The sequence below is a fragment of the Myodes glareolus genome, chromosome 11 (genome assembly GCF_982192425.1).
Source record: "Myodes glareolus chromosome 11, mMyoGla1.1, whole genome shotgun sequence".
Lineage (NCBI taxonomy): Eukaryota > Metazoa > Chordata > Mammalia > Rodentia > Cricetidae > Myodes > Myodes glareolus.
Genome location: NC_142036.1, coordinates 42032493 through 42276285, shown reverse-complemented (window position 1 = coordinate 42276285; position 243793 = coordinate 42032493). Strand labels below are relative to the sequence as shown.

The 243793-nt window shown below is 44.5% G+C and overlaps 10 protein-coding genes, 2 long non-coding RNA genes and 3 pseudogenes across 19 annotated transcripts; 10 read left to right on the top strand and 5 right to left on the bottom strand.

The window, feature by feature from the left end:
* Window positions 1–3105: 3105 nt before the first annotated feature.
* Window positions 3106–43950, bottom strand: Heatr4 (HEAT repeat containing 4). 5 transcript variants are annotated; one of them, XM_087911667.1, is made up of 19 exons: window positions 43704–43824; window positions 42066–43623; window positions 34295–34372; window positions 32213–33141; window positions 30286–30476; window positions 29201–29341; window positions 26689–26892; window positions 24849–24992; window positions 21024–21185; window positions 19535–19695; window positions 18837–18941; window positions 16672–16790; window positions 15861–16041; window positions 14630–14699; window positions 13134–13323; window positions 12461–12539; window positions 12050–12209; window positions 10515–10573; window positions 3106–3456 (listed from the first exon to the last, which is right to left on the bottom strand). In XM_087911667.1, the coding sequence occupies exons 4-19, from the start codon at window positions 33091–33093 to the stop codon at window positions 3286–3288; spliced, it is 3018 nt and encodes a 1005-aa protein (XP_087767793.1). In that variant the 5' UTR covers window positions 33094–33141; window positions 34295–34372; window positions 42066–43623; window positions 43704–43824; the 3' UTR covers window positions 3106–3285. The 5 variants fall into 5 exon arrangements, with proteins under 5 accessions (XP_087767793.1, XP_048305083.3, XP_087767794.1 ...); XM_048449126.3 differs by lacking the exon at window positions 34295–34372 and having other exon boundaries at window positions 43815–43943; XM_087911668.1 differs by lacking the exons at window positions 34295–34372; window positions 42066–43623 and having other exon boundaries at window positions 43815–43950.
* LOC125409949 (ribosomal oxygenase 1) lies at window positions 8572–16528 on the top strand. Its single transcript, XM_085697394.2, has 3 exons — window positions 8572–10577; window positions 11401–11560; window positions 15780–16528. Exon 1 carries the CDS (start codon window positions 8627–8629, stop codon window positions 10391–10393), a length of 1767 nt encoding a protein of 588 aa, XP_085553520.2. The 5' UTR covers window positions 8572–8626; the 3' UTR covers window positions 10394–10577; window positions 11401–11560; window positions 15780–16528.
* Window positions 43849–49915, top strand: LOC148120494 (acyl-coenzyme A thioesterase 1-like). The gene is made up of 3 exons (XM_087911670.1): window positions 43849–44434; window positions 46331–46533; window positions 48577–49915. Exons 1-3 carry the CDS (start codon window positions 43849–43851, stop codon window positions 49153–49155), a joined length of 1368 nt encoding a protein of 455 aa, XP_087767796.1. The 3' UTR covers window positions 49156–49915.
* A 414-nt stretch (window positions 49916–50329) lies between these two features.
* LOC146892344 (serine/threonine/tyrosine-interacting protein pseudogene) lies at window positions 50330–52978 on the bottom strand (annotated as a pseudogene).
* Window positions 52979–78616: 25638 nt separating this feature from the next.
* On the top strand, window positions 78617–88455 carry LOC125409951 (acyl-coenzyme A thioesterase 1). The gene is made up of 3 exons (XM_087911665.1): window positions 78617–79187; window positions 85012–85214; window positions 87370–88455. The coding sequence occupies exons 1-3, from the start codon at window positions 78632–78634 to the stop codon at window positions 87946–87948; spliced, it is 1338 nt and encodes a 445-aa protein (XP_087767791.1). The 5' UTR covers window positions 78617–78631; the 3' UTR covers window positions 87949–88455.
* Window positions 88456–110185: 21730 nt separating this feature from the next.
* On the bottom strand, window positions 110186–117702 carry LOC148120493 (uncharacterized). The gene is made up of 3 exons (XR_015739219.1): window positions 117376–117702; window positions 112453–112651; window positions 110186–111197 (listed from the first exon to the last, which is right to left on the bottom strand). It is a non-coding gene; the product is annotated as an uncharacterized LOC148120493 (long non-coding RNA).
* On the top strand, window positions 114081–118167 carry LOC148120492 (uncharacterized). Its single transcript, XR_015739220.1, has 2 exons — window positions 114081–117104; window positions 117334–118167. It is a non-coding gene; the product is annotated as an uncharacterized LOC148120492 (long non-coding RNA).
* A 3412-nt stretch (window positions 118168–121579) lies between these two features.
* LOC146892341 (acyl-coenzyme A thioesterase 1-like) lies at window positions 121580–127626 on the top strand. Of its 2 annotated transcripts, none has more exons than XM_087911664.1 (4): window positions 121580–121706; window positions 123188–123846; window positions 125272–125474; window positions 126487–127626. In XM_087911664.1, exons 2-4 carry the CDS (start codon window positions 123390–123392, stop codon window positions 127084–127086), a joined length of 1260 nt encoding a protein of 419 aa, XP_087767790.1. In that variant the 5' UTR covers window positions 121580–121706; window positions 123188–123389; the 3' UTR covers window positions 127087–127626. The 2 variants fall into 2 exon arrangements, with proteins under 2 accessions (XP_087767790.1, XP_085554198.2); XM_085698072.2 differs by having other exon boundaries at window positions 121584–121706; window positions 123241–123846.
* A 7353-nt stretch (window positions 127627–134979) lies between these two features.
* LOC148120491 (acyl-coenzyme A thioesterase 1-like) lies at window positions 134980–139109 on the top strand. The gene is made up of 3 exons (XM_087911663.1): window positions 134980–135540; window positions 136918–137120; window positions 138166–139109. The coding sequence occupies exons 1-3, from the start codon at window positions 135084–135086 to the stop codon at window positions 138763–138765; spliced, it is 1260 nt and encodes a 419-aa protein (XP_087767789.1). The 5' UTR covers window positions 134980–135083; the 3' UTR covers window positions 138766–139109.
* A 4825-nt stretch (window positions 139110–143934) lies between these two features.
* On the top strand, window positions 143935–149605 carry LOC148120490 (acyl-coenzyme A thioesterase 5-like). The gene is made up of 3 exons (XM_087911662.1): window positions 143935–144727; window positions 146528–146730; window positions 148616–149605. Exons 1-3 carry the CDS (start codon window positions 144142–144144, stop codon window positions 149219–149221), a joined length of 1395 nt encoding a protein of 464 aa, XP_087767788.1. The 5' UTR covers window positions 143935–144141; the 3' UTR covers window positions 149222–149605.
* A 13516-nt stretch (window positions 149606–163121) lies between these two features.
* Window positions 163122–168802, top strand: LOC148120489 (acyl-coenzyme A thioesterase 5-like). Its single transcript, XM_087911661.1, has 3 exons — window positions 163122–163717; window positions 165518–165720; window positions 167799–168802. The coding sequence occupies exons 1-3, from the start codon at window positions 163261–163263 to the stop codon at window positions 168402–168404; spliced, it is 1266 nt and encodes a 421-aa protein (XP_087767787.1). The 5' UTR covers window positions 163122–163260; the 3' UTR covers window positions 168405–168802.
* A 13051-nt stretch (window positions 168803–181853) lies between these two features.
* Window positions 181854–184094, top strand: LOC148120488 (ribosomal oxygenase 1 pseudogene; annotated as a pseudogene).
* Window positions 183706–217175, bottom strand: LOC148120487 (HEAT repeat-containing protein 4-like). Of its 3 annotated transcripts, none has more exons than XM_087911658.1 (16): window positions 217052–217175; window positions 205450–206378; window positions 203521–203711; window positions 202436–202576; window positions 199923–200126; window positions 198083–198226; window positions 194258–194419; window positions 192773–192933; window positions 192075–192179; window positions 189913–190031; window positions 189102–189282; window positions 187873–187942; window positions 186371–186560; window positions 185698–185776; window positions 185286–185445; window positions 183706–183815 (listed from the first exon to the last, which is right to left on the bottom strand). In XM_087911658.1, the coding sequence occupies exons 2-16, from the start codon at window positions 206328–206330 to the stop codon at window positions 183706–183708; spliced, it is 2898 nt and encodes a 965-aa protein (XP_087767784.1). In that variant the 5' UTR covers window positions 206331–206378; window positions 217052–217175. The 3 variants fall into 3 exon arrangements, with proteins under 3 accessions (XP_087767784.1, XP_087767783.1, XP_087767785.1); XM_087911657.1 differs by having other exon boundaries at window positions 216941–217075; XM_087911659.1 differs by lacking the exon at window positions 198083–198226 and having other exon boundaries at window positions 216941–217075.
* On the top strand, window positions 217086–223153 carry LOC125409897 (acyl-coenzyme A thioesterase 1). The gene is made up of 3 exons (XM_048449058.3): window positions 217086–217671; window positions 219569–219771; window positions 221815–223153. The coding sequence occupies exons 1-3, from the start codon at window positions 217086–217088 to the stop codon at window positions 222391–222393; spliced, it is 1368 nt and encodes a 455-aa protein (XP_048305015.3). The 3' UTR covers window positions 222394–223153.
* Window positions 223154–223567: 414 nt separating this feature from the next.
* Window positions 223568–226893, bottom strand: LOC148120486 (serine/threonine/tyrosine-interacting protein pseudogene; annotated as a pseudogene).
* Between the last annotated feature and the right edge of the window lie 16900 nt (window positions 226894–243793).

Here is a 243793-nt window from a genome sequence, read left to right as displayed (position 1 = left end):
AGTCTTTCCTCCTCCACCCCTCACCTGGAAGGTCCTTTCTCCTAGCTCTGCCTGTCTAAATCTTTCAGTCTCAGATCTGATGAAAGCTTCCAGGCTCTCATGATTTCCCCAGATCCCTCCTCCCCTCCTCCCTCCTCCCTCCATCCCTCCTCCCCAGATCCCTCCTTTAGCACAGCTGCAGTATGCCTCACAAGTCCCACTAGACTGAGCATATTGTCCTGAAAGAATCTTGCATGTGTGTATTATAAAACCCCTTGTAAACTCCTCGAGAACAAGGGCCGTTTCTTCTGTTCCTGCTTCATCTCCCATAGTGCTGATGGCCTAAGAGACCCTCTGTAGGGCCCTGCTGCCTCCCAGACTGGAGAGTTCAGTTCAGCTCTCAAGCTCTTGCCAGCAACGCAAAGGGTACACAATAAAGCCCTTTCACTATTAAGCAACTGATTCAAAGATAGAAGGGCTGAGAAAGTACACACACAGAATCATGCATTGTCTCAAATCTCTCCTGGGAGCCAGAGCCTGGAATCCTCAGGTTAGATGCGGAAGTAACTTTGATATACTGTATGTGATGGCACGTCTCAAGTTAGCATTTCATTCCGAAGAAATGTATAAACTAGTTGATAAAAACATGGAAGCGGGAATGTTCCTCAGCTTTTGTTTAGCGGGCCCGGGGTCTGGAGTCCTGGAGTAGTGAAGAGCTGGGGTCCTAGGTCAGCACTACAAAAGCAATAACAAATAATAGGAGTTTGGGTTACTTTAAAGGATCGAAGGAGGTAAAGATTTTCTCGTATGCCATTAATTGGTATTTCCTACAGCCCTCCCCTATCACGCTTCATAGTCAAGAGTTCATGGTGGGGGGGAGATATTGTTTTTCATATTTTAATGCTGATAGTGCTACCAGAAGAGAAAATGTGTGTGGTGGTAGGGGGAGGGGTTGTCTCACACTGCCTTTATTTGCTTCCCTCCATCCCCACTCCTTTCTTCCCTCCCCTTCCCACCTTTCTTTCTAGCCAGGGCCTCAATATGCAGCCCTAGCTGGCCTTGAGCTCACAAAGCATTGCCTGCCTCTGCCTCTCAAATGCTAGAATTACAGACATGAGCCACCATGCCCAGCCATCTGCCATTATTTCCATTGCTGACTGTTTCAGTGCTTTTTAGGGTATAAATAGCAATCAGTATTTAGGAAAAAGAGCTAGATTCACACCTCTTTTGTATTCTGAGTTTCTCCTTTTCTACGGCTATTTTGGGTATCAAGTGTACTTATAGAATTCCATCTTCTGACACATACAGACTTTAACTACTCCTCAATGCCTAAATCTTTTTTAAACTAATTTTTAAAAATTTATTTTATATTCCAACCCCTGTTCTCCCTCCCACCCTAATGCCCAAATCTTTAAAGCATTACATACATGGAAGAGAACTCATGAGGACTATTAGCCAGCCTTGGGAAACTCTGGAGTTGTATCCTAGGAATCTAAACGTGTTCACACCCAGAAGTGTAGTGTGATGGGGTTGGGTTGGCTTTTTATTTTTTGTAATGGTCATGTGATATCCCTTTATAGTTCCCTGTGGGCTGTAGTTAAGGAACTTTCTGTAGAACAAAACTGAACATGGAGACATGCACATACATATACATATAGACATAGACACAGATACACACATACACACTCACACATACACACATCACCTGGGAGGTTTATTAAACAAACAGGAATCTCCTTTGGGTTTCAGTAAGAAACTTGTATATCTTGTGAAAGATTCTGCGTCTTTTATACTTCTACTCTAGTAAATTTACAGGTCTGACATGTATATAGGATGTGACCTTCCAGGTGTGTGGAGAAATACACTCAGTCATTTAGTGTGGAACTAGCATTCTTTAATCCTGTGTAAACAGTGCACAAGGAGAAACCCAGTAGCAAGCCGAGCCTGGTGGCACAGTTCTGTAATCCCACCTATTAGGGAGACCGAGACAAAAATGTGTCTGGATTACAGAGTGAGGTCAACAGTGCCAGCCTAGACAACTGGGTAAACACTGTCTCCAAACTTCAGAAGAGTTAAAAAGGGTCAGGTATGGTGGCTGCATGCCTTTAATACTAGCACTTGGAAGACAGAGGCGGGTGAATCTCTTGAGGCTAGCCAAGTCTACATAGAGAATTCCAGACCAGGATTATGTAGTTAAGTGTTGTGTGATATTTTTTTTACTCTTTTGGTGGTCCCACCACCCAGCTCCCAAATAAATCACATACAGAGGCTTATTCTTAGTTATGAATGCCCAGCCTTAACTTGACTTGTTTCTTGCCAGTTTTTCTTAATTTATCCCGACTACCTTTTGCCTCTGGGCTTTTATCTTTCTCTATTTCTGTGTACTTTTCTTTACTTCTTTCTTCATGGCTTGCTGTGTAGCTGGGTTGTTGGCTCCTGATGTCCTTCCTCCTTATTCTCTTGCTTCTTTTACTGCTTCTCCTCCTCCTCCTCTTTTCTCTTATTTATACTCTCTGCCCTGCCTATCCTTGCTTCTGCCTTGCCATTGGCTGTTCAGCTCTTTCTTAGACCATCAGGTGTTTTAGACAGGCACAGTAACACAGGCTTTACAGGGTTAAACAAATGCAGCATAAACAAAAGTCATACACCTTAAAATAATAGTCCCCAACAGTTAAAATCCCTTTACACACCATCACACATAGAGTAAAAGCAGGGCTAGGTTAGCTTAGTGGTAGAGAACTGCCTTCTAACATATGAGGGCCCATATTCAATCTCTAGTAACTTCCCCTCTCCCCCACTAAAAAAGGAACTAGAGTAATCGGACATGGTAGCACATTTCTGTAGTGCCATATTCTGGAGGCTGAGGCATGAGGATTGCAAGTTCACATTCGGGCTGACCTATATAGTAAATTCCAGTCCAGGTTGGACCACATAGCAAGACCGGGTCTCAAAAATAATAAATTGGGTATGGTGACACACGCCTTTAATCCCAGCACTTGGGAGGCAGAGTTAGGTGGATCTCCGTGAGTTTGAAGCCAGCCTGGTCTACATAGTGAGTTCCAGGACATCCAGGGCTAAGTAGAGAGACCTTATCTAAGATGATGACGATAATAATAACAATAATAGTAAAGCTGATTGATAAATAGTTTAACTTTGCGAACACAGTGAGGACATTGTACAGTACCAATGGAAGAGACAGAGTGTGGCCTGCCCACACTCTAAGAGCAAGAGAAGCATTCAGCCCAGATAGGATCAGCTTTACCCCCCCCCCCCACACACACACACTGGTGCTGAAAGACAATCTTCTCAGTAATTTGCCCAGCTAGAAAGATCTGGGTCAGCTCCGAAGGGCCCTTCTTCGATTCTTTTTTCTCGGGCAGTCCGCAGATCTCTGAAAAATGGTGAGCGACTTTTGTGTGTGGGGAGTTGTACAGCAGGACTCTTTAGCCAGGGACTCGGCACACGGGGCAGCACATTCTGCAGAGAAATATTAACATACAGTCTCTAGTGAGAAAACAGCTCAATTTAACCCAGGTTATTAGAGTAGCTAGAAGCTATTAAATTCAATAAGAAGCTAGCAGCCCGTCTCCCTTGACTCTGACCAGCCTAATGTGGAGAAGAGGCCTCAATTGCTCAGTAACAAAGTTGGACTTTTTGCATGCTGACTTGAAGGACTAGCTTGTTTATCATTCTGTTTGATCCCTGGTACCCACATGGGAAAGAGAGAACTGAATCTTGCAAGTTGCCCTCTGACTTCTCCAAGCCTGCTCATCCTGGCTAGTTTTATGTCAATTTGACACAAGCTAGCCATCTGAGAAGAGAATATCAATGGAGGAAATGCCTTTATAAGATTGGACTGTTGCTCAATGCACAGTTTTGAACTATAAGCAACGAGCATTCATATATTTGTACACATAAGAATTCTATTTGAAGCAGGGTTTCATTATTTTGTCCAGGAAGGTCTGGAACCTGTGGACTCATGTGATCCTCTTTCTTCAGCCTCCCGGGTAATTGAAACTACAGGTGCACACCATAGAAATGAAGTTTTACATTTTTATTCTTTAACTTGCTTAAGATATGTTTTATCATGCATGTGTCTGTGTGACTGTGCGTATGTATGTGCACCCGTGTGCAGGTGCCTCTGGAGGCCAGAAGAGGGGGTCAGATCTGCTGGAGCTGGAGTCACAGGCAGTTGTGAGCCACTTATGTGAATGCTGGGAACCAAGCTCCGGGCCCCTAAAAGAGCAGCACTCATTCTTAACTGTGGAGCCATCTCGCCAGCCCTGGGTGAATGTTTGGGAAAGATGTCTTTACTGGAAGTAGAAGCACTTGATGAAACAGTGTTGAGTTTTGATAATGGTGGCTTATCCTCCAAAGTTTATATTAGGATTTAACAATAATAATCACTGTTAGATTATCATGATAAAATGGCTCCCCCTATTCTTCCATATTATGCATAGATGTAAGTAGGAACACATAAATATATACATATATACTGGCACATGTGAACCCTAGACAAATTCTGATAAAAGTCTTATTTTGTCTGACTTCCCTCTTCCTAGTCCCACGCATAAAAATACTACAGAGCCAAGTGTGGTGGCTCTTGCCTGTAGTCTCAGCACTGAGAAGGCTGAGTGAGGAACGCCATGAATTTGAGGCCAGCCTGGCTACATAATGAGTTCCAAGTCAATCTGGACTATAGAGTAAGAGCCCGTCTCACAGCAACAACCTCCCCAATATACTAAGGACATTATTTCAAGTCGCTCAACGATATACACCTATGGAAATAGTTATTAATAGCTGCTTCTGTAGTGAGAACTAAGGCCACAGGAAAAGTGATGAAATGCAAGATAAGTCAGGTCGCCAAAGGCAACTCCCAGCTACAGGGGAAATGAGAAGACAGAGATAGCAGCAAAACTCTTTATTTAAGGAAATCACAACGCGTTCAGAAAAGAAAAGGATGAGGTCACAGGAAGGGCTGGGAGGAGAAGATATTTGTACGGCGTGTGGAAATGACAAACTGCGTCTTCCAGTCGTTAAACACAGGCTCCTCAGCTACGGAGCGGAGAAGCCCAGAAGATCCCCAGGTTCGCTTCAGCTTTGCCCTTTGTCACCTGGAAAGCATTCTATTTGAAAAGAGAATCCAATTTCCAGTGCCATATATGATCTGCACTTTGTCTGCATCTATCCCGGGGACCTAATACCAGGATGCTTCCAGCACACTCTGCCTTTATGTCACTTAGGAAAGAAGCTCCCAGGACTGGGAGAGTGTGGCTCAGCTGGCAGAGCACCTGTTGTACAGGTTTGAAGGCTTGAGTTTGAATCCTCAGCACCCATGGGACAAGCCAGGCTAGTAGGCCCAGCACTGGGGAGGCAAAGACAGGAGGACCTCTGGAGCTTACTATCCAGCCTGTCTTCCTGACCCCTGATCTCCAGTTTCAGTGAGACATCATATCTCAAAATAGCAAAATGATGACAAAGGGTGACACCTGACATTGACCCCTGGCCTCCACACACATGTGTGAGTACACACGCGCGTGCGCGCGCGCGCACACACACCCACACCCACACACACTTTAAAATGGAAGAAGGAACCCAGAGAGATGGCTCAGCCATTAAAAGCACTAGCTGCTCTTTCAGAGTACACAGGTTTCATTCCCAGAATCCTGGCTATAACTTGAAAGTCCACAACTAGCTATAATTCCCGTTCCAAGGGGGGTCTGATGCCCTCATCTAGGCATATGAGGTGCAGACTTACATTCAGGCAAAACATCCATACACATGAAATAAATCCCAAAAATATTTTAAATTAAATTTAAAAAGCAATAACAATGGTTGTTTAAAAGTGAAGGCTATTCCTCCTGAGGCCCCTTCTTCCAGGCCCCCTGCAGTCTTCTACTAGGGCACAGAACTTGGTAGGGCCCTGGCTGCTTTAAGTCCCCACTGCTCTGTGCTGAGCGGGACCCTTCCCAGCCTCTCGCGATGGCCCCGTCGGATAGAGCAGTCCCTTCACAACCACTCACGACGGCCCCGCCTGATATAGTCCTCTGTGAGTTTTGTCGCAGTAACTTTCCTGTCTGTGACAAAAAATACCTGAAAAGCAACTTTCGGGAGGTGGGGTTTTGACGTGGACTTACAACCCACCCTGGTAGGGTAGGCGTGGTTGCAAGAGCAGGAAGCAGCCAATCACACTTCCTCCCAGTCAGGAAGCAGGGACTAACAGGGGAGCTGTGCAGAGCAATCGTTTACCCAGTCCAGGTTCCCATCCATGCTATGGTGCTGCCCACAATTAGAGGGGGTCTTCCTACTTCAACTTCATCTAAATAATCACCCAATCTGTGCCCAGGGGTTTGCCTCTTTAGTGATTGTAGATCCTGCCGAGTTGAAATGTTAACCATCACACGTGCTGGTCAATTCACTTAAGCTTCCATGGGGCGTATGTAGAAATCATTTAAACTACCTAACTCCTGCTGCCATCCTGCCCCAATCAGGAACTCTATTCTAGCAGGCATGGTGGTACACACACACATGTACCCCTGCCCCCACCAAGAAGGCATGCAGAAGCAGAGTCTGCTGGGGTCTGGAGAGATAGTTCCTTGGTTAGAGAGTGTTTACTGCTCGATCAGAGGACCAGAGAAAGGATTCCACAAACAACTGTAACTCCAGTTCCAAGGGATCTGGCACTCCCTTCTGGTCTCTGTGGACACACACACACACACACACACACACACACACACACACACTTACAAAAAGCCAGAATCTTGAAAAAGAGGAGAGAAACAGAAACAACCTACTGGACATACTTGTCATCTCAGATTAAGGCAAGAAGACCTGGGGGTGGGGCGGCGTGTTGGAGAGGTTAGGAGCACTGGCGGCTCTTCCAGAGATCTTGAGTTCAATTGTCAGCAACCCTACAGCAACCCCACGCTGGCTCACAACCATCTAGGATAAAATCTGGTGCCCTCTTCTGGCATTCAGGCAAACATACAGGTGGAACACTGTATACATAATAAATAAATAGAAGAAGAAAGAAGGAGGAGGAGGAAGAGGAAGAGCAGGAGGAGGAGGAGGAGAAGGAGGAGAAGAAGGAGGAAAAGAAGGAGGAGGAGGAGGAGGAGGAGGAGGAGGAGGAGAAGAAGAAGAAGAAGAAGAAGAAGAAGAAGAAGAAGAAGAAGAAGAGAAGAAGAAGAGAAGAAGAAGACCTGGAGTTTGAGGCCAGGCTGGATTAAGTAGCAAAACACTGACAAACTTCCTTTTCAGAGAAAGAATATTAATCACAAGGGTCTCACCTTGTAACCTCAGCTTTCCAAGTGCTGGGATTACAGACCTTGAAAAGGCTGGAGAGGGGGAGGGGGCAGACCCGAGCTCTGACAAGAGGTCAGACCTTAATTTCACTTCACTAGAATGGGACAGAGCTGAACAAGTATGTCTCATGAAAACCACAACTTATGGGTGACCATCAGCAAGCACTCTCACAACCCCTTCTGCTGGCTCAGTAGTCCCCAAAAGCCCTTCTGCTAACTCAGCAGATGTCCCCCCCCACCCAGACTTCTACATGCTAAAGATAGCTTTCCCTACCCTGCTGCAGGAAGGTCCCTAACCACTAGAACCTCCCACCAATTAGCCCCCAGACTAATCTTTCCTCCACCAATCAGCCTCAGATGAATCCCTCCTGTCTGGGATTTCCCTAACTCCGCTTAAAAGAAGCTTGTGGCCTTCTTTAGGGGTCACCAAGGGCCACCCCAACGTTGAAATCAATAAAATACTCTTGTTATTGCATTCGTGGTTGAAGGTCGTCTTTGGGGGCTTCTCTCCGTCCCTAACAGCATGAACCTCCATATCCAGCAAGGATTTGTAATTGAGGAAGGAGAAAGGGAAATGAAATGGAGAAAGGCTTAACAATGAAGAAGTTAGTTTTTTTTTTCCTGCCCCCCTCCCCCCAACCTCTCCTCCCTCCCGCCCACATCCCCGAGGGATTTCTCTGTGTAGTAGCTCTGGCTGTCCTGGAACTCACTCTGTAGACCAGGCTGGCTTCGAACTGACAGAGATCTGCCTGCCTCTGCCTCTCGAGTGCTGGGATTAAAGGCATGTGCTAGCACCGCCTGGCCAACAATGAAATTTCCCGCAGTGAAGAGAACCAGTAAGAACTGTGTGATTCACACAGAATATCAAACTTTGCCTTCATTCATTCTACCAGGAAACGACTGAAGGAACAAAAAATTCCTGCGACAAAATCGACTGGAGGAAGCAGGGCGTGGCGGCGCACTGCCAGGTAGAGGCAGGCAGATCTCTGTGAGCTCCACGAGGTCTACCAGAGCAAGTTCTCGGACTACGTAGAGAGACCATGTGCCAAAAATCAAACGAACAAAAAGGAGGAAAGAAGTTGTTTTCTTCTGGAATGCCTCGTGCCTTGTTTTCTTAAACTGCTCGGTCAGCAAGGAGTCTTTATCTGGTAGGGATTTTTAAGCCTTCCCATCTCGTACCACGTAGTTAAAAGAAGGTGGCAAATCGTGTCAGCCAAAGTACCGGGAGGACGGTGGGCGTGGCTTATTAGGGGCGGCAGGAGGGGACGCCCCCTTCCCAGCAAGCACGGCGGCTGCAGGAGCGCGGCTCCGGCCGGCTTTCTCCGGTTCTGTACCGCCCCGCCATGGAGGAGCTTCAGAACGGCGCCGCGCTGCCCCGGCGCGGGCGGGGGAGGCGGCGGCGCCAGCCGCAGCTCCGCGACGGGTCGGTCTTGGCCCTGCCCTCGAGGCCCCGGAGGATCCGCAGGCATCGGAAAACTGCGGCGGCCCGCGTGGCCGCGCTGAGGGCTCGCTCGCTGCTGCGGAAGGCCTCGGCCCCCAAAGTGGAGCCGGCCGCGGGCGCGCGGGAGGCGCTTGACGAGCGGCGGGAGCCCTCGCTTTCGGCGGAGCCGCGGCCGGCTTCGGTGTCCTTGCGGCGCCGCGTGGAGGGGCGGCCCGCAGTCTCTCGCCTCCTGGGGACCCCGGTGTCCCTTCCGGGCCCGCGCGTGGATGACGCGGAGCAGCCGTGGGACTCGCCGCTGCAGCAGGTGTTGGCCGAGCTGAACGGCATCCCCAGCAGCCGGAGGCGCGCCGCCCGCCTCTTCGAGTGGCTCCTGGCGCCCCTGCCCCCGGATCACTTCTACCGGCGCCTGTGGGAGCGGGAGGCGGTGCTGGTGCGGCGGCAGGACCCCACTTACTACGGAGGCCTCTTCTCCACCGCCGACCTGGACTCGATGCTGCGCCACGAGGACGTGCACTTCGGGCAGCATCTGGATGCCGCGCGCTACATCGACGGGCGGCGGGAGACCCTGAACCCACCGGGCCGCGCCCTGCCCGCCGCCGCCTGGTCCCTGTACCAGGCCGGCTGCTCCTTGCGCCTTCTCTGCCCGCAGGCTTTCTCGCCCACCGTGTGGCAGTTTTTGGCCGTGCTCCAGGAACAGTTCGGAAGCATGGCCGGCTCCAACGTTTACCTCACGCCCCCCAACTCCCAGGGCTTTGCCCCCCACTACGACGACATTGAGGCTTTCGTGTTGCAGTTGGAAGGTCGGAAACTCTGGCGTGTCTACCGACCGCGGGACCCAAGTGAGGAGCTGGCTCTGACATCTAGTCCCAACTTCAGCCAGGAGGACCTTGGTGAGCCGGTGCTACAAACGGTACTGGAACCTGGCGACCTGCTTTATTTTCCTCGAGGCTTCATTCATCAAGCCGAGTGTCAGGATGGAGTCCACTCTCTGCACCTCACCTTGTCCACCTTCCAGCGCAATACATGGGGTGACTTCCTGGAGGCGGTACTGCCCCTGGCCGTGCAAGCAGCAATAGAAGAAAATGTTGAGTTCCGCAGAGGTCTGCCTCGAGACTTCATGGATTACATGGGGGCCCAGCATTCAGACTCTAAGGATCCGAGAAGAACAGCGTTCATGGAAAAGGTGCGGGTCTTGGTTGCGCGCCTGGGACACTTCGCTCCTGTCGATGCTGTGGCCGACCAGAGAGCCAAAGACTTCATCCACGATTCTCTGCCCCCTGTGTTGACTGATCGGGAACGGGCATTGAGTGTTCACGGGCTCCCAATTCGCTGGGAGGCTGGAGAGCCTGTCAATGTGGGGGCCCAGTTGACCACAGAAACAGAAGTCCATATGCTTCAGGATGGCATAGCTCGGCTGGTGGGTGAGGGAGGCCGTTTGTTCCTCTATTACACGGTGGAAAACTCTCGTGTTTATCACCTGGAGGAACCCAAGTGCTTGGAAATCTACCCACAGCAAGCTGACGCCATGGAGCTCTTGCTCCGCTCCTACCCAGAGTTTGTGAGAGTAGGGGATCTGCCCTGTGACAGTGTGGAAGACCAGCTTTCCTTGGCAACCATGCTGTATGATAAGGGGCTGCTGCTCACCAAGACCCCTCTTGTTCTGAGCTAGTGTCTTGAGGATGGCTGGAAAGAATGTGGTCGTGATTCTCCCTCCATCACCGCCTGCACCTTTTTCTCCCTTAAAGAAGTCGTGGGCTTACCTTGCTGAGCATCAGTATGGTTACGTTTACCTTTATGGCTGCTTCAATGTCGCAAATCTCAGACCCTTTCCTAGGAGGAACCTCTTCATCTAGGTACAAAAGTAAACAGAAATTGGAGCAAGGGGGGAAAGCTGTGTCTGCAGAAGTAACGACCCCTATCATTTCACAGTACCAACTGCATTCCCTGCGGGCTTCAGTGTGTTGGGTGGCATTGGCTGTGCCAATCTGCTTGAGACCTTAGGGATTTTTATATGGAAGTTGCTTCTCTGAGTTCTCTTTCATCAATTTGTGGGACGGGACGGGGTCAGTATGCTATGTTAAGTTTGTATGAATGATAGAAGATTTATTAAAAAGCGCCAAAGACTGTTTCTCTTTTCTAAGCCTAGATTTCTTTGTGTGTGGGTATGTGTGTGTGTGTGTGTGTGTGTGTGTGTGGCGGGGGGGGTAGTTTGAAAAGTGTGAGACAAGGAAGAGATAGGGGAGATATGGCAGAGATGAAAGGCAATGTGATGTATGATGTCAAAGGAGTATATTAACTTTTTTAAAGAAGAGGGCTGGGTAGAGCAAGTGTATGCTTGGCATATGTGGTGCTTTGGGTTCATCCTCAGCATCACTCATTAAAGAAGAGAAGCAGATGTGGTTGGGACCATTTATTAGCTTTGGAGGTAGTTTGCTCATGTTAGTTATGCTACTTGAACTCCAGCTGGGCAGTCCTCACGGAAAAGCTTCCACTGGCAGAGTCAGCTTTGAAGTATATATTGTATTTGCTCAGTGCGTGGTTTAAGTCCCTAGAGGACCGTGTCATGTCACCTGGTTATGCTTTCATAGGCTTTAGTCATCCAACTTTTAGCACGCTGGCCACAGGGAAGATTGGTGTTCAAGTTACTTTCCACTCTCATTTGTTTTCCCCTGGCAGTTGGACGAAACTTCCCCAAATCTGGCAAGTGTATGTTCTCATGATTGGTGGAAGAGAGCCTGGTGCACCAGAAAGAGCACTTGGAAGCAGAAGATCCGGGTTTGGGGTGGTAGCTGGTAGGCAACTGGCCGAATGACCGAGGTTGCTGCTTACAGATTTTGTAAGTATATTTTGGTATAGTTCAACTTTTGACCCTTCATCATCTAGAGTGTGTCTAGGCCTCTGAAGATCATGTCATCATAACTCGTAGATTCAGTTTCTATGGTTGAGAACTTTTAAAAATTATTTTTTTCCCTTAAGTTAGAATATACAATGATTGCTCTCCTTCCGGCTGCACTTTCCAGAGATGACCACTATAACAGATGAAATGTGTAAGGTCTTTTGGGGTGCTTAATCAAACACACATAGTAGTAATTTGCTTTTCTAGGTATGTCCTTTTAAAATCAGTTCAGATGGAGCTACCTTTTAAATTACACACAATTGCAGATGGATGGAAACCTGGGGGGACAGTGAATGGAAACCAGGAAGGAGAATGGGTAGCCTTTCTGACTTAAATCATACAGGGCTCCTATGAAGTTCCCCAGTGTCCAGATCCTGGGATAGTCTGGTAAGAAGAGTCAAGGGATGGGTTCACCCAGAAGAAACCTACTCTGAAAAACGTCTAGAAGAAAAGTTTGGAATTCCAGTGGTTTTTGGCCCTCCTTGGGTTCTGAGTAAATACGTCTTGCTTTTTCCTTCACATTTTTTATGGCCATTTCCATCTTGAATATTTTCTCCGTCAACAAGTCCTTTTGATTTAGTGTTTCAATCTAAGGAGAAAATGTTTAAAAAAGCAAGCAACCAACAGGATTAATGAGGAAAAAGCTTTAGAGTAATTTGATTATGCCAAGCATGGAACTGAGAGGCTGAGCAAGAAGATCATTAAGGTCATTTTGAGCTACATAGTAAAACTCTCAAAAAACCAAAACAATAAAGATAAAGTAATTGACTAGATCATGCTTATTAGTAAAACATGGAAGCCCTGGATTTCCTCCTGAAAACACAGTTTGTACTTACTTACCTTGTTCTTGATCTCCTGAAGCATATCTTGATTTCCTTCCATTTCAAAGTTGAGTGCCATCATTGCCTGGTAAATTTCCCTGAAATGTATGAAAGATTGTTCTACCCTGTCCTTAAAAAGAAAGCATGGTGTTAAACATTGTAGGATTTGGAATTAGGCAAGAAACCCTAAACTCCACTCGTCAACAGTAACTGAGTCTTCTCTGCAGAAATGACGTGATAATTTACACGGTCCTCGTGCAGTTCCAGAGTATTTCTGTGAAGGCAGTGACAGTTACTGTTATTAAACACCTTTGTGAAAGTTGCCAAATGTCATTTCATTAATTGTCACCACAGCTTCTACTGTAGACTTTCATCTGCATTGGAGGATTGAGACCAACAGAAAGGGCTAGGAGGAGGCACAGCACTTACAGTGTGGGTAAATGGCATTGAGACCCTGGTTTTGTTGACTCTTGTTTCAGTAGCTACTGGATAAATGTTTGTTGAATAAATGAATAATTTAAAACTCCCTGGAAGAAGAGAAATAACACATGAACTATGGGAGCTGTGACAGTCTAATTATGGCAGGATTTTCTGTTACCGCCTAGCCTGAAAAAACAGAACATAGTTAGTGCTCAGGGATTGGAGAGTTGGCAGTCTGAGGTCATGGTAGAAACCAGAGCTTTGGTGCTTACTTTAGAACCGCCTCGTGGTCCTCCAGGAGTAGCACGTCCTGAAAGGTGTCCCTGACCTGGTTTCCTTGAAGCTTGAGGGCTAGGATGCTACGGCACGCTTCCAGTCGTACACCTGGTGATTCTTCATAGTGGATAGCCCAGAGCAGAAGATCTGTCAGCTGGGGACTCACTTGCCCAATCTGTCCCAGAGCTGTAGAGGTGACAGGGCAAGCATGTCCCACTGTCATTGAAGACTTAAGTTGACTATATCCTACATCCAGAAGGAATTTGAGTCTTGCAGACAGTATCTTGGGGGATGGCAGTTAATCATAAGAAGATAGTAAAGTGAAAAGTAGAGAAGTTTAGAAAGGAACTTTAGAGAGCTAGCAAAGCGTTGTTCAGCATGTGTAGCGTTTGATGCCTAGCTTTGGGGCAGGGTCTTGCTGTGTAGCCCTGGCTGACCTCACATTTGCAGTGATCCCCCGCCTTTGCCTTCTGAGGGCTGCAGTTACAGGTGTGTTCCACCCTGCCTGACTGCACTAGGATAGTTCTTCCAAAGGACCCCTAAGAGGGGTGTTTCTTCCTGTCCTTGCCTAATGGGATATAAACAGACAAGATTGCCTGCTCAGGAATTAGACTGGGGGCAGATCTGACATGGAAGAGCAGAGTAGTTAAGGTAGACTGGTGGGGGAGGAAGGCACAATTACTTCTCAGGATTTCTTAGGTCTTGTTCTCCTAGGGGGGTCTATCAGAGACCATTTCAAAAAGAGAAGCAGCACAGAGGTTCTAGAAAAAAAGCCTGAAAAACTGAAGAGCAAGATTTTGTTTGTTTTTCAAGACAGGGTTTCTCTGTGTAACAGCCCTAGCTGTCCTGGAACTAGCTCTGTAGACCAGGCAGGCCTCAAACTCATAGAGATCCACCTGCCTCTGCCTCCCAGTGCTGGGATTGAAGGCGTGCGCCACCACTGAAGAGCAAGTTTTAAGCTCTTTGCAACTGTCGAATCTGATTTGACGCTTAACAAGTGCTATAGTTGAACTCTCCATGGAGAGCAAGATGTATCCAACCGTGGATATCAACTAGAAACTTACCCTTAATTCTGTAGGTGGGGACTGTGGAGTCTGTTCTTTGCTAAAAAGTTTAAGCAGACCTAGACTTAGAATCATTAGCTAAACCGGGTGGTGGTGGCGCACGCCTTTAATCCCAGCACTCGGGAGGCAGAGGCAGGCGGATCTCTGTGAGTTCGAGGCCAACCTGGTCTATAAGAGCTAGTTCCAGGACAGGCTCCAAGGCTACAGAGAAACCCTGTCTCAAAAAACCAAAAAACAAACAAACAAACAAAAAGAGTCATTAGCTAAACCTTTAAAATAAAATCTCTTTTCTTTCTCAGCACAGAGACTTCTGAGACACTAAGACAGTTCTTCCCACTACACTTTAGCTGTCTCACTAGAGTTTCTAGGTATCTGTTAGCTTGAAGAAAGTATTTCAAGTCTAGGGCTTGGCGCTATTTCTGCAATACCTCGAATGGCGAAAGCCTTGATTTTCCAGTAGGGGTCTCTGTGCATCAGATTCAGGAGGCATTTAAGCACCTGCAGTAGACAAAGAAAAGTTGAGTGGGAAGAACCAGAGTAAGAATGGACCAGAAACAGGGACCCCACTTACTTCTAGGGATGCTTTAACTGGAAAAGCAACCTTCTATCAATTCTAGTGACAAATGGGCTATAGCCCCAAGTATCAGCCTATATAACTAGCTGAATTGTCTAGTCTTTGTGTATTTTTCTTAGCACAGAGATCTGTAGCCATACATACACTAACTACATGCTCTACCACTGAATTGTACCCCTAGTCTCAAAACTTTCTCCCCAATTGCCCCCCCCCCCATTCACTTTTGAGACTGTATTACTTTGTAGCCTAGGTTGACCTCAAATGCTTTCTAATGTGATGGGTGTTTTGCCTACATGTGTTTGTCTATGCACCATGTAGTACAATGCCCTCAGAGGCCAGAAGGTGGCATTGGATCCCTTGAAACTAGAATTACAGATAATTGTAAGCCACCATGTGGATGCTGAGAATGAAACTGAGTCCTCTGGAAGAGCTGTTGGTGTTCTTAACTGCTAAGCCATTTCTCCAGCCCCTTACCTCAAATTCTTGAACTTCTGTCTCTTACCTCCCAAGTGCAAGGATCACACCATGCTTCACTTAGACTTCCTTTGAATACTTCTGTCTAGCTTCCCCCTAATAATGAGGGAGTGTAAACTCTTCATTGGCACGAACTTTTTTTTAAAATTTTTAAATATCTTATTTATTTTTATTTTATGTACATTGGCATTGTACCTATATGTATGTCTGTGTGAGGGTGTCAGATCTTGAAGTTACACACAGTTGAGAGCTGCCATGTGGGTGCTGGGAATTGAACCCAGGTCCTTTGGAAGAGCAGCCAGTGCTCTTATCTGCTAACCATCTCTCCAGTCCCCATTGGCACTAACTCTTGAGCCTATCAGTGGCCAGGTATTAGGAAGCTAGTTAGCTGAGATGAGAACGGATTGAGAGGGTGGCATGCTCTGGCTTGAAGTTTGGGCTCACTAGGCTCAATGCTTCTTACTGATTGATGTGGTCTGTGTCTCCTTTCACCTGCCTGTCGCTGCTCATTCCACGTTCCCACAGGACAGTGAGTGTTCCGAGCACCGCAGCGATGGTGACACTCTCTGCAGGTCCAGCAGATGAGACGACAGCATGCTGCCTTGACTTACCATCTTGTCACAGATCTGCAGGGCACCTGCCGCCAAACAAGCTGCCTGCCGAATTGCTATGAACTCATCAGAGAAGCAGCTCAGGAAGCTTGGGAGAAGCTTGGCTGTCATGAGCTTGAGCACACGGATCAGGGAGAGGGCCTCAATCCGTTCCTGGGAATTTCCTTGACTCAGCTTAATCCTGTAAGACACAAGTGACTTTTATTTCCCTTAAACTTTTCTGTGCCTTGTTCCCTTCCACCATGCCCTCAGGATAGAATCCTAGCCTGTGGGTCCAGTTATGTAGACATACCTTTATAACCATTTACATTTGACTGGGTTCAGACCTCAGGTGCCTTATTTTCCTGAACTCCTGTTACCTAGCATATGGTAGACATTCAGGTGTCTTGAACAACCAAATAAAGGAAAGTGTCAGCTTGTCCTCCTCTTACCAATACAGTGCTCATTTTGGCAGTTGTCTCCTAGCCTGGAATGCCTGTATCTCTGAGGAACTTGGCCTTACTACCCACACTGAGTATCCCATTTTTCTATAGCAGCTATGGTATATGCCATTGTACTAGTTTAGCATGGTTTGGTTTTTTTAAATTAGGTATTTTGTATATTTTGTATATTGTGTTTGTGTTCATCAGAATTGTGTCTTCCCTAAAATAAAGGCGTGCACCACCACGGCCCAGCTGGGATTGAACTTTTTGCAGTGGATCTAGCACGATGCTGATCATACATGGAACTCAGCAGATGCTGGCTGGCTGCAGGTCACCCAGGCACTCCTAAGAAAGGAAGAGCTTCTGAGCTCGCAGTGACTAAATCTTACCTGATCATGTCATGCACCTCTTTCCCAAGGTTCATTTGCCCCAGTGCTTTGGCAGCCGCTTGCCTTACTTCCTTGTTCCAGTCGTTCCACATCAGCTGGATAAGCTTATGTTTCATATCCTACCAATAGGTATGATAATTGGCTCATTCATTTTGTCCTTGACACCAGGTTTTTTTCTATCCTCTAATCTCTCAGTTTGGTTGGGCAGATGATATTTCTATGTACAGATGACACAGTGGGGACTTTGATTAACTTGCCCGAGGATAATCTGCTAAGTGCTTATGCCTGGTCTTAGACCCCAGGTCTGTTTCCCAAATTCATCTCTTAAACTCCTGTGTTATGTTGGTACCAACATGAATGTAAGAGACTTGAAATTTGAAAATATTGCATAATTGAGTAATCCCTCATTCCAGATTGCCTGAGACTTCCATGTCCTGTACAAAGCAGGACAGTTGGTCACTGCATCAGGGTGTTCTCTCTTACTGGAAGGGAGAACATTACTGCAGTTTGAATGATAATACTATAATTGTGTAAACTAGCTTCTGAGCCTGAAACATTGATCTTTACCTCCATCTGGTACCAGGTATTTTTCTATTTAGAACTCAGCTCAAAAGACACCTCCCTAGTAAAGTCTCATGTGCCTCCCGTAAGCATAAGAAATCCCTCTGTATACTATAGTGTCTTACAGCTCTCTTGTTATAGCTAGTTAGCATTACCAAGGTAAGATACAGTTCTGCACCACTAATGCCCTCATAATGCTTACCAATGTAGAGGGGTGTGGTCAGAAATTGCTAGCTTATTGAATGACTAAAAGAACTCAGGCACATCGCCCTTTTAAATTCCTGCATCTATGATGAAGTCCTCATCATCTGTGAGTTGTGCACAGCTGTGTGTTTTAACAGAGGAAACTACAGCACATGAGAAAGAATCAACCTGTTTTCAAACCTCTCCAGGTTATTGTGCATTTTTTGGTAAGGGTTAAGAATGGAGGACACCGCTTCTAAGCAGCAATAGCCGTGTCCGGGGCTGTACTGACAGTATCCAGTGTGAGCAAGAGATGGGGCCGCTCTAAGGAAGAAGGGACTGATTCCACGTGGACAGCTAGTGATTAGAATGCAATAGGAAAAAGAGGTTCAGGTTTCACTTGCTCAGAATTTCTTCCTCAGTTGTAGCCAAGTTCCACACCTTCAAGTTGTTCAACCACCAACATTCAGTAGTACACACCAGTCTCCTAACTAAAAGTTTCGTGAGAGTTGTGGGAGCCTGTGTAAGAAAGCTGTGAACTGTGGATGGGCCAGAGTGCAGAATGTTCTTCCTACAAGGGGGCCTTCTAGAAAGAACTGCATAAACTATGATAAGTCAGTGCACTTGAAAGCAAGGACATGAAGGGAATGCTCATCTCTGCGGGAGAAGCAAAGGCCTGAGAAGACTATTGGCTCTGTTCACATGGCCAAAGATGACAGGACAGCACCAGGTGCACTCCCTCATTGTACTTGAATGTGCTTAAGCTCACTGTAAATGTTACCTTATGTTTTGCTTGCTTTAATAATAAAAATGAGAAGTGCTTTGTTGGTGTTATTCAAGTTCAAAAGTGTATAGTTCCCTGGTACTCCATACAGGTCTTTGGCATGTTCTTTGATCCAGGGAGTCAATCTCGCTGGCCACCAGAGAGGTCAACATCAATTCATTTGTATTGTTAGTTTTGTTGCTCCAGTTGTAATGCCATTGTTTTTGAAAGCAGGGTCCATGTATTTACATGTATGTGCTGAATATTCAGGGAACCAACACAGGCATTTGTTTAGTTGGATTGTTGGGTCCTTTCAGTCTGCTTCTCAAATCAAGGACCAATATTCAGCATAGGGTGAGGGAGGAATGCATACATCACTGACTGATACTTTTATAATGTCTACTGATATTGAAATAGTGTCAGATTATTATTAAGTTTATAAGCTCCCTCTCTTGGTTTATATGCATATTTGATAGTGGCTGTGTCACAGTTAGTGGATTGCCAACCCTCTAAGAAACACTGGTTTAAAATGAGAGAAGCACATGATACTTCAAGTTATGAATTAGAAGCAGCAATGAGATCCTAGACAGAAGAAAAAAGTCAGAAGACTCCAGGCCAACTTTGCCAGGCTCTCTGGGAGCAAAGACAGAAGACTTACTATGCAGATATTTCCACTGATCCGGGAGAAAGCGCGGCAGGCCATGATGCGGTCCTTCCATTGCCTGCTGTTCAGCTCCACAGCGAGCATTGTGTGGATCAGGGTCTGAGGAAAAGGATGACTTGCATGGATAGTCTCTCTTACTCTTAGAGATTCTAGAATCTTGAAGAAATTATATCCTAACTATGACATCCAGCATAGTAAATGCCTCAAGGTCACGAAATATTTGTTCCTATTAAGGGGCAGAATGGGTTTATAAGAGATGGGGCACTCTTCTACCCAAGCAATCTGGCTTGAGTTATAAACCATAAAGAAAATACAGGTCTGATAATCTGAGCAGAAAATGAGGGCCTTCCCTTCTGACTATTTCCAGTCCCTGGGATGATGGTTTCTATCTGCCTCAGTCTGCGTGGAGTCTCATGTTTCTGCCCCAAATAAACGGAGTTGTGGGGGTCTCAGTGATAAGCCTCCATGTTTGCATGTCATGATTCAACCTTTATGCAGCCAGAAACTTCTCAGCTAGCACCTCATATCCCCCTGTACACTTCTCCATGTCCAGTTTTACGCAGACTTGGTGTACTTGGCCTATGCTTAACATCATTCTCAGCCACCTGCATTCTTGATTCCTTGTGTGCACCAACTATAGATACTTATTCCTCAAGACCTCATTTTCTTCTCTCTCTGAAGTGCACACATACCGTCTTTCCACTGAGATGGCTCAGGAGAATATAGGACTGTTCCTCAGTAGCTTCATTCTTCTTATTAAAGAGTTGGTAGAGGATCCTTTTAATCACTGGGTATGTAGCAATGCCTTCCAGAGCCAAGCACTGAGCTGCAGCCCAGCTGTCCACACTATTACCTGGCCGGTGGGTTGAAAAAAAATTAGTTCAGAATGTTTTCTCCTAAAGAGAACATTTGAATTGATAGCTATGACTGCTAACTACCTGATAGGTGAGACACTTTCCAGTGTCCTACCAAGTCTAGAAATCCACTCCCATATTTCAACCATACGTTAACATTTTAAATAAAAACAAAACCTGCAAAACTTTTTTTTTTTTTAATTTTTGAAGACAGAATTTCATTTAGTTCAGGTTAGCCTGGCAGAGATGACTTTGAGCTTTTTGGGCAATGGCAGTACTACGGATAGAATCCAGGGCTCAGTGCATGTGGTATAAAGCCCTGTGCTTCCAAGCTATAGCTCCGATCCTGACCTTGACTTCTGATCCCCTTGCCTTTACCTTTCAATTGCTAGAATTAAAGGTGTGTGCCATGAGGCTTGACTAAAACATTAGAAGCTCCTCTTGGGTAACACTTCCGACATAGCTAAGAAACGCAGCTGTTTCTGTGGAGATGGGGAAGGCCCTTCCTAAAACAGATGAATTAAGCAGTGGATTGTTCATATACAGAAGGCCAGACCAGCCAGTTTTCCCGTGCTAAGGCAAGGAACAGCTAGCTCATCTCCAGACAGGTCAGTGGCCTCGCCTGACAGCCTTGTTAACTCCAATATGATAATGCCTAGGTGGTACTGTGCAGAAATTGAAAGTATGATGTGTTCAGGAGGTGATTTAAAAAAAAAAAACTTTCAAAGTGTACTTAACTATTGTTACGCTATCTTTTCAATAATAAAATGTTATGTATTGTTGTGTTTACTTTTTGGTACTACGGATCAATTTCTGGGTCTTAATGCGTTGGGCAAGCATACTACCATTGTGCTAGAAGTCTAGCCCTGAAATTATTGGCTAGCATGTATTAATTGTATTGTTAACTGGAATTTGGGGTGCTGTTTCAATGCATGTGTACAGCATTGCATTGGTCAAACCCACTTGCCTTTACCCACCTTCTGCTCCCTACCTTAATCTATAGTAATCACTCTGCTACATTTCCACATGGAGGAGACTAGGTAATTGTCTTTTAGTATGTAGCTTATTTTAGTTAAGAAAAAACATCTCAAGTTTCATCCATTTTAGGACATGGTTTATAGAATGCATCTGTGAAAGCTCAGTCCAGGTACCAGTTCATGCCACTTGTTTTGTAAAACGACTCAAAAGAACTAATGTCTCCATGTGCCTAGTAGACACTTAAACCCAATTGTAGTGGACATCTCGGCATTATAGGAAAAGGAAAGGACTGGGAAAGCTGATAGTGAGGTAGCCTCTATCCCATATGCCAGGTCAGGGACTTACTCACCCTTCACAAGGGCAGTCTGCATGATGTCCCGGGCAGTGGGATTATGTGACTGTATGGCATATTGGCATATTGCTGCTGCCATCCTCACATTGGGATTCTTGTCAGACAGAGCGGCCTCTAGAGCAGGCAGGAGGACCTCTGGCAAATCTGGAACGATTGGTTCTGCAATAGAAGACGTTTGCTTTTCTCTCAGACAACATCCTTACCAAGGTCCCCTCTACCTCTGTGGCTTACTAAATCATAAGCCAGTTGATCTCTACAATGGGCAGGATTTTATGTGCAAAGGGTCCAGGTGCTGATATACCAGCTTCCAGTCCTTTATCATCTGGTCTGTAGTACCGGAGCCAAAGCTATAGTAACTTCCACCATGCATCTTAGTAAACAAATTCAACCCATTTACTCCTTGTCTAATACAGTATTTCAATTCTGAGTTTGCAGAACCTGACAGGCGGTCTTTTAGATTTAACTACAAACATTCATACTTGCTATAAGCACAAGCTTGTCAGGGTGGCGATGTCAGGCATTCTTTTTTTACTTTGTTTTTCTTAACCTCTATTTTTATTTTAGGTGTTTTGTCTGTATATATGTCTACACCATGTGCTTGCAGTGCCTGCAGAGGCCAGACAGGGCTTTGAATCCTCTGGGACTGGAGCCTATAGGTGGTTGTGAGTTGCCATGTAGGTGCTGGGAATCAAACTCAGGTCCTCTGGAAGAACAGCCAGTGCCCTTAACCGCTGAGCCATCTCTCCAGACTCTGTCTGGGGTTCCTGAAGCCTTCCATAGCTTCTCTCTGGATGAATTTACATTCCATGAGTATGATATGCCTTAGCTTCATAGGTAAAGTTCTAGGGTTATGGAGGGCATGTGTACAATAAGGCATTCAGGGCGCCCAAAGTATACTGTTGGTCCGGAATTTTAACTTTCATTTATAGTTTTTTCCAGCTCTGATGTGATTTATCAGCTGGGGCTTATTTTTGCCATAAGAGTTTTTGCCTATAAACAGGAAAACATTTTAACTCAGTTGTAGAGCACCTGCTTTGAAGGCACGAGGTGTTGGATTCAGTCTCCAGCACTGTATGTGAAAACTAAACAGAAACTTAGGGGAGAAGATGGGCACTCAGTTTAAATTCTTAAGCAGGAGAAAAGAGTTTGTTTGGTTTTTGGTTTTTCGAGACAGGGTTTCTCTGTAGCTTTGCAGCCTGTCCTGGAACAGCTGGCCTTGAACTCACAGAGATCCGCCTGCCTCTGCCTCCTAAGTGCTGGGATTAAAGGCGTGTACCACCACTGCCCACTTTGAGAAAAGAGTTCTTATCCCTGCCCACAAGTATCATCCCAAGAAACAGTAGAGCTGTGACTCTGTGATTTTGTGCTTTCAGTTTGTTTTGTTTTTGAGAGTCTCTTATAGCCCAGGCTAACCTTGAACTCCCCCATCTTTCTGCCACTTCCTCCCAAGTGCTAGGATTGTAGGCATAGACTTCCACACTTACTCCATTTGTTGTTTTGTTTGTTTGTTTTACTTAAATTGTAGGCCCATATGCCATCTGTTCAGAACATGTTAGTTAAGACCCTTGATCTCCAAATCCAAAATTCCAAATGCTCCAAATACAGACACGACATCACAAGTGGGATATCCACACCTAACGTGGCAGGCTCAGTAAAAATGTGGACCCAAGCCAGGTAGTGGTGGCGCATGCCTTTAATCCCAGCACTCGAGTGACAGAGGCAGGTGAATCTGTGAGTTCGGGGCCAGCCTGGTCTACAAGAGCTAGTTTCAGGACAGACTCTAAAGCTACAGAGAAACCCAGTCTCGAAAAACAAAACAAAAATTTAAAAAAATGTGGACACAGTATAAGTATTATATGAAATTACCTTTAGGCTACATATATAAAGTACATATGAAATGTAAATAACTTTCATGTTTAGACTCGTTTCATGTTCAAGATAATTCATGTATACTTAAATACTCCAAAACCTGGAAATAATTCAGTTTTCCTCTGATCCTAAGCATTTCAAATAAGGATAGTCAATCAAGGGATAGAGATTGGAAAGTTTTGCATTTCAGGTGAGCAAAGAAAAGTCTACTGAGCCTGGCGGTGGTGGCGCATGCCTTTAATCCCAGCACTTGGGAGGCAGAGGCAGGCAGATCTTTGAGTTCGAGGCCAGCCTGATCTACAAAGTGAGTTCCAGGACGGTTAGAACTGTTACATAGAGAAAAACCCTACCTTGGAAAAAAAAATACCGAGTATTAAAAAAAAAAGTCTACTTTATCTGGGTAAGTAATAAGATCGAAATCTAGATGTGTAGGACCTGTGAAAGGGGTCACAATTCAGAGGACAAAGGTGTTCTTGTATGTACAGTCAACTGCCATATAGTGGTGTTCCAGTCAGTGATGGATCATATACACCACAGTGGTCCCATAAGAGGTGTCTTCTAGTGACACTGGCGCTGTCTTCATGTAAATATTTCTCATGTCTGCACAATGGCGAGATGTATGGCACATCTGTCAAATGCCACAGACTACAGATTTGATATGAGATTATAGTATTGGTTGCTCAAAGAAATAAGAAGAAATGAGAATAACAAAAAATGTATGTGTAGAAACATCTAGCCGGGCACAGAGTGAAGCCTAAGTGCTGAGGGCAGGCTTCTCAGGAAGTGTCTGCTGTCAGTCGGAGGGTTGATCAGGTGAGGACAAAGTGTCCCAGCAGAGGGAGCAGCAAACATGGAGAACCTGGAGGAGCTCAGCTGGCAGAGTGCTAGCTCAGCATGCCTGAGGCTTGTGACCCAGCGCCACCAGATAGCAACATCTGCGGGAATGCCCATGTCTAGAAGTCAATAAATAGGAAATAAGTGGATGAACCTTTAAAACCTTACAAGCTGGAAGAGGTAAGGCCAGCCCTTGACCTTAGCTGCAGGAATAGCAGAAGTATAAGCAGGCGGTTACTACCCAACTGTAAGTATGGCGATAGAGTGAGCCTGGGAAGGAGCAAGTTGACACAGGTTTCAGGTAAATGCAGAGGAGTGAGCAGGGGTTTCTGTCTGATGTCATCATTGGGAGGTTATGGTTGACTCTAGTAGCACCCGTTACTGCTAGTAAAGAGAAAGGCTGTCGACATTATTTCCCTAAAAGATTACAAGCCATCTGTAAAAATGGGGAAATTCCAACTCATTTTTAAGATAAAAAAGCTATCAAATTCACTTGTGAAATTTTTTCATCCCTTTCCCTTCCTACCTTTCTTTACTGAGGCTCAAACCTAGAACTTTGTGCATTCCAGGCCAACGCTCCACCACCGAGTTACACCTTCAGTCCTCCTAGTTTAAGATTTTTATTTTCTCTATATGAATACTTTGTCTGAGTGGATATGTAGCATGTGTGTGTCTGGTGCCGATAGAGGCCAGAAGAGGACAGATCCCCTGGAACTGGGGTACGGATGGTTATGAGTTGCCATATATGTGGGTGGGAGCAGACCCTGGGTCCTCTGTAAGAACAGCTACTGGCCACAATCACTGAGCTGTCTCACCAGCCCCCAGCTGTTAGGATTTTTACTATTATGAGGTTTCAAGGTAGGAAAATGTGGTTCTCACTGCAAGCCATTGAACACACAAATGCCATGAGTGTAATACAAAAAGCCCTGGGGTAGAGGGCATGCCCAGTGTGCAAGAGGCCCTGAGCTTAACACTACGGCACTGAACTGGAATCCAGGGCTGAGCGTGGCTGTCCGGGCAGACTCTAGGCCTTGATTTCTACATTTGGGAAATGAGCTCAAGTAATCTCTAAGGCCTCTCAGTTCAGCTGTTTCCAAGCCTCTGAGTCCAAGCTCTCACCTGAGTCCTGCTCGTCAGGGGCAATCCGGGGCCTTTCCAAAGCAGCAGTAGCACATGTGACGATGGCCTGGATCCTCAAGTCATCATACATGTTTACTATGCCCCGCAATAGGTTTTCCACTGTCTCATGATGCCATTCAATAACTAAATCATAGGAAGAATGTAAAGAGAACCATCTAGTTAGGGTTAGATATTGTGCAATAAATGGGCAGACAAGAAGTGCCTTTCCCGAGGACAATAGAAGAAACACTTTAGGTCAGAATAAAGAATCAGAAAAAGGCTCCTTTGGCAAATTGTTCATGTGGTAATTCATACACTTCTCAGGTAGTTTCCCCCAATCTCATCTTCTATGTTATTGCTCATTACTTAAATAACTTTCCATGGAAAATAAATGGGGAATGAAATATAGTGGTTGGCTGGTTATGGTGGCACACGGTCACTTAGGCTAAAACAGGAGGATCATGAATCTGCTGTGGGATAACCTTTTTGCATACTGTAAAGATGTGTCTCTGCCCAAGGTGCCTTCTGATTGGTTTAATAAAGAGCTGAATGGATAGGCAGAAGAGAATAGGCAAGACTTCTGGGCTGAGAGAGGAATAAGGGAAGAAGAGAGGGAATTTCACCAGTGAGACATGGAATGGAACATACAGAATGGAGAAGAGATAAAGAGCCATGTAGCAGACTGTAGATTAATAAAAGCAGATTAAATTATAAGAAATAGTAGGGAACAAGCTAAAGGCCAAACTTTCATAAATAGTAATAAGTCTCCCCATCACTACTTGGGGGCTGGTGGTCCCAAAGAAAGACTGACTACATGAATACATGAGTTCAAGACCAGTCTAGGGAACATAGTAAGTCTCCCATCACAAAAACAAAACAAAAACAGTGAAGGATGAGGTTCTCAGTTGGTAGAGGCATTCAACCTTCTATCTAAAGTTCTTTGAAGGAAAGTAGATTCATGATCACCTCATTTTTACAACTGAATTCTATAGTCAACTGCAGTTTCTCTTGATCTCTGCATATCTTATGCTGGGGCAATATCCTTCGTCTTTCCTGTCGTGAATCGTTTATCCAGCATGTTTCAGACATGGGTAAGACACGGTCTCTGCCTGTGTAGTTTTCTCAGTGTGGTTATGGTAGGGGCCCCCAAGAGCCAAAGAGAAGAAAAACGGAACAGCCATGTGGGATGGTCAGCGTTCATGTGTGTAGAACAACTCCGCCACGTTTCTTCTGCAGCCAACTGTTCCTCATCCTTCCCCTCCCTTTCCACCTCAGCTTTTGTTTGTTTGTTTTTGTTTTGTTTCCCTACCGAGTAATCTAAAGTAGTCATCCACTCAGAAGGTAAAGAATGCATAAAATGCTCTGTTCCAGGATGCCTGTGGCTCTGCATTTGAGGAGAATCCCACAGACAGTGCTAGCACTCAATGAACTGCTTCCTACAAAAGCCTGATGTCAGGAAGCCTGCAACACAGTCAGTTCCCATGTATTACTGAAGTTCCCACACATACCTGCCTATGCATAAAGAATCCAGCATAGTCGGGTGGTGGCACTTGGGAAGCAGAGGCAGGAACTCTGTGAGTTCAAGGCCAGTATGGTCTACAAGAGCTACTGCCAGGACAGACTCTAACGCTACAGAGAAACCCTGTCTCAAAAAACAAAAACAAACAAAACAGAATCCAGCATAGACGTAATAATGTTCACCCACACTGCTGATTGAAAGGCTCTTATCCACACCCCTAAATGAGGCAACCAGCCTTTTACATTTTGCCAGACAGCTGGAGTTTTCAAGACTGGGGAACACATAGAGATACCCACTATTTCAGGCCCTTCCTCCACTTACTGAGTGCCCAGGCAGTCTTCCACTCCTGCAGCATCCTCCGCAGTGCTGCCAGCTCCCAAGTCACATCCTCCTTGAGGGGTTCGACCTGCTTCTTTACTCTCCTAGTTTTGACAGGCGTGTCCTTCTCACCCACCTTCAGCAGAAGGCCCTTGACCCGGGTGGGCAAAGCAATCCAACGCTGGGCTCCTTTCCTGAGTTTATAAGCTGTGCAGTGAAGAGACAGGTCTCACCTGACTGCCTAACTGTGTAACCTGGGGACTTGGACATGCTTGCAGGTGCTATACATAGTCAGGGGCTTTGAATAAGAATGTCGCCTAGGAACTGCAGAGATGGCTCAGCAGTTAAGAGCACTGACGGCTCTTCCGGGGAACCCAGGTTCAATTCCTCAGCACCCACACACAGTTCACAACTCTCTGTAACTCCAGTTGCAGGAGATCTGGCACCCTCACACATACATGCAGGCAAAACACCAATGCATATAATTTTTTTAAAGTTAATCAAAAGAATATCTCCCATAGGCTCATATATTTGAATGTTTAGTCACCAGGGAGTGACACTGAAAGGATTAGAAGGATCAGGAGACGTGGCCTTGATAGAGTAGGTATGGCTTTGTTGGAAGTTGGCCACTGGGAGTGGGCTTTGAGGTTTCAAAAGCCCAAACCAACCTACTCCTTTTCAGCCTGTGGACCAGGATGTAGCCCTTAGCTACTGTACTAGCACTGAAAAACTCTGGCTGGGCCACGTTGGCTAAACTGTTCCCATCCTTTGGGAACCAGGAACCTGATAATCACCCAGGCGTGCACTGGATCTTTGGGTACTTTCTCCTGGAATTTTCCATCCCCTTTGTAGTTTTTCCTCAATAGATTCAGGTCCTAAAACTGGGGTAAAACAACCTGCAGATGACCCTGCAGGTGTTTTTCCTTGTTCAACCAACCCAGCAATCGCCATAGCAACGGCCGATCATTGTTAGATGATCATTAAATGAACTAGTCACAATAGTTGACAAATGACTTCTGCACTTTCTTTTGATTCTGTACTCTCCTTTTGTTGGTTCTGCTGTTTTTCTCTTTAAAAGTAGCCTGCAATAGTTTTTCCTTCACCTGCTGAAGGACCTCTAGCATCAGAATAAAATTCCTCTTGCTATTGCATCAACTGCGGTGTGAATGAGTGGTCTCTTGGAACGACTCTTCCTCGGTGATTGGATTCCAGGGTCCAACAGCACTATGCGTGTGCATGCTCCCAGCCATGATGGTAATGGACTAAGAAAGCCTCTGAAACTGTAAACAAGCTCCCAGTTAAACCCAAGAGCAACCTTGGCCATGGTGTCTGCCTGTAACACAGAACAATGACTAATACAACTAGCTACATGCTCAGCTCCAGAGAGCCCACCTGAACAGTGATGGGACAAAGAATCATAGGAATTATACAGTCTCTTAGAAGATGGGTGCATTTTGTTTTAGAAGTTTGTTTCTTGGTCACATTTGTCTTACAAAATGAAAAACGTTATACATTTTAAAAAAGAAGAAGAAGAAGAAGAGCTGGGGAAATGGCTCAGGGGGCAAAGCACTTGCTAAGCTAATGTGGGGACTGGGGTTTGAACCCCTGGCTCAGTGGATAAAATGGAGAGGAATTGAGGAAGACTGTTGGAAGGAGGAGGCCGCTTGTTTGTCCTGGCCGCCCAGAACCGAAATAATCACACTGAAACTGTATTAAATCACTGCTTGGCCCATTGGCTCTAGCTTCGTATTGGCTAGCTTACTGGCTAAATATAAGTTAATTTAATCCATCTCTATTAATCTGTGTATCACCATGTGGCAGTGGCTTACCGGGTAAAATTCCCAGCCTCTGACTCCGGGAGCTTCATGGTGTCTCTCCCCGCCGTTTTTTCTCCCAGTATTCTGTTTAGTTTTCCCCGCCTAGCTCTTTTCCCTTACAGCACTGTTATAGGCCTAAAGCAATTCCTTTATTAACCAATGAAAGCAGCACATAGACAGAAGGACCTCCTACACCAGAAGACTTCCAGTATTAGCTTCCGGCCTCCACACATGTGCCTCCTCTTGGGTACTGACACATACATGTACACACACCACTACACACAGAGACATACCGAGAAAAATGGGAAAAAAATCAAAAATTCTCAGGCCTGAGGCAAGGATGAGTTGAGTATGGGGTAGAGGGGTTGGAGCCAGGGACACACAGGTGTGATGAGCGTCCAGTGGAGCACCGAGAATACATGAGAATGTACTTGTCTTGCTGGTACTTACCCTAAGCTGTGTGTTTACACCTAATACCAGATTCCACCCAGACCCAAGTTCTACCATCTTGCAATCAAATACCAGATTCCACCCAGACCCAAGTTCTACCATCTTGCAATGAGTAGTTTACAGTGTTGTGAGATCACTTTTAGTTGTTAGGAAGGGAGTGCCCTGGTCGTTGCTGGTGTCCATGACTTGAAAGAAACAGCTTCACTTTCATACTCCCCGATCACTAGCTTTCTGATCATGCTCCTTACGTGTTTCAGGGACAGGTTGGAAGCTCCACTTTTCGGGGGTTTCCGGAAAGATCTTAGTTAGGTGCTTGTCATACCGATTGAGGTTTTCCAAGACAATTTGGTCATTCCTTCCACCAATCTGGTGAACAATCTTAACTCCGTCTATGAAGATAGATACAATGAGTGACCAGTCCCTCCTTTCCCCCTAACCTAAGCCCTTGGGACATTGTTAAAGGGTGGTTGTTGCTTGGAAATGTCACAGCCAGTAGCCTTGTAGGGGAAGCCTTATAAAGACCTAGGAGAGCCAAAGATAGTGTTTTCCACTGGTAAAGCAGAAACTAATTTCTAAGCAGTGCTAGACACTAAACAAGGGGCTCTTCATTAATCCCACCAGCTATGAAACACTTATAATAGTTCTGTTAAGCTCTTTAAGACCCAGACCATGGCAGTGTAGGAGCAAGATGGAACTGGTAAAGAAGGAACAGCTTGGAATGTGTTCTACAAGGCTGGGCGTTGGAAGGTTAGCAGGGTGGGAAGGAAGGGCAGTAATGGAGCAGTCATGGAAACCCTCCATGTGCTAAGTGCTGTGCAGCTCTGCGGATGATTTGTCTACTGCACCGAAAGTACATTCTTGTTAGCATTGCCTTACAAGTTAAGTATCATATTTAGGCTGTGCGGGGTGGTGGTGGGTATTGTGACTATGTAATTTGAAGGTTACTAGGAAGGAATCAAGCCAGTATTTAAATAAATCTGCCTGATTCCAAAGCCTGTTTGCTTTGTTTTGTTTTGTTTGTTTTTTAAAACACATCAGGCCAATTGGGGAGGAAGGGCGGGTATCTATAAGTAGGGAAAGGGTAGACAGAAGAACAGGGTGTTCCTAAAGTCAATTGACTCATGTTCCAAACCCATCCTCCACTCCTTAGTAAGATGGAGAGATAGGGAGGCAGACAAAAGAAATGTCTGCTCCCCACTAGATACCCCTGCCACAGATCCTGTACTAGCACTGGGAGATGCCCCTGAGACTCTTGCCTCCATTCGCTACTATTCTTGCCCCATGATGCCCTTGCTCCCTTGGCCCATTCCCCCCCCACCCCCGGAGTATTTACCAAAGTAAATCTCTTGCTCAAAAGTGTTGTCTGTAGAGTAAGCAAACTCTCCAGCTTTGGGGTTCACCTGCCGGAAGCGGTTCTGAATTGGAGGCTGGAAGTTGCTTCTCTCTTCTTTGATACCCTCGGCTGTCATGTTGTTGCCGGGCAGGATTTCAACTGTCTGTACTTGTGGGGAGTAACCAGGTAATCTTGGCAGTGGCAAGAAAGAGAAAACGTGCAAAGAGTGGGAGATGTCCACCTTTCCATTAGGGTCCACGACTCACCGCAGTCCCCTGAGACTCTTCGACATAGAAACATCTAAGTAACTGTGCTAATGACTAGTCTCTTCTCTGTGGTGCTATTTGAATATGAAGCCTCTGGAAGAGCCTGCCTTCAACCCCCCTGCTACCCTCCACTGGTGAAGCCATGCCTGTGATATTTTATTTGTGCTCTAACAAATAAAGCTTGCCTGAAAATCAGAGGGTGGAGCTAGCTACTACTTAATCATACAAGCCAGGCAGTGGTGGCACACACCTTAACCTCAGCACTTGGGATCTCATGCCTTTGATCCCAGCCTTAGAGAGGTGGAGACAGGATCTCGCCCATTCAGTTTGAGGATTCCTAGAGACAGGAGCTCAGACTTTTGGTCTGAGGATTTCGTAGAGGTAAGAACTTTAATGGCTGCTGCTTTACTTCTCTGATCTTTCACCCCCTAATTCTGACTCCGGCTTTTTATTATTAAGACCAATTAGAATTCACACTACATATGCCCCCTGCAGTCAAAGACAGACACTGTAAAAGGGACATTTGTGCTTCCTGCACAATTCTATTTTCTTTTTCCTTTTTTTTTTAATGTGTATAGTGGGGAAATCATGAAAGGGCCCTACTGTGTAGCTCAGGCTAGACTAAAATTTAGTATGTAGCCCAGGCTGGTCTCAAAGGTGTGATCTCCCTGGTTTTTTTTCCCTCCCAAGTGCTAGGATTAAAGGCATATACCACCATGGCCAATCTGCAGTCTGCTAACACTGGTTCCCTTAGAAGATGCATGGATTTGGGGAAGGGAAACTACCTTCTCTTTACCTCGATGCATCTGTGTGGGCTTCTGTCTGTTACTAGGTGGACACAGCTGCCCTTTTTATTACATTCCCACCACTCCACAGACTCTCTGAAATATCAGCACTAACAAAAAACATCAACTCATTTTGTCCAATAGTTCCCGTTTGGATGTCAGGGAGATTTCCATAGCACCTGCCTTCCCACTAGCTGGGAACGAAAGGAAGCAATCAGAGATGGGTCACCTCTTCTCAGATTGCTTGCTTCTCTGCCCTGAGTCTGCTTGTGTTTGGTGTCAGGGAGTCTTACTCAAAGTGAAGCAGACCAACTCAGTGTCATGAGCCCTCTGCCCTTCTCACTGCCAATCTAGATACGTTTCTTGGAGTCCTACTGAGTTGGATCATCAGCCTGAGAGCTCAGTCCCTGGAGGCTAGGAACAGAACCCTCCAAGACAGTGCCTGAACAGGGTGTGTCCGGCAGAAATATCTGGCAGTGTCTGAGACATCCTTGTAACAGCAGGAGTCTTCCTGGTTTCTAGTGGGTGAAGACCAGAGAGGCTGCTAACATCCTACACAGCACAGGACAGCCACTTAGGATAGAATAGTGTCCAACCCAGAATGTCAGCAGTGTAGAGGCTTAGAAACCTCACTGGGAGGAGATCTCAGAAAGCAGGTGGTGGTGGTGAATGAGAGGTTGACGGGAAATTATATTCTGAAGTATAGAGTGTGGGCTGGGGTGTAGCCAGGGGTAGTGCACTTGCCCAGCAAGTGCAAGGGGTGCGTTTGATCACCAGCACCAGGGAAAACACGATGATATCAAAGAAGGAACCTATGGAGAGTCCCTGGAGTAGGACCACGGACTACTTCACGAGGCCCACTTGAGGCCGGCCTACCTGTAGAAGACAGGAAGCAGAAGCTCAGGTTCCTTTATTTCCTTGGGGGGAAGGGTCACACTTTCACCCTCAAATTCCGCTGTTTCTTCTGCCTCCAGCTTTTTGAGGAGCTCCAGGTCACTCGCTGAAGTGAGCTCATCCCGAATATGGCTCCAGTCGTATTGCTGGCGCAAAAAGCTCTGCCATTTGTTGGGCGACTGCCCAGGCCTCGGTGGACGCTTGTTCTGGATCCATCGCGCTGTGCGCTTGTCCAGCTTCTCCAGCACGATGGCTTCCCAGGCTCTGGCTTCCTTCTCCCCAGGTGGAAGCCAGGTTTCCCTTTCCTCCAGACTCTCATCTGGAGAGGGTGACAGGTCCAGCATATCTGGCTTCGAGCGGGAATAGCGACTGCGTGGGGGAGATGCTTTCTGGTCCAGGCCTTTGGGCTTTGGTTTTTTCGGTATCTTTTTAGAACCCACAGGGCTTTGTGTCTTCCCAAAATGGGTGATGTCTCCTGCCAAGAGCTCCAAGGCATGCGGAGCCCTGGTGTAGGCAGGTTTCTCAGTGTGGGTCTTCTTGGCCTGTAGAGGTGGAATGATGTCATCCGTGTTGTAGACGTGCTCAAAACTGTACTGATTGAAAGGCATGCTGGGCAGTCCCCGCTGCCAACAAACGTCCTGAGAGAAGGAAAGGTCGGCAGCTGCCTTTTTCACATACTGGTCCTTGATATGCTCGCAGTGCCGTGGGCTCAAGCGTAAGACAGGCGGCACTCTGGAGATGGAGGTACACGCCAACTGGTCTGTGGGTTTCCGGTAGAGGAAGGTCATGCCCCATCCCAGCCGAGGGAGCTGCGGCTCAAGGCACCGAGTGGAGGGAGCCATTTTCTTTCTGGGCTTGGTCATGTTTTGCTTCAGATTCTCCTGTCCACACAGCTGGTTCACAAGCAGGGCCTGCAGGCACCCAAGAGAGGGACAGTGAATAATCCCCACTAGGAGGAGCTGGAAGCCCATAGTGGAATAAGGAAGAAAAAGAAAAAACAGTGCAACATCCTAAATAGCTCTTAGTTAGACTCTTGTAGACAGATTGTCTACAGAGCTCAGGCCCTCATAGCCTTATGAGCGATCATGGCTTTTCAACACTTTTTCATTTTTTTTAAAAAAGATTTATTTATTTATTTATTTGTTATATATACAGTGTTCTATCTGCATATATGCCTGCAGGACAGAAGAGGGGGCTGGATCTCACACTACAGATGGTATGAGCCACCATGTGGGTGCTTGGAATTGAACTCAGGACCTCTGGAAGAGCAGCCAGTGCTCCTAACTGCTGAGCCATCTTTTCAGCCTCTCCTCCATTTTCTTTTTTATTCAAGTGTTTTCATTTCTTTGTTGACTGAAGTTTCTGTCCCACCAGGTTCCACAGCCGTTTAATCCCAAATAAACACACAGAGGTCTACATTAATCATAATGGTTGGCCTAGTAGCTCAGGCTTCTTATAGACTCTTATAACTTATATTAGCCCATAATTCTTGTCTGTGTTAGTCACATGACTTGATACCTTTTTTGGCAAGGCAGTCACACGTTGCTTCCTCTGTGTCTGGGTGAGGACTGCAGACTGAAACTTCCCTCTTCCTAGTATTCTCATTTCCCTGCCTCTACTCTCTGCCTGGTTGCCCCACCTATACTTTCTGCCTGGCTACTGGCCAATCAGCATTTATCTAAAATACAAGTGACAGGATACAGACCATTGTCCCATAGCACTTGTAAGTGAAGAAAAGATTGCAAGGCCTAAGACACAAACAAGTCAGGGCCTGTCATGAGTCAGGATATCTACAATCAGACATCTGGTCTCCAGCTAGGGAAGGAGGGAGAGATAAGAGGAACAGGAAATTCCTGAGTGGTCTCCTCATTGTTAGTTAGGTGAAAGGTCAAGAATTTACCACCCAACATGAGCTCATAGCCTTGTTTGAATTGATCAATGGAATGAATCCCCGTAACCATGCACCTCGCTCCTGTAACCGCGCTTTTGCTCTCCCATAAAAACCCCTCGCTCCAGCCTGACGGCGCGCTCAAGTCCTCTGAGAGACTTTGTCGCCCCAGATACCTGTGTATTCGAATAAAACCTCTTGCTGTTTGCATCCGTACGAGTGGTTTCGTCTGATCCGTGGGTCCGGGGTCTCTCCTGAAAGGAAGACATCCCTCGGGGGTCTTTCAGTAAGCAGCTGGGTACTGATGTGGGATTCCTCTTTATATACTGTGAATCCCATTAGTGAATAAAGAAACTGCCTGGGCCTGTTGATAGGGCAGAACTTAGGTAGGTGGGGAAAACTAATGAGAGAAAGGAGGCAGAGTCGGAGAGAAGCCATGTAGTCCGGCTGGAGACAGGTGCGGAAACTTTGCTGGTAAGCCACTGCCATGTGGCAATGCACAGATTAATAGAAATGGGTTAAATTAATATGTAAGAGTTAGCCAGTAAGAAGCTAGAGCTAATGGGCCAAGCAGTGACTTAATTAATACAGTTTCTGTGTGGTTATTTCGGGGTTGAATAGCCAGGAACCAACAAGTGGCTTCCAGCAGGGTACAGCAGGGTACTCCTGGTTTTGTCCCAGCTACTAGGAGGCACTGGTTGGGTACAGAGTGAGCTCAGGAGTTCCAGGCTAGACCCCACTCTTCAGGGAGCAACGGTTGGGGATGCCTTTATCCTGCTTAAGCTAGCTGGATCCCCAGCTATTCTCTGAGCATCCCTTTCTCCCTCCCCACAGTGCAGCTTCCTCCCATGTCCTCTACATGAAATGGTACTTGATCTGTACTTGACATAACTTGACCTACTCCTTCAGGTTCAGCTCAATTCCTACCTGCCCCCACACTCTTTCTTGACCAGGCTACTTTGTCATACTTGATGCTGTAAATCAAGTAGCACTACGCCCTCCTGGCCTTGAACCAGGCTCCTTTCCCATCATTCAGCAGCAGGTTCGGCTACTCCCAGGGCCAAGCCCTTCTTTGGCTCTACCAACTCCTGTTGTTCCTGAATTGTCCCAAGGAGCCAGCAGGCTGTTGGCTGTCCCTTTGCTCTGCAGGGTGCTTTCTGTCCCCAGCAATGTCTTCTAGGAATGAGACTTGACCCTGGGAAGTTTCTTTCTGCCAGGGTCATTTTATCTAGAACATTTGCTTACAGGCCAGAATCGACTACTTCCTTCAACTTAAGTCACATAGAATTATTTTTATGTCATGAAAGCATTAGCTTGTTTCTTCACAGCCACAAGGTCAACACGGTCACAAGGGCATTGGATATTTAAATAGTTGGACTAGAAAAATTAGGGCAAAGGTAAAGGCTGGTCACAAGGAGACAATTGCCCTGAAACAGTGCCTGCTCTGGCTGGTTGAAAATTAACTGTTGGGTGAGTGAGACTGATATTCGTGTTCTTTATATTCTTACACATTAGTGTGGATCTTACTTCTATGTCAGGAAGTATTTTGGCCCTGAGCATTTTATTTTATTTTTATTACAGTTATATAATTTATTTTATTGGGGGGAAACATATGCCAAGGTCTACTTGTAGAGGTTAATTTAAGTTGGGTAATGTGGGACCCAAGGTCATCAACCTTGGAGAGCAGCACCTTTAACACACTGAGCTCTCTCACCAACTTTAAAAACAGGATGAGGGTAGGTTTCCCTCCCATTCATGTAGAGTTACTGAGGGTCTTCCCAGAAATGCCCTTAAACCTGTGTCCTAAGGAATTTTATAACAGTGTAATCACAAAGAATACCATATTCTCAAAGAATAGTAGTTATCTGATATGATGGCTGACTGAGAAGGAAGGAGACACGATAAGTCCATTTCTAAAGCTCCAGGCTTCGTACTCACTCTGTCTGCTGTCTGTCATCTGTCTGACTGTCTTTGTATCTTTGTGTGTGTGTGTCTGTCATCTCTCTGTCTCTGTTTCTCTCTCTCATTCTGTGTGTGTATGCATGTGTGTGTGTGTGTGTTTGGGTGTCCGTCTGTCTCTCTGTCATCTATCTGTCTGTCTCCATCCTTTCTTCCCTTTATTGGACAGAGTTGATAAGAAGCCAAGTTGTGCTATGACCTTGCCCCTCTTCCCCCTCACAGCTTCAGGATGGTCCTACCGAATGTCTGCCCCTTGGCATGTATGCTGGTCAGACTAAATTCTATGGTATGGAACTTCTTTCTACCTGAAAACCTACAAAAAAAAAAAAAAGGAATGTCCTTTGCTACGTGGGAACTGAAGGGTCTCTGTCTCCGTTTGGAACTCCTGTCACGCACGCTGCTATCACTCTTAATGCTGCTTCACTTCACGAAGCTCCCTCCTAATGCAGCACCCCTCCAGGTTTTGAAGGGAGAGATCCTCTCCAAGCCTCCACTAGACTGTCTGTTACAGTGCTATATTTCTCCTATCTGCCCTCCCACTGCAGGCCCTGTCATTCCTACTCCTCTGCCCCAAATCACTCTCCAAATAAAGCTTATGAATTGGTCATAGCTTCTGTATGAGTTACTTTTCTATTGCTGCAATGAAATATAACTATGGCAAACTTATAAAACATTTAAGTGGGCTTATAGTTTCTGAGGGTTAAGAGTCAATCATAATGGGGCATCATGGTAGGAAACAGCAGGCATGTTGGCTGGAGCAGCTGCTGGGAGCTCACACAGTCATGATAGTATGAGTCTTTGAGCCCCAAAGTCCTTTCCCAGTGACACACCTCCTCCAACAAGGCCACACCTCCTAATTCTTCCCCAAAACAGTCCCACCAGCTGGAGACAAAGTATTCAAACACATGAGCCTATGGGGGTTAGTCAGACAACTTCTGCTGTGGGACAATGGTCTTATACCCTGTAAAGATTTGTTACTTGTATTTTGATAAAGTGCTGATTGGCCAGTAGCCAGGCAGGAAGTATAGGCGGGATGACCAGAACCGGAGAATTCAGTCTGCAGTTGTAACCCAGACGCAGAGGAAGCAAGATGAAGATGCCTCACTGATAAAAGGTGCCAAGCCACGTGGCTAACATAGACAGGAATAATGGGCTAATTTAAGATGTAAGAGTTAATAAGAAGAAGAATTAATAAGAAGCCTGAGCTCATAGGTCAACCAGTTTATGATTAATGTAGACCTCTGTGTGTTTCTTTGGGACTGAACGGCTGTGGGCCTGGTGGAACAAAAACCTCTGTTAACAAACTTCCTTTCCCAAACAAACCTTCCACTCTGACTGGACACTTTCTGTTAAAACCTGGGGTTGCACAGGAGGGTTTGATGCATGTCCTTTTCCTGTAAGAGGGGTTTCTGATGAGAAATGGAGAAAAATGTAGGTGTACAGCTAGGAAGGGAGAAAGACCTTAAGCAGTTATCTACTGTGTTGGAATTCTTGCTTCTCCTTAAGTAAGAGGCTTCAACTCTGTACTGAAGGTTCCTCTGTTCTTGTGATGGATGTTTTGTGCTTTCCCTCCTGCTTCTATTATAAGGGAAGCTTGGTTAATAGGGAGAGCAGAGGAACTTGGCAGAGGCCCCAACCCAGGCCCTGAAGTGTCAGAAAGAGAGAGAGAAAGAGAGAGAGAGAGAGCGAGAGAGAGAGCATTGCCCTCCCACCCAGCAACCAGGAAGTGTCAGAGGGAGAGAGAGAGCAAGAGGGAGTGCAGCAACCCTGGCCCAGACGTGTCCGAGAGGGAATACAGCGGTAGCTGTGATGGCCCAGAAGCATAGACAGTAGGGGCTTTCAGAAATTATAATGAGAAGTTCCTCTGGGAAGCAGCACCTGTGTTCCAAACAGCACCCAGTGACATCCTCTATACGAGATATCCCACCACATTAGCGACCACTAGAGCCACAGACCTGGCTGCACCGAAAGGAGTGTTCACCGGAGCTGTGAACCACATCTGTACCTAGAGCACACAGCCACCAACTGCATCTACTGGAGGAAGAGGGACCCCCTGAAGCACAAGCTCCACCTGGACCGACTGGAGGAAGAGACAGGTAGACAACAGTGCAAGAATGCACTCAACAGCAGAAAGAGCAATACGGTACCACCAGGAACTAGTGATCTCCAACAGCAAGACCTGAACACCCCAATGCAGATGAAGCAGAAGAAAACGATCTTAAAAATAAATTTATGAAGCTGGTTGAGGCCCTTAAAGAGGAAATGAAAAATTCCCTTAAAGAAATGGAGGAAAAGACAAACAAAAAATTGGAAGAAATCCACAAGTCCCTTAAAGAAAATCAAGAAAAAGCAATCAAACAGGTGAAAGAAATGATTCAAGACTTGAAAATCAAAATGGAAGAAATAAAGAAAACACAAACCAAGGGAATTCTGGAAATGGAAAAGCAGAGTAAATGATCAGGAAATATAGATGCAAGCATAAACAACAGAATACAAGAGATGGAAGACAGAATTTCAGTCATTGAAGATACAATGGAGGAAATAGATTCATTGGTCAAAGAAAATGTAAAATCAAACTGTTAAGTTGGGAGCGTAGACCCCCAGCTCCTCACATCTATCCTAGCCCCCAGGCCTGAGAGTTGCTTTGGTCTGGACTCCAAATCCCAGCATGTGAGGTCCTTACCCTCCCCCAGGGAGGGGTCAGGTCCATTCTCTCAGGGCATTTAAATGAACCCCTAAAAGAGGATCATGTGGTCTCTTTTCCTTCCTCCTGGTAGCCTCCTGGTTCCCCCTCAGGGCCACCCAAGAGCGCAGGAATCCCATTAAACCTGGATATTTTTTAATTTGGCTTCTTGTGACTTGGCTTGATTGGAATTTTTGCATTGGCAGAGAGCTTGCATTAGGAAAAATTCCTAACACAAACAAGTTCTTTTATTTATTTATTAGGTATACAGTGGTCTGCCTGCATATATGCCTTCAGGCCAGAAGAGGACACCAGATCTCATTACAGGTGGTTGTGAACCACCATGTGGTTGCTGGGAATTGAACTCAGAACCTGTGGAAGAGCAGGCAGTGCCCTTAACCACTGAGTCATCTCTCCAGCCCCAAACAAGTTCTTAACACAAAATATCCGGGAAATCTGGGACACCACAAAAAGACTGAACCTGAGAATAATAGGGATAGAAGGAGTAGAAGTCCAGCTCAAAGACACAGAAAATATATTCAACAAAATCAGAGAAGAAAACTTTCCCAAGCTAAAGAAGGACATGCCTATGAAAGCACAAAAAGCTTACAGAACACCAAATAGACTTGACCAAAAAAAGGTCCCCTTACCACATAATAATCAAAGCACTAAACATACAGAATAAAGAAAGAATATCAAAAGCTGCAAAGAAAAAAGACCAAATAAAATATAAAGGCAAACCTATCAGAATTACATCTGACTTCTCAATGGAAACATGAAAGGAGAAAGGTCCTGGACAGGTGTTATGCAGACACTAAGAGACTATGGATGCCAGCCCAGACTACTATACCCAGCAAAGCTTTCCATCACCATAGGTGGGGATAACAAGACAAAGAAGATTTAAACAATACTTGTCCATAAATCCAGCCCTACAGAAAGTACTAGGAGGAAAACTCCAAACCAAGGAAGTTAGCTACACCAACAAAAACACAGGCAATAGATAATCCCACACCAACAGATCCCAGAGAAAGAAAATGCACACACACAGTACCAACAACAAAAACAAAAATATCAGGAACTAGAAGTTGTTAAGTAAAAAATAAGAAAAAGGGACAGCTCTGCTGGCGCAAGAAATCCAATTAGGTCACATCAAGCTGAATCAAAATGCCCATCGTTTTATTAAGCATGATGCTCTCAGGTGGCTGAATGCATGGCGGGGAGACAGGAAAGCAGGGAGCACATGTAGACCCGAAAACCACATGTTTCTCCTCTGGAAGCCTACGTAAATACTCTGTGGGAGTCCAGACCAAAGCAACTCCCAGGTCAGAGAGGCTGGGATGGATGCCAAGGGCTGGGGGCTATGCTTCCAACTTAACAGAAGTCACTAGGCATTAATAGCAATGGACTTAATTGGTCTATAAAAAGACACAGGCTAACAGACTGGATACAGAATCCATCCTGCTGCATACAAGAAACACACCTCAACTTCAAAGACAGACCTTACCTTAGAGTAATGGGTAGGGAAAAGATTTTCCAAGCAAATGTACCTAAAAAAACAAGCTGGTGTAGCTATCCTGACATCTAACAAAATAGACTTCAAACTAAAAATAATCAAAAGAGATGAAGGCGGCCATTTCATATACGTGGTAGGAAAAATCTATCAAGATAAAGTCTCAATTCTGACCATCTATGCCCCCAAAACAAGAACACCCACATTTGCAAAGTGTCCTCCCCCTCTCCCTTCGGAACCTCTGACTTATATCTCTCACCCAGATTCACAGCTGCCTCCAGGGAATACACTCAGGGCTTGAACAAAAGCTCCTGGAAAGAAGCCCCAGGGGCCACTGAGCCTTCTACAAGGCGGAAAAAACTTCTTAGAACTTCAAAGATTGTAGAGAGTCTGGGATGTTGCAGGTCCAAAGCCTAATTACAATTTACCTGGAGCAACCTTCAGCTCCCTAAATAGCCAGTCCTTTCCCACCTTTCTATCTAAACTCACACCCTGCTGGGTGAAACCTTGTGTGATGTATTAATCTAGCAGACTACTAGCTTTCACCAACCTAAAGGCTGAGTGTCATCAGAGAGCATTGCTCTGACCCACTTATCTTATGTTTACACCAATATAATTGAAAAGTGTCCGGATTTATGACCTTTTTTCCTACAAAACCATCATGAAATTGCTACCTTATTGGAACACAGTATTTGGAGAAACCTAAATTCCAAGACTATGGTCACTAATATTTGACTCCAGAATAAATGACCTCTTTTATTCCTTTGAGACGAAAGCTGTCTGTTTCGTTTATAATGCCACGAAGACAGTCTGCTCAGCTGGGTGGTGGAAGGAAGGAGGAAGAGGCAGGCAGATCTCTGTGAGTTTAAAGTCAGCCTGGTCTACACAGAGAAACTCTGTCAGTAAAAACAAAACAAAATCAACCAAACAACAACAACCCCATCCCCAAGAAACCAAAACAACAACAACAAAGCAAAACACAAAACAAACAAACAAACAAAAAACAGAACCCTAAAGCAATAACAACAACAAAAACCAGTCTGCTGTAGTGCCTTCACGTTAGAGTCCAACCCCCCCCCCCCCCCCCCCCCCCCCGCCACTGCAAGATGAGACCTGACTAATATTGAAGGTCTGGTAGCTGTCTGCATGCTGAGCCTTTTACACAGCTTCCGTTTTCTCAGGAACCTCAGTCTGCCCTCTCTCCATGCAGCTGACACTGATGAAGATCGTAGTGATATTTTGTTTTGTGATCTAACAAATAAAGCTTGCCCGAAGATCAGAATACAGAGCTAAGTCACTAGTTAGCCGTAGAGGCCAGGCAGTGGTGGCACACCTTTAAGCCCAGCACTTCGGAGGCAGAGAGATTTCTGTGAGTTCAAGGCCATCTTGAGGTACCCTAGATTGATCCAGTCTCAAACAGAAACAGTCCTGAGGTGATGGCACACACCTTTAATCCCAGTACTTGGGAGTCACACACCTTTAATCCCAGCGTTAGGGAGGTGGAGATAGGAAGGCTGGGGGAGGGAAGTGGGGGGTGGAGGGAAAGGAGAGGAATATAAGGCGGGAGGAGACAGATCAGATGCTGTCTGCAGTCTGGAAATGCATTCTGAGGATTTGTAGAGACAGGATCACCCCTTTGGCCTGAGCATTGGTAGATAAGAGCTCCCTAGTGGCTGCCTCTCTGCTCTGCTCTTCAACTTTAACCCCTATATCTGACTCTGGATTTTTACTGTTAAGAACAATTAGAATTTGTGCTATATCAGATCCTGCTATAGCTGTAGTGATTTGAAATTACCTCCCAAGTGGCATAGTGTCCCACAGTCTTAAAGAGAAGCGAGGTTCTGTGTCGTAAACCTTCCTTGGTTCCTTAGGTTCCAAAGCTGCTTAGCTGCTTATAGTGGTCTCCTGGCAACAAATCTTTAGAACCCATTCACAGAAGCAGTGGGCTTAGTTGGGGTATCTTCAACTACTGTCAAATCTCCTTCGTGAACTGAGCTTTGAGAAACTGTTTCAGAGTTGTTGGTTGGCAGCTCACCGGATTTCCTAGTTACTCATTGCAAAATAAACCAAAACACCAAAAACAAACCCTCTTAAGTCTTTAAAGCTTCATATGCCCCTCTCCCTGACCCCCACTCCAGGGGCTCTTACATTCTGCTGAGAACCAGCCAACCACAGAACACCTGGGTAAGTTACTCCTGGCATTTTCCAAATTGCCAGGCAGGTTAGACAAGAGTTCCGTGACTCCTGACCAGCACAGTGTGAGATCGTTTGAAACTAGGTAAAGAACGTTGCCCGGGAAAGTGCTTGAGCAGTTTTCCTGGGCTCCTTTTCTATAACCTATAACCGTGATAAATCTCTGAGCAAAATCAACTAGAGGAGGAAAATGTTTATTCGGTGTTTACTTCCGGATTATAGTTCGTCTTGCCGCAAGTCAGGACCCCCCCCCCCCCCAAGCAGGAATCTCTGAGGAACTCTGCCTTGCTTTCCTTCTGCTCATATTCAGCCAATTTCCTTTCTTTCTTTTTTAAAATTTTATTTTGTTTTATGTGTATGGATGTTTTGTCTGCTTGTGTATGTCTCAGATCCTCTGGAGTTACCATATGGGTGTGGCAATCGAACCCAGATCCTTTGGAAGAACAGTTGGTGCTCTTAATCACTGAGCTAATGCTCCACCCCCCAGCCAGGTTTCTTATAAATCCCAGGACAATCTGCCTGGGGGGGGGGATTTGACCCCAGTGGCCTGGGCCCTCCCTCCCACATCAATCATCAGTGTCTTGTAGGCCAATGTGAAGGACGCAATTCCTCAAATGAGGGTCTAGTTTGGTCAAGTGGACAAGTACGTCTTAAACAGTTTCAGGTTTCTGTAATAAGAAAGATGGACAATTATCCTTGTTATTAAGGTTCAATGGAAGAAAAAAAGTCCATCTTTGATGGGAAATGCTAGATTATGAAACAGTTGGGGGAACGTGTAAGGTCCAGATGAGTAGACAATGTTTGCCTCGAGGGCCAACATGAGCACAGTGTAGAAAGGACTAACCATGACGTCACTCGGTTATTTTTACACATGTATGAAATCCAGGTAAAGGGTCATGAAGTCCGTTGGACATGAGACTTACATGTAGGCTAAGCACGTGCAGACAGCACAAAACAAAATACCATGGTACACATTTTTGAAAGAACAGTCCTAAGATTAGTAGCAAGTGTCCATTACTCCACAACCTGATGAAACTCAATTGCAATCTCACACTCTGGAGTCTGAACCTTAGGAATTTGGCGACTGGAGGTGTCATTGGGTGAGAGGACTTTGAAGAGCGAGCCTCAGTCCTGCCCACTCTTCATGGGGCAAAGAGCACCTGAAAAACAGTAGTAGGGAGGAGGTTTCGAATATAAGGAAGTCTTAAGCACAGACGCCTTAGTCCAAGTCTGTCTCTACCTTGTTGCTTTGCTGGCTCTGCGCTCTCCAACTCCGCGAGCCCCACAGCTCAGCCCAGGGGACGCTTACACTGCAGGCAGGCAGCCGGCCGCTAGAGGATCTCTAACTCACCCCAAGAAACTGAGGGCTGAAGTGAAGAAGCAAAATGGTGGCCTCGCTTCTCGCTGTCCTGCGAACAAGCAGGTTGTGTCAATGGGGCTGCAAGAGCAGGGCGCAGCTGTTAGGACCCCTGCCGTTTGGTTCCGGTGGCTGGAGCACTTGGGCCCCTGAGCGGACAAACGCGACGCTGAGCCTAAGGCCCGCGGGCAGCAGCTGCTGGGACGAGCCGCTGAGCATCGCCGTGCGCGGCCTGGCCCCCGAACAGCCCGTCACGCTGCGCGCCGCTCTGCGCGACGAGAAAGGCGCGCTCTTCCGCGCCCACGCGCGCTACCGCGCCGACCCCAAAGGCGAGCTGGACCTGGCGCGCGCGCCCGCGCTGGGCGGCAGCTTCGCGGGGCTCGAGCCCATGGGGCTGCTCTGGGCCATGGAGCCCGATCGGCCCTTCTGGCGCCTGATCAAGCGCGACGTGCAGACGCCCTTCGTGGTGGAGCTGGAGGTGCTGGACGGCCACGAGCCCGACGGCGGGCGGCTGCTGGCGCGGGCGGTGCACGAGCGTCACTTCATGGCTCCCGGGGTGCGGCGCGTGCCCGTGCGCGAGGGCCGTGTGCGCGCCACGCTTTTCCTGCCTCCAGGTGAGCAACCTCCACCTTCCCTTGCTCAAAGTTTCTCTGTGATTTTAAGTGAAGAAAAAAGTAGCTCCCAATGACTTGGGACTCACAGGGAAGGAGACTGGACCCAGCTGAAAGAGGCCTGTTATGATGATGCTGTTTCCGGGAAGGTGGTCCTTCATTCCCCTGTTAAGTTAAAGGGCATCATAAGGGGAGAGATTCCTAATAATAATAAAGTTTACACCCAGCCATCCTCAATTCGTTTCAGAATTGCTTCTGTTTTTCCTTGTGGTGGTGTGGGAACTCAGACTAGGCAAGCACTCTGCTACGGAGCCCAATTTTTCTATATTTAAAAATTGTACTGGTTTTTAGCTGTATGTGGAAGTTCTAGCAAACCAGGCAGGAGAATCAACAGGACACCTAAGTAGTGAAGGGTGAAGCAATCAACTCCCAGAAGAGGCCATTTAATATCATGCCATTGAGATAACTTTACAAGGCGTGGCTCTGTCGGTAGAATGCTTGCTTAGCCTTTGAGTGGCCCTGGGTTTGATCCCCAGCACGGCCATAAACTGGACATGTGGCACAGGGCTGCCATCCCAGCACTCGTAGGTCGAGGCGGGATATACAGAAGCTCTGGGCCATGTTTGGTTCCATAGCAATACTGGGGCATGCTGGGCATGCTGGCAAAGCAGGCAAGATCAGCAAACTCTTTAAATGACTCTTGTGAGTGGTTCCGGAGAAGTGTACACAGAGGACTTTAGTCTTTTCAGCTCTCATCTATTCCTGAGTGGAAGACAAGCCTCTTTATATGAATGGTTTGAAAAAATAGTTTTCTTTTTTTCAAGATAGGGCTTATCTATGTAGTGTTGGTTGTTCTGGAACTTGCTCTGTATAGACCAGGCCAGCCTCCAACTCACAGAGATCCTCCTGCCTCTGCCTTCAGAGTACTGGGGTTAAAGGTGTGTACCACCACTGCCCACAACATTTTATAGGCTATATTATTTTGCATTCCACCAGCATCACATGATGGTTCTGGTTGCTGCACATGCTCAATGACAGGTGGCACTTAGCAATTTCTGATCAGAGAGGATAGTGATGTGGTCTTTGTGTGTAGTTGGCTGTTTTTACTTGTTGGCTCTTTTAGGGGCCACTACCTAGCTCCCAAATAAATACACACAGAAGCTTATTCTTTCTTATGAATGCCTGACCCTAGCTTGGCTTGTTTCTTGCCAGCTTTTCTTAAATTAAGCCTTTTACCTTTCTCTATTTCTGTATGTCTTTCCCTTCCTTCTTATTCCATGTCTGGCTGGGTCTCTGGCCCCTTCTTTTCTCACTCCTTGACCCCCTCTTCCCAGATTTCTCCTCCCATTTACTCTCTGCATGACAGCTCTATCTATCCCTCTCCTGCCTCACTATTGGCCATTCAGCTCTTTATTAGACCAATCAGGTGTTTTAGACAGGCAAAGTAACACAGCTTCACAGAGTTAAACAAATGCAACATAAAAGAATGCAACACATCTTTGCATCATTAAACAAATATCCCACAGCATAAACAAATGTAACAAATCTTAAAATAATATTCTACAACATGAGTGTGTGTTATATGTGTGTGTATAATCAAATTTCGTATGCTATACATGCTAGGAAGTACTCTCCCTGGCCCTTGGTGTATTTTTGATGTTAAACATAACCTATGCTCTTTGTAAAAGTCTGTGGATTCGAGTCTTAGATATAGAGGGGAATGTGGATGGAGAGAAAGCTGTTTAATTATCCTACTCCACTCTGGATACTTGGGGACAGGAGTTCCTTCAGCCTCCTGATAATAAGGAGAAAACATGCTTGTGCCAGATTAAGCAAAAAAACGCCTATTAATGCCACTGTGAATATTTTCAGTAATGTTTAATTCTGTTTCTTCCCCAGGACCTGGGCCCTATCCTGGTATTGTGGATCTTTTCGGAGTTGGAGGTGGCCTTCTGGAGTATCGAGCAAGTCTGCTGGCTGGGAGGGGTTTTGCAGTCTTGGCTCTGGCTTATTATAACTACGATGACCTCCCCAAGAGCATAGCAACCATGCACATAGAGTACTTTGAAGAAGCTGTGAACTACCTGCTTAGTCACCCTGAGGTTAGATCTCCCTCAGATTTTACTGGGCTCTGTCAGACCTCATCATGCACTTGATTTCACAGAGCGAGTGAACTGATGACAGCCTCTCTGTATTTCACAAAGAGCCCAAGCCCATTGAGATTTCTAGGTTTGCTCCGAGTAAAGGGAAAGAATAAGTAGGGCCCTCCCCAGCCAGTGCTCATTCAAATGATGTGCTCAGCAGGGCTCTCCTGCCTGTGCCCCCGTGTCCCTGTGTCCCCATACCCTTGTGCAAGAAGAGGTGGAAACACTGGGTGAACTTGACAGTCAGCAGCAGGAGACCAGGGTGCGCTGAGCTTTCTAGCTTCAGCACAGCACAGGCTGGGTGCTAATCCTGGCTTGTTTTATAATTTTATAATCAGAACTTGAAGTGGCTGGAAGCGCTGGCGCTCTTTGAGAAGTGAAGCCAGGGTGGGCTGCATCTAGAGAGAAGTTTGAGAGCAGATTTTTGCCAATTTCTTTTTTAAAAAATTATGGACATCATATGTGTCCATCTGTTGAAGAGTGTGTGGAGGTCAGAGTGTGTGGAGGTCAGAGCACAGCTCCATGGAGTCGGTTCTTTCCTCCCACCTTGATGTGTGTTCTGACAGGTGAACTCAGGTCATCAGGCTGGCGCAGCAGCTGCTCTCCGCACCGCACCACCTGACCAGCCCCATTTTACCAACTTCTAATTCTCTGACATTGGGACCTGTTTCTTTCTTTAAAATAGGGTAATCACAACATCACTTAATTCCTAGCACTTCACTGAAGTACAGTGTTTGAACTTTTCAAGGGTGTTGCTATGGAAGCCACAAGAGAAGAAAAGAAGATTGTTCTGAGAGGTCAGCCAAATAGCCATTGGCTTATAGCCCAGAGGCCCCTGGGATTCAGGACAGGGGCAGTCCTTGTGGGATGGCGCCCAGAAGGCACAGAGTAGGGACTGGAAGAAAGGAAAGTACAACAGACATCTTCCCACAGGTTTAGCAGGGAACCAGGAAGAGAACAAAGTCATAACTAGCATGGCCTAGGGTACAGGGCTGTGAGGACATAGAAGAGGCCCAGAGCAGAGAGGACCTGGAGGACCAGCAGAGAGAAGTCAGGAGCAGAGAAGCCCGGAAGTGAGTGTGGGAGGCCAACCCTGGAGCAAGACAGTGGACAGCGTCCCAAACCCAAGGAGAGCTCGAGCAGCCGTGGGAATAGGTAGAGTGGGGAGTGAGGAAATGAGACATTCCTCCTGATGGCTTCTGTTTTCTCACTGCCGTATGAAAAGCTGAAGGTGGGGCATGTGGGGCTCAAGAGGCTGAGGAGGTAGGAGAGGGTGTGAGGTGGTCCTCTGGAGATGGGGGAAGCCAAACACCAGTGATGCGTGGCAGGGCTGATGGACACATGGGTGCTCGTGTCAACTGAAAGGCCAGCCAGCAGGAATGTATAGTTTTGCCAGCCTCAGGCCTGGAGGAAGTGAGCAAGTGATTGCACAAGGATTAGTTCTTTTCTGGGCCGATATGACCAAGGTGATGATGGTGGGATAACAAAGGAGTGGAAAGCGCTTGCAAGGGAGCACTGTGCAGATGAAGCCGACTCTGAAGGGGAGGGGCTGATGGACAGGTGTGGGTGGTCTATGGTGATGCGATGGGGAGGCTGTTAAGGCCTCAGCAAGGCAGAAAGGAGGGTTTCTGGTAGGGCTAAGCAGGAGGGAGTGAAGATGGCGGCCAGAGGATGCAGTGCTTGAAAGTGAGAGTCTCTGAACCGCTAACAGTTGGTCTCGTCTCGCTAGTGACGAGAGGTTTGGGTTATCTAAGTGGGGGCAGATGGTAGAGTTGGGTTAGAGGAAAAACTACAGGAGTTTTAAAGTCCTTGCAGTCACCAGGAATGATGATAAAGACATAAGGAAAGCTGTGGGGGAGAAACAGATAGATGTCCCCAGGTTATAACGCAGCTGCAATGGAACGAGATGGAGCCTGGTTCCTGGCCGACTTCCTCTTTGCTTTCTGGCTTTCACCAGTATTCCAGGGCTAAGCCTCCATTTTTCATTTGTGTCTTTCTCAGGTAAAAGGTCCAGGAATTGGGATTCTTGGGATTTCCAAAGGGGGTGAACTTGGCCTTGCTATGGCCTCCTTCCTGAAGGGCATCAAAGCTGCTGTCTTCATCAATGGCTCTATGGTCGCTGTTGGGAACACCATAAACTACAAGGATGAGACTATCCCTCCAGTATCTCTTCTGAGAGATCGAGTCAAAGTGACCAAAGATGGCCTCTTGGATGTTGTGGAAGGGCTTCAAAGCCCTTTGGTAGAGACAAAGAGCGTCATCCCTGTGGAAAGGTCTGACACCACCTTCCTGTTCCTTGTGGGTCAGGATGACCACAACTGGAAGAGCGAGTTCTATGCCAATGAGATCTCCAAGCGCTTACAGGCCCATGGGAAGGAGAAGCCCCAGGTCATCCTCTACCCAGAAGGGGGGCACTATATTGAGCCCCCTTACTTCCCGCTGTACAAGGCTGGCATGCACGCCCTGGTGGGTACTAATATCACCTTTGGAGGGGAGCCCAAGCCTCATGCCATGGCCCAGGTGGATGCGTGGCAGCAACTTCAGACTTTCTTCCACAAACACCTGGGTAGTAAGAATTAGGAGGGTACGGGCTGGAGAGATGGCTCAGCCATTAAAGGCTAGGCTCAAAGCAAAGATATAAGAATTAGGGTATGACTCCTCAAGTATTACACATTATCTTATGGTTTTGGAGAAAGTCTCAAATATACCATCAGAGTATCCATTCTAGCTAGTTCATCTGGACACATTCTAATTCCTTAAAATCTTTTCTTTCTTTCCTTTTTTGCTTTTTTTGGAGACAGAGTTTTTCTGTGTAGCCCTAGCTGACCTGGAACTCACTGTATAGAGCAACCTGGCCTTAAACTTCCTTAGATCCACCTGCTTCTGCCTCCCGAGTGCTGGAACTAAAGACTTGAATCATTATGCCTAGCATAAGTTTTTTCTTTATGTAATACAATAAGTGCCTCTGAGGGACTGCAGATATAACAGAGTGGGGATGTGCTTGTCTTCCTGGGATAGTGAATAATGTTCTGAGTTCTTGCCTCGGTGCCATAAGACGACAAAGAAATTAAAACTTTCTTATAAAAGTCGTGCCTATTGAGTTGGGGAGATGGGTTAGTGGGCAAGGGTGCTTGCTGCCAAGCTGACAACCCAGAACCCACATGGGAAGTGAGAACCAACAAGTTATCTACACACACACACACACACTCGCACATGACTGTAAATAAAATGTAAGCTACAAATAGTGCCTATCCAAAAAGTTCTTTTATATTATGAATTAAAGGCGAATCTTAAGTATTAACATTCTTATTAAAATAAAAATTAGATTTTTATAGACAAAGCGATGGTATCCTTCCGTTCTTGGGCCAAGGTCACTATTATTATCTTCATTCAAGAAGTGGTTTTGGGGTGGCTTGGAGGATTCTTTTCTGATGCTCAATTCACATATAGGCAACAGTGAAAAGGTTTTGCACACACACATCCAACAAGATCGATTTTACAAGGCAAACCAACAATGGTAAAAGAATTCCCTTCATATGACGAGCTCTGTGCCATGACAACACTTGGGGATGGTGAGCATTCCGTCCGGGAAGCCATAGAGCAGCTGGGGAAGGAAACGGAGAGTCTAAGATCCCATGTTGTGTCAGCCTTCAAATCTGAGAGGCAAGGAAGGGAATGTGTGTAATGAACACTCTTGTCCCCACACATTTAGTAATCCATCAGTCACTATTGGTCATCCAAGCACACTGTCATATGAGCACATACGGATTTCTCTACCCATTGTTAGGTTCGTGATTGAGCCCCTGTAACCCAACATAGGCAGTTAAGAGAAAGTCATAAAAACCTGTTCAACTTTATTATTATTGTTATTATTAATTTTTTTTGAGACAGGGTTTCTCTGTGTAGCCTTGGCTATCCTGGAACTCACCCTATAGACTAGGTTGGCCTTGAACTTAGAGATCCACTTCCCTCTGCCTCCTGAGTGTTGGGATTAAAGGTGTGTGCCAATATCACCTGGCCTCAGATTTATCATTATTAATCACACATGTCTGTGCATGCTTGTGCCCACAGAGGCTAGAAGACTATATAGTTGATATTTTTGGCTCTTTGCTCTTTTGGGGGGCCTGCCACCCAGCTCCCAAATAAATAATACGTATGGAGACTTATTATTTCTTATGGATGCCTGGTCTTAGTTTGGCTTATTCCTAGCCAGTTTTTCTTAAGTTATCCCATCTACCTTCACCTCTGGACTTTTACTTTTCTCTTTTTCTCTATCTCTTTTCTTCTTATTCGTTGTCTGACTGGGTGGCTGGCCCCTTCTTTTCTCATTCCTTGATCTCTCTTGTTCTTCATTCTCGATCCCAGATTTTTCCTTCCATTCCTTTTCTTTTTTTAAAATTTCTTTAAGCTTCACAGATTTAGTTTAATTTATGGTTTAAAAACAAAAACTTACAAAAAATGTTAATAGCTTTGCAGTGCTATCTAATTTAGGGCCATGAGGATTTAATTGGTTGAGGCAAGACACTTTTCTTTTGGGGGTTTCACATTGAAGAAACAGTGCTACATTGGTTTGGTTTCTTAAAAGTCTACTTTGAACCATATTAGACAAAGGTGAAAAGGGTTAGGCAACTCTCAAAAGACCGAGTCAACATTTGGCTTAAAGAAACAGCAAAAAGAAAAAAAAGCAGGTGGAAATATAACACTGTCCTTATTTTTGAATATCTGGTTTTAGAAAGTAAGGCCTCTTTCATCATTACAACATTTATTCTTGTTTACAATAAGGAAGACAATTGGGAAGGAAGTATTAATTAGATTAAATTAATAAAGTAAGATAATTGGCTAAAATCATTATTTAAAAATAAGGACCAAGAAGTTAAAAAAGAAAATGGCAATTAAGTTACTGAATTATATTAAAAAATTTGAAAGAGTTCTACATTTTGTTACTGTTTCTATAAGAGGCTCCATCAGAAAATTGAACTGTAAAATTACTTTAAATGAACTATATATAACACAAAATGAGTTTTTAAGAAACATTTGGAAATTCGTTTGTTATAAATTATCCAAAATTTATAAACAAATCCCCTAACTTGCATTTTGCTTAAAGTAATAACTTTATATCATACAAATAAACTTCCAGTATGAAGAGTGCATTATTGCAATAATACCTCCTTTTGCAAGTCCCAAATTCTTGGTTTACAATAAAACCATAAAGTGTTTTTTGTTTTGTTTTGTTATTTTAAAGCAAATCCATCACCCATCAGGGCCATCTACCGTAGAAGTCCAACAACTTAAAGTGTTGCTCAGCAAGTTGCTGAGAAACATGTCTGGAAGCAACATCTAACTGAAAACAAACTACTTGTATTTTTACCACTTTACGTTATTATCGCTGAGATCTCCTCCTTTCTAAGCAGAAATCCACATCCGTGTGACAGTCCTCAGAGTCAGCCTTTCTGTGCAGCTGCCACTTGGCATGTTTCCAAAATCCTCTTCGTGTGTTCTCTTCAAACCGTCGTACCAGAATGCACAGATAAGAGTGGTGACATCATCTGTATTGTTAATTTTGCTAGGTAGATGGTTTCATGCTCCTGGAGTTGGTGGACAAGTTAGGATTAATACAAAATCTCCTTTCTTGGACATAAGCAAATGCATCTCTGTACTTCATCCCGAATGTCTGCATGATGTATGTGATAACAAAGGCAGCACTTCTGGAGATACCCACATTCCCATGGACAAGAACATTTCCTCCATTTTGTAAGCTTCCATCAATAAACTCTTTAGTCATGGGGGAAAAAAAGTATTATGTTTTCAACTGGATTATCTGCAATATCCAAAACTAAATATCTAAATAATTGTTGAAAGTTTGGTTTAATAAAGTTTGCTTCAATATTTTGCCGTATGCAAATTAAACGAGTTATCCCATGTCTCTATAACATAGAGAGCTTGCTTTTCGTAGCAGAGGAGTATGGGCCTAAGAACAACCCAGGCAAAACTTCCTGCATCTCTTGTCTCATAGGAAAGTCCACTCCTCATAGGATAAGTCCAGTCTTTGCACTGTGGGACCGAGGGGAACTCCAGCTTCACGTCCTGCAAGGTCCCAGGGCCCGGAGGGTGGGCATGGCACGAGGGACAGCGGCGTGCCGGTCCGTCAGTCCCCTCCGTCCCCTGGGCGACGCCGGAAGGAGGGTGGGCGGACCGCGGATTCACAGCGGAAAGAGCGGACTCACAGCGGAAGAAGGGCGCAGCGGGCTCACAGCGAGCACTCCGGGATCACCGGGTCCGGACGGCTGCAACAGGAAGGCAGAGGGCAAGGTGACACGCTGCCGGCCTCCGCACCGTGGCCGTCTCCCTCCGCTGATCCTCGAGCCCCTCAGACAGCGGCGATCCGGCCCAGACACGAACCCATAACCGTCTCCTCCATTTATTTTCTTTGCCTACCAGCCCTGCCTAGCCTTTCTCTCTGCCCAGCTGTCGGTCGTTCAGCTCTTTATTAGACCATTCAGGTAAGACAGGCGAGGATCACAACGTCACAGAGTTAAACAAATGCATCAAAAAAAAAAATGCAGCACATCTTTGCATTATTAAAACAAATGTTCCACAGTAAAAACAGATGTAACACGTTTTAAAAATAATATCCCACAACAACTTCAGACCCCTGGAGCCAGAGATACAGGTGATGGTGTGTCACCCAACTTGGGTGCTAGGAGCTAAATTCTGCTCCTTTGTGAGCAGAATTTAAATGCTCTCTGGCCTCAGAAACTTGTTTAATAAAGGTACTGCCTGAGATGATTCAGTGGGGCAAGGTACTGGCTGCTAAGCCTGACAACCTGCGTTCAGTCCCCCAAACCCACAAAGTGGAAGGAGAGAACTGATTCCTGCCACTTGTCCTCGCTTTCCCCCTGAGCCCTATGACACACACTGGCCCCCATATGCAAATAAATAATTTAAAAGTTTAAAGTGTCGAATACGTGAGAGCCTTCAGAGATTAAGACCCGGACCTGGATGGGGTGGCTTGATTAAGAACACACTGAGCCGGAGCCAGAGACCAAGTCAGAGAGTGGGCCTTCAGGCAGCGTTGCCTCCATGCTATCTGCTTCAGGCGCCTGCCTTGATGATTCAGAAAAACTCAGATATTGGGGTTCAACCTGAAGACCAGAAAAGCAAAGCAGCCAGCCATTGGCTCTTACTTCGATCTCAGTTGGAAATGGTGATCCTGCCTCCCGGAAACCTCAGGATGATACTGTGTCTGAGAGCTGTCTCCTCCCATCTTAACCATCTGGTTTTGATCCAGAACCCTCTCCAGTTCTGGGATCAAAAGCGTTTACCACTACCGACCACCTGATTTCTATGGCAAACTACTGTGGCTACTGGGATTAAGGGTGTGTGTCATTGCTGCCTGGTCTGTAAGGCTGGCCAGTGTGGCTGTTTTACTTTTCTGATCCTCAGGCAAGCTTTATTTATTAAAATACAAATAAAATACCATGACACCTTGAGGTCTTGCTATGACTTCCTGAGTGCTGGACTGTTATGAAATATTCCTTTACACTCAGAGCCTGATCCGGGATCTGTGGCTCTTTTTAAAAGAGAAATGTACCACGCCCCAGTGGGCTGGTATTTCAGCGGCTATTGGCTGACGGAGAGGAAGGCGCTCCCCGCCACACTGTGGGCTCATGCTTCAGTGACTATTGGCTGAGGCATAGGAAGATACTCCCACAACACCTCCCCCTTTTGTTTAAGTAAGAGAGTTCTAAGCCTACTACGAAATTATATAAAGTAAGTACAAACCTACACAATTATATACAATAAGTACAAATATCCTATTCTAACTAGCTAAAGTCTTGTATAATAAATAACTTGGCCAAGTCATGAAAGGAAAGTAACTATGTTTATATAATCTTCAATCCCATCAAAGATCTGAGAAGGGAAATAATGTTACCTGAGTAATTAGGAAGTGCAATCAAACTTCCAGAACATGTAACAAATCACAGAGACAACTGGCTACCTGGGCAAACACCCAAAGTCACGTTTGCAGCGTTGAAGCAACCAACTTTGGCTAAGACCTAACATAACTGACATACCATTTTCAAAGGCAAGGAACTTTTCAAAACTATCTTACCCTGTCTTGGCAGGATATGACAGTCCTGTTTTATCCATTTACGGATACTCTGTAACTCTGTCAGTAGTTGAGGTATGGGCATTTCTTTACCCAAAGGCCAGTTCTGCCAAGAAGAAAGGCTCCAGGTGGAGTGTCTTTGGTGCTCAACATTCTCTCAGGAATAGATCAGTGTTGCCAGGAGTAATTGTGTCTCCCTACCACAGAACTCTGAGTTAGATTAAAGGCCATTTTCTACAGCTCTTTGAAGAGGTTGGAGATTATCTATCTATACTGAATATAATCTCTATATATCTAAAGAACCTGATTAGTCTAATTATAAATGTCAAACTTAGATGACTATTGTTCTATATAATTCTCAATATCTATTTAGCTTAAAGACTGAGATAATAAACAACTGTGCAATAAATGAGGACAATGTGACCTCCAGATATAAACAATGTGCAAGTATGCATTGCAATATGGTAAATATATATCAATACATAGACAATATATAAGTATCTTAATCAGAGGTAGAAGTGTACAATGCAATATGGTAAAATATACATATATCAATACTATATATATGTCAATACATAAAAATGTTTTAAACAGAGGTAGAAACATGCATGCATAAAATAGTCAACATAATTTAACTTTGTATCAATATATAAGAATCAATACCAATGTATTTTTCTAAAAACAATAACACACAAGTACAAAGCTATTATCCCATAATCCAATTATCCCTCTTTTTTTTTTTAAGGATTCCTGCACTTATAAAATTCCTCCCCCAACCCTCAACCCTATACTAATTATAACAAACCCCTAAATGATGTCCCTAAACCCAAGGACAAACTTTACTGGGAGAGGGGACGTCATTCTCTAGAATTACTTCCAGCTGTCATGGGGGTGACGTTCTTTCTGGGGGATCCTGTGAAAGCAAAATGATGGTTAAATTTCAAGATCAATGTCTTTTAAAATTGCAAATAGTCTGAGTATTTTGTGGAGGACTGGCCAGAATGTTGTACAAGATGTGCATCATTTCAGCTAACCACGTTGGAATCGTCTTGTGCAGCTGGTACCCAAAACAGGTCTTGTAGTAGTGCTATCAGTATCATGATGTCATATCAACCAGGTGGAGTTGTTGTTATGGGACCCCATCTTCTTCCTGGAAACTTCAAATGTCAATGCAGGAAAAACTTATTGTTCATTGTGGAAAACTTAAACATTACTCATATAGACATATACAGACATACATATATTCAATGAAAGACATGATAGATATACTTAATGAAAGGTATGATAGATATGAATAAAAGTAAAAATGTTTTCTAAACTCATATTTCTTTCTGTCCCATATCATGGCTCTTTACATGAGACAGAAACTCCAGAAACTCTGGGTTTTTCTTTTAACAACAGGCTTGGAATTAGAGAGGGACTGAGCCAGAGTCCAACTCTAAAACCAGCTCTATAAATTTAGAAATATCATTTAGTATATTTTACTTACAGAACCTATTCAGTTTTCTTGATAGTCCCTATTGGACCATTATTTTCCATCTGTCAGTATTCAGATATCCAGGGTCCCTTGAACCTTTCAAAGATCAGTGTTTTCCTGTGGAGATAAGAACAGAACCCTGTCCCCATTCTATATGTTTTTCTTACCAACTGTATGAATATCATCATTGTGGATGAGCTGTCATTTCTCCTTTCCAAGAGGTTTCTCCTCTTCAGATCGAACCTTTATTAATTTTGATAGTATCCACAATTTTTCTTCTCCTGTGGAAACAAGAGCAAAACCCCTTCCCCAACGTAGCACATCTCCTGGCCTCCATTGAGAGGTCAGCACGTCTTTGAAATAAACAGGTTGGTTTAGTTCAGAAGTTTTTTCCATTATCCAATGCCTCTCCGCTGCTGTTGTTCCTTTCTCATTAGCATTAAGAAAATTCAAGGTTAATAAAGCATTTTGCAATCTATTTCTGGGGGTATCTTTCGTCCCTTTCTGTTTGTTTAGCATATCCTTTATAGTACAATTTGATCTTTCTATAACGGCTTCACCTGTAGGATTGTATGGTATACCTGTAACATGCTTAATATTATAATAAGCAAAAAATCGTTTCATTTTCCTAGATACATAAGCTGGACCATTATCTGTTTTTATTTTTGTAGGTATACCCATAATGGCCATAACTTCTAATAAATGTGTAATTACTGAGTCAGCTTTTTCTGAGCTTAAAGCAGTTGCCCACTGAAAGCCTGAATAAGTATCAATGGTGTGATGTACATATTTTAATTTGCCAAATTCTGGAAAGTGAAACACATCCATCTGCCAAATTTCATTCCTTTTAATACCCTTTGGATTAGTCCCTGCAGGCAATGGTGTTTGGTTATAAAAAGAGCAAGTAGGGCATTTCTTTACAATCTCCTTAGCTTGTTGCCATGTAATAGAAAATTCTTTTTTCAAGCCTTTGCTATTGACATGATGTTTTTTATGAAATTCAGATGCCTGCAGCACACTACCAATCAATAATTGACCAATATCTGCATTACTTTGTGCTAGAGGGCCTGGCAGACCCGTATGGGATCGGATATGCGTTATATACATAGGGCAGAGCCTGTTTCTGATCATGTCTTGTACCTGGATAAACAATGAGGTCAGTTCTGTATCATCAGGTATAAATTCAGCAGTTTCAATATGCAAAATAACTCTTTCTGCATATTGTGAGTCAGTAATTATATTAAGAGGTTCTTTAAAATCCCTAAGCACCATAAGGATGGCATATAATTCTGCCTTCTGGACAGAATCATAAGGACTTTGTTCCATTTTACTCAATTCTTCTGATTTGTAACCTGCTTTTCCTGATTTATTAGCATCGGTATAAAATGTACGGGCTCCAGTTATTGGAGCATCACGGACAATTCGAGGGAGGATCCAAGAAGTTCTCTTTATAAAGTTAAGTCTCTTGCTTTTTGGGTAATTGCTATTGATTTCTCCCAAAAAATTAGCACAAGCTCTTTGCCATGGTTCATTGTCTTCCCACAACTTTTTTATCTCATCAGCAGTGAAAGGCACTATAATTTCTGCTGGGTCTATACCTGCTAATTGACGAAGTCTCAATTTTCCTTTTATAACCAATTCAGAGACTTTTTCCACATAAGTTTTTAATTTTTTACTTGGTTTGTGTGGTAAAAAGATCCATTCTAAAATAGTATCTTCCCTCTGCATTAAAATCCCCGTAGGAGAAATTCTGGAAGGCAATATGACTAGAATGCAACTGAGATTTGGATCCACCCTATCTACATGTGCCTCCTGTAATTTTTCCTCAACCATCATCAGTTCCTTTTCTGCTTCAGCTGTTAACTCTCTGGGACTATTCAAATCTTTGTCACCATCTAAGGTTTTGTTTAAATGAATTATTAGATCAGGTGTTATCCCAACAGCTGGTCGTAGACTGGAAATGTCTCCTAATAATCTTTGAAAGTCATTAAGAGTTCGTAACCGGTCTCTCCTGATTTGTGCCTTTTGAGTCTTAATTCTTTGTAAACCTATTTTATAACCTAAATAATTAACAGAATCTCCTCTCTGAATTTTTTCAGGAGCAATTTGCAATCCCCATTTAGGTAATACTATTTTTATTTCGTCAAACAGCCTTTCTAAGGTGTCTTTGTTTTGATCAGATACCAGGATATCATCCATATAGTAGTATATTATGGACTTAGGAAATTGTTTGCATATAATTTTCAATGATTGGCTTACAAAATATTGGCACAGGGTGGGAGAGTTCAACATTCCCTGTGGGAGGACGGTCCACTGGTACCTCCTTGCAGGCTGAGAGTTATTATAGGTAGGCACTGTGAAGGCAAACTTTTCTCTATCTTTTTCTTGTAATGGTATAGTGAAGAAACAATCTTTTAGATCAATAACTATAAGAGGCCATCCCTTTGGTAACAGGGAGGGCAGAGGAATTCCAGATTGCAGAGGGCCCATAGGTTGAATTACCTTGTTGATAGCTCTAAGATCTGTCACCATTCTCCATTTACCAAATTTTTTCTTAACAACAAATACAGGAGAGTTCCAAGGGCTGGTAGATTCTTCTATATGTCCAGCATCTAATTGCTCTTGTACCAGCTGTTCTAAAGTCCCATGTTGGGCGCCATACGTAACATGAGGGGGCCGGCTTGTTGGGGTATCTGTCCCGCCCAGTACCCCACAGCTGGCAAGCCCCAAAGAAAATTAATCACACAGAGAACTCTATCAGTTATCAAGCTGATTGGTCCATTAGGTCAGGCTACTTATTAGTTCTTATGACATGTATTACCCCATTATCCTTATCTATGTTAGCCATGGCTTGGTACCTTTTTCAGCTGGGCAAGTTACATGTTGTCTCTTCGGTGGTCTGCGCAGGAGTGACAGAGGAACCTCCCTGCTTCCCAGAATTCTCCTGTTCTCATTGCATCACCTCTACTTCCTGTCTGGTTTTCCGGCCTATACTGCCTGCCTGGCCAATCAGCATTTTATTAAAATATAATTGACAGAATACAGACAATTCTCCCGCATCAACACTCTGTGGAAATGTGTCACTGTGATTGATTTCATAAAAAGCTAAATGGCCAATAGGTAGGAGGTATGGGGGGACTTCTGAACATAGAGAGCTTGGGAAGAAGAGAGGTGAAGTTTGCAGCTGAATATAGAGGGAGCAAGACAGAAAGACAAAAGCCACAAAGCACATGGCAGCATACAAATGAACAGAAATGGGTTAATTTAAGTTATAAGAGCTAATGGGACAAGTCTAAAATATAGGTCAAGCTTTCATAATTAATAAGAAGTCTCCATGTCTTTTTTTTTGTGTGTGTGTGTGTGAGAGAGAGAGAGAGAGAGAGCTGGCAGGCCAAAGAAAAATGCATTTACCTTGGACTGTGGCCTGGAAGTGTCAGCTGACTGAGTCCTTTCCTCCTAAGTTGTCACAGAGACAAAATAAAGCTAGAGCATTAGTTGCCAGAGTCTGGGAAGGTTAAGGCAAGGGGACAAGAGGGTTGCTGTGGGGACCATTAGACAGGAAGTATAAATTCTTGGATTCTGTCTGGCAGTGACAGCGTACGCCTTTAATCCCAGCATTCAGGAGGCAGAGACAGGCAGAGCTCTGTGTGTTTGAGGCCAGCCTGGTCTGTAGAGTGAGTTCCTGGACAGGCTCCAAAGCTACACAGAGAAACTCTGTCTTGAAAGACCAAAAGAAAATAAAAAGAAAAAAGAAAAAAAAAACAATTCTCGGGTTCTATAGCACAGTAGAGTGACAGTAGGTAATGGTTTATTGCATAGATACTTTTTTTTGGTGCTAGAGATCATCCTTTTGTTATTTTGTGTGTAAGAGAGTTTTGACTGCTTATATGTCTATGCACCACCTGCATGCCTGGTGCCTGCAGAGGGCAGAAGGAACATTGAATCCCCTGGGACTTGACTTGCAGATGATTGTAAACTTCAGTGTGGTTGCAGGGAATTGAACCTTGATCTCTGGAGAGTAGCCAGTGTGTTTGACTACTGAGCCATCTCTCTAGCCCTGCTGCTGAAGAGCAAGCACAGCATGAACAAAGCATACAGTCTACCACTATACCCTTGTAGTGGTTTGGATAAGGGTCTCCTAGATGCATAGCTTTGAATGTTTAGTCATTAGGGAGTGTCCCTATTTGAAAAGGATTAGGAGGTGTGGCCTTGTTGGAAGAAGTGTATCACTAGAGGCGGGCTTTTGAAAGCCAGGCCCAGTGTCTTTTCTTCCTGCTGCCTGCCAATCTGGATGTAGAACTCTCAACTACTTCTTCAATACCATGTCTGCCTGTGTGTCGCCATGCTCCCTGCCATTATGATAATGGGCTAAATCTCTGAAAGTGTAAGCCAGCCCCAGTTAAGGGCTTTCTTTTTTAAGAACTGCCGAGGTCATATAATCTCTTCACAGCAATATAACAGTGACTAAGACAATTCCCAAGTCCTATTGTGTATTTCAAAACAGTTACAGGGAAGGATTGTTAATATTTTCAACAGAGAAATAACAAATATTTTCAGTAATAAGTATAACAATTACAGATTTGAACATTACACACTATATATACATATCTCATAAATATATATACTCATTATGTATCAAAAAGAATGTCAGTCCACCAGGTGTGGTGATGCATGTTTTGATGTGGGATGCCCCTCTGTATGCTGCGAATATGTTTTATTACCATTGGTTAATAAAGAAGCTGCTGTGGCCTATGGCAGGGAAGAATAGAGGTAGGTGGGAAAGCCAAACTGAATACAGGTAGAAAGAAGGTGGAGTCAAAGAAGATGCAAGCAGCTGCTGGAGAAGCAAGATGTGAGGTAATAAGCCACAAGCTTCATGGTAAAATATAAACTAATAGAAATGGTTTAATTTAAGTTGCAAGAGCTTGTTAATAATAAGCATGAGCTAATAGACCAAATAGTATGTAATTAATATTAAATCTCTGAGTTTTAAAAAGTGGTTGTGGGACCAGGTGGAACAAGAAACCTCTAGTTACAAAAGGCAGCCCAATGTGGTACAAGAATTTCCACATAAAACCAGAGAAAGCTCAAAAAAAAAAAAAAAAGGAGGGCTGGAGAGATGACTCACAGGTTAAGAGAACTGATTGCTCTTCCAAAGGTCCTGAGTTCAATTCCCACAACCACATGGTGACTCAGAACCATCTGTAATGAAATCTGGTGCCCTCTTCTGGCCTGCAGGCATACATGCAGGCAGAACACTATATACATAATAAATAGAAGGGAGAAAAAGCTGGCATTTCTTTCTGTAGACTGGCGACAACCCAAATCCTCATTACAAACACTTCATTTAAAAAAAAGAAAAAAGAAAAAAAAAAGGATTCTAAACACACAAAAACAGAATCAAGTCTGCCTTATTGGTAGCTTCATTTTCTCAGGTGGGCTCTGTTTACTGGCAGCAAACAGAGGCACGGTTCCTTTTAGAGTCAGCTTCCTGGATCCCTATTAGTGGCAAAAAGGTCCTGCTGGCGTACACTGATTTGGTGTTTATCTACACACTGACCAGTGGCAGCATGGCTCTAGAAACTCCTCAGATTTGGGACAGTGAGCATGACTCTCACTGGTACCTCTCTCATGAGACTATATGGTCAGAGAACCGAGGAAGGAGCCAACCACCATGAACTAGTGCTATTCACTGAGCTGAACAGTACAGACAGCTAACATAGCAGTTTTAAGATTCGTCCCATGTGATCAATACAGATATACAATACAGATAAATTCAGACAAAAAGGCCTCTAAACAGGTCACAGTATGTTTGACAAAGTGCGTAGACTTGGGAGAGAGAGAATAAAGGTAAACATAGTCATAGATTAATAGAGTAATTTAAAGATAATGAGGTACTTAAAAAAGGAATAGAATAATAAAAACATTATAATAAGCCACATAAAGATGGAAAATACACAAAGAGTCTGGATTATGTATACTATTGTGTTTTCTTTAAATTTTTTGACTGTTAATGAGCTAACTGCAAAGAGACATTTGATTGTGGGTGCTACTACAGTAAACCAACATAAAGTTATCTTGGTTTCAAAATTTGGGTCTAAGGATATGTGGCTTTAGAAAAGAAGTTCTGCTTTTGTTTCCAAAAATGATGAAATGCTGTGGCTTTCTTGAAGACTAATATTGTTTGATGAAATAAGATCACCTGAGAGGTCTCCACTGGCAGCATTGACCCAGGTGATCCAACATCCAGAACAACTTTAAAACAATTGTCTGAGATGATGCACCTCACAGCCTACCACAGTCAAGATTTAACCATAATTCTAAATTTTCTCAGGATCCCCATAAGATTACCAATGCCTCAATAAATAAAAAGTAATACAGAAAATTATGCCCAAATTCTAAAAATATTGTTAATAAATAGTTGTATTCATGTAAAGGGGGTTGGTCATAAATGGTTAATGGTCATAGTCCATCTCTTAATAAAAGAAGAAAAGAAGTCATGATACAGAAATGAAGAAAAAGGATTATTGGATCTAAATCCTTAAACCAAATAAAACCAACTGTTAATCTGAAAATACTTTACATTGGTATGGATTTTGCTTTATTGATACAAATTTCAGGTCAATTTTATTATACTATATGTATATTTCTACTCTTTTTTTAAGGTTTTTATGTCTATGCATCTCATTTAAAAATGTAGTGTATAGTTAAAAAATACGAATTAATAGTTATCTATAATAGTCAAACTTATAGTCTTGTTACTTATCTTTTCTAGATATTCAGAGATACATTTAAAATAGATATGTAATCTTCACACATTTCAAAGACCTACAGAATATGGCATTTAAAATGTTTAAAGGATTTATACTTTTCTTGACAATGACACACATCTGTTTCTGGCAGCACCAATTACTTAAAGAGAATGCTCAGCATCAAAAAAGCTCCTTAGGGAGTTTCCTTTCAATATGATGAGACTAGCCATTTGGGTAAGAAACTGTTCTTGCCTGGACTGCTTGACAATATGCTGTATAAACTGGACATGTAGGACCCATAGAAAACTTGTCAAAACAAGGTTAGACAGTCCTTCAGGGTTCTAGCTTAATAGAAGAGTCTGTCAGACATTCTGCAGGACACAGAAGAAAGCAACTGATGGATTTTTGCCAAAATAGGCAGGACAGTCCATCAGATTTACTACTTCACTGAGAAGTCTGCCAGACACTCTAGGCCTATAGGCTAGATGGATGTCCCAACATTGCAGAGGACTTTGGGTGACTGTCCAGACAGCCAGATATCTCTGTCATTTCTAGAGTTTTGGAAGTTGCTTACAATGCATTTCCTATATACTTAGGTAATAGTATGTCCTTCTGGGGTCTTTGATGGAGTTGAAGACTAGATAGTTATAATAATAGTTTTCCTTAGTTATGTTGAAAGATAAATTATATATGAAACTTTAGACTTGCAAAGATTTAATTTTTTTTCAAATACAACTAGACTAAATATTGTCTGCAATTCTTGCTTGATAATGTTTTTTATATGTGATTTTACTATGCTAAAGTTAAAACCTTTCTTTTTAATTAGACAGAAGAGGGGAGATGATGTGGGATTCCCCTCTGTATGTGTGAATATGTTTTATTACCATTGGTTAATAAAGAAGCTGCTTTGGCCTATGGCAGGGCAGAATAGTGATAGGTGGGAAATCCAAACAGAGAGACTGGGTGGTGGGGGGAAGAGGGCAGAGTCCGAAGAAGATGCCAGCAGTCACCTTAAATGCAAGATGTGAGGTAACAAGTCACTAAACTCAAGGTAAAATATAAAATAGTAGAAATGGGTTAATTATGTTGTATGAGTTAATTAATAATAAACCTGAGATAATAGGCCAAACAGTATGTAATTAATATTAAACCTCTGAGTGGTTATTTTAAAAGCAGCTGCAGGACCAGGTGGGACAAGAAACCTCCAGTTACACTCAGGTTTTTCCTTTCTTTCTTTCTTTTTAAGATGAATTTTATTTTTATTCATTTGTGTGTGTGTGTGTGTGTGTGTGTGTGTGTGTGTATGTACTTGAATGTCCACATATGCACATGTGTGTAGGAGCCACCCTTCACTTATGTCTGATATGTGTATTATTGAAGTTCAGCTTTCTCCCTCTGCTGCTTTTGCCTTGGAGATTTCTAATATCCTTCAACCAAGAAATAATGAAATAGCAAGCATTCAAATGACCAATGAGACATAGATATTCACTTAGCTTTTATCAGTTTCTCATTCTGTTCCTGCCTCTCTCCCCATCTATGAAGAAGTTATATTGATTATTTCTGATTCCTTCATTGATTAACTCATGAATTAATTTATACCTACACTCTTTCTGTTTGTTTGTTTTTGTTTTTGAGACAGGCTCTCTTTATACAGCCCTGACAGTACTAGAACTCACTGTGTAGACCAGACTGGCCTCAAACTCACAGAACTCAAAATCCATGCTTTTGCCTCAGGTGCTGGGATTAAAAGTATAATAACTGGAGAATTCTCATCCCGCCTGGCCCCATATCTACTTTTAAAATAACCACCCAGGGGCTTAATGTTAATTAATACTATTAGCTCAGGCTTAGTATTAACTACCTCTTACAACTTACATTAGCCCATTTCTATTAGTTTACATCTTACCACAGTTCTCGTGGCTTATTACTTCACATCTTGCTTCTCCGGAAGCTGCTTGCCTCTCCCTCGATTCCACCTTCTTTCTCCTAATATACAGTTTAGCTTTCCTGTCTAGCTATATTCTTCCCTGTCTTAGGCCAAAACAGTTTCTTTCTTACCAATGGTAATAAAATATATCCACAGCATACAGAGGGGCTTCCTACATCACCTGAGTGCTGAGAGCCAGTGGATGTGTCAAATGTTTTGTCTACTTAAGAGGGCAGCACCTTCAGTTGGATGACCTGAGTGAAGGAGATTCCCCTTTCTAGAAAAACCTGTCTAGGGACATGATAATTTTTAGGTTTGGCAACTTCCACTCACTGACTTATAAAAATAAGCTATTAAGTTTTGAGGCTGGGGAGAAAATAAAGTATTTCTAAAACAGGCAGGGACACAGCCATTCTGTTAGATGTCTAACCTGGGACACGCACCTGCTGGGACAGTTTTCTGCTAAAGTCAGTTAGGAAAATGGGATTCTTTTCCTTTCCTTCCCCCATTTGCATTTGATGATCAGACTGACATTTTGATGTGGCTTTGACAAGATGATCTGGTGTGGGACCATGGTCTATATTCTGTCAATTATATTTTAAATAAACGCTGATTGGCCAGTAGCCAGGCAGGAAGTATGGATGGGTCAATGAGAACAGGAGAATTCTAGGAAGAAGGAAGTTCCTTCTGCAGTTGTGAGCTCGCCACAGAAGAAGCAAGATGTGACTGCCTTGTTGAAGAAGGTACTGAGCCATGTGACTAACACAGATAATAATAATGGGCTATTATAAGTTATAAGAGTTAATAAGAAACCTGAGCTAATGGGTCAATCAGTTTATAACTAATGTAGACCTCTGTGTGATTTCTTTGGAACTTAACGATTGCAGGAACTGGGCAGGACAGAAACGCAGACAACAATGATCTAAAAATCTGCTATGTCTGCTTGATGGGAAAGAGGAAGAGCCATCACTCGGTGGAAAATCCAGATTGAAATTCTTTCTTTGCTAGTGGTGAACAGGGCATCAGATATTTTCTCCACAAACTGACAAGACTGGAAAGATGTGTTTCCTGGCTGCAGGTTCAAGTAGGACTCTGTACTGTGTGACTGCCAAAGGAGCCTCATCTAAATGTAAGAAGAGAAGTGAGCTTTGGCAAGACACATGCAGATCCAAATCTTCCTGGATCAGCTTGAAGGCAGAAGGCTTGGAATGGTAGAAAACCCCAATAAGGTAAGAGGAAGATCTACCTAGGGAGACCGTTTAGAACTGGAGGTAGGGAGATGTGGGCAAGTGCATTGTGTTTGCTGTTGACTTTCTGGCTGTACAGAAAGAAAGCTGTACAGGGTGTGAGCACCCGTGAGCCTCCTCCTCACCTCGCTCACATTCTTGAGCTCTCCACTCCCCCAGGAAGCTGAAGGACACATTTGTTTAGTCCTCTCCAATACGTCACCTCAGAATGTCCAGGAGGAGAGGATGTAGCAGGTGAAGGCTACCAGAGCAACTGAGAGTACTGAGAAGAGGCCCAGCGACTGTGTGGGATATCCTGTGCCACACACAGCCTGCCTCCTGGGCTTCTAGACTATGTGAACCCCTAGGATGAAGGCAGAAGGACACACTGACAAGACTGAGTCAGGAGAGAAAGTCTTACAGGGCTCTCTCCTGGAATGGGAATTAGGAACCTGGTTACGGTTTGATGAGACTGTGGAGGTCACCAGGAGCCTGATTTTGGGAGACGTGGAATAGCTGCAGTCAGGGAATCAGGAATGAGTAAAAGGAGGCCTTTAAATCTGCTTGAGGTGGGCCGTTCCTTTGTGTAGTTTAGTCTTCACTAAGATGAAAAGAGCTGGTGCTCCATTTCCCGCAAACACTGCAGTAAGCCAGCGTTCCCCTCTGTCCATATGACAAATGGTTGACCCTGGTACCTGGTCAGACGTCGGCATGATTTCCTAACATTACATCAGTAAACAAGTCACCAGGGTAGCACCTGATAGAGTTACTCTAGCTAACATTCGGGGTGAGTTAGAAGTAGGGTAAAGTTCATGGCAGGCTCTCAACTGGGTAACTTCTGCACAAAGCTCTGGGAAGTGAGCCAACAGCAGGATTAGCAGGATAATGTCTTTGCACGAGGCAGTCAATGGCTGTGTGGAAAATCATACCTTCCATTTAAGCGAACCTCTCTGAATGGCAGTGTCCTCCTCTAAGGACAAAGGATGTAAGAGAGAGATAGCACTTTAATGGCTTCAGCAGGACAGTGCCTGCTTCCATGTTCCAAGCCTTAGATATTATCTTAGTTAGGGTTTCTGTTGCTGTGAAGAGACACCGTGACCACGGCAACTCTTTTTTTTTTTTTAGGGTTAAGATTTTTTTTTTGAAAGTAATTTTATTAAATTATAAAAGTTTCCATTTCCGCCCCTCCTCCCAACACCCTCCCACTCCCCCCACTCCCTCTCCTCCTCCCTCTTCGTCCCTAAGGGCAGTCAGGGTTTCCTGCCCTGTGGGAAGTTCAAGTTCCTCCCCCCTCCCTCCAGGTCCAGGAAGGTGAGTATCCAAACAGACTGGATCCCCAAAATCCAGTATATGCAGAGGAAACAAGTCCCAGTGTCATTGTCAATGGCTTTTCAGAAAGACTCTGGGCCAGCCACATTCAGAGAATCCGGCCACATTCAGAGAATCTGGTTGGATCACGTGCTCGTTCAGTCCCAGTCCAACTGGCCTTGGTAAACTCTCATTAGATCCGTCCCCTTGTATCAGTGGGTGATATCATCCCTCGCAGTCCTTATTTCCTTTTTCATTTTCTTCTTCCTTCTGCTCCTCAATTGGACCTTGGGGGGCTCAGTCCATGGCAACTCTTATAAAGAAAACATTTAACAGGAGTGACTCACTTCCAGCTTCAGAGGTTCAGCCCATTATCATCACGACGAGGAGCATGGCGGTGTGAAAGCAGACATGTTGCTGGAGTAGAAGCTGAGAGTCCTATGTTTTGCTGGCAACAGGAAGTCCACTGAGATACTGGATGGTACCCAGGATGGTACTGGATGGAAACCTCAAAGACCACTGCTACAGGGACACACTTTCTCCAACAAGGCCATATCCACTCCAACAAAGCCACACCTCTTGATAGTGCCACTCCCTTTGGAGGCCATTTTCTTCCAAACCACAACTGCCAACTCATTCTCAGGGAGATGAGTCCAAGGTTCTAAGCAGATGTCCTCCACTATTATAACAGCAGGGAGGAAAACCACATTTGCGGATTAGAGATAAGGACCGTGGAAGAGGGTGATGCTGATAATACAACATGGAGGGATTCATTTCTGGTTGTGTCTATTTGGGGTTCCAAATGCCACCTCTACCTGGGAACCTCTGTCTTTCCCAAGCTTTGAGAACTTTTCCTCTGTTGTTTCAGTGAGTCGATTTTTCTATGACCTGATATTCTTCCTTGGGTATGCCAATCAATCACCTGGTCATTTAACTGTTTTATTATTTTTTATTATTGTGTATATATGTGCATGGCATGAGTAAATAACTTGGGCATACACGCCATGATGCCTGTGTGAAGGTTAGAAGACAATGTTTGGGAGTTTGTTCTCCCCTTCCCCTGTGGATTCGGGTGTAAATGGAGGTTTTTGTCCCAACTGCCCTATCCCATATAAACACACAGAAGCTTATACTAATTATAAAATGCTTGTCCAATAGCTCAGGCTTATTACTAGCTAGCTCTTACAACTTAACCCATTTCTACTAACCCATGTACTACTCTGAGGCTGGTGCCTTTACCTCTTTTTTATTTTGTATGTGTGACTCGTTCTCTGTTTGTCTTCCTACTTCTCCAAGTCTACCCTTCTTTATTCCATCATTCTGAGTTTAGTTTTCCTGCCTAACTTTATTCTGCCTTGCTATAGGACAATCACCTTTATTATTAACCAATAAGAGTAAAATATATTCACAGCATGCATAAGGATTATCCCACAGCATTCAGAGATTGAATTTAAGACACCAGGCTTGTGCAGTAAGTGCCTTACCTTAGCCATCCAGTTGGCACTATTTATTTTCTTGAGACAGGGTCTCACTCTATATCAGAGCTGGTCTAAAATGCCCCATATAGCATAGACTGGCCTTGAACTCACAGAAATCCTCCTAACTGAGCCTCCCAAGTTCTAGGATTACAGAAGTAATTTACTACAAGAAGCTTGGCACTGATCATTTAGTGCTGTCTTAGACATCTTGAATATTTTCTTGCTGCCTTCTCATTTTTCCTTTGCTTTTGTCTGCATGGAATATTTTCAAGGCCTCTCTTCATGTTTGTGTAGTCTCTCTTTCTCTAAATCTGGCTTGTTGTTGTTTGTTGGAACGTTTAACTAAGTTATTCTTTTATCCAAGTTATTGAATGTTTCTTTTCCAGAACAAGGGAAGAGCATTCAACTCTTCACCACAGAAAGGTCAGATCACAGTTAAAGCCTTTAGACTGATGCATATTTTAGAGCATAAACCGTAAGCCTCTGAGGCATTTTCTTAACTAGTGATCAATGGGGGAGGGCCCAGCCCATTGTGGGTAGTACTGTCCCTGGGCTGTTGATCCTGGGTTCTATAAGAAAGCGGGCAGAGCAAGCCAGTAAACAGTTCCCCTCATGGCCTCTGCATCAGCATCTGCCTCCAGGTTCCTGTCCTGCTTGAGTTCCTGTCCTGACTTCCTTTGATGATGAACAGTGGTTTGGAAGTATAAACCAAATTGTAACATGAATAATAAAAACCAAGAGACAAATATTTGGGTTCAACCTGAAGATCAGAAAAGAAAAGCAGCTAAGCCACTAGAGAGTGCTTACCTCTGTGAAATCTTCAGACTGGAAGAAAGCGAGTTCCTTTTTCACCCCACTTTATATTCCTCTCTAGTGCTGGGATTAAAGGCGTGCACCATGCAGGGCAATGGTAGCTCACGCCTTTAATCCCAGCACCCAGGAAGCAGAGGCAGGAGGATCTCTGTGGGTTTTAGGCCAGCCTGGACTACAAGAACTAGTTCCAGGACAGCTAGGACTGTTACACAGAGAAACCCTGTCTCAAAAAGCAAAATCCCAACAAAAACAAGCAAACAAACAAAAAAATTAAAGTCATGCACCATCACCACCTGGCCTCTATGGATAACTAGTATGGCTGCTGGGATTAAAGGTGTGTGCCACCACTGCCTGGCCTGTATATCTGACTAGTGTGATTGTTTTGTGTTCTGGTCTTCAGGAAAGCTTTATTTATTAAAATACAAATAATCTACCACTATACCAAATAAACCCTCTCCGCCCCACTGTGCTTTAGCCATGGTGATTCTTCACAGCAATGGTGGCTCTCAGTACGACATGGGGGTTTATGAAAGCCCCAAACCTGCCGGAATATTGATGGGCCCAGTCTTCGGCAGCTCTTGTGTGCCAGTGACCATGAGTTCATGGGTGCAGTACTTATGTCACATCTAGAAGCCAGTCTTCCACGGAACTCCTTCCCAACTCTGGGTCTTACTTTCTTCTGTTGTTTCTTCCATCACGTTCCCTGAGCCTTGAAGGGGTTTTATACAGATGCCCAGTTAGGACTGAGCCCTCAACAGCCGTATAGTCTCAGCACTCTGGCCAGTTATGAAACTGGGTTACCTATCACCCACTACAAAGTGAAGCTACTCAGCCTGAGACCGAGAGGAGCATTCGTCTACAGATAGAAACAAAAACAGGCAAGAGGCAGTTTGACCTCATGTTCTTATAGCAGAACAGCAGTGGCAGGTTCTCCCCCAGGGCTTACGACCTCTCCAGCTACAGACTTTTCTCTGAGTACCAGTCATCAATTCCTCCTGTGGGGGCAAGCCTAGAGTCCAATCAGAAAGCAGATAGTTATTTTCAAAATAATCATGCCACTATTGCTTCAGCGATGCCGATTGCCTGCCAAGTTGATGATGTGGCTTGCAGGGTTCACCGTTGTGTTGTTGGTGACTTCTCTCCCCAAACAACCCATGTAGTGCTTTCCAACACGCTGGATGCTCGCCAGCACTGAAGAAACTTCCTGCTGAGTTCCAGCTAGATATCTCTATGCCCTGCAGCCAAACTGTGTGGTCTCTTCAGGAATATCTGACATCTAGTTCTGGTAGGGAACCGAGAGCAATGGCAACAGCCTGTGCTGTTTTAGGGGCCTCTGTGCCTCTGTGACTGACAGGTCATCAGGAGGTATCCTAGACGTGGCCCTGGGATTTCTATGATGGCTTTTAGAAGTATCATTATCCACATACAGGTTACCTCCCTTCAGACCCTTATTAAAAACATATATTCGCCGGGCGGTGCATGCCTTTAATCCCAGCACTCGGGAGGAAGAGGCAGGTGGATCTCTGTGAGTTTGAGGCCAGCCTGGTCTACAAGAGCTAGTTTCAGGACAGGCTCCAAAGCCACAGAGAAACCCTGTCTCAAAAACAAACAAACAAACAAACAAAAAAAAACCCATATATTTTAAAATTGACTTAGAAACTACCTTTCCATGTGGACTTTTCATGTATCATTAGTTTTGGTTAGCCCCACCCCTTTACTTCCTGTTGTGTGATACTTTGATTACATTCTGACAATAAACTTTGCTTTGAGTCAGATGATAGAGCTAACCACTAGCCGACCAAAATTAAGCATAGAGGTTTTGGAGGACAGATAGAAAGACAGGAAGTAGAAACGCAGGGCTTAGAGAGGAACTCAGTCCTTTTCAGATGGAGGAGACAGAGATAGGAGGTTACTGGTCACTTTGATCATTCAGGTTCTTACCCCAATATCTGACTCCCAAGTTTTGATTGGGAAAGAATAATTAGGTAAATACATCAACTCTCCCCCCCATCCTCCCTACCCCCAAGCCCAGTAAATGCACCCTCTGCTTTGGTATCACATGTGTCCTAACATACCCCTCTCTTAAGTCCACTGCTTCCAGTCCTTACTGACCATTTTCTAGCTTCCCAGTCTCTACAGGTGCTCCAAGTTGAACACTGAACTCTAAAAATTCAAAGCTAAACTAAGATCCACATAGGAGAAAGACTATGCGGCATTTGTCTTTCTGGGTTACCTTACTCAGTATAATAGTTTCTAGATCCATCTATTTACCCGAAAGTTTCATTTTTCCTTAGAGTTGAATAAAATTCCACCGTGTAAATGTATCAAATTTTCATCTCAGCCAGGAGTTGATGGACATCTAGGCTGGTTCCATGTCCTACCTGTCATGAACAGAACAGTAGTGAGCGTGGACATACAGGTAACCCTGTATCAGGACATACAGTCTTTTGGCTATATGCCTGGGAATGATAAACTTGGGATACGTGGTGGCTCTATTTTTAGCTTTTAGAGAAACCCCTGCATGGATTTTCGAAGTGACTGCACCAGTTTTATGCTCCCACCAATATGAGGTAAAAGTTCCCCTCTCTCCCTATCCTCGTCAGCATTTGTTTCCTGGATGACAGCTATCCTGACCGCATGAAATAGAACCTCAAAAGGATCTCTGAGTGTGAGACCAGCCTGGTCTACAGAGTGAATTCCAGGACAGTCAGTGCTGCAGAGAGAAATCCCATCTTGAAAAACAAACCAACAACAGCAATAACAACAACAAAATGGGTCTGGAGAGATGGCTCAATGGATAAGAATACTTATTGCTCTTGCAGAGGATCTGGGTGCTGGTTCCCAACACCCACACTGTGGTTCACAACCTTCTATACAGTTCTAGGGGATTGTGTGCCCTCTTCTGAACTCTGCAGGCGACAAGCATATATGCGGTGCATATTCATACATGCAGGCAAATCACTCAATAACATGCTTTCTTTTGGGCCCCCAACCAGCTCCCAAATCTTGACATAAGACTTATTCTTAGTTATGAATGCTTGACCTTATTGTAGCTCTTATTTTAATCTGCTTCTCTTTATTTATATTTTGCCGTGGGCCTTCTTACCTTTCTTTCTGTCTGTCCTACTTTCCTGTTTCTCGTGTCTGTCTGACTGGCAGCTTCTGGCCCTAGGCATGTTCATCTCTTTCTCCCTTCTTTTCTTCTCTCCTCTCTCGAGCATAGATTTCTCCTCCTATTTATACCTTCTGCCCGCCAGCCTTGCCTATCTCTCTTCTTCCTAGCTATTGACCGTTCAGTTTCTTATAACACCAATCAGGTGCCTTAGACAGGCAAGGTGGAACCAATGAAATGTATCTTTACTTAACTAAACAAAGTGGAACCAACGAAACATATCTTTACATAACTAAACAAAGGCAGCAGAAACACATGTGACACACCTTTACCCAGTCAAAGTAACATTCCACAGCATGAACGAGTGTAACACACCTTTACATAGTTACAATTAAAATAATATTCCACAACAACACACAGACATAAAATAAAATAAATAAATCTAATAAAAATACAGTTTAAAGGAAGGAAGGGTTTATTTTTGCTCACAGCTTCTTCAGTCCCACCTGACTGCCCCAATGCTTTGTGCCTGGGTAAGGCAGACCATCATGGCAGCAGGAGGCAGGGAGACAGGAAGGAGACAGCAACAAGATGTGCTCTTCAAACACACGGCTCCACTTCCTTCAACCAAGCTCCATACTGAAGAGTGCATTCACCTAAGTGTTCATCAGTGGGTCAATACATTGAAGGCCGAGCTCTCATGACTCACTCACTTCCCAGCAACACCATCAGCACATGTTGCCATCTTGGGGAGCCCGTTAAGAGAAAGTGAGTCTGAACTATAGCAATAGTGGGACCCCAAGACTCACTCTGATGAGTCAATGGATACTTAGAACTCAAAGTGGAACAGAGATAAAGCTCTTCAGTTAAATTACCTTATTGACCAAATGGATTTAGCAGGTGTACAGAATCCTTCTGCCTTGAGCCAAGGACCTGCTCCCTCTGAGCTATGTTCCCAGCCTTCCTTTTACATTTTGTTTTGCAACTAAGTCTCACCTGTGCTTAAACTCACCCTTTAGTACAGCCTGGTCTACAAATCAAGTTTCAGGACACCCAGGGCTGTCACACAGAAACCCTGTCTCAGTGGGGGGCAGGGGGGAAGAAGTTCAAGGCCATCCTTGGTTATGTAGCAAGCTTGAGGAAAGCCTGGGTTCCTTGAGACTCTGACCCCCCCAAATACCTAGCAAACACACACTCACAAACAAATGTAACCAAGGACAAACCAAACTCCTAAGTCAGTAAAAGGGAAGAAATAATAAGATCAGAGCAGAAATAAAGAAGACTAAAAAAAAAATCAATTAAAAAAGAGTTGATGAAACAAAGAATTGGTAAACCTAGAGCTTAAGCAACCAAGTGAGGGGGGACAGAGAATGGGATAGAGGACCCTGACATATAAAACAATGCATTGTAACTGGTACCACAGAAATGAAAAGGATCATTTGGGAATGGTTTTAAAAACTACGTGCAAATAAGTTGAAAAAAAAAGATCTAGAAGAAACAGACAAATTTCTGGACACAAATGACCTACCAAAATTAAACCAAGAGATTACAAAACTTAATAGTCAGCAGTTTAAGGGAGAATGAGCATTGATCCTAATTCTTCACACAGAGTAACGGTTTAAGGGAGAATGAGCATTGATCCTAATTCTTCACACAGAGCAACAGTTTAAGGGAGAATGAGCATTGATCCTAATTCTTCACACAGAGCAACAGTTTAAGGGAGAATGAGCATTGATCCTAATTCTTCACACAGAGCAACATTTTGCTGTTACCAAAACCTGAAAATATAAAAATGAAGGACAGTCAGAGAGATGGATGGAGGACAGAAGGTAAAAAGGAAGGAAGGGAGGGAGGCAGGGAGGGAGGGAGGGAGAGAGGGAGGGAGGAAGGAAGGAGAGAAAACAACAAACCAGGGCACAGAACTTTTGATTTTTGTCTAGCTGTGACTGTGACCCTCTTCTACCCTCAGAAGGGCTTCCCCCCTCAATAAACTATCTATGTTAGTAGAACTAGGAGGAGAAGAAGAAGGCTTGATTTCATTCCAAGCATGCAAGAATGGCCAAATGCCATTTGAAAATTATTGGGTACAAGCCAGAACAAAAATAATTAAGGGCAAAAATTGTGCCATCCTTTTTTTTCTAGATAGAAGCATCATCCTTTGGTGTAGAAAAATGTGAATTTGTGCTTAGAAAGTCCTAAGAACCTACACTAAGACTCTGAAACCAATAAACAATTTCAGCAGAACAGCAAGATATAAAAACAAAGTACAAAAATCAGTACTGTTTCTTTTTTATATATACAAGGCATCAACCAGGTAGTCCAGGCTAGCCCCAAACTCTCCTCTTCTTGCCTCCTCTCCTTTGCATTGTGATTAAGGCTGTGCTCTATCCTGCCCATTAGTCGGTAGCTTTTCATACAATAACAATGAACTTACTATTGTTCATTGGAGAAATTAGGAAACTAACACATTCATAAACTTGTGAGAACAATTCAAGAGTAAAGCTAAGCAAGAGGAGGAAGGACTTCTACAATAAACATTATAAAACACACTGAAGATAAAAGTTAAGGACACACGGAGACAGAAAAACCTGTATGTCCACGGGTTGGGAAGTTGCTATTGCTGCAATACCTAGTGCAGAAAGAAAGCTACAGATTCGGTGCCATCTGCATCAAAACGACAATGATTCTATTCACACGACCAGGAAAGAATCCTAAAATTCATATAAAGCACAAAAGGTCCCAAGTAGTCAAAACAATCATAAAGAAAAAGAAATCTTGGCAGCAACACAATACAGCATTATAAGATACATTGTGGAGGGATCGAAGAGCCCAAAGCACCAGAAACTTTGGAAAGAGGACCTGGGTTAGACCCCAGCACCCACCAGGCAGCTCATAACCATCTGTCACTCTAGTTGTGGAAAATCCAACGCTTTCTTCTGGTGTCCTTGGACACCAGACATGCATGTAGTGCACAGATATAAATGCAGGCAAAGCAGTCACACACAGGGAAAAATCAGCCAAACAAAAAAACCACCCAAACACATAAGATGTATTTTTTTTAAAAAAAAAATGGACACACTGTGGAGTCGCAGTAACAAAACAGCATGGAGCTGGCATAGACGCAGACATGTCGGCTGGTGGAGCAGTACCTAAGGTAGATACTTGTCTAAAAGATAGATTCCTACAGTTTCAATCTCACGTCTGCTATTGCTCCTACCAGCGTGCTCTTTCTGGTCTCCTTACGGTTTTCTACAGCAGTTTGCCTCTCTTGGCAGTCAGTGTTTGACCTTATAGTTTAGCCTCAAAACATTTTCACTCGCTGCCAGGTACAAGTACAGGGATTCTCTGTAATCCCAGGGCATGGGATGTGGGATCAGGAGGTTCAAGGTTATGTCTGCAGGACTGGAGGCAGAGAAAGATAAAGAGAGATAAGGAGATGTTTCACATCTCTTCATATTTACCATACTGCCCAAGTAAGGTATAAACAAGTGTCTGAAACCCAGTTCAGGGTAGGGATGACGCTGACCCAGATGCCACAATTTCTATACTTCAACATTTCCATACTGAACTCATTGAACTCTGTGTCAATTATGGACAAATTCGGGAGATTTCAGAGGGAAATCTGTCAGGGAGTTTCCTTAATCTGAAATAGAGAACTTCAGGGTTAGGTCAAGCAAAGAATGTTTTCTTTCTCGTGAAATCCAACTGCATAGGGGACAGAAAACAATGCTTCGGTTTAATTCTGGACACAGTGTGTCATCCATTTGGGTAGTGAGGACAGCTACCTCCAGTCAGTGAACTACCCTAGAATTTTCATATCCCATAGAATTTTCTGATCTGTCATGGGCACAGAGAACTTTGAGTGGCAGCTAAATTCTTCATAGATATTGTACTCCCGACACTGGGACTGCAAAGCAGCTGCATTTCCCAGCTTTGAGGAAGGGAACCTTCCCATGAAGCTGCTTTCAGTAGCCAGTCCCAGGCCTCTCCCTTGTTTTCTTTTACCTTGTTGGACTCTAGAGTTCAATTATGGAGGAGTCGCCCCAAGAAAACACTCTCACACCGCAGTTGATGTAAAAGCATGAGGATTTTAATTCTGTCACGACAGGGTCACTCAGCCTTCAAGCCAAGGACCCTGAATAGCTGGTACAGGCTACTTTTAAAGCAAAAAGCCATAGAAACAAGGGGTGGAAACTCGGGGGTTGTTTTCCAACTATTGGGATTGGCTTATTCAAAGGGCTATTAACAATTGGTCTGAGCCTGGACTGGAAGGCGGTTGCCAGATCAGGTGAGGTAAGAGGAAGCATTTGAGGGTTACTTTGACCCCTATCCAGGGACTGAGTCAAAACATCAGGAACTGGGTCAACATCTTAAGGGTTATCTTGCCCCAATTTCAATAAATGAGTTCTATCTGGAGAACATTCACAAAGACTCAGGAAGATGGAAAGTTTTCAACATTTCAGTACGTATGTGGGTAATTGTTAGATTCCTGGTTCCCAGGGGAGAGGAAAAAGCACTAAGGCTGAGAGGCCTCAGAGTTATTTTAGAGTTCTACATCCTCATGCTTTAGAGAATCATCTGGGGCATCATGGGAAGGGAAGGGAAGCTGCTTTCTCCATTCTGCTCGCACATTTTAAGATCTATGTTGGGAGTTGGGGAAGCCAGGCAAGGTTTTTTTGTTTGTTTGTTTTTGATTTTTGATTTTTATTTCAAGCTGAGCTGTCACAGAATGAAAGGCCACTGTCACTTAGGAACAGGTATTTCAAATACCCAGCAGCAGTTGCTTCATTAGCAGGAATGGGGAGAAAGGTCAGTAAAACCTGAACTTGAGGTCCATGGAAAAACTTTCTCAGTTTGCAAGTATTTATTGAGCTTCTGTTGGATACCTTCCACCTGCATATCCTTGCTTTCCATGCTGCCCACTCTACTGCTATGCAGAACTGAGCTGCAGGAGGGAGCGCGCGCGCACACACACACACACACACACACACACACACACACACGCGCGCACTGGCTGTGATGTTCAGCCAAGCAGAGGCACTGGCGACAAGTCAACAAAAGAAGAAAGGAATCAAAGTATCCCATCTACCCGCGTCTGCGTACCATCCAAGGTCCCTTGACTCTGGCTCAGAGAGCTGCAGCTCCTGTCAGGCAGCCATCTTCCCTTTAGGTGGGGGACCACAGTTTTGTACCAAACACCGTTGTATCCTTTTGCTCCCAAACCTTCCCACGCTTTTGTGAAAGACTGTAATCCCTTTGTGAAACTTCCTCCTGTTGCCACATTTGTATGGACCACTTGCTTCGGGACAGAACTCAGACTGAAAGAACCCTAGTGGTGGAAATCCAACTTGACATGGATAGCAGCTAGATATGTATGCGTGTGTGGTGCGGGGAGGGAAGAGAGGGATGGGGAGGGGAGACATGATGACACGAGACACAACGCCCCTTCCCCAAGTGAAACCCAGGCTACCAGCAGCGCATCCCCTTCTTATTTACTAGCCCTACTATGCCTTTCAGATAAGGGAAATACATCGGGAAAACTGTGCCTTTCTAAAGGTCCTCAATATTTAACAACAGTCGAACTCCATAAACACTGAGCTGAACTGGAAATTTCGAGGGAAATTCTTGGTCAGAGACTAGGGGTTAAGAGGAAACTGGGCCATGCATGTTTCTTGAGGGAACCACCTGAATTTCAATGTGGAGCTGCAGCTTCTAATCTTTTCAGCTTGACTGTCATTGTGCTTTGACTTAAGACACCCTTTGGATTTCCAGGCGAGTCTTTGTTCTTACCAAACATTCTCCTTTTCTATCGGGAATCTTGAATTTGCACAAAGAAGCCTCAGAGATTGGAGGATGTGTCCGAGGCCAACCAATGGGAGTGGACCGAGTCGTCCCGCCCGCGACTACAACTCCAGGAGTTCAGTCCACCCGCTCCAACTCGTCCAGCTCGAGATGATGGCGACGCTGAGCTTGGAGCCCGCGGGCCGCAGCTGCTGGGACGAGCCGCTGAGCATCGCCGTGCGCGGCCTGGCCCCCGATCAGCCCGTCACGCTACGCGCCGCCCTGCGCGACGAGAAAGGCGCCCTCTTCCGCGCCCACGCGCGCTACCGCGCCGACCCCCACGGCGAGCTGGACCTGGCGCGCGCGCCCGCGCTGGGCGGCAGCTTCGCGGGGCTCGAGCCCATGGGGCTGCTCTGGGCCATGGAGCCCGATCGGCCCTTCTGGCGCTTGATCAAGCGCGACGTGCAGACGCCCTTCGTGGTGGAGCTGGAGGTGCTGGACGGCCACGAGCCCGATGGCGGGCGGCTGCTGGCGCGGGCGGTGCACGAGCGTCACTTCATGGCTCCCGGGGTGCGGCGCGTGCCCGTGCGCGAGGGTCGTGTGCGCGCCACGCTCTTCCTGCCTCCAGGTGAGCAGCCCTCCACCTTCCCTTGCTCAAAGTTCCTCTGTGATTTTAAGTGAAGAAAAAGGTAGCTCCCAATGACTTGGGACTCAGAGGAAAGGAGACTGGACCCAGCTGGAAGGGGCCTGTTATGATGATGCTGTTTCTCTGAAGCTGGTCCTTTATTCTGCTGCTAAGTTAAAAGACTTTTTAAGGAAAAGAACAGGACACTTGTAATATAAAATTAAAACTAGTGATAATAAACGGGGCTGAGGTGGCACACTCCTTTAATCCCAGCACTTGACAAGCAGAGGCAGACCCGTTTTTAAGTTTGAGGCCAACCTGGTCTACAGAGTGTGTTCCAGGACAGCCAGGCTACACAGATAAGCCCTGTCTCAATAAATAAATAAATAAATAAATAAATAAATAAATAAATAAATACACACATAAATAAATAAATAAAAATAAAAAATAAAAAATTGCCATCTTTAAATATATTTTAAATGTTAAATTTGTTTTGAGCTGTGCGTTAGAGCACAGCAGGTTGGGACACCAAAGCAAAAGGCTGTCTTGAACTTTGGAGCTCAGGCTAGTCTGGTCAAGTCCTTTTCAAAACAAGGAATGTTTCTTTTCTTCCTTCCTTCCTTCCTTCTTTCCTTCCTTCCTTTCTTCCTCCTTCCTCTTCTTCATCCTCCTTCTTCTCCTCCTCTTCTGTTTTCCAATACAGGGTTTCCCTGTCCTGGAACTCGCTCTGTAAACCAGGCTGGCCTTAAACTCAGAGACCCACCTCCCTCTGTCTCCTGAATGCTAGGATTAAAGATGTGGACCACCACTGACTGGTCAAGGGATATTTCTGGCTTCTGCTGGTTTTCTTTCCATTCCCACACTAGGTTAAGATTTCTGTCAACTAGCAGTTAGACTGACAAGCTGAGATCATTGCATAGTCATACATAAAATGATGCTGACTTAGCCTCTTTAGTAACTGACGAAATGCAAAATAAAACGGCGAACTATATAGCATAGCTTCAAGAGTAACAAAGCTTTCAAAGCCTAACATTCCAACTCTTGTTAAACGCTTGGAGGAAGGGTCACTCAGTACATAACTAGAGAGAGTGGGGGGTGTGCATCCAGCTATTCTGGGAAGCAATTGCTTTTTAACTAGGTAGATCAATATGCAATTCTACCATTGTATGCACATGTGTACTGAAAGCTTGTTGCTTGGAAATAGTCCAGATGCCCCCACCTACCAATAATGAAGCTGATGAATGAATAGAGGCACATTTCTAGAAGTCAAAATAATCGTCCCTCAGCTTCTGTGCTCAACCCAAATGAAATCATAGGGAGACAAGCTCTCCAGTCGCTGGTCATTGCCCCTAGTGTTAGCAGCAAGGAGCCACAGAAGTGAGAAGCAGGAGCAACCATTAGTGGCATCCTCCAGTGTCACAGTCCTGCAGGCCTTGGGTATCAGGCCAAGGCCAATGTTACATCCTGAGGTGCAAGAGGTGCAAGACCCTGAACCTCTGTAGCTTGACAACTTTCTGGAATCCTGGAATATTCTGGGGACCAGCAATGCGCCCCCCCACCCCCCAGCTTTTGTTCTTCTTTAGTCTCGGCTCACTACTCTCTCTTGCTATCTCTCTATTTCCACATTTCTGATTCTTTCCCTGGCTACTCTTAAATCATTTGGCTGCTTCTTCAGCCAGCTGCCTGAACCCTCCCCAGCACAGCGGCGGCTGCCATGACAACTCAGGAAGCCTGCCCCTTGCCAGAGGATGGAGCTCCAGGCTGACACACTTGCCAGCTGCTTAGAAGTTGCAGTATCCATTCAGGAGCTGGGTGCCAGGTGCTGGGCACACACCAACACACAGAACTGCCGAGGGGTGAGAGCAGCCACCTGCGTTAGTGGTTTCACAACCTGCTCTGCTAAATGCTGAGCTGTCCTGACCTCTGTGGTTGCACTGGCTCTGCCTCATGCTCCCCGTGGTCTTTATGTTCCCAGCTTAGCCTACATTGAAAGTAGGCAAGAAAAGACCACTCCAGAGAAGCCTTTGTCCAATGTTGTGCACCAGGGGAGGCAGGATTGAAAAGAATGTCTCTCTGAGGACTTGCTGAATAACCTGCTTGCCTTTGTTAGAGAAGGATCATCTGATCAATTACAGTCTAGCCTCTTAGCACCCATCACAATAACTCACAATAACTGAGATTGGTGTTTTAGACCAAGCACAGATTTACCTTCAGGTACAACTGCCAGACTAGTAGGGGAAATGCCCCCTCCACACACACACCAAGGTGGAAATGGTTATAACAGAAAGTCTGGTACAAGTTGTTTCTAAGGGCCCTGGCAATAGCTACACTGATGGCCGAAGATACAAAATAATCCCACACTAGTTCAGATTACATATAATAAAGAGTTATTTATTTAGGGGAGACTCACAGATCACTGTCCTAGATCACAGTCCTCTGCACGAGCGGGAAACAGGAACAGAGTCTAGCAGCCGGAAGTGAGAGCCGTAAGCAAAAGAGTGAGCCCAAGCTTTACACCTGCATTTATAATATGAAAGACCATGCCCCAGTGGTCTGAAGGAGTGGAAGGAGCTCCCACAGCACCTCCCCCTTTTGTTTAAATAAGAGAGTTCCAAACCCAATACAAAACTGTATACACTAGGAACAGATATTAAATATAAGATTAAAATTACAACCAGCATAAACAATATTAAGCAAGGAACATGTGCTAAAATGTTTTAATAAGCATTCTATCCTAAGGACTCTAAGTCTTGTATTGGAAACGGCTTGGCTAGATCAAAAGAGGATGGTAACTACGACTATCTAATCTTCAACCCCATCAAAGGCCTGAGAAGAGAGATAATATTACTTGAGTAGGCAAGCAGCTTCCAAAATGTGCAGTGGATAACAGAGATGACTGGCTGCCTGAGCAATCACCCAAAGTCTCATTTGCAATGTTGAAGCAATCACCTTTGTCTATGGCCTAGAGTAACTTACAGACCATTTTCAGAGGCAGGAAAAATTTCAAAACCATCTTACCCTGTCTTGGCAAGATTTGACACTTTTTTTTGTATGCTGTTCAGTCTGGACATTGTGCACTTTACCAGTGGTTGAGGCATGGTCAGTTCCTTGCCCAAAGGCCAGTTATGCTGAGAAGAAGACAAACTCCAAGTGGACTGTCTTTGGTCCTCAACACTCTCTTGGGAATAGATCAGTGTTGCCAGGAGCAATTGTATCTCACATCAACAGAATCCTGAGTTATTTAAATGCCATGTTCTACAGATCTTTGAAGTGGTTGAAGGTTACTTATTTATGCAGAATACAATCTCTATGTATCCAAAGAACCTAATTAGCCTGACTAAAAGTATAACAAACATGAATGACTATTGACCTATAATACTTAATGCCCATATATATATATATATCAAAGATTAAGGTTTTATATCAGAATATTGAACAGTCTTTAAAAAACTGTGCAGTAAAGGAGGACAATGACATCAAAATGTAAACAATGTATAAATAGCTTAATCAGAGGTAAAAATATATAATGCAATATGATGAATATATCCTAAAATTGTATCAATGTCCAAAATGTCTTAAACAGAGGTAGAAATATGCATTCATACAATATGACAAAATAGCTTTGCATTGGTGTACAAATATTGTAAACAGAAATAACAAATATAATTTGAACTTGTATCAATATACAAGAAACTATACCAGTGTAAATTGTCCATAAATAATAGCTCACACGTATTTACTCTATTACTCACTATTATTATTAGTGTAAATAATTTCACACTAAATTATCTATTATCCCATTCAATCTTCCTTTTTTATTTTATTTTTGAGATCTCTAGGCCTACATAATTTCCACTCCAACCCCCCCCCAGCCCTATGTGAGTAACAATCAACCCCTAAATGGTGTCTCTAACTGTGAGGACAAACTTTGTTAGGAGAGGGGATGTGACTTTCTAGAATTGCTTCCATTGTCCAGCTCCTAAGCCAGCTCTTATTTTTAAGTAGAGATGTATACATGTCCAAATAATCAAATTTTACCATGCAGATAATACAGCATCATAAGGCAGATTTCTCTTTGCTTGTTGATTCTTTCTGGATAGTTATCTTTTTATCTTTAGGCATCTAGGTGTCCAAGGTCTCTCCACTCTTTGAAGATGAATATTTTCCTGCAAAGACAAGAACAGAACCTGCCCCAACCCTTATGAGGTTTTCTTACCACCTGTATGATTGTCACCTCTGTGGATAAGCCATCATTTCTCTTCATCAAGAGGTTCTCTTTTTCAAACCAAATCTTTATCAATTTTGATGGTATCCATAGCCTTTCTTCTCCTGTGGAAACAAGAGTGAAACCCCTTCCCCAGTGTAGCTTATCTGGTTTCCATTTTGAGGTCAGCACATCTTTGAAATATACAGACTGATTTAATTCAGAAGGTTTTTCTATTATCCAATGTCTCTTTGTTGTTGCTGTGCAGTTGCAGCCATGTGACAGAGAGAAGCTGGCAGCAGGCAACAGCACGTATTGCTTACTTAGGTACTGAAATATATGCTTTGTTTAACAAATTAAGAACAAATTAACGTGATCAAACGATTCCAAGAGTTGGGGCCCAGGTTAAAGAGAAAACCGAAAGTTTTCTGTCAATGTTAGTTGCAGACTGTGTGTACTGCAGGGATTGCAGGCAGCAGTGTGTGGGTTGCGAGCTGGGGAGCGCTGAGTAGCAACCTGCTGTATCTGAGGGCCAGCTCAAGCTACAGGTAGGAGAGTCAGTGCCCAATGCGCCAAGCAGCTGGCGGGGCCCATACCAAAAAGTGTGAACTGGTTCCCATGTTCGGGTGACAGATAATGGCAGAAGATACAAAATAATCCCAAGCTAGTTTAGAATTATATTTAATACATTTATGTAGGGGAGACTTACAGATCACTGTCCTAGATCACAATCCTCTGCATGAGCAGGAAACAGGAATAAAGTCTAGCAGCTGGAAGCGAGAGCCATAAGCAAGACAGCAAGCACAGGCTTTACAACTGCATTTATAGTATAAGAGACCACACCCAAGTGGGCTGGTATCTTAAAGGCTATTGGCTGAAGGAGTGGAAGGAGTTTCCACAGCACTGGCACCATAATGTTTTTTGTTTTGTTTTATTTTTATTCTTTGCTCTTTTGGGGGATCCTGCTACCTCCCAAATAAATGCATGAAGTCTTATTCTTACTTAGGAATAAGTAATGCCTGGCCTTAGTTTGACTTGTTTCTAGCCTGATTTTCTTAACTTAAATTCTCCCATCTATCTTTTGTCTCTGGGCTTTTCCTTTCTATATACCTTTCCTTCTTACTCGGTGACTTGCTGTGTAGCTTGGTGGCTGCCCCTGGAGGCCTCCTTTCCTCCTTTTCTTACTCCTCTCTCTTCTCTTTTTCTCCTTTTATTTATTCTATCTGTATGCCAGGCCCACCTATCCTTTCTCCTGCCTAGTTATTGGTTGTCCAACTCTCTATTAGACCAATCAGGTGTTTCAGACAGAGTAACACATCTTCACAAAGATAAACAAATGCAACATAAAAGAATGCAACACATCTTTGTATCATTAAACAATTGTTCCACAGTACAAACAAATGTAACACATCTTCAACTCATGTTACACAACAATAACACCCAGCCGTGGTGTTTGTGTGGTCATCTCATGGAGTGTTCAGGATGGTTGGTGCTGGCACAGGGTAGGTGAGCTCTCAGACTATTATTCCTTTTGTTCAAGGTAGCCAAGACTACAAAGAAAAGTTCAATACCTGTTGATTATTAAATACTTCTTACTAATGCTTAGTTCTGTTTCTTCCCCAGAACCTGGGCCCTATCCTGGGATCGTGGATCTTTTTGGAGTTGGAGGTGGCCTTCTGGAATATCGAGCAAGTCTGCTGGCTGGGAGGGGTTTTGCAGTCTTGGCTCTGGCTTATTATAACTACGATGACCTCCCCAAGAGCATGGAGGCCATGCACATGGAGTACTTTGAAGAAGCTGTGGACTACCTGCTTAGTCACCCTGAGGTTAGATCTCTCTCAGATTTTACTGGCCCCTGTCATACCTCATCATGTACTTGATTTCACAGAGCGAGTGAACTGATGACAGCCTCTCTCTATTTCACAAAGAGCCCAAGCTCATTGAGATTTCTAGGTTTGCTACAAGTAAAGGGATAGAAAAATAGGGCTCTCCCCAGCCAGTGCTCATTCAAATGATGTGCTCAGCAGGGTTCTCCTGCCTGTGTCCCCATGTCCCTGTGCCCCCATGTCCCTGTGTCCCCATACCCTTGTGTGAGCAGAGATGGAAGCACTGGGTGAACTTGACAGTCAGCAGCAGGAGACCATGGTGCGCTGAGCTTTCTAGCTTCAGCACAGCACAGGCTGGGTGCTAATCCTGGCTTGTTTTATAATTTTATAATCAGAACTTGAAGTGGCTGGAAGCGTTGGCGCTTTTTGAGAAGTGGAGCCAGGGTGGGCTGCATCTAGAGAGAAGTTTAAGAGCAGATTTTTGCCAATTTCGCACTCCACAAATTTGGCACTTCTGTTTCTCCTTTGATAAGTAGATATCCTAGTTTCATCTATTTTTGCAGTGATTAAACATACAAATACCACAACAAAAGCAACTCATGGGGAAAAGGCTTCTTTTAACTCACAGTCCATCAAGGTAGGGAAGTCACAGGGGCAGATGCTGGTCATACCACATTCATCTTCAGGATCAGAGAGCCAAGAATCCACGCATGCTGATACGCAGCTCTTTTTTTTCCAGTTTTATACAGCCTAGGGTCTGGTTTTAGAAATAGCGCCACCTACATTCAAGGTAGGTATTCCCACCTCAGTTAGTGAAATTAAAAAATTCCCATAAGGGGCTAGGGAGATGGCTAAGGGGTTAAGAGTACTGACTACTCTTCCTGAAGTCCTGAGTTCAATTCCCAGCAACCACATGGTGGTTCAAAACCATTTATAATGGGATCTGATGTCTTCTTCTAACATGCAGGTTTACATGCAGAGCACACATACATAAAATATAAATAAAAAAGAGAAAGGATCCCCTTAAAGACATGTCTATAGGTCAACCCAGCCTAGGTTACTTGATTTAACTCCCTCCCCAGGTATGTCTAGATTATGTTAAGTTGACAATTAAAAGATTTCATAGTACGGTAATTAAAACATATTTGATCATGTAATTATTAGTATTTTAGTGGGGCGTTACATTTTAAAGTGGTCAAGGATACTGTTGCCAGAGGGGAGGGGTAGAAAGAAGAGAAAGAAAGAGAAAGTGATTTATTGATTGATTGATTGATTGTTTTCTATGAGAGGTCAGCCAAATAGCCATTGGCTTATAACCCAGAGGCCCCTGGGATTCAGGACAGGGGCAGTCCTTGTGGGATGGCGCCCAGAAGGCACAGAGTAGGGACCGGAAGAAAGGAAAGTACAACAGACATCTTCCCACAGGTTTAGCAGGGAACCTGGAAGAGAACAGAGTCATAACTAGCATGGCCTAGGGTACAGGGCTGTGAGGACATAGGAGAGGCCCAGAGCAGAGAGGACCTGGAGGACCAGCAGAAAGAAGTCAGGAGCAGAGAAGCCCGGAAGTGAGTGTGGGAGGCCAACCCTGGAGCAAGACAGTGGACAGCATCCCAAACCCAAGGAGAGGTGGCCCCTGTGGGACGTCTGAGAGCTCGAGCAGCCGTGGGAATAGGTAGAGTGGGGAGTGAGGAAATGAGACATTCCTCCTGATGGCTTCTGTTTTCTCACTGCCGTATGAAAAGCTGAAGGTGGGGCATGTGGGGCTCAAGAGGATGAGGAGGTAGGAGAGGGTGTGAGGTGGTCCTCTGGAGATGGGGGAAGCCAAACACCAGTGATGCGTGGCAGGGCTGATGGGCACATGGGTGCTCGAGTCAAATGAAAGGTCAGCCAACAGGAATGTTTGTTTTCCTTAGTTTCTTGGGGTCCATTGTCTCAATAGTCTAATGACCAAAAGGAGAGGTGCAGTGTCTTCTTAGGGAATCTTCATTCCTGCTAGAATGGTTTAAAAAAATAGATTCCAGATGTTGGCTGTGGTCCATGTACTTTTCCAACTGGGCCTACTCGCTGTTTGATACTGTTCCTGGATTAATTCTCTCTCTCTCTCTCTCTCTCTCTCTCTCTCTCTCTCTCTCTCTTTTTTAAATATTTTTCTCAGGTAAAAGGTCCAGGAATTGGGATTCTTGGGATTTCCAAAGGGGGTGAACTTGGCCTTGCTATGGCCTCCTTCCTGAAGGGCATCAAAGCTGCTGTGTTTATCAATGGCTCTGCGGTCGCTGTTGGGAACACCATAAACTACAAGGATGAGACTATCCCTCCAGTGTCTCATCTGAGAGATCAAATCAAAGTGACCAAAGATGGCCTCTTGGATGTTGTGGAAGGGCTTCAAAGCCCTTTGGTAGAGACGAAGAGCGTCATCCCTGTGGAAAGGTCTGACACCACCTTCCTGTTCCTTGTGGGTCAGGATGACCACAACTGGAAGAGCGAATTCTATGCCAATGAGATCTCCAAGCGCTTACAGGCCCATGGGAAGGAGAAGCCCCAGGTCATCCTCTACCCAGAAGCGGGGCACTATATTGAGCCCCCTTACTTCCCGCTGTACAAGGCTGGCATGCACGTCCTGGTGGGTACTAATATCATCTTTGGAGGGGAGCCCAAGCCTCATGCCATGGCCCAGGTGGATGCGTGGCAGCAACTGCAGACTTTCTTCCACAAACACCTGGGTAGTAAGAATTAGGGGGTTATGAGCTGGAGAGATGGCTCAGCCATTAAAGGCTAGGCTCACAACAAAACTAAAAGAATTAGGGGGTGACTCCTCAAATATTATCCATTGTCTGATGGTTTGGCGGGGGGAAGTTCAAACACATTGTAAAAACATCAGTTAAGATTACTTTATCTATGTGGTGGCGCACGCATTTAATCCCAGCACTCGGGAGGCAGAGGCAGGTGGATCTTTGTGAGTTTGAGGCCAGCCTGGTCTACAAGAGCTAGTTCCAGGACAGGCTCCAAAGCGACAGAGAAACCCTGTCACAAAAAAATAAAAAAAGAATGATTTTATGTAATCAGTGCTGAACATAGGGCTTATGCAAGGCTAGAAATGTGGTTCAGTGGTAGAGTACATGACTGTCTTGTGAAGTCTCCGGGTTCAATCCCAAGTGCTGTAGGAAAATAGACAAATGTTTTATGAAAACTGTACATATTCAAGAAATTGTGCTCAGAATAAAAAGAACACCATGAATAGTCACACTGTTGTGTCATTAAAGATTATGTCCTTTAATTCTTGGGGTGGTGTTGCTGTTATCATCTTCCTTCCAAAAAGTGACTTTGAGGGTCCCTTTTCAGATGCTTAACACATTACAAGCAGCAGCGGAAAGAAGGCTTTTGTTGCACACATATCCAACAAGAACACCTGTTGTTTTAACAAAAATCTCAATCATTTAATTTTATCTGTAAAGACTGGGAATCAGATGCTGGGGTGAAAACCTGCTAGCTCAGAGAGGCAGAGAAAGCACCCAGATGACCTTTCTCCTCTGGAATTGTCCCAGAAAGAGGCCTTTCTCCTATGCCATCTCAAACAAAACTCAAACTGGATGTCCCTCTTTTCTACTCTCTCTCTCTCTCTCTCTCTCTCTCTCTCTCTCTCTCTCTCCACTCTCCTGACTTCCTCCTGCTCTCTATGTTTTTTTCTGTCAACATGCTGCTTGCTCTGCCTCTTGACCTATTGTTGGTTTTATTTTATCCTGTTTAGCAGACAGCTTTCGGTTAAAGGTGTGTGCTAGGGCTGAGCCACACCACAACTAGAAGCAGATTTTTCCAGTAAATAGTGCAATCGATCTTGGGGATCACTGTGTGATTGAATAGCCTACAACAAACATCGATTTTGCAAGGCAAACCAACAATGGTAAAAGAATCCCCTTCATATGATGTATGATGAGCTCTGTGCCATGACAACACTTGGGGATGGTGAGCATTCCATCTGGGAAGCCATAGAGCAGCTGGGGAAGGAAATGGAGAGTCTAGGATCCCATGTTGTGTCAACCTTCAAATCTGAGAGGCAAGGAAGAATGTTTGTGTGTAACAAACACTCTTGTCCCCACCCATTTAGCGCACAACAGCCCACTAGTTAGCTATTGGTCTTGTCAGCAAGGGACGAATGATTTCTTTACCCAGTGCTAGGTTCATGGTTGAGCCCTGCTCTTACAATACAAGACAGGTTGTCAGGAGAAAAGTGTATAAACTTAATTAATAAAAATGAAGCCTTCAGACACAAAGTCTCAAAGCAGTATTGTTGGGGGAAGTGTCGTTTGTTTGTCCCAGCAACTCAGCCACAAAAAAACCATATCATTTGCAATACTGTTTGGCCAATAGCTTAAGTGTATTTCTAGCTAATCTCATATCCTAAACAAACCCATCTCTATTATTCTGTATATTGCCACGTGGCTGTGGCTTACCAGCTAAAGTTCCCAGCTTCTGTCTCAGGTGGTGGATCCACGGCTTCTCTCTGACTCTACCTTCTTCCTCTGAGCATTCAGTTCCATCTTCCCTGCCTACCTAACTTCTGCCCTGCTATAGGTCCAAAGCAGTTTTTTATTCATTAACCAATAAAAACAACACATAGACAGAAGGACCTCCCACACCACAGTCTGGAATCCTGTGTGTTTAGCTGCTCAGTGTGATGGGAAGTACATAGCTTAGAAACATTTTTGGGAAAGAAGTAAGACCTGATGGTAATTAGCTGGAGGTGAGGAATGTAGGAAGGTGTGTCCCTTGGCTTCTCTTGCTGTGATAAAACGCCATGACCGAAGGCAGTTCGGGGAGGAAAGGGTTTACTTGGCTCATAGCTCCACATAACTGTCCATCATTCAAACAGTCAGGCCAGGAACCCAGGGCAAGAATCTGGCTGGAGGCAGGAACTGAAGCAGAAGCCATGGAAGGTACAGTTTCGGGATTGCTGTTCGTCACTTCTTCAGCCTGCTTTCCACTACTTGCCCAGGATCACCTGGCCAGTAGTGGCACCACCCAAAGTATTGGGCGCCTCCCCTATCAGTTATTAATAAAAGACAAATGTCCCCAGACTTGCCTACGGGCAATCTGTTTGCAGGCATTTTCTCCACCGAGGTTTCTTTTTTCCCAGATAACCCTGGTTCCCGTCAAACAAACAAAAGTCAACAAGCAGTAGAGCATTTGTGTTCAGAGTCCTTTCTGTTTCCTTGTCTGAGTAAGGAGGCTTCCTTCTTTCCTCTCTCTCTCTCTCTCCCTGCCACCCCCACCCCCGCACTTCCCTTATGTACGGCCACGCTACGCTATGTGGCCACAGTTGGACTGGAACTTGATACCCTCATGCCTCAGCTTCACGAGTCCCGAGCTGACAGTGATGTACTGCCACCCCTGACAAGAGGTCCCTTTCTCTGGGCTGTTTTTTTTCTGAATGATGTTTCTTTGGAATAGGGAGGGAACTTTGAAGCAAGGTCCTATGAAGTGCATAGGGAGAAGTAGGAGAGACAGTCACAGTAAAATGTCTGATATTCCATCACCTGTCTGGCCAAGGAAGAACAGTCCACTCAGCTACTGAGACCAGGACGCAGTCATCGGGCAGGGAGAGCAGCCAGTGCAACTCGGTGAGAGTCTCCCGATTGTGTCTGGCAGTTGGCTCCGCTGTACTCTCTGAGTACTCCACACATAACGGGCACAAACATTTTCCATACAGATTTCTCTAAAATCTGCATCAGCCTTTTTGACTTCAGGCTGCAGGGATTTGGGGGAAAGAGCAGTTTTTGCTTTCAGTATTTTTTTGACAGAAGAGTGTGAAAAAAAATTGGATATATTAGAATCCTAGTCAAATTTTGGGGTTGAGGACTAGAGGGAACTAGAGATCAGATTCGGTTTATTAGGGTAGGTAGCCTAGTGCCTGATGTCCATCGGGTTCTGCTACAGTCTTCCCCTCCCTCCCTTCTCTCCTTCCACTTGCAATCCTCCTGCCTCAGCCTTCTGAGCACTGGGAAACAGGTATGCTTCATAAACATAAGATTGAGAGGTTCTTTAGTGAGTCTCCCATATTTGTTTAATTTGTTTAATTCTTACTCAGCAATCAAGATTCAATCGTACATGAGGTTTTCATGAGGCACTCAAGAAAACTAGAGTTTGTTTGTTGAAATAGCTGGGAAGGTATCTACCTTATCAAAGCTGTAGAAAAGGATCCACGTGAAGATGGTCCACGAGCCTCTGAGGGCACATCAGGGCTGTCAACAGACTGCAAGGCGACAGATAAGAGAACGAGGCAGTCGTTTTCAAATTCATTTTATATTAACCTACAGCATAAATTGAACTAGAAAAATGTAATTGAAATCCATAGAAGGCAAGTATGTAAAATGTACCGGCTTCCTCTTCTGGGTCAGATATCTTTACTGAGTCTCTTGCGGTAAGCAAAAAGTCCTAGGTGAAGGGTCTTAAAGGGTTTGATGAGCTGAGAGGAATAAAGTAAACTTCTCGGAGTGGGGTGTGAGTGATGCTGGAGATGCAGAGGAAGCAGACTGCCACCACAGCCAGCTTATTGTCAGCTGGACCTGAAACTCAGAATTACAGCCCTGATACATCTCACAAAAGGCATCACGTTCACATTCAATGATATTCATGCATGATTTCACTAAGGGAAAAATACTGATATCATTAAAGAAAAACAAAACAAAAAAATCTCAAAACTATACCAAAAAACCCAAAACAAAACAAAATTAAAAAATTAAAAACAGTCAGGCCGTGGTGGTTCATGCCTTTAGTCCGAGTACTTGGGAGGCAGAGGCAGGTGGGTCTCCATGAGTTCAAGGCCAGTCTGGTCTACAGAGTGAGTTCCAGGATAGCTAGGGCTACACAGAGAAACCCTGTCTTGAAGGAAAAAAAGATGAAAGAAAGAAAAAATGAAGGAAGGAAGGAAGGAAAGATATAAGGAAGAAAGGAAGGAGGAAGGCAGGCAGGCAGGAAAGAAGGCAGGAAGGCAGGCAGGCAGGAAGGAACTAGTATACATACCAGAAACTATGAAGCTATGAAGCCATGAAAGATTTCCTAAATTCTAATTTCCCCCTGAAATCTCAGATTCATCACTGATAACAAAGTTGTTTTCCTTTAAGTACCAGGCTGATAGGGTTCTTTTTTTGAGAAAATGTCTCCCTAATATATAAGTCTTCATGACAATCATTCTGTCAAGTGGACTAAAACCCTGATATGTGTACATAGTATTGTATTGGAGAAATTTTATCGCTTGTCTGGGAAGATGGATCATCAGGTAACGTGCTGCCATGCAAGCCTGGTGACCTGAGTTCAATCCCAGGAAACCATGAAAAGTGGAAGGAGGGAACCGATTCCACAAAACCGTCCTCTACCTCTCTACCCATGATGCTGCATGCTCTGTCTGTCTTTCTCGCTTTCTTTCTCTCTCCCTCTCTTCTTCTTCCTCTCTCCTTCTCCCCCTCTTACACACATATCTTTCTTAAAGTTTTGTTTTATTTATTATTTTATGTGTATGGGTGTTTAACCTGCGTATACATCTATGCACCGAGTGTGCAGTGCCCACAGAGGCCAGAAGAGGGCGTTCGGTTCTCTGGAACTGGAGTTACAGATGTTTGTCGGTGCTGGGAATTGAACCCATATCATCTGGAAGAGGAGCCCATGCTTTTAGTCACTGAGTCGTTACCCTAGCCCCCATAAAATAAAAGGATTAAAAGAATAATAGAATTCTTACAGGGAAACAATGAAAAGACAAAGAACCTGCACACACTGTCAGTGGGATCTTGTGTCATTCGCCAAGGTTAAGTACAGCTCTGTTACCCAATCCAGCTATTCCAGTCCTAATATAAACGCAAGAGAATCGAGAGCATATGGACATACAAAAGCTCACAAACAAATGTTCATAATGGCTAAAAAAGCAGGTCAACCCAAATACATAGTACATTCCAGGTCAGTCATAGCTACACAAACAGTCTTCCCCTCAGCACCCCAAAAGGAGTAGTTGCATATCCAGGGGCTGGGAAGGATAATGGCTTAGATTCCCCGGCACCTATGCAAGTCACAGAAACTAGATACAAAAAGTTACATATTATATTATTGCCTTTATAATAAATATACAGGGAAAAAAACGAGTATAGAGAGAAAGCAAATAAATGGTTTTCTGCGTCTGCATACAGAGAGAATTTTGGGTGAATGGGAAATGACTACTAGTGGGCAGGGTTTCCTCCTGAGTAATAAAAATGCTGCAAAACTAGCCAATATTGGTAGCGAGAAGCTTCAGGGCTATCTCCCAAATACTGAATTGTACAGAGAAACAAATTACGTTGTATAGGTTATATCATATAGAAATGGTACCTTTTATTTTTTAAGATTTATTTACTTTTATGTGCACAAGTGTCTTGTACATATGTATGCGCACCATTTGTGTACCTGGTGCTCTTAGTGGGTCAGAAGAGGACATTGGATCCCCTGGGGCTGGAGTTATAGGTAGTTGTGGATTTGGGGAACCAAACCCAGGTCTTCTGCAAGAACAACAAGTGCTCTTAACTGTGGAGTCATCTCTGCAGCTCCTTGCTGCTGTTATTTTTTAAAATTAGACATATTCATAAAATTCAAATTCCTGTAAATGCAAACTGATTAAGTTAAGGGGGAGCCTTCTCTCTGTAAGCTTTAACCATTGGCAAAACAACAACAACAACAAAGTCAGGGGTCAGGCACAATAAAACTATAAAGAGAACTAAGAGATTAGAAATTTATTTTAAAATTTTTACATGAGGTGTGTGTGTGTGTGTGTGTGTGTGTGTATGTGTGTGTGTGTGTGTGAGTGCATGTGCGTGCGTGCGTGTATGCGCTTGTGGAGGCAAGAAGAGGGCATCAGATCTGTCCCATGGAGATGGGCTTACAGGGCTTACATCTAACGGGGGCTCTAAAAACTAAACTCCAGTCTTCTGTAAGAGCAGTTATGTGCTCTTAATCACTGAAGCATCTCTCCAGGTACCCCTTCCCTCCAGCCACCCAACCCCTTCAGGTATCCCATCCCTACAGCCACCCCACTCCTTCAGGTATCCCATCCCTACAGCCACCCCACCCCTTCAGGTATCCCATCCCTACAGCCACCCCACCCCTTCAGGTATCCCATCCCCCCCAGTCACCCCATCCCTATAGCCACCCTACCCCTCCAGGTACCCCATCCCCCCAGCCACTCCCGAATTGAAGGCCCCAAATGAATACACATTTGAAGATGGTGCTTACCTCTGAGTGTGATGAGCGTGGAGCGCATCAGAGATTCAGAGATGGGTACCATACCCTAACACCATGTGCCAATCATATTATTGTTCTTCAAAGCTTCAAATGTTTTACAATGATTTGTTTAATTTCACTAATTAGTGTTTATGAAAAGTAACAAAAATTCTTAAGAGGCAGAGTCTCACTTCGTAGTCCTGCCTATTCTGGAACTTACTATGTAAACCAGGCTGGCCTTGAACTCACAGAGATCTGCTTGCCTCCACCTCCCAAGTGCTGGGATTAAAGGCACCTTGTGATAGCACACCTATCCAGTAGCAAAAATTTTAAAAGAGGAGGGGGAGGAAAGGAAGGAAGAGATGGAGAGAGGGAGAGCAGCCACAGGCTGAAAACAATGGTAAAATAAGTATGTAATTAAAGACATAATCTATAACAGATAATTAACTCTTAAAACTCAACAAAAAAGAAAGTCTGATTAGAAATTGGGTACAAGGTGTAGATAGATGCTTCACAAATAAGGTCATAGAGATGGCAGATGAGCATATGAAAAAATGCTGACACCATATGATCAAAGACTTACAAATTAAAACAGGCTATGTAGTTACGAGAATAGCTGAAATATAAAGCACAGACAACAAATACCAACAGCCATGAACAATATAAACTGTCCTTGCTGGTGGGAATGCAGATGGGTACAACCTTTTCAGAAGTGGGCTTGTCACTGCCACCGTTTGATCAGCAAGCAAAATCCTTGGTGTTTACCCAAAGTCATGTCCACAAAATGCAAACTGATGTTTGTAGGAGTTTTTGAATGCTTAGAGCAGAATGTTTGCTGGGAGAAGGGGGTGTTGGTAGTGAGCCCAGAACCAGTGTAAGCCAACGTTCTACACCGTTCATATAACAGATGCTTGACCCCAGCACCTGGCCAGACATCCTCGTGATTTCCTAACATCCCATCAGTGGAAAGAGTCACCAGCTCAGCACCTGACAGAGTTACTCTCCCCAACTGGTCCAGTGAGTTAGAAGTAGGGTAAAGTTCATGGCAGGCTCTCAACTGGGTAACTTCTGCACAAAGCTCTGGGAAGTGAGCCAACAGCAGGATTAGCAGGACGATGTCCTTGTACCCAGACAGACAGTGGCTGTGTGGAAAATCACCTTCCATTTATGCTAACCTCTCTGAATGGCAGTGTCCTCTAAGGACAAAGGATGAGGCTGTGTAAAGGGAGAGACATAGAACTGCAATTTTATATCCAGTATCAGATTCCTGGGAAGACGCTGGATGCCCTAGTCTACAGGCCTGGAACAAAAACATCGTCATGAATTTCAGGGTTGTTTAGACACAAGGTCATGACTATGCAAATTTCTAGAAACCTCCATCTGCTGTGCAAGTCAGGATTGAGGATGTGGAGCAGGAAGGACCTGAGGTGGATAGACTGTGACAACCCTACAACACGGACAGACAGTGCCGAAAATCCCCGTGGTGACTTCATTCCCAGAGTGTCGTGTGCAGTTACTCACTGCTCTAAAGTTTGTGCTTGGAAATAATTTTAGCCTTAGACAAATCTTGAAAACATCTTAGAGGCCCTGATGCCCTCCACACAGGTTCCACTTTCCACACCCACAGTACCAGCTGTCGAAGTCGAGATGTCTGATCCCTTCAGCCCTCTGGCCTCCCCACGGTGCTGTAGTACCTGCCTGCCCCCCACTCCAAACATACAGAATAAAGTACACATATGTTTCGCAGTTTGCACCTTTTCTCTCCATTTTCCCTGTATGTTTAGGTTTGTGTAGGTAAGTAGGAGACACTCCCACTAGGAAATCTGAGATTTCTGGGTATTCATATATGAAGAGCTAGTGACCAGTGGAGGGGCCAGTACTCATTTAGCCTCTTTGGTGATCAAGGAATTACGTGATAAAACGTCAAAGTACATCAGAGCATCCGAGAGTGACAAAGACGCAGTCACCCAACTGCCCCATTTGTTGTCAGGCCTGGGAGAAAGGCACTGCCAGAGGACAGCCGAGTGCTTGGTTGTCCAGGACGTGATCAGATTTCTAATCTAATCTAAGGGAAATGAAGATGTGATCATGGTTGTTTGTCAGAAGCAGCCCAAGCAGCCACCAGCAATCGAGTGGAACAAAAAGGAGGTGCATTTCCAGCAGCCTGAGGACGTGAACCAGAACTCTAGGAAGAAGGAGTCTCCAAAGCAGCATTGGAGGAAATGTTCAAATCCCAAGACAGCACGTCCAATATCATGAGATAAAATTCACAATGAAAGAAAGTGTTTAAAGTCTGTAAATGCCGACAAAGAAAGGCAAGAGACAGCCACACACACTCCAGGCAGGGCCGAGGGAGAACAGGACGCAAGCATCCAGTGTCCATTTGTTTCGGCATTGTTGTCCAGCACAGTGCTGCCCACCTTGTGCTCCTTGGGATATTCTTGTTGTTGTTGTTGTTATTGTTGTTGTGATTTTGTTTTTCAAGTCAGAGTTCCACTGTGTTGTCCTGGCTATCCTGGAACATGTTCTGTAGACTAGATCGGCCTCAAACTCACAGAGATCCACCTGCCTCTGCCTCTGCCTCTGCCTCTGCCTCCTGAGTGCTAGGATTAAAGGCCGTGTGCTACCATGCCCAATTATGTGAACAGAGTTTTCCATTTCTATTGGTTAAACACCTCACCAGAGTGAGGAAGCTGGATAGTATGGCAAGAATATGTAGTCGGGCCATCAGCTCACAAATAACAACATGGAGACTTCTTATTAATTATGAAAGCTTGGCCAACTGCTTAGGCTTGTACCTACTTAGCTCTTATAACTTAACATATATATATGTTATATATAAATAACTTAACATATATATATTAATATATGTTTTATCATGTGGCGTTACCTCTCTTCCACCTTGCACCTCCTGTTTCTTCTCTATCTGGTAACTCCAACCTTCTTCTTCCCAGAGTTCTCTCTGTCTCTGAAAGTCCTGCCTATCTCTCCTGTCTAGTTATTGACTGTTCCAACTTTTTTATTACACCAACCACAGGGATACATTTTCACAGTGTACAAATACCCCACAAGAATAGAAGGTTTGCCTTCGTGAGCCTACTGCCCACTAGTTTCTTCATGGTTTTTATGTTACACCAGCATTGGGTGAGGTTTCTGACTGCTGTGTATCCTTAGTGGCAGCTGGGACTGTCCTGTCTGTGGGGTAGTGGATGGCAGTGTTTCTGTTGCTATCGTTCATTTGCAGAATATTTTCAATGTCAAAAATACCAAATATTTTTTGCAAATATCCATTGAGATTTGAGGTTCTGAATAACAAGAGAAATACAGATTTACCCAAGGCCACTCTGAGTATTTGAAGGCCGTAAGTCTTGCAGGAAATTTTGATTATTGAAAAAAAAAAGAAAGAAAAGAAAAGAAAAGGAAAAGGAACAAATGCCTTTGGCTGTCACTGCAAAAAGTTTCAGTCTGTTTATTTTTTACTCATTTTTGAAGTAATGTTTAGTTTTGGTTTTGTTTCTTCCCTAGAACCTGGGCCCTGTTCTGGGAGTGAACCATTTTGGAGTTGGAGGTGACCTTCTGGAGTGTGGTGCTGGTTGGAAAGGGTTTCACTGTGATGGATCCAGCCTTTTGTAACTATGACGACCTTCCCCAGAACCTCTCTCTGGAGCCTTTTGTAACTATGACGACCTCCCCCAGATCCTCTCTCTGGAGCGTTTTGAAGAAGCTGGGAAGTTTAACAGAGACCAGTGCTTCTCCAAGCTTCATGTCCCTCCCATCAGATCTTTTCATGCTGTTGGTTGCAAAGAACGAATGCATTCCTAACGCCCACCTCTGCCCCACCACTCCCTTGGTTTTAGAGCACACATCACAGACTCTTTTTTTTTGTTTGTTTCTTTCCAAGTGTATGTACTGTGTGGGTGTATGTGTGGATGTAGGCACACATGTGCGTGTTTGTCTATGATAGTCTAAGGACAGTGTTAGAAATCTTTTATTGGTCTTCTACCTTATTCTCTGAGGCACAGCCTCTCAATCAAACCCAGTGTTAATCAATAGGGCTCTCCCTAGGCAACTTGCTCCTGGGTTCCCTTGTCTCCGCCTTTCTAGGCTGGAATTGCAGTCTGGCCAGCATTACATAGGTTCTAGGGGTCCAAACACCTGTAGCCTTGCGTGTGGTCATAGGTGTCTCTAGCAAACATCTATCACTATATTTTATATTAGCAAAGATACTGTTAGTTGATACAGAATTCTAAGTTCCACGATGTTACAGTATTTCATAATACACTCAAACACTTTTGAGGATCTTGAGTTCAATGGTAGAACTAAGAAAAAGAAGCAGGTCCGTAGAGCATGCCTGTTTAATGTTTGTGTTTGACACACCTCTCTTCCTTTGAGGAAGCACAGGTTAACTTTAGAGGAGAACTTGGTGACCAATACTGACATTTGTGTAATGTTTTAAGGTTTCTAGGGAACCAAGGTAGTAACTAGAATGGCTGTGGAGCTGTGAAGTCAGGACTTAACAAGAAACTAGAAGATTAAAACATTAAAGGCGCCTGGTGGTGGTGGCACACGCCTTTAATCCCAGCACTAGGGAGGCGGATCTCTGTGAGTTTGAGGCCAGCTTGGTCTCCAAGAGCTAGTTCCAGGACAGGCACCAAAGCTACAGGAAAACCTTGTTTTGAAAAAGCAAAAACAAAACAAAAAAAATTAAAGGCACAGAGAGTAAAGATACGTTTTATTTAAATGTGACTAAGAGATTGTGGCCTCCACAGGTCTCAGTGGGCTCGGGAGTGTGACAGTGGGTGGACAGTTATATTAGCTCTCCTCTTCACTGCTGTGACCAAAGTTGTAGAAGCAACTTTTCAAGGGATTTATTTGGAGCCACGGTGTGGGAGGGTACAGACTCCCAGTGCATTTTCTACAAGTGTGCAGAAAACACAGCAGCAGAATCCCCAGTGCAGCTTGCTCACATCTCATGCATCAGGCCAGGCAGTGGTGGTGCACACCTTTAATCCTAGCACTCAGGAGACAGGCAGGTGCATTTCTGTGAGTTCAAGGCCACCCTGGGCTACACAAAATTGGTCCAGTCTAAAAGAGAAACAGAGGCAGTGACTGCTCACACCTTTAATCCCAGTGCTAGGGAAGTGGAGACAGGAAGGGATATGGCTTGGTGGAGAGAGGACTGTAAGGTGGAAGGGGACAGGAGCTCAGGATTCAGTCTGAGGTTTCACAGAGAGGGCATTCAGTTGGAGAACTTGTAGAGGCAGGATGCCCCATTTGGTCTGAGAATTTCACAGAGGTGAGAACTGGTGGTGACTGCTCCGCTTCTCTGATCTTTCAGTTTTTACCCCAAATAACTGACTCTGGGTTCTTATTATTAAAACCAATTAGAAGTTGTGCTTCAGTGCATGCCCGTGAAGGTCAGACAAATTGCGAGGGTTGGGTCTCTCTACCACACGGGTTTCAGGGATGGGACTCAGGTCATCAGGGTTGGCACATTTCCTGAGCCGTCTTGTTCCCATGCTGTTTCTCTCCACTCTCTCTGAGGGTTTTAATTACCCACCTGTAGACTAATCCCTCCTAAGTTATCCTGGGTTCCTCCGATCTTTTCTTCTCTGGCAAGAGCTAACCGAAGGGATTACTCCTTCCTAAAGCACCAGAAGCCGGAGGTAGAAACCGGGAGCAGGACTTAAAGGTAAAGTCTCACATCTGTAGGTTAAGAAATGTTCTGGAGGCCTGCCCTGGTGGCGCACGCCTTTAATCTCACCACTCCGTGGGCAGAGGCAGGACGGTCTCTTTGAGTTTGAGGTCAGCCTGGATTATGTAGGGAGTTTCAGGACAGCCAGGGCTATATAGAGAGGAGGAAAAATGAAGAAGGAGAAGGAGAAGGAGAAGGAGAAGGAGAAGGAGAAGGAGAAGGAGAAGGAGAAGGAGAAGGAGAAGGAGAAGGAGAAGGAGAAGGAGAAGGAGAAGAAGAAGAAGAAGAAGAAGAAGAAGAAGAAGAAGAAGAAGAAGAAGAAGAAGAAGAAGAAGAAGAAGAAGAAGAAGAAGAAGAAGAAGAAGAAGCAGCTCTTTGATGTCATAAACAGAGACAATTAAATCACCAACGGGATGAGGAGCGGGTATCACATGACCCACATCACAGAGATGCTCGCTCTTCTTACTCTCTCCTGCGTATATTGTTATCTTTTGTTCACACATTTAAAACGTCGGTCACTAGCTGCTGCACGTAACTCCACCCACCCAAGCGATCCTTTACTCTGCCACCTAGTGGGCAGTACTGACAACACCCCAGATGCACTTGGATTCAAACCGTGCTGTTGCCATCTCTCCGTAGCACATTCATAGGCATGACGGCACAGTGGGAGCTAAACAGCCTCCATATCAGTTCTGGGAGATAAGGGGACGTCGTGCTGTTGATGACAGCCCAAAATGAATCCGGGAAACTGTCCACTGCGTAGATAAGAGCACAGCCCGAGTGTTCACAACCGAGCTCACCCTATTCCTGGTAGTTTTACTTGGTGTGTAGCCTTCACACTAAGTTCTCAAGTAAAATGTGTGATGCAAGGCAGGTTTGGAGTGCTCTTCTTGGCTTTGTTCATGTCTCTTAAAAGCCTGTGGACACAGGAAATAACACTGGTCCAGCGTTAGCGATTGTAGCACTTACTTTCTGTTGCTGGACAAAAAACGGCATGACCAAGGCGTCTTACAGAAGGAAGGGGTTGAGCAGGCTTATAGTGCCAGAAGAGGAAGGGTCCATCGTGGCAGCAAGAGGCAGGCATAGTGGCAGGAACTGAATGCTGAGACCTCACATATTGAACCATGAACATGAAGCAGAAAGACCCTAGGAGTGGTACAAGGTTTGAAACCTCAAGGACCACCCGGTGACATAATTCTTCCAGCAAAGTTACACACACTAGACCTGCCCCAAACAGCGCCACCAACCAGGGAACAAGAGTGCAAATACCTAGAAGCCTATGGGGAAGACTTCATTCAAACCACCGAGACAGTATTACCTAAAGAACAGACAAAGTTGAATTTACAAAGAGATCCAGACCAACTGGACGGAGGTGGTGCACGCCTTTAATTCAATCTCTCAGGAGGCAGAGGCAGGCAGATATCTGAGTTTGAGGCCAGCCTGGTCTATACTGCAAGTTACAGGACAGTCAGAGCTACACAAAGAAACCCTGTCTCAAAAAGAGAAAAAAGAAAAGAATCTATTGTCAATTGACCACTGCTTGCAGACCGATCCAGATCAATTTGGCTACAGAACCATTCCTAGAGATTCTTGCTCCAATGTATAAGTTTTACATTTACCGTCCGTCACCAGTCACCTCACCTGACCTGAGGACAGAGTGAGCCAGAAGAGGTCCATCCTGCCCAGGAGGGGCAGTCAAACCCTGACACACAACCACATGGTTGATCACTGTGTTTTCATAGAAATGAGATCGATCAACAGGCGAATGTGGAAATGCTCCGAACCCAGGTATAGTTGCTTTTGTTAATTCTAGCAAAACAAAATGTACGTTTACACAGAAATGGGGGTCTCACACACAACAGCTTGATACTAGCCTAAGAGTCGCATAGATCTTTGAGGCCTCTGTAAACTCAGAATAATTCCAGATAAACACTACTACGACCAACAATAATAACTTGCTAAGAATACCTGTCAAGCAGCTTTCCACTCGACTTTGGACTGACTCTCCTTGACCCCAGACCCTTCTTTTGCTATTAGTCTGTATGGGTAAGAATAATTGTTTCGGGCTGGAGAGATGGCTCAGAGGTTAAGAGCACTGACTGCTCTTTCAGAGGTCCTGAGTTCAATTCCCAGCAACCATGTGGTGGCTCACGGCCATCTGTAATGAGATCTGGTGCCCTCTTCTGGCCAGCAAGCATACAGACAGACAGAACACTATATACATAATAAATAAATAAAATTTAAAAAAAGAAAAAAAAGAATAATTGTTTCAAATTATCTCATATAATTTATCTCCCCATTTCCCCTAAGAACCTGATCTTGTTGTGGAATGTATTCATACATGAATCCACATTTCAATCCTGCTTGGTTGCCAAAGCAAACATTATGCTTTGTAGAATCTCCCAGAGGACAGTAGCATTCCTTTTCACTACCGCAAGAGAAAGGGAAGAAGCTGCACTAGGGCATCATGGGTAGTGGGAGCAGACATGTTGAATATCAAGACGTGGATCATGGCAAGGGACAGGCCAGCTGTTGAGGATCTCACAAAGCCCTGTGTATTTCCTAGAACTACGGCGAGGGCGTGGATGGGCTTTTTGAATTTTACCTTGAAATGTTCCACAACATTTCAACTTTTAAGAAAAATATTAAATACTCAGAAATCACAGGGAATATGCAATTATCCTATTTTAACGAAGCATTTCAGGAGAAAGGCAGGACACAGGGGCCTGTCTGAAGTCGAGAGCAGAGGGTCTTGCAGAACTTGGGTGTGGTATAGTGCTGATTCTACTGAGAGAGAACAGGAACAACCACCCAAATCAAAACCAATTAAGTAAGTTTTATTTGCTATGCATAGGACTGTCTCTCCGAAGCGGGATTTGAGAGTACAGGCCTCCTTTTATAGGGAACAAGTATAAACTGGGGATTTTGTAACATAAAGATTTTGCAAGCTAATTTTTACAGCAGCGCATAGCCATTAGATTATTCGACAGATCATCTTGGCAGAATGTGTCAAGGTTTCTGGTCAGAACTCCTTATGGCCTCAGGGTAGAGTCCCAGTGCCTCAAACTTGAATTTTGTAGCAAATAGAAACAGCGTATTTTGACCTTTTAACAACGTGGCTTTTTACCCTAAGATGGAATCAGGATGCTTCATCAAAAGTTTCAAAGACATTTATTATGTTCATTACTAATTTGTAGTCCCGGGGACAGAACTCAGAACTTTGTACTTGCTAGCTTGGGTTCTACTGTTGATTCACGCTCCAAGCCCTTGAACGTGATATTACAGATTAGACACTCTGTTCCTGTGCATGATGAATATGGGGATTTTTATGACCCTAGATTACAGGATTTTGTAGACACGGAGACACATAGACAAGATAGATAATCCAGCAAATAGAACATTTTTATGTCAGTGCTTTGTTCTGATTATATAACAGATTTGTGGTCAAGCTGTGTAGCAATGTTTATTGGCTATCCAATAAAATTGCATAAGTAATCAATGGTCCGTGAAACATTTACTCTCTTAACCTGTGTAACGGCCGAAACAGGGCCAAAGGTCTTGGCAAGCTCTCAACTAGGTGAGTTAAAGATCAAGGTTCTGGAAAGTGAGTCAGAGGGTCCCATTAGGATAATGACAAGACTTTTGTGCCCAGACTGCCAGTGTTTTGTTTTGTTTTGGTTTTTTTGAAAACTTCTATTTTAATTAATTGTCCTTCACAGAGGCAACCTTGCTATTGTGTTTGATGTTTTTTATTTTTATGTTTGGTTTTTCAAGACAGGGTTTCTCTGTGTAGCTTTGGAGCCTGTCCTGGAATTAGCTCTGTAGACAAGTCTGGCCTCTAACTCATAGAGATCCACCTGACTCTGCCTCCTGAGTGCTGGGATTAAAGGCGTGCACCATCACCACTTGGCTATATTAATAAACTGTGTAGCTCAGGTGGTTTGTCACAGGCAAGCAAACCTGATTCGTGTATCTCCTTTAAAGAATAAGTGTGAGGGTTGGATGACTCAGTGGTAGAGCCTTGCCTAGCATACTTGAGGCCATAGGTTCAAGCTCCAACACCACAAAGAAATAAAACAAGAAGCCTGGCAGTGGTGGCGCACACCTTTAATCCCAGTAGCCACTCGAGGCAGAAGCAGGCGAGCCTCTGTGAGTTCAAGGCCAGCCTGGTCTACAGGTCCAGTTCCTAGACATCCAGTACTACACAGAGAAACACTGTTTCGCTGTAGAAAAACCAAAACAAAAAACAAAAAAACAAAAAACAAACAAACAAACAAAAAAGCAACAAAAATGAGGATGAGGAGCTAAGGATCTGCCTGACTCCATTTTGATGAGGAGCTGAGGGACCCACTTGACTTGGGATTTTAATGGTGGTTGTGGTGGTTGTTTTGCATCATTGTTTTGGTTTTTGGGGTTTTGTTTGTTTGTTTGTTTGTTTGTTTTTTGAGACAGGACCTCTCTATGTGGCTCTGGCTGGTCTGGAACTTGCTATGTAGAGGAAGCTGGCCTCAAACTCACAGAGATTATCCAGCTTTTGCCTCCTGAGAACTGGAATTAGAGGCATGCATTGCCGCCTCTTCAGTTAATGGTTTGGCTCGTAGTTCAGTTTTAAAGACAGTGACTGTCCTGGCTAGTTTTATGTCAATCCAACACAAGCTAGAGTCACCTGGAAGGAGGGAACCACAATTGAGAATGCCAGCTGTAGGGCATTTTCTTAGTACCCAGAGGGGAGGGCCCAGCCTTTTGTGGGTGGTACAACCCCTGGTCTGGTGGTCCTGGGTTCTATAAGAAAGCAGGTTGAACCAGCTAGTAAGCAAAATTAACAAAATCTTGGTGTCCTGAGGCTCTTTGTTTCCTCTTTAGTTACTTGCTTACTAACAAGCCTCTGCTTGTGGAGGTTAAACAAGTGATACATGTATACATGTGAGCATGTACATATATGTTTGTAGGCAGAATTTTCCTATTCTGAACACCTGCTCCCAAATAACCAACATGGAAACTAAATATAAATTCTAAATGCTCGATCAATAGCTCAGGCTCATTACTAACTAGCTCTTACATTTTAAGTTAACCCATATTCCTTATTTATGCCCTGCCACGTGGTGGTACCTTTATTAACCAGGCATGTTCATCTCCTGCTCCCTTTGCATCTGCCTGGGGACTCCTCTGACTCCACCCTTCCTCCTTCCATTATTCTCAGTTCGTGTTGAGATCCAGCCCCGACATAAATTATTTCTTGAACCAGCGTGGAGGTATGGGATTAATTGACACACAACTCACATGACTTTATCGGGAGGGAGTTTTCAGGGATCCCTCATGAAATCCTGAGTTCACATCCTGAAAACCCACCCGTGTTTCTTCTCCAAACAGCTTTTATACCAAAACGTAAACTGAGGGGGAAATTCTTTAGCATTCTTTATCCTAGGTAGCCGGGAAAATGACTGTGGTCACATCCACACCTTTCTTTGCCCATTTTATCATGTCTTCCTACCTATGACTGCTCTGTGTGCCTGCTCTGTCACACAGACTGGTAGACTGAATTAACTCCCAAATGTCCTCCCAAATTACAATAGAAGGAGCAGAGTGACATTAGCCTATCCTGACCACGTGCTTTGGCTGGTGTCAGGTTGGCCCACTATCAGAGGGCTAGGTGGCACCTTCTATGTGACAGGTACAAATTGTGCCCCGCCAGGTTGCTCAGAATTTTGACTGTCATACAATGTAGAAATATGGGCCTACATAATACGGCCCCTATAAATTCGGCTTTCCCTCCTAACTTTATCTTGTTCTGCTACTGGCCAGTCAGTTTGTTTATTAAACCAATTATAGCAACATATATTCATAGAATATATGTACAGAAGGGTTATTCCACAGCATATTCTGCAGCATAAACAAATTAACACTACTTTGTCTAGTTAAAATAATATTCTATAACAGGCCACCTTATATTCTCTTTTATACAACTTATTGTTTGCATGAGTGGCATGCTCTACTTCAAACATAATGGGCCTGGTTTAGTATTACAAATATGTTGAACCCTAATATCATGGGGTGTGACAGTCAGCCCTAACCTGATGGCACTGTGTTTTTGCCTGCCCAGAAATGAACTGCCCTATCCCAGTCATTAGAGTGCTCACCCAAGTAGTAATTTACACAGGTTCCCATCTTTATGGGATGCTAACCTTTGCTCTGGGATGCCTAGAGATTCTAGGGGCCTGCGGATGAGTTAGGAATGGGATAATGGGCTGCAAGGTATTAACAGCTGCGCCTGAGAAAGGGGTCAGATTGTCTTTTTATGACTTTATAACGGGAAAGCAAACAACGGAGGGGAGTAAAACACTTCCTGCCCAGCTGCGGGTTCCATGGACAGCTGGAATGCTCGCCTTTCTGGTGTCCGCCTTAGAAACCCCACCTTTAGCCCCTTTCCACGTGGCATGCTGTATTGGCTCTAAGGCTGTCACCCTTCTGCTAGCAGAAGAATAAATTCATCTAATCTAAACTTGAATTGAGTCTAAGTCCAGTTTCTCCCACAGCATCTGGAGGTCCTACTGAGATCCCTGGGAGGGGAGAGATTCCGCCTGGGGAGCCTGTAGAATGGGAGAGGCCCTAGGGAAGCCCATGGTCATGACTGACACAATTTAGTGGTCACACATTTTAGTGTGACACACAAATTTAGGGTGTCACAATTTAGTGACACAATTTAGAGCATAGCTCTGAGGGAGCAAGTCCAAAGTTGACTTAAGAGGTCCGCGGGAGGCCAGACTATGACCACCGAAAATTTGCAAATTGGAATCAAAACAAAGTAAGACTGCCAGCCATGCACATCTGAAACTCAGACTGAGCGGTAAGTTGTTCTGTTTTGAAGTCTGGACATCTGGAGACACAGACCTTTGGAGAGACATTTGGAGAGACACAGACAACCTCTGTCTCACAGGGACATAAGGGCTTTGCTGTGACAGACGTTTGCAGGTTTGTTTTGGTTTTGGAGTGTGGAAGGTGTAAGTATTACAGCCCTGAGGGGAAAGGCTTCCCCAGTGGAAGTGTCACAGCTCTGAGGGAAAGGTTCCCTGGCAGTCAAAAGCCAAGGATTAACGCAAAGTCATACCGCAAGCAAACCTCGCACAAGAGATTTACTGGGAGGGGAAACCCCAGCAGAGTGGCTGCCTCTGCTTGGTGAGAAGCAGCAGAGAACTGAAAAGATGTTTATAAGGGGGTTTATATAGTGTTTCTTGGGGGGGTGGGGAGCTGAACTTTCTAGGTGATCTGGGATTATGTGGCCTGATCTCGGGCATTTTTTTTTCCTGTACAGAGGAGCCTGGCCACTCTCCTGCCTTGCCAGGCTGAGAACAGCTGTTACAGCCATTAGAGAAGTGGGGAAGGGGAGACCTGGCTGTTGGAGCTCCTCAGGGCCCAGCCATTGGAGCTCCTGGGTGGGAGCTGGCCACTCATGCCTCGAATAATCAGGCCCAGCCTGCAGTGTAGTCCATGGATAGAGCCTGGTGGCCAGAGGTCTCCAGGGCAGGGCTTACAAGGGGTCTCTGAGCACTGCAGAGAAGGCCACGCCAGCTGCCTGAGTTGGCATGAATAACTAACAGAAGGATTTTGGAAATTTAGACTAGGAAAGAGGTTGAACACTGCCAGGAGAGCTTGATGGGTCATCCTGGCAGGAGCCTGGAGGCCTGCGCACCAAGAACAGTGTGGGCTGTAGCGAACTCAAGAGGCTGCAGAAGATAGCACTCTTGTGATATTTTGGCAATGAGTCTGACCGCTGTCTGCCCCTGTCCTAAGAACTTGTTATAGGTTAAATTTAAAAGAAACAGACTGTATTTTAATATAAAGTATTAAAGATTAGATATTCTGGTTTCTTGGTGTCGTTTTTTTTTTGTTTTGTTTTTTAAAAATGTGTTATTTACCATTCCCTAGAAATGTTCTTGTACTTGAAGGTACAGAGATAAGGCAAATTATTCAAAGGCTCCTGTTTGGTTACTCATTAGCTCCTGTCTGCGTTGTTCTACATTTCTGTGCACTCTAGGCATGAAAACATGTAAGTTTTTGTGTGTCTTCATTTCTGAAAACTCTCATGTCAGCGAACCTTTTCTAGACTGGCAAGATGGCTCAGGAGGTAAAAAATGTTTGGGTGGAAGCCCGGTGACCTGAGGGTCCTGGAGGCCAACAGCGGGGGGAGAAAATTGACTCTGATATTAACTTCTGACTTCCTCATGTGCACACATGTGCTGAGCCCCTCCACCCCACACACAGAGGGAGAGAATGAGGGAGGGAGAGAAAGAGGTATGTACACACACAGGTACTAATACACCTTTCTGGGGGAAGGAACTGCAGCTCAAACTCTGGGCCACGGTCGCAATGGGTTAGTGCTCTGTCAGTGAGTTATGCCCTTTGCCATCATATAGCAAATAGCTCTGCAGCTTTTATTTTACCAACTTGTCTTTCATTAAAGATGTTTTAGCCATGAGCATAGCACAAATGAAAAAGAAATCTTTTCCTCTTATTCTTTGTATATTGGATTGATAATCCCAGTGGGCAATTACTCTCTCTATAGAATAAAACTTTGCCTATTGAGGCTGGAGAGATGGCTCAGCAGGTATATGATGCTTTCAAAACAATCACAATGGCCAGAGTTCAGATCTGAGGACTCACATAACAGTCCACGCACCCTGCCCGCTCTTGTAACCCAAGTCTACGAGGGGAAGGGACAGGAGGATCACCAGCTTGCTAGCTTCTGGCCTAGCCAAGAAAAGGCAAGTGTCAGGTTCAAAGAGAGACGGTGCTTCAAAGGAATGTGTGAAGAGTGATGGAGGAGCCACCAGCTAGCCTAGTCTTGTCTGTGTGCATACATAGGCTTGTGCACCTGAATTTACGTGTGTTGCATATGCCACACTCTCACACACATGTTGCAGAATGTTATTTTCAGGTGTGTGACTTTTGCTTATGCTGCATTTGTTTAACTCTGTGAAGCTGTGTTACTGTGCCTGTCTAAAACACCTGATGGTCTAATAAAGAGCAGAATAGCCAATAGTGAGGCAGGAGCGAGGACAGGCAGGGCTGGCAGGCAGAGAGAATAAATAGGAGGAGAAATCTGGGAGAAAAAAGGAGCAAGAGAACAAGGAGAAAAGGACATCAGGGGCCAGTCATAGAGTAAGAAGAAAGTAAGATACACAGAAGTAAGAAAAGGACAAAGCCCAGAGGCAAAAGGTGGATGGGATAATTTAAGATAAGAAAAGCTGGCAAGAAACTAGCCAAGCTAAGGCAGAGCATTCATAACTAAGATTAAGTCTCCACTGTGATTTATTTGGGAGCTGGGTGGTGGGCCTCTCAAAGAGCTGAAGAGCAAAAGACAACACACACACACACACACACACACACACACACACGTACGCACACACAAAACAAAAACACAAAATGTGATTATTTTGCCATCCCAATGGAGCAGAGAGAGCCTTTAAACAATTTTCCAAATAAAATTTCTGAAAATGCTTCTCATTCATATTGACTAAACTAGCAAAGAAAAACAGAAATTTTTGTTTTTCTATTCAAGGTCACTTGAAGCCTTACGATTTGATGTGAGATTCCCCTCTGTATGCTGTGATTACCATTGATAAATAAAGGAACTGCTTTGGACCTATAGCAGAGCTATAAGGGAACAGAGCTAGGCAGGAAAACTAAGCTGAATGCTGGGAGAGAGAAGGCGGAGTCAGAGAGAAGCCATGGAGCCGGTAAGCCACAGCCACGTGGTGATACACAGATTAAGAGAAATGGATTAAATTAATATGTAAGAGTTAGCCAATAAGAAGTTAGAGCTAATGGGCCAAGCAGTGATTTAATTAATACAGTTTCTGTGTGATTATTTCTGGGCTAAGTGGCCAGGAACCAATAAGGAGCCTGCTGCTACAGTGATTTTGTCCCATTCAGGCTAACAGGTAAACATCTAAGAGTTATGCCCTAAACTTGAGCCTGGGAAAAGGTAATAACAACAAGAAAAGAAACTTCTTAGAACTAAATTACTATGGAGATTGTTTAACTTAAAAATTGGTGTCGCTGCCACCTCGACCAGCAAGGACGGAGCGACACCGGAACTCTTCTTGCACGCAGTTTTTATTCAGGACCTTTTACAAATCGCTTCTCTTCTTCTCTCGCTTCTCTCCCAGGGCAAGCCCCTCTCAGCCCTTAAGTAGGCCTGGGCCGCCAACCCTGGATTGCCACATAGGCACTGTCCATAGGTACACACACACACACACACACACACACACACACACGCGCGCGCGCGCGCGCGCGCACGCAAGCATCTTGCGATCATCAGGTGAGAAACGCAAGAGCCTGACCATCTCCAAATAGGGGGTTGTTTACCCCGGAGAGCACTCGTTTTCGGGATGGGGGGGCCGGAAGCCAGCACCATTTTCAAGGTGTGGCTCCACGCAGCTCTCCACAGCTCCCTTTTTTGTTTTGCAAAGCAGCAGGCGAGAGTAGAGGTCTGATCTCTGTCAAAAATGAAGCATGTACTATTGTCTATCCAGGTGTCCTCCACTCAGAAAACACTAGACCCGCTTGGTGCCCTTTTTTACAGAGGTGGGACATAGGCACCGACCCAGGTGCAATCAGACTTGCTCCCCTTGAGGTAGATGTAATTACCCTCAATTGCAGTGCGCAAGCCTCGCATCCTGTGCTTACATCTCTTTTAAAGTAGTTAACCAAGCTTGAGGGGACTGTCCTGCTTCAATAACCACGAAGGCTTGTATGATCAGGGCTGCATTGCGACATTGTGAGGTTCTCATGCGACAAATGCACCACAGACATACCAGGGAGGCAAGCACCATTAGGCCTGTCAGGGCTCCTATTCCCGCCTACTCCTTAAAATAACTAAAAGTCCGTTTCAGCATATTGAGAAAGGCATTAGCAGTAGGTAATTCCAGCCGTGTGGCGTTCAGGGAAATGATCTGGTTGGTCAAGGTGTCCATCAGGTTCTTGTCCACTTTTCCTGGAGGTATTTGCTCAGCTGCCAGCTCAGGTTACCGTTCTGTGTAAAATTCTCAGCCAGTCTGGAAGTAATACATAAAGAAGAGAGGGAATGAATACATCCTATACTGGTTAAGGTTACTAAATCATCCACTTGCTCTTTCAAGTGATCTACTCTTTGGTTTACTGTCAAAATGCCAGCTTTTAAATGACCATTGATGGATTTCAAAGTGGTCATTGTGGAGGCTGTTCTCTCCACGATTTCATTAACTGTCTCTGCAATCTGAGTTGTTGCAGCCATGGCAACAGCAGCTGTCGTGGCAGCCGCAGCAGACACAGCAATTGCAGAGACTAGGGCTGCTGTTATCCCAAAGTCTCATTTTGTTCTGAGCAAATGAGCAATTGGGAAGGTACCGGTATCAACTCTGACTGGGATGGGAACATATGTGGGAACTCTCATCACCACAGCTGTGTTATAAGTACCATCCCAGCATTGACTTGCGAGGCAAGTTGCCTTGGAGGTATTGCAATAGATCACATCCTCTGTGGCATTGGTAATATTGGTCAGCAAAAAGAAGAAGGGTGCCTTTAAGCACACTCGACTGGCAGGAACAATAAGATTGTTCATCATTTTGTTTATAGTGACATTTGAAAGAACGCCCTTCGCATCTCTGCTGGCAGAGATGTTAAGTAGCCGAACAGTCAGATCACGAAGGGCAGCAAAAGGCTCTAGGGATGAAAAGGCCCCTCTTTCATGAGAAAGAATCCATTGAAACCAGGGCCAGGTATTTTTCTTATTGGTTTTCTGATCAGTCCGATTAGCAAGATTAAAGGAATATCTTCCTAAAGGAGGGGTAAATTCAAAACCTGGTGCAATCTGTTTTGACCTATGATCTGGGTTTTGACATGGTGTCCAATGAGGAGGGTACCCTAAATTAGGGGCACAATAAGGTAACACTTGTCGCGCGGTGGAATTCTCTAATCCAAAGCGTGAACTTGAAAAGGCTGAAGCCCTTCCATCAACATTAACAGGGTAGTGATACTTGTGGCATTACCACCGTTTTTACCGCTGCCTGTGCCTGAGGAAGCACCCATATTTATTGTTCGCAGTGCTTCCGTGAGCATGGCGAGAGGAACATGATTATCGGTCAGTGGGTCAAGCCAATTACCCACCGAGCCATTCTTCAACCATATACATGGGTTAGAATTATTTTCAAGAGAAAAACATAAAGCTCCTTTAAGAGGAACATCAGTTGCATTATACATAGCCATGCTAGGGTCTAAATTTACGCAGGGTAAGCCTAATTCACAACTAGTGGAAAAAAAGACTGGTAAAACCTTTGACGTAGAATGAACAGGTATAGGAATTGGCCATGCTTTTGCTATGGCCCACAATATTTGTTCATTGGCCTGGATCAGCAACAGGGACATCACCATCAGTAGGATCACAGTCGGAGGCTTCATCTTGCTTGTCGTTCCTCTGCACTTGTACTTTTCTCACCAAGCGCTCCGGTACCCAAATAGGGTCCAAATGATCCTGTGGAAAAACACAGACAGAACCTCATGCCCATGCCAGCATGGGATCAGGGCCATGCCAGACCCCTGTCAGAGCATCCTTCCAACGCACCAAGCCTTTGGAGGGACCAGACCAATTGGAATGCCTGTCCGCAGCTGATTGGGCGGAGCAATCCAAATTTAAAAAGTTCAAGGTAAATAAGGTTAAGGAAAGTCTATTCTTAGGGGATTGTGCATGTCCTATTCCCCCTTTTTGTTTTTGAAGCATCACTTTCAAGGACCTGTGGGCACGTTTTACAATGTCTTGTCCTTGTGAATTATAGGACAGGCCATGTACCAACTGCACACCCATATGTTGGCAGAATGATGTGAATTTTTGTCCTGTATAGTCAGGCCCATTATCTGTTTTAAGTTGAGAAGGTTTACCCCATGCTGCCCAAGCCTCTAGGCAGTGGGCAATAACATGGTTGGCCTTTTCTCCAATCATAGGTGTGGCATGGATAATGCCAGAACAAGTGTCCACTGAAACATGTACATACTTTAGGGTTCCAAATTCTGAAATATGAGTAACATCCATCTGCCAAACCTTTTGAGGTAAGAGACCTCGAGAATTCACTCCAAGCGTAGGAGGATGGTGATGTACCACACAGCTTAGACAGTCAACAACTATTTTATGTGCATCAGCACGAGAGAGGGCAAATTTATGCTGTAAAGTTTTGGCATTGACATGATATTCTTTATGAAATTTTTGGGCCCTTTGTAGGGCAGATGCAAGAAACATCCATTTTTGTCTGGTGCATAAATCGACCTTGTTGTTACCTGCAGCCATGGGTCCTGGCAAACATGTATGGGCACGAATGTGCTGTGCAAAGAAAAGGTGTTTCCGCTGACAAATCAGCAACTGCAACTGAACAAACAATGAATGCACCGGACTGGAGGCTTTTATAGGTCCAGCGCACTCAAGGTGCCTGAGAGCATTTACCACATAACAAGAATCAGAGACTAAATTAAATGGGAAAGGGCAAGACTTAAACACCTTAATCACAATCAATAATTCTACTTGTTGAGGAGCTCCAGGAGAAAATTGATGTTTAACAGGTTCTGCGGAGTCCACCATGTAAGCACCATAGCCAGTTTTAGATCCATCTGTAAATTTAACGCTGGCTCCTGGAATGGGCCGTAAGGCAGTGATTTTTGGAAAGACTACTGGATGTTCTTTTAAAAAGTTTAACAGTGGATGCTTAGGAAAGTGACAATTGATGCTCCCAGAATAGGAGCACCATAAAATAGCCCAATCATCACTAGTGGCACATAAAATATTAATTTGATTAGTATTATATGGGGTGACTACTACATCTGGTGCAACTCCAAAATGTTGTAGGCAAGTTTGAATGCCTTGCTGAGCAAGCGAAACGACAGCAATGTTGTACCTTTTCAGGGGCTATAGATAATCCCCTTTTCTTCAAGTTATTTGCTAGGACAGCATAAGTTTCCTGCAGCACAGGCTCCTTCCTTGCAGCTAAAAGAATGTCGTCCATATAATGAAGGCATCTTATTTCAGGAAATTGACTTCTGACTGAGTCTAGGGCGGTTGACACAAAAATCTGACACAACGTAGGACTATTGGCCATACCTTGTGGCAATATAGTCCATTGGTACCTTTTATCTGGTTCCTCATGGTTGATGGAAGGCAAAGTAAATGCAAATCTATCGCTATCCAGGGTATTTAATGGAATGGAGAAAAAACAGTCCTTTATATCTACAACTATAATGGGCCAGTCTGCTGGTAAAGCTGATAAAAGTGGAAGGCCACGTTGGATGGGTCCCATGACTTTCATCTGTTCATTAAAGGCCCTCAGATCATGCAAGAGCCTCCATTTACCAGACTTCTTCTTAATGATAAATATAGGGGTATTCCATGGAGAAAGAGAAGGTTTGATATGTCCTGCTTCTAATTGTTCCTGTGCTGCTTGCAATTTTTCAGAAGAAAGTGGCCACTGAGGAACCCATACTGGCTTTTCTGTTTTCCAGGAAATAGGAATTCCATCCCCAGTGGCCCCTAGGAAAAACCCAGGCGCTTCCTCTTTTCTCTAGGCTTTGTCTTAACAGGCTCTTTGTGTCCTTGAAGAAATTTTCCTAGTCCATAATTAGGGTGACTTCCCATCTCTCATCATGTATTGGGCAGTATTGGAATATTCATTGCTTAATTTAAACCCCATATCTTTTAATAAATTTCTACCCCATAAAGATACAGGAAGCTCTAATACATATGGTTGTATTGTTCCAGAATGACCCTCATTGTCTTTCCACTGTAAACAGCTAGCACTCATATTGGGAGCACTGGAATATCCCAGGCCTTGTAAAGTACAAGGCCATCCTTTTGGCCAGTCCTTACTGGCTACAATACTTCTGTCTGCTCCAGTGTCCAACAGACCCATAATCTGTACTCCATTAATGGTCAGTTGTAATGTAGGTCTTTGGTCAAGGTCTAATGACAAAAATGTGAGATCAGCTCCAGACGAGACGAAACCTTTGTCTCCCCTTTCCACCTCCCTAGCAGGGTGTTGTTCATGCATGCTTGGGAGAATAACAAACTGAGCTATTCTATCTCCTGGGGATATTGCTGAGATGCCTTTTGGCGACTCCACCATAATCTTAACAACACCTGTATAATCCGGGTCAATTATCCCTGGGTGAATTCGTAGACCTCTTAGGGTAGTAGATGATCTCCCTATTAATAGCCCCACCGTGCCAGGCTGAAGAGGGCCTTGAAAATCAGAGTCCACTGTTTGAACTCCCATTTGGGGAGTTAGTGCGAGTCTGGCGGTGGCACAGAGGTTCAATCCTGCTGAACCTGCAGTGGCTCTCCGCGGTCCTTGGGGTGTCTGAAAGTTGGCCACTGTTCGTGGCTCTCTATCCCTCTCTGTGTCTCCATTGCCCCATATATTTGCGGGCCCTGAGGCTGGGGGCCCTGCCGTCCATTTTTTGGCCTAGCATCAAGAGGCCATCCATCAATATCTTTCACTGATCTGCACTCATTGGCCCAATGCCTCCCTTTTTTACATCTGGGGCACACCCCGGGGCCAAGTCGCGACTCTTGTGCTACTGCTGGCATGCTGCTAGGTGGTGCTCCACTCCGCTGAGGGCAATTGCGTTTTAAATGCCCTTGCTTGCTGCAGTGGTAGCAGGCCCCATTAGCGGAACTTCCGCCTCTAGTCAGCCTCAGTACTGCCGTAGCAAGGCCTGCGTTTGTCAATGGCCCTCCCAGTTCCCTACATACTCTCATCCAATGCTCTATTCCTCTATGTTTATGTGGGGTAATGGCGGCTCTGCATTCTTTTGTACACTGTTCATAAATCAATTGTTTTAGCATGGGCAGAGCAGAGTTCAAATCCTCAAATATCCTACCTGCAGCCTCCATTATTCGTGCCACAAAAATCAGAAAAAGGCTCAGTAGGGCCTTGAATAATTTTTGTTAAATTTCCTCTCACCTCTCCTTTGTTAGGTACTGCCTTCCAGGCTCGAATGGTGATAGCATTAATTTGCTCATACACCTGATTTGGATATCCATTTTGATTATTAGCAAATTTGCCTTGTCCTAGCAGCATGTCTGCATCCCAGACAGCCTGGGGTCCTCCAGCGGCCTGATTTATAGTGGCCTGTGCATGTGCAAACTCAAATAGGAAAGCTTTCCATTCTAAATACTGTCCAGGGGACAAACAAGCTTTGGCAACATTTGCCCAATCAGTGGGTGTCATAGCAAATCTGGTTAAAGATTCCACCTGGGCCATGGTAAAGGAGGCTGTAATGCCATATGTCCGGACAGATTCAGCTAGATTCTTAACTGTTTTAAAATCCAATAATTCATGGTATCTATTTCCCTACTGATCCTGGAAGACTGGAAAAGCCGCCATTATTCTTGTCCCTCCTTGAGTTATCATTTCTGTTCTGACCTCTCTCCATACTGCAGGATTAAAGGAATTTCCTCCAGCGGGTGTAAAAGGGCCTCCTGCCGCAGCCCCTCTAGTCTCCACATAGGGAGGAGGAGCCATGGGAGTGGGATCCCTTTCAGTATTATGTTTATAGCCTTTCCTCATTCTCCTTTTACGGCAGTTTTATCCGTTTAAAGGCTTTTCGAGCTGCCTCTATGGCCTCTCGATCATCCTCACTCTCACTACTTCTCTCGGACTGATTGACAGTAGGGCTATCAGATTCATCTAATTCGGAAAGGCTGGGATATAATTTTTCTCTCCCTTTTCCAGGATCCTTGCCTGAATGTGTTTTTTCAGATGTTGCCTTTTCAGATCTTTCCTCTTGTAGCCCTTCCAATGCCGCCCGTCCATTTTCCACCGCTGCACTGCATCTCTGATCACTCAGGCAGCTTTGTACCAGCTTCCAAACCGGTCTAACCCCGCCTTTCAATGTTCCCTGCTCGAATGCAAAATCGAGATCTCTACCTAACTTATCCCACAACGGTAAGTTGAGATGCCCCAAGGTTGCAAACCAAGGAGCAGCCCTACCTACCTCCCCTAAAAATTGTTCAAGGGTGCTCCTTTTCAGTTTTAAATTCTTGGAGCGTAGCAGCTCATTAAGAGCTAAGAAAATTGGGTGCGAAGATGAAGCGCCCATAACTAACCTTTCAGTTTCACTTTGAACCCATCCGCTGTGGTCGCGGCTCTACTGTCCAGCTCTCCCTTTTGACAGGTGAGAGTAAATAACCCACTCTTGATGCGAATCCCCACTGACCTGAGGACTTTTTCCGGTGCACCCCCTGACTGCTACAAGTTCTGGGCTCCGTGGAGAGAAAGTGGACGAAATTCCCGTACGTCACTTGTTCCCGTAATGCTCTCGGGTTTCAGGACCAATTGTTGCTGCCACCTCGACCAGCAAGGACAGCGCGACACCGGAACTCTTCTTGCACGCATTTTTTATTCAGGACCTTTTACAAATCGCTTCTCTTCTTCTCTCGCTTCTCTCCCAGGGCAAGCCCCTCCCAGCCCTTAAGTAGGCCTGGGCCGCCAACCCTGGATTGCCACGCAGGCACTGTCCATAGGTACACACACACACACACACACACACACACATACACACACAAGCATCTTGTGATCATCGGGTGAGAAATGCAAGAGCCTGACCATCTCCAAATAGGGGGTTGTTTACCCCGGAGAGCACTCGCTTTCGAGATGGGGGGGGGGGGATGGAAGCCAGCGCCATTTTCAAGGTGCGGCTCCATGCAGCTCTCCACAAATTGGTTCATAGCCTTCAGAAGATTATTTTAGATGCTCATTTGTCTCGTTTTGTAAGAGATACAGTACGTTAGATTCTCTTTAATGAACTCATAAATTTAATTTTGGGTGTATGTGTCTGTGTGTGTGGTCAGAGGACAGCATTTGGGAGTCTGTTCTCTCCTATCATGGATTCCAGCGATGGCCTCTGTTGTCAGGATTGTATATTTAATGCTTTTACCCACTGAACCAACTCATCAGTCCCTCCTCTAGTGATTAGAATTTTAAAATAAAAGTTATGTATCTTTTGGAATATGTGTTTGCGTGTGTGTCCACATGGTAAAATCCCCTAAAGAATTCTATTCTAATTGGCTTATGAGTAAAGGGGCACTCACATAAATAAATTTTGGAAAGTAACCTGAATTACTTCTAGTTCATACAACCTAAGTAGACCTTTGTTGAGCAACAAAAATGAAGACATTCTCATAACTGCTAGCACACGTTTATTTACAAGTGCATTTTCCCCATTACATTGTGTGTGTGTGTGTGTGTGTGTGTGTGTGTGTAGGTCAGAAAATAACTTGTGGAGTCAGCTCTCTCCTTCATCCATGTGGGTGTTGAACCCAGGTGGGCAGGCCAGTGGAGCCATCTCCCTGGACCTCGCCATTGGGCAGACAGACAGGGTTATGTGTATTTTATGTGCATGTGAGTTGCTTTTCCTTAGGGTGACGGCACACCTGTAGAACAATTTGGAAAGGGTCTATTCCAGAATGCACGGTGTTCATGGGAGCAGCAGCTTTGACTTCTCACTCCGCAGGATGTGGTGGCAAACGACTTTAGTCCCAGCGCTCAGGGGGCAGAGGCAGGTGGATCTCTGTGAGTCTGAAGATAGCCTGGCCTACAAGATGAATTCCAGGTCAGCCAGGGTGACACAGAGAGACCCTATCTTGAAAACAAACAAACAAACAACAGCATTAAAGACTTCTCACTTCATGGTGGATCAGGAAGCAGAAAGAGCTGAACAGGAGCCAGGTAGTCTTCTCCTGGGTCTCCTGGCCTCCTTCTCCCCCTCCCCTCTTCCTTTCCTCCTCCTTTCTTCCTCCTCTCATTCCTAATCTTGAGACAATGCAGCCCTGGCCAGCTTAGGAGTTAGTATATAGATCCTGAGTGCTGGGATTAAAAGTGTGCCCACACAACACCACTGGAGCCAGGTTTTCTCAATAAAAATTTCTTTTCCTAGTAAAAAAAATTGCAGTGCTTCAGTGGTAAAGCAGACTCCAGAGACTATTAAACTTTCCTAAATGCATGGTCCAGTAACTTTAATTAGTGCCTTATTAAACTGTTTATTAATGTTTTCTGTACTTCTGACAATGATTTTTAAGTTACAGTAATTGTGAAATAGTCTTATTTAAATGAAACTAAATGTTGAAATCAATTTGATACATTTTTATAAAGAGAAAAGAATTGCAACGGTTTTGATAGTCAGTCATGAAGTCTGTTTTTGTTCTCCTGCCTGTGTTCTGAAGCGTTTTCCTGCTTTATGGTCTTCACTAACTGACCTCTGTCTGTCTGTCTGTCTCTGTCTTTCTGAGACAAGTCTCTTTATTAGCCCTAGCTGTCCTAAAACTTACTGTGCAGACCAGGCTGGCCTCTGCAGACTCAGTGCTGGGCCTAAAGGCACGTACCGCCACACCCACCTCCTGTTTAAACAGCAGCTCCGTGTCCCGGCTCTGTGGCAATGCTTATTGGCCATCCCATAAAATTATAAAAGGGATCAAGGGTCCAGGAAACATTTAATTTCTCAACTTGAGTTATCAGCTGCAATTAGGGGAAAGGTCTTTGCAAGTACCCAAGCAGGCGACTTAAAGATAAGCGTTTTGAGGAGTGAGTCAAGAGAGGTGGACACCAGGCTGTCACCAGGATGACAAGACTTTGCACACAGTGGCAGTGGTCATTTTGAAAACTGTGCCTTCCATTTCAATAAATTATCCTTAGTCAAGGCAGCCTTCCTATTGTGTTCGGCTCTCAAATGTCCTCCAAAGGCCACGTGCTAAAGACTGTCTGTGGCACTATTGGGAGGTGAGGCAACCTTCAGGCAGCAGGAGCCTGCTGGGAGGAAGAAGTGACACCACAGGGAGTATGCCCTTGAGGGAGATTTGCCCTCCTCTCACTCTGCTTCCCAAGCTGCCTAGCAAGGGGAAGCAATGGTCTGCCACACATCCTGCAGTGGTGTTCTGTATAAACATCTCTGCTGGTTTTTTTTTTTTTTGAGAAATTGTGTAGCTGTAAAATGTTTTCAAAATTAAAAGTTTAGATCCTCAGATCCTCTGTGGTAGTTTATTCTTAGAGCTGGCCGACTTTTATTCTGTCTTTCTATGTTTTGCAGAGGAGGCTTCAAAGTAGACAGTTTGTGGTGGTCTAGCTTGCCCTCTATCTACTGAAATACAGCTTTTTAAAAGGTGGAGGTTTCAAAATCCTCACACTTAGCTTTAAGTATAGTCAGCTTCGCGTGCCTGTGCCAAACCATCTAAGCTACTCAGCTTATTAGTACAGGGAGAAAGGGAGAAAGACGATTTTAGCTCCTGGCTTCAGAGGTCTCATTCCTAGGTAGTTTGGCTCTGGGCCTGTGGCAAGGCAGAACGCCACCTAAGTTTCAATTCCATGACTGGAATTTTCACACAGATGACTGAATTTTACATTTAGTTCAGTCTTCTGTAGGAACTATTCTGAACAACTCGCCACCTGGTCTCTTTCGATCCGCTGCCTTTGATTGACGTTTCTAACCACGCCTCTTTTGACACATGGCCAGCACTTTGCCCTACTTGGCAGCTAGGAGCTGACCTCTCCCTCGTGCTTCAAGAAATTTCAGTTCTCCAGTGTTCTTCCTCATGTGTACCTAGCGGGAAACAAATGTCTCAACCCCAGTTCAGACAATGAAGTTTCTCTATCTTGGCGGCATGAGTTCCGACCCAGACGCCAGATTCAGCAGCTCAGCCTTTCCCACACTGAGTTCAGAACCCCGTGTTGCTTAGTCATGGTGACTTGCAGAGACAGAGAGAAGCCCCCTGGGAGTGTCCTGAGCAGAAGTAGCCAGAGAAATGCTGTTCTACCTCAGAAAACCTATTCTGTCTATTCACAAAGCCCTGGCCCTAGTTAGGGACACAGAAATTCCTGCTCGGGGTTAATTCGGGAGACAGGCTGTCTGTCATCTGTGTAGTCCAGCCATCTCACTGGGTACCTAGAATCGGTGGACTAGAATTTGTGTGAGGCTGAATGTCAGTCTGAGGCTGTAGCCGAGTTCAGCAAGAAGACGGTTGAAGCAAAGAGGGATATTTAAAAGGGTTTTGTAAATGAGCTTATCACAAAAGCATGAGCAACTGCTATGTAGAAACAGAGACCAAAGTTAAAAGATTAGAGTCTAAGTTGTGAAGTTGGGAATAGAAAAATAAAAGGCAGACAAGGTCAAGAGCTAATAATGTAGAAGCCAGAGATGGACAGAGAAGGGCTTCAACCACCCCGACGAGGCAAGAAGTGCATGAACAGCTAGTTGATTATTGTACAACGAGGCCTCGGGTCTGAGAGTTCGCTCTAAAAGGTAGCTGCTGCCAGATGGAGGAACTTAACTTGCAAAGAGCTTTGCTGGTTAGTATATCCCTCAGCACAGAGGCAGAAATACATAGCTAGGCAGAACGCAGAAAGCCACCTTCTCCTGTCTTTGCCTGTGACTCTCCATGCCATGAAGCTACGTACGGCTGCTCGCACCTGAGAGAGAAGCTGCTGAGGAGGTGACCCAGGTCTTGCCGTTCACAGCACCTTCGCAGGGGAGCGCTGGTTCTAGGAGCTGCAGGAAAGGTAAGTGTGCTGCACAGGTATCACCCACACCTTTCCACAGACAGGGGCAGCTGTGGGGGATATGCATCTCGGACATCCCAGGAGGCTAGCCCTGCTACTAATTGACAGAAATCAGGGGTGTTGACTCTCAGTAGACAGTAAAGGAAAAGACTCACGGTAAATCTATGAGCTGACCACATGACCTCAAAACAAAGAGAACATGGGTTAAGTGGCTAGCCTACCCCACCATGGCTACCAACACACAGCAGTATTCTCCTTGGTCACCTCCTATTTAGTTCAGAGTTGGGACAGACTGGAATAGGTCATTTTTTTTTAGAAGGCACACTTAGAATTTAGTTAGCTACAGCTAGCTGCATTAGAAGCAACACACACCAGTGGGCGACAATGCCTTGCCTGTGTGGCCCCAGGGGAGGAGTTTCAGCGGAAGCCAGTATGCCTGCCAACGCGGGCCCAGCTTAGCTGTCTCCTGGCCAGCTACAAGTCCTTTTATTTTTCTATTCCCAACTTCAGGTTAGACTCTAACCTTTTAACTTTGGTCTCTGTTTCTACATAGCAGTTGCTCATGCTTTTGTGATAAGTTCATTTACAAAACCCTTTTAAATATCCCTCTTTGCTTCAACTGTCTTCTTGCTGAACTCGGCTACCGCCTCAAACTGACATTTCAGCTGAGTTGGAAACCACCAATTCCCTGCTTGGTGTTAGGACAGATTTAACCTGTTAGCCTGTTGAATCATTCTGAGAAAACCTTTCCGTTAAGGACAATTAATTACATATCTTGATAGGGAGCTGGAAGAGTGCAGAGTGGTGGCCCAGACCGGTGTTCCCAGCATTTGGAAGGTGAAGGCAGAAGGATCAGGAGTTCTAGGCCGTCCTCAATAACATAGCAAGAGCAAGGGCAGCTTGAGCCAGGTGGAACATTCTGGAAACAACCACCACCTGTGACTTGATCTTTTGGGGGCGAGGCCCTGGCAGTGGCACCAGGACCTCTCCCAGGTGCCCATTCCTTATGGTGGGATACTTTGCTCAGAGTTGATGCAGGGAGGAGGGGTTTGGTCCCGCCTCACCTTTGTTGATTCCCCAAGGAAGGCTTTACCCACTCTGAGGAGTGGAGGGAGGAGCGGTGAAAAGGGGGGAAGCGTGAGGTGGGGGAGAAGGCAAGGGAGGGGGAATTGGAGATGGTATGAAAAATTAAATTAACCCTCCCCCGTCATCACCGCCCCACCCCACTACTTGGAAGGTAATTAAGGAACAGAATCGGTCTACCCGAGAAGGTCTGATCTCTACAGAAGTAGCTCCAGGTAACGCAACATGTAGAGAAAGGCTGAGTCTGGAAATGGTTTGGTGAGGGCATAAAGAAAAGTAAGGCTTGTAGTCCTGTTTCTCATGGATTACCAGAATTACAGTCTCCTGGGATGCTTTGACACAATCCAGAGTTTTTGGAACGATGTCTTTTTCAGTCTTTCTTGTATACATTATTACAGCTCTCACCAGGGTGCAAAACAAGATTAATCATTAGTCATCTCCCGCACTATAGTATCTAACACCGCTAGAGGGCAGAGCACAGAGGCTGCCATCAAAGAGCCCCTAAAGGTTTAAAGCTGTCCCAGAAGGTCCTGGGAGGCCTGAAGCACCAAGACAAAGACAGAATCTGAAGCAACACACGAATTTACCGCCCAGAACCGGATGGCTCCTGTAATTGTTCTGGAGCCTGTGGCAGGCTGCCTCTGGGACCAGCCGGTGCAAGTGGCGGTGCGCGGCCTGGCCCCCGAACAGCCCGTCACGCTGCGCGCATCCCTGCGCGACGAGAAAGGCGCCCTCTTCCGCGCCCACGCGCGCTACCGCGCCGACGCCCACGGCGAGGTGGACCTGACGCGCGCGCCCGCGCTGGGCGGCAGCTTCGCGGGACTCGAGCCCATGGGGCTGCTCTGGGCCATGGAGCCCGATCGGCCATTCTGGCGCTTGATCAAGCGCGACGTGCAGACGCCCTTCGTGGTGGAGCTGGAGGTGCTGGACGGCCACGAGCCCGATGGCGGGCGGCTGCTGGCGCGGGCGGTGCACGAGCGTCACTTCATGGCTTCCGGGGTGCGGCGCGTGCCCGTGCGCGAGGGCCGTGTGCGCGCCACGCTCTTCCTGCCTCCAGGTGAGCAGTCCTCCTTTGGGGAGCCAGGGATGCTTCAGGGGTGCAGTGATTGGGTCTCTTCTTGCCACACTATCCACGGGGCCCTTAGAGATCAGTGGCCCCTGGAAAAGCCTTTCTGACTTGGCTCCCTGACTGGGGTGAGTTCTGAACTGAAGGTCATCTCAGGAGCAGCTTCTCAAGTTGTTTTAGGCAGGCAGAGACCCAAGAACAGGAAATCTTCTCTGTGATAATAAGACCCGCCGGTGGTTGAGCACCAGTTCACCTTTGGCACTGACTGCTCTGGAACAGTCTTTCAGACAAGGTTGGCGAGCTCAAGCGCTGGCGAACTTTCTAACCTGCAGAACTTGAGTTCTCCGAGTCCAGAAACTGAAAGCATGAATGTGCAGGGCCATGGAGCTTTGTTTCTTGGATGATGCTGAGGTAACTTTCCTAGAGAGAGACAGAGCCACAGTTTTGAAAGGGACTTCAGTTCAGCGACTCACAGAGAGCTGCCCTAGGGGATTAGGTCAATCATTTCTCGTCCCTTTGAAATGCGGACAGAAATGGCAGTTTAGTGAAGGTCTGAGGACAAGGACGTGACACTTCTTATACAACAGTTAAAACTTAGTTTTGCATGTTCGAGTGGCTTGGAAGTGATGTTGAAAACAGAGAAAGTGGTTCCTTAGGTAAAATCTTGAAAATGCTTTGATGTGTTTACTTCTTTACGTATTTAAGTAGTAATAAGCAAAAATTCAAGAACTCAAAGATTTCTATAATAAAAGGTCTCTCTTTTGTGGGAGGTTATTATCACCGGCCTCATGGCCAGTTGTGTTTCCCTCCCAATCAGAACTCTGGTTTTAAAGTTCAGATTTTCCTGAGGACCATGGAATGCTTCCTTCTGAGGTTCACCACCATTGTGAAAATCCCTCTTCTCCCTTCTGTATACTTCTGACAGCTTGTCATTGGTAGGCTGTCCTCATTCTCCCCATTGCCTGACAGTCCCCTGCGATTGCCCGCCATCCCTGTCATACTGGATTCTGACCCTGTTTGGCAAACTCATATCTGTATCTGTGAAACATTGCAAGCCACCGAGTTCAGCTCCACTTTGGAAAACTGCCAGAATGCCCTTTGATTGTGGCAGTACCACGTCCAGGGTACTCTGTGGCTCAAATCATTGAGTGTGTTTGTGGCATCTAAGGGAACAGCTCAGGCCAGGTGGTGGTGGCACACGCCTTTAATGTCTGTACTCTGGAGGCAGAGGCACACGGATCTCTGTGAGTTTGAGGTCAGCCTGGTCTACAAGAGCTCGTTCAAGCGAGGCCCCAAACCTACAGAGAAACCCTGTCTCAAAAAAATACTAAATTAAACTAAAATAAAAAAGATATCAAGACATTTGGAAACTAAATCTGCAAAAAAGGGTTGGTTGTTTCTGTTTTTCTTTCTAAGGAAATGGACCCTTTCCTGGGATCATAGACCTTTTTGGACTTGGAGGTGGCCTTCTGGAGTATCGGGCTAGTCTCTTGGCTGGGAAGGGCTTTGCTGTCCTGGCTCTGGCTTATTATAACTACGATGACCTCCCCAAGCGCATGGATATCTTTCACCTGGAGTACTTTGAGGAGGCCGTGAACTACCTGCTCAGTCACCCTCAGGTTTGCTGTTAGAATATTTCAGTTTAAAATCTAAATGCCTCCTTGAGTCAAAGATGGATTTGTAACCCAGTAGCTTGAACCATTATAACAACCAATATTGAGTCTTGTCCAAATCCACACAGCAAAATATATTTAACTGGGATGATCTCAGGGGACATGAAAAAGTTGGTACAAAGAAGTTTATATCTCTCATAGGGTGACCCATCATCTCAGATTGCTGCAGGGGAGAGGGTTACCGCTAGCCAAGTCCATTTCCCACTGAAACTGAGGTAGTCAAGACAAATCATGAGTGTTTATCACCTCAGCCTTGTCATAATCTTATGCCTGTGATTTTGTGTCCAGCCTCCAGGGTTGTTATGAGCATTAAATGACTCGTACTTGAGAAGCTCTTGGCATATGCTAAGTTTATATCCATCCCGTCAGCAACGACTAGGGAGTGTAGACACTGTGCGGACAGGCAGAGGAGACAAGGCCATGTCTACACAAGAGCATGGACAGCGTGGAGACAGGAATGGAGAGCTAGGGGAGCGGTAAAGCAACGGTGAAAGTCCATGACTGTGAAGTCACAGAACGGAGAGGGAACGGTTGTAACGAAATAAAGGGGACAAGCCTCATTCTGAAGACTCAAACCTCATCTGCTGCTATTTGTCTAGATCGGGTTAGACACTTCAGTACCCATCACTACTTATGAGCCAGACCATAAATGCAGAGAGAAATTACTAGGGATCCAGAAGTTTCCAAAGCACCTTATGTTGATTCTGTTTTGTTTCTATACACCTGAATATGATTTTATACACACAAATATACCAGGCAAAGAGCAGAACAGCGATTTAATAATCTCAAGCAAGGCTTGACCTCTGATTTCTCACTGGAGTAGCATGTAGACTCTGAACTTCTCAGATGCCGAATGATCCTACCAAAATCAGGATGGTAAAGTCACACTCAGGTTCAGGGCCACTGTCCTACCTTTATGTGGGCTCAGACTCCTTCTTTCTATCTGTGTCTTTTTTAGGTAAAAGGTCCAGGAATTGGGCTACTTGGGATTTCCAAAGGGGGTGAACTTGGCCTTGCTATGACCTCCTTCCTGAAGGGCATCAAAGCTGCTGTCTTCATCAATGGCTCTATGGTCGCTGTTGGGAACACCATAAGCTACAAGGATGAGACTATCCCCCCTGTGTCTATTCTGAGAGGTCAAGCCAAAGTGACCAAAGGTGGCCTCTTGGATGTTGTGGAAAGGCTTCAAAGCCCTTTGGTAGAGACGAAGAGCATCATCCCTGTGGAAAGGTCTGACACCACCTTCCTGTTCCTGGTGGGTCAGGATGACCACAACTGGAAAAGCGAATTCTATGCCAATGAGATCTCCAAGCGCTTACAGGCCCATGGGAAGGAGAAGCCCCAGGTCATCTGCTACCCAGAAGCGGGACACTATATTGAGCCCCCTTACTTCCCCCTGTGCAAGGCTGGCATGCACGTCATGGTGGGTGCTAATATCATCTTTGGAGGGGAGCCCAAGCCTCATGCCATGGCCCAGGTGGATGCGTGGCAGCAACTGCAGACTTTCTTCCACAAACACCTGGGTGCTGAAGAGAGGACGATCCCAGCAAAACTGTGATTTTTATTTAAGTTTTATTTAACATCTCTAAGGCAGGTCTCTCCTGGGAATAGCTTCCACTCTGAGTGTGTGTGTGCATTTGTTTATCTTTTATATAAATGTAGAGGTTCTCCCCCCATTTTTCATTCGTCTGGGAGGGGAGTGACTGCGCAGGAAGCAGAAGGAGTGGACAAGCTGACCTCCTGCCATGGCCCAGTCTGCAGGGGACAAGAGCTCCAGCTCTGAAAGAGAGGCCGAGTCACCGTCGCCGTCCTGGAGGTCAGGATGTTTGCTGAATGGCTGATTAAATAAATGACTACTACTGTTTAAACCGTTATCAGTAGGGGCTGGAAAGATGGCTCAGCAGTAAAGAGCACACTCTGTTCTCATAGGACTTATGTTTGGTTCCAGCGCCTGAACCAAGCAGCTTACAACTGACTATAACTCCAGCTCCAAGAGACCCAGAGCTCTCTTCTGATCTCCTTGAGTACCCGAGTACCTGTACCCACACAACACACACACAAATAAAAATAATAAAAATACTTAGTTTTGAAAATATAAGCAATGATCTTCTTCTGTTTTGGCTCTGTTTGTGAATCGCACTGACTGCAGATATAAACATGCGGACCTTCTCATGCCGTCACCTCTTCACAGCACACCACAGTTACTAAGACAGCATTCATGCTGCAGTGCACATTCTACATAATCTACAAGTAGATAAGTCATGTGTATGTCGTCTGAAAGTAGTATTCTCTATGAGACATGTTAGCCACTGCAGATTTGGAATCTGTAGTGATCCTAGCAATTCCTTATCAATACCTGCAGATAACTCTCACATCAAATGTGTTCTGATATCAGATGTGTGTTTCTTCTTTTAAGATGTAAGTACTGCTGTGGTCCCGCCGCAGCCTGGGCTCAGGTCCTGAGACGGGGAAGGGGCATCGGCACAAAGAAATGAAATGTCCAACTACCAAGTTTCACACAAGTGATCGGCCCTCAAAGCTCACGCTATCTTTATTTAATCTTCAAAAACAAACATGTTCCCACCCTCCTTGATTAACCTCCAGAAAAAATCCTAATATGTCTTCCATCTTTTACATCAAAACAACTTTTAAGCCAGAAAACAATGCTCAGTATTTTGTTAGATTGGCCAAATATTGAGCCAGACACATCTTGTCCTTATAAAGATCAAAGGTGATAGGTACACATAAAAGGACACAGACACACACTTTCTAGAACTACAGTATCATTCAAAACTTAACCAAGCATATTTACAGAAATAGGGGTGCACTGCCATTAGCTGCTTGCATACAGTAGCTTGTCCTTCTCTAACTGTCCCCTGGCCTACAAAAGGGTCCTGCATGCCTAAGCCTCTCTATAAGGAACCTGAGAGGCATCAGTTCCCTAAGATTTTAGGAGAAAATGTTGGAGAAAAGAAATGGGGTTTCCAGGACTGATCACATCTGCCCTATGTATGATTGATAAAGTGAACTATAAACCGACAAGAGAGTCACCAATATTGGAGAGAAATGAGTGTGTGGTCTGCAGGGACCCAGCAGTACTGTGCGCTGTCCCAGGGTCTTGCCTTGAAGAAACCCATTGAACAAGCGTTCCTTCATATGCTGATCCAAATCCAGACCACACAGCTCCCAACATGTACTGTCTTAGCTATTAACTATTAAGAAACTAAAATAATTAAAGGAAATTCACTTTACATCTTTTCTTTCTTTTGGGTAAATGAGGATCTTTCTTCTGAGAAACAAATTATGTTAGGTTTCTGTTTATACACTGAACATTTAAGATTTTGTTGCTTCAAAATTTCATAAAGTATTACTAAGCTTAATTACACAAGTAATTTTAACAATGATAAATATGTTTATAGTAATGATATCACTAGATACAAATAGTTCCCATACAATAAGCAATTCTTGAGCCCTTACCTTCACGATCCTCCTATGTCAGTCTCTGGAGTGCTGGGATTGTTGGCCCGTGCCACCATGTCTCCCTCCTCTAGTTCTGTTCCCGCCCCACACCAATTTTTTCTTTATGTTTTTGTGTGTGTCTGGTACCCTCAGAGGCCAGAGCAGAACTCAGATACCCTGGAACAGGGTTGTAAGCTGTCTGTAGAGGCTAGGAAGTGAATCTAGGTCCTCAGCAAGAGTTCTTAACTACTTAGCCACCTCTCCAGCGCCACCTAGTGTACTTTTTTATTTAATTTAATTTTTTTATGTATGAGTGTTGTGCCTATATGAATATCTGCACCATGTGCCTCTGGAGGCAAGAAAAAGGCATTGGAGCATTTGCAACTAGAGCTGCCAACTAGGTCCTGGGAATCAAACCAGGGTCCCCTGAAAGAGCAGCCAATGCTCTTAACCGTTGAACCATCTCTCCAACCCTGGTCATCTTTGGTTTTGTTTGGTTGACACTGGAGCTCTCTAATCTTGAGTGTTCTGGAACTCTCTATGTAGACTAGTCTGGCCTGGAACTCACAGAGATCCACTTCTGTCTCCTGAGAGCTAGGGTTAGAGTGTGTGCCACCATCCCTGGCTCCTGGTGATCCATTGTAAGTAAGCAGTTTCTGATGGTTTTTCCAATTAAAATTCAAAAATAGGGGTTGAAGAGATGGATCAGTGGTTAAGAGCACTTCCTGCTTTTCCAGATAATGGGAGTTTGGTTCCCATCACCCATGTTGGGGGCTCCGTGAGTTCAAGGCCAGACTGATCTACATAGTGAGTTCTAGACCAGCCAGGGCTACATATTGAGGCCCTGTCTCAAAAAAAAAATAAACAAAAAAATTGGAAAAGGTAGGCTCAGGGACTCTGTGGTGGGAATATTCAAGTGTATTCTAATAAGGAATATGCTATATGAGAGATGGCGTTACATTGGCATTAAATGTATTTCATTGGACAGAAGAGGATGCACCTTTAAGGTCTGTGAGAAAGGGGTGACATGATATATACTTACAGACATTGTGGAGGCATTTTCTCAATTGAGGTTTCCTCCTCTCCAATGATGCTAGCTTGTGTCAAGTTGATAGAACTGTTGCCAGGGCAACTGACCCCTTGTCAACTTGACACACTGCACATCACTCTTCCATTGGAACATTTCCTCTCCCATTTGTCCCCCAGATGACATGTTAATATTGATATCACAGTATAAAACAGAAACAGCTTTAAAAGCCCTTAAAACAAGCCGGGCGGTGGTGGCGCACGCCTTTAATCCCAGCACTCGGGAGGCAGAGGCAGGTGGATCTCTGTGAGTTCGAGGCCAGCCTGGTCTACAAGAGCTAGTTCCAGGACAGGCACCAAAAACTACAGAGAAACCCTGTCTCAAAAATCAAAAAAAAAAAAAAAAAGCCCTTAAAACTCCAAACGCATTAAATGTTCAGTCTCTTTAAAATATTCAATCTCGTAAAACGTTCAGTCTCTCAGCTGTGGGCTCCTGTACAAATAAAAATTAAGTTAAACATTTTCTTCAGGAGGGAATAACCGGGGCACAGTCACAATCTGAACAAACAAAACCAAACTCCCAACAGTGTGAACAACTCAATACCCCACTGTCCGGGATTCACTCACGGTTTTCTGGGCTCCTCCATGGGTTCAGGTCACTTCCGGCTCTGCTCTCCGCAGCACACAACTCACCATCTCGGCCTGGCCGGCTCTACTCCACGGCTGCTGCTGTTCTGGTGGTCACCCCTTGCTTCTGGTGTTTGCAGATCTGCTGGGGTCCCTTCCTGCAACTGGGCTACACTTTCACCAATAGCCTTTCCTGGGAACTCTTCAGGGACACCAGCCCTTCCTGACACACAGTGCCAAGCCTCAGCCTCTCTCCATGACCCCTGCATGGCCTTAAACCCAGTACCAACCGGATGACTCTTAGACATCTGCTGAGTTAGCTGTCAGTATAAGAACAACTGTGGTCATATCTAGCACATCGCTGCTGTGTGGTGTTTCTCAGGAAACATTTTCCAGAAGATTTCACCTCAACAATGCTGGCCTCTTCTTAATCAATCCTAACTTAATCTTCTTAATCCGATCTACTTTCCCCGCTGACCAGCATCAAGTATCCCAACAAAGCAAAGGTTTCATTAAAATCTAAATAACGTATGTCATAAAGTCATCTTGTGGGGTGGAAAGACGGAGAAGTTCATAAGAGAATTTGCTGCTCTTGGAAAACACCAGGGCCAGTTCCTAGCACCCACATTAGATGACCACCTATAACTCAGGTTTCAGGGAATCCATTGCCCTCGTCCGGCCTCTGGAAGGACATGTACACTCATTTACACACACACACACACACACACACACACACACACACACTCCAAATCTTTGTAAAAACACAGTTTACACCGGACAGTGGTGGTGCATGCCTTTAATCCCAATACTCGGGAGGCAGGGCCGACAAAGTTAGTTCCAGGATAGCCATGGCTGTTGCACAGTGAAACTCTATCCTGAAAAACCAACCAACCAAATAAACAAACAGAAAACCCACATCTTGCAATTTTGTTTAAAAGAGAAAATTCGTTAAGCTGCAGCAAAGCTTTCTGGAATAAGCACCCTGGCACCAGTGAGAGAGGAGGGAAGATGTCACCGTGGGGACAGCCAGGACAGCTCCTGAAAGAGTTCCTGCTCTGATCCCAATGTATTCTTTTTATATTCTAAAACCACAACGTGGGGCAGTTGTTAGCCTGTGTTTACAGAAGCCCAGCAGGCCCTCGAGAGCAAGGGCCATTGCTTCAGCTGTTTCTCCTGGCCATTCTGTTCCAGGCAGCAAGTGAAGTCATGCTTGGCCAACAGGCAGCGCAAGCAGGGCTTTAAGTAAATCAATAAATAGTCAATAAAAGAGTATCTGATCATTGGCCTTTTCTACCTTATTCTCTCTGCTTCGTTTTGTTTGTTAGCATGTGGGCTGTGGGATTCCTGTGTCTGTATTTTTGAAGGCCAGCGATCAACCTCGGGGCTGTTCCTCAGGAGTTGTGTCCTTTGTTTTCTTGAGACGGGGTCTCTCACCGATCCCTGATGCTTATTGATTAGGCTAGATTGACAGGAAGCCCCAAGGATCCTCCTGTCTTTATCTCCCTGTGATGAGGCAAGGCAATGCCAAGGTTCCTCCATCTTATATTCTCACTGAGGCTATTTCAAGTTTAACTAGAATTTAATCTCCTTGATTGGAGAATCTCGTGAAAAATTACTCACACCTATTCTGGGAACCCAAGATCTGTATGCCCCGGCTAAAGTAGGGTGTTCATGTGGGAACCGCTATAGCTAACCACTCTTAGCTGCAACTGCTTTCTTCTGTGAAGCCCCCATGCAGTTGCCAAGCGAGATGCCAGGATGTGGTTTTGCCTTTAAAAACCCTGTGCCTGGACATTCAGCACAGTTAGGTCCCTGAATACCTGGGTATGGCTCCATCTGCCTGGGATAAAGACTTTCATTTTGATTATAAACAGTATCTGAGTGGTCGTCTCTGGTGGCGTCCCATAGCATACCCAGTGTGGTAAGCACACACTGCACTTAGCTTCTTAGTGTGGGTTCTGGGGATCAAACTTGGTCCCCCATGCTTTTGCAACAAGTGTTTTATGGATGGAGATATTTCCCCAGCCTTGGGAATATTCTTTAAGATACGAAAAAAGTAAGCTAGCTAGTGTACTTTTTACTTAATTATAAAACTTGTTTAATCTTAGCCAGCTGTGGTGGCATATATGCCTTTAATCCCAGCACTTAGGAGGTAGAGGCAGGCAGATCTTTGAGTTTGAGGACTATCTGGTCTACATAGTGAGTTCTAGACAGTCAGGCTTACATAGCAAGAGAACCTGCTCCCCCACCAAAAAACAAACAAACAAACAAAAAACCCAGTTAAAGAATTTTAAAAAGAAAAATAAATAAGATCTGTTTAAGCTTTAAGACTTGTTGTAAATTGTATCCCTTGATCAATGCAGCTCACAGGAACTCTTATAAAAGAAAGCATTTAATTGGGGCTGGCTTAAGGTTCAGAGGTTTAGACCATTATCATCATGGCAGGGGAGCATGGCTGCACACAGCAGACATAGTGCTGGAGAAGGAGCTGAGAGTTCTACATCTAGATCCACGGGCAGCAGAAAGAGAGAGACACTGGACCCGGCTTGGCTTCTGAAACCTCAAAGCCTACCTCCAGTGACACACTTCCTCCAACAAGGCCACACCTCCTAATCCTTAGTGGGGCTACTCCCTGATGCCTAAGCATTCAAACTAATATGGGGGCTTTCTTCGTCAAACCAGCATAGCAGGCTTCTCTCTGACTTGTCCCGGAGTTCCTTTTCCAAATTGGTTATATGTAGGGTGTGTAGTGTGTGTTCGAGCATTTGCATGCATGGAAATGAATACCTGGGTGTGTAGCGGTGCATGTGCTTATATACACACACGTGTGGGCATCCATGTGGAGACCTGGAATAGACATCGTAGGTCTTCCTCCATCTCTCTTCACTCTGCTTAGTGAGGCAGTGTCTGTGATGAATGCAGAGCGCATTGATTGCAGCTCGTTGAGCTGACCGGCCCGACTTTATACAAGATCTCTAAGGATCTGTACACCATTCCTCGTGCTGGCTCAGCATCGCTTTCCCCTCTCTGCACCTCTTCGGCCCCTCGGGAATCCTCTGTGGTCTATGGTGCAGTCAGTGATTAGGCAGCTCATGGAGATGCTGGGCAGCATCCCCTCTCCTTGCTGACATGCTCAACCAAGCAGACTCAAGGCTGCGAGATGAGAAGAGTTAAGCAGAAGTGCTCCTTATCTCCTGAACTAAACCTCCCGGAACTAGCCACACTGAAGTTTTTGATGCTGATTCAAACTTCCGCAATTGTTAGATGCACAGAGCCAAAAATTATCTTGCACTACCTTTAGCCTCCTTTGAACACCTCTCTGTTTAACCTAATATCCAGCCTGTGACTGTTAGATGAATCCTTTTGGCAACGTACAGACCCCCCAGCTTCCACCCACCACACGTGGCGAGAGCACCATCAGGCAGCATCTGAGGCCAACAGTAGATCATTCCCTAATGTCAGGTCACCTGCCCACCTGATGCCTGCAGCAGACTATCTTAAAGAGGGCCTTGGTTCATGACATTCTTTTATTTGTTACCATAAAAACTTAACGGAACTGCTACCATGTTGGCGCAAGGTTTGCAGACAAACGGAACCTGCATTTCTGGGTAGGGATTAATCATAGGGTTCAGGAAAACAAGCAACAAGAAAGCCTTACTTTTTGAGGCGAAGGGCTGCTGTCTGCATGGACACTAGTTGCACCTGCGAGTGGAGCCCCATTCCTCTACCCCTTGAGGATCTCAGTGAAGCACCAAGCCTTTTTAGCCACCCCCCACACACACCCTTTTAAATGTTGCTATGGTAGCCACAAACTGTTCTTAAATGGCTCAGTCCCTTAAACACCTATTTCCTGCCAAGACTGATAAAACCCAAGACCTATGTCTGAGTTAAGTAGGAAAATCTGTCTTCCTTGGCCGGGGGCTCTCTGGCTGGATGCTATCTTCAGTTAGTACATAAAGCTGTCCTTACAATCCTTTTTCAGATAAGGTCACGGCCTTCTGCAACTCAGTTACTTCCTTGCCATCCATTAATTGACTTCAAGCTGGGTAGTCTGACTCCATAGGCTTGGCTCCAGCTTCTATTTCAGGCTGCATGTGGAAAGTCTAGCAGCCTCCCCAGGTAAGGAAGGTTCAAGGCTCAGTTACTGAGAATAATCATGTTAAAGTATCCTGGGGGTACTTTTGCAAAACTATTGTTATGGGAACAGTGACCTTTTCAAATCAGTATTTGTACCTGTATTTCAACATCACCTTGGAAAACATAACCATGACTATTGGTTAGTTTATCTGCATACAGACCAGAGTATCGCATAAAAACTATGGAGTTTCGCATCACGATTGCCAGAACTCACAAGCAGGACGAAGGGTTCCCTCGTTATCACTGACTCCAGAGGTTGAGAGACTGTGTTCATCACACAGGATTATCATTTTTCTCTGTGTGAGGATGATGCCAACTGTAAGCCTGGAGCCCACAGGTCGCAGCTGCTGGGACGAGCCGCTGAGCATCGCCGTGCGCGGCCTGGCCCCAGAGCAGTCCGTCACGCTGCGCACCGCCCTGCGCGACGAGACAGGCAAGCTCTTCCGTGCCCACGCGCGCTACCGCGCCGACCCCAAAGGCGAGCTGGACCTGGCGCGCGCGCCCGCGCTGGGCGGCAGCTTCGCGGGACTCGAGCCCATGGGGCTGCTCTGGGCCATGGAGCCCGATCGGCCATTCTGGCGCCTGATCAAGCGCGACGTGCAGACGCCCTTCGTGGTGGAGCTGGAGGTGCTGGACGGCCACGAACCCGACGGCGGGCGGCTGCTGGCACGGGCAGTGCACGAGCGTCACTTCATGGCTCCCGGGGTGCGGCGCGTGCCCGTGCGCGAGGGTCGTGTGCGCGCCACGCTCTTCCTGCCTCCAGGTGAGCAGCCCTCCCTTGGGGAGCCAGGGATGCTTCAGGGGAGCAGTGACAGGGTCTCTTCTTGCCACACTCTCCACGGGGCCCTTAAAGATCAGTGGCCCCTGGAAAAGGCTTTCTGACTTGGCTCTCTGGCTGGGGTGAGTTCTGAACTGAAGGTCACCTCAGGAGCAGCGTCTCACGTGGTTTTGGCAGGCAGAGACCCATGAACTGTAAAAAACTGGAAATCTTCTCTGTAATAAGAAAACCCCTGTGTGGTTGAGCACCGGTTTACGTTTGGCACTGGCTACTCTGGGACAGTCTTTCAGACAAGGTTGGGCAGCGCAAGCACTGGCGAACTTTCTAACATGCAGAACTTGAGTTCTACTCAGAGTCTGGAATTTGAAAGCCGATGATGCTGAGGTAACTCTTTCCTAGAGTGAAAAAGCCACAGTTTTGAGAGGTACTTCAGTTCAGCGACTCACAGAGAGCTGCCCTAGGGGATTAGGTCAATCATTTCTCGTCCCTTTGAAATGCGGACAGAAATGGCAGTTTAGCGAAGGTCTGAGGACAAGGGTGTGGCACTTCTTATACAACAGTTAAAACTTAGTTTTGCAAGTTCCAGTGGCCTGGAAGTGATGTTGAAAACAGAGAAAGTGGTTCCTTAGGTAAAATCTTGAAAATGCTTTGATGTGTTTACTTCTTTACATATTTAAGTAGTAATAAGCAAAAATTCCAGAACTCAAAGTTTTCTTTAATAAAAGGTCTCTCTTTTGTGGGAGGGTATTATCACCGGCCTCATGGCCAATTGTGTTTCTGTCCCAATCAGAACTCTGGTTTTAAAGTTCAGATTTTCCTGAGGACCATGGAATGCTTCCTTCCGAGGTTCAATACCATTGTGAAAATCCCTCTTCTCCCTTCTGTATACTTCTGACAACTTGTCATTGGTAGGCTGCCCTCATTCTCTCCATTGCCTGACAGTCCCCTGCGATTGCCCGCCATCCCTGTCATACTGGATTCTGACCTTGTTTGGCGAACTCATATCTGTATCTGTGAACCAACGCAAGCCACTGAGTTCAGGTCCACTCTGAAAAACTACCAGAATGCCCTTTGATTGTGGCAGTTCCACGTCCAGGGTACTCTGTGGCTCAAATCATTGAGTGTGTTCGTGGCATCTAAGGAAACAGCTCAGGCCAGGTGACGGCACACGCCTTTAATGTCTGTACTCTGGAGGCAAAGGCAGGCGAATCTCTGTGAGTTTGAGGCCAGCCTGGTCTACAAGAGCTCGTTCAAGCGAGGCCCCAAAGCTACAGAAAAACCCTGTCTTGAAAAAACAAAAATAAAATGAAATAAAAAAGATATCAAGACATTTGGAAGGTTGCTTTTGTTTTTCTTTCTAAGGAAATGGACCCTTTCCTGGGATCATAGACCTTTTTGGAGTTGGAGGTGGCCTTCGAGAGTATCGAGCAAGTCTGCTGGCTGGGAAGGGCTTTGCTGTCATGGCTCTGGCTTTTTATAACTACGATGACCTTCCCAAGGTCATGGATATCTTTCACCTGGAGTACTTTGAGGAGGCCGTGAACTACCTGCTCAGTCACCCTCAGGTTTGCTGTTAGAGTATTTCAATTTAAAATGTGGGGTCCTAAATGCCTCCTTGAGTCAAAGATGGATTTGTAACCCAGTAGCTTGAACCTTTATAACAACCAATATTGAGTCTTGTCCAAATCCACACAGCAAAATATATTTAACTGGGATGATCTCAGGGGACATGAAAAAGTTGGTACAAAGAAGTTTGTACCATCTCTCATAGGGTGACCCATCATCTCAGATTGCCGCGGGGGAGAGGGTTACTTCTAACCATGTCCATTTCCCACTGAAACTGAGGTAGTCAAGACAAATCACGAGTGTTTATCACCTTAGCCTTGTCAAAATCTTCTGCCTGTGATTTTGTGTCCAGCTTCCAGGGTTGTTATGAGCATTAAATGACCCGTACTTGAGAAGCTCTTGGAATATGCTGATAAGTTAATATCCATCCACTCAGCAACGACTAGGGAGTGTAGACACAGTGCGGACAGGCAGAGGAGACAAGGCCATGTCTACACATGAGCATGGACAGTGTGGAGACAGGAATGGAGAGCTAGGGGAACAGTAAAGCAACGGTGAAAGTCCGTGACTGTGAAGTCCCAGAATGGATAGGGAACGGTTGTAACGAAATAAAGGGGACAAGCCTCATTCTGAAGGCTCAAACCTTATCTGCTGTCAATTGTCTAGATCGGGCTAGCAATTGTGACATTGTAGACACTTTAGTATCCATCACTACTTATGAGCCAGATCATAAATACAGAGAGAAATTACTAGGGATCCAGAAGCATCCAAAGCACCTTATGTTGATTCTGTTTTGTTTATATACACCTGAATATGATTTTATACACACAAATATACCAGACAAAGAGCAGAACAGCGATTTAATAATCTCAAGCAAGGCTTGACCTCTCATTTCTCACTGGAGTAGCATGTAGACTCTGAGCATCCCAGATGCCCAATGATCCTACCAAAATCAGGATGGTAAAGTCACCCTCGGGCTCAGGGCCACTGTCCTACCTTTATGTGGGCTCAGACTCCTTTTTTTTCTGCCTGTGTCTTTCTCAGGTAAAAGGTCCAGGAATTGGGCTGCTTGGAGTTTCCAAAGGGGGTGAACTTGGCCTTGCTATGGCCTCCTTCCTGAAGGGCATCAAAGCTGCTGTCTTCATCAATGGCTCTGTGGTCGCTGTTGGGAACACCATAAGCTACAAGGATGAGACTATCCCTTCTGTGACTTTGCTGCTAGATCGAGTCAAAAGGACCAAAGATGGCCTCGTGGATATTGTGGAAGCACTTCAAAGCCCTTTGGTAGAGACGAAGAGCGTCATCCCTGTGGAAAGGTCTGACACCACCTTCCTGTTCCTGGTGGGTCAGGATGACCACAACTGGAAGAGCGAATTCTATGCCAATGAGATCTCCAAGCGCTTACAGGCCCATGGGAAGGAGAAGCCCCAGGTCATCCTCTACCCAGAAGCAGGGCACTATATCGAGCCCCCTTACTTCCCCCTGTACAAGGCTGGCATGCATATAGTTGTGGGTACTAATGTCATTTATGGGGGAGAGTCCAAGCCACATGCCATGGCCCAGGTGGATGCGTGGCAGCAACTGCAGACTTTCTTCCACAAACACCTGGGTGCTGAAGAGAGGACGATCCCAGCAAAACTCTGATTTTTATTTAAGTTTTATTTAACATCTCTAAGGCAGGTCCTTCCTGGGAATAGACTCCACTGTGTGTGTGTGTGTGTGTGTGTGTGTGTGTGTGTGTGTGCGTTTGTTTATCTGTCATATGAATGTACAGGTTCTCCCCCCATATTTTTTTTATCAGTCTGGGAGGTGAGTGACTGTGCAGGAAGCAGAAGGAGTGGACAAGCTGACCTCCTGCCATGGCCCAGTCTGCAGGGGACAAGAGCTCCAGCTCTGAAAGAGAGGCCGAGTCACCGTCGCCGTCCTGGAGGTCAGGATGTTTGCTGAATGGCTGATTAAATAAATGACTACTACTGTTTAAACAGTTATCAATAGGGGCTGGAAAGATGGCTCAGCAGTAAAGAGCACACACTGCTCTCATAGCACCGAAGTTTGGTTCCCAGCTCACAACTGACTGTAACTCCAGCTCCAAGAGACCCAGAGCTCTCTTCTGATCTCCTTGAGTACCCGAGTACCTGTACACATACACACACACACACACACACACTCAAATAAAAATACTTGGTTTTGAAAGCATAAACAATGGTCTTTGTCTGTGTTGGCTCTGTCTTGTGGATCGCACTGACTGTAGATGTATACAAGCAGACCTTCTCATGCCGTCACCTCTGCACAGCACACCACAATTATTAAGACAGCATTCATGCTGCAGTGCATATTCTTCGTAATCTACAAGTAGATACGTCATGTGTATGTCATCTGAATGTAGTATTCTCTATGAGACATGTTAGCCACTGCAGATTTGGAATCTGTAGTGATCCCAGCAATTCCTTATCAATACCCGTGGATAACTCTTACATCAAATGTGTTCTGATATCAGATGTGTGTTTCTTCTTTTAATATATAAGTACTGCTGTGGTCCCGCTGCAGCCTGGACTCCGGTCCTGAGACGGGGAAGGGGCGTTGGCACAAAGAAATGAAATGTCCAACTACCAAGTTTCACACAAGTGGCCGGCCCTCAAAGCTCAGGCTAGCTTTATTTATTCTTCAAAAACAAACTTGTTCCCACCCTCCTTGATTAACCTCCAGAAAAAATCCTAATATGTTTTCCATTTTTTACATCAAAACAACTTTTAACCCAGAAAACAATGCTCCGCATTTGTTAGCTTGGCCACATATTGAGCCAGACACATCTTGTCCTTACAACGCTCAAAGGTGATAGGTACACATAAAAGGACACAGGCACACACTTTCTAGAACTACAATATCATTCAAAACTTAACAACGCATATTTACAGAAATAGGGGTGCGCTGCCATTAGCTGCTTGCATACAGTAGCTTGTCCTTCTCTAACTGTCCCCTGGCCTACAAAAGGGTCCTGCATGCCTAAGCCTCTCTATAAGGAACCTGAGAGGCATCAGTTCCCTAAGAATTTTCGGAGAAAATGTTGGAGAAAAGAAATGGGGTTTCCAGGACTGATCACATCTGTCCTATGTATGACTGCTATAGTGAAACTATAAACTGACAAGAGAGTCACTAATATTAGAGAGAAAAGTGTGTGGTGTGCAGGGACCCAGCAGTACTGTGCACTGTCCCAGGGTCTTGCCTTGAACAAACCCATTGAAGAAGCGTTCGTTCATATGCTGATCCAAAGCCAGACCACACAGCTCCCAACAGAATACTGTCTTTGCTATTAACTATTAAGACACTAAAATAATCAAAGGAAATTCAGTTTAATTCTTTCCTTTCTTTTGGATGAATGAGGATTTTGTTTTCTGAGAAATAAATTACGTTAGGTTCCTGTTTATACACAGAACACTAAAGATTTTGTTCTTTCAAAATTTCATAAATTATTATGTAGCTTATTTACACAAGTAATTTTAACAGTGATAAACATGTTCACCATAATGATTTCACTAGATACAAATAGTTCCCAAATAATAAGCAATTCTTGAGCCTTTGAGCTCACGATCCTCCTATTTCAGTCTCTGGGTGCTGGGTTGTTGGCTCGTGCCACCATGTCTCCCTCCTCTAATTTCTCCATCTTGTATCCTCACTGAGGCTATTTCAAGTTTAACTGGAATTTAATCTCCTTGACTGGAGAATCTCATGAAAAATTACTCAAGCCTATTCTGTAAATCCAAGATTTGTATGTTCCTGTTAACGTAGGGCGTTTGTGTGGGAACCCCTATAGCTAACTGTTCTTAGCTGAACTACTTGTTTCTGTGAAGCCCCTATGCAGCTACCAAGCGAGATGCCATGGCGTGGGTCAATTGTCTACATTCTGTCAATTATATTTTAAATAAATGCTGATTGGTCAGTAGCCAAGCAGGAAGTATAAGCAGGACAACCAGACAGTAAGGAGAGGCGGGTCAATGAGAACAGGAGAATTCTGGGAAGAGGAAAGCTTGGTAGGCAGTCCCGACCCTGTCACAGAAGAATCAAGATGTGACTGCCTCCCTGAAAAAGTACTGAGCCGTGTGGCTAGCATAAATAAGAATAATGGGCTAATATAAGTTATGAGTTAATAAGAAGCCTGAGCTAATGGGCCAATCAGTTTATAGTTAGTTAATGTAGATCTCTGTGTGGTTTCTTTGGGACTTTATGATTGCAGAAACCCGCAGGACAGAAAACTCAGACAACAATGCCAGGATGTGGTTTTGCTGTTAAAAACCCTGTGCCTGGACATTCAACAGTTAGGTCCCTGAATACCTGGGTATGGCTCTATCTGCCTGGAACAAAGACTTTCATTTTGATTATAAACAGTAACTGAGTGGTCGTCTCTGGTGGCCTCCCATAGCATACCCAGTGTGGTAAGCACACACTGTATTTAGCTTCTTAGTGTGGGTTCTGGGGATCACACTTGGTCCCCCATTCTTTTGCAACAAGTGTTTTATGGATGGAGCTATTTCCCCAGCCCTGGGAATATTCTTTAAGATATGAAAAAGGTAAGCTAGCTAGTGTACTTTTTACTTAATTATAAAACTTGCTTAATCTTAGCCAGCTGTCGTGGCATATATGCCTTTAATCCCAGCACTCAGGAGGTAGAGGCAGGCAGATCTTTGAGAGTGAGGTCAATCTGGTCTACATAGTGAGTTCTAGGCAGCCAGGCTTACAAAACAAGAGAACCAGCTCCCCTACAAAAACAAAACAAAACAAAACAAAAACAAAAACAAACAAAAACACCAAAAAAACAAAAAACAAAAAAACCCCAACAAAACACAGTTAAAGAATTTTTAAAAGGAAAATAAATAAGATTTGTTTAAGCTTTAAGACTTGTTGTATCCCTTGAACAGTGCAGCTCACAGGAACTCTTAAAAAGAAAGTAAACAGGTAGTACATTGTAAGCAACTTCCAAAACTCTAGAATTGACAGAGACATTTCACAGCCTGGACAGTCACCCAAAGTTCCTCTGTACCGTTGGGGTATACATCTTCAGTCCACTGTCCCAAATTATCCAGCAGACTTTTCCATGAAGCAGGAAATTTCAAAGACAGGTCTACCTATATTGGCAGTTTGCCAGTGACTTTCTTCTGTATCCTGAAGAATGTCTGTAGACTCTTTCATGACGCAGGAACTGTTAAGTATTGTCTCACCTTTAGGCAAGTTCAGCAGTCCTTTCTCTGTGGATCCTGCATGTCTAGTTCATCTAACAAACTCCATAAGGAGCCTCTTCGATGCCCATCTTCCTCTTGAAGTAGATTGGTGCTGCCAGGAGTAGATGTGTCTATCATGAAAAGTACTTAATTTTTAAAACATTTAAATGCCATATACTGAATGTCTCTAAAAGATTTGAAGAATACCTAACTAACTAAAATATATCTCTATAAATCTAGAAAACGTAACTAACATGACTACAATCTTGACTATTATAGATGACTATTTATTAACCTATATTTCTTAATTATACATTACATTTTCAAATGAACTACACAAACACAATACCTTAATCAAGGGCAGAAATATGCACATACAGTATAACAAAATTTACCTTAAATTTGTATCAATAAACTAAGATCCATACCACAGCAAATTATTCATATATCATATCTCCCTTAAAATGTAAACAAACATTTAAAAATAATATTTGAGAATATGGGTGTAGTTTTATCTATACTGCTTCCTGCTGATTGGGTGCACTGTTAATCAGGTCTTTTTTTTATTGATTTTTATTGAGCTTTACATTTTCCTCTGCTCGCCTCTCTGCCTCTCCTTCCCCCTTCAATCTTCCCCCAAGGTACCCATGCTCCCAATTTACTCAGGAGATCTTGTTTTTTTTCTACTTCCCGTGTAGATTAGATCTATGTAAGTCTCTCTCAGTGTCCTCAATGTTGTTTAAGTTCTCTGGGATTGTGATTTGTAGGCTGGCTTTCTTTGCTTTATGTTTAAAAACCACATATGAGTGTGTACCTGTGATAATTGTCTTTCTGTGTCTGGGTTGCCTCACTCAAAATAATGTTTTCTAGCTCCATCCATTTTCTGAAAAATTCAAGATGTCGTTATTTTTTCTGCTGTTTAGTACTCCATTGTGTAAATGCACCATATTTTCCATATCCATTCTTCGCTCGAGGGGCATTTAGTTGTTTCCAGGTTCTGGCTATGAAAAACAAAGCTCCTATGAACATAGTTAAGCATGTGCTGTTGTGGCCCGATTGAGCAACCCTCTCTGCTCCAAGGTGTTCCTAGCTTGGTCAAGTGGACAAAAACATACACAGCTGTCTTCTTGGGAGCAGGGACAAGGACGTCTTAGACAGTTTCAGGTTTCTGTAATAACAAAGATGGGCAATTATCCTTGTTATTAAGGTTTAAGACCTTGACAGAAAAAAGGTCCACGTTGGGGAACGTGTAAAGTCCAGATGAGTAGGCAATGTTTGTCTCGAGGGCCAACATGAGCACAGTGTAGAGAGGACTAACCATGACATCTTTTACACATGTATGGAATCCAGGTAAAGGGTCATGAGGCATGAAGTCCGTTGGACATAGGACTTACATATAGGCTAAGCACGTGCAGACAGCACAAAACAAAACACCATAGTGTACATTTTTGAAAGAACAGTCCTAAGATTAGTAGCAAGTGTCCATTACTCCACAACCTGATGAAACTCAATTGCAGTCTTACACTCTGGAGTCTGAACCTTAGGAATTTGGCGACTGGAGGTGTCATTGGGTGAGAGGACTTTGAAGAGCAAGCCTCAGTCCTGCCAACTCTTCATGGGGCAAAGAGCACCTGAAAAACAGTAGTAGGGAGGGGGTTCCGGATATAACGAAGTCTTAAGCACAGATGCCTTAGTCAAAGTCTGTCTCTATCTTGTTGTTTGCTGGCTCTGCGCTCTCCAACACCCCAAGCCCCACAGCTCAGCCCATCCGGCCGCTAGAGACTCAGGGCTGAAGTGAAGAAGCAAAATGGTGACTTGGCTTCGCACTGTCCGGCGAACAAGCAGGTTGTGTCAATGGGGCTGTAAGAGCAGGGCGCAGCTGTTAGGACCCCTGCCCTTTGGTCCCGGTGGCTGGAGCATCTGGGCCCCTGAGCGGACAAACGCGACGCTGAGCTTGGAGCCCGCTGGCCGCAGCTGCTGGGACGAGCCGCTGAGCATCGCCGTGCGCGGCCTGGCCCCCGAGCAGCCAGTCACGCTGCGCACCGCCCTGCGCGACGAGAAAGGCGCGCTCTTCCGTGCCCACGCGCGCTACCGCGCCGAACCCAAAGGCGAGCTGGACCTGGCGCGCGCGCCCGCGCTGGGCGGCAGCTTCGCGGGGCTCGAGCCCATGGGGCTGCTCTGGGCCATGGAGCCCGATCGGCCGCTCTGGCGCCTGATCAAGCGCGACGTGCAGACGCCCTTCGTGGTGGAGCTGGAGGTGCTGGACGGCCACGAGCCCGACTGCGGGCGGCTGCTGGCGCGGGCTGTGCACGAGCGTCACTTCATGGCTCCCGGGGTGCGGCGCGTGCCCGTGCGCGAGGGTCGTGTGCGCGCCACGCTCTTCCTGCCTCCAGGTGAGCAGCCCTCCCTCCAGGAGCCAGGTGCAGGGTCTTGCCCTTTCTTCCCTGTCTACCATTTGTCTCTGGACTTTCTCATTTTCTTACTTCTGTATATCTTACTTTTACTCTGTGGGTGGCCATGTGACTGTCCTTCAAAGTCCTCTTCTCCTAGGTCTTGTTCCTTGATCCTCTTCCCAGATTTGTTCTCCTATTTACTCTCTCTGCCTGCGAACTCTGCCTAGCCTTTCTCCTGCCTCACTATAGACCTTTCAGCTCTTTTTTAGAGCATCAGGTGTTCACAGGGTTAAATAAATATAACATAAAAGAATACAACATATCTTTGCATCATTGAAACAAACGTTCACAACATACAAATATAACACATCTTAAAATAATATTCCACAACAATTCCTAGTGCGGCACGTTTTGATGGCCCCAATATTGCTGCAGAAGATGGAAGGAATGTAAACAGCTCTGGCAAACAGCCTTAAAACAGAATAGCTACATAGTTAGGCAGTAACACGGATAAATCCATTAGCACTAAATGGTCTTTGATAGGAGATTAGCAAGATGACTTTCCTTGACTTCCTCATGGGCATCTGTGTTTCCTTCCAATTCTAATAACCTGGTGTGGTAGTTTGAATGTAATTGGTCCCCATAATCTCAGAGGGAGTGGCACTATTAGGAGGTGTGACTTTCTTGGAGTGGGTCGGGACTTGTTGGAGAAAGTGAGGGTGGGCTTTGAAGTTTCCAGTGCTCAGGATACTGCCTAGTAACTTAGTCCACTTCCTGTTGCCTGCAAGATATGGTAGCACATCTCAGTTGGGTGTGGTGGCACATGCGCTTAATCCCCGCACTCGAGAGGCAGGGGCAGGCAGATCTCTATAAATTAGAGGCCAGCTTGGTCTACAGAGTTAGTTCGAGGACAGACAAAGATACACAGAGAAATCCTGTTTCAGGGGAGGGGATAAATGTAGTAGCACAGCTCAGCTCAACTTGCTGCCTGCATGCCACCATGCTCCTCATCATAATGATAATGGATTGAGCATCTGAAACTGTAAACAAGCCACCAATTAAATGTTTTCTTTTTAAGAATTGCCATGGCCACAGTGTAGCAGGAGAAACTGTAACAAAGACAGATACCTGAAAATTACAAGCTTTGAACTAGAGGGATGGCTCAGTGGTTAAAAGCATGGGTTGCTCTTGTAGGAAGTATGGGTTCAATTCCCAGCACCCTCGTGGTAGCTCACAACTATCTGTAACTCCAGTTATAGGTATCTGACTTTCTCTTCTGGCATCCTTGGGTACCAGGCACTCAAGTACTATATATAAGAATGCAAACAAAACATTATTTCACATAAAATAAGAAATCTTTAAAATATTTTTTTAAAAAAATTATAAGCCTTGGGAAAGAATCTACAGACATTACATAAGATATAGAATTCTTTTAAAGATTTTTTTTACAGGTATAGCAATGGTGGACTTTCATTTTATAATAACTGAAAGATTAAATGATCATATTTTTATTACAGGCATCAAAAAGAGATTTCGTTGATTTAAGTAAGAGAACATATTTGAAGGTCATAGATGTGAGAAAGCAATTGATAAGGGTATTGAAAAATAGTAAACTCTCTCTCCCTCTCCTGTCACTCAAAAGCTATGGGCCCCACTGTTGTAATATCCAATGAGGTCTTCTTTCAGAGTAGGAGAAGAGGTTTAGATTTCTATAACTTCCCTCCCTTGCTCCCATTTACATTAGAAAACAAACCTTAAATTCCTTTGAGGACTATTGGCTCTGTTTTTGCTTTTCCTAAGGAAATGGACCCTTTCCTGGGATCATAGACCTTTTCGGAGTTGGAGGAGGCCTTCGGGAGTATCGAGCAAGTCTGCTGGCTGGGAAGGGCTTTGCTGTCCTGGCTCTGGCTTATTATAACTACGATGACCTCCCCAAGGGCATGCACACTATCCACTTGGAGTACTTTGAGGAAGCTGTGAACTACCTGCTTAGTCACCCTCAGGTTGGTTGTTATTTTTGTCTTTTGGTTTAGAAACTGTGTTCCTAAAATATCCACCCATCAAGATAAGATTTTCAACTCAGTTCCTGAGGCGTTGTGAGACAATCAAATCTTCATTTTCAAAGTAGAAATCAAAGCAAGTTTCTGAACTGGGTGATAGTTCAGGGCATTGATCTGTCAGGCAGTTTGATGACGAAATACCTCAGATAGAAGTGAGGTGTTGTCGTGTGCTAGAAAGGGAGCCTCCTGGGACACGGGCACATTCAGCATATAGTGGAAGATACCAGGTTGAACGGGTGACTCAGCCAATAAGATCACTTTCTGATCTTCCAGAGGACCAAAGTATGGTTTCCAGCACCCAGGTCAAGTGGCTCATATTTGCCTGTAACTCAGCTCCAGGAAGTAGGAATCAATCTTCTGGCTTCTGAGTGTAGCTGTGCACACGCAGACATAGGCAGGGAAAAACAAACACACACACACACACACACACACCACAATTTAAAACAAATCTGGCTTGACTCAGGCATACCATAGAAGAGCTGGGTCTCTTAGTGGCATTATTGTTTTGCATGAGTTTGTCTCCACCCCTTGGTTTTGTTCTGAGCGCTAAATGACTCATAAGTCTCTGTAACAGGACGCACCATTAACTGACAAATGTCATTCACTTGGGAAACAATAGAATAGTTAATTGGGGCTACAAGGAAGGAAGAAAAGGGGCAAAGTAGGGATGGCTGTGGAAGAAAGAAAATCAGTGTGAACAAGGATATAAGAGGCCACTCCTGAAGAACAGCAGAAGCGAGAGTTGGCGGGAGGAGCCTCACTGTGCACAGGGAGAAAGCTTGCTTACCTGTTAGAGGCAGTAGAACTGCTGTCTGGGAGTTTGTGGTATTGTAAACATTACAATGAAATCCTCCTCACTGGTCCCACATAGACCCATTGACTGGCCCTACAATCATGAAATTATGTAACTTCAGTAATCCTGTCCCCACTCTCCAAAGTCTGTCAGTGGTTTTGAATAAACTTTTTTATTCCACTAAACACACTCTTAAAAAAAAAACAATTCTTAATTTGAATAAGAAATTTTTTTTGTTTAAAGCGTCTTCCCTTCCCCAGTACCTATACATGCATCTTGAACTCTTACTCATAACCAGAATCTTAACTCCGTTTACTGTGATGCTTGCTGGATGATCATAAACCCATGTGAATGTAGTGCCTACCACTGTAAATACATCACAGATGAAAAGAAAAAGGTTTTCCTTACATGTCCACATGCTTCCTTTGACAAATTCATGCTTAGGAATGTACCTGTTATTTTTCATTTCAAGCTTCATGTAGACCATGGTGTTGAGAAATACTCCTTTACACTGTGAAGATGTGTTAATGTGACTGGTTTAATAAAAAGTGGAATGGCCAATAACTAGACAGGAAGAGGGTAGGCGGGACTTCTGGGACAGAAGTCAGGGGGAAGAGGAAAGGCAGAGCTGCCAGTCAGACACAGAGGAAGAGATGGGCAGCACAGAAGACAGGTAACCAAGCCATGTAAAACAATGTAGATTAAAAGATATGGCTTCATGTAAGTTATAAGATCTAGTTAGGAAGGAACAAGTCTAAGCTAAGGCTCAGTATTTATAATGAATGAGAAATCTCTGTGTGGTTATTTGGGAGCTGGCAGGTGGGACAGAGAAAGACTAGTTACACTGTGGGACTCAGCACTGAGCCTCATTTACCACTAAGGATTTGAAGAGACCTAATCAACCACCTTTCAAAACCCAGATGGTGCAGAGTGAGAGTCAGGCTCAGGGCCAGCTTCCATCCATAGGCTGGCACCACTAACTGTCCTACCCTCTAGATGCACTCATTCCCTTTCTTTTCTCTGTCTCTTTCTTAGGTCAAGGGACCAGGAATTGGCCTTCTGGGGATTTCCAAAGGGGCTGACCTCTGCCTCTCCATGGCCTCTTTCCTGAAAGGCATCACAGCCGCTGTCATAATCAATGGCTCTATGGCCAATGCTGTTGGAACACTGCACTACAAGGACGAGACCCTGCCCGCTTTGAGCATGAATTTTAATCGGATCAGGGAGGCCGAAGATGGCCTTAACGATATTTTGGAAGCCCTGAATTGCCCTTTAGAAGGCCCTGACCAGAAGAGCATCATCCCTGTGGAAAGGTCTGACACCACCTTCCTGTTCCTTGTGGGTCAGGATGACCGCAATTTGAAGAGCGAGTTCTTTGCCAATGAGATCTCCAAGCGCTTACAGGCCCATGGGAAGGAGAAGCCCCAGATCATCCTCTACCCAGAGGCGGGGCACCATATTGAGCCTCCTTACTTCCCTTGGTTCAAGGCTTCCTTCCATACCACTTTTAACATGATAGTCGTTTTTGGGGGGGATCCCAGGGCTCATGCCATGGCCCAGGTGGATGCGTGGCAGCAACTCCAGACTTTCTTCCACAAACACCTGGGTGCTGAAGTGAGGACGATCCCAGCAAAACTGTGATTTTCTGTGAGTAGTGACACTTCTGATGTTGATCCCTCCTGAGAATGGCTGCCACTGTTAGAATGTGCATGTATTTTTGTCTCCTTTTAATAAAGTCTTGAGTTTCCCCACCTCCAAAAGTTTTATGGACTGAGTCCTCATTGGTTTGAGGTCACAGTGGTTCTTACCTTCTTATGGCAATGAAGATTGAGCCCAGGGCTTACACATGGTAGGCTAGCCACTGAGGTATCCCACTCTATCTTAGAGAGTAGCAATTCATTTACTTGTAATTTTTATATATAATATATTGATCATGTTTTCTCCTCCTGCAACTCCTCCCAGTATCTCTCTACCCAACTCTGTTCTCTCTCTCTCTCTCTCTCTCTCTCTCTCTCTCTCTCTCTCTCTCTTTCTCAACAAAAAAATGTAAAAACTAAAAATCAAAACAAACATGCAAATGAGAAGTAAGACAAAACATGTCAAAACTAAACAAAAAATACACACACACACACACACACACACCAAACAAACAACAAACATGGAGTTCATTTGTGTCAGCCAACTATGCCTGGGAGCTGCCCTGGAGTGTAGCTGACACACAATGACACTCCATTCGAGAAAACTGATTTCTGCTTCTCAGTGCTTGTCAGTTCTAAATAGCTTCTTGGTTAGGAGTGGACTCCATGTCTGCTTTCTCCTCTCATGGCCACCGTCCCGTCTGGCTTGAACCTGTGCAGGACTTCTTTATGCTGCCACAGTCTCTGTGAGTTCATACACATACTAGATGTGTGTGAACATATGATATATGTAGCGAGGAGGCCTAACTTAACATCAGTGCAGCCAGGACAGGCTGCGGAATAACAATGCTGAAACTAAACCTCATCCTTACAATGACCAGGAAAGACCACAGGACTGTACCATGGGGGACCAGTCAGAATTGAGACAAACAAATACCAGAACATTAAGAAGAGCTTACCTAACTTGTATGTAGGTTGCCAATTTCCTTACACCAAAGGCGGTACCAATCCCTGATTGAAAAGACTTCTGCTGCCTCACTCCTACCCGATCAGGAATTCAATCCCCATTTGAATTGAGGATTCCTCTACCCACCCCCAATCCTTTACTCCTTAAAAACCTGGCCATAGCTGAGCTCAATGCCCTCCCTGATCCAACCTCTGTGTTGGAATGGATGGAGAGAGAGCCCAGCTGGAGCTTGCAATAAAGGCTCATTGCTTTTGCATACGAACTCGGACTCCTGGTTGTCTTTCGGGGGCTCCTGATGGGGGCATAACATGTAGCAGTCCTGCCGTATCTGGAGAACCCTGTTTCCTTGGAGTCATCTAACACATCTGACATTCACAATGTTTTTCTTTAAAACTGTTTTTGATACAGGGTTTCTCCGTGTAGACCCGGCTAGCCTGAGACTCACAGAGATTCAGCTGCCTCTGAGTGCTGGGATTAAAGGTGTGCACCACCACCGCCTGACTGTCTCTTGCAATCTTTCTGCCTCCTCTTCTGCAAAGACCCTGAGCCAGGAGAGGAGGGTTTTCGTGGAGTCGTCCCTTTTAAGGCTGAGTGCTCCAAAGTCTCTCACTCTGCACATTGTTCCTTTCTGTGGTCTTGTGTTAATTCCCATCTACTAATGAAGGCCAAGAGAGGCCCTGCTGCTGTATGGCCTTGGGAACCTTTGATTGCTATTTTCCTTTAGCAGAGCAATAGTATTAGGTCTTCTCTCAGGGAGGGCAACATTTTTTAAGAAACTTAAGAGGATGAAGAGTGTTTTTACCACTAGAATGGAGCCTCAAAATGGGACAGGCTAAAGTCTCATGCAATGACCAACCTTATTCAGAGCATCGGACAGTTTATACTCTGGGGTTAAGAGGAGTCTTGCGAGTAAAGTGTGACAGGGGCAGGCCACAGTGGCAAAGAGATGTGTTTCCGAAGAGGCATATACACAAATGGCAATAGCTGCTTGTATTGAGGAGTCTGAAGCCAACTCACTCCTATCTGTTTTACCTGGGAGGGGCACAAAAGCACATTTCAAGAACAAGTCGGTGTTTTTGAGGAAACTGAGATCACACGAGTCTTGGGGTTTTTTGTGAAGTTTTATCACAAGCCCCCAGAATTCCCCTCACATGGCTCCATTCTTAGATTATATTCCAAAAGAAGTGGTGTATCTCCTACCTGGCACAGCATTCCACTTACAACACTTCAGTTCTGAAGGAAAAAGTGAGTAACATGGACTGGCAGTACCTGCTGCACAGAACAGTTCAATAACTATTTGCTAAATGACTGCTAAGAAATAAGTCTTGCTGGACATGCTGGCACACGCTTTTAATCCCAGCACTTAGGAGACAGAGACAGATGGATCTCTAAGTTCGAGGTCAGCCTGGTCTACAAAGCAAGTCCCATGACAGCCAGAGCCACACAGAGAAACCCTGTCTCAAAAAACTACAGAAAGAGAGAGAGGGAGGGAGGGAGGGAGGCAGGGAGGAAGAAAACTTTACCTACCTTGCAGGACACCATATGCATTGGCCCTTCAAGTCTGTGGGTTCTATGTTTCAGAGTCTAACAACTGTGGATTGAACTATAACAACACTATCTCCACTGATCATACCGGGGCTTTTTGGGTCATCATTCCTAAAACCTTATGCCGTAGTTTAGAACTATTTCAGTTTTTTGTTATCCTTAGGATCATAGCACTCTGGATGTGATTTTTTTTTCTGTGTATGAGTACATGTTTGTGCACCAGATTTGTGCATGTTGCCCACAGAGGCCAGAAGACAACATCAGATTCCCTGGGACTGGAGTTACAGACAGTTTTGATTCACTGAGGCGCTGCTGGGAACCAAACCTGGGTTCTCTGTGAGAATAGCTAGTACTCTTAACTGCTTAGCCAACTCTTCTAGCACCTGAATGCAATTCTAAAGTATGAAATAATATATTTATATATTGTTGGGAGTCTCCACTCCAGTCTCACTCCTCCCATTCCAGACCCTGCACCTCAGAAAACCCCAGCAAGGGTCAGCTCCTCCCCCAGATCTGCCCAAGGCCATGCCTACAGGGCAGTTAAGACCTGGCTGCCAGACCTGCCAGGTGATTTTCTCTCCCGACTTTCTGAGAGTCGCCCAGGAGTTACTTGCTCTGTTTATTAAACCTGGATTTATTAATTTGGTTTGATGTGACTTATTGCATCAGCAGAAGAACTGGAGATACTTATCTGATACTCATGATAACACAGAAGAATATATCATATGTTATGTACAAATACCACACGATTTTATATGAGGTCCTTGAGCCACTGTAGTTTTTGAGTTCATTCATATAGTAGACAGAAATGACATCAAAAACATCATATTACATTTCAGTTTCTTTTTTAGATTGGTGATACACCAATCATGAGTTAGAAACTAGACTGGGCGGTGTTGGCACATGCCTTTAATCCCAGCCATCAGGAGGCAAAGGCAGGTGGAGCTCTGTGAGTTTGAAGCCAACCTGGTCTACAAGAGTTCCTAGTTCTAAAACAGCTAGGGCTGTTACACAGAGAAACCCTGTCTTGAGCCCCCCACCCCCTAAACAAGAAAAGAGAAAGAAAGAAAAGAAGGAAGGAAGGAAAGAAGGGAGGAAGGAAAAAAGAAAGAAAGAAAGAAAGAAGGAAGGAAGGAAGAAGAAAGAAAGAAAGAAAGAAAGAAAGAAAGAAAGAAAGAAAGAGGGAAGGAGGGAGAGAGGGAGGAAGGAAGGAAGAAAGGAAGGAAGGAAGAAAGGAAGGAAGGAAGGATGAAAGAAAGAAAGAAAAGCATAAGGCTGGTTAGAATCTAACAAAATGGTGAGGTAGGTCAGTGTGTCAGGCATATACTGTCAAGCCTGATGACCTGAGTATGGCTGAATTCTGCAAACTGACATCTGATCTCTGTAGTACGAATAATAAAAAGCAACTGACAGATATTGGGGTTCAGACTTGACGATCAGAAAAGCTAAGTAACCAGTCACTGGCTCTAACCTCTGCCTCAGACTGAAAATGGGCAAGATCCTGTCTCCACGAATCCTGAAGACTCCACACCCCACACTTGGTATTTCATTCAGTTCCTGACTTGCTTGATATCTTCAATTGTATAGGGGTTCTTCTAGCAAAGAAACTGTGGTACATATAGCTGTTGTTTCAAAGCCGAGAAAGCATTATCTAAGTTAGAACTATACAAATTATTTTAAACATGATAATCATAAAAATATATAGTAATAAGATCATTTTTATATAAAGTTCTTCAATACCTAGATGTTTTTTAAGTCTTTAAATGTATTTAAAATAAATACCTTAATTTATTACTGTTATGGTCTGGTTTCTTAATTACTTTTTTAAAAAGAAATATTATTGGCTGGAGAGATTGCCTAGTGGTTTGAGTTAAGTACTGTTCTAGCAGAGGACCCATGTTCTGTTCCCAGCACACATACAAACTGGTGCCCAGTCCTTTATAACTCTGGCTGTTGAGTGCTCCAATACCTTTGTCTTCAGCAGACACTGGCACCACACACACACACACACACACACACACACACACATATACATATACATATACATACACACACACACACACACACACACACATATATATATACCTTCTCATACACATACACATAATTAAAAATCTTAAAAATTAAAAATCAATATGTAGCAGGGCCCCCTCCTTAAAACTCAAGAACTGAGTGTTTCTTACAGTTGTTTAAGGGCTCCAAAACTGACTGACCCATGGGAAATTGGCAAAGCAGTCACCTATATGGACCAGACTCAAGAGGGATGGCCAAGCTTTCCTTCGGAATGGAAGTATGAGTATTTATGAACAACTGATCACTGATCATTGTGGACAGGCCAGCTGCTACATCTTCCTCCCGTCCCCATGTTCATAGAGTGAGACTGCTCCTCTTCGGAGGCCTCCTACAGAGACTACCTAAGCCCTCCCCTTCTGTTGTACCTAACAAACACTCTAGTCCTAGTTTCTGGGTTAGAGGTAGCATTGGAGAACCCCACCTCATCCCAGAGTCGTTGTAAGTCTGTTGTGATGATGAGCATTATGTTTAGAGGGTATCTGGTCGTACTGGAAAGGCTTCTAAGAGAGAAAAAAAAGTGTTTTCAGCTTTTTAGCCATGAGATAGTTTCCCCTATCTTGACTGTACCTTACCCAAGATGGATGACTTCCTAGTACAGTTGTACTGTTCTCAAAAACTGATAATTGTTATAAAATATCTCACTGCCTCCACTATTCTTGCAAGGTAATGGGCCACAAGATTAAACATGCTAACTGTTAAGTTCTGTTTTTGCCTGAAATGCTTGCTTGCTTGGATGGCTGAGTCATCTGTTAGTTGTTCGTTACGAAATAGCCCTGCTGTACCCAGACAGGATATGAATTCATTTGACTCTCCAAAATTATAACTTTGTGTGGTTTTCCCTTATAATCCTTGGACTAACAGTAGCTGAGACCTTACCTAGAGAACTCTCTCTAATTTGGTCCTGGCCAGTTTTAGGACTCCGCTGTGGTCCCTAAAGAAATCTAACATTCCAGGCATCCCTTAAGGGCTGTTGAGTTTTACCCTGGAATGCCTGTGGGACCCTGGTTTAGGAGGTACTTTTGTTTATGTTTTGCTTTCATTGGTTAATAAATAAAGAAACTGCCTTGGCCTTTTGATAGGACAGAACTTAGATAGGTGGGAAAAACAGAACTGAATGCTGGGAGGAAGAAAGGCAGAGTCAGAGAAGTCAGGGATCCTCCACCTGAGACGGATGCCAATTAGAATCTTGCCGGTAAGCCACAGCCATGTGGCAAAACATAGATAAATAGTAATGGGTTAAATTAAGATTTAAAAAGTAGCCAATAAGAAACTAGAGCTAATGGGTCAAGCAGCGTTTTAATGAATACAGTTTATGTGTGATTATTTTAGTTTAAGCTAGCCGGGTGGATGAGACAAACTAGCGGGCCCTCTCCCTTTCAACAGGACACTAGTGGCCTTCAGGTGAGATAAGAAGAGGATACTGGTGCTCCTGCTTGGACATATTTAACCACCTGCTTTCTGCCTTTATAAACGAGCTTACTGTTGTGGGACTAGACTGAAGTGGCCTTTTTGTTACTGTACTGTGGGAAAGGGAATCACTGAAGGGAGAGAAACAATTGCTTTGCCCAGCTGTGGATCTCACAGATCACTATAGTGCCCCTTTGATGTTCACCTTGTAAACCTGCTTTTAGCCCCCTTTGGCAGGGGTCCTGTTTGGCTCTAAGGATGCCATCCTTCCACTAGGAGTAAAATGAAATTCATTTAATGTGAATTTCAATTGAGTCCAAGTTTTTGATCTTTCCAATGGTTTTAAACACCATAGACTCCGGGGTTTGGGGAACTCACATTGAAACTCGCATCCAGTCGACAAGGAAAAGCTACCAAGAGGAGCGAGCATATGAAGAATAAAGGTAAAGAAAGAGAGTGCCATTAATTGTCTTAGTTAGGTTTCTATTGCTGTGAAGAGACACCATGACATGGCAACTCTTACAAAGGAAAACCATTTAATTGGGGTGGCTCACTTACAGTTCAGAGGTTCAGTTCATTATCATCATAGTGATATATGGTGGTGTGCAGGCAGACATAGTATTGGAGAAGAAGCCAAGAGTCCTACACCTTGTTGGCAACAGGAAGTAGTCTATGTATCACACTGAGCGATGCTTGAGCACATATGAGACCCCAAATTCTGCCTCCACAGTGACACTCTTCCAACAAGGACACACCTACTTCAACAAAGCCACACCTCTTATTAGTGTCACTTCCTTCGAGGACCATTTTCTATCAAATGACAGTAATTCTCTATCAGATAAAACTTGGGACTAATAGATCTAAAAGATGGATGTTAATACTTTATAAGAGAATTTGGGACAAATAGAATCTAGAGATAAGTTGTAATATGTCAGTGCTTTGAAGGAGATTTTGAGGAACTTGGAATGGTAAAAAAGAGCATTGCACCATGAGTCATGCCCCTGGGCTCTGTGGAGCCCACAAGTGACCAACACGCAATAATGGAGCTCTTACCCACAAGGATCCTGCTTCGATGGCCAAGCAATATAAGGGAGTAACAGACTCAGCATATTGAACTTTTCAGTAGCCTACATTATCAAGCCCAAGTCCATAAATAGGGCTTATGGGAGAAGGACCTGGAACAAAAATGGCTGCATGCACCCCAATCTTAGTAGTGCCAAGTACTATGGCCATTGTCAGCAACTAACAGGGTGGGACAGGAGCATTCAGATACTGCTTGTTGTAGCTAATAGGTTTTCTGTCCCTACTCCCATAATAGGCCTTTTTTCCTGCTGACACAGTAAGTCTGATCAAACTAAACTGAAAAATTCAACAGCACGTATATTTGAACAGAGTACCATTCTTTCGAGCTCTGTGAAGAATTCTGCTGGGATTTTGATGGGCACTGCGTTGAATCTGTAGATTGCTTTTGATAAGACTGCCATTTTAACTATGTTAATTCAGCCTACCCAAGAGCACAGGAGATCCTTTCACTTTCTGGAGACTTCTTCAATTTCTTTCTTCAAAGATTTAAAGTTCTTGTCATACAAGGCTTCCACTTGTTTGGTTAGAGTTACTCCGAGATATTTTATGCTATTTGTGGCTATTGTGAAGGGTGTTGATTCTCTGATTTCTTCCCTAGCCCTTTTATCATCTGTGTACAGGAGGGCTACTGATTTTTTGAGTTAATCTTGAATCTGCTCCATTACAGAAAGTGTTTATTAATTGTAGAAGTTCCTTGGTAGAATTTTTGGGATCACTTATGTAAACTATTATATCATCAGCAAACAGTGAGAGTTTGACTTCTTCTTTTCCAATTTGTATCCCCTTGATCTCCTTTTGGTGTCTTATTGCTCTAGCTAGGACCTCAAGAACTATATTGAATAGATAGGGAGAGAGTGGACAACCTCATCTTGGTCCTGATTTCAGTGGAATCGCTGGGAGTTTCTCTCCATTTAGTTTGATGTTGGCTGTTGGCTTGCTGTATATTGCCTTAACTATGTTTAGGTATGTTCCTTGCATCCCTCCTCTCTCTAAGACCTTTATCATGAAGGGATGTTGTATTTTGTCAAAAGCTTTTTTGCCATCTAATGAGATGATCATGTGGTTTTTATTTTTCAGCTTGTTTATATGGTGGATTATGCTGACAGATTTTCGTATGTGCAACTATCCCTGCATCTGTGGGATTAAGCCGACTTGGTCATGGTAGATGATGGTTCTGATGTGTTCTTGGATTCGATTTGCCAGTATTTTATTTAGTATTTTGGTGTAGGAGTTTCTTTTGTCTATGTGTTGCTTTCATTGGTTGAATAAAGAAACTGCCTTGGCCTTTTGATAGGGAAGAAATTAGATAGGTGGAGTAGACCCGAAGTGAATGCTGGGAAGTAGGGCAATGTGGCAGATGCCATGAAGCTCCTGCCTGAGACTGACTCTGGTATGAATCTTTCCCAGTAAGCCAGTTAACCTCGTGGTTAGAAATGGGCTGAATCAAGATGTGAGATTAGCCAATAATAGGCTAGAGATAATGGGCCAGGCAATAGTTTAATTAATTTAATTTCTGTGTAATCATTTCAGGTATAAGCTAGCCAGGCAGCCGGAACAAGGGGTCCCACTCCTTACAACAGACTGGCGCTCAATGTAGTTGACTAACTCCACGTAAAACCTGAGAGGGCTTGAAAATGAATTCTAGACACAGGAAAAAAAAAAACAGTTTAAGACAGCTTTTTGCTGTTTGTTGGCAGCGTGCCACAGAGAGATTTTCTTGACTCAGCAATTTTTAAAAAAGTCGTGCCATTTTAAAACGAGGCTTCCTGGGCCCTGCCACTGGTGCAAACTCCGGCTATGGAGCATTTGTGGGCCCGGATATTTGTGTGCCCGCTCAGGGTCGGGAACAAAGTACCTCAGACCATGCCTATGGATTGGCGCTCTCTGTCGGGGCAGGTGGCGGGATCAGATCTACTAGGCGTGTACAGGCAAGAGAGCATGGTGGATTCCTGCCGCCATACACAGAGGTGTTTAGAGGCTTTGCAGTACTCTGCATGGCAGATTAGCTGTAAGTCAGATAAAAGGAGTTTATATGCTGCACGCTCATTCTCAGAGTTAAAGTGCTGAGCGTGGCCCCTCCCTGGAAGCCCCAGAGCCAGCAGAAATGGTAAGTCCACCATTTTGAAGTGGAGAGAGAGGTGGAGCCAATATTCAGAGCAGCCACAACCAAGCTGCTTACCATTTTAAAAGCTCTTCAAGACAGTGGAGAATTCCAGATACACAATAGGACAGATTCAGACAGACGCGACCTCTAAATGGGTCACAATGTTGAATAAATATATGGAGGCTTGGGAGAGAGAAGAAAAAAAGTGTAGAGAGCCATAAAATAAAGTTAATGCTTTTAAAAAAGGGTAAAGTCTTTAAAGAGACAGACTACAGATAATCATAGATTAAAAATAAATAAGCCACGTATAAATGGAAAATTCACAGAGAGTCTGGATTATGTGTATTATTGTTTTCTTTAAATGTTTTGACTGTGAAGGAGAAAGTGCAGAGAGACGTTTCATTGTGTGGGCTGCTAAGCTAAACCAGCATGGATATTATAAAGGTATTATTACTTCAGAATTTGGGTCTAATGATATGATGCTTTGGAAAAGAGCTTATTCTTTTGTTTTCACAGAGGATGAGACCCTATGGATTGCTTCTAGACCAATATGGTATGACAGACCACGTCCTCCTGAAACGTTGCCGTAAACACCCTCAGAAAATTACTCCACTCAACTGCTGACTGAGATGAACCTAGCACACAGAAAGTTGTCCATTTCCTTTAAGTTTTCCAATTTTGTGGAGTACAGGTTTTCAAAATATGACCTAATGATCCTCTGTATTTCCTCCATGTCTGTTGTTGTGTCCTCCTTTTCATTTCTGATTTTCTTAATTTGGATATTCTCTCTCTCTGCCTTTTGGTTAGTTTGGATAAAGTTTTATCTATTTTGTTGATTTTTTTCAAAGAACAAACTCTTTCTCTCATTGATTCTTTGTATTGTTTCTTTGTTTCTATTTTGTTGATTTCAGCTCTCAATTTGATTATTTCAGGCCATTTAGTTCTCTTAGGTAAGTTTGCTTCTTTTTGTTCTAAAGTTCTCAAATATTCTGTTAATTCACTAGTGTGGGATTTTTCCAGTTTCTTTATGTAGGCGTTTAGTTATGTGAACTTTCTTCTTAACACTGCTTTATAAATTTGGGTATGTTGTGTGGACATTTTCATTGAATTTTAGAACGTCTTTAATTTCTCCCTTTATTTCTTCCTTGACATATTGATGATTTAGGTGAGCACTGTTTAATTTCCATGTGTTTGTGAGTTTTCTTGAATTAGTATTGCTGTTGACTTCTAGTTTTAAACCATGGTGATCTGATAAGGTATGTGGGGTTATTCCAATTACTTTGTATTTGTTGAGGTTTCTTTTGTTACTGAATATGTGGTCAATTTTTGAGAAGGTTCCATGAGGTGCTGAGAAGGTATATTCTTTTCTGTTTGGAAGGAATATTCTATAGATGTCTGTTAAGTCCATTTGAGTCATAACATGTTAGTTCCCTTATTTCTCTCTTCATTTTTTTTTTGTCTGACTGACCTGTCCAGTGGTGAGAGCGGAGTGTTGAAGTCTCCCACTATTAGTGTGTGGGGTTTAATGTATGATTTAAGCTTTAGAAGTGTTTCTTTTACATATGAGGGTGCCCTTGTATTAGGGGCATAGATGTTCAGTATTGAAATTTCCTCTTGATGGATTTTTCCTGTGACTAATATGAAATGACCATCTTTGTCTCTTTGGACTGATTTTAGCTTGAAGTGTATTTTGTTAGATATTGCAATAGCTACACCCACTTGTTTCTTACGTCCATTAGATTGGTATATTTTTTCCCAACCCTTTACTCTGAGATGATGTCTGTATTTGAGGTTGAGATATGTTTTTTGTATGCAGAAGAAGGATGGATTCTGTTTTCATATCTAATTTGTTAGCCTGTGCGTTTTTATAGGTGAGTTGAGTCCATTTACATTAAGGGATATTAAAATGACCAGGGATTGCTATCTCCTGTCAATTTAGTTTTCATTGTTGGTGATGTTAATTTGTACATTTTACCCTTCTTTGGGAGTTGCTGCTATGAGACCATCAATTGTCTGTGTTTTTGTTGGTGTAGCCAACTTCCTTGGGTTGGAGTTTTCCTTCTAGTATTTTGTGTAGGGCTGGCTTTGTGGCTAGGTATTGGTGAAATCTAGATTTGTCATGGAATATCTTGTTTTGTCCTTCTATGGTGATTGAAAGTTTTCCTATGTATAGTATTCTGGGCTGGCATCTGTGGTCTGTTAATGTCTGTATAATGCTTGACCACGACCTCTGGCTTTCATTGTCTCCAGTGAGAATTCAGGTGAAATTCTGATAGGTCTACCTTTATATGTTACTTGGCCTTTTTCCTTTACAGCGCTTAATATTCTTTCTTTACTCCATATGTTTATTGTTTTGATTATTATGTGGGAGAGGACTTTTTATTTGGATTCAGTCTAGTTGGTATTCTGTGAGCTTCTTGTACCTTCATAGGCATATCTTTCTTTAGGTTGGGAAAGTTTTCTTCTTTGATTTTGTTAAATATATTTTCTGTGCTTTTGAGTTGAACTTCTTCTCCTTCTTCTATACCTGTTCTTCTTAGGTTTAGCCTTATCATGGTGTCCCATATTTCCTGGATACTTTGGGTTAAGCTTTTGTTAGATTTAATGTTTTCTTTAACTGATGAGTCTATTTCCTCTATTGTATCTTCAGCACTCAAGATTCTCTCTTCCATTTCTTATATTCTGTTGTTCATACTTGCATTTGTGGTTCCTGATCGTTTTCTCATGATTTCTGTTTCTATAATTCCCTCAGCTTGTGTTTTCTTTATTGTCTCTATTTCAGTTTTTAAGTCCTGAATAGTTTCTTTCATATGTTTGATTTCTTTCTCTTGATTTTCTTTAAGTGATTTGCTGATGTCTTCCAATATTTTGTTTGTCCTCTATTTCTTTAAGGGAATTTCTCATTTCCTCTTTAAGAGTTTCAAACATTCTCTTGAAGTTGTTTTTTAGGTCATTTTCTTCTGCTTCATCCATATTTGGTTGTTCAGGTCTTGCTGTTGTAGGGTCTTTAGGTTTTACTGGTGCTGTGTTGTTCTTTGCAGTGTTGCATGTGTTCTTACCTTTTCTACTCATCTTTTTCTCTAATAGGTGTGGCTGGGCTGTCTGAGATTCTGTTGAATAATCTTCTCTGTACCATTGAATTCAAAGCTCAGATGGTTGTTCCTCGTGGTACAGTCAGTGTCACAGTTCTAGTTACCCCATTGGTTACTCGGTGTTCCTGGAGATAACTCAGTGCTCCTGTGCTTTGCTCTGCTACCTTGGAGTTTGCTGTCTCAGGCCTACTTTGGGCTAGGTTCCCAACTTTGCCCTGCTTCTGTCAATCCTGGTCTGGCTCCCCTCCTGGCTTGGAGTTGGACCTGGAAGATTTCTGGCTCCAGTCTACTGCCTAGGATGTCTCTGGCTTGGGTGCGCCTGGCCCTGCAGAGGACCTACTTACTCCCTCAGAGGTCCCAACTCATGCTCGGATCCACAGAGGTTCCAGGTTCCTGCCTATTCCCTTTGATGTCCCAGACCAATGCCAAGACCCACAGAGGTCCTGGCTCAGGCCTACTCCCTCTGAGGTCGCAGACTCATGCCTGGCCCGCCGGCCAAGATCTATGGTTCCTGCTTATTTCCTTGGATGTCCCAGGCTCACTCATGCCCAGACTGGCAGAGGTACTGGCTCAGACCTAGTTCCTGGGAGGTCCTAGACTCACACCTAGACACACCGGGGTCCTGGCTTAGGTCTACTCCCTTGAAGGTCCAAGATTCACGTCTGGACCCTTAGCTGTCTTTAGCTCTGGCTCACTCACTCAGCAGTTACTCCCCTGTACCTGTTCCAGTGGAGATCCTTGACGCTGGATCTGGTTGCTGGCTCAGTCCTGAACTACCAGTGTCCTGAGACTGGATTTACTCTCATGACTTCTGCTCCCAGTAGAACTTGTTTCCCAGTTCTGTAATTTGTAACTGGCGTCAAGCAATCCTGTTCCCATGTGAGCACTGTCCTCTCTTGACTCTGCATGTCACCTCTGTTTCTCACAGCACTCCTATTAAACTGGATTTTAATTAATTAATGCTTGGTTTTTTGGGGTTTTGTTTTGTTTTTTCTCTTCCAAGACAGGATCTCATTACGTAGCTCTGGTTGTCCTGGAACTCACTCTGTAGATAAACCTGAGCTCCAAATCAGAGATCCACCGGCCTCTGCCTCCCAGTGCTGGGATCTATGGCGTGTGCCATTAAGCCCAGCCTTTTTTAATTTTTGTTAAAGACTGGATCTATGTAGCGATGGCTGGCCGAGAAATTCACAGAGATATGCCTACCATTGTCTCAGGAGTGATAGGATTATAGCCACACAACATGGCTCCTACCTCCACACACACCCCAAAGAGGTAACTCAAGACCAAGGATGGTCCCTCCTATTAGGAGGACTTCTCAAGACTCCCAAACTGTACTCCTTTCTAAATTTCTTCTTTTCTTTCCTTTCCTTTCTATTCCCTTTCTTTCTTTCTTTCCTTCCTTCCTTCTTTCTTTCTCACCTCTCTCTTTTCTTTTTCCTTCCTTCTTCTTTTCGATCTCTCTTCTCTCTCTCTTAAAATAGATTAACTGGTCTTCAGTATTCTTTTTCTTATTAACTTATTTTACACACATGGTTTTACTGTTACCACCAATCAATCAGGCAACTTTCACAACACCAGGTAGGAGGGTCTAGAGGCCTAATTTTCCAGTCTGGCTCAGCCTCACTGTTACTCTGACCTTAGCCACCCAACCCACAGTGTCCTTGTCTTGTGTAAGACTGGAGACCAAACAGAGCAGCTTTGCAGCAGGCCAGGCTACACTCCAGACTCCCCCTCTCACCAAGGCCTCCGGATCCATCTCCAGCCCTGGCATGACACCTTTGCTGAGCCTGAAGCCAGCAGGCCTCAGCTGCTGGGACGAGCCGCTAAGCATCGCCGTGCGCGGTCTGGCCCCCGAGCAGCCCGTCACGCTGCGCACCGCCCTGCGCGACGAGACAGGCGCGCTCTTCCGTGCCCATGCGCGCTACCGCGCCGACCCCCACGGTGAGCTGGACCTGGCGCGCGAGCCCGCGCTGGGCGGCAGCTTCGCCGGGCTCGAGCCCATGGGGCTGCTTTGGGCCATGGAGCCCGATTGGCCGCTCTGGCGCTTGATTAAGCGCGACGTGCAGACGCCCTTCGTGGTGGAGCTCGAGGTGCAGGACGGCCACGAGCCCGACGGCGGGCGGCTGCTGGCACGGGCAGTGCACGAGCGTCACTTCATGGCTCCCGGGGTGCGGCGCGTGCCCGTGCGCGAGGGCCGTGTGCGCGCCACGCTCTTCCTGCCTCCAGGTGAGCAGCCCTCCCTCCAGGAGCCAGGTGCAGGGTCTGGCCCTTTCTTCCCTGTCTACCATTTGTCTCTGGACTTTCTCCTTTTCTTACTCTGTGAGTGGCCATGTGACTGTCTCTCAAAGTCATCTTCTGCTAGCTCTTGCTCCTTGATCCTCTTCCCAGATTTCTCCTCCTATTTATTCTCTCTACCTGCCAACTCTGCCTAGCCTTTCTCCTGCCTCATTATAGACCTTTCAGCTCTTCATTAGAGCATCAGGTGTTCACAGGGTTAGATAAATGTAACATAAAAGAATGCAACATATCTTTGCACAATTAAGACAAACGTTCACAACATACAAATGTAACACATCTTAAAATAATATTCCAGAACAATTCCTAATGCGGCACGTTTTGATGGCCCCAATATTGCTGCAGAAGATGGAAGGAACGTAAACAGCTCTGGCAAACAGCCTTAAAACAGAATAGCTACATAGTTAGGCAGTAACACGGATAAATCCATCAGCACTAAAGGGTCTTTGATAGGAGATTAGCATGATGACTTTCCTTGACTTCCTCATGGGCATCTGTGTTTCCTTCCAATTCTAATAACCTGGTGTGGTAGTTTGAATGTAACTGGCCCCCATAATCCCTTAGGGAGTGGCACTATTAGGAGGTATGGCTTTCTTGGAGTGGGTCTGGCCTTGTTGGAGGAAGTAGGGGAGGGTTTTGAAGTTTCCATTCCTCAGGATACTGCCTAGTAACTCAATCCACTTCCTGTTGCCTGTAAGATGTAGCACATTTCAGTTGGATGTGGTGGCACATGCAACTATCCCCACACTTTGGAGGCCGAGGCAGGCAGATCTATGTAAGTTCAAGGCCAGCTTAGTCTACAGAGTTAGTTCTAGGACAGCCAAAGATACACAGAGAAATCTAGTTTGAGAAAAAAAATAATGTAATAGCATAGCACAGCTCAGCTCAGCTCACTGCCTGCATGCACACCACCATGCTCCCCATCATAATGATAATGGATTGAGCCTCTGAAACTCTAAACAATACACTCAATTAAATGTTTTCTTTTTAAGAGTTGCCATGGCCACGGTGTCTCTTCATAGCAGGAGAAACTGTAACAAAGACAGATGCCTTCCTGAAAATTGCAAGTTTTGAACTAGAGGGATGGTTCAGGGGTTAAAAGCATGGGTTGCTCTTGTAGGGGCTATGGGTTCAATTCCCGGCACCCACGTGGCAGCTCACAACTATCTGTAACTCCAGTTATAGGTATCTGACTATTTCTCCTGGCATCCTGGGGTACCAGGCACTCAAGTACTATATATGAAAGCATGCAAACAAAACATTATTTCACATAAAATAAGAAACCTTTTAAAATATTTTTTAAATATTGCAAGCCTTGGGATAAAATCTACAGACATTACATAAGATATAGAAATCCTTTGAAGATTTAATTTTACAGGTATACCAATGGTGGGCTTTCATATCATAATAGCTGAAAGAGCAAATGATCATATTTTTATTACAAGCATCAAAAAGAGATTTGGGGTGATTTAAGTAAGAGAACATATTAGACGGTCATAGAAGTGAGAAAGCAATCCATAAGGATGTTGGAAAATAGTAAACTACCTCTCCCTCTCCTGTCACTCAGAAGCTATGGGTCCCTCTATTGTAATATCCAATGAGGTCTTCTCTCAGAGAAAAAGAGGAGGTTTGGATTCCTATAACTTCTCTTCCTTGCTCCCATTTACATGAAAAAAACAAATTCTTAAATTCTTTTGAGGACTACTGCCTTTGTTTCTTGCTTTTCCTAAGGAAATAGACCTTTTCCTGGGATCATAGACCTTTTTGGACTTGGAGGTGGCCTTCGAGAGTATCGAGCAAGTCTGCTGGCTGGGAAGGGCTTTGCTGTCCTGGCTCTGGCTTATTATAACTACGATGACCTTCCCAAGAGCATGCGCACTATCCACCTGGAGTACTTTGAGGAAGCTGTGAACTACCTGCTTAGTCACCCTCAGGTTGGTTGTTATTTTTGTCTTTTGGTTTAGAAACTGTGTTCCAAAAATATCAACCCACAAAGATAAGATTTTCAACTCAGTTCCTGAGGTGTTGTGAGACAATCAGATCTTCATTTTCAAAGTAGAAATCAAAGTAAATTTGTGAACTGGGTGATATTTCAGGGCATTGATGTGTCAGGCAGTCTGATGACGAAATACCTCAGACAGAAGTGAGGTGTTGTGGTGTGCTAGAAAGGGAGCCTCCTGGGACACGGGCACATTCAGCATATAATGGAAGATACCAGGTTGAACGGGTGACTCAGCCAATAAGATCACTTTCTGATCTTCCAGAGGACCAAAGTATGGTTTCCAGCACCCAGGTCAACTGGCTCATAATTGCCTGTAACTCAGCTCCAGGAAGCAGGAATCAATCTTCTGGCTTCTGAGTGTAGCTGTAAACACACAGACATAGCCAGGGAAACACACACACACACACACACACACACACACACACACAATCTAAAACAATCTGACTTGATTCAGGCATACCACAGAAGAGGTGGGTTTCTTATCCACATTATTGCTATACATAAGTGTGTCTCCACCCCTTGGTTTTGTTCTGAGCGCTAAATGACTCATAAGTCCCTGCAACAGGACCTACCATTAACTGATAAAAGTCATTCACTTGGGATATAATAGAGGAGATAAAGGGAGTTATAAGGGAGGAAGATAAGGGCCAAGGCAAAGATGACTATGGAAGAAAGAATATTATTCATTCAGTGTGAACAAGGATATAAGAGGCCACTACTGAAGAACAGCAGAAGCGAGAGTTGGCGGGAGGAGCCTCACTGTGCACAGGGTGAAAGCTTGCTTACCTGTTAGAGGCAGTAGAACTGCTGTCTGGGAGTTTGTGGTATTGTAAACATTACAATGAAAGCCTCCTCACTGGGCCCACATAGACCCATTGCCGGCGCTACAATCATGAAATTGTGTATCTTCAGTAACCCTGTCCCCACTCTCCAAAGCCTGTCAGTGATTTTGAATAAACTGTTTTACCTCCCTAAACACCCTCTTTTAAAAAATAATTCTTAATTTGAATAAAAATTTTTTTTTTGTTGGAAGGATCTCTTCTTCCCCAGTACCTATACATGCATCTTGAACTTTTACTCATGCCAGAATCTTAACTCTGTTTACTGTGATGCTTGCTGGATGATCATACAACCTTGTTAATGTAGTGCACACCACTGTAAATACATCGCATATAAAAAGGAAATGTTGGGGGCTGGAGAGATGGCTCAGTGGTTAAGAGCATTGCCTGCTCTTCCAAAGGTCCTGAGTTCAATTTCCAGCAACCACATGGTAGCTCACAACCATCTGTAATGAGGTCTGATGCCCTCTTCCGGCCTGCAGACATGACATCGTATACATAATAAATAAATAAATATTATATTAAGAAAAATGTTTTCCTTACATGTCCACATGCTTCCTTTGACACATTCATACTTAGGAATGTACCTATTACTCTTCATTTCAAGTTTCATGTAGACCATGGTGTTGAGAAATACTCATTTACATTGTGGAGATGTGTTAATGTGACTGGTTTAATAAAAAGTGGAATGGCCAATAGCTAGACAGGAAGAGGGTAGGCGGGACTTCTGGGACAGAGAAGTCTGGGGGAAGAGGAAAGGCAGGGCTGCCAGTCAGACACAGAGGAAGAGATGGGCAGCACAGAAGACAGGTAGCCAAGCCATGTAAAACAATGTAGATTAAAAGATATGGCTTCATGTAAGTTATAAGATCTAGTTAGGAAGGAACAAGTTTAAGCTAAGGCTCAGCATTTGTAATGAATGAGAAATCTCTGTGTGGTTATTTGGGAGCTGGCAGGTGGGACAGAGAAAGACTAGTTACACTGTGGGACTTAGCACTGAGCCTGTTTACCACTAAGGATTTGAAGAGACCTAATCAACCACCTTTCAAAACCCAGATGGTGCAGAGTGAGAGTCAGGCTCAGGGCCAGCTTCCATGCATAGGTTGGCACCACTAACTGTCCTACCCTTTAGATGTATTCATTCCCTTTCTTTTCTCTGTCTCTTTCTTAGGTCAAGGGACCAGGAATTGGCCTTCTGGGGATTTCCAAAGGGGCTGACCTCTGCCTCTCCATGGCCTCTTTCCTGAAAGGCATCACAGCCGCTGTCATAATCAATGGCTCTATGGCCAATGTTGCTGGAACACTGCACTACAAGGATGAGACCCTGCCCCCTTTGCGCATTAATATGAATCGAATCAGGGAGACCAAAGATGGCCTTAAAGATATTTTGGAAGCCCTGAATTGCCCTTTAGAAGGCCCTGACCAGAAGAGCATCATCCCTGTGGAAAGGTCTGACACCACCTTCCTGTTCCTTGTGGGTCAGGATGACCGCAACTGGAAGAGTGACTTCTTTGCCAATGAGATCTCCAAACGCTTACAGGCCCATGGGAAGGAGAAGCCCCAGGTCATCCTCTACCCAGAAGCGGGGCACCATATTGAGCCCCCTTACTTCCCTTGGTTCAAGGCTTCCACATATGCCCGTTTTAGCATGCCTGTCCTATCTGGTGGGGAACCCAGGGCACATGCCATGGCCCAGGTGGATGCATGGCAGCAACTCCAGACTTTCTTCCACAAACACCTGGGTACTGAAGTAAGAACAATCCCTGCAAAGCTGTGATTTTCTGTGAGTAGTGACACTTCTGATGTTGATCCCTCCTGAGAGTGGCTGCCACTTTTAGGATGTGTATGTATTTTTGTCTCCTTTTAATAAAGTCTTGAGTTCCCCCACCCACAAAGGTTTTATGGACTGTGTCCTCATTGGTTTGAGGTCACAGTGGTTCCTACCTTCTTGTGGCAATGAAGATTGAGCCCAGGGCTTACACATGGTAGGCTAGTCACTGAGATATCCCACTCTATCTTAGAGAGTAGCAATTCATTTACTTGTAATTTTTATATATAATATATTGATCATGTTTTCTCCTCCTGCAACTCCTCCCAGAATCTCTCTACCCAACTCTTTTCTCTATCTATCTATCTATCTATCTATCTATCTATCTATCTATCTATCTATCTATCTCTTTCTCAACAAAAAAAATGTAAAAACTAAAAATCAAAACAAACACGCAAATGAGAAGTAAGACAAAACATGTCAAAACTAAACAAAAAATACACACACACACACACACACCAAACAAACAACAAACATGGAGTTCATTTATGTCAGTCAAGTATGCCTGGGAGCTGCCCTGGAGTGTAGCTGACACACAATGACACTCCATTTGAGAAAACTGATTTCTGCTTCTCAGTGTTTGTCAGTTCTAAATAGCTTCTTGGTTAGGAGTGGACTCCATGTCTGCTTTCCCCTCTCATGACCACCGTCCCGTCTGGCTTAAACCTGTGCAGGACTTCTTTATGCTGCCACAGTCTCTGTGAGTTCATACACATACTAGATGTGTTTGAACATATGATATATGTAGCGAGGAGGCCTAACTTAACATCAGTGCAGCCAGGACAGACTGCGGAATAACAATGCTGAAACTAAACCTCATCCTTACAATGACCAGGAAAGACCACAGGACTGTACCCTTGGGGGAACAGTCAGAATTGAGACAAACAAATACCAGTACATTAAGAAGAACTTACCTAATTTGTATATAGGTTGCCAATTTCCTTACACCAAAGCCGGTACCAATCCCTGATTGAAAAGACTTCTGCTGCCTCACTCCTACCCGATCAGGAATTCAATCCCCATTTGAATTGAGGATTCCTCTACCCACCCCCAATCCTTTACTCCTTAAAAACCTGGCCATAGCTGAGCTCAGAGCCCTCCCTGATCCAACCTCTGTGTTGGAATGGATGGAGAGAGAGCCCAGCTGGAGCTCACAATAAAGGCTCGTTGCTTTTGCATAGGAACTCGGACTCCTGGTTGTCTTTCAGGGGCTCCTGATGGGGGCATAACATGTAGCAGTCCTGCCGTATCTGGAGAACACTGTTTCCTTGGAGTCATCTAACACATCTGACATTCACAATGTTTTTCTTTTAATTTTTTTTTTGAGTCAGGGTTTCTCTGTGTAGACCTGGCTAGTCTCAGACTCAAAGATAATCCAGTTTCCTCTGAGTGCTGGGATTAAAGATGTACACCACCACCACCTGACTGTCTCTTGCAGTCTTTCTGCCTCCTCTTCTGCAAAGACCCTGAGCCAGGAGAGGAGGGTTTTGGTGGAGTTGTCCCTTTTAAGACTGAGTGCTAATGGGCCAAGCAGTGTTTTAATGAATTCCGTTTCTGTGTGATTATTTTAGTGTAAGCTATCCAGGCAAACGTGAGAAACAAGCGGGCCCTCTCCCTTGCAGCAGGACACTAGTGGCCTTCCGGTGAGATAAGAATAGGATACTGGTGCTCCTGCTTGGACATATTTAACCACCTGCTTTCTGCCTTTATAAACGAGCTTACTGTTGTGGGACTAGACTGAAGTGATCTTTTTGTTACTGTACTGTGGGAAAGGGAATCACTGAGGGGAGAGAAACGATTGTTTTACCCAGCTGTAGATCCCACAGATCAGTATAGTGCCCCTTTGATGTCCACGTTATAAGCCTGCCTTTAGCCCCCTTTGGCAGGGCTTGCTGTTTGGCTCTAAGGATGCCATCCTTCCACTAGGAGTAAAATGAAATTCATTTAATGTGAATTTCAATTGAGTCCAAGTTTTTGATCTTTCCAATGGATTCAAACACAACAATATAGACTCCGGGGCTTTTAGGAACTCACATTGAAACTCGTATCCAGTCGACAAGGGAAAGCTACCAAGAGGAGTGAGCATATGAAGAATAAAGGTAAAGAAAGAGAGTGCCATTAATTGTCTTAGTTAGGTTTCTATTGTTGTGAAGAGACACCGTGACATGGCAACTCTTACAAAGGAAATCCATTTAATTGGGGTGGCTCACTTACAGTTCAGAGGTTCAGTTCATTATCATCATGGTGATATATGGTGGTGTGCAGGCAGACATAGTATTGGAGAAGAAGCCAAGAGTCCTACACCTTGTTGGCAACAGGAAGTAGTCTATGTATCACACTGAGCGATGCTTGAGCACGTATGAGACCTCAAATTCTGCCTCCGCAGTGACACTCTTCCAACAAGGACACACCTACTACAACAAAGTCACACCTCTTATTAGTGTCACTTCCTTCGAGGGCCATTTTCTATCAAATCACAGCAATTCTTTCTCTTTCAGATAAAACTTGGGACAAATAGATCTAAAAGATGGATGTTAATACTTTATAAGAGAATTTGGGACAAATAGAATCTAGAGATAAGTTGTGATATGTCAGTGCTTTGAAGGAGATTTTGAGGAACTTGGAATGGTAAAAAAGAGCATTACACCATGAGTCATGCCCCTGGGCTCTGTGGAGCCCACAAGTGACCAACACGCAATAATGGAGCTCTTACCCACAAGGAGCCTGCTTCGATGGCCAAGCAATATAAGGGAGTAACAGACTCAGCATATTGAACTTTTCAGTAGCCTACATTATCAAGCCCAAGTCCATAAATAGGGCTTATGGGAGAAGGACCTGGAACAAAAATGACTGCATGCACCCCAATCTTAGTAGTGCCAAGTACTATGGCCATTGTCAGCAACTAACAGGGTGGGACAGGAGCATTCAGATACTGCTTGTTGTAGCTAATAGGTTTTCTGTCCCTACTCCCATAATAGGCTTTTTTTCCTGCTGACACAGTAAGTCTGATCAAACTAAACTGAAAAATTCAACAGCACGTATATTTGAACAGAGTACCATTCTTTCGAGCTCTGTGAAGAATTCTGCTGGGATTTTGATGGGCACTGCGTTGAATCTGTAGATTGCTTTTGATAAGACTGCCATTTTTACTATGTTAATTCAGCCTACCCAAGAGCACAGGAGATCCTTTCACTTTCTGGAGACTTCTTCAATTTCTTTCTTCAAAGATTTAAAGTTCTTGTCATACAAGGCTTCCACTTGTTTGGTTAGAGTTACTCCGAGATATTTTATGCTATTTGTGGCTATTGTGAAGGGTGTTGATTCTCTGATTTCTTCCCTAGCCCTTTTATCATCTGTGTACAGGAGGGCTACTGATTTTTTGAGTTAATCTTGAATCTGCTACAATTCAGAAAGTGTTTATTAATTGTAGAAGTTCCTTGGTAGAATTTTTGGGATCACTTATGTAAACTATTATATCATCAGCAAACAGTGAGAGTTTGACTTCTTCTTTTCCAATTTGTATCCCCTTAATCTCCTTTTGGCTATGTACGGGAGTAAAAGACTCAGAATATTGAACTTTCAGTAGCCTACATTATCAAGCCCAAGTCCATGAACAGGACTTATGGGAGAAAGCCCTGGGACAAAAATGGTTGCATGCATCCCAATCTTAGTAGTGCCAAGTACTATGGCCACTGTCAGCAACTAGCAGGGTGGAACAGGAGCATTCAGATGCTGCTTGTTGTAGCTAATAGGTTTTCTGTCCCTACCCCCATAATAGATTTTCCTGCTTACACAGTAAGCCAGATCAAACTTAACTGAAAAGTCAACAACAGGTATATTTGAACAGAGCAGGTTTTGTCCCAGAGATCAAGACCACAAATGTCTCACCACTAAACTAAAGTGGGGAGGTTTTATGGGTCGTAGGTGACTGGTGATGATGTGTCCACAACTATTAACGAATCAATCCCACACCAGTTATGTTTTAAGGGGTTATTTATTTGGCGGGGGGTAAAACTTACATACACCATAAACCGTCAGGAAGGGAGCCTAGTCGCTGGAGCAGGAGCCGGGAGCAGCAGCCGAGACCGAGCACCGGAACCAAGAGAGACCTTATCCGGAACTGCTTCTCTTTTTAAAAGAGAAATATACCACGCCCCAGTGGGCTGGTATTTCAGCAGCTATTGGCTGACGGAGCGGAAGTCACTCCCCGCTGCACTGTGGGCTCCTGCTTCAGTGATTATTGGTTGAGGCAGCGGAAGTTACTCCCACAACACACAACAAGCTGAATTTGTGCCCAAGTGTGGTGAAAAGTGGAGAGCTTAGGTGGGGACTTGTACAGCTAATAACTTCAGGGGAGGAAGCTGTGGTAACCACCAAGAGTTTGGAACTGGATTTTTGGCAGCGTTTGGAGAGAGAGAGACAGGAATGGGACATTCTAGATTATGAATAGGTGAGCCAGAGGTTCCAACTGCCTGCCCCTTAAAAGTAGCACTGAGAGAGATACAAAGAAAAATTCTTGACAGTTTTAGATGCTGTGTTCTGGCTTTTGAACTACCTTCCTTAAATAACTCTAGTGGCTTGAACAGGAATGCTCCTATAGGGTTATGATCTCAAATTCTTGGCCTATAGGGAATGGTCCTATTAGGACTATAGCCTTGTTGGAGTGAATCTGGCTTTGTTGGAGGAAGTGTGTCACTGTGGAGGCTTTGAAGTCTCATATGCTCAAGCTATGCCCAGTGTGGTACAGAGTTCACTTCCTGTTGCTTTGGGGTCAAGATGTAGAACTCTCAGCTCTTTCTCCAAATCATGTCTGCCTGTATTCTGCTATGCCCCACCATGATGATAATGGACTAAACATCTGAAACTGTAAGCCAGCCCCAATTAAATGTTTTCCTTTATAAGAGTTACTGTGGTCATGGTGTCTCTACAGTAACAGAAACCCCATTTAAGACAATACCCATCAAATTTTACTCTAATAAAACAAAAAGAAATCACGGCAAAAAAAAAATTCAGGAAGCCATACAGTATAGAAATTTACCATGTTTTATGGGACATATAAGAGCACATTCAAGTCTTCCTGGTCCGTTAGCTGAAGGGAATGCTCTAGCTGACGAACTTACAAAAATAATTGCCATATCTCAGGTTGAACTTGCACAGCAGTCACATGCTTTGCACCATCAAAACAGCTTAAGTTTAAGAAAACAATTTAAGTTGACCAGAGAAGCTGCTCGTCAAATTGTTAAACAGTGTGAAAAATGCCCACAATATCTACCTGTGCTTCATTTGGGGGTAAATCCCCAAGGACTGCTTCCTAACCATATATGGCAGATGGATGTAACTCACATTACTGACTTTGGAAAATTGAAATATGTGCATGTGACAATTGATACGTATTCAGGATTCATGATGGCCACAGCACAAACTGGGGAAGCTGCCAAGTATGTAATAACTCATTGTTTGAAATACTTTTCATGCATGGGAACCCCAAAGGTAATAAAGACGGACAATGGGTCCAGGTATGTTAACAAAGCTTTTCAAAGATTTTGTACTCAATGGAATATTGTTCATAAGACTGGTATTCCATATAATCCCCAAAAAGAAGGAATTGTGGAATATGCACACAGTTCCTTGAAAACACAACTCCAAAAAATAAAGGCAGGGGAGTTGTATCCTCAGACGCCACACAATGCCTTCAATCATGCATTGCTTATGCTGAACTTTCTAAATACAGATGTCCATGAGCGATCAGCTGTGAACAGATTGTGGCATAATGGTACAAAAACCACATTTTCTAAAACAAGGTGGAAGGACCCTTGCACTGGAATATGGAAAGAACCCGATCCCATCCTAATATGGGGTCAAGGGCATGTCTGTGTTTTCTCACAGGATGAAAATCAAGCCAAATGGCTTCCAGAGCGACTAATTCCATGCACTTAGAAGAAGGACAGTGGACCTGAGGACAGCTTAACTGACAATCGCCCAGCAGAAGAAATGGAGTGAGAAAGGCTCCAGGAGGAACCAGTAACCCAGCCCACAGAGAGGAGCCTGATCCTGACCTGCAGCTGCCAACTAGCATCTCTGCAGGGAGACTTCAGACAAAGAGATCCTGCTGAGATGAGCTGACTGCAGTGTCTGCAGCTGGCTGTAGTGTGAAACCTGTTGCTTTAGAATGAAGATACAAACTGAACATTTGAGTGTTCTCGGTTTATGAGACACAGAACTCATTTTGAATAAAATATTAAACCTAAGAACTAAGACCTAAGCTTTCCCCTCAGGGAAAGAAAGACAAAAATCCTTCTTCACTTAACAAGGGGGCAGACTAAGGGTTTAACAGCTACACAGTGACTGAAAATGGGATTTAATAACAGCAAATGGTATTATACTTCTTGTTGTTTCTGAGGAATATGAAAGAGACCATGAGGTACAAACAGACCCACGTGTAACTTTATTACAGGGAAGGGGCGTGGGGACCGTACAGGCGGGAAACAGGAAGGGGAAAAGAGAAGAGAGGTACCGTGGCTCTGCCTTTTAAAGACCAGCCCAGCATATGCGCATCAGATGCTGCATTCTGCGTCCGTGTTGCATTGTGGGTGCATGTGTTTTTGGGAAATGAAGTCTTTCGAGTCAGGCGGACCACGCTTCACTCTGCGCCCGTGCATAGGGGCCTCATGGGAAATGCAGTTCCCCAGGAGAATAACATTCCACGCTTTTTGATTTGTTAAGAATTTGGGGGGTTGAGGATATTAGTGGGTCGAGAATGGGGGCGTAGCCCGGTCTCTCATAACTGCTTTCTGCTGACTTTGTGGGCATCGAGGGGTATGGGGTGTCTGATGTATCCCGGTGATGGCATCCTGTCTGCTGGTGTCCTGAGAATAACAATACTCTTAATGGTAATGACTTGATATTTACAGCTGCATATAAGGTGATGGGAAAAATCTGGTAATGACCAGTGGTATTAAATACATCGGTAATGACCAAAAAGAATATGAAATTATGGTAAAGAAAAAATGTGAAATTATGAATAATTGGAGAGTTGGTAATGACCAACTAAATATGAAATTATGAAAATTGGAGAGCTGGTATTGACCGGCTAAATATGAAATTATGATATGAAGAATTGGAAGATCGGTATTGACCGATAATGTGGAAAAATCATGATTGTGAATGGTTGCGATTGGAAATTGCTGAAAAAAGAGGTTGTGATGGTGAATGTTGAGAGTTGATGCCTATGCTGAGAATGTTGAGATCTAAGTGATGCTCTCAACCAGTGGAAGAAACATTTTCAACTCAGGCGATTCTACTCTCCTTTAAAATAGGAAAATATAGCCTTTGGGAGCATAATTATTCATAAAGCATTATGATATATCCTGACAAAAGATATGGCTGATACACAGGGCCTGAAAAGTATATTTCTCTCCACTAATCTCTTTTCTTTACAGAGATCAGCAGTCAATGACGGGTTTGAAGCTTCTTCTCCCCAAATGCCTAAGACATGGGCTCGCATATATGAATGCCTGTTCCAAAGATGGGAAAATTTGGATAAATGAGGAGGACTTTGCCCAAGCCAGGTGTGATCCATCTGTCCTGTTGCAGAAGCACAGGAGTTATTAAAATTAATAAGAGAGAGTGGATTGTGGGCCCATATTTCTTTATGGTGTAGCAGCCAGGCTCTGAAGCCATTGGGCCGATCTGAAATGATCAAGTAGCCCTGCAGACAGGCAGTCTCTGCCTGACAAAGATCAGGATGTTGGCGCCTGCTCCCTTTCTTTGTAATTTGGAGGGTGCCTTATAGAGATGCTAATTCAAGCCTTCGTGAGAGCATACTCAGCAGACAGGTAGATGTGGACGTGACAAAAGGCCATTCACCTGGTTACCTAGGAGACAGTATGATGATGTATTTTCCCGCCCAGTTTATGTATTGGTATAAAAGATGTTTGGAGAATAAACACGGAGATCCTCAGGAGAGATCTTCAGAGGAGAGATCTTCAGGAGGAAGAAGCCGGAGATGCCCTTTTCCGTAATAATGGTGTAAGCTGTGTCTGGTTATTCCTTGCGCCTCCGTACCAATCCAGTTAGGGAAAATAGATATTTGTGTTGGAGCCACATGGGCTCCAACAGTCATTAACTGAGTTTACGTAATAAAGATTCCTTAACTGAGATTACCAGAGCCTGAAAACTTGGAATTCAGACTTTGTAGCCTGGCTCTTAAGAACTACAGGGCACCTGACAGCTGACCCCGAGGCAGAAAATGTGTTTACAAAGCAACTGGCTAAAAAAAAAACAAACACAAGACTTGTAGAGAGACACAAGTGCTTAACTTTACAAACCAAACCAAACCAAAACCAAAACAACACAAACCCCATTCATGATGTGGCTCTCATTGTAACTCTTGAGGAAGTGGTGGTGGGGATGGGGTGGGCATGGTACCTGTTGTGCATGTGGGGAAAATCTGCCTTTACCGTGATAGGTATCCACAGTGCCTCAAGACAGGCAATGCCCTCTTCAGACCTCTTGCTTATTCAAAAACTTTTATGATGAGCACAAAATAGTTGACAGCATGGGCATTTCCTACAACTCACAATCCTGGGCTATGGACTAATGTCCCCACAGATATCTTAAACAATTAGAAAAACAAAAAGGGGAGAATTCCCTACTCCTACAAATCTGTAAACAAGGCCTTATATATGATAAAATATGACCACACTGCCACAAAATGGGACTGGTTGCTGGAAGACAGGGTAGTAAAACTTAAGATGCTAAGACAAAGATGTCATGATAAAAAAACATGGTTGCTGAGTGTAGTGGTGCCCGCCTTTAATCCCAGCACTAAGGAGGCAAAGGCAGGCAGATCTCTGCATTTGAGTCCAGCCTGGTCTACAGAGTGAGTTCCAGGACAGTCAGGACTACACAGAGAAACCCTATCATGCAAAAAATAAACAAACAAACAAACAACAAAAAACCCAACAACAACAGCAAAAAAAAAAAGTTCAACCCAATGTCTGTGCAAATGTAGAGCAAGAGTATGCTTGTGTCTTCCCTAAAGGTGTGGAATAGCTGCCAGGCCAGGGTGAGTGGGAAGGAGGCAAGAGCCCAAGTTCCACCTCTGCAGGATCAGACTGTCCCTTTATTTAGAAGAATGAGGACAGTAATCTCTCTGTGGGAGTGGAGGCTGTGCACCTTGGCACAGGAGCTGGAGGCTGTGCAGAGTTTGAAGGGGGCGTGCCCAGGTGGGGAGCCCAGTGGGAAACATACTGGCCTTGGCTCCAGCTCTGAAGTTTCAGAAGGGTAGCATTTGTGTTGACCAATATCCCCGGAGTCCTCATGAGCCATCTGAATGTTTGCAGCAGGCTGTAGCCCTACCTTAAATAAAATTGACGATGTCGCATGGATTACTGATGTTAGAGTGGGAGTAGACCAGGATGACACAGGAAAGGAACAACAGCACAGCTCCGACTGACAGGAGCAGGCCACCCTTTCATGGGAACAGTAACCACAGCACCCTCATGGCAGGCATGGAGACTGTGAGGCACGGTACTAGGGGCTTGAGGTTTTGTAGGTTTGTAGGGTTTGGAAAGATGAAGGGTGTTATATTTCAGAACAGAGTAAAGAAACAAAAGGCAGGAAGGAGACCAAAGTCTGACCTCAACAGATGAGACTGTTGCAAGGGTAGCCGCTCTCCTCAGACTGGAAGTTGTTCAGAGGCAAGGGACCTGGTGGGAAAGGGGCTTGGGTACAAGGAAGGTGATACAGATGCCAAGGGTATGTGCATGTAAAGACATTCTTGGGAAATTTATAATCTCCTCTTGCTGGGATTGTTTGCCCAGATAAAGCAGTCTATTTTGGAAAACTGCCCCAGCAGTCTGGCTTGTGATATAGATATGGTTGGTCAACAGGAGTTGGGCAAAGAAAGCAAGACAGGCCTCGGGGGTATTCTTGATTTCTGCAGTCAGAACATTCTGTTATTACAGAACTTGGAAAAAAAGGGAGTAGAAACATTATCTCTTTCTTACCTGCTTCAAGTTGAAGAGAGTCATTGTCAGGAGGGTATAGACCAGGGACCCCCGGTCATTTCATGGAGATGGGGAGCCCCGTTCTTCTGGCTCATCCAGTTCAAGGACCCATGGGGCTGGTATTTTTCAGTCAGAAAAAGTTAAGTAAGAGTTTATGAATTTGTATTTTTTTAATTTTATTGTTTCGAGACAGGGTTTCTTTGTGTAGCCTTGGCTGCTCTGGAAATAGCTCTGTAGACCAGGCTGGCCTCAAACTCAAACTGCTTGCCTCTGCCTCCCAAGTGCTGGGATTAAAGGCCTGCACCACCACTACCTTGCCGAGAATTTGCATTCTTTGCTATAACAGAATAGAGAAAAGTTTTCAAATTGAGTGCTGTGGGATAATCCTTCTGTGCATTGTGAATATGTGTCACTCTCATTGGTTGATAATAAAAGCTGATTTGTACGGCGTGTGGAAATGACAAACTGCGTCTTCCAGTCGTTAAACACAGGCTCCTCAGCTACGGAGCAGAGAAGCCCAGAAGATCCCCAGGTTCGCTTTAGCTTTGCCCTTTGTCACCTAGAAAGCATTCTATTTGAAAAGAGAATCCAATTTCCAGTGCCATATATGATCTGCACTTTGTCTGCATCTACCCCGGGGACCTAATACCAGGATGCTTCCAGCACACTCTGCCTTTATGTCACTTAGGAAAGAAGCTCCCAGGACTGGGAGAGTGTGGCTCAGCTGGCAGAGCACCTGTTGTACAGGTTTGAAGGCTTGAGTTTGAATCCTCAGCACCCATGGGACAAGCCAGGCTAGTAGGCCCAGCACTGGGGAGGCAAAGACAGGAGGACCTCTGGAGCTTACTATCCAGCCTGTCTTCCTGACCCCTGATCTCCAGTTTCAGTGAGACATCATATCTCAAAATAGCAAAATGATGACAAAGGGTGACACCTGACATTGACCCCTGGCCTCCACACACATGTGTGAGTGCACACGCGCGCGCACACACACACACACACACACACACACACACACACACACACACACACAGTTTAAAATGGAAGAAGGAACCCAGAGAGATGGCTCAGCCATTAAAAGCACTAGCTGCTCTTTCAGAGTACACAGGTTTCATTCCCAGAATCCTGGCCTATAACTTGAAAGTCCACAGCTAGCTATAATTCCCGTTCCAAGGGGGGTCTGATGCCCTCATCTAGGCATATGAGGTGCAGACTTACATTCAGGCAAAACATCCATACACATGAAATAAATCCCAAAAATATTTTAAATTAAATTTAAAAAGCAATAACAATGGTTGTTATCTGATCAGAGGACCAGAGAAAGGATTCCACAAACAACTGTAACTCCAGTTCCAAGGGATCTGGCACTCCCTTCTGGTCTCTGTGGACACACACACACACACACACACACACACACACACACTTACAAAAAGCCAGAATCTTGAAAAAGAGGAGAGAAACAGAAACAACCTACTGGACATACTTGTCATCTCAGATTAAGGCAAGAAGACCTGGGGGTGGGGCGGTGTGTTGGAGAGGTTAGGAGCACTGGCAGCTCTTCCAGAGATCTTGAGTTCAATTGTCAGCAACCCTACAGCAACCCCACGCTGGCTCACAACCATCTAGGATAAAATCTGGTGCCCTCTTCTGGCATTCAGGCAAACATACAGGTGGAACACTGTATACATAATAAATAGAAGAAGAAAGAAGGAGGAGGAGAAAGAGGAAGAGTAGGAGGAGGAGGAGGAGAAGGAGGAGGAGAAGAGGAGAAGAAGGAGGAAAAGAAGGAGGAGGAGGAGGAGGAAGAGGAGGAGGAGGAAGAGGAGAAGAAGAAGAAGAAGAAGAAGAAGAAGAAGAAGAAGAAGAAGAAGAAGAAGAAGAAGAAGAAGAAGAAGAAGAAGAAGAAGAAGAAGAAGAGAAGAAGAAGACCTGGAGTTTGAGGCCAGGCTGGATTAAGTAGCAAAACACTGACAAACTTCCTTTTCAGAGAAAGAATATTAATCACAAGGGTCTCACCTTGTAACCTCAGCTTTCCAAGTGCTGGGATTACAGACCTTGAAAAGGCTGGGGAGAGGGAGGGGGCAGACCTGAGCTCTGACAAGAGGTCAGACCTTAATTTCACTTCAGGAGAATGGGACAGAGCTGAACAAGTATGTCTCATGAAAACCACAACTTATGGGTGACCATCAGCAAGCACTCTCACAACCCCTTCTGCTGGCTCAGTAGTCCCCAAAAGCCCTTCTGCTAGCTCAGCAGATGTCCCCCCACCCAGACTTCTACATGCTAAAGATAGCTTTCCCTACCCTGCTGCAGGAAGGTCCCTAACCACTAGAACTTCCCACCAATTAGCCCCCAGACTAATCTTTCCTCCACCAATCAGCCCCCAGACTAATCTTTCCTCCACCAATCAGCCTCAGATGAATCCCTCCTGTCTGGGATTTCCCTAACTCCGCTTAAAAGAAGCTTGTGGCCTTCTTTAGGGGTCACCAAGGGCCACCCCAACGTTGAAATCAATAAAACACTCTTGTTATTGCATTCGTGGTTGAAGGTCTTCTTTGGGGGCTTCTCTCCGTCCCTAACAGCATAAACCTCCATATCCAGCAAGGATTTGTAATTGAGGAAGGAGAAAGGGAAACGAAATGGAGAAAGGCTTAACAATGAAGAAGTTAGTTTTTTTTTCCTGTCCCCCTCCCCCCCAACCTCTCCTCCCTCCCGCCCACATCCCCGAGGGATTTCTCTGTGTAGTAGCTCTGGCTGTCCTGGAACTCACTCTGTAGACCAGGCTGGCTTCGAACTGACAGAGATCTGCCTGCCTCTGCCTCTCGAGTGCTGGGATTAAAGGCATGTGCTAGCACCGCCTGGCCAACAATGAAATTTCCCGCAGTGAAGAGAACCAGTAAGAACTGTGTGATTCACACAGAATATCAAACTTTGCCTTCATTCATTCTACCAGGAAACGACTGAAGGAACAAAAAATTCCTGCCACAAAATTGACTGGAGGAAGCAGGGCGTGGTGGCGCACTGCCAGGTAGAGGCAGGCAGATCTCTGTGAGCTCCATGAGGTCTACCAGAGCAAGTTCTCGGACTATGTAGAGAGACCATGTGCCAAAAATCAAACGAACAAAAAGGAGGAAAGAAGTTGTTTTCTTCTGGAATGCCTCGTGCCTTGTTTTCTTAAACTGCTCGGTCAGCAAGGAGTCTTTATCTGGTAGGGATTTTTAAGCCTTCCCATCTCGTACCACGTAGTTAAAAGAAGGTGGCAAATCGTGTCAGCCAAAGTACCGGGAGGACGGTGGGCGTGGCTTATTAGGGGCGGCAGAAGGGGACGCCCCCTTCCCAGCAAGCACGGCGGCTGCAGGAGCGCGGCTCCGGCCGGCTTTCTCCGGTTCTGTACCGCCCCACCATGGAGGAGCTTCAGAACGGCGCCGCGCTGCCCCGGCGCGGGCGGGGGAGGCGGCGGCGCCAGCCGCAGCTCCGCGACGGGTCGGTCTTGGCCCTGCCCTCGAGGCCCCGGAGGATCCGCAGGCATCGGAAAACTGCGGCGGCCCGCGTGGCCGCGCTGAGGGCTCGCTCGCTGCTGCGGAAGGCCTCGGCCCCCAAAGTGGAGCCGGCCGCGGTCGCGCGGGAGGCGCTTGACGAGCGGCGGGAGCCCTCGCTTTCGGCGGAGCCGCGGCCGGCTTCGGTGTCCTTGCGGCGCCGCGTGGAGGGGCGGCCCGCAGTCTCTCGCCTTCTGGGGACCCCGGTGTCCCTTCCGGGCCCGCGCGTGGATGACGCGGAGCGGCCGTGGGACTCGCCGCTGCAGCAGGTGTTGGCCGAGCTGAACGGCATCCCCAGCAGCCGGAGGCGCGCCGCCCGCCTCTTCGAGTGGCTCCTGGCGCCCCTGCCCCCGGATCACTTCTACCGGCGCCTGTGGGAGCGGGAGGCGGTGCTGGTGCGGCGGCAGGACCCCACTTACTACGGAGGCCTCTTCTCCACCGCCGACCTGGACTCGATGCTGCGCCACGAGGACGTGCACTTCGGGCAGCATCTGGATGCCGCGCGCTACATCGACGGGCGGCGGGAGACCCTGAACCCACCGGGCCGCGCCCTGCCCGCCGCCGCCTGGTCCCTGTACCAGGCCGGCTGCTCCTTGCGCCTTCTCTGCCCGCAGGCTTTCTCGCCCACCGTGTGGCAGTTTTTGGCCGTGCTCCAGGAACAGTTCGGAAGCATGGCCGGCTCCAACGTTTACCTCACGCCCCCCAACTCCCAGGGCTTTGCCCCCCACTACGACGACGTCGAGGCTTTCGTGTTGCAGTTGGAAGGTCGGAAACTCTGGCGTGTCTACCGACCGCGGGACCCAAGTGAGGAGCTGGCTCTGACATCTAGTCCCAACTTCAGCAAGGAGGACCTTGGTGAGCCGGTGCTACAAACGGTACTGGAACCTGGCGACCTGCTTTATTTTCCTCGAGGCTTCATTCATCAAGCCGAGTGTCAGGATGGAGTCCACTCTCTGCACCTCACCTTGTCCACCTTCCAGCGCAATACATGGGGTGACTTCCTGGAGGCGGTACTGCCCCTGGCCGTGCAAGCAGCAATAGAAGAAAATGTGGAGTTCCGCAGAGGTCTGCCTCGAGACTTCATGGATTACATGGGGGCCCAGCATTCAGACTCTAAGGATCCGAGAAAAACAGCATTCATGGAAAAGGTGCGGGTCTTGGTTGCGCGCCTGGGACACTTCGCTCCTGTCGATGCTGTGGCCGACCAGAGAGCCAAAGACTTCATCCACGATTCTCTGCCCCCTGTGTTGACTGATCGGGAACGGGCATTGAGTGTTCACGGGCTCCCAATTCGCTGGGAGGCTGGAGAGCCTGTCAATGTGGGGGCCCAGTTGACCACAGAAACAGAAGTCCATATGCTTCAGGATGGCATAGCTCGGCTGGTGGGTGAGGGAGGCCGTTTGTTCCTCTATTACACGGTGGAAAACTCTCGTGTTTATCACCTGGAGGAACCCAAGTGCTTGGAAATCTACCCACAGCAAGCTGACGCCATGGAGCTCTTGCTCCGCTCCTACCCAGAGTTTGTGAGAGTAGGGGATCTGCCCTGTGACAGTGTGGAAGACCAGCTTTCCTTGGCAACCATGCTGTATGATAAGGGGCTGCTGCTCACCAAGACCCCTCTTGTTCTGAGCTAGTGTCTTGAGGATGGCTGGAAAGAATGTGGTCGTGATTCTCCCTCCATCACCGCCTGCACCTTTTTCTCCCTTAAAGAAGTCGTGGGCTTACCTTGCTGAGCATCAGTATGGTTACGTTTACCTTTATGGCTGCTTCAATGTCGCAAATCTCAGACCCTTTCCTAGGAGGAACCTCTTCATCTAGGTACAAAAGTAAACAGAAATTGGAGCAAGGGGGGAAAGCTGTGTCTGCAGAAGTAACGACCCCTATCATTTCACAGTACCAACTGCATTCCCTGCGGGCTTCAGTGTGTTGGGTGGCATTGGCTGTGCCAATCTGCTTGAGACCTTAGGGATTTTTATATGGAAGTTGCTTCTCTGAGTTCTCTTTCATCAATTTGTGGGACGGGACGGGGTCAGTATGCTATGTTAAGTTTGTATGAATGATAGAAGATTTATTAAAAAGCGCCAAAGACTGTTTCTCTTTTCTAAGCCTAGATTTCTTTGTGTATGGGTATGTGTGTGTGTGTGTGTGTGTGTGTGGCGGGGGGTAGTTTGAAAAGTGTGAGACAAGGAAGAGATAGGGGAGATATGGCAGAGATGAAAGGCAATGTGATGTATGATGTCAAAGGAGTATATTAACTTTTTTAAAGAAGAGGGCTGGGTAGAGCAAGTGTATGCTTGGCATATGTGGTGCTTTGGGTTCATCCTCAGCATCACTCATTAAAGAAGAGAAGCAGATGTGGTTGGGACCATTTATTAGCTTTGGAGGTAGTTTGCTCATGTTAGTTATGCTACTTGAACTCCAGCTGGGCAGTCCTCACGGAAAAGCTTCCACTGGCAGAGTCAGCTTTGAAGTATATATTGTATTTGCTCAGTGCGTGGTTTAAGTCCCTAGAGGACCGTGTCATGTCACCTGGTTATGCTTTCATAGGCTTTAGTCATCCAACTTTTAGCACGCTGGCCACAGGGAAGATTGGTGTTCAAGTTACTTTCCACTCTCATTTGTTTTCCCCTGGCAGTTGGACGAAACTTCCCCAAATCTGGCAAGTGTATGTTCTCATGATTGGTGGAAGAGAGCCTGGTGCACCAGAAAGAGCACTTGGAAGCAGAAGATCCGGGTTTGGGGTGGTAGCTGGTAGGCAACTGGCCGAATGACCGAGGTTGCTGCTTACAGATTTTGTAAGTATATTTTGGTATAGTTCAACTTTTGACCCTTCATCATCTAGAGTGTGTCTAGGCCTCTGAAGATCATGTCATCATAACTCATAGATTCAGTTTCTATGGTTGAGAACTTTTAAAAATTATTTTTTTCCCTTAAGTTAGAATATACAATGATTGCTCTCCTTCCGGCTGCACTTTCCAGAGATGGCCACTATAACAGATGAAATGTGTAAGGTCTTTTGGGGTGCTTAATCAAACACACATAGTAGTAATTTGCTTTTCTAGGTATGTCCTTTTAAAATCAGTTCAGATGGAGCTACCTTTTAAATTACACACAATTGCAGATGGATGGAAACCTGGGGGGACAGTGAATGGAAACCAGGAAGGAGAATGGGTAGCCTTCCTGACTTAAATCATACAGGGCTCCTATGAAGTTCCCCAGTGTCCAGATCCTGGGATAGTCTGGTAAGAAGAGTCAAGGGATGGGTTCACCCAGAAGAAACCTACTCTGAAAAACGTCTAGAAGAAAAGTTTGGAATTCCAGTGGTTTTTGGCCCTCCTTGGGTTCTGAGTAAATACGTCTTGCTTTTTCCTTCACATTTTTTATGGCCATTTCCATCTTGAGTATTTTCTCCGTCAACAAGTCCTTTTGATTTAGTGTTTCAATCTAAGGGGAAAATGTTTAGAAAAGCAAGCAACCAACAGGATTAATGAGGAAAAAGCTTTAGAGTAATTTGATTATGCCAAGCATGGAACTGAGAGGCTGAGCAAGAAGATCATTAAGGTCATTTTGAGCTACATAGTAATAACTCTCAAAAAACCAAAACAATAAAGATAAAGTAATTGACTAGATCATGCTTATTAGTAAAACATGGAAGCCCTGGATTTCTTCCTGAAAACACAGTTTGTACTTACTTACCTTGTTCTTGATCTCCTGAAGCATATCTTGATTTCCTTCCATTTCAAAGTTGAGTGCCATCATTGCCTGGTAAATTTCCCTGAAATGTATGAAAGATTGTTCTACCCTGTCCTTAAAAAGAAAGCATGGTGTTAAACATTGTAGGATTTGGAATTAGGCAAGAAACCCTAAACTCCACTCGTCAACAGTAACTGAGTCTTCTCTGCAGAAATGACGTGATAATTTACATGGTCCTCGTGCAGTTCCAGAGTATTTCTGTGAAGGCAGTGACAGTTACTGTTATTAAACACCTTTGTGAAAGTTGCCAAATGTCATTTCATTAATTGTCACCACAGCTTCTACTGTAGACTTTCATCTGCATTGGAGGATTGAGACCAACAGAAAGGGCTAGGAGGAGGCACAGCACTTACAGTGTGGGTAAATGGCATTGAGACCCTGGTTTTGTTGACTCTTGTTTCAGTAGCTACTGGATAAATGTTTGTTGAATAAATGAATAATTTAAAACTCCCTGGAAGAAGAGAAATAACACATGAACTATGGGAGCTGTGACAGTCTAATTATGGCAGGATTTTCTGTTACCGCCTAGCCTGAAAAGACAGAACATAGTTAGTGCTCAGGGATTGGAGAGTTGGCAGTCTGAGGTCATGGTAGAAACCAGAGCTTTGGTGCTTACTTTAGAACCGCCTCGTGGTCCTCCAGGAGTAGCACGTCCTGAAAGGTGTCCCTGACCTGGTTTCCTTGAAGCTTGAGGGCTAGGATGCTGCGGCACGCTTCCAGTCGTACACCTGGTGATTCTTCATAGTGGATAGCCCAGAGCAGAAGATCTGTCAGCTGGGGACTCACTTGCCCAATCTGTCCCAGAGCTGTAGAGGTGACATGGCAAGCATGTCCCACTGTCATTGAAGACTTAAGTTGACTATATCCTACATCCAGAAGGAATTTGAGTCTTGCAGACAGTATCTTGGGGGATGGCAGTTAATCATAAGAAGATAGTAAAGTGAAAAGTAGAGAAGTTTAGAAAGGAACTTTAGAGAGCTAGCAAAGCGTTGTTCAGCATGTGTAGCGTTTGATGCCTAGCTTTGGGGCAGGGTCTTGCTGTGTAGCCCTGGCTGGCCTCACATTTGCAGTGATCCCCCGCCTTTGCCTTCTGAGGGCTGCAGTTACAGGTGTGTTCCACCCTGCCTGACTGCACTAGGATAGTTCTTCCAAAGGAGACCCCTAAGAGGTGTGTTTCTTCCTGTCCTTGCCTAATGGGATATAAACAGACAAGATTGCCTGCTCAGGAATTAGACTGGGGGCAGATCTGACATGGAAGAGCAGAGTAGTTAAGGTAGACTGGTGGGGGAGGAAGGCACAATTACTTCTCAGGATTTCTTAGGTCTTGTTCTCCTAGGGGGGTCTATCAGAGACCATTTCAAAAAGAGAAGCAGCACAGAGGTTCTAGAAAAAAAGCCTGAAAAACTGAAGAGCAAGATTTTGTTTGTTTGTTTTTCAAGACAGGGGTTCTCTGTGTAACAGCCCTAGCTGTCCTGGAACTAGCTCTGTAGACCAGGCAGGCCTCAAACTCATAGAGATCCACCTGCCTCTGCCTCCCAGTGCTGGGATTGAAGGCGTGCGCCCCCATTGAAGAGCAAGTTTTAAGCTCTTTGCAACTGTCGAATCTGATTTGACGCTTAACAAGTGCTATAGTTGAACTCTCCATGGAGAGCAAGATGTATCCAACCGTGGATATCAACTAGAAACTTACCCTTAATTCTGTAGGTGGGGACTGTGGAGTCTGTTCTTTGCTAAAAAGTTTAAGCAGACCTAGACTTAGAATCATTAGCTAAACCGGGTGGTGGTGGCGCACGCCTTTAATCCCAGCACTCCGGAGGCAGAGGCAGGCGGATCTCTGTGAGTTCGAGGCCAACCTGGTCTATAAGAGCTAGTTCCAGGACAGGCTCCAAGGCTACAGAAAAACCCTGTCTCAAAAAACCAAAAAACAAACAAACAAACAAAAAGAGTCATTAGCTAAACCTTTAAAATAAAATCTCTTTTCTTTCTCAGCACAGAGACTTCTGAGACACTAAGACAGTTCTTCCCACTACACTTTAGCTGTCTCACTAGAGTTTCTAGGTATCTGTTAGCTTGAAGAAAGTATTTCAAGTCTAGGGCTTGGCGCTATTTCTGCAATACCTCGAATGGCGAAAGCCTTGATTTTCCAGTAGGGGTCTCTGTGCATCAGATTCAGGAGGCATGCAAGCACCTGCAGTAGATAAAGAAAAGTTGAGTGGGAAGAACCAGAGTAAGAATGGACCAGAAACAGGGACCCCACTTACTTCTAGGGATGCTTTAACTGGAAAAGCAACCTTCTATCAATTCTAGTGACAAATGGGCTATAGCCCCAAGTATCAGCCTATATAACTAGCTGAATTGTCTAGTCTTTGTGTATTTTTCTTAGCACAGAGATCTGTAGCCATACATACACTAACTACATGCTCTACCACTGAATTGTACCCCTAGTCTCAAAACTTTCTCCCCAATTGCCCCCCCTATTCACTTTTGAGACTGTATTACTTTGTAGCCTAGGTTGACCTCAAATGCTTTCTAATGTGATGGGTGTTTTGCCTGCATGTGTTTGTCTATGCACCATGTAGTACAATGCCCTCAGAGGCCAGAAGGTGGCATTGGATCCCTTGAAACTAGAATTACAGATAATTGTAAGCCACCATGTGGATGCTGAGAATGAAACCGAGTCCTCTGGAAGAGCTGTTGGTGTTCTTAACTGCTAAGCCATTTCTCCAGCCCCTTACCTCAAATTCTTGAACTTCTGTCTCTTACCTCCCAAGTGCAAGGATCACACCATGCTTCACTTAGACTTCCTTTGAATACTTCTGTCTAACTTCCCCCTAATAATGAGGGAGTGTAAACTCTTCATTGGCACGAACTCTTTTTTTTAAATTTTTAAATATCTTATTTATTTTTATTTTATGTACATTGGCATTGTACCTATATGTATGTCTGTGTGAGGGTGTCAGATCTTGAAGTTACACACAGTTGAGAGCTGCCATGTGGGTGCTGGGAATTGAACCCAGGTCCTTTGGAAGAGCAGCCAGTGCTCTTATCTGCTAACCATCTCTCCAGTCCCCATTGGCACTAACTCTTGAGCCTATCAGTGGCCAGGTATTAGGAAGCTAGTTAGCTGAGATGAGAACGGATTGAGAGGGTGGCATGCTCTGGCTTGAAGTTTGGGCTCACTAGGCTCAATGCTTCTTACTGATTGATGTGGTCTGTGTCTCCTTTCACCTGCCTGTCACTGCTCATTCCACGTTCCCACGGGACAGTGAGTGTTCTGAGCACCACAGCGATGGTGACACTCTCTGCAGGTCCAGCAGATGAGACGACAGCATGCTGCCTTGACTTACCATCTTGTCACAGATCTGCAGGGCACCTGCCGCCAAACAAGCTGCCTGCCGAATTGCTATGAACTCATCAGAGAAGCAGCTCAGGAAGCTTGGGAGAAGCTTGGCTGTCATGAGCTTGAGCACACGGATCAGGGAGAGGGCCTCAATCCGTTCCTGGGAATTTCCTTGACTCAGCTTAATCCTGTAAGACACAAGTGACTTTTATTTCCCTTAAACTTTTCTGTGCCTTGTTCCCTTCCACCATGCCCTCAGGATAGAATCCTAGCCTGTGGGTCCAGTTTTGTAGACATACCTTTATAACCATTTACATTTGACTGGGTTCAGACCTCAGGTGCCTTATTTTCCTGAACTCCTGTTACCTAGCATATGGTAGACATTCAGGTGTCTTGAACAACCAAATAAAGGAAAGTGTCAGCTTGTCCTCCTCTTACCAATACAGTGCTCATTTTGGCAGTTGTCTCCTAGCCTGGAATGCCTGTATCTCTGAGGAACTTGGCCTTACTACCCACACTGAGTATCCCATTTTTCTATAGCAGCTATGGTATATGCCATTGTACTAGTTTAGCATGGTTTGGTTTTTTTAAATTAGGTATTTTGTATATTTTGTATATTGTGTTTGTGTTCATCAGAATTGTGTCTTCCCTAAAATAAAGGCGTGCACCACCACGGCCCAGCTGGGATTGAACTTTTTGCAGTGGATCTAGCACGATGCTGATCATACATGGAACTCAGCAGATGCTGGCTGGCTGCAGGTCACCCAGGCACTCCTAAGAAAGGAAGAGCTTCTGAGCTCGCAGTGACTAAATCTTACCTGATCATGTCATGCACCTCTTTCCCAAGGTTCATTTGCCCCAGTGCTTTGGCAGCTGCTTGCCTTACTTCCTTGTTCCAGTCGTTCCACATCAGCTGGATAAGCTTATGTTTCATATCCTACCAATAGGTATGATAATTGGCTCATTCATTTTGTCCTTGACACCAGGTTTTTTTCTATCCTCTAATCTCTCAGTTTGGTTGGGCAGATGATATTTCTATGTACAGATGACACAGTGGGGACTTTGATTAACTTGCCCGAGGATAATCTGCTAAGTGCTTATGCCTGGTCTTAGACCCCAGGTCTGTTTCCCAAATTCATCTCTTAAACTCCTGTGTTATGTTGGTACCAACATGAATGTAAGAGACTTGAAATTTGAAAATATTGCATAATTGAGTAATCCCTCATTCCAGATTGCCTGAGACTTCCATGTCCTGTACAAAGCAGGACAGTTGGTCACTGCATCAGGGTGTTCTCTCTTACTGGAAGGGAGAACATTACTGCAGTTTGAATGATAATACTATAACTGTGTAAATTAGCTTCTGAGCCTGAAACATTGATCTTTACCTCCATCTGGTACCAGGTATTTTTCTATTTAGAACTCAGCTCAAAAGACACCTCCCTAGTAAAGTCTCATGTGCCTCCCGTAAGCATAAGAAATCCCTCTGTATACTATAGTGTCTTACAGCTCTCTTGTTATAGCTAGTTAGCATTACCAAGGTAAGATACAGTTCTGCACCACTAATGCCCTCATAATGCTTACCAATGTAGAGGGGGTGTGGTCAGAAATTGCTAGCTTATTGAATGACTAAAAGAACTCAGGCACATCGCCCTTTTAAATTCCTGCGTCTATGATGAAGTCCTCATCATCTGTGAGTTGTGCACAGCTGTGTGTTTTACCAGAGGAAACTACAGCACACGAGAAAGAATCAACCTGTTTTCAAACCTCTCCAGGTTATTGTGCATTTTTTGGTAAGGGTTAAGAATGGAGGGCACCGCTTCTAAGCAGCAATAGCCGTGTCCGGGGCTGTACTGACAGTATCCAGTGTGAGCAAGAGATGGGGCCGCTCTAAGGAAGAAGGGGCTGATTCCACGTGGACAGCTAGTGATTAGAATGCAATAGGAAAGAGAGGTTCAGGTTTCACTTGCTCAGAATTTCTTCCTCAGTTGTAGCCAAGTTCCACACCTTCAAGTTGTTCAACCACCAACATTCAGTAGTACACACCAGTCTCCTAAAAGTTTCATGAGAGTTGTGGGAGCCTGTGTAAGAAAGCTGTGAACTGTGGATGGGCCAGAGTGCAGAATGTTCTTCCTACAAGGGGGCCTTCTAGAAAGAACTGCATAAACTATGATAAGTCAGTGCACTTGAAAGCAAGGACATGAAGGGAATGCTCATCTCTGCGGGAGAAGCAAAGGCCTGAGAAGACTATTGGCTCTGTTCACATGGCCAAAGATGACAGGGCAGCACCAGGTGCACTCCCTCATTGTACTTGAATGTGCTTAAGCTCACTGTAAATGTTACCTTATGTTTTGCTTGCTTTAATAATAAAAATGAGAAGTGCTTTGTTGGTGTTATTCAAGTTCAAAAGTGTATAGTTCCCTGGTACTCCATACAGGTCTTTGGCATGTTCTTTGATCCAGGGAGTCAATCTCGCTGGCCACCAGAGAGGTCAACATCAATTCATTTGTATTGTTAGTTTTGTTGCTCCAGTTGTAATGCCATTGTTTTTGAAAGCAGGGTCCATGTATTTACATGTATGTGCTGAATATTCAGGGAACCAACACAGGCATTTGTTTAGTTGGATTGTTGGGTCCTTTCAGTCTGCTTCTCAAATCAAGGACCAATATTCAGCATAGGGTGAGGGAGGAATGCATACATCACTGACTGATACTTTTATAATGTCTACTGATATTGAAATAGTGTCAGATTATTATTAAGTTTATAAGCTCCCTCTCTTGGTTTATATGCATATTTGATAGTGGCTGTGTCACAGTTAGTGGATTGCCAACCCTCTAAGAAACACTGGTTTAAAATGAGAGAAGCACATGATACTTCAAGTTATGAATTAGAAGCAGCAATGAGATCCTAGACAGAAGAAAAAAGTCAGAAGACTCCAGGCCAACTTTGCCAGGCTCTCTGGGAGCAAAGACAGAAGACTTACTATGCAGATATTTCCACTGATCCGGGAGAAAGCGCGGCAGGCCATGATGCGGTCCTTCCATTGCCTGCTGTTCAGCTCCACAGCGAGCATTGTGTGGATCAGGGTCTGAGGAAAAGGATGACTTGCATGGATAGTCTCTCTTACTCTTAGAGATTCTAGAATCTTGAAGAAATTATATCCTAACTATGACATCCAGCATAGTAAATGCCTCAAGGTCACGAAATATTTGTTCCTATTAAGGGGCAGAGTGGGTTTATAAGAGATGGGGCACTCTTCTACCCAAGCAATCTGGCTTGAGTTATAAACCATAAAGAAAATACAGGTCTGATAATCTGAGCAGAAAATGAGGGCCTTCCCTTCTGACTATTTCCAGTCCCTGGGATGATGGTTTCTATCTGCCTCAGTCTGCGTGGAGTCTCATGTTTTTGCCCCAAATAAACGGAGTTGTGGGGGTCTCAGTGATAAGCCTCCATGTTTGCATGTCATGATTCAACCTTTATGCAGCCAGAAACTTCTCAGCTAGCACCTCATATCCCCCTGTACACTTCTCCATGTCCAGTTTTATGCAGACTTGGTGTACTTGGCCTATGCTTAACATCATTCTCAGCCACCTGCATTCTTGATTCCTTGTGTGCACCAACTATAGATACTTATTCCTCAAGACCTCATTTTCGTCTCTCTCTGAAGTGCACACATACCGTCTTTCCACTGAGATGGCTCAGGAGAATATAGGACTGTTCCTCAGTAGCTTCATTCTTCTTATTAAAGAGTTGGTAGAGGATCCTTTTAATCACTGGGTACGTAGCAATGCCTTCCAGAGCCAAGCACTGAGCTGCAGCCCAGCTGTCCACACTATTACCTGACCGGTGGGTTGAAAAAAAATTAGTTCAGAATGTTTTCTCCTAAAGAGAACATTTGAATTGATAGCTATGACTGCTAACTACCTGATAGGTGAGACACTTTCCAGTGTCCTACCAAGTCTAGAAATCCACTCCCATATTTCAACCATACGTTAACATTTTAAATAAAAACAAAACCTGCAAAACTTTTTTTTTTTTAAATTTTTGAAGACAGAATTTCATTTAGTTCAGGTTAGCCTGGCAGAGATGACTTTGAGCTTTTTGGGCAATGGCAGTACTACGGATAGAATCCAGGGCTCAGTGCATGTGGTATAAAGCCCTGTGCTTCCAAGCTATAGCTCCGATCCTGACCTTGACTTCTGATCCCCTTGCCTTTACCTTTCAATTGCTAGAATTAAAGGTGTGTGCCATGAGGCTCGACTAAAACATTACAAGCTCCTCTTGGGTAACACTTCCGACATAGCTAAGAAACGCAGCTGTTTCTGTGGAGATGGGGAAGGCCCTTCCTAAAACATGAATTAAGCAGTGGATTGTTCATATACAGAAGGCCAGACCAGCCAGTTTTCCCGTGCTAAGGCAAGGAACAGCTAGCTCATCTCCAGACAGGTCAGTGGCCTCGCCTGACAGCCTTGTTAACTCCAATATGATAATGCCTAGGTGGTACTGTGCAGAAATTGAAAGTATGATGTGTTCAGGAGGTGATTTAAAAAAAAAACTTTCAAAGTGTACTTAACTATTGTTACGCTATCTTTTCAATAATAAAATGTTATGTATTGTTGTGTTTACTTTTTGGTACTACGGATCAATTTCTGGGTCTTAATGCATTGGGCAAGCATACTACCATTGTGCTAGAAGTCTAGCCCTGAAATTATTGGCTAGCATGTATTAATTGTATTGTTAACTGGAATTTGGGGTGCTGTTTCAATGCATGTGTACAGCATTGCATTGGTCAAACCCACTTGCCTTTACCCACTTTCTGCTCCCTACCTTAATCTATAGTAATCACTCTGCTACATTTCCACATGGAGGAGACTAGGTAATTGTCTTTTAGTATGTAGCTTATTTTAGTTAAGAAAAAACATCTCAAGTTTCATCCATTTTAGGACATGGTTTATAGAATGCATCTGTGAAAGCTCAGTCCAGGTACCAGTTCATGCCACTTGTTTTGTAAAACGACTCAAAAGAACTAATGTCTCCATGTGCCTAGTAGACACTTAAACCCAATTGTAGTGGACATCTCGGCATTATAGGAAAAGGAAAGGACTGGGAAAGCTGATAGTGAGGTAGCCTCTATCCCATATGCCAGGTCAGGGACTTACTCACCCTTCACAAGGGCAGTCTGCATGATGTCCCGGGCAGTGGGATTATGTGACTGTATGGCATATTGGCATATTGCTGCTGCCATCCTCACATTGGGATTCTTGTCAGACAGAGCGGCCTCTAGAGCAGGCAGGAGGACCTCTGGCAAATCTGGAACGATTGGTTCTGCAATAGAAGACGTTTGCTTTTCTCTCAGACAACATCCTTACCAAGGTCCCCTCTACCTCTGTGGCTTACTAAATCATAAGCCAGTTGATCTCTACAATGGGCAGGATTTTATGTGCAAAGGGTCCAGGTGCTGATATACCAGCTTCCAGTCCTTTATCATCTGGTCTGTAGTACCGGAGCCAAAGCTATAGTAACTTCCACCATGCATCTTAGTAAACAAATTCAACCCATTTACTCCTTGTCTAATACAGTATTTCAATTCTGAGTTTGCAGAACCTGACAGGCGGTCTTTTAGATTTAACTACAAACATTCATACTTGCTATAAGCACAAGCTTGTCAGGGTGGCGATGTCAGGCATTCTTTTTTTACTTTGTTTTTCTTAACCTCTATTTTTATTTTAGGTGTTTTGTCTGTATATATGTCTACACCATGTGCTTGCAGTGCCTGCAGAGGCCAGACAGGGCTTTGAATCCTCTGGGACTGGAGCCTATAGGTGGTTGTGAGTTGCCATGTAGGTGCTGGGAATCAAACTCAGGTCCTCTGGAAGAACAGCCAGTGCCCTTAACCGCTGAGCCATCTCTCCAGACTCTGTCTGGGGTTCCTGAAGCCTTCCATAGCTTCTCTCTGGATGAATTTACATTCCATGAGTATGATATGCCTTAGCTTCATAGGTAAAGTTCTAGGGTTATGGAGGGCATGTGTACAATAAGGCATTCAGGGCGCCCAAAGTATACTGTTGGTCCGGAATTTTAACTTTCATTTATAGTTTTTTCCAGCTCTGATGTGATTTATCAGCTGGGGCTTATTTTTGCCATAAGAGTTTTTGCCTATAAACAGGAAAACATTTTAACTCAGTTGTAGAGCACCTGCTTTGAAGGCACGAGGTGTTGGATTCAGTCTCCAGCACTGTATGTGAAAACTAAACAGAAACTTAGGGGAGAAGATGGGCACTCAGTTTAAATTCTTAAGCAGGAGAAAAGAGTTTGTTTGGTTTTTGGTTTTTCGAGACAGGGTTTCTCTGTAGCTTTGCAGCCTGTCCTGGAACAGCTGGCCTTGAACTCACAGAGATCCGCCTGCCTCTGCCTCCTAAGTGCTGGGATTAAAGGCGTGTACCACCACTGCCCACTTTGAGAAAAGAGTTCTTATCCCTGCCCACAAGTATCATCCCAAGAAACAGTAGAGCTGTGACTCTGTGATTTTGTGCTTTCAGTTTGTTTTGTTTTTGAGAGTCTCTTATAGCCCAGGCTAACCTTGAACTCCCCCATCTTTCTGCCACTTCCTCCCAAGTGCTAGGATTGTAGGCATAGACTTCCACACTTACTCCATTTGTTGTTTTGTTTGTTTGTTTTACTTAAATTGTAGGCCCATATGCCATCTGTTCAGAACATGTTAGTTAAGACCCTTGATCTCCAAATCCAAAATTCCAAATGCTCCAAATACAGACACGACATCACAAGTGGGATATCCACACCTAACGTGGCAGGCTCAGTAAAAATGTGGACCCAAGCCAGGTAGTGGTGGCGCATGCCTTTAATCCCAGCACTCGAGTGACAGAGGCAGGTGAATCTGTGAGTTCGGGGCCAGCCTGGTCTACAAGAGCTAGTTTCAGGACAGACTCTAAAGCTACAGAGAAACCCAGTCTCGAAAAACAAAACAAAAATTTAAAAAAATGTGGACACAGTATAAGTATTATATGAAATTACCTTTAGGCTACATATATAAAGTACATATGAAATGTAAATAACTTTCATGTTTAGACTCGTTTCATGTTCAAGATAATTCATGTATACTTAAATACTCCAAAACCTGGAAATAATTCAGTTTTCCTCTGATCCTAAGCATTTCAAATAAGGATAGTCAATCAAGGGATAGAGATTGGAAAGTTTTGCATTTCAGGTGAGCAAAGAAAAGTCTACTGAGCCTGGCGGTGGTGGCGCATGCCTTTAATCCCAGCACTTGGGAGGCAGAGGCAGGCAGATCTTTGAGTTCGAGGCCAGCCTGATCTACAAAGTGAGTTCCAGGACGGTTAGAACTGTTACATAGAGAAAAACCCTACCTTGGAAAAAAAAATACCGAGTATTAAAAAAAAAAGTCTACTTTATCTGGGTAAGTAATAAGATCGAAATCTAGATGTGTAGGACCTGTGAAAGGGGTCACAATTCAGAGGACAAAGGTGTTCTTGTATGTACAGTCAACTGCCATATAGTGGTGTTCCAGTCAGTGATGGATCATATACACCACAGTGGTCCCATAAGAGGTGTCTTCTAGTGACACTGGCGCTGTCTTCATGTAAATATTTCTCATGTCTGCACAATGGCGAGATGTATGGCACATCTGTCAAATGCCACAGACTACAGATTTGATATGAGATTATAGTATTGGTTGCTCAAAGAAATAAGAAGAAATGAGAATAACAAAAAATGTATGTGTAGAAACATCTAGCCGGGCACAGAGTGAAGCCTAAGTGCTGAGGGCAGGCTTCTCAGGAAGTGTCTGCTGTCAGTCGGAGGGTTGATCAGGTGAGGACAAAGTGTCCCAGCAGAGGGAGCAGCAAACATGGAGAACCTGGAGGAGCTCAGCTGGCAGAGTGCTAGCTCAGCATGCCTGAGGCTTGTGACCCAGCGCCACCAGATAGCAACATCTGCGGGAATGCCCATGTCTAGAAGTCAATAAATAGGAAATAAGTGGATGAACCTTTAAAACCTTACAAGCTGGAAGAGGTAAGGCCAGCCCTTGACCTTAGCTGCAGGAATAGCAGAAGTATAAGCAGGCGGTTACTACCCAACTGTAAGTATGGCGATAGAGTGAGCCTGGGAAGGAGCAAGTTGACACAGGTTTCAGGTAAATGCAGAGGAGTGAGCAGGGGTTTCTGTCTGATGTCATCATTGGGAGGTTATGGTTGACTCTAGTAGCACCCGTTACTGCTAGTAAAGAGAAAGGCTGTCGACATTATTTCCCTAAAAGATTACAAGCCATCTGTAAAAATGGGGAAATTCCAACTCATTTTTAAGATAAAAAAGCTATCAAATTCACTTGTGAAATTTTTTCATCCCTTTCCCTTCCTACCTTTCTTTACTGAGGCTCAAACCTAGAACTTTGTGCATTCCAGGCCAACGCTCCACCACCGAGTTACACCTTCAGTCCTCCTAGTTTAAGATTTTTATTTTCTCTATATGAATACTTTGTCTGAGTGGATATGTAGCATGTGTGTGTCTGGTGCCGATAGAGGCCAGAAGAGGACAGATCCCCTGGAACTGGGGTACGGATGGTTATGAGTTGCCATATATGTGGGTGGGAGCAGACCCTGGGTCCTCTGTAAGAACAGCTACTGGCCACAATCACTGAGCCGTCTCACCAGCCCCCAGCTGTTAGGATTTTTACTATTATGAGGTTTCAAGGTAGGAAAATGTGGTTCTCACTGCAAGCCATTGAACACACAAATGCCATGAGTGTAATACAAAAAGCCCTGGGGTAGAGGGCATGCCCAGTGTGCAAGAGGCCCTGAGCTTAACACTACGGCACTGAACTGGAATCCAGGGCTGAGCGTGGCTGTCCGGGCAGACTCTAGGCCTTGATTTCTACATTTGGGAAATGAGCTCAAGTAATCTCTAAGGCCTCTCAGTTCAGCTGTTTCCAAGCCTCTGAGTCCAAGCTCTCACCTGAGTCCTGCTCGTCAGGGGCAATCCGGGGCCTTTCCAAAGCAGCAGTAGCACATGTGACGATGGCCTGGATCCTCAAGTCATCATACATGTTTACTATGCCCCGCAATAGGTTTTCCACTGTCTCATGATGCCATTCAATAACTAAATCATAGGAAGAATGTAAAGAGAACCATCTAGTTAGGGTTAGATATTGTGCAATAAATGGGCAGACAAGAAGTGCCTTTCCCGAGGACAATAGAAGAAACACTTTAGGTCAGAATAAAGAATCAGAAAAAGGCTCCTTTGGCAAATTGTTCATGTGGTAATTCATACACTTCTCAGGTAGTTTCCCCCAATCTCATCTTATATGTTATTGCTCATTACTTAAATAACTTTCCATGGAAAATAAATGGGGAATGAAATATAGTGGTTGGCTGGTTATGGTGGCACACGGTCACTTAGGCTAAAACAGGAGGATCATGAATCTGCTGTGGGATAACCTTTTTGCATACTGTAAAGATGTGTCTCTGCCCAAGGTGCCTTCTGATTGGTTTAATAAAGAGCTGAATGGATAGGCAGAAGAGAATAGGCAAGACTTCTGGGCTGAGAGAGGAATAAGGGAAGAAGAGAGGGAATTTCACCAGTGAGACATGGAATGGAACATACAGAATGGAGAAGAGATAAAGAGCCATGTAGCAGACTGTAGATTAATAAAAGCAGATTAAATTATAAGAAATAGTAGGGAACAAGCTAAAGGCCAAACTTTCATAAATAGTAATAAGTCTCCCCATCACTACTTGGGGGCTGGTGGTCCCAAAGAAAGACTGACTACATGAATATATGAGTTCAAGACCAGTCTAGGGAACATAGTAAGTCTCCCATCACAAAAACAAAACAAAAACAGTGAAGGATGAGGTTCTCAGTTGGTAGAGGCATTCAACCTTCTATCTAAAGTTCTTTGAAGGAAAGTAGATTCATGATCACCTCATTTTTACAACTGAATTCTATAGTCAACTGCAGTTTCTCTTGATCGCTGCATATCTTATGCTGGGGCAATATCCTTCGTCTTTCCTGTCGTGAATCGTTTATCCAGCATGTTTCAGACATGGGTAAGACACGGTCTCTGCCTGTGTAGTTTTCTCAGTGTGGTTATGGTAGGGGCCCCCAAGAGCCAAAGAGAAGAAAAACGGAACAGCCATGTGGGATGGTCAGCGTTCATGTGTGTAGAACAACTCCGCCACATTTCCTCTGCAGCCAGCTGTTCCTCATCCTTCCCCTCCCTTTCCACCTCAGCTTTTGTTTGTTTGTTTTTGTTTTGTTTCCCTACCGAGTAATCTAAAGTAGTCATCCACTCAGAAGGTAAAGAATGCATAAAATGCTCTGTTCCAGGATGCCTGTGGCTCTGCATTTGAGGAGAATCCCACAGACAGTGCTAGCACTCAATGAACTGCTTCCTACAAAAGCCTGATGTCAGGAAGCCTGCAACACAGTCAGTTCCCATGTATTACTGAAGTTCCCACACATACCTGCCTATGCATAAAGAATCCAGCATAGTCGGGTGGTGGCACTTGGGAAGCAGAGGCAGGAACTCTGTGAGTTCAAGGCCAGCATGGTCTACAAGAGCTACTGCCAGGACAGACTCTAACGCTACAGAGAAACCCTGTCTCAAAAAACAAAAACAAACAAAACAGAATCCAGCATAGACGTAATAATGTTCACCCACACTGCTGATTGAAAGGCTCTTATCCACACCCCTAAATGAGGCAACCAGCCTTTTACATTTTGCCAGACAGCTGGAGTTTTCAAGACTGGGGAACACATAGAGATACCCACTATTTCAGGCCCTTCCTCCACTTACTGAGTGCCCAGGCAGTCTTCCACTCCTGCAGCATCCTCCGCAGTGCTGCCAGCTCCCAAGTCACATCCTCCTTGAGGGGTTCGACCTGCTTCTTTACTCTCCTAGTTTTGACAGGCGTGTCCTTCTCACCCACCTTCAGCAGAAGGCCCTTGACCCGGGTGGGCAAAGCAATCCAACGCTGGGCTCCTTTCCTGAGTTTATAAGCTGTGCAGTGAAGAGACAGGTCTCACCTGACTGCCTAACTGTGTAACCTGGGGACTTGGACATGCTTGCAGGTGCTATACATAGTCAGGGGCTTTGAATAAGAATGTCGCCTAGGAACTGCAGAGATGGCTCAGCAGTTAAGAGCACTGACGGCTCTTCCGGGGAACCCAGGTTCAATTCCTCAGCACCCACACACAGTTCACAACTCTCTGTAACTCCAGTTGCAGGAGATCTGGCACCCTCACACATACATGCAGGCAAAACACCAATGCATATAATTTTTTTAAAGTTAATCAAAAGAATATCTCCCATAGGCTCATATATTTGAATGTTTAGTCACCAGGGAGTGACACTGAAAGGATTAGAAGGATCAGGAGACGTGGCCTTGATAGAGTAGGTATGGCTTTGTTGGAAGTTGGCCACTGGGAGTGGGCTTTGAGGTTTCAAAAGCCCAAACCAACCTACTCCTTTTCAGCCTGTGGACCAGGATGTAGCCCTTAGCTACTGTACTAGCACTGAAAAACTCTGGCTGGGCCACGTCGGCTAAACTGTTCCCATCCTTTGGGAACCAGGAACCTGATAATCACCCAGGCGTGCACTGAATCTTTGGGTACTTTCTCCTGGAATTTTCCATCCCCTTTGTAGTTTTTCCTCAATAGATTCAGGTCCTAAAACTGGGGTAAAACGACCTGCAGATGACCCTGCAGGTGTTTTTCCTTGTTCAACCAACCCAGCAATCGCCATAGCAACAGCCAGTCATTGTTAGCTGATCATTAAATGAGCTAGTCACAATAGTTGACAAATGACTTCTGCACTTTCTTTTGATTCTATACTCTCCTTTTGTTGGTTCTGCTGTTTTTCTCTTTAAAAGTAGCCTGCAATAGTTTTTCCTTCACCTGCTGAAGGACCTCTAGCATCAGAATAAAATTCCTCTTGCTATTGCATCAGCTGCGGTGTGAATGAGTGGTCTCTTGGAACGACTCTTCCTCGGTGATTGGATTCCAGGGTCCAACAGCACTATGCGTGTGCATGCTCCCAGCCATGATGGTAATGGACTAAGAAAGCCTCTGAAACTGTAAACAAGCTCCCAGTTAAACCCAAGAGCAGCCTTGGCCATGGTGTCTGCCTGTAACACAGAACAGTGACTAATACAACTAGCTACATGCTCAGCTCCAGAGAGCCCACCTGAACAGTGATGGGACAAAGAATCATAGGAATTATACAGTCTCTTAGAAGATGGGTGCATTTTGTTTTAGAAGTTTGTTTCTTGGTCACATTTGTCTTACAAAATGAAAAACGTTATACATTTTAAAAAAGAAGAAGAAGAAGAAGAGCTGGGGAAATGGCTCAGGGGGCAAAGCACTTGCTAAGCTAATGTGGGGACCGGGGTTTGAACCCCTGGCTCAGTGGATAAAATGGAGAGGAATTGAGGAAGACTGTTGGAAGGAGGAGGCCGCTTGTTTGTCCTGGCCGCCCAGAACCGAAATAATCACACTGAAACTGTATTAAATCACTGCTTGGCCCATTGGCTCTAGCTTCGTATTGGCTAGCTTACTGGCTAAATATAAGTCAATTTAACCCATCTCTATTAATCTGTGTATCACCATGTGGCAGTGGCTTACCGGGTAAAATTCCCAGCCTCTGACTCCGGGAGCTTCATGGTGTCTCTCCCCGCCGTTTTTTCTCCCAGTATTCTGTTTAGTTTTCCCCGCCTAGCTCTTTTCCCTTACAGCACTGTTATAGGCCTAAAGCAATTCCTTTATTAACCAATGAAAGCAGCACATAGACAGAAGGACCTCCTACACCAGAAGACTTCCAGTATTAGCTTCCGGCCTCCACACATGTGCCTCCTCTTGGGTACTGACACATACATGTACACACACCACTACACACAGAGACATACCGAGAAAAATGGGAAAAAAAATCAAAAATTCTCAGGCCTGAGGCAAGGATGAGTTGAGTATGGGGTAGAGGGGCTGGAGCCAGGGACACACAGGTGTGATGAGCGTCCAGTGGAGCACCGAGAATACATGAGAATGTACTTGTCTTGCTGGTACTTACCCTAAGCTGTGTGTTTACACCTAATACCAGATTCCACCCAGACCCAAGTTCTACCATCTTGCAATCAAATACCAGATTCCACCCAGACCCAAGTTCTACCATCTTGCAATGAGTAGTTTACAGTGTTGTGAGATCACTTTTAGTTGTTAGGAAGGGAGTGCCCTGGTCGTTGCTGGTGTCCATGACTTGAAAGAAACAGCTTCACTTTCATACTCCCCGATCACTAGCTTTCTGATCATGCTCCTTACGTGTTTCAGGGACAGGTTGGAAGCTCCACTTTTCGGGGGTTTCCGGAAAGATCTTAGTTAGGTGCTTGTCATACCGATTGAGGTTTTCCAAGACAATTTGGTCATTCCTTCCGCCAATCTGGTGAACAATCTTAACTCCGTCTATGAAGATAGATACAATGAGTGACCAGTCCCTCCTTTCCCCCTAACCTAAGCCCTTGGGACATTGTTAAAGGGTGGTTGTTGCTTGGAAATGTCACAGCCAGTAGCCTTGTAGGGGAAGCCTTATAAAGACCTAGGAGAGCCAAAGATAGTGTTTTCCACTGGTAAAGCAGAAACTAATTTCTAAGCAGTGCTAGACACTAAACAAGGGGCTCTTCATTAATCCCACCAGCTATGAAACACTTATAATAGTTCTGTTAAGCTCTTTAAGACCCAGACCATGGCAGTGTAGGAGCAAGATGGAACTGGTAAAGAAGGAACAGCTTGGAATGTGTTCTACAAGGCTGGGCGTTGGAAGGTTAGCAGGGTGGGAAGGAAGGGCAGTAATGGAGCAGTCATGGAAACCCTCCATGTGCTAAGTGCTGTGCAGCTCTGCGGATGATTTGTCTACTGCACCGAAAGTACATTCTTGTTAGCATTGCCTTACAAGTTAAGTATCATATTTAGGCTGTGCGGGGTGGTGGTGGGTATTGTGACTATGTAATTTGAAGGTTACTAGGAAGGAATCAAGCCAGTATTTAAATAAATCTGCCTGATTCCAAAGCCTGTTTGCTTTGTTTTGTTTTGTTTGTTTTTTAAAACACAGCAGGCCAATTGGGGAGGAAGGGCGGGTATCTATAAGTAGGGAAAGGGTAGACAGAAGAACAGGGTGTTCCTAAAGTCAATTGACTCATGTTCCAAACCCATCCTCCACTCCTTAGTAAGATGGAGAGATAGGGAGGCAGACAAAAGAAATGTCTGCTCCCCACTAGATACCCCTGCCACAGATCCTGTACTAGCACTGGGAGATGCCCCTGAGACTCTTGCCTCCATTCGCTACTATTCTTGCCCCATGATGCCCTTGCTCCCTTGGCCCATTCCCCCCCCACCCCCGGAGTATTTACCAAAGTAAATCTCTTGCTCAAAAGTGTTGTCTGTAGAGTAAGCAAACTCTCCAGCTTTGGGGTTCACCTGCCGGAAGCGGTTCTGAATTGGAGGCTGGAAGTTGCTTCTCTCTTCTTTGATACCCTCGGCTGTCATGTTGTTGCCGGGCAGGATTTCAACTGTCTGTACTTGTGGGGAGTAACCAGGTAATCTTGGCAGTGGCAAGAAAGAGAAAACGTGCAAAGAGTGGGAGATGCCCACCTTTCCATTAGGGTCCACGACTCACCGCAGTCCCCTGAGACTCTTCGACATAGAAACATCTAAGTAACTGTGCTAATGACTAGTCTCTTCTCTGTGGTGCTATTTGAATATGAAGCCTCTGGAAGAGCCTGCCTTCAACCCCCCTGCTACCCTCCACTAGTGAAGCCATGCCTGTGATATTTTATTTGTGCTCTAACAAATAAAGCTTGCCTGAAAATCAGAGGGTGGAGCTAGCTACTACTTAATCATAGAAGCCAGGCAGTGGTGGCACACACCTTAACCTCAGCACTTGGGATCTCATGCCTTTGATCCCAGCCTTAGAGAGGTGGAGACAGGATCTCGCCCATTCAGTTTGAGGATTCCTAGAGACAGGAGCTCAGACTTTTGGTCTGAGGATTTCGTAGAGGTAAGAACTTTAATGGCTGCTGCTTTACTTCTCTGATCTTTCACCCCCTAATTCTGACTCCGGCTTTTTATTATTAAGACCAATTAGAATTCACACTACATATGCCCCCTGCAGTCAAAGACAGACACTGTAAAAGGGACATTTGTGCTTCCTGCACAATTCTATTTTCTTTTTCCTTTTTTTTTTTTAATGTGTATAGTGGGGAAATCATGAAAGGGCCCTACTGTGTAGCTCAGGCTAGACTAGAATTTAGTATGTAGCCCAGGCTGGTCTCAAAGGTGTGATCTCCCTGGTTTTTTTTCCCTCCCAAGTGCTAGGATTAAAGGCATATACCACCATGGCCAATCTGCAGTCTGCTAACACTGGTTCCCTTAGAAGATGCATGGATTTGGGGAAGGGAAACTACCTTCTCTTTACCTCGATGCATCTGTGTGGGCTTCTGTCTGTTACTAGGTGGACACAGCTGCCCTTTTTATTACATTCCCACCACTCCACAGACTCTCTGAAATATCAGCACTAACAAAAAACATCAACTCATTTTGTCCAATAGTTCCCGTTTGGATGTCAGGGAGATTTCCATAGCACCTGCCTTCCCACTAGCTGGGAACGAAAGGAAGCAATCAGAGATGGGTCACCTCTTCTCAGATTGCTTGCTTCTCTGCCCTGAGTCTGCTTGTGTTTGGTGTCAGGGAGTCTTACTCAAAGTGAAGCAGACCAACTCAGTGTCATGAGCCCTCTGCCCTTCTCACTGCCAATCTAGATACGTTTCTTGGAGTCCTACTGAGTTGGATCATCAGCCTGAGAGCTCAGTCCCTGGAGGCTAGGAACAGAACCCTCCAAGACAGTGCCTGAACAGGGTGTGTCCGGCAGAAATATCTGGCAGTGTCTGAGACATCCTTGTAACAGCAGGAGTCTTCCTGGTTTCTAGTGGGTGAAGACCAGAGAGGCTGCTAACATCCTACACAGCACAGGACAGCCACTTAGGATAGAATAGTGTCCAACCCAGAATGTCAGCAGTGTAGAGGCTTAGAAACCTCACTGGGAGGAGATCTCAGAAAGCAGGTGGTGGTGGTGAATGAGAGGTTGACGGGAAATTATATTCTGAAGTATAGAGTGTGGGCTGGGGTGTAGCCAGGGGTAGTGCACTTGCCCAGCAAGTGCAAGGGGTGCGTTTGATCACCAGCACCAGGGAAAACACGATGATATCAAAGAAGGAACCTATGGAGAGTCCCTGGAGTAGGACCACGGACTACTTCACGAGGCCCACTTGAGGCCGGCCTACCTGTAGAAGACAGGAAGCAGAAGCTCAGGTTCCTTTATTTCCTTGGGGGGAAGGGTCACACTTTCACCCTCAAATTCCGCTGTTTCTTCTGCCTCCAGCTTTTTGAGGAGCTCCAGGTCACTCGCTGAAGTGAGCTCATCCCGAATATGGCTCCAGTCGTATTGCTGGCGCAAAAAGCTCTGCCATTTGTTGGGCGACTGCCCAGGCCTCGGTGGACGCTTGTTCTGGATCCATCGCGCTGTGCGCTTGTCCAGCTTCTCCAGCACGATGGCTTCCCAGGCTCGGGCTTCCTTCTCCCCAGGTGGAAGCCAGGTTTCCCTTTCCTCCAGACTCTCATCTGGAGAGGGTGACAGGTCCAGCATATCTGGCTTCGAGCGGGAATAGCGACTGCGTGGGGGAGATGCTTTCTGGTCCAGGCCTTTGGGCTTTGGTTTTTTCGGTATCTTTTTAGAACCCACAGGGCTGTGTGTCTTCCCAAAATGGGTGATGTCTCCTGCCAAGAGCTCCAAGGCATGCGGAGCCCTGGTGTAGGCAGGTTTCTCAGTGTGGGTCTTCTTGGCCTGTAGAGGTGGAATGATGTCATCCGTGTTGTAGACGTGCTCAAAACTGTACTGATTGAAAGGCATGCTGGGCAGTCCCCGCTGCCAACAAACGTCCTGAGAGAAGGAAAGGTCGGCAGCTGCCTTTTTCACATACTGGTCCTTGATATGCTCGCAGTGCTGTGGGCTCAAGCGTAAGACAGGCGGCACTCTGGAGATGGAGGTACACGCCAACTGGTCTGTGGGTTTCCGGTAGAGGAAGGTCATGCCCCATCCCAGCCGAGGGAGCTGCGGCTCAAGGCACCGAGTGGAGGGAGCCTTTTTCTTTCTGGGCTTGGTCATGTTTTGCTTCAGATTCTCCTGTCCACACAGCTGGTTCACAAGCAGGGCCTGCAGGCACCCAAGAGAGGGACAGTGAATAATCCCCACTAGGAGGAGCTGGAAGCCCATAGTGGAATAAGGAAGAAAAAGAAAAAACAGTGCAACATCCTAAATAGCTCTTAGTTAGACTCTTGTAGACAGATTGTCTACAGAGCTCAGGCCCTCATAGCCTTATGAGCGATCATGGCTTTTCAACACTTTTTCATTTTTTTAAAAAAAGATTTATTTATTTATTTCTTTGTTATATATACAGTGTTCTATCTGCATATATGCCTGCAGGACAGAAGAGGGGGCTGGATCTCACACTACAGATGGTATGAGCCACCATGTGGGTGCTTGGAATTGAACTCAGGACCTCTGGAAGAGCAGCCAGTGCTCCTAACTGCTGAGCCATCTTTTCAGCCTCTCCTCCATTTTCTTTTTTATTCAAGTGTTTTCATTTCTTTGTTGACTGAAGTTTCTGTCCCACCAGGTTCCACAGCTGTTTAATCCCAAATAAACACACAGAGGTCTACATTAATCATAATGGTTGGCCTAGTAGCTCAGGCTTCTTATAGACTCTTATAACTTATATTAGCCCATAATTCTTGTCTGTGTTAGTCACATGACTTGATACCTTTTTTGGCAAGGCAGTCACACGTTGCTTCCTCTGTGTCTGGGTGAGGACTGCAGACTGAAACTTCCCTCTTCCTAGTATTCTCATTTCCCTGCCTCTACTCTCTGCCTGGTTGCCCCACCTATACTTTCTGCCTGGCTACTGGCCAATCAGCATTTATCTAAAATACAAGTGACAGGATACAGACCATTGTCCCATAGCACTTGTAAGTGAAGAAAAGATTGCAAGGCCTAAGACACAAACAAGTGTCTGTCATGAGTTAGGGCCTGTCATGAGTCAGGATATCTACAATCAGACATCTGGTCTCCAGCTAGGGAAGGAGGGAGAGATAAGAGGAACAGGAAATTCCTGAGTGGTCCCCTCATTGTTAGTTAGGTGAAAGGTCAAGAATTTACCACCCAACATGAGCTCATAGCCTTGTTTGAATTGATCAATGGAATGAATCCCCGTAACCATGCACCTCGCTCCTGTAACCGCGCTTTTGCTCTCCCATAAAAACCCCTCGCTCCAGCCTGACGACGCGCTCAAGTCCTCTGAGAGACTTTGTCGCCCCAGATATCTGTGTATTCGAATAAAACCTCTTGCTGTTTGCATCCGTACGAGTGGTTTCGTCTGATCCGTGGGTCCGGGGTCTCTCCTGAAAGGAAGACATCCCTTGGGGGTCTTTCAGTAAGCAGCTGGGTACTGATGTGGGATTCCTCTTTATATACTGTGAATCCCATTAGTGAATAAAGAAACTGCCTGGGCCTGTTGATAGGGCAGAACTTAGGTAGGTGGGGAAAACTAATGAGAGAAAGGAGGCAGAGTCGGAGAGAAGCCATGTAGTCCGGCTGGAGACAGGTGTGGAAACTTTGCTGGTAAGCCACTGCCATGTGGCAATGCACAGATTAATAGAAATGGGTTAAATTAATATGTAAGAGTTAGCCAGTAAGAAGCTAGAGCTAATGGGCCAAGCAGTGACTTAATTAATACAGTTTCTGTGTGGTTATTTCGGGGTTGAATAGCCAGGAACCAACAAGTGGCTTCCAGCAGGGTACAGCAGGGTACTCCTGGTTTTGTCCCAGCTACTAGGAGGCACTGGTTGGGTACAGAGTGAGCTCAGGAGTTCCAGGCTAGACCCCACTCTTCAGGGAGCAACGGTTGGGGATGCCTTTATCCTGCTTAAGCTAGCTGGATCCCCAGCTATTCTCTGAGCATCCCTTCCTCCCTCCCCACAGTGCAGCTTCCTCCCATGTCCTCTACATGAAATGGTACTTGATCTGTACTTGACATAACTTGACCTACTCCTTCAGGTTCAGCTCAATTCCTACCTGCCCCCACACTCTTTCTTGACCAGGCTACTTTGTCATAACTTGATGCTGTAAATCAAGTAGCACTACGCCCTCCTGGCCTTGAACCAGGCTCCTTTCCCATCATTCAGCAGCAGGTTCGGCTACTCCCAGGGCCAAGCCCTTCTTTGGCTTTACCAACTCCTGTTGTTCCTGAATTGTCCCAAGGAGCCAGCAGGCTGTTGGCTGTCCCTTTGCTCTGCAGGGTGCTTTCTGTCCCCAGCAATGTCTTCTAGGAATGAGACTTGACCCTGGGAAGTTTCTTTCTGCCAGGGTCATTTTATCTAGAACATTTGCTTACAGGCCAGAATCGACTACTTCCTTCAACTTAAGTCACATAGAATTATTTTTATGTCATGAAAGCATTAGCTTGTTTCTTCACAGCCACAAGGTCAACACGGTCACAAGGGCATTGGATATTTAAATAGTTGGACTAGAAAAATTAGGGCAAAGGTAAAGGCTGGTCACAAGGAGACAATTGCCCTGAAACAGTGCCTGCTCTGGCTGGTTGAAAATTAACTGTTGGGTGAGTGAGACTGATATTCGTGTTCTTTATATTCTTACACATTAGTGTGGATCTTACTTCTATGTCAGGAAGTATTTTGGCCCTGAGCATTTTATTTTATTTTTATTACAGTTATATAATTTATTTTATTGGGGGGAAACATATGCCAAGGTCTACTTGTAGAGGTTAATTTAAGTTGGGTAATGTGGGACCCAAGGTCATCAACCTTGGAGAGCAGCACCTTTAACACACTGAGCTCTCTCACCAACTTTAAAAACAGGATGAGGGTAGGTTTCCCTCCCATTCATGTAGAGTTACTGAGGGTCTTCCCAGAAATGCCCTTAAACCTGTGTCCTAAGGAATTTTATAACAGTGTAATCACAAAGAATACCATATTCTCAAAGAATAGTAGTTATCTGATATGATGGCTGACTGAGAAGGAAGGAGACACGATAAGTCCATTTCTAAAGCTCCAGGCTTCGTACTCACTCTGTCTGCTGTCTGTCATCTGTCTGACTGTCTTTGTATCTTTGTGTGTGTGTGTCTGTCATCTCTCTGTCTCTGTTTGTTTCTCTCTCTCATTCTGTGTGTGTATGCATGTGTGTGTGTGTTTGGGTGTCCGTCTGTCTCTCTGTCATCTATCTGTCTGTCTCCATCCTTTCTTCCCTTTATTGGACAGAGTTGATAAGAAGCCAAGTTGTGCTATGACCTTGCCCCTCTTCCCCCTCACAGCTTCAGGATGGTCCTACCGAATGTCTGCCCCTTGGCATGTATGCTGGTCAGACTAAATTCTATGGTATGGAACTTCTTTCTACCTGAAAACCTACAAAAAAAAAAAAGGAATTTCCTTTGCTACGTGGGAACTGAAGGGTCTCTGTCTCCGTTTGGAACTCCTGTCACGCACGCTGCTATCACTCTTAATGCTGCTTCACTTCATGAGGCTCCCTCCTAATGCAGCACCCCTCCAGGTTTTGAAGGGAGAGATCCTCTCCAAGCCTCCACTAGACTGTCTGTTACAGTGCTATATTTCTCCTATCTGCCCTCCCACTGCAGGCCCTGTCATTCCTACTCCTCTGCCCCAAATCACTCTCCAAATAAAGCTTATGGATTGGTCATAGCTTCTGTATGAGTTACTTTTCTATTGCTGCAATGAAATATAACTATGGCAAACTTATAAAACATTTAAGTGGGCTTATAGTTTCTGAGGGTTAAGAGTCAATCATAATGGGGCATCATGGTAGGAAACAGCGGACATGTTGGCTGGAGCAGCTGCTGAGAGCTCACACAGTCATGATAGTATGAGTCTTTGAGCCCCAAAGTCCTTTCCCAGTGACACACCTCCTCCAACAAGGCCACACCTCCTAATTCTTCCCCAAAACAGTCCCACCAGCTGGAGACAAAGTATTCAAACACATGAGCCTATGGGGGTTAGTCAGACAACTTCTGCTGTGGGACAATGGTCTTATACCCTGTAAAGATTTGTTACTTGTATTTTGATAAAGTGCTGATTGGCCAGTAGCCAGGCAGGAAGTATAGGCGGGATGACCAGAACCGGAGAATTCAGTCTGCAGTTGTAACCCAGACGCAGAGGAAGCAAGATGAAGATGCCTCACTGATAAAAAGGTGCCAAGTCACGTGGCTAACATAGACAGGAATAATGGGCTAATTTAAGATGTAAGAGTTAATAATAAGAAGAATTAATAAGAAGCCTGAGCTCATAGGTCAACCAGTTTATGATTAATGTAGACCTCTGTGTGTTTCTTTGGGACTGAACGGCTGTGGGCCTGGTGGAACAAAAACCTCTGTTAACAAACTTCCTTTCCCAAACAAACCTTCCACTCTGACTGGACACTTTCTGTTAAAACCTGGGGTTGCACAGGAGGGTTTGATGCATGTCCTTTTCCTGTAAGAGGGGTTTCTGATGAGAAATGGAGAAAAATGTAGGTGTACAGCTAGGAAGGGAGAAAGACCTTAAGCAGTTATCTACTGTGTTGGAATTCTTGCTTCTCCTTAAGTAAGAGGCTTCAACTCTGTACTGAAGGTTCCTCTGTTCTTGTGATGGATGTTTTGTGCTTTCCCTCCTGCTTCTATTATAAGGGAAGCTTGGTTAATAGGGAGAGCAGAGGAACTTGGCAGAGGCCCCAACCCAGGCCCTGAAGTGTCAGAAAGAGAGAGAGGAAGAGAGAGAGAGAGAGAGAGAGAGAGAGAGAGCGCATTGCCCTCCCACCCAGCAACCAGGAAGTGTCAGAGGGAGAGAGAGAGCAAGAGGGAGTGCAGCAACCCTGGCCCAGACGTGTCCGAGAGGGAATACAGCGGTAGCTGTGATGGCCCAGAAGCATAGACAGTAGGGGCTTTCAGAAATTATAATGAGAAGTTCCTCTGGGAAGCAGCACCTGTGTTCCAAACAGCACCCAGTGACATCCTCTATACGAGATATCCCACCACACTAGCGACCACCAGAGCCACAGACCTCGCTGCACTGAAAGGAGTGTTCACCGGAGCTGTGAACCACATCTGTACCTAGAGCACACAGCCACCAACTGCATCTACTGGAGGAAGAGGGACCCCCTGAAGCACAAGCTCCACCTGTACCGACTGGAGGAAGAGACAGGTAGACAACAGTGCAAGAATGCACTCAACAGCAGAAAGAGCAATACGGTACCACCAGGAACTAGTGATCTCCAACAGCAAGACCTGAACACCCCAATGCAGATGAAGCAGAAGAAAACGATCTTAAAAATAAATTTATGAAGCTGGTTGAGGCCCTTAAAGAGGAAATGAAAAATTCCCTTAAAGAAATGGAGGAAAAGACAAACAAAAAATTGGAAGAAATCCACAAGTCCCTTAAAGAAAACCAAGAAAAAGCAATCAAACAGGTGAAAGAAATGATTCAAGACTTGAAAACCAAAATGGAAGAAATAAAGAAAACACAAACCAAGGGAATTCTGGAAATGGAAAAGCAGAGTAAATGATCAGGAACTACAGATGCAAGCATAAACAACAGAATACAAGAGATGGAAGACAGAATTTCAGTCATTGAAGATACAATGGAGGAAATAGATTCATTGGTCAAAGAAAATGTTAAATCAAACTGTTAAGTTGGGAGTGTAGAACCCCAGCTCCTCACATCTATCCTAGCCCCCAGGCCTGAGAGTTGCTTTGGTCTGGACTCCAAATCCCAGCATGTGAGGTCCTTACCCTCCCCCAGGGAGGGGTCAGGTCCATTCTCTCAGGGTATTTAAATGAACCCCTAAAAGAGGATCATGTGGTCTCTTTTCCTTCCTCCTGGTAGCCTCCTGGTTCCCCCTCAGGGCCACTCAAGAGCGCAGGAATCCCATTAAACCTGGATATTTTTTAATTTGGCTTCTTGTGGCTTGGTTTGATTGGAATTTTTGCATTGGCAGAGAGCTTGCATTAGGAAAAATTCCTAACACAAACAAGTTCTTTTATTTATTTATTAGGTATACAGTGGTCTGCCTGCATATATGCCTTCAGGCCAGAAGAGGACACCAGATCTCATTACAGGTGGTTGTGAACCACCATGTGGTTGCTGGGAATTGAACTCAGAACCTGTGGAAGAGCAGGCAGTGCCCTTAACCACTGAGTCATCTCTCCAGCCCCAAACAAGTTCTTAACACAAAATATCCGGGAAATCTGGGACACCACAAAAAGACTGAACCTGAGAATAATAGGGATAGAAGGAGTAGAAGTCCAGCTCAAAGACACAGAAAATATATTCAACAAAATCAGAGAAAAAACTTTCCCAAGCTAAAGAAGGACATGCCTATGAAAGCACAAAAAGCTTACAGAACACCAAATAGACTTGACCAAAAAAAGGTCCCCTTACCACATAATAATCAAAGCACTAAACATACAGAATAAAGAAAGAATATCAAAAGCTGCAAAGAAAAAAGACCAAATAAAATATAAAGGCAAACCTATCAGAATTACATCTGACTTCTCAATGGAAACCTGAAAGGAGAAAGGTCCTGGACAGGTGTTATGCAGACACTAAGAGACTATGGATGCCAGCCCAGACTACTATACCCAGCAAAGCTTTCCATCACCATAGGTGGGGATAACAAGACAAAGAAGATTTAAACAATACTTGTCCATAAATCCAGCCCTACAGAAAGTACTAGGAGGAAAACTCCAAACCAAGGAAGTTAGCTACACCAACAAAAACACAGGCAATAGATAATCCCACACCAACAGATCCCAGAGAAAGAAAATGCACACACACAGTACCAACAACAAAAACAAAAATATCAGGAACTAGAAGTTGTTAAGTAAAAAATAAGAAAAAGGGACAGCTCTGCTGGCGCAAGAAATCCAATTAGGTCACATCAAGCTGAATCAAAATGCCCATCGTTTTATTAAGCATGATGCTCTCAGGTGGCTGAATGCATGGCGGGGAGACAGGAAAGCAGGGAGCACATGTAGACCCGAAAACCACATTTTTCTCCTCTGGAAGCCTACGTAAATACTCTGTGGGAGTCCAGACCAAAGCAACTCCCAGGTCAGAGAGGCTGGGATGGATGCCAAGGGCTGGGGGCTATGCTTCCAACTTAACAGAAGTCACTAGGCATTAATAGCAATGGACTTAATTGGTCTATAAAAAGACACAGGCTAACAGACTGGATACAGAATCCATCCTGCTGCATACAAGAAACACACCTCAACTTCAAAGACAGACCTTACCTTAGAGTAATGGGTAGGGAAAAGATTTTCCAAGCAAATGTACCTAAAAAAACAAGCTGGTGTAGCTATCCTGACATCTAACAAAATAGACTTCAAACTAAAAATAATCAAAAGAGATGAAGGCGGCCATTTCATATACGTGGTAGGAAAAATCCATCAAGATAAAGTCTCAATTCTGACCATCTATGCCCCCAAAACAAGAACACCCACATTTGCAAAGTGTCCTCCCCCTCTCCCTTCGGAACCTCTGACTTATATCTCTCACCCAGATTCACAGCTGCCTCCAGGGAATACACTCAGGGCTTGAACAAAAGCTCCTGGAAAGAAGCCCCAGGGGCCACTGAGCCTTCTACAAGGCGGAAAAAACTTCTTAGAACTTCAAAGATTGTAGAGAGTCTGGGGTGTTGCAGGTCCAAAGCCTAATTACAATTTACCTGGAGCAACCTTCAGCTCCCTAAATAGCCAGTCCTTTCCCACCTTTCTATCTAAACTCACACCCTGCTGGGTGAAACCTTGTGTGATGTATTAATCTAGCAGACTACTAGCTTTCACCAACCTAAAGGCTGAGTGTCATCAGAGAGCATTGCTCTGACCCACTTATCTTATGTTTACACCAATATAATTGAAAAGTGTCCGGATTTATGACCTTTTTTCCTACAAAACCATCATGAAATTGCTACCTTATTGGAACACAGTATTTGGAGAAACCTAAATTCCAAGACTATGGTCACTAATATTTGACTCCAGAATAAATGACCTCTTTTATTCCTTTGAGACGAAAGCTGTCTGTTTCGTTTATAATGCCACGAAGACAGTCTGCTCAGCTGGGTGGTGGAAGGAAGGAGGAAGAGGCAGGCAGATCTCTGTGAGTTTAAAGTCAGCCTGGTCTACACAGAGAAACTCTGTCAGTAAAAACAAAACAAAATCAACCAAACAACAACAACCCCACCCCCAAGAAACCAAAACAACAACAACAAAGCAAAACACAAAACAAACAAACAAACAAAAAACAGAACCCTAAAGCAATAACAACAACAAAAACCAGTCTGTGCCTTCACGTTAGAGTCCAACACCCCCCCTCCCCCCACCACTGCAAGATGAGACCTGACTAAGATTGAAGGTCTGGTAGCTGTCTGCATGCTGAGCCTTTTACACAGCTTCCGTTTTCTCAGGAACCTCAGTCTGCCCTCTCTCCATGCAGCTGACACTGATGAAGATCGTAGTGATATTTTGTTTTGTGATCTAACAAATAAAGCTTGCCCGAAGATCAGAATACAGAGCTAAGTCACTAGTTAGCCGTAGAGGCCAGGCAGTGGTGGCACACCTTTAAGCCCAGCACTCGGGAGGCAGAGAGATTTCTGTGAGTTCAAGGCCATCTTGAGGTACCCTAGATTGATCCAGTCTCAAACAGAAACAGTCCTGAGGTGATGGCACACACCTTTAATCCCAGTACTTGGGAGTCACACACCTTTAATCCCAGCGTTAGGGAGGTGGAGATAGGAAGGCTGGGGGAGGGAAGTGGGGGGTGGAGGGAAAGGAGAGGAATATAAGGCGGGAGGAGACAGATCAGATGCTGTCTGCAGTCTGGAAATGCATTCTGAGGATTTGTAGAGACAGGATCACCCCTTTGGCCTGAGCATTGGTAGATAAGAGCTCCCTAGTGGCTGCCTCTCTGCTCTGCTCTTCAACTTTAACCCCTATATCTGACTCTGGATTTTTACTGTTAAGAACAATTAGAATTTGTGCTATATCAGATCCTGCTATAGCTGTAGTGATTTGAAATTACCTCCCAAGTGACATAGTGTCCCACAGTCTTAAAGAGAAGCGAGGTTCTGTGTCGTAAACCTTCCTTGGTTCCTTAGGTTCCAAAGCTGCTTAGCTGCTTATAGTGGTCTCCTGGCAACAAATCTTTAGAACCCATTCACAGAAGCAGTGGGCTTAGTTGGGGTATCTTCAACTACTGTGAAATCTCCTTCGTGAACTGAGCTTTGAGAAACTGTTTCAGAGTTGTTGGTTGGCAGCTCACCGGATTTCCTAGTTACTCATTGCAAAATAAACCAAAACACCAAAAACAAACCCTCTTAAGTCTTTAAAGCTTCATATGCCCCTCTCCCTGACCCCCACTCCAGGGGCTCTTACATTCTGCTGAGAACCAGCCAACCACAGAACACCTGGGTAAGTTACTCCTGGCATTTTCCAAATTGCCAGGCAGGTTAGACAAGAGTTCCGTGACTCCTGACCAGCACAGTGTGAGATCGTTTGAAACTAGGTAAAGAACGTTGCCCGGGAAAGTGCTTGAGCAGTTTTCCTGGGCTCCTTTTCTATAACCTATAACCGTGATAAATCTCTGAGCAAAATCAACTAGAGGAGGAAAATGTTTATTCGGTGTTTACTTCCGGATTATAGTTCGTCTTGCCGCAAGTCAGGACCCCCCCCCCCCAAGCAGGAATCTCTGAGGAACTCTGCCTTGCTTTCCTTCTGCTCATATTCAGCCAATTTCCTTTCTTTCTTTTTTAAAATTTTATTTTGTTTTATGTGTATGGATGTTTTGTCTGCTTGTGTATGTCTCAGATCCTCTGGAGTTACCATATGGGTGTGACAATCGAACCCAGATCCTTTGGAAGAACAGTTGGTGCTCTTAATCACTGAGCTAATGCTCCACCCCCCAGCCAGGTTTCTTATAAAACCCAGGACAATCTGCCTGGGGGGGGGATTTGACCCCAGTGGCCTGGGCCCTCCCTCCCACATCAATCATCAGTGTCTTGTAGGCCAATGTGAAGGACGCAATTCCTCAAATGAGGGTCTAGTTTGGTCAAGTGGACAAGTACGTCTTAAACAGTTTCAGGTTTCTGTAATAAGAAAGATGGACAATTATCCTTGTTATTAAGGTTCAATGGAAGAAAAAAAGTCCATCTTTGATGGGAAATGCTAGATTATGAAACAGTTGGGGGAACGTGTAAGGTCCAGATGAGTAGACAATGTTTGCCTCGAGGGCCAACATGAGCACAGTGTAGAAAGGACTAACCATGACGTCACTCGGTTATTTTTACACATGTATGGAATCCAGGTAAAGGGTCATGAAGTCCGTTGGACATGAGACTTACATGTAGGCTAAGCACGTGCAGACAGCACAAAACAAAACACCATAGTGTACATTTTTGAAAGAACAGTCCTAAGATTAGTAGCAAGTGTCCATTACTCCACAACCTGATGAAACTCAATTGCAATCTCACACTCTGGAGTCTGAACCTTAGGAATTTGGCGACTGGAGGTGTCATTGGGTGAGAGGACTTTGAAGAGCGAGCCTCAGTCCTGCCCACTCTTCATGGGGCAAAGAGCACCTGAAAAACAGTAGTAGGGAGGGGGTTTCGAATATAAGGAAGTCTTAAGCACAGACGCCTTAGTCCAAGTCTGTCTCTACCTTGTTGCTTTGCTGGCTCTGCGCTCTCCAACTCCGCGAGCCCCACAGCTCAGCCCAGGGGACGCTTACACTGCAGGCAGGCAGCCGGCCGCTAGAGGATCTCTAACTCACCCCAAGAAACTGAGGGCTGAAGTGAAGAAGCAAAATGGTGGCCTCGCTTCTCGCTGTTCTGCGAACAAGCAGGTTGTGTCAATGGGGCTGCAAGAGCAGGGCGCAGCTGTTAGGACCCCTGCCGTTTGGTTCCGGTGGCTGGAGCACTTGGGCCCCTGAGCGGACAAACGCGACGCTGAGCCTAGGGCCCGCGGGCAGCAGCTGCTGGGACGAGCCGCTGAGCATCGCCGTGCGCGGCCTGGCCCCAGAACAGCCCGTCACGCTGCGCGCCGCTCTGCGCGACGAGAAAGGCGCGCTCTTCCGCGCCCACGCGCGCTACCGCGCCGACCCCAAAGGCGAGCTGGACCTGGCGCGCGCGCCCGCGCTGGGCGGCAGCTTCGCGGGGCTCGAGCCCATGGGGCTGCTCTGGGCCATGGAGCCCGATCGGCCCTTCTGGCGCCTGATCAAGCGCGACGTGCAGACGCCCTTCGTGGTGGAGCTGGAGGTGCTGGACGGCCACGAGCCCGACGGCGGGCGGCTGCTGGCGCGGGCTGAGCACGAGCGTCACTTCATGGCTCCCGGGGTGCGGCGCGTGCCCGTGCGCGAGGGCCGTGTGCGCGCCACGCTTTTCCTGCCTCCAGGTGAGCAACCTCCACCTTCCCTTGCTCAAAGTTTCTCTGTGATTTTAAGTGAAGAAAAAAGTAGCTCCCAATGACTTGGGACTCACAGGGAAGGAGACTGGACCCAGCTGAAAGAGGCCTGTTATGATGATGCTGTTTCCGGGAAGGTGGTCCTTCATTCCCCTGTTAAGTTAAAGGGCATCATAAGGGGAGAGATTCCTAATAATAATAAAGTTTACACCCAGCCATCCTCAATTCGTTTCAGAATTGCTTCTGTTTTTCCTTGTGGTGGTGTGGGAACTCAGACTAGGCAAGCACTCTGCTACGGAGCCCAATTTTTCTATATTTAAAAATTGTACTGGTTTTTAGCTGTATGTGGAAGTTCTAGCAAACCAGGCAGGAGAATCAACAGGACACCTAAGTAGTGAAGGGTGAAGCAATCAACTCCCAGGAGAGGCCATTTAATATCATGCCATTGAGATAACTTTACAAGGCGTGGCTCTGTCGGTAGAATGCTTGCTTAGCCTTTGAGTGGCCCTGGGTTTGATCCCCAGCACGGCCATAAACTGGACATGTGGCACAGGGCTGCCATCCCAGCACTCGTAGGTCGAGGCGGGATATACAGAAGCTCTGGGCCATGTTTGGTTCCATAGCAATACTGGGGCATGCTGGGCATGCTGGCAAAGCAGGCAAGATCAGCAAACTCTTTAAATGACTCTTGTGAGTGGTTCCGGAGAAGTGTACACAGAGGACTTTAGTCTTTTCAGCTCTCATCTATTCCTGAGTGGAAGACAAGCCTCTTTATATGAATGGTTTGAAAAAATAGTTTTCTTTTTTTCAAGATAGGGCTTATCTATGTAGTGTTGGTTGTTCTGGAACTTGCTCTGTATAGACCAGGCCAGCCTCCAACTCACAGAGATCCTCCTGCCTCTGCCTTCAGAGTACTGGGGTTAAAGGTGTGTACCACCACTGCCCACAACATTTTATAGGCTATATTATTTTGCATTCCACCAGCATCACATGATGGTTCTGGTTGCTGCACATGCTCAATGACAGGTGGCACTTAGTAATTTCTGATCAGAGAGGATAGTGATGTGGTGTATGTGTGTAGTTGGCTGTTTTTACTTGTTGGCTCTTTTAGGGGCCACTACCTAGCTCCCAAATAAATACACACAGAAGCTTATTCTTTCTTATGAATGCCTGACCCTAGCTTGGCTTGTTTCTTGCCAGCTTTTCTTAAATTAAGCCTTTTACCTTTCTCTATTTCTGTATGTCTTTCCCTTCCTTCTTATTCCATGTCTGGCTGGGTCTCTGGCCCCTTCTTTTCTCACTCCTTGACCCCCTCTTCCCAGATTTCTCCTCCCATTTACTCTCTGCATGACAGCTCTATCTATCCCTCTCCTGCCTCACTATTGGCCATTCAGCTCTTTATTAGACCAATCAGGTGTTTTAGACAGGCAAAGTAACACAGCTTCACAGAGTTAAACAAATGCAACATAAAAGAATGCAACACATCTTTGCATCATTAAACAAATATCCCACAGCATAAACAAATGTAACAAATCTTAAAATAATATTCTACAACATGAGTGTGTGTTATATGTGTGTGTATAATCAAATTTCGTATGCTATACATGCTAGGAAGTACTCTCCCTGGCCCTTGGTGTATTTTTGATGTTAAACATAACCTATGCTCTTTGTAAAAGTCTGTGGATTCGAGTCTTAGATATAAAGGGGAATGTGGATGGAGAGAAAGCTGTTTAATTATCCTACTCCACTCTGGATACTTGGGGACAGGAGTTCCTTCAGCCTCCTGATAATAAGGAGAAAACATGCTTGTGCCAGATTAAGCAAAAAAAACGCCTATTAATGCCACTGTGAATATTTTCAGTAATGTTTAATTCTGTTTCTTCCCCAGGACCTGGGCCCTATCCTGGTATTGTGGATCTTTTCGGAGTTGGAGGTGGCCTTCTGGAGTATCGAGCAAGTCTGCTGGCTGGAAAGGGCTTTGCTGTCTTGGCTCTGGCTTATTATAACTACGATGACCTCCCCAAGAGCATAGCAACCATGCACATAGAGTACTTTGAAGAAGCTGTGAACTACCTGCTTAGTCACCCTGAGGTTAGATCTCCCTCAGATTTTACTGGGCTCTGTCAGACCTCATCATGCACTTGATTTCACAGAGCGAGTGAACTGATGACAGCCTCTCTGTATTTCACAAAGAGCCCAAGCCCATTGAGATTTCTAGGTTTGCTCCGAGTAAAGGGAAAGAATAAGTAGGGCCCTCCCCAGCCAGTGCTCATTCAAATGATGTGCTCAGCAGGGCTCTCCTGCCTGTGCCCCCGTGTCCCTGTGTCCCCATACCCTTGTGCAAGCAGAGGTGGAAACACTGGGTGAACTTGACAGTCAGCAGCAGGAGACCAGGGTGCGCTGAGCTTTCTAGCTTCAGCACAGCACAGGCTGGGTGCTAATCCTGGCTTGTTTTATAATTTTATAATCAGAACTTGAAGTGGCTGGAAGCGCTGGCGCTCTTTGAGAAGTGAAGCCAGGGTGGGCTGCATCTAGAGAGAAGTTTGAGAGCAGATTTTTGCCAATTTCTTTTTTAAAAAATTATGGACATCATATGTGTCCATCTGTTGAAGAGTGTGTGGAGGTCAGAGTGTGTGGAGGTCAGAGCACAGCTCCATGGAGTCAGTTCTTTCCTCCCACCTTGATGTGTGTTCTGACAGGTGAACTCAGGTCATCAGGCTGGAGCAGCAGCTGCTCTCCGCACCGCACCACCTGACCAGCCCCATTTTACCAACTTCTAATTCTCTGACATTGGGACCTGTTTCTTTCTTTAAAATAGGGTAATCACAACATCACTTAATTCCTAGCACTTCACTGAAGTACAGTGTTTGAACTTTTCAAGGGTGTTGCTATGGAAGCCACAAGAGAAGAAAAGAAGATTGTTCTGAGAGGTCAGCCAAATAGCCATTGGCTTATAGCCCAGAGGCCCCTGGGATTCAGGACAGGGGCAGTCCTTGTGGGATGGCGCCCAGAAGGCACAGAGTAGGGACTGGAAGAAAGGAAAGTACAACAGACATCTTCCCACAGGTTTAGCAGGGAACCAGGAAGAGAACAAAGTCATAACTAGCATGGCCTAGGGTACAGGGCTGTGAGGACATAGAAGAGGCCCAGAGCAGAGAGGACCTGGAGGACCAGCAGAGAGAAGTCAGGAGCAGAGAAGCCCGGAAGTGAGTGTGGGAGGCCAACCCTGGAGCAAGACAGTGGACAGCGTCCCAAACCCAAGGAGAGCTCGAGCAGCCGTGGGAATAGGTAGAGTGGGGAGTGAGGAAATGAGACATTCCTCCTGATGGCTTCTGTTTTCTCACTGCCGTATGAAAAGCTGAAGGTGGGGCATGTGGGGCTCAAGAGGCTGAGGAGGTAGGAGAGGGTGTGAGGTGGTCCTCTGGAGATGGGGGAAGCCAAACACCAGTGATGCGTGGCAGGGCTGATGGACACATGGGTGCTCGTGTCAACTGAAAGGCCAGCCAGCAGGAATGTATAGTTTTGCCAGCCTCAGGCCTGGAGGAAGTGAGCAAGTGATTGCACAAGGATTAGTTCTTTTCTGGGCCGATACGACCAAGGTGATGATGGTGGGATAACAAAGGAGTGGAAAGCGCTTGCAAGGGAGCACTGTGCAGATGAAGCCGACTCTGAAGGGGAGGGGCTGATGGACAGGTGTGGGTGGTCTATGGTGATGCGATGGGGAGGCTGTTAAGGCCTCAGCAAGGCAGAAAGGAGGGTTTCTGGTAGGGCTAAGCAGGAGGGAGTGAAGATGGCGGCCAGAGGATGCAGTGCTTGAAAGTGAGAGTCTCTGAACTGCTAACAGTTGGTCTCGTCTCGCTAGTGACGAGAGGTTTGGGTTATCTAAGTGGGGGCAGATGGTAGAGTTGGGTTAGAGGAAAAACTACAGGAGTTTTAAAGTCCTTGCAGTCACCAGGAATGATGATAAAGACATAAGGAAAGCTGTGGGGGAGAAACAGATAGATGTCCCCAGGTTATAACGCAGCTGCAATGGAACGAGATGGAGCCTGGTTCCTGGCCGACTTCCTCTTTGCTTTCTGGCTTTCACCAGTATTCCAGGGCTAAGCCTCCATTTTTCATTTGTGTCTTTCTCAGGTAAAAGGTCCAGGAATTGGGATTCTTGGGATTTCCAAAGGGGGTGAACTTGGCCTTGCTATGGCCTCCTTCCTGAAGGGCATCAAAGCTGCTGTCTTCATCAATGGCTCTATGGTCGCTGTTGGGAACACCATAAACTACAAGGATGAGACTATCCCTCCAGTATCTCTTCTGAGAGATCGAGTCAAAGTGACCAAAGATGGCCTCTTGGATGTTGTGGAAGGGCTTCAAAGCCCTTTGGTAGAGACAAAGAGCGTCATCCCTGTGGAAAGGTCTGACACCACCTTCCTGTTCCTTGTGGGTCAGGATGACCACAACTGGAAGAGCGAGTTCTATGCCAATGAGATCTCCAAGCGCTTACAGGCCCATGGGAAGGAGAAGCCCCAGGTCATCCTCTACCCAGAAGGGGGGCACTATATTGAGCCCCCTTACTTCCCGCTGTACAAGGCTGGCATGCACGTCCTGGTGGGTACTAATATCACCTTTGGAGGGGAGCCCAAGCCTCATGCCATGGCCCAGGTGGATGCGTGGCAGCAACTTCAGACTTTCTTCCACAAACACCTGGGTAGTAAGAATTAGGAGGGTACGGGCTGGAGAGATGGCTCAGCCATTAAAGGCTAGGCTCAAAACAAAGATATAAGAATTAGGGTATGACTCCTCAAGTATTACACATTATCTTATGGTTTTGGAGAAAGTCTCAAATATACCATCAGAGTATCCATTCTAGCTAGTTCATCTGGACACATTCTAATTCCTTAAAATCTTTTCTTTCTTTCCTTTTTTGCTTTTTTTGGAGACAGAGTTTTTCTGTGTAGCCCTAGCTGACCTGGAACTCACTGTATAGAGCAACCTGGCCTTAAACTTCCTTAGATCCACCTGCTTCTGCCTCCCGAGTGCTGGAACTAAAGACTTGAATCATTATGCCTAGCATAAGTTTTTTCTTTATGTAATACAATAAGTGCCTCTGAGGGACTGCAGATATAACAGAGTGGGGATGTGCTTGTCTTCCTGGGATAGTGAATAATGTTCTGAGTTCTTGCCTCGGTGCCATAAGACGACAAAGAAATTAAAACTTTCTTATAAAAGTCGTGCCTATTGAGTTGGGGAGATGGGTTAGTGGGCAAGGGTGCTTGCTGCCAAGCTGACAACCCAGAACCCACATGGGAAGTGAGAACCAACAAGTTATCTACACACACACACACACACTCGCACATGACTGTAAATAAAATGTAAGCTACAAATAGTGCCTATCCAAAAAGTTCTTTTATATTATGAATTAAAGGCGAATCTTAAGTATTAACATTCTTATTAAAATAAAAATTAGATTTTTATAGACAAAGCGATGGTATCCTTCCGTTCTTGGGCCAAGGTCACTATTATTATCTTCATTCAAGAAGTGGTTTTGGGGTGGCTTGGAGGATTCTTTTCTGATGCTCAATTCACATATAGGCAACAGTGAAAAGGTTTTGCACACACACATCCAACAAGATCGATTTTACAAGGCAAACCAACAATGGTAAAAGAATCCCCTTCATATGACGAGCTCTGTGCCATGACAACACTTGGGGATGGTGAGCATTCCGTCCGGGAAGCCATAGAGCAGCTGGGGAAGGAAACAGAGAGTCTAAGATCCCATGTTGTGTCAGCCTTCAAATCTGAGAGGCAAGGAAGGGAATGTGTGTAATGAACACTCTTGTCCCCACACATTTAGTAATCCATCAGTCACTATTGGTCATCCAAGCACACTGTCATATGAGCACATACGGATTTCTCTACCCATTGTTAGGTTCGTGATTGAGCCCCTGTAACCCAACATAGGCAGTTAAGAGAAAGTCATAAAAACCTGTTCAACTTTATTATTATTGTTATTATTAATTTTTTTTGAGACAGGGTTTCTCTGTGTAGCCTTGGCTATCCTGGAACTCACCCTATAGACTAGGTTGGCCTTGAACTTAGAGATCCACTTCCCTCTGCCTCCTGAGTGTTGGGATTAAAGGTGTGTGCCAATATCACCTGGCCTCAGATTTATCATTATTAATCACACATGTCTGTGCATGCTTGTGCCCACAGAGGCTAGAAGACTATATAGTTGATATTTTTGGCTCTTTGCTCTTTTGGGGGGCCTGCCACCCAGCTCCCAAATAAATAATACGTATGGAGACTTATTATTTCTTATGGATGCCTGGTCTTAGTTTGGCTTATTCCTAGCCAGTTTTTCTTAAGTTATCCCATCTACCTTCACCTCTGGACTTTTACTTTTCTCTTTTTCTCTATCTCTTTTCTTCTTATTCGTTGTCTGACTGGGTGGCTGGCCCCTTCTTTTCTCATTCCTTGATCTCTCTTGTTCTTCATTCTCGATCCCAGATTTTTCCTTCCATTCCTTTTCTTTTTTTAAAATTTCTTTAAGCTTCACAGATTTAGTTTAATTTATGGTTTAAAAACAAAAACTTACAAAAAATGTTAATAGCTTTGCAGTGCTATCTAATTTAGGGCCATGAGGATTTAATTGGTTGAGGCAAGACACTTTTCTTTTGGGGGTTTCACATTGAAGAAACAGTGCTACATTGGTTTGGTTTCTTAAAAGTCTACTTTGAACCATATTAGACAAAGGTGAAAAGGGTTAGGCAACTCTCAAAAGACCGAGTCAACATTTGGCTTAAAGAAACAGCAAAAAGAAAAAAAAGCAGGTGGAAATATAACACTGTCCTTATTTTTGAATATCTGGTTTTAGAAAGTAAGGCCTCTTTCATCATTACAACATTTATTCTTGTTTACAATAAGGAAGACAATTGGGAAGGAAGTATTAATTAGATTAAATTAATAAAGTAAGATAATTGGCTAAAATCATTATTTAAAAATAAGGACCAAGAAGTTAAAAAAGAAAATGGCAATTAAGTTACTGAATTATATTAAAAAATTTGAAAGAGTTCTACATTTTGTTACTGTTTCTATAAGAGGCTCCATCAGAAAATTGAACTGTAAAATTACTTTAAATGAACTATATATAACACAAAATGAGTTTTTAAGAAACATTTGGAAATTCGTTTGTTATAAATTATCCAAAATTTATAAACAAATCCCCTAACTTGCATTTTGCTTAAAGTAATAACTTTATATCATACAAATAAACTTCCAGTATGAAGAGTGCATTATTGCAATAATACCTCCTTTTGCAAGTCCCAAATTCTTGGTTTACAATAAAACCATAAAGTGTTTTTTGTTTTGTTTTGTTATTTTAAAGCAAATCCATCACCCATCAGGGCCATCTACCGTAGAAGTCCAACAACTTAAAGTGTTGCTCAGCAAGTTGCTGAGAAACATGTCTGGAAGCAACATCTAACTGAAAACAAACTACTTGTATTTTTACCACTTTACGTTATTATCGCTGAGATCTCCTCCTTTCTAAGCAGAAATCCACATCCGTGTGACAGTCCTCAGAGTCAGCCTTTCTGTGCAGCTGCCACTTGGCATGTTTCCAAAATCCTCTTCGTGTGTTCTCTTCAAACCGTCGTACCAGAATGCACAGATAAGAGTGGTGACATCATCTGTATTGTTAATTTTGCTAGGTAGATGGTTTCATGCTCCTGGAGTTGGTGGACAAGTTAGGATTAATACAAAATCTCCTTTCTTGGACATAAGCAAATGCATCTCTGTACTTCATCCCGAATGTCTGCATGATGTATGTGATAACAAAGGCAGCACTTCTGGAGATACCCACATTCCCATGGACAAGAACATTTCCTCCATTTTGTAAGCTTCCATCAATAAACTCTTTAGTCATGGGGGAAAAAAAGTATTATGTTTTCAACTGGATTATCTGCAATATCCAAAACTAAATATCTAAATAATTGTTGAAAGTTTGGTTTAATAAAGTTTGCTTCAATATTTTGCCGTATGCAAATTAAACGAGTTATCCCATGTCTCTATAACATAGAGAGCTTGCTTTTCGTAGCAGAGGAGTATGGGCCTAAGAACAACCCAGGCAAAACTTCCTGCATCTCTTGTCTCATAGGAAAGTCCACTCCTCATAGGATAAGTCCAGTCTTTGCACTGTGGGACCGAGGGGAACTCCAGCTTCACGTCCTGCAAGGTCCCAGGGCCCGGAGGGTGGGCATGGCACGAGGGACAGCGGCGTGCCGGTCCGTCAGTCCCCTCCGTCCCCTGGGCGACGCCGGAAGGAGGGTGGGCGGACCGCGGATTCACAGCGGAAAGAGCGGACTCACAGCGGAAGAAGGGCGCAGCGGGCTCACAGCGAGCACTCCGGGATCACCGGGTCCGGACGGCTGCAACAGGAAGGCAGAGGGCAAGGTGACACGCTGCCGGCCTCCGCACCGTGGCCGTCTCCCTCCGCTGATCCTCGAGCCCCTCAGACAGCGGCGATCCGGCCCAGACACGAACCCATAACCGTCTCCTCCATTTATTTTCTTTGCCTACCAGCCCTGCCTAGCCTTTCTCTCTGCCCAGCTGTCGGCCGTTCAGCTCTTTATTAGACCATTCAGGTAAGACAGGCGAGGATCACAACGTCACAGAGTTAAACAAATGCATCAAAAAAAAAAATGCAGCACATCTTTGCATTATTAAAACAAATGTTCCACAGTAAAAACAGATGTAACACGTTTTAAAAATAATATCCCACAACAACTTCAGACCCCTGGAGCCAGAGATACAGGTGATGGTGTGTCACCCAACTTGGGTGCTGGGAGCTAAATTCTGCTCCTTTGTGAGAGCAGCACATGCTCTCTGGCCTCAGAAACTTGTTTAATAAAGGCACTGCCTGAGATGATCCAGTGGGGCAAGGCACTGGCTGCTAAGCCTGACAACCTGCGTTCAGTCCCCCAAACCCACAAAGTGGAAGGAGAGAACTGATTCCTGCCACTTGTCCTCGCTTTCCCCCTGAGCCCTATGACACACACTGGCCCCCATATGCAAATAAATAATTTAAAAGTTTAAAGTGTCGAATACGTGAGAGCCTTCAGAGATTAAGACCCGGACCTGGATGGGGTGGCTTGATTAAGAACACACTGAGCCGGAGCCAGAGACCAAGTCAGAGAGTGGGCCTTCAGGCAGCGTTGCCTCCATGCTATCGGCTTCAGGCGCCTGCCTTGATGATTCAGAAAAACTCAGATATTGGGGTTCAACCTGAAGACCAGAAAAGCAAAGCAGCCAGCCATTGGCTCTTACTTCGATCTCAGTTGGAAATGGTGATCCTGCCTCCCGGAAACCTCAGGATGATACTGTGTCTGAGAGCTGTCTCCTCCCATCTTAACCATCTGGTTTTGATCCAGAACCCTCTCCAGTTCTGGGATCAAAAGCGTTTACCACTACCGACCACCTGATTTCTATGGCAAACTACTGTGGCTACTGGGATTAAGGGTGTGTGTCATTGCTGCCTGGTCTGTAAGGCTGGCCAGTGTGGCTGTTTTACTTTTCTGATCCTCAGGCAAGCTTTATTTATTAAAATACAAATAAAATACCATGACACCTTGAGGTCTTGCTATGACTTCCTGAGTGCTGGACTGTTATGAAATATTCCTTTACACTCAGAGCCTGATCCGGGATCTGTGGCTCTTTTTAAAAGAGAAATGTACCATGCCCCAGTGGGCTGGTATTTCAGCGGCTATTGGCTGACGGAGAGGAAGGCGCTCCCCGCCACACTGTTGGCTCATGCTTCAGTGACTATTGGCTGAGGCATAGGAAGATACTCCCACAACACCTCCCCCTTTTGTTTAAGTAAGAGAGTTCTAAGCCTACTACGAAATTATATAAAGTAAATACAAACCTACACAATTATATACAATAAGTACAAATATCCTATTCTAACTAGCTAAAGTCTTGTATAATAAATAACTTGGCCAAGTCATGAAAGGAAAGTAACTATGTTTATATAATCTTCAATCCCATCAAAGATCTGAGAAGGGAAATAATGTTACCTGAGTAATTAGGAAGTGCAATCAAACTTCCAGAACATGTAACAAATCACAGAGACAACTGGCTACCTGGGCAAACACCCAAAGTCACGTTTGCAGCGTTGAAGCAACCAACTTTGGCTAAGGCCTAACATAACTGACATACCATTTTCAAAGGCAAGGAACTTTTCAAAACTATCTTACCCTGTCTTGGCAGGATATGACAGTCCTGTTTTATCCATTTACGGATACTCTGTAACTCTGTCAGTAGTTGAGGTATGGGCATTTCTTTATCCAAAGGCCAGTTCTGCCAAGAAGAAAGGCTCCAGGTGGAGTGTCTTTGGTGCTCAACATTCTCTCAGGAATAGATCAGTGTTGCCAGGAGTAATTGTGTCTCCCTACCACAGAACTCTGAGTTAGATTAAAGGCCATTTTCTACAGCTCTTTGAAGAGGTTGGAGATTATCTATCTATACTGAATATAATCTCTATATATCTAAAGAACCTGATTAGTCTAATTATAAATGTCAAACTTAGATGACTATTGTTCTATATAATTCTCAATATCTATTTAGCTTAAAGACTGAGATAATAAACAACTGTGCAATAAATGAGGACAATGTGACCTCCAGATATAAACAATGTGCAAGTATGCATTGCAATATGGTAAATATATATATCAATACATAGACAATATATAAGTATCTTAATCAGAGGTAGAAGTGTACAATGCAATATGGTAAAATATACATATATCAATACTATATATATGTCAATACATAAAAATGTTTTAAACAGAGGTAGAAACATGCATGCATAAAATAGTCAACATAATTTAACTTTGTATCAATATATAAGAATCAATACCAATGTATTTTTCTAAAAACAATAACACACAAGTACAAAGCTATTATCCCATAATCCAATTATCCCTCTTTTTTTTTTAAGGATTCCTGCACTTATAAAATTCCTCCCCCAACCCTCAACCCTATACTAATTATAACAAACCCCTAAATGATGTCCCTAAACCCAAGGACAAACTTTACTGGGAGAGGGGACGTCATTCTCTAGAATTACTTCCAGCTGTCATGGGGGTGATGTTCTTTCTGGGGGATCCTGTGAAAGCAAAATGATGGTTAAATTTCAAGATCAATGTCTTTTAAAATTGCAAATAGTCTGAGTATTTTGTGGAGGACTGGCCAGAATGTTGTACAAGATGTGCATCATTTCAGCTAACCACGTTGGAATCGTCTTGTGCAGCTGGTACCCAAAACAGGTCTTGTAGTAGTGCTATCAGTATCATGATGTCATATCAACCAGGTGGAGTTGTTGTTATGGGACCCCATCTTCTTCCTGGAAACTTCAAATGTCAATGCAGGAAAAACTTATTGTTCATTGTGGAAAACTTAAACATTACTCATATAGACATATACAGACATACATATATTCAATGAAAGACATGATAGATATACTTAATGAAAGGTATGATAGATATGAATAAAAGTAAAAATGTTTTCTAAACTCATATTTCTTTCTGTCCCATATCATGGCTCTTTACATGAGACAGAAACTCCAGAAACTCTGGGTTTTTCTTTTAACAACAGGCTTGGGATTAGAGAGGGACTGAGCCAGAGTCCAACTCTAAAACCAGCTCTATAAATTTAGAAATATCATTTAGTATATTTTACTTACAGAACCTATTCAGTTTTCTTGATAGTCCCTATTGGACCATTATTTTCCATCTGTCAGTATTCAGATATCCAGGGTCCCTTGAACCTTTCAAAGATCAGTGTTTTCCTGTGGAGATAAGAACAGAACCCTGTCCCCATTCTATATGTTTTTCTTACCAACTGTATGAATATCATCATTGTGGATGAGCTGTCATTTCTCCTTTCCAAGAGGTTTCTCCTCTTCAGATCGAACCTTTATTAATTTTGATAGTATCCACAATTTTTCTTCTCCTGTGGAAACAAGAGCAAAACCCCTTCCCCAACGTAGCACATCTCCTGGCCTCCATTGAGAGGTCAGCACGTCTTTGAAATAAACAGGTTGGTTTAGTTCAGAAGTTTTTTCCATTATCCAATGCCTCTCCGCTGCTGTTGTTCCTTTCTCATTAGCATTAAGAAAATTCAAGGTTAATAAAGCATTTTGCAATCTATTTCTGGGGGTATCTTTCGTCCCTTTCTGTTTGTTTAGCATATCCTTTATAGTACAATTTGATCTTTCTATAACGGCTTCACCTGTAGGATTGTATGGTATACCTGTAACATGCTTAATATTATAATAAGCAAAAAATCGTTTCATTTTCCTAGATACATAAGCTGGACCATTATCTGTTTTTATTTTTGTAGGTATACCCATAATGGCCATAACTTCTAATAAATGTGTAATTACTGAGTCAGCTTTTTCTGAGCTTAAAGCAGTTGCCCACTGAAAGCCTGAATAAGTATCAATGGTGTGATGTACATATTTTAATTTGCCAAATTCTGGAAAGTGAAACACATCCATCTGCCAAATTTCATTCCTTTTAATACCCTTTGGATTAGTCCCTGCAGGCAATGGTGTTTGGTTATAAAAAGAGCAAGTAGGGCATTTCTTTACAATCTCCTTAGCTTGTTGCCATGTAATAGAAAATTCTTTTTTCAAGCCTTTGCTATTGACATGATGTTTTTTATGAAATTCAGATGCCTGCAGCACACTACCAATCAATAATTGACCAATATCTGCATTACTTTGTGCTAGAGGGCCTGGCAGACCCGTATGGGATCGGATATGCGTTATATACATAGGGCAGAGCCTGTTTCTGATCATGTCTTGTACCTGGATAAACAATGAGGTCAGTTCTGTATCATCAGGTATAAATTCAGCAGTTTCAATATGCAAAATAACTCTTTCTGCATATTGTGAGTCAGTAATTATATTAAGAGGTTCTTTAAAATCCCTAAGCACCATAAGGATGGCATATAATTCTGCCTTCTGGACAGAATCATAAGGACTTTGTTCCATTTTACTCAATTCTTCTGATTTGTAACCTGCTTTTCCTGATTTATTAGCATCGGTATAAAATGTACGGGCTCCAGTTATTGGAGCATCACAGACAATTCGAGGGAGGATCCAAGAAGTTCTCTTTATAAAGTTAAGTCTCTTGCTTTTTGGGTAATTGCTATTGATTTCTCCCAAAAAATTAGCACAAGCTCTTTGCCATGGTTCATTGTCTTCCCACAACTTTTTTATCACATCAGCAGTGAAAGGCACTATAATTTCTGCTGGGTCTATACCTGCTAATTGACGAAGTCTCAATTTTCCTTTTATAACCAATTCAGAGACTTTTTCCACATAAGTTTTTAATTTTTTACTTGGTTTGTGTGGTAAAAAGATCCATTCTAAAATAGTATCTTCCCTCTGCATTAAAATTCCCATAGGAGAAATTCTGGAAGGCAATATGACTAGAATGCAACTGAGATTTGGATCCACCCTATCTACATGTGCCTCCTGTAATTTTTCCTCAACCATCATCAGTTCCTTTTCTGCTTCAGCTGTTAACTCTCTGCGACTATTCAAATCTTTGTCACCATCTAAGGTTTTGTTTAAATGAATTATTAGATCAGGTGTTATCCCAACAGCTGGTCGTAGACTGGAAATGTCTCCTAATAATCTTTGAAAGTCATTAAGAGTTCGTAACCGGTCTCTCCTGATTTGTGCCTTTTGAGTCTTAATTCTTTGTAAACCTATTTTATAACCTAAATAATTAACAGAATCTCCTCTCTGAATTTTTTCAGGAGCAATTTGCAATCCCCATTTAGGTAATACTATTTTTATTTCGTCAAACAGCCTTTCTAAGGTGTCTTTGTTTTGATCAGATACCAGGATATCATCCATATAGTAGTATATTATGGACTTAGGAAATTGTTTGCATATAATTTTCAATGATTGGCTTACAAAATATTGGCACAGGGTGGGAGAGTTCAACATTCCCTGTGGGAGGACGGTCCACTGGTACCTCCTTGCAGGCTGAGAGTTATTATAGGTAGGCACTGTGAAGGCAAACTTTTCTCTATCTTTTTCTTGTAATGGTATAGTGAAGAAACAATCTTTTAGATCAATAACTATAAGAGGCCATCCCTTTGGTAACAGGGAGGGCAAAGGAATTCCAGATTGCAGAGGGCCCATAGGTTGAATTACCTTGTTGATAGCTCTAAGATCTGTCACCATTCTCCATTTACCAAATTTTTTCTTAACAACAAATACAGGAGAGTTCCAAGGGCTGGTAGATTCTTCTATATGTCCAGCATCTAATTTCTCTTGTACCAGCTGTTCTAAAGTCCCATGTTGGGCGCCATACGTAACATGAGGGGGCCGGCTTGTTGGGGTATCTGTCCCGCCCAGTACCCCACAGCTGGCAAGCCCCAAAGAAAATTAATCACACAGAGAACTCTATCAGTTATCAAGCTGATTGGTCCATTAGGTCAGGCTACTTATTAGTTCTTATGACATGTATTACCCCATTATCCTTATCTATGTTAGCCATGGCTTGGTACCTTTTTCAGCTGGGCAAGTTACATGTTGTCTCTTCGGTGGTCTGCGCAGGAGTGACAGAGGAACCTCCCTGCTTCCCAGAATTCTCCTGTTCTCATTGCATCACCTCTACTTCCTGTCTGGTTTTCCGGCCTATACTGCCTGCCTGGCCAATCAGCATTTTATTAAAATATAATTGACAGAATACAGACAATTCTCCCGCATCAACACTCTGTGGAAATGTGTCACTGTGATTGATTTCATAAAAAGCTAAACGGCCAATAGGTAGGAGGTATGGGGGGACTTCTGAACATAGAGAGCTTGGGAAGAAGAGAGGTGAAGTTTGCAGCTGGATATAGAGGGAGCAAGACAGAAAGACAAAAGCCACAAAGCACATGGCAGCATACAAATGAACAGAAATGGGTTAATTTAAGTTATAAGAGCTAATGGGACAAGTCTAAAATATAGGTCAAGCTTTCATAATTAATAAGAAGTCTCCATGTCTTTTTTTTTGTGTGTGTGTGTGTGAGAGAGAGAGAGAGAGAGAGCTGGCAGGCCAAAGAAAAATGCATTTACCTTGGACTGTGGCCTGGAAGTGTCAGCTGACTGAGTCCTTTCCTCCTAAGTTGTCACAGAGACAAAATAAAGCTAGAGCATTAGTTGCCAGAGTCTGGGAAGGTTAAGGCAAGGGGACTAAGAGGGTTGCTGTGGGGACCATTAGACAGGAAGTATAAATTCTTGGATTCTGTCTGGCAGTGACAGCGTACGCCTTTAATCCCAGCATTCAGGAGGCAGAGACAGGCAGAGCTCTGTGTGTTTGAGGCCAGCCTGGTCTGTAGAGTGAGTTCCTGGACAGGCTCCAAAGCTACACAGAGAAACTCTGTCTTGAAAGACCAAAAGAAAATAAAAAGAAAAAAGAAAAAAAACAATTCTCGGGTTCTATAGCACAGTAGAGTGACAGTAGGTAATGGTTTATTGCATAGATACTTTTTTTTGGTGCTAGAGATCATCCTTTTGTTATTTTGTGTGTAAGAGAGTTTTGACTGCTTATATGTCTATGCACCACCTGCATGCCTGGTGCCTGCAGAGGGCAGAAGGAACATTGAATCCCCTGGGACTTGACTTGCAGATGATTGTAAACTTCAGTGTGGTTGCAGGGAATTGAACCTTGATCTCTGGAGAGTAGCCAGTGTGTTTGACTACTGAGCCATCTCTCTAGCCCTGCTGCTGAAGAGCAAGCACAGCATGAACAAAGCATACAGTCTACCACTATACCCTTGTAGTGGTTTGGATAAGGGCCTCCTAGATGCATAGCTTTGAATGTTTAGTCATTAGGGAGTGTCCCTATTTGAAAAGGATTAGGAGGTGTGGCCTTGTTGGAAGAAGTGTATCACTAGAGGCGGGCTTTTGAAAGCCAGGCCCAGTGTCTTTTCTTCCTGCTGCCTGCCAATCTGGATGTAGAACTCTCAACTACTTCTTCAATACCATGTCTGCCTGTGTGTCGCCATGCTCCCTGCCATTATGATAATGGGCTAAATCTCTGAAAGTGTAAGCCAGCCCCAGTTAAGGGCTTTCTTTTTTAAGAACTGCCGAGATCATATAATCTCTTCACAGCAATATAACAGTGACTAAGACAATTCCCAAGTCCTATTGTGTATTTCAAAACAGTTACAGGGAAGGATTGTTAATATTTTCAACAGAGAAATAACAAATATTTTCAGTAATAAGTATAACAATTACAGATTTGAACATTACACACTATATATACATATCTCATAAATATATATACTCATTATGTATCAAAAAGAATGTCAGTCCACCAGGTGTGGTGATGCATGTTTTGATGTGGGATGCCCCTCTGTATGCTGCGAATATGTTTTATTACCATTGGTTAATAAAGAAGCTGCTGTGGCCTATGGCAGGGAAGAATAGAGGTAGGTGGGAAAGCCAAACTGAATACAGGTAGAAAGAAGGTGGAGTCAAAGAAGATGCAAGCAGCTGCTGGAGAAGCAAGATGTGAGGTAATAAGCCACAAGCTTCATGGTAAAATATAAACTAATAGAAATGGTTTAATTTAAGTTGCAAGAGCTTGTTAATAATAAGCATGAGCTAATAGACCAAATAGTATGTAATTAATATTACATCTCTGAGTTTTAAAAAGTGGTTGTGGGACCAGGTGGAACAAGAAACCTCTAGTTACAAAAGGCAGCCCAATGTGGTACAAGAATTTCCACATAAAACCAGAGAAAGCTCAAAAAAAAAAAAGGAGGGCTGGAGAGATGACTCACAGGTTAAGAGAACTGATTGCTCTTCCAAAGGTCCTGAGTTCAATTCCCACAACCACATGGTGACTCAGAACCATCTGTAATGAAATCTGGTGCCCTCTTCTGGCCTGCAGGCATACATGCAGGCAGAACACTATATACATAATAAATAGAAGGGAGAAAAAGCTGGCATTTCTTTCTGTAGACTGGCGACAACCCAAATCCTCATTACAAACACTTCATTTAAAAAAAAGAAAAAAGAAAAAAAAAGGATTCTAAACACACAAAAACAGAATCAAGTCTGCCTTATTGGTAGCTTCATTTTCTCAGGTGGGCTCTGTTTACTGGCAGCAAACAGAGGCACGGTTCCTTTTAGAGTCAGCTTCCTGGATCCCTATTAGTGGCAAAAAGGTCCTGCTGGCGTACACTGATTTGGTGTTTATCTACACACTGACCAGTGGCAGCATGGCTCTAGAAACTCCTCAGATTTGGGACAGTGAGCATGACTCTCACTGGTACCTCTCTCATGAGACTATATGGTCAGAGAACCGAGGAAGGAGCCAACCACCATGAACTAGTGCTATTCACTGAGCTGAACAGTACAGACAGCTAACATAGCAGTTTTAAGATTCGTCCCATGTGATCAATACAGATATACAATACAGATAAATTCAGACAAAAAGGCCTCTAAACAGGTCACAGTATGTTTGACAAAGTGCGTAGACTTGGGAGAGAGAGAATAAAGGTAAACATAGTCATAGATTAATAGAGTAATTTAAAGATAATGAGGTACTTAAAAAAGGAATAGAATAATAAAAACATTATAATAAGCCACATAAAGATGGAAAATACACAAAGAGTCTGGATTATGTATACTATTGTGTTTTCTTTAAATTTTTTGACTGTTAATGAGCTAACTGCAAAGAGACATTTGATTGTGGGTGCTACTACAGTAAACCAACATAAAGTTATCTTGGTTTCAAAATTTGGGTCTAAGGATATGTGGCTTTAGAAAAGAAGTTCTGCTTTTGTTTCCAAAAATGATGAAATGCTGTGGCTTTCTTGAAGACTAATATTGTTTGATGAAATAAGATCACCTGAGAGGTCTCCACTGGCAGCATTGACCCAGGTGATCCAACATCCAGAACAACTTTAAAACAATTGTCTGAGATGATGCACCTCACAGCCTACCACAGTCAAGATTTAACCATAATTCTAAATTTTCTCAGGATCCCCATAAGATTACCAATGCCTCAATAAATAAAAAGTAATACAGAAAATTATGCCCAAATTCTAAAAATATTGTTAATAAATAGTTGTATTCATGTAAAGGGGGTTGGTCATAAATGGTTAATGGTCATAGTCCATCTCTTAATAAAAGAAGAAAAGAAGTCATGATACAGAAATGAAGAAAAAGGATTATTGGATCTAAATCCTTAAACCAAATAAAACCAACTGTTAATCTGAAAATACTTTACATTGGTATGGATTTTGCTTTATTGATACAAATTTCAGGTCAATTTTATTATACTATATGTATATTTCTACTCTTTTTTTAAGGTTTTTATGTCTATGCATCTCATTTAAAAATGTAGTGTATAGTTAAAAAATACGAATTAATAGTTATCTATAATAGTCAAACTTATAGTCTTGTTACTTATCTTTTCTAGATATTCAGAGATACATTTAAAATAGATATGTAATCTTCACACATTTCAAAGACCTACAGAATATGGCATTTAAAATGTTTAAAGGATTTATACTTTTCTTGACAATGACACACATCTGCTTCTGGCAGCACCAATTACTTAAAGAGAATGCTCAGCATCAAAAAAGCTCCTTAGGGAGTTTCCTTTCAATATGATGAGACTAGCCATTTGGGTAAGAAACTGTTCTTGCCTGGACTGCTTGACAATATGCTGTATAAACTGGACATGTAGGACCCATAGAAAACTTGTCAAAACAAGGTTAGACAGTCCTTCAGAGTTCTAGCTTAATAGAAGAGTCTGTCAGACATTCTGCAGGACACAGAAGAAAGCAACTGATGGATTTTTGCCAAAATAGGCAGGACAGTCCATCAGATTTACTACTTCACTGAGAAGTCTGCCAGACACTCTAGGCCTATAGGCTAGATGGATGTCCCAACATTGCAGAGGACTTTGGGTGACTGTCCAGACAGCCAGATATCTCTGTCATTTCTAGAGTTTTGGAAGTTGCTTACAATGCATTTCCTATATACTTAGGTAATAGTATGTCCTTCTGGGGTCTTTGATGGAGTTGAAGACTAGATAGTTATAATAATAGTTTTCCTTAGTTATGTTGAAAGATAAATTATATATGAAACTTTAGACTTGCAAAGATTTAATTTTTTTCAAATACAACTAGACTAAATATTGTCTGCAATTCTTGCTTGATAATGTTTTTTATATGTGATTTTACTATGCTAAAGTTAAAACCTTTCTTTTTAATTAGACAGAAGAGGGGAGATGATGTGGGATTCCCCTCTGTATGTGTGAATATGTTTTATTACCATTGGTTAATAAAGAAGCTGCTTTGGCCTATGGCAGGGCAGAATAGTGATAGGTGGGAAATCCAAACAGAGAGACTGGGTGGTGGGGGGAAGAGGGCAGAGTCCGAAGAAGATGCCAGCAGTCACCTTAAATGCAAGATGTGAGGTAACAAGTCACTAAACTCAAGGTAAAATATAAAATAGTAGAAATGGGTTAATTATGTTGTATGAGTTAATTAATAATAAACCTGAGATAATAGGCCAAACAGTATATAATTAATATTAAACCTCTGAGTGGTTATTTTAAAAGCAGCTGCAGGACCAGGTGGGACAAGAAACCTCCAGTTACACTCAGGTTTTTCCTTTCTTTCTTTCTTTTTAAGATGAATTTTATTTTTATTCATTTGTGTGTGTGTGTGTGTGTGTGTGTGTATGTACTTGAATGTCCACATATGCACATGTGTGTAGGAGCCACCCTTCACTTATGTCTGATATGTGTATTATTGAAGTTCAGCTTTCTCCCTCTGCTGCTTTTGCCTTGGAGATTTCTAATATCCTTCAACCAAGAAATAATGAAATAGCAAGCATTCAAATGACCAATGAGACATAGATATTCACTTAGCTTTTATCAGTTTCTCATTCTGTTCCTGCCTCTCTCCCCATCTATGAAGAAGTTATATTGATTATTTCTGATTCCTTCATTGATTAACTCATGAATTAATTTATACCTACACTCTTTCTGTTTGTTTGTTTTTGTTTTTGAGACAGGCTCTCTTTATACAGCCCTGACAGTACTAGAACTCACTGTGTAGACCAGACTGGCCTCAAACTCACAGAACTCAAAATCCATGCTTTTGCCTCAGGTGCTGGGATTAAAAGTATAATAACTGGAGATTTCTCATCCCGCCTGGCCCCATATCTACTTTTAAAATAACCACCCAGGGGCTTAATGTTAATTAATACTATTAGCTCAGGCTTAGTATTAACTACCTCTTACAACTTACATTAGCCCATTTCTATTAGTTTACATCTTACCACAGTTCTCGTGGCTTATTACTTCACATCTTGCTTCTCCGGAAGCTGCTTGCCTCTCCCTCGATTCCACCTTCTTTCTCCTAATATACAGTTTAGCTTTCCTGTCTAGCTATATTCTTCCCTGTCTTAGGCCAAAACAGTTTCTTTCTTACCAATGGTAATAAAATATATCCACAGCATACAGAGGGGCTTCCTACATCACCTGAGTGCTGAGAGCCAGTGGATGTGTCAAATGTTTTGTCTACTTAAGAAGGCAGCACCTTCAGTTGGATGACCTGAGTGAAGGAGATTCCCCTTTCTAGAAAAACCTGTCTAGGGACATGATAATTTTTAGGTTTGGCAACTTCCACTCACTGACTTATAAAAATAAGCTATTAAGTTTTGAGGCTGGGGAGAAAATAAAGTATTTCTAAAACAGGCAGGGACACAGCCATTCTGTTAGATGTCTAACCTGGGACACGCACCTGCTGGGACAGTTTTCTGCTAAAGTCAGTTAGGAAAATGGGATTCTTTTCCTTTCCTTCCCCCATTTGCATTTGATGATCAGACTGACATTTTGATGTGGCTTTGACAAGATGATCTGGTGTGGGACCATGGTCTATATTCTGTCAATTATATTTTAAATAAACGCTGATTGGCCAGTAGCCAGGCAGGAAGTATGGATGGGTCAATGAGAACAGGAGAATTCTAGGAAGAAGGAAGTTCCTTCTGCAGTTGTGAGCTCGCCACAGAAGAAGCAAGATGTGACTGCCTTGTTGAAGAAGGTACTGAGCCATGTGACTAACACAGATAATAATAATGGGCTATTATAAGTTATAAGAGTTAATAAGAAACCTGAGCTAATGGGTCAATCAGTTTATAACTAATGTAGACCTCTGTGTGATTTCTTTGGAACTTAACGATTGCAGGAACTGGGCAGGACAGAAACGCAGACAACAATGATCTAAAAATCTGCTATGTCTGCTTGATGGGAAAGAGGAAGAGCCATCACTCGGTGGAAAATCCAGATTGAAATTCTTTCTTTGCTAGTGGTGAACAGGGCATCAGATATTTTCTCCACAAACTGACAAGACTGGAAAGATGTGTTTCCTGGCTGCAGGTTCAAGTAGGACTCTGTACTGTGTGACTGCCAAAGGAGCCTCATCTAAATGTAAGAAGAGAAGTGAGCTTTGGCAAGACACATGCAGATCCAAATCTTCCTGGATCAGCTTGAAGGCAGAAGGCTTGGAATGGTAGAAAACCCCAATAAGGTAAGAGGAAGATCTACCTAGGGAGACCGTTTAGAACTGGAGGTAGGGAGATGTGGGCAAGTGCATTGTGTTTGCTGTTGACTTTCTGGCTGTACAGAAAGAAAGCTGTACAGGGTGTGAGCACCCGTGAGCCTCCTCCTCACCTCGCTCACATTCTTGAGCTCTCCACTCCCCCAGGAAGCTGAAGGACACATTTGTTTAGTCCTCTCCAATACGTCACCTCAGAATGTCCAGGAGGAGAGGATGTAGCAGGTGAAGGCTACCAGAGCAACTGAGAGTACTGAGAAGAGGCCCAGCGACTGTGTGGGATATCCTGTGCCACACACAGCCTGCCTCCTGGGCTTCTAGACTATGTGAACCCCTAGGATGAAGGCAGAAGGACACACTGACAAGACTGAGTCAGGAGAGAAAGTCTTACAGGGCTCTCTCCTGGAATGGGAATTAGGAACCTGGTTACGGTTTGATGAGACTGTGGAGGTCACCAGGAGCCTGATTTTGGGAGACGTGGAATAGCTGCAGTCAGGGAATCAGGAATGAGCAAAGGAGGCCTTTAAATCTGCTTGAGGTGGGCCGTTCCTTTGTGTAGTTTAGTCTTCACTAAGATGAAAAGAGCTGGTGCTCCATTTCCCGCAAACACTGCAGTAAGCCAGCGTTCCCCTCTGTCCATATGACAAATGGTTGACCCTGGTACCTGGTCAGACGTCGGCATGATTTCCTAACATTACATCAGTAAACAAGTCACCAGGGTAGCACCTGAGAGAGTTACTCTACCTAACATTCGGGGTGAGTTAGAAGTAGGGTAAAGTTCATGGCAGGCTCTCAACTGGGTAACTTCTGCACAAAGCTCTGGGAAGTGAGCCAACAGCAGGATTAGCAGGATAATGTCTTTGCACGAGGCAGTCAATGGCTGTGTGGAAAATCATACCTTCCATTTAAGCGAACCTCTCTGAATGGCAGTGTCCTCCTCTAAGGACAAAGGATGTAAGAGAGAGATAGCACTTCAATGGCTTCAGCAGGACAGTGCCTGCTTCCATGTTCCAAGCCTTAGATATTATCTTAGTTAGGGTTTCTGTTGCTGTGAAGAGACACCGTGACCACGGCAACTCTTTTTTTTTTTTTAGGGTTAAGATTTTTTTTTGAAAGTAATTTTATTAAATTATAAAAGTTTCCATTTCCGCCCCTCCTCCCAACACCCTCCCACTCCCCCCACTCCCTCTCCTCCTCCCTCTTCGTCCCTAAGGGCAGTCAGGATTTCCTGCCCTGTGGGAAGTTCAAGTTCCTCCCCCCTCCCTCCAGGTCCAGGAAGGTGAGTATCCAAACAGACTGGATCCCCAAAATCCAGTATATGCAGAGGAAACAAGTCCCAGTGTCATTGTCAATGGCTTTTCAGAAAGACTCTGGGCCAGCCACATTCAGAGAATCCGGCCACATTCAGAGAATCTGGTTGGATCACGTGCTCGTTCAGTCCCAGTCCAACTGGCCTTGGTAAACTCTCATTAGATCCGTCCCCTTGTATCAGTGGGTGATATCATCCCTCGCAGTCCTTATTTCCTTTTTCATTTTCTTCTTCCTTCTGCTCCTCAATTGGACCTTGGGGGGCTCAGTCCATGGCAACTCTTATAAAGAAAACATTTAACAGGAGTGACTCACTTCCAGCTTCAGAGGTTCAGCCCATTATCATCACGACGAGGAGCATGGCGGTGTGAAAACAGACATGTTGCTGGAGTAGAAGCTGAGAGTCCTATGTTTTGCTGGCAACAGGAAGTCCACTGAGATACTGGATGGTACCCAGGATGGTACTGGATGGAAACCTCAAAGACCACTGCTACAGGGACACACTTTCTCCAACAAGGCCATATCCACTCCAACAAAGCCACACCTCTTGATAGTGCCACTCCCTTTGGAGGCCATTTTCTTCCAAACCACAACTGCCAACTCATTCTCAGGGAGATGAGTCCAAGGTTCTAAGCAGATGTCCTCCACTATTATAACAGCAGGGAGGAAAACCACATTTGCGGATTAGAGATAAGGACCGTGGAAGAGGGTGATGCTGATAATACAACATGGAGGGATTCATTTCTGGTTGTGTCTATTTGGGGTTCCAAATGCCACCTCTACCTGGGAACCTCTGTCTTTCCCAAGCTTTGAGAACTTTTCCTCTGTTGTTTCAGTGAGTCGATTTTTCTATGACCTGATATTCTTCCTTGGGTATGCCAATCAATCACCTGGTCATTTAACTGTTTTATTATTTTTTATTATTGTGTATATATGTGCATGGCATGAGTAAATAACTTGGGCATACACGCCATGATGCCTGTGTGAAGGTTAGAAGACAATGTTTGGGAGTTTGTTCTCCCCTTCCCCTGTGGATTCGGGTGTAAATGGAGGTTTTTGTCCCAACTGCCCTATCCCATATAAACACACAGAAGCTTATACTAATTATAAAATGCTTGTCCAATAGCTCAGGCTTATTACTAGCTAGCTCTTACAACTTAACCCATTTCTACTAACCCATGTACTACTCTGAGGCTGGTGCCTTTACCTCTTTTTTATTTTGTATGTGTGACTCATTCTCTGTTTGTCTTCCTACTTCTCCAAGTCTACCCTTCTTTATTCCATCATTCTGAGTTTAGTTTTCCTGCCTAACTTTATTCTGCCTTGCTATAGGACAATCACCTTTATTATTAACCAATAAGAGTAAAATATATTCACAGCATGCATAACGATTATCCCACAGCATTCAGAGATTGAATTTAAGACACCAGGCTTGTGCAGTAAGTGCCTTACCTTAGCCATCCAGTTGGCACTATTTATTTTCTTGAGACAGGGTCTCACTCTATATCAGAGCTGGTCTAAAATGCCCCATATAGCATAGACTGGCCTTGAACTCACAGAAATCCTCCTAACTGAGCCTCCCAAGTTCTAGGATTACAGAAGTAATTTACTACAAGAAGCTTGACACTGATCATTTAGTGCTGTCTTAGACATCTTGAATATTTTCTTGCTGCCTTCTCATTTTTCCTTTGCTTTTGTCTGCATGCAATATTTTCAAGGCCTCTCTTCATGTTTGTGTAGTCTCTCTTTCTCTAAATCTGGCTTGTTGTTGTTTGTTGGAACGTTTAACTAAGTTATTCTTTTATCCAAGTTATTGAATGTTTCTTTTCCAGAACAAGGGAAGAGCATTCAACTCTTCACCACAGAAAGGTCAGATCACAGTTAAAGCCTTTAGACTGATGCATATTTTAGAGCATAAACCGTAAGCCTCTGAGGCATTTTCTTAACTAGTGATCAATGGGGGAGGGCCCAGCCCATTGTGGGTAGTACTGTCCCTGGGCTGTTGATCCTGGGTTCTATAAGAAAGCAGGCAGAGCAAGCCAGTAAACAGTTCCCCTCATGGCCTCTGCATCAGCATCTGCCTCCAGGTTCCTGTCCTGCTTGAGTTCCTGTCCTGACTTCCTTTGATGATGAACAGTGGTTTGGAAGTATAAACCAAATTGTAACATGAATAATAAAAACCAAGAGACAAATATTTGGGTTCAACCTGAAGATCAGAAAAGAAAAGCAGCTAAGCCACTAGAGAGTGCTTACCTCTGTGAAATCTTCAGACTGGAAGAAAGCGAGTTCCTTTTTCACCCCACTTTATATTCCTCTCTAGTGCTGGGATTAAAGGCGTGCACCATGCAGGGCAATGGTAGCTCACGCCTTTAATCCCAGCACCCAGGAAGCAGAGGCAGGAGGATCTCTGTGGGTTTTAGGCCAGCCTGGACTACAAGAACTAGTTCCAGGACAGCTAGGACTGTTACACAGAGAAACCCTGTCTCAAAAAGCAAAATCCCAACAAAAACAAGCAAACAAACAAAAAAATTAAAGTCATGCACCATCACCACCTGGCCTCTATGGATAACTAGTGTGGCTGCTGGGATTAAAGGTGTGTGCCACCACTGCCTGGCCTGTATATCTGACTAGTGTGATTGTTTTGTGTTCTGGTCTTCAGGAAAGCTTTATTTATTAAAATACAAATAATCTACCACTATACCAAATAAACCCTCTCCGCCCCACTGTGCTTTAGCCATGGTGATTCTTCACAGCAATGGTGGCTCTCAGTACGACATGGGGGTTTATGAAAGCCCCAAACCTGCCGGAATATTGATGGGCCCAGTCTTCGGCAGCTCTTGTGTGCCAGTGACCATGAGTTCATGGGTGCAGTACTTATGTCACATCTAGAAGCCAGTCTTCCACGGAACTCCTTCCCAACTCTGGGTCTTACTTTCTTCTGTTGTTTCTTCCATCACGTTCCCTGAGCCTTGAAGGGGTTTTATACAGATGCCCAGTTAGGACTGAGCCCTCAACAGCCGTATAGTCTCAGCACTCTGGCCAGTTATGAAACTGGGTTACCTATCACCCACTACAAAGTGAAGCTACTCAGCCTGAGACCGAGAGGAGCATTCGTCTACAGATAGAAACAAAAACAGGCAAGAGGCAGTTTGACCTCATGTTCTTA

Bases quoted from the DNA above. Each gene is read 5' to 3' on its own strand.
- LOC148120489 (XM_087911661.1), top strand. From the start codon at position 163,261: ATGACACCTTTGCTGAGCCTGAAGCCAGCAGGCCTCAGCTGCTGGGAC. The intron at 163,718-165,517 runs GTGAGCAGCCCT...GCTTTTCCTAAG, and splicing joins CACGCTCTTCCTGCCTCCAG to GAAATAGACCTTTTCCTGGG. The intron at 165,721-167,798 runs GTTGGTTGTTAT...TCTCTTTCTTAG, and splicing joins ACCTGCTTAGTCACCCTCAG to GTCAAGGGACCAGGAATTGG.
- LOC125409951 (XM_087911665.1), top strand. From the start codon at position 78,632: ATGTGTCCGAGGCCAACCAATGGGAGTGGACCGAGTCGTCCCGCCCGC. The intron at 79,188-85,011 runs GTGAGCAGCCCT...TTTCTTCCCCAG, and splicing joins CACGCTCTTCCTGCCTCCAG to AACCTGGGCCCTATCCTGGG. The intron at 85,215-87,369 runs GTTAGATCTCTC...TATTTTTCTCAG, and splicing joins ACCTGCTTAGTCACCCTGAG to GTAAAAGGTCCAGGAATTGG.
- LOC148120487 (XM_087911658.1), bottom strand. From the start codon at position 206,330: ATGACCAAGCCCAGAAAGAAAAAGGCTCCCTCCACTCGGTGCCTTGAG. The intron at 198,227-199,922 runs GTAAGTGGAGGA...CCTATGATTTAG, and splicing joins GAAGACTGCCTGGGCACTCA to TTATTGAATGGCATCATGAG. The intron at 183,816-185,285 runs GTAGGTTTCTTC...TTTTGTACCTAG, and splicing joins TCTTCTAGACGTTTTTCAGA to ATGAAGAGGTTCCTCCTAGG.
- LOC125409949 (XM_085697394.2), top strand. From the start codon at position 8,627: ATGGAGGAGCTTCAGAACGGCGCCGCGCTGCCCCGGCGCGGGCGGGGG.
- LOC125409897 (XM_048449058.3), top strand. From the start codon at position 217,086: ATGGTGGCCTCGCTTCTCGCTGTTCTGCGAACAAGCAGGTTGTGTCAA. The intron at 217,672-219,568 runs GTGAGCAACCTC...TTTCTTCCCCAG, and splicing joins CACGCTTTTCCTGCCTCCAG to GACCTGGGCCCTATCCTGGT. The intron at 219,772-221,814 runs GTTAGATCTCCC...TGTCTTTCTCAG, and splicing joins ACCTGCTTAGTCACCCTGAG to GTAAAAGGTCCAGGAATTGG.
- Heatr4 (XM_087911668.1), bottom strand. From the start codon at position 33,093: ATGACCAAGCCCAGAAAGAAAATGGCTCCCTCCACTCGGTGCCTTGAG. The intron at 21,186-24,848 runs GTGAGAGCTTGG...CTTCTATTGCAG, and splicing joins CCCTGACGAGCAGGACTCAG to AACCAATCGTTCCAGATTTG. The intron at 3,457-10,514 runs GTAAACGTAACC...ATTTCTCTGCAG, and splicing joins ACATTGAAGCAGCCATAAAG to AATGTGCTGCCCCGTGTGCC.
- LOC148120491 (XM_087911663.1), top strand. From the start codon at position 135,084: ATGATGCCAACTGTAAGCCTGGAGCCCACAGGTCGCAGCTGCTGGGAC. The intron at 135,541-136,917 runs GTGAGCAGCCCT...TTTCTTTCTAAG, and splicing joins CACGCTCTTCCTGCCTCCAG to GAAATGGACCCTTTCCTGGG. The intron at 137,121-138,165 runs GTTTGCTGTTAG...TGTCTTTCTCAG, and splicing joins ACCTGCTCAGTCACCCTCAG to GTAAAAGGTCCAGGAATTGG.
- LOC148120494 (XM_087911670.1), top strand. From the start codon at position 43,849: ATGGTGGCCTCGCTTCTCGCTGTCCTGCGAACAAGCAGGTTGTGTCAA. The intron at 44,435-46,330 runs GTGAGCAACCTC...TTTCTTCCCCAG, and splicing joins CACGCTTTTCCTGCCTCCAG to GACCTGGGCCCTATCCTGGT. The intron at 46,534-48,576 runs GTTAGATCTCCC...TGTCTTTCTCAG, and splicing joins ACCTGCTTAGTCACCCTGAG to GTAAAAGGTCCAGGAATTGG.
- LOC148120490 (XM_087911662.1), top strand. From the start codon at position 144,142: ATGGTGACTTGGCTTCGCACTGTCCGGCGAACAAGCAGGTTGTGTCAA. The intron at 144,728-146,527 runs GTGAGCAGCCCT...GCTTTTCCTAAG, and splicing joins CACGCTCTTCCTGCCTCCAG to GAAATGGACCCTTTCCTGGG. The intron at 146,731-148,615 runs GTTGGTTGTTAT...TCTCTTTCTTAG, and splicing joins ACCTGCTTAGTCACCCTCAG to GTCAAGGGACCAGGAATTGG.
- LOC146892341 (XM_087911664.1), top strand. From the start codon at position 123,390: ATGGCTCCTGTAATTGTTCTGGAGCCTGTGGCAGGCTGCCTCTGGGAC. The intron at 123,847-125,271 runs GTGAGCAGTCCT...TTTCTTTCTAAG, and splicing joins CACGCTCTTCCTGCCTCCAG to GAAATGGACCCTTTCCTGGG. The intron at 125,475-126,486 runs GTTTGCTGTTAG...TGTCTTTTTTAG, and splicing joins ACCTGCTCAGTCACCCTCAG to GTAAAAGGTCCAGGAATTGG.